General features: G+C 44.2%; 4 protein-coding genes and 2 pseudogenes across 7 annotated transcripts in view; 3 read left to right on the top strand and 3 right to left on the bottom strand.

Annotated features, from left to right (window-relative positions):
• Positions 1 to 58,683: 58,683 nt before the first annotated feature.
• Positions 58,684 to 60,831, top strand: LOC311133380 (leucine-rich repeat neuronal protein 1-like; the record flags this gene model as incomplete). The annotated part of the gene is made up of 1 exon (XM_084166882.1): positions 58,684 to 60,831. The coding sequence occupies one exon, from the start codon at positions 58,684 to 58,686 to the stop codon at positions 60,829 to 60,831; it is 2,148 nt and encodes a 715-aa protein (XP_084023008.1).
• Positions 60,832 to 64,018: 3,187 nt separating this feature from the next.
• LOC311133349 (uncharacterized protein) lies at positions 64,019 to 66,255 on the bottom strand. Of its 2 annotated transcripts, none has more exons than XR_014613582.1 (3): positions 66,146 to 66,255; positions 65,587 to 65,689; positions 64,019 to 65,449 (listed from the first exon to the last, which is right to left on the bottom strand). XR_014613582.1 is itself a non-coding variant. In XM_084166850.1 (3 exons), exon 3 carries the CDS (start codon positions 65,443 to 65,445, stop codon positions 64,456 to 64,458), a length of 990 nt encoding a protein of 329 aa, XP_084022976.1. In that variant the 5' UTR covers positions 65,446 to 65,449; positions 65,587 to 65,643; positions 66,146 to 66,213; the 3' UTR covers positions 64,025 to 64,455. The 2 variants fall into 2 exon arrangements, 1 of the variants encoding a protein (XP_084022976.1); XM_084166850.1 differs by having other exon boundaries at positions 64,025 to 65,449; positions 65,587 to 65,643; positions 66,146 to 66,213.
• A 12,818-nt stretch (positions 66,256 to 79,073) lies between these two features.
• On the bottom strand, positions 79,074 to 95,851 carry LOC311133903 (formylglycine-generating enzyme-like; annotated as a pseudogene). Its single transcript, XR_014615388.1, has 7 exons — positions 95,532 to 95,851; positions 94,380 to 94,470; positions 88,468 to 88,550; positions 84,422 to 84,540; positions 80,756 to 80,879; positions 79,340 to 79,453; positions 79,074 to 79,247 (listed from the first exon to the last, which is right to left on the bottom strand). The product of XR_014615388.1 is annotated as a formylglycine-generating enzyme-like (transcript).
• Positions 95,852 to 97,829: 1,978 nt separating this feature from the next.
• LOC311134346 (inositol 1,4,5-trisphosphate-gated calcium channel ITPR1-like) lies at positions 97,830 to 241,928 on the top strand. The gene is made up of 60 exons (XM_084167995.1): positions 97,830 to 98,032; positions 99,803 to 99,921; positions 104,674 to 104,744; positions 116,937 to 117,052; positions 117,902 to 117,988; positions 118,549 to 118,707; positions 122,903 to 123,001; positions 125,430 to 125,513; positions 125,752 to 125,898; positions 126,119 to 126,214; positions 126,392 to 126,436; positions 128,011 to 128,165; positions 129,552 to 129,651; positions 129,930 to 130,090; positions 130,292 to 130,433; positions 130,667 to 130,825; positions 138,104 to 138,276; positions 140,324 to 140,443; positions 143,569 to 143,763; positions 144,533 to 144,784; positions 145,107 to 145,248; positions 147,299 to 147,452; positions 147,704 to 147,894; positions 148,149 to 148,281; positions 148,370 to 148,424; positions 148,568 to 148,733; positions 150,957 to 151,127; positions 151,426 to 151,506; positions 153,263 to 153,400; positions 153,523 to 153,648; positions 153,783 to 153,983; positions 154,240 to 154,491; positions 154,921 to 155,046; positions 155,323 to 155,451; positions 163,796 to 163,916; positions 164,256 to 164,440; positions 164,541 to 164,689; positions 166,940 to 167,051; positions 170,588 to 170,623; positions 176,961 to 177,008; positions 178,463 to 178,598; positions 181,707 to 181,894; positions 198,598 to 198,781; positions 199,009 to 199,262; positions 202,039 to 202,239; positions 202,938 to 203,048; positions 203,522 to 203,617; positions 205,071 to 205,214; positions 205,381 to 205,488; positions 211,148 to 211,340; positions 212,628 to 212,750; positions 215,531 to 215,706; positions 216,606 to 216,770; positions 217,576 to 217,765; positions 219,743 to 219,838; positions 225,961 to 226,094; positions 229,520 to 229,685; positions 236,101 to 236,261; positions 237,237 to 237,398; positions 238,399 to 241,928. Exons 2-60 carry the CDS (start codon positions 99,830 to 99,832, stop codon positions 238,483 to 238,485), a joined length of 8,244 nt encoding a protein of 2,747 aa, XP_084024121.1. The 5' UTR covers positions 97,830 to 98,032; positions 99,803 to 99,829; the 3' UTR covers positions 238,486 to 241,928.
• An 18,839-nt stretch (positions 241,929 to 260,767) lies between these two features.
• Positions 260,768 to 264,646, top strand: LOC311134164 (class E basic helix-loop-helix protein 40-like). The gene is made up of 5 exons (XM_084167774.1): positions 260,768 to 261,205; positions 261,349 to 261,412; positions 261,713 to 261,820; positions 262,246 to 262,369; positions 262,752 to 264,646. Exons 1-5 carry the CDS (start codon positions 261,132 to 261,134, stop codon positions 263,645 to 263,647), a joined length of 1,266 nt encoding a protein of 421 aa, XP_084023900.1. The 5' UTR covers positions 260,768 to 261,131; the 3' UTR covers positions 263,648 to 264,646.
• Positions 264,647 to 286,430: 21,784 nt separating this feature from the next.
• LOC311134022 (tubulin monoglycylase TTLL3-like) overlaps positions 286,431 to 288,358 on the bottom strand; it is a 3,899-nt pseudogene continuing 1,971 nt past the window's right edge. The window contains exons 3-5 of the transcript in view: positions 288,161 to 288,358; positions 287,462 to 287,898; positions 286,431 to 286,865 (exon numbers count right to left, since the gene is read on the bottom strand). The exon at positions 288,161 to 288,358 is cut by the window's right edge and continues 44 nt beyond it. The product of the transcript in view is annotated as a tubulin monoglycylase TTLL3-like (transcript). The remainder of the gene's footprint in view (positions 286,866 to 287,461; positions 287,899 to 288,160) is intronic.

The raw sequence follows: 288,358 nt of genomic DNA, 5'->3' as shown, positions 1-288,358 counted from the left end.
TGAGTACACGTCCTGGTAATCCGTCTGGCCCCCCCCGGCCTTGTAAATGTTGACCTGTTTAAAGGTCTTGCTCACATCGGCTACGGAGAGTGTGATCACACATTCGTCCGAAACAGCTGGTGCTCTCATGCATGCTTCAGTGTTGCTTGCCTCGAAGCGAGCATAAAAGGTATTTAGCTCGTCTGGTAGGCTCGCGTCACTGGGCAGCTCGCGGCTTGGTTTCCCTTTGTAGTCTGTAATAGTTTGCAAGCCCTGCCACATCCGACGAGCGTCAGAGCTGGTGTAGTAGGATTCAATCTTAGTCCTGTATTGACGCTTTGCCTGTTTGATGGTTTGTCTGAGGGCATAGCGGGATTAGTGTCCCGCGCCTTGAAAGCGGAAGCTCTAGCCTTTAGCTCGGTGCGGATGTTGCCTGTAATCCATGGCTTCTGGTTGGGATATGTACGCACGCTCACTGTGGGGATGACTTCGTCAATGCACTTACTGATGAAGAGGATTTATGAAGTAAGATCTAATGTGTGATCTTACTAGACAGTCTGATGAGGTGCTTGTGGGAAAATGTCAGCATCAGACAGGTGATACAAAAAGCAATGAGAATGTAGAGCTATGATTGTACAGTACAAGGTGTGAGAGAAGCAATGTACCTGGCTGTCTGCAAGGTGACCTTGATAAGCATCTCTGGCTGTTTGCCGCATTGGGGGGGTGGGTATTTTATTTTTGTGTGTGTTGGCTTTTACCAGAGGCGAATCGTGGGTAAACCTCTGTGAAATCGTGCCCTCCATCTCTCCCTCCATCAGCAGAGCTCTCAGGGGAGCTAAATGAACACACTGCACCCCTCCCCTCCGAAAAGAAGAGAGAGAATCAAAGCAGCCACCTGAACCTCTCTAAAACAAAAGATCAGAGCGAGGTAGAGACAGAGAGAGCGCAATTTCACTTCATTGTCTGTATATCACTTTCAGAGTAGTGTGTAGGTGCCTGTGTGTGATCTTTTGGAACCTTTCTGTAGTGTTTGAATGCACAAAACAAAGGCCCTATTCTCCCCCATTGTTCATTAATGCAGGTGACTCTGAGAGTTCACTCACTGTAATCTACTGTGCTGGAGAGGTGGATGATTGCAAAGGGAGAGAGGAGGCTGTGTGCTGCACCAACTCTGGAGTTGACTCTTGTACCTGAGAGTGCTGTCTGAAAGCATGTGAGGTGAGCAGCACCAGTGACTGAACACAAGAGGCTGGCGTTAGAAATAGATACGTACAGGTATTATATGGTATTCAAGTAGCAACAGGAGAAGATGATCGTAGTGCGAGTGAACATATAAGATTGTCTGCAGGGGACAATGTAAATATTATATAGGTTAGTAAAGGGAGTGAATCAATATTCAAGGGTAGTAGTCTAGGTTGTATGTTCCCCTTGAGACACTGCGCTCCCTCTTTCATCCTTCTGCTTGTGAGTGGTTAGCCCTGGAAAGAGTTAAACCCAGGGGAACTGAGGAAATGGGAATAAAGATGGATGACTTGGCCTTGATGTATTGTTTCGACGTTCTGTCGTCCAGTTCTTGACTTCATCCGTCATTTATAGGGCCAGGAGTTGTTCCTCGTCACGTGACATGGTCAGGAAAAAGTCTGGGTCCTAGTTTATATAAACAGCAAATTGTCCAGTGTTAAACCAACACTGACAGTGTTAAATTTAACACTGGTCCAGTGTCTATACGAGTCCACACTTTTTAGAGTTGAACTAACACACTGCTTAGTGTAAAGCCTTATTTGCATACTTCCCAGAGTGCCTTGCCTTTCGAGTGGACTATAGAGTCACCCATGACTTTATTTGTTAGTGACAGAGACATGGTTGTTGCATTCATCCATTTTCAGTCCTGTGGCCTTCCCGAAGTGAGATCCTAAGCGAATATGTTATCATACATTTTCTATTATATAACACAATACAAAAAGTATTTAATAAGGCCCTATTTTGAGGGCCTAGTTTTACCCTAATGCAATGGCCTGAAACTCATGGTTTTCAGGCCTGCAAGTCACATTATGATGGCTTGCAAATTGATGTGTAATTCCTACTGGAATCCAGCCAGAGTGGGGATGTCCAACATTCTGCAATAAGAATGACTGCCAGGTTGGGAAGACTAAGATATGAAACTACCTAAACCAGGGGTGTCAAACGTACGGCCCGCGGGCCGGATCAGGCCCGCAAACGGGTTTAATCCGGCCCGCGAGATGATTTCGAAAAAAAAAAATTTTTTTTTTTTTTTTTGTAAAGTATAAAAATGCGCTGCAATTCTTCAAAAAACAAACTGCTGTTCCAATTGCGTCCACTGGATGGCGCAATAGCAATTGTGTTAAGCAAGCAAACTGTTTATACCGGGGCAGAGCAAGTAGGTCAAGCACGTGCAGCCAATGAGCTACTTTGTTTTGCCCGCAATATTTATTACGGCTTCTACTTTTAACATTATGTGCTTTGGCACCCTCATTGCCCCAATATGTCTCTGTCAAAAAAGAGAAAAGTGGACGCAGAGTGCAGAGTGTTCCAAGAAAAATGGTCATCCTATTTATTCACGGAATTGAATGGGAAAGCTTTATGTTTGGTGTGTTCAGAGCATGTTGCAGTGCTGAAAGAATATAACCTTCGTCGCCACTATGTGAGTCTTCATGCCGACAAATATGACAACTTTCAAGGACAGCGGAGATGAGAGAAGGTGAATGAACTGTTGGCGGGTCTGAAGAAACAGCAGTCTGTGTTTACTCACAGCCGAGATATCAGTGACGCTGCAGTGAAAGCTAGCTACCTCATTGCTAATGAAATCGCAGTGGCTTCAAAACCATTTAGTGAGGGTGAATTTGTAAAAACATGCATGATGAAGGCAGCGGAGATTGTGTGCCCTGAAAAGCGGCAGGCTTTTGCAAATATCAGCCTGACAAGAAACACAGTTGCAGACAGGATTTCCGATCTTTCAGTGGATTTGGACAGCCAGTTGAAGCAAAAAGTAAAGTCATTTATTGCGTTTTCGGTTGCAATTGATGAAAGCACGGACATTACAGATGTTGCACAACTGGCCATTTTCATCCGCGGAGTTGATGACACATTGACCGTCACCGAGGAGTTCGTGGAGTTGGTGCCGATGACAGATACAACGACAGCAGCTGATATTTTTACCGCACTCGTCGGCGCGCTGGACAGGGTCGGAGTGGACTGGTCCCGCGCTGTCAGCCTGGCTACAGATGGTGCGCCCTCAATGATCGGGAAAAAAGCAGGCGTTGTGACAAAGTTCAGAGAGAAAGTGCAATCTGCAAATGGAGGACGTGATTTTTTGACTTTTCACTGTATTTTGCACCAGGAGGCTTTGTGTTGCAGGTCATTAAAGATGGATAACGTCATGAAGGTGGTCATCCAAACTGTTAATTTCATCCGATCCAGAAGCCTGAATCACCGTCAGTTTGACAGCCTTCTCAGAGAGAAAGACCACATCTATGGCCTGCCATACCACACTGAGGTAAGATGGTTAAGCCGAGGTGCTGTGCTGAGGCGTTTCTTTGATTTACGAGAAGAAATTGAACAGTTCATGGAAGAAAAGGGCAAACCAGTGTTAGAATTTCATTCCGCAGAATGGATGCAGGACCTTGCATTTATGGTGGATGTTACAGAGCACCTGAATAACTTGAACAAACAGCTGCAAGGGCGCAACAAAGTTGTCACGCAGTATTATGACAGCATACGTTCTTTCAAGTTGAAGCTGTCATTGTGGGAGACTCAACTTGCCGGTGGTGATGCAGCTCACTTCCCCTGTCTGAAAAATGTGTGCGCGACCCAACATGTGGCAGACATGAAGCGGTTCAAAGATAAAATAACGGGACTGTTACGGGAGTTTGAGCAACGCTTTCAGATTTAAGTTTATGTTTTTATGTTGATGTGCTATTGTTTTTAATTGATTTTATTTGTATATTTAACCTATTCTTGACTCTGTGGTTCTTGCACTTGTTTGGGGAACAGGGTTTCATTATTTTTATCTACATTTCTGCCTGAGAAATGACACCCTGATATAGTTCTGTGATCTGTGATATACTTCTGTGAATCACTGAGGCATTGTGTGTTTGTGTGTTCTTTGTCCTCAGAACTTTCAAATAACTTGCGGTGTTTTATGATTAATAGTGATGTTGTGCTTTTGGACACTGTCCTCAGGCTCCAGCTTTATGTTTATATGTTTTTATGTTGATGTGCTATTGTTTTTAATTGATTTTATTTTATTTGTATATTTAACCTATTCTTGACTCTGTGGTTCTTGCACTTGTTTGGGGAACAGGATTTCATTATTTTTATCTACATTTCTGCCTGAGAAATGACACCCTGATATAGTTCTGTGATCTGTGAAACAGTTCTGTTAATCACTGAGGCATTGTGTGTTTGTGTGTTATTTTTCTTTAGAATTTTCAAATAAACTTGACGTGTTTTATGATTAATAGTGATGTTGTGCTTGTACTATTTTGGACACACTGTCCTCAGGCTCCAGCTTTATGTTGTATGTTGATCGTATTAAAACAAAGAAAACAATCTGAAGTTGTTGTTTTTAAGTTATATATACCATGATTTTTCCGGTCCGGCCCACTTGGGAAGAGATTTTCCTCCATGTGGCCCCTGAGCTAAAATGAGTTTGACACCCCTGACCTAAACCATCTAAACTGGAACAGCCATTTCAGTAATGGATGCAATAAGTCCAAGCAACACATTGGATTAGTTTAGAAAAATGTATGTTATTTATATTTCAGTAGCATAAGATTTATTAATCAATCAATGTACTCAAAAACATAGATATTGAAACAAACAATTCTAAAAATCAACCTGCAATAGAGCATACTGGGATAAATATGATAATGACGGGTGTAGTTTTTGTTTAACACTGGTTATTAACACCAACACTGGGGTTATTTTACACCAATGAGTGTTAATTTAACACTTACAGAGTTAATTTAACACCTGAATTAACACTAGAAATGTTAAACTGAAAAATCAACACTGGGTAACACTGGCCAATTTGCTGTGTAGCATATGCTCAACTCTAGGCTTTGTTTTCTCTACATCAGCTATATAAACGTCCTTCTTCTAATGTCTCAACTCGAAAGCTGATGTCTCCAGGGCTGCGGCTTGGCTAGACTCAAGACAGCTGGATTATTTTATCAAGCTGGTCTTTCAGTGGAAATAGATTGTCTGGAGCTTGTCTGATGGGCTACTTGTTTTGTGGCCCTCGTTGGGGGGGGGGGGGGGGGGGGGGGGTAAATGAATGGATTGGGACAGAAAAGCAAAAGAGTGAATGACAAAGAGAAAGAGTGAATGAGTGAGAAAGCGAGAGAGACAGAGAGAGAGAGAGAGAGAGAGAGAGAGAGAGAGGGAGCTGTAATGGCTCTAGCATGCAGTACAGATGAGCAGTAGGACTGTTGACAGAGTGCCACTCCACATTAGAGCTCAGTGGAGATCTGTTTATGGGGCACGATGCCTCCTTCCTCCCTCTCTTTGAGGAGACCGATATTTAGTGTACATTTTTACATTTTAGTCATTTAGCAGACGCTCTTATCCAGAGCGACTCACAGTTAGCGAGTGCATACATTATTATTATTTGTTTTTAATTTTTTATAAATATATTTGTTCTTTTTAAAAATATTTATTTTAATTATTATTCATACTGGCCCCCCGTGGGAATCGAACCCACAACCCTGGCGTTGCAAATGCCATGCTCTACCAACTGAGCTACATCCCTGCCGGCCATTCCCTCCCCTACCCTGAAAGATGCTGGGCCAATTGTGCGCCGCCCCATGGGTCTCCCGGTCGCGGCCGGCTACGACAGAGCCTGGTTTCGAACCAGGATCTCTAGTGGCACAGCTAGCACTGCATTTGCATTTGTGTGTGTGTTTGTGTGCTTATAGCATAATGTTCATGTGAATGCGCTTGTGTGTCTCGTTGACTGTGGGTGGGTGGGATGGGGGACTATAATACACTTTACAATTTATTTAAATGCACTTACGGTGTATGTACTTTTTAAAAATCTCTAACACTGTCCATGGTGCTGAATCACCTGGATGGTCCCATCTTGGCACAGCACTTAGAGTCATGTCTCACGTTGTATGATAGCGTGTGACTCAAATGACTATCCATATTGTGCTATACCCATAATGTGCACACTAAGGTAACATAAATCTTCAGATTCCCTTCAGTGGCTGTGGAGTTGGTATGATGGAGTGGGACAGTGAGAGAGTGAGGGAAGGGGGGAGGGTGGGAGAGTTTATGTTGTGAGGGGGAGGAGGACAGCAAAGCAGACAGCTGTCCTGCCAGTCAGCCAGGCTGAGTGGCACTAAATACCTAGACCATGAATAAATCACCACAGTTTGACCCATTTAAATACCAAATGGAACCACATCCCATCCACTGGGAATGAGACTCACGCTGCACAACGCACAAGTTCATTTCCAGGATATAAACGAGGAGCCAAGCGGGGAGGCTTTATAGTGCGACGCCAGGGTAGCTACGGTACCACCATGTAGTCAGGCAGACAGAAACACTCTGTGAGGAGGAAGAGTATAATGTGACAGTGTGTACAGAGCGCTGCCAGCTGCCAGGAGGGATCTGTAACTGCATTACCTTTGGCTCTGGATTAAATGAACTGAGACAAGTGTCTCCTTGGGCTGGGTACCTGTTATGTTATGAAGTCTTGTGTTGTGTGTACAAGGTTGAAGGTTGTTCCAACTGGTCTCTGGTGGCACTGGGAGGTATGGTCACCAAAACAACCATTTTGTGAACCCAAACATTTGGCTCTCATGTCTGTCTTTCTGTCTATCTGTTTGTCTCTCTCTCTCTCCTCTCTCTCGCTCTACTCTCACTCCTCTCACTCTCTCTTTGTCTCCCTCTGTGGTTTCATTTAGCTCTGCGGGTGCCCCTGCTCTTTGCTGTGTTCTGATCCTGTCAGCAGTAGCAGACCGAGGCCCACTGCTGATATCATGGACAGCTACATGCTGGCTCACTGGACCACACTCCTCTTGTCTCCTAGCTCCTCTCATCTCCACCTTCTCCTCTCCATTCTCGCCTCTCCTTTCTTTTCTCCTCTGCTCTCCTCTCCTTTCCTCCCCCCTCCTCTCCTCTCCTTTCCTCCCCCCTCCTCTCCCCTCATTTTTTCTCTCCTCCTCTCCTCAGAGGATAGTCATTGCTAGAAGGCTTGCTCAGCCACAGCTTTATCCATTGACACAACAGCGTTCACTGACTTTAAAAACCCCCTCGTGTTTAAAAAATCCATCCAAGCCTTCACTCCAACTGCCTTCAGGGTGTATGGGAGAATGAGATAGAAAGTAAAACAAAAGACTCAAGTGTGTCTCCCATGTGTGATGGAGGAGGAGAGAGGAGACGGTGCCTGGATCACTGGTCTAAGATCAGCTGCAGCTGCGCTGCTGTCCTGGAGTGTATGTTGTTTCCGGGCAGAAAAGATGGTTAATATTTCAACTTCATGTTCATGTTCCTCTGGATGTGCTGAGTGATGGAAACCACTGTAGTCTCAGTCGTGGGTGAAGGGAGGGGGAGGGAGGAAAAATGGGGAAGGGGGAGCACTCAGTGATTTTTGGGGGGAGGGGGGGTTGTGGGGGTGGTTGAATCTGTGTTCTTCAATACCCTCTCTGAGACAGCAGCGGGCAACTGCAAAGTAGGGCACTGTCGTCTTCCAAACCATCAAGAATAAACTGTAGTACATTGAAACAGTTGCCTCGTTCAGTCAATAGCACATACTGTACTGCATAGTACTATCAGTGCAGGGTTTTAGTTGTGTAATTTTAGCTATGGCTCTGTAGAGCACATCAATGCACATCAGTATTCAGCATGTGTGCCTTTGTGGTCGGAGTAGGCCCCATGTAACTAATATTCAATAATTATGCAAATGAGGCCCACCTCAGAGGAGTTCCGACACTGGCATCAGTGGAGAGTTTCTTGTTGAAGACCGGCCCTTATTGATTTACCCCAATAAACCTATTTGTTTATTTTTTTAAAACTAATGCATTCCAATCACGGCACTGTACTCTGGATCCACTATTGGGCCCAAGACTCAGGGACTGGCTGTGTCTTAAATGGCCCCGTATTCCCTATATAGTGCACTACTTTTGACCATGGACCATAGAGCTCTGGTCAAAGGTAGTGCATAAAACTCGAAACTGTTTGTGAATACCATCTGAAGGTTCACTGTAAGCTCTGTTCAGGCTAAAGAAGTATTATTCAGCAGTCTCATTGTTACGATCCCATAGGGAGAGCACATACAGTGCATTCGGAAAGGACCCCTTGACTTTTTACAAAACATTTTACGTTATAGCCTTATTCTAAAATGGATGAAACAACGTTTTTTTCCTCATCAATCTACACACAATACCCCATAATGACAAAGCCAAAACAGGTTTTTTGAAATGTTTGCAAAATTATTACAAATAAAAAACAGAAATACCTTATTTACATAAGTATTCAGACCCTTTGCTATGAGACTCGAAATTGAGCTCAGGTGCATCCTGCTTCCATTGATCATCCTTGAGATGTTTCTACAACTTGATTGGAGTCCACCTGTGGTGCATTCAATTGATTGGACATTATTTAGAAAGGCACACACGACACACCTGTCTATATAAGGTCCCACAATTGTCAGTGCATGATTGTGTCGAGGCACAGATCTGGGGAAGGGTACCAAAAAATGCCTGCAACATTGAAGGTCCCCAATAATACAGTGGCCTCCATCATTCTTAAATGGAAGAAGTTTGGAACCACCAAGACTCTTCCTACAGCTGGCTGCCTGGCCAAACTGAGCAATTGGGTGAGAAGGGCCTTGGTCAGGGAGGTGACCAAGAACCCGATGGTCACTCTGGCAGTGCTCCAGAGTTCCTTCGTGGAGATGGGAGAACCTTCCAGAAGGACAACCATCTCTGCAGCACTCCACCAATCAGGCCTTTATGGTAGAGTGGCCAGACGGAAGCCACTCCTCAGTAAAAGGCACATGACAGCCCACTTGGAGTTTGCCAAAAGGCACCTAAAGGACTCTCAGACCATGAGAAACAAGATTCTCTGGTCTGATGAAACCAAGATTGAACTCTTTGGCCTGAATGCCAAGCATCACGTCTGGAGGAAACCTGGCACCATCCCTACGGTGAAGCATGGTGGTGGCAGCATCATGCTGTGGGGATGTTTTCAGCGGCAGGGACTGGGAGACTAGTCAGGTTCGAGGGAAAGATGATCACAGCAAAGTACAGTGAGATCCTTGATGAAAACCTGCTCCAGAGTGCTCAGGACATCAGAATGGGGGGGAAGGTTCACCTTCCAACAGGACAACTACCCTAAGCACACAGCCAAGACAACGCAGGAGTGGCTTCAGGACAATTCTCTGAATGTCCTTGAGTGGCCCAGCCAGAGCCCGGACTTGAACCCGATCGAACATCTCTGGAGAGACCTGAAAATAGCTGTGCTGCGACGCTCACCATCCAACCTGACAGAGCTTGAGAGGAGCTGCAGAGAAGAATGTGACAAACTCCCCAAATACAGGTGTGCCATGCTTGTAGCGTCATACCCAAGACGACTCAAGGCTGTAATCACTGCCAAAGGTGCTTCAACAAAGTACTGAGTAAAGGGTCTGAATACTTTTGTCAATGTGATATTTCCGTTATATATATATATGTTTACAAACATTTCTAAAATCCTGATTTTGCTTTGTTATTATGGGGTATTGTGTGTAGATTGATGAGGGAAAAAACAATTGAATCCATTTTAGAATAAGGCTGAAACGTAACAAAATGTGGAAAAAGTCAAGGGGTCTGAATACTTTTCGAATGCACTGTAAGCCTCATAGTTATGGTGGAGAACAGACAAAGTTTGCTTCATTAGCAACAATAACTCACCCTGGCGTCAAGGCTATGACAGGGCTGCATATAGATTTGGTTAGATCTACCACCAGATCTACCAACCGGTATGATCTAATCAATTCTAACCTAATTCAGTCTTAGACTGGATGCCGCTCGTCTGTTTCTGCAGACAGCTTGGATGTTCTGCAGACAGCTTGGATGATGAGAGAGAGAGAGAGAGAGAGAGAGAGAGAGAGAGAGAGAGAGAGAGAGAGAGAGAGAGAGAGAGAGAGAGAGAGAGAGAGAGAGAGAGAGAGTGAGACGGTCATTTTGACAGATGGAGCTGTTTCAGATAAAGTTGGAGGAGAGTGACTCCTTCCTTCCCTTTCTGTCTCACTTGCTCTCTCTCTCTCTCCATCTCTTTCTCTCTCTCCCCCTCTCTCCATCTCGCTGGAATCAGTGTGATTTATAATGGCTAATTGCATCCACCACTCTTTACACTCTTTAACTCTCCATCACGCTCTATTGATATTAGCCAGCCAGGAAATGGAGCTAAATTATCTCATTCACCGGCTGACTTTAAAGACTCCATAAAATGTATCCTCTGAAGGAGACTGCTCCAAGGTCCACACACACACATACACACGGACGCACACACACACAGACATGCATACAAATGCTCATTATCAGATGTGATCATAACCAGACATGCATAATAGATTTTCTATTTTCTCCATTATATTGCCATGTTCCTTTTCATTGTTCAACATTAACAATATATCTGTTTTAGCTTAATAAAGAAAGATTGCCATACATTTTCCATGAGGTGAAGAAGAGAGAGAGATAAATGAGGAAGAAAGAAAGAAATATTATTTGCCAAAAGGCACCTAAAGGACTCTCAGACCGAGAGAAACAAGATTCTCTGGTCTGATGAAACCAAGATTGAACTCTTTGACCTGAATGCCAAGGGTCATGTCAGGAGGAAACCTGGAACCATCCCTACGGTGAAGCATGGTGGTGGCAGTATCATGCTGTGGAAATGTTTTTCAGCGGCAGGGACTGGGAGACTAGTCAGGTTCGAGGGAAAGATGAACGGAGCAAAGTACAGAGAGATCCTTGATGAAAACCTGCTCCAGAGTGCTCATGACCTCAGACTGGGGTGAAGGTTCACCTTCTAACAGGACAACGACCCTAAGCACACAGCCAAGACAACACAGGAGTGGCTTCAGGACAATTCTCTGAATGTCCTTGAGTGGCCCAGCCAGAGCTCGGACTTGAACCTGATTGAACATCTCTGGAGAGACCTGAAAATAGCTGTGCAGCGACGCTCCCCATCCAACCTGACAGAGCTTGAGAGGATGTGCAGAGAAGAATGGGAGAAACTCCCCAAATACAGGTGTGCCAAGCTTGTAGCGTCATACCCAAAAAGACTTGAGGCTGTAATCGCTGCCAAAGGTGCTTCAACAAAGTACTGAGTAAAGGGTCTGAATACTTATGTAAATTTTGCTTTGTCATTATGGGGTATTGTGTGTAGATTGATGAGGGGTAAAAAACAATTTAATCAATTTTAAAATAAGGTTGTAACGTAACATAATGTGGAAAAAGGGGTCTGAATACTTTCTGAATCACTGGTCACTTTAATAATGGAACACTGGTCACTTTAATAATGTTTACATACTGTTTTACTCATTTCACATGCATATACTATATTGTAGTCAATGCCATCTTATTCACTTACAGCCTTCGCTGTGTTTTTGCTGGTGACCAGTCTTCACTGGCTTGCAAAGTGATGTTTAATTCCTATTGGAATCCATCCAGAGTGGATTCCTACAATCTGCATTCAGAATCACTGCCAGGGTTAGAAAGAGTGTTAATCAAATGGTATGCTGCTGTGGCAATACTGTTGATATTTAAACTAGGTACAGCTGAAGTCGGAAGTTTACATACACTTAGGTTGGAGTCATTAAAACTTGTTTTTCAACCACTCCACAAATGTCTTGTTAACAAACTATAGTTTTGGCAAGTCGCTTAGGACATCTACATCTACTTTGTGCATGACACAAGTCATTTTTCCAACAATTGTTTACAAACAGATTATTTCACTTATAATTCACTGTATCACAATTCCAGTGGGTCAGAAGTTTACATACACTAAGTTGACTGTGCCTTTAAACAACTTGGAAAATTCCAGAAAATGATGTCATGGCTTTAGAAGCTTCTGATGGGCTAATTGACATCATTTGAGTCAATTGGAGGTGTACCTGTGGATGTATTTCAAGGCCTACCTTCAAACTCAGTGCCTCTTTGCTTGACATGGGAAAATCAAAAGAAATCAGCCAAGACCTCAGAAAAACATTTGTAGACCTCCTCAAGTCTGGTTCATCCTTGGGAGCAATTTCCAAACGCCTGAAGGTACCAGGGTTCATCTGTACAAACAATAGTACGCAAGTATAAACACCATGGGACCACGCAGCCGTCATACCGCTCAGGAAGGAGACGCGTTCTGTCTCCTAAAGATTAACGTACTTTGGTGCGAAAAGTGCAAATCAATCCCAGAACAACAGCAAAGGACCTTGTGAAGATGCTGGAGGAAACAGGTACAAAAGTATCTATATCCACAGTAAAACAAGTCCTATATCGACATAACCTGAAAGGCCGCTCAGCAAGGAAGAAGCCACTGCTCCAAAACCGCCATAAAAAAGCCAGACTACGGTTTGCAACTGCACATGGGGACAAAGATCGTACTTTTTGGAGAAATGTCCTCTGGTCTGATGAAACAAAAATAGAACTGTTTGGCCATAATGACCATTTGTTATGTTTGGAGGAAAAAGGGGGTTGCTTGCATGCCGAAGAATACCATCCCAACTGTGAAGCATGGGGGTGGCAGCATCATGCTGTGGGGGTGCTTTGCTGCAGGAGGTACTGGTGCACTTCACATAATAGATGGCATCATGAGGAAGGAAAATGATGTGGATATATTGAAGCAACATCTCAAGACATCAGTCAGGAAGTTAAAGCTTGGTCGCAAATGGGTCTTCCAAATGGACAATGACCCCAAGCATACTTCCAAAGTTTTGGCAAAATGGCTTAAGGACAACAAAGTCAAGGTATTGGAGTGGCCATCACAAAGCCCTGACCTCAATCCTATAGAAAATGTGTGGGCAGAACTGAAAAAGCATGTGCAAGCAAGGAGGCCTACAAACCTGACTCAGTTACACCAGCTCTGTCAGGAGGAATGGGCCAAAATTCACCCAACTTATTGTGGGAAGCTTGTGGAAGGCTACCCGAAACGTTTAACCCAAGTTAAACAATTTAAAGGGAATTGAGTGTACGTAAACTTCTGACCGACTGGGAATGTGATGAAATAAATAAAATCTGAAATAAATCATCCTCTCTACTATTATTCTGACATTTCACATTCTTAAAATAAAGTGGTGATCCTAACTGACCTAAGACAGGGAATTTTTACTAAGATTAAATGTCAGGAATTGTGAAAAACTGAGTTTAAATGTATTTGGCTAAGGTGTATGTAAACTTCAGACTTCAACTGTAGCTAGCTACACACACACACTCGAAGGTGACTGCATCTCTCAAGCCATGCATGTTTGGATACCTGGTACGCGCAATCTCCGTACAGGGCAGACTGGGCAAAAAAGCAACCTGGCGCGCACAAGCTTAGTGACAAAAAAAGTATTTTAAAAAAGCATTTTGGCGGAAATTATACCACCACCCAAAAGGGCACTTTGGAGACTGGAATGGCGAAGGGGCATGTGCTCTGCACAGGCAAAGAGCTGTGCACATGTCTGCTGCTATGGAATGAAAGTCCTGCTTCAGTTCTACTCCATATTGAACTACAGCCAAAGGATGGGTACATTACGATTACACTCGAAAACGAGGGGGCGGGCTAAAGGGGGTATAAGGATTGAGCCTAGAAGTATTTTAAGTTCAGCCCTAGAAGAGCATGATCTGTAGTTCTCAAGATCTCTCTTTGTCTGAGATTACAAACCAGTTAATATTTTCCGAAATGTGTTACAGGATGTAATTCTAGTGTTTCCCCTCCTTCGCAAATAGTCAGCGTTCTAGAAAGCTACTTTTCCCACTTGTCAATTAAATATTTATGCTCTGTTTATTGAGGATAAATTGAAAAAAACTTTTCCCTGTTTGTTTGAAAAAAGTTTCCCTGTTTGTCTGAAAGGCAGCCACTTAGCCTGGAAAAATATTGGAAACGGGGTTATTTGCAAATGGCTGCTATTAACCAGATTCCTTAACTCCCACTTTTAACGTTATTTAATACATTTATTTTGCATCAAGCAAACAGCCGCAGACAGCCAATTCGGCTTAATACACTTGTGCATGTGACTTTTAGAAACCAAAACAAATTAACCGAGGTGTGTGTTTGACAAACGCAAATGAATATCAAACCCCAAGAGTCCTTGGTAAATAGCTTTCCTCAGGAGCAATTATAAAGGGATCTGTTGATTTTCTTGTTAAGTGGCTTTGATTGGTTGGAGACGGGAAGAGTCTAATGTGAAGCCTAATGCATAGTGACTGGTGGAACGGCAGTGGAGCCCTCATCACCCAAACAGCCATTAACCAATACCACTGGGACAGCTCACATTGATGCTCAGTCTGAGACTGTGGCATACAACACAGGATCAACACACACACACACACACACACACACAGGCAGGCATACACACACACATCAATACCATTAAAAGATATCCTTATGACACAGTTCACACACAGTGATAATACACAGGGACAGCTTACAGTGACAACATTCAGACTGAGACTGGGCACTGTCACACTAAGACCTCAGCAGGAGGATGAGGAACTCCAATTGCCTGTTGTTGTTTATCCCTGGAACCCAGACAGAGAGAGACACTCATCTCCTCTCCTGGCTATAGGTGTCAGGTGAGATCTCTCCTCCCTGTGTCACAACATGCCCATCACCCAGAGACAGCACCTTGCCCAATCACGCCAGGGTCGTGTAGAACTAAGGCAAATCCCCAGCTCATCCTCAGACCTCGGAGACCTCTTTGTCTAGGTGATTGCTGATCGTCTAGCCGGGTCTGAGACAAAGCTAGGACAGGATATACTTGTACAGTACTTACAGTACCTTGTATGTTTCATTGCCACATTCAACAACAGGTAAAAATGACCTGTGAGCTGATCTCACTACATCTTACTATGATGACAGAGACAGACACAGACACGTCTCTCACAGTGTTTCGCCGAGTTGTGTGTGTGTGTGTGAGTGTGAGTTTGCAGTGACATCCGTCACCTGTGTTTCCTGGTGTCTGGACGCGGTGTGGGTGTGTGACAGTGTGGCGTGGGTGTGTGACAGTGTGGCGTGGGTGTGTGACAGTGTGGTGTGAGTGTGTGACAGTGTGGTGTGGGTGTGTGACAGTGTGGTGTGAGTGTGTGACAGTGTGTCACAACAAGGTGGCAATGTGCTAAACATATGGGTGGGAGGAGGCATCTGCAACAGTTGCCGCTGACGACACCACCAAGCTGTCTCACATTAGCAGCTAATTAGATCAGATAAGATAAGGAGCACAATCGAAAAACGTTTATATCCTTAATTTAAACACTTGAAATTGAAATAATTGAAACAATAACAAAGCGGGCACCCCACCTCTGTTTTGGTAAAAAGCTGAGGGATGGGCCTGGAGAAATGTAACCACTCTCAAATCTATAGACAGAGCTATGGATGCAAGGACTGACCAGCCATGATATCAAAATTGTAGTTGTAACCATGTTTTGAGGCTATACAGTGTTTGTTTACATTTAAATTGTTTACAAATATTGGAGTAAAACAAGCTTATATTTTGGGTTCTGATGGGGTACGACAGTTGAACTAAGCTCATGAGACATTTATAAGTTATATTCCTCAAGAATCAATAAGTATACACTACCGGTCAAATGTTTTAGAACACCTACTCATTCAGGGGTTTTTCTTAATTTTTACTATTTTCTACATTGTAGAATAATAGTGAAGACATCAAAACTATGAAATAATACATATGGAATCATGTAGTAACCAAAAAAGTGTTAAACAAATCAAAATATATTTTATATTTGAGATTCTTCAAATAGCCACCCTTTGCCTTGATGACAGCTTTGCACACTCTTGGCATTCTCTCAACCAGCTTCACCTGGAATGCTTTTACAACAGTCTTGAAGGAGTTCCCACATATGCTGAGCACTTGTTGGCTGCTTTTTCTTCACTCTGCAGTCCAACTCATCCCAAACCATTTCAATTTGGTTGAGGTCGGGGATTGTGGAGGCCAGGTCATCTGATGCAGCACTCCATCACTCTCCTTCTTGGTAAAATAGCCCTTACACAGCCTGGAGGTGTGTTGGGTCCTTGTCTTGTTGAAAAACAAATGATAGTCCCACTAAGCCCAAACCAGATGGGAAGGCGTATCGCTGCAGAATGCTGTGGTAGCCATGCTGGTTAAGTGTGCCTTGAATTCTAAATAAATCACAGACAGTGTCAACAGCAAAGCACCCCCACACCATAACACCTCCTCCTCCATGCTTTACGGTGGGAAATACACATGCGGAAATCATCCGTTCACCCACACCGCGTCTCACAAAGAAACGGCGGTTGGAAACAAAAATCTCCAATTTGGACTCCAGACGAAAGGACAAATTTCCACCTGTCTAATGTCAATTTCTCGTGTTTCTTGGCCCAAGCAAGTCTCTTCTTCTTATTGGAGTCCTTTAGTAGTGGTTTCTTTGCAGCAATTCGACCATGAAGGCCTGATTCACACGGTCTCCTTTGAACAGTTGATGTTGAGATGTGTCTGTTACTTGAACTCTGTGAAGCATTTATTTGGGATGCAATTTATGAGGCTGGTAACTCTAATGAACTTATCCTCTGCAGCAGAGGTAACTCTGGGTCTTCCATTCCTGTGGCGGTCCTCATGAGAGCCAGTTTCATCATAGCGCTTGATGGATTTTGCGACTGCACTTGAAGAAACGTTCAAAGTTCTTGACATTTTCCGGTTTGACTGACCTTCATGTCTTAAAGTAATGATGGACTGTCGTTTCTCTTTGCTTATTTGAGCTGTTCTTGCCATTTATATGGACTTGGTCTTTTACCAAATAGGGCTATCTTCTGTATACCCCCCTACCAACACAACTGATTGGCTCAAACGCATTAAGAAGGAAAGAAATTCCACAAATTAACTTTTAAGAAGGCACAATTGTTAATTGAAATGCATTCCAGGTGACTACCTCATGAAGCTGGTTGAGAGAATGCCAAGAGTGTGCAAAGCTGTCATCAAGGCAAAGGGTGGCTATTTGAAGAATCTCAAATATACAATATATTTTGATTTGTTTAACACTTTTTTGGTTACTACATCATTCCATATGTGTTATTTCATAGTTTTGATGTCTTCACCATTATTCTACAATGTAGAAAATAGTACAAATAAAGAAAAACCCTTGAATGAGTAGGTGTTCTAAAACTTTTGACCGATAGTGTATATCATTAAGCTATAAGTCCAAAAATAGATCTAGCAACTATAGATTCTAGCTTTAAAGCCAAAAATCACGCAGTGTGTGTATGCAGATTGTGACACTGATTTAGGTTTCTCAGAATCACATTTCCATGTTCAGATTCCTATCTCCATTAGAGGTGGAGTAATGCTGTTGCATTTTATGATGACCTTTGTGCAGAAAATTAAAAAAATATCAGATTTTACAATTCCAAATTATTGTACTTGAATATAAAACGAATGATAAACCTAACCACACTGAACTTTACAAGCAGACTGTGCTTGATTGGTTGGGCATACCCGAGTGTAGTTCTAACAAATGTATTTGTGTCTGTAGCACCTTAATTGGGGAGGACAGGCTTGTGGTAATGGCTGGAGCGGAATAAGTGGAATGGTATCAAATACATCAAACACATGGTTTCCATGTATTTGATGCCATTCCATTGGCTCCGTTCCATCCATTATTATGAGCCGTCCTCCCCTCAACAGCCTCCACTGGTCTGTAGCCTTGTATTTTGGGGGTCTGTTCCTTATCTGACTTGATGGCATGACCCAAAAAGACTGATTGAATGAATAATCTTATCCAGGGCCATCTAAGTACCCTCTGCCCACAGTGTCCCAATAACACCTGCTCCATACCAGCTGCGTACAGGTTCTTACTGAATCATCCACTTATAATATCCTTAATATCCTTAATATAATATAATATATGCCATTGAGCACACGCTTTTATCCAAAGCGACTTAAGGCGGCTACAAGCTCCACTCCGTCGATCGACGTGCGTGCATGTGCAAGGGCAAAGTATGTTTTATTTGTCCACATTGTTGTTGCGTTCCACACAGAGAGGAAGTCCGCCTTGTGTATTGTATACCCAATAGGGGGCTTGGGGAGCCAGAGTAGCTAACCAAGCAAGAGGGTCCAAGGGACTCTGACTGTAGCTAACGACAACATTTGAACTTCTGGATCCGGTGTTAAATGCCTTTTTGTTTACAAATACTAGCTAGCTACATGTCTGGCTAGTCTGGTGTTCTATGCTTTACGACGCTACTTTTTAGCCACAGAATCAGAAGCAAACATGTCTCTCTATGAATTGCAATTGCTAGAGCTTGAACAGAAAGAGTTTGAACTGATCTTACTACTCAGGAAAGGAACGGGGAAAAAAACTACTAAGAAAATGGCAAGTCCGTGCACTGAACACTACAAGAGGGGACGATGGAAAATACATGTCTCTTGTCCAACCTATGTGAAGCATTGACGAGGAAAGAAATGTTCAGTACTTTCGGATGTCGGTTGCAAGATTTGACGACTTGCTTCAGCGGCTTGCCCCTCACATCTCACACGAGAACTCACAGCTTGCCTGTATTGCTGCAGAAAGGCTGTCTGTGACCCTTCGGTTTTTGGCGAGTGGCAGCACACAGCAAACGATCACTGCGAGTTAAAAGCTAGGAATCTCGACAGTTTGTGCCATCATCACGGAAGTGTGCCAGGCTATCTGACATGTCCTGAAGGAGGATTTTGTTGCATCCCTCTGTGGCAAAATGGGCAGAAATCGCCAGAGAGTTTGGAGAACGTAGGAATTATCAGTTTCGACGGAAATGTAATCAAATCACATTTTATTGGTCACATACACATATTTAGCAGATGTTATTGCGGGTGTAGCGAAAGGCTTGTGTTCCTAGCTCCAACAGTGCAGTAGTATCTAACAATTCACAACAATACACACAAATCTCAAAGAAAAATAATGAAATTAAGAAATATATAAATATTAGGACGAGCAATGTCGGAGTGGCATTGACTAGAATACAGTAGAATACAGTATATACATATGAAATTAGTAAAAAAGTATGTATACATTATTAAAGTGACCAGTGTTCCATTATTTATGTGACCAGTGATTCCATGTCTATGCACATAGGGCAGCAGCCTCTAAGGTGCAGGGTTGAGTAACCGGGTGGTAGACGGCTAGTGACAGTAAGTTCAGGGCAGGGTACTGGGTGGAGGCCGGCTAGTGATGGCTATTTAACAGTGATGGTCTTGAGATAGAAGCTGTTTTTCAGTCTCTCGTCCCAGCTTTGATGCACCTGTACTGACCTCGCCTTCTGGATGATAGCGGGGTGAACAGGCCATGGCTCTGGTGGTTGATGTCCTTGATGATCTTTTTGGCCTTCCTGTGACATCGGGTGCTGTAGGTGTCCTGGAGTGCAGGCAGTGTGCCCACGGTGATGCGTTGGGCAGATCGCACCACCCTCTGGAGAGCCCTGCGGTTGCAGGCGGTGCAGTTGCCGTACCATGTGGTGATACAGCCCAACAGGATGCTCTCAATGGTGCACCTGTAAAAGTTTGTGAGGATCTTAGGGGCCAAGCCGAATTTCTTCAACCTCCTGAGGCATTTTTGCGCCTCCTTCACCACACTGTCTATGTGGATGGACCATTTCAGATTGTCAGTGACGTGTACGCAGAGGACCTTGAAGCTTTTCACCTTCTCCACTGCGGTCTCTTCGATGTAGATGGGGGCGTGCTGCCTCTGCTGTCTCCTAAAGTCCACAATCAGCTCCTTCGTTTTGTTGACATTGAGTGAGAGGTTATTTTCCTGGCACCACTCTGCCATGGCCCTCACCTCATCCCTGTAGGCTGTCTCGTCATTGTTGCTAATCAGGCCTACTACTGTTATCTCGTCTACAAACTTGATGATTGAGTTGGAGGCGTGCGTGGCCACGCAGTCATGGGTGAACAGGGAATACAGGAGGGGGCTGAGCATGCACTCTTGAGGGGCCCCTCTGTTGAGGATCAGCGTAGTGGAGGTGTTGTTTCCTACCTTCACCACCTGGGGTCTGCCCGTCAGGAAGTCCAGGACCCAGTTGCACAGGGTGGGGTTCAGACCCAGGACCACAAGCTGAATGATGAGCTTGGTGGGTACTATGGTGTTGAAGGATGAGCTGTAGTCAATGAACAGCATTCTTACATAGGTATTCCTTTTGTCCAGATGGAATAGGGAAGTGTGCAATGTGATGGTGATTGCATCATCTGTGGATCTATTGGGGCGTTATGCAAATTGAAGTGGGTCTAGGGTGTCAGGTAAGATGAAGGTGATATGATCCTTAACTAGTTTTGGCAAGTTGGTTAGGACATCTACTTTGTGCATGACACAAGTACTTTTTCCAACAATTATTTACAGACAGATTCTTTCACTTATAATTCACTGTATCACAATTCCAGTGGGTCAGAAGTTTGCATACACTAAGTTGACTGTGCCTTTAAACAGCTTGGAAAATTCCAGAAAATGATTTCATGGCTTTAGAAGCTTCTGATAGGCTAATTGACATCATTTGAGTCAATTGGAGGTGTACCTGTGGATGTATTTCAAGGCTTACCTTCAAACGCAGTGCCTCTTTGCTTGACATCATGGGAAAATCAAAAGAAATCAGCCAAGACCTCAGAAAAAAATTGTAGACCTCCACAAGTCTGGTTCATCCTTGGGAGCTATTTCCAAATGCCTGAAGGTACCACGTTCATCTGTACAAACAATAGTACGCAAGTATAAACACCATGGGACCACGCAGCTGTCATACCGCTCAGGAAGGAGACGCGTTCTGTCTCCTAGAGATGAACGTACTTTGGTGCGAAAAGTGTAAATCAATCCCAGAACAACGGCAAAGGACCTTGTCCTATATCGACATAACCTGAAAGGCCGCTCAGCAAGGAAGAAGCCACTGCTCCAAAACAGCCATAAAAAAGCCAGACTACGCTTTGCAACTGCACATGGGGGCGAATATCGTACTTTTTGGAGAAATGTCCTCTGGTCTGATTAAACAAAAATAGAACTGTTTGGCCATAATGACCATTTGTTATGTTTGGAGGAAAAAGGGGGTTGCTTACATGCCGAAGAATAGCATCCCAACTGTGAAGCATGGGGGTGGCAGCATCATGCTGTGGGGGTGCTTTGCTGCAGGAGGGACTGGTGCACTTCACATAATAGATGGCATCATGAGGAAGGAAAATTATGTGGATATATTGAAGCAACATCTCAAGACATCAGTCAGGAAGTTAAAGCTTGGTCGCAAATGGGTCTTCCAAATGGACAATGACCCCAAGCATACTTCCAAAGTTGTGGCAAAATGGCTTAAGGACAACAAAGTCAAGGAAATGTGTGGGCAGAACTGAAAAAGCGTGTGCGAGCAAGGAGGCCTACAAACCTGACTCAGTTACACCAGCTCTGTCAGGAGGAATGGGCCAAAATTCACCCAACTTATTGTGGGAAGCTTGTGGAAGGCTACCCCGAAACGTTTGACCCAAGTTAAACAATTTAAAGGCAATGCTACCAAATACTAATTGAGTGTATGTAAACTTCTGATCCACTGGGAATGTGATGAAAGAAATTAAAGCTGAAATAAACCATTCTCTCTACTATTATTCTGACATTTCACGTTTTTAAAATAAAGTGGTGAACCTAACTGACCTAAGACAGGGCATTTTATGTCAGGAATTGTGAAAAACTGAGTTTAAATGTATTTGGCTAAGGTGTATGTAAACTTCCGACTTCAAGATGACAGATGTGAGTGCTACGGGGCGATAGTCATTTTCTTGGGTACAGGAACAATGGTGGACATCTTGAAGCAAGTAGGGACAGCAGACTGGGATAGGGAGAGATTGTATATGTGCATAAACACTCCAGCCAGCTTGTCTGTGCAAGCTCTTAGAACGCAGCTAGGGATGCTGTCTGGGCCGGCAGCCTTGCAAGGGTTAACACGCTTAAATATGTCAAACATATTCGGATCTGAGCTCCGGCAAACTTGGGCAGCGAGTACTACAACTACAAGTGCTTTTTCTCAATGGTCCTGATGGCAGTCTGCAATGCAAAGTACAGTTTCAACATGATCGACGTGGGAGCATATGGTCGGGGGGGAGATGCAGCAATCTTCTCACAAAGCAAGTTCGGCTTCCAACTCTTTGTAGGCCAGATGTCGCTACCAAGGCCAGAGTGCTTGCTGGGGACCCAAACAGGAGCTCTTATGTCTTTGTGGGAGATGAAGCGTTCCCTGATGTGACCATATCCAGGTAAGACAACACTACATACATGTAACTATATATATGATGTGAAAATGATACCAATATAGACGTTGTAATTATATGCCTCACATAAAAGTGATCTGTCATCCCAGTAAGAGGATGGGGGCCTATGTCTACACAGTTGTTACAGTACACATTTGATAGCCTTCATGTTCCTGGGACTGTGAAGCAACACAAACACAGGCACAGACACATGCATACACACACACGATAACATACGCACTATACACACACATACACATGGATTTTGTGCTGTAGATACGTGGTAGTGGAGTACGGGCCTGAGGGCACACACTTGGTGTGTTGTGAAATATGTTGAGAATGTGTTGTAATGTTTTTAAAATTGTATAACTGCCTTAATTTTCTGGACCCCAGGAAGTGTAGCTGCTGCCTTGGCAGTAGCTAATGGGGATCCATAATAAATACAAATACTAATGGAAACACTTGTTTTATGCAAAGGTTCTTCTGGCCTTGATGACGCCAAGAAGATCTACAACTACCACCACTCAAGAACCAGAAGAATTTCAGAGAACTGCTTTGGGATCCTTGCTGCAAGATGGAGGATCCTGGGACGAGCCCTGGAGGTTGCCCCAGACAAAGCTGAGACCATTGTGAAGGCCTGCGTGGCCCTCCACAACTACCTTTGCACCACAGACACTTCAGACATTGACAACACAGCGCCATCAACACAGTACATCCACCCCACGTTTGTTGACCACTCCACACTCGCTGGGGACCTGCATCCAGGAGAGTGGAGACAGGTGGTACAAGGAGACAGCTTCCTGGACCCAAGAAACATGTTGGCAGACAGGGCAACCAGAGTTGCTATAGACGTGTGCAACAACTTCAAGTACAGTGAGGGGGAAAAGTATTTGATCCCCTGCTGATTTTGTACATTTGCCCACTGACAAAGAAATGATCAGTCTATAATTTTAATGGTAGGTTTATTTGAACAGTGAGAGACAGAAAAAAAAAGAAAAAAAATCCAGAAAAACGCATGTCAAAAATGTTATAAATTGATTTGCATTTTAATGAGGGAAATAAGTATTTGACCCCTCTCAATCAGAAAGATTTCTGGCTCCCAGGTGTCTTTTATACAAGTAACGAGCTGAGATTAGGAGCACACTCTTAAAGGGAGTGCTCCTAATCTCAGCTTGTTACCTGTATAAAATACAACTGTCCACAGAAGCAATCATTCAATCAGATTCCAAACTCTCCACCATGGCCAAGACCAAAGAGCTCTCCAAGGATGTCAGGGACAAGATTGTAGACCTACACAAGGCTGGAATGGGCTACAAGACCATCGCCAAGCAGCTTGGTGAGAAGGTGACAAAAGTTGGTGCGATTATTCGCAAATGGAAGAAGCACAAAATAGCTGTCAATCTCCCTCGGCCTGGGGCTCCATGCAAGATCTCACCTCGTGGAGTTGCAATGATCATGAGAACGGTGAGGAATCAGCCCAGAACTACACGGAAGGATCATGTCAATGATCTCAAGGCAGCTGGGACCATAGTCACCAAGAAAACAATTGGTAACACACTACGCCAGGAAGGACTGAAATCCTGCAGCGCCCGCAAGGTCCCCCTGCTCAAGAAAGGTTGTTGGCCAAGATCTCGCGATACATGGCCCCATCCATCCTCCCCTCAATACGGTGCAGTCGTCCTGTCCCCTTTGCAGAAAAGCATCCCCAAAGAATGATGTTCCCACCTCCATGCTTCACGGTTGGGATGGTGTTCTTGGGGTTGTACTTATCCTTCGTCTTCCTCCAAACACAGAGAGTGGAGTTTAGACCAAAAAGCTCTATTTTTGTCTCATCAGACCACATGACCTTCTCCCATTCCTCCTCTGGATCATCTAGATGGTCATTGGCAAACTTCAGACGGGCCTGGACATGCGCTGGCTTGAGCAGGGGGACCTTGCGTGCGCTGCAGGATTTTAATCCATGACGGCGTAGTGTGTTACTAATGGTTTTCTTTGAGACTGTGGTCCCAGCTCTCTTCAGGTCATTGACCAGGTCCTGCCGTGTAGTTCTGGGCTGATCCCTCACCTTCCTCATGATCATTGATGCCCCACGAGGTGAGATCTTGCATGGAGCCCCAGACCGAGGGTGATTGACCGTCATCTTGAACTTCTTCCATTTTCTAATAATTGCGCCAACAGTTGTTGCCTTCTCACCAAGCTGCTTGCCTATTGTCCTGTAGCCCATCCCAGCCTTGTGCAGGTCTATAATTTTATCCCTGATGTCCTTACACATCTCTCTGGTCTTGGCCATTGTGGAGAGGTTGGAGTCTGTTTGATTGAGTGTGTGGACAGGTGTCTTTTATACAGGTAACGAGCTCAAACAGGTGCAGTTAATACAGGTAATGAGTGGAGAACAGGAGGGCTTCTTAAAGAAAAACTAACAGGTCTGTGAGAGCCGGAATTCTTACTGGTTGGTAGGTGATCAAATACTTATGTCATGCAATAAAATGCAAATTAATTACTTAAAAATCATACAATGTGATTTTCTGGATTTGTTAGATTCCGTCTCTCACAGTTGAAGTGTACCTATGATAAAAATTACAGACCTCTACATGCTTTGTAAGTAGGAAAACCTGCAAAATCGGCAGGGTATCAAATACTTGTTCTCCCCACTGTACGTAGAGTCGTGGCACGGGTCCGGGAACATTCGACGATGCTAGCCAGCTTGGGAGAAGCGATGGATCGGGTTCTCCAGGTCGTCCAACGCCTGGAGAGGAGAGGACCCGATCTTTTGGGACCAGCTGGGTGACCGGATCCAGCCACCCACACCCCAGCACCCAGAGGGATCCATATATCCCGACCACGGGAGTTCGACGGGACAGCTGCTCTCTGCCAGGGATTCCTCCTGGAGCTATCAGCCCGGCCCCATCGGAGCGGGAGAAGGTGTCCGCCCTTGACTCCTGCCTCTCGGGGAAAGCCCTGGAGTGGGCCAATGCGGTCTGGAGTGAAGGATGAGCCGCGTTGGACAACTACGGGGAGTTCGCTCACCTCTTTCGGGCCGTCTTCGATCACCCGCCTGAAGGTAGAGAGGCAGGCGAGCAGCTGGTCCACCTGAGGCAGGGGATGAGGACTGCGCAGGACTTCGCCCTGGAGTTTTGGACTTCGCCCTGGAGTTTTGGACTCTAGTGGCTGGGTCCGGGTGGAACGAGCGGGCCCTCATCGACCACTTCCGGTGCCATCTACGAGAGGACGTCCGAAGGGAGCTAGCCTGCCGTGACACCATGTTGTCCTTCAATCAACTGGTAGACATGGCCATCCGGTTGGACAACCTGCTGGTTGCTAGAGGACGTCCTGGAAGGGGCCTGCCCATTCCACCCTCCCCTAACCTGGATCACAAGCTGATGGAGCTGGGTGGAGTAGCAATCCGGGAAAGCGGAGGACGACAGCGCCAGTGTCACTCTAGTGGAACAAGAGGACATTCTCCTGCACACTGTCGTTGGCGTTCTTTTGGGTCTGGAGGCGGCAGGCAGGGCACTCTCGCGTCACCCCAGGTATCGAACACCCACACTCGTTCAGAGCCCTCTTCTGCGCACTGTACCCTACCCATTCACTTTCCTGACTACACAGTAGTTCCCCAGTGTAAGGCGCAGGTCGATTCAGGCGCAGCTGGGAACTTTATGGACAGGTCATTTGCACATCGTCTAGGCATTACATTGGTTCCCCTATCCATTCCATTCTCATCAGAGCACTTCACAGTCGACCACTAGGGTCCGGGTTCGTTAGGGAAGCTAGAGCACCAGTCACTATGGTTACGCAAGAGACCCATAGCGAGCAAGTCACCTTTTTAATTATTGAGTCTCCTGATTTCCCTGTTGTGTTAGGTCTTCCCTGGTTAGCACTACACAACCCCACCTTTTTATTGCCGCAAAGGGTTGTCGCGAGAGTGTCAGGGTAGGTACTAGGTGTTTCAGTTGGTGCAACCACGATGGAAAGTCCAGACACTATCTCCACCATGTGCATTCCCCCCCGAATACCTTGATTTGGCGCACACGTTTTCCAAAATGCAGGTGACCAAATTACCACCTCATCGGGCGGGGGATTGCACGATAAACCTCCGGGTAAACGCGGTGAGTCCCAGTACTCATGTGTATCCCCTGTTGCAGGCTGAAACGGAGGCGATGGAGACATACGTCTCCGAGTCCCTGCGTCAGGGGTTCATACGTCCCTCCACTTCGCCCGCCTCCTCAAGTTTCTTTTTTGTGAAGAAGAAAGACGGAGGTCTGCGCCCTTGCATTGATTACCGAGCACTGAACAAGGGGACTATACGTTAATTAGATCTCCGGAGTGGGTGTAACATGGTGCGTGTCTGAGAGTGGGACGAGTGGAAGACAGCATTCAGCACAACTACGGGGCATTATGAATACCTGGTGATGCCGTACGGTTTGATGAATGCTCCATCAGTCTTCCAGTTCTATGTGAACGAGGTGTTTCGGGACATGCTTGGTCGCGGTCTAGTGGTCTACATTCATGACATTCTGGTGTATTCTGCTACGTTTTCCGAGAATGTGTCCCTGATTCGCAAAGTGCTGGCCCGACTGTTGGAACATGACCTTTATGCCAAGGCAGAAAAGTGTCTGTTTTTCCAACAGTCCGTCTCCTTCCTCAGATACTGTATTACCACCTCAGGTGTGGAGATGGAGGGAGATCGCATTTCAGCTGTGCATAATTGGCCAACTCCAACCACAGTTAAGGAGGTGCAGTACTTTATTGGCTTTGCCAACTACTATCGGAGGTTTATCCAGGGCTTTGGCAAAGTTGCAGCTCCCATCACATCTCTGTTGAAGGGTGGGAAGTCCCGGCTCCACTGGTCTGCTGAGGCTGACAGGGCCTTCAGTAACCTGAGGGTTCTGTTCACCTCAGCCCCGGTACGGGCCCACCCTGATCCATCACTACCGTTCGTAGTAGAGGTGGATGCGTCCGAGGTAGGGATAGGCACTGTCCTATCTCAATGCTCGGGCATCCACCCAAGCCCCGCCCCTGTGCCTACTTCTCCAAGAAGCTCAGCCCGATGGAGCAGAACTACGACGTTGGTGATTGGGAGCTGTTGGCTGTTTTCCGAGCCCTGACTGTGTGGAGGCACTGGCTCGAGGGGGCGAAACACCCTTTCCTCGTCTGGACGGACCACCGTAACCTGGAGTACATCCGGGCAGCGAGGAGGCTGAACCCTCGACAGGCAAGGTGGGCCCTATTCTTCACCCGGTTTGATTTTACTCTATCATACATTCCGGGTACGAAGAACGTGAAGGCAGACGCACTGTCATGGCTGTACGACACAGGGGAGAGGCCCATAGACAACACCCCCATACTCCCGGCCTCCTGCATTGTGGAGCTGGTAGTGTGGGCGATGGACGCGGACATAGAGCGGGCGTTACGCACAGAGCCATCTCCACCTCAGTGTCCAGCTGGGCTGCAGTACATGCCATCTCTTGTCCGTGACTGTCTGATCTATTGGGCACACATGTCCCCCTCCTCTGGTCCCCCAGGTATCGGTCGTACAGTGCGCTGCCTGACCGGAAAGTACTGGTGGCCTACCTTGGCTAAGGACGTGAGGGTGTATGTCTCCTCCTGCTCGGTGTGCGTCCAGAGTAAGGCACCTAGGCACTTCCCAGCGGGTAAGTTACAGCCCTTACCAGTTCCACAACGGCCATGGTCACACTTGTGTATTGACTTCCTTACTGATCTTCCCCTCTCTCAAGGTATCACCATCATCCTGGTCGTTGTGGACCGCTTTTCCAAAGCCTGCCGCCTCCTTCCTCTGCCCGGTCCCCTCCACAGCCCTGCAGACTGTGGAGGCCCTGTTTACACACGTCTTCCGGCACAACGGGGTGCCAGAGGACATAGTGTCTGACCGGGGTCCCCAGTTCACATCCAGGGTCTGGAAGGCATTCATGGAACGTCTGGTGATCTCGGTCAGCCTGACCTCTGGTTTTCACCCAGAGTCTAATGGGCAGGTGGAATGGGTGAATCAGGTTGTAGGTAGGTTCCTGCGGTCCTACTGCTAGGACCGGCCGGGGGAGTGGTCAGTGTTCTTGCCATGGGCCCAATATGCCCAGAACTCTCTCCGCCACTCCTCCACTAACCTAACGCCATTTCAATGTGCTTTAGGTTATCAGCCGGTTCTGGCACCGTGACATCAGAGCCAGACCAAGGATCCTGCAGTGGATGACTGGTTTCAGCACGCGGAGGAGACGTGGAACGATGTTCACGTCCACCTTCAACGCGCCGTGCGTTGCCAGAAGGCCAACGCTGACCGCCACCGCAGTGAGGCCCCGGTCTTTTACCAGGTGATCGGGTCTGGCTCTCGACCCGGAATCTGCCCCTCCACCTGCCCTGCTGGAAGCTGAGCCCGTGGTTTGTGGGGCCGTTCAAAGTCCTGAGGAGAATGAACAAGGTTACTTATACAGTGAGGAAAAAAAGTATTTGATCCCCTGCTGATTTTGTACGTTTTCCCACTGACAAAGACATGATCAGTCTATAATTTTAATGGTAGGTTCATTTGAACAGTGAGAGTGTCACAGATTCTGCCGAGACTGCCCTTCCTTCTGGCTCGGGCAGGCTTCGGCGTTCGTCGTCACCGGAGTACTAGCTGCTGCCGCTCTATGTTATATGTTTCTATGTTCATTTGATTGTTGTCTGTTGTTGCACACCTGTTCCCTATTATGTTAGTTTGTCTTCCTATTTAACCTGTTCACGTCCACTGTTTGGTGTGCGTGTTTATTTGATTGTACGAGTGTCATTTTGTGAGCGGGTTTTGCTCCTCCTTTGTTGTTTTGGAGGGTTTTGCTTGTATTTCTTTACTACTCAGTAAAGTGGTTCTTCATCTCATTCTGTGTCCTGCGCTTGACTCTGGCCTACCGCATTCCACCGACATTCGTGACAGAAACACGCACCACTATGGAGTCAGCAGGAGCAACCGGAGTAACCGAGACGATGGAGGAACGAGTCCAACGTCAGGAATTAATGATTCAGACTCTCGGGGTAACCATGGAACGAGTATTCCAGACAATGGAACGATGGGAGAGAGGTGGTATCCCTCTCTCCCATCGTTACAAACCCCGTGGCTTTAAACGTCTAGGGTGGATGGAGAAGAGACCCGTAACATAATTCATGCAAATTAGAATGATGACATGGAACAGTGAGAACAAAAACTACACGACAACCATAAACTACCGTCAAACATAAAAGGTTTATTTTTAAACACACGGTAAAGGTTTGGGAAAAAGGGCTGAGCAGGACCCAAGAAATGAAACAATAGTGTAAAACACCCCTAAACTGATCTTGCCTGCCTCAAGAACCGCTAAGCTACTGCTAATCATACAAAAGTACAGTGGGTGGTCCGCTCAGGTCTAACTAGTGTTTTTAGACAGTTTTCTTCCTACGGGTAATGTACGCCCAAGGGCAACTTGCTTAAATTCCCCTTTTCCCAGAAACACACAAAGTTACCAAACAGAGTAACCAGCAAATGAGTGAGTACACAAAAACACAGGACACCACAGTATCCATACTCACATACGGAAATAGTCTCTAACAAAGTTACCAAACAGAGTAACCAGCAACTTAGTGAGTAAACAAAACACAGGACACCACAGTATCCATACTCACATACGGAAATAGTCTCTCTAAGTTACCAAACAGAGTAACCAGCAACTTAGTGAGTACACAAAACACAGGACACCACAGTATCCATACTCACATACGGAAATAGTCTTCTCAAACAAACACAACTGACCGGCTTTTAAACAATGGGATGTGTGATTGAAAAACCAGCAACAGGTGGTGCAATGCAGTGTAGCTGGGTAACCAACAGTACATCCAGCACGCCCAAAAGATGTGCGTCACTGTTTCTATTGTCATAAGGTGGGACATTTGGTTAATGATTGCTTTCTGCTTAAACGCAAACAGGGGATGCCTCAGCACGCCAGGCCGCCAACGGGTGTTGGGCTGATTCGTACGGTTGTAAGGCCGGAATCAAGACGGAGGCCTCATAGTGAATGTGGTTTGAAAGTCCCTGTCCCAGATCACAGTTATGAACCGTTCATTTTTGAGGGGTTTGTTTCTATATCAGATGACGAAGCGTCTCAGCGTCCAGTTAGAATCGTCAGAGATACTGGTGCGGCGCAGTCGTTCATACTATCTGATGTGTTGCCCTTGTCCAATAATACATATTGTGGTTCCAGTGTGTTAGTACAAGGAATTGAAATGGGATTCGTCCCCGTGCCATTGCAATTTGTGAACGTACACTCTGAGTTAGTCAGTGGAGTGTTCAGAGTTGGCGTACGTCATATGTTGCCAGTAAAAGGTGTGACATTTATAATGGGCAACGATATTGCCGGAGGAAAGGTGATACCCGTATTGGAGGTATTGGATAAAAGTGACCAGTCTCTCTCCGAGGAGCTGGCACAGGGTTATCCAGATGTGTTCCCCGCTTGTGCTGTCACACACGCTCAAGCACGACAAGTGGGTGAAGTGATAGATTTGTCGAACACGATTCTATTCAGAGAGTGTGACCCAGAGGATAGTTCGGGTGCTACCTCTGGTAAGCTGGTGCAGTCTGACCAACAGTCCAGAGAAAGGAAGAAGGATGTGGAACTTGTTGCTGAGGCAATACAGTTACCAGTTACTCGTGAGCAGCTGATCGCTAACCAAAAGGTTGATATTAGCCTGGCTAAATGTTTTTCTAGTGTTGTCTCAGAGGAGGAGCTAAAGAAGAAAAACATGGCATACTTCATTGATGGTAATCTCCTCATGCGTAAATGGACATCCCATGTTGACGCTGGCGGAGATTGGAATGCTGTTTACCAAATAGTGATTCCTACAGCCTTTCGACAAAATGTTTTATCCCTCGCTCATGATCACCAGTGGTCCGGACATCTGGGAGTCACCAAGACTTACGTAACACCCACCTACAACACTGGTCACCGCTTCGCCATCTGGGTCCAGCGGGATTCGGCTCTCGCTCCCGAGGGCATATGACGGAACAACTGCCGGGTGCCAGGGATTTCTCCTCCAGGTCGAGCTTTACCTGGCCACTATTCACCCGGCGCCCTCGGGATACGAGAGCGTGTCCGCCCTCATCTCCTGTCTATCGGGGAAGGCGCTGGAATGGGCCAACGCCGAGTGGGGAGGAATAGACGCAAGTACTGTCCGCTACGAGGATTTCACCCGCCGCTTCCGGGCGGTATTCGATCATCCACCAGAGGGGAGAGCGGCAGGTGAACGTCTGTTCCACCTACGACAGGAGATGAGGAGCGCGCAGGAGTTTGCGCTGGAATTCAGAACTTTAGCAGCCGGCGCAGGATGGAATGAGAGGGCCCTGATCGACCATTATCGCTGCAGCTTAAGGGAGGACGTCCGGGAGCTGGCCTGCAGGGACACCGATCTCACCCTGGACCAACTGGTGGACATGTCCATCAGGTTGGATAACCTGTTGGCAGCCCACGGACGTTCTGATCGGGGGCCGTCCATTCCATCCCCCAGCACCTCCGAGTCTACCCCCATGGAGCTCGGAGGTGCTGCGGTTAGGGAGACGGGGAGAGGGACCGTCCCCTGCACCAACTGTGGCCGCAGAGGACACACTGCTGGGGAGGGTCCTCAGGAGGTTGAGGCAGCAGGCAGGGCACTGGTCGACCGTCTCAGGTGAGTAGGCACCCGACTCACCCAGAGCCTCCTGTTGCTAATTTGTGTATAGATATTGTTTTTCCAGAAGTTTCCCCCCATTCCCAGCATAAGGCGCTAGTAGATTCAGGCGCGGCTGGGAATTTTATTGATCACCAGTATGCTCGTAGTTTAGGGATTCCTACTGTGTCTGTTGATAAACCTTTCCCTGTGCACGCATTAGATAGTCGCCCGTTAGGGTCAGGCATAATCAGGGAGGTCACCACCCCACTTCTGATGAGGACGCAGGGGGGTCATGAGGAGAGGATTAGCCTCTATCTGATTGATTCTCCTACGTATCCTGTGGTGTTGGGACTTCCCTGGTTAACCATTCATGACCCCACAATTTCATTGCAACAGAGGGCTCTTAAGGGATGGTCCGGTCAGTGTTCAGGGAGGTGTGTAGGAGTTTCCTTGGGGGCAACTACGGTGGAAAGTCCAAACCAGGTTTCCACCATGCACATTCTTGCCTAGTATGCCGATTTGGCTATCGCCTTCAGTAAAAAGAGGGCGACTAAATTACCACCTCATCGTCCGGGGGATTGCGCGATAAATCTCCAGGTAGGAGCTGCACTTCCCCGGAGTCACGTGTATCCTTTGTCTCAGGAGGAGAGGGCGGCTATGGAGAAATATGTCACAGAGTCTCTGAGACAGGGATACATTCGGCCATCCACTTCACCTGTCTCCTCGAGTTTCTTTTTTGTGAAGAAGAAGGATGGTGGTTTACGCCCGTGCATTGATTACCGTGGCTTAAATCAGATTACCATCAAGTACAGCTATCCATTACCCCTGATAGCTAGTATGATGGAATCATTGCACGGGGCACACTTCTTCACAAAATTGGATCTCAGGAGCGCGTACAACCTAGTGCGTATCCGGGAGGGAGATGAGTGGAAGACGGCATTTAGTACCACCTCTGGACATTATGAGTATCTTGTCATGCCATACGGGTTAATGAATGCTCCATCAGTCTTCCAATCATTTGTGGATGAGATTTTCAGGGACCTGCACGGACAAGGGGTAGTGGTGTATATTGATGACATACATATACTCCACTACAAGGGCCGAGCATGTGTCTCTGGTGCGTAAAGTGCTTGGAAGACTGTTGGAGCATGACCTGTATGCTAAGGCAGAGAAATGCCTGTTCTTTCAGGAATCCATCTCCTTCCTAGGGTACCACATGTCCGCGTCTGGGGTGAGGATGGAGAGTGACCGCATTTCGGCCGTGCGTAATTGGGCGACTCCAACCACGGTGAAGGAGGGGCAGTGTTTCTTGGGGTTTTCCAACTACTACCGGAGGTTTATCCGGGCCTTTGGTCAGGTAGCGGCTCCCATTACCTCGTTGCTGAAGGGGGGACCGGTGCGTCTGCGGTGGTCAGCTGAGGCGGACAGGGCTTTTAGTCGCCTGAAGGACCTGTTTACCTCGGCTCCAGTGCTGGCTCATCCGGATCCCTCCTTGGCCTTCACGGTTGAGGTGGACGCATCCGAGGCTGGGATAGGCGCTGTACATTCTCAGCGCTCGGGCACGCCACCCAAGCTCCGCCCCTGTGCTTTCTTTTCGAAGAAGCTCAGCCCGGCGGAGCGCAACTATGATGTGGGGGACCGGGAGTTGTTGGCGGTGGTCAAAGCCCTGAAAGCGTGGAGACATTGGCTTGAGGGGGCTAAACACCCTTTTCTCATTTTGACTGACCACCGCAATCTGGAGTACATCCGAGCGGCGAAGAGGTTAAACCCTCGCCAGGCAAGGTGGTCCATGTTTCTAACCCGTTTTGTTTTCACCCTTTCTTACAGGCCGGGCTCCCAGAATGCTAAGGCAGATGCTCTGTCCCGACTGTATGACACTGAGGAGAGTTCCGTGGAGCCCACTCCCATACTTCCGGCGTCGTGTCTGGTGGCACCGGTGGTGTGGGAGGTTGACGCGGACATCGAGCGGGCGTTACGTAGTGAACCCTCTCCTCCCCAGTGTCCAGAGGGTCGTAAGTACGTACCGCTGGAGGTCCACAATCGTTTGATCTATTGGGCTCACACGTCACCCTCCTCTGGTCACCCTGGCATCGGTCGGACAGTGACCTGTCTTAGTGGGAAGTACTGGTGGCCCACCTTAGCCAAGGACGTGAGGGTTTATGTTTCCTCCTGCTCGGTGTGCGCCCAGTGTGAGGCTCCTAGACACCTGCCCAGAGGGAAATTACCATCCCTACCCGTTCCACAACGACCCTGGTCCCACCTATCGGTGGATTTTATGACTGATCTTCCTCCCTCAAGAGGGAACACAACCATCCTGGTCGTTGTGGATCGGTTTTCTAAGTCCTGTCGCCTCCTTCCTCTGCCCGAACTCCCTACGGCCCTACAAACTGCCGAGGCCCTTTTTACACACGTCTTCCGGCACTACGGGGTGCCTGAGGATATAGTGTCTGATCGGGGTTCCCAGTTCACCTCAAGGGTTTGGAGGGCGTTCATGGAACGGTTGGGGATCTCGGTTAGCCTTACCTCAGGTTTTCACCCCGAGAGTAACGGGCAGGTGGAGAGAATTAACCAGGAGGTGGGTAGGTTTCTGAGGTCGTATTGCCAGGACCGGTGAGGGAGTGGTCGGTTTTCCTACCCTGAGCAGAGATGGCTATAAACTCCAACCGCCACTCCTCAACTGACCTCACTCCTTTCCAGTGTTTGTTAGGTTATCAGCCGGCCCTGGCACCGTGGCATCAGAGCCAGATCGAGGTACCTGCGGTGGACGAGTGGGTTCGGCGCTCGCAGGAGACCTGGGACGCTACACATGAACGCTACCGCAGTGAAGCCCCCAGGGTATGCACTGGGGGACCGGGTCTGGCTCTCGACCCGAAACCTGCCCCGTCGCCTGCCATGCCGGAAGTTGGGTAGGCGGTTTGTGGGCCCATTTAAAGTCCTGAGGAGATTGAACGAGGTATGTTATAGGTTACAGCTTCCTATTAATTATCGTATTAACCCCTCGTTCCATGTGTCTCTCCTCAGGCCGGTGGTGGCTGGTCCGCTCCAGGAGTCTGAGGTGCGGGAGTTCCCTCCGCCCCCTCTGGACATCGAGGGGGCCCCGGCGTACTCCGTCCGTTCCATCCTGGATTCGAGGCGTCGGGTGGGGGGCCTTCAGTACCTCGTGGATTGGGAAGGGTACGGTCCGGAAGAGCGGTGCTGGGTCCCGGTGAGGGATATCCTCGATCCCTCCCTGTTGCGGGATTTCCACCGTCGCCATCCGACTCGCCCTGTTCTGTGTCCTCCTGGTCGTCCCTGAGGCCGGTGTCAGCGCGCTGCTGGAGCTGCGCGTCAAGGGGGTGTACTGTCACGACTTCCTCTCCTTGTTCGGGCAGGCTTCGGCGTTCGTCGTCACCGGCCTGCTAGCAACTGCCGCTCCTCATCTCATCATTCCATTTGTTTTGTCTTGTTTATTACACACACCTGGTTCATATCCCCTCATCAGTACCTGTATAAGTGTACCCTCTGCCCCCTTGTCTTTGTGTGTGATTGTTTATTGTGAGGAGAGTGAAGCTCGGTGGAGCTCCTTGTATTTTGTATTGCCGGGTTATTTTCCCCGTGTTGCCTTGTTGGTTCCAGTGCGCCTATTTTGCGCACTGGACTGTTTTTGACGCTTTTTACTGCATACTCTGTATCCCGGAATAAATCCTGTTATTCTGTGATTTACCCTCCTGCGCCTGACTCCTTCAAATCACCAATCACAGCTGGTCAAGTGTCTTTCCAGGATGCTGCTATCAAACGTGCCACCCTATCTATAGTAAATGTTAAAATGTTGGAGTGTGGTTTGGAAAACATGAGCTCACATGTTTTCTTCCTCTGGTTGATGACTGTCAATATGTCATATGTTACACACTTGTTTTTGCTGTTTGAATTTTGCTGTTTTTCTTATTCACACTTTACAAACCACAATAAAGACTAACATAATGACAGTCACTTAATCCTTGTGTTATTTTAGTCTGTCATATATTTCTTGGAGGCTAGACCCTCAAGATATTAACCTAACCTTGTGTTGTGTAGTGGCCTTTCAATGAATGGCTGTCCAGCTGTAGATAATAAGGCTAGACCCTCGAGACATTTACCTAATCAACATAACACAAGGTTGTACAGAGGCCTTTCAATGGAGACCTTCCTGCTATGGTACATGGGTGAGAATGGCTGTCCAGCTGTAGACAATAAGGACAGACCCCCCAAGACATTATCCTCATCTACATAGCTCATGTACAAAGCAGTACAAGTTTACTGAGTGACTGATTCAGAACAGTAATATTTTCTGCCACAAGTACAAATAACCAGACAAAGACATTTGCAGACCTGTTAGATATTTACGAGGAAAATTGTGCAATATAAAACACAGTGTAATACACAAGTGAAAAGTATGATGAAAGGGGAAATAAGAGAAAAAACACAAAATAAACACCAGTAAATTACCCACCACCTTAAAGGGATACTTCATGATTTTGGCAATGAGGACCTTTATCTGCTTCCCCAGAGTCAGATGAACTAGTCGTTACCTTTCTTAAACTCATCTACCCGCTGTATAATGTCAGTGTCCAAAGGATCTTCAGCCGTCTTCCTCTTCCGGCCACTGGAGCTGGGTCAGGGTGATTGGGCGGAGGTTGATGGATTGCAGGGCAGATAACAAGGGTGTGCCTGGACGGTGCGTTGGGTGTTGGTGAGAATGGCCTGGGCGTTGGAGAGAGGAGTTGGGGAGGTGATGAATCAGGCTGGGGAGATGATTAACCAAGGGGCGCTGAACCACCTGTAGATGGGCCCTCTGGGTTCAGCTCTGTCTCTTGGCTGTCCAAAACACCACCCACCTCCAACACCTACAAACAGATGGCAAAAACATTAGAATAAATTGCAAGCAAATCTTAAAACATCGCCATGGGCTCCTTTGAGTTAAAATGCTTACAGACAGACATTCCTCTTCTGTCGGCAGCACCCGCATAGGCAGCACCAGTCAGAGTCTGACCGTAACTCTCCATCGCTGCTTGCTGGTCTCGAAATTCTTGTTCTCGCTATCTCAATTCCTCTTCAGTGTATTACGGCTCAAATGAATAGGGCAGTATGTCCCTATGTTAGTATGTAAAAGAACATAAAAAACTGTTTCGTCGTCCAGCTCTTTTTGGAAAGAGGAATCATCAGAAGCAGCCATTGTAATTATTTAGCCATCTCAGATAGACAATGCACGGTAACATAGCTCCTGAGAACCTGTAGAAACTAGTACCGCCCCCATTTTGAAAAGCCTGCCTTCAAGCGTGGGAACACAGTTGGACAAGGAAGTAGAGCTCCCGTCATGCTGTAGTCTTTACAAAGCCAGGGAAAATGTTGTGGAAGATAGGAACATTGTTGAGACAAGTCCATTGGCTCTATTGAACAAGGACAACCATATCTACTCGCTGCTAGCGTGATCGTGCAATCGGCGAAACACAAAGGCCACAATAATTGCAACAAAACATGACTCCATAAATTGTTTTATCAGGCAGCAGGCTCAATCAACCAATGACGTCATTGGTTGAACACTCCTGGCTGTGAAAATACAAAAAATACCACTGTGGTGCATAATAATGTAAAACACTCTAAATAGTTTCCCTTTAAGACCTATTCAGCCATCCATCACAACACATACACAATAATGCAGGGCTGTATGGCCATACTATAACATATCTGCATAATAAGACCCTCATAAGAGACAGTCGGTCAGACGGTCGACTGCAAAACATACAGAATGCTGCAACACGGGTACTGACCAAGACCAGACGGAGAGCACACGTTACACCGGTTTTAAATCAATCTACGATTGTGCACCCCAATACATGTATTGTCTCCCGAGTGACGCAGTGGTCTAAGGCAGTGCTAGCTGTGCCACTAGAGATCCTGGTTTGAATCCAGGCTCTGTCGTAGCCGGGCGTGACCGGGAGACCCATGCGGCGGTGCACAATTGGCCCAGGATAGGGGAGGGAATGGCCGGCAGGAATGTAGCTCAGTTGGTTGAGCATGGCGTTTGCAACACCAGGGTTGTGGGTTTGATTCCCACGGGGTGCCAGTATGAAAAATTAATAATAATAATGTGTGCACTCACTAACGGTAAGTCGCTCTGGATAAGAGCGTCTGCTAAATGACGTAAATGTCAGACATGCTTTTCAGTTATGGTCCCTCTGGCACTGGTATTTTAACTATTCCAAAGCCTATGTCCAAGAGGCATGGAGAGGCAGCATTTAGTTATTATGCCCCCAGCTTCTGGAATAGCCTGCCAGAGAACCTGAGGGGGCTGAAACTGTGAACATATTTAAAAGAGATCTTAAAACACATATTTTTAGCTTTGCTTTTCCTTGAGGTGCTTTTTAGTTGTTCAGTTTGTGTCATTATTTTGTTTTATTTATCTTATGTTTGTTGTGTAGTAAATATTTCAGCTTTTCATTTTTTATTTATTTGTTTAGTTTTTTCCTGTAAAGTACATTGCGTTGCATTCCATGTCTGAAATGGGCTGTATAAATAAAGCTTGATTTGATTTGATTTGACAGTATCCTTCCTGGCTTCTTTCTGGACCCTCTTCATTCATTTAAACAGTCATCTAATTATCACTTTTTCATATTTTGTTCATCCTTCACTGAAAACAGGCACCACTGACTCTGCTAATTACATGCTGTCTCTTCCTTCAACAGAATGAATTGAGATGGAGCGAGGGAAGGAGGGATGGAGAGATGGTTAAAGAGGGAGAAGAGGAGAATGAGGGGCACATGTTTATCTGTACATGGTGTTCCCAGAGGGACATGTGGAGCCTGCAGCTCTGTGATCTGAGATCTAATAACCACAGGAAACGCCACAACGCTTTCCCTGGGAGAGCGCTGTTGCCTTGGCTACCATAACACACACACACACACAACGCAGGTTAATGGGTGGAGAGGTCAGCAATCACAGAATGACTGCTGAATCCACTCAGAACACTCTCAATGTTTACCAAACTAAGAGAAATAGATTTGATCTGCCAAAAGGAGAGACTGGGAGTGAATGGTATGTTTAGATTTCAGTCAATATGTCCTTCATCGGGCGTGCATTAGTCAACTAGGGCCAGCTCGATATGTGGTCAATTCTACTGACTCCATCATACCAACAACATTGCTATAATAAATGCAAGGAAATACATCAGAGTTATTTGAATTGGTTGGTAAAAAATTATTTAACACTTTGCATCTTAGAAATTGTACCCACAAAATGTATTGTAAATAATTTACACATTGGACTGCAGTGGGTATCAGGTGACAGCCTTAAATTGGGATGTGAAAACCATCGCTGTTGCTCTTCCTTTCTGAGGTTATCTCGTATGGATCCGTTTGTCACTCATAAATTCAAGGGCAAACGATAAAGGAAGCGAAATATTGATCCAAAGATGACGTTCAATGTAAATAAAAGATAGTAAAAGGGCTCAAGGAATTTGGATTCATGACAGGAAAAAGTGTGAAAATCACTGAAATGGTCCATTATAATTTATTTGAGCTCTCACACAGTACATGATGTCAGGAAGCCTTACAATTTTGGACAGGTAACTAGTAACTGTAACGGATTACATTTAGAAAGTAAAATGTCCAACCCTGACCCCCTCTACCCAGCACCTTAGAGACTGCTGCCCTATGTACATAGTCATTGAACACTGGTCACTTTAATAATGTTTACATACTGTTTTACCCACTTCATACAGTGGCTTAAGAAAGTATTCACCCCCCTGGCATTTTTCCTATTTTGTTGCCTTACAACCTGGAATGAAAATGGATTTTGGGGGGGTTTGTATCATTTGATTTACACAACATGCCTACCACTTTGAAAATGCTAAATATTTTTTATTGTGAAACAAACAAGAAATAATTTTAAAAAAAACAGAAAACTTGAGCGTGCATAACTATTCACTGGAAGACTGAAACAGGTTTCCCTCAAGAATTTCCCTGTATTTAGCGCCATCCATCATTACTTCAATTCTGACCAGTTTCCCAGTCCCTGCCGATGAAAAACATCCCCACAGCATGATGCTGCCACCACCATGCTTCACTGTGGGGATGGTGTTCTCGGGGTGATGAGAGGTGTTGGGTTTGCGCCAGACATAGCGTTTTCCTTGATGGCCAAAAAGCTCCATTTTAGTCTCATCTGACCAGAGTACCTTCTTCCATATGTTTGGGGAGTCCCCCACATGCCTTTTGGCGAACACCAAACGTGTTTGCTTATTTTTTCTTTAAGCAATGGCTTTTTTCTGGCCACTCTTCCTTAAAGCCCAGCTCTGTGGAGTGTATGGCTTAAAGTGCTCCTATGGACAGATACTCCAATCTCCGCTGTGGAGCTTTGCAGCTCCTTCAGGGTTATCCTTGGTCTCTTTGTTGCTTCTCTGATGAATGCCCTCCTTGCCTGGTCCATGTGTTTTGGTGGGCGGCCCCCTCTTGGCAGGTTTGTCGTGGTGCCATATTCTGTCCATTTTTGAATAATGGATTTAATGGTGCTCCGTGGGATGTTCAAAGTTTCTGATATTTTTTTATAACCCAACCCTGATCTGTACTTCTCCACAACTTTGTCCCTGACCTGTTTGGAGAGCTCCTTGGTCTTCATGGTGCCGCTTGCTTGGTGGTGCCCCTTGCTTAGTGGTGTTGCAGACTCTGGGGCCTTTCAGAACAGGTGTTTATATACTGTGATCATGTGACACTTAGATTGCACACAGGTGGACTTTACAGAAGATAGCCCTATTTGGTAAAAGACCAAGTCCTTATTATGGCAAGAACAGCTCAAATAAGCAAAGAGAAACGACAGTCCATCAATACTTTAAGACATGAATGTCAGTCAATATGGAACATTTCAAGAATTTTGAAAGTTTCTTCAAGTGCAGTCGCAAAAACCATCAAGCGCTATGATGAAACTGGCTCTCATGAGGACCGGCACAGGAATGGAAGACACAGATTTACCTCTGCTGCAGAGGATAAGTTCATTATAGTTACCAGCCTTAGAAATTGCAGCCCAAATAAATGCTTCACAGAGTTCAGGTAACAGACACATCTCAACATCAACTGTTTATGTGTATTTCCCACCGTAAAGGATGGAGGAGGAGGTGTTATGGTGTGGGGTGCTTTGCTGGTGACACTGTCTGTGATTTATTTAGAATTCAAGGCACACTTAACCAGCATGGCTACCACAGCATTCTGCAGCGATACACCATAATAATAATAATATGCCATTTAGCAGATGCTTTTATCCAAAGCGACTTACAGTCATGTGTGCATACATTTTTACGTATGGGTGGTCCCAGGGATCGAACCCACTACCCTGGCTTACAAGCGCCATGCTCTACCAATTGAGCTACAGAGGACCATCCCATCTGGTTTGGGCTTAGTGGGACTATGATTTGTTTTTCAACAGGACAATGACCCAACACACCTCCAGGCTGTGTAAGGGTTATTTTACCAAGAAGGAGAGTGATGGAGTGCTGCATCAGATGACCTGGCCTCCACAATCCCCCGACCTCAACCAAATTGAAATGGTTTGGGATGAGTTGGACGGCATAGTTAAGGAAAAGCAGCCAACAAGTGCTCAGCATACGTGGGAACTCCTTCAAGATTGTTGGAAAAGCATTCCAGGTGAAGCTGGTTGAGAGAATGCCAAGAGTGTGCAAAGCTGTCATCAAGGCAAAGGGTGGCTATTTGAAGGTATAAAATATATTTAGATTTGTTTAACACTTTTTTTGGTTAATACACGATTCCATGTGTTATTTCATAGTTTGATGTCTTCACTATTATTCTACAATGTAGAAAATAGTCAAAATAAAGAAAAACTCTTGAATGAGTAGATGTGTCCAAACTTTTGACTGGTACTATATATACTGTATCCTAGCCAAGGCTCATCCTATATAACTGTGGTTGTACACACATGTTTTAGTCATTTTAGCAGACGCTCTTATCCAGAGTGACTGCATACATTTTCATACTGGCCCCCCGTGGGAAACGAACCCACAACCCTGGCGTTGCAAGCGCCATGCTCTACCAACTGAGCTAAAGTGGACTACACATGTTCTATTAATGGAGCCTACTGTCCATACTGTCTAAACATACCATCATATACATATATATTTATATTCCGGACTCTGACATTGCTCGTTCGGATATTTCTTAATTTATATTTTGGGGATTTGTGTGTATTGTTTTGCATTGTTAGGTATTACTGCATTGTTGGAGTTAGAAACATAAGCATTTCACTGCACCTATGATAACATCTGCAAAATGTGTGTGAGGGGCCACTCAAATTTGATTCAATTTGATTTGTTATTTGACTGTGTGTGTGTGACATAAAAATACTGCTACATCCTAGACTTTCACCTCAACATGACTGTCAAATGCCACCAAACCTTTCACAAGGTCATTATGTAAATGCAGAGTGTGTAGGGTGTTTTTGGATTCCATTAGTTGACTTGAGAGGTCATGGACATGGACCCACATCACCTTACATTGGAAACTTTCAGACAAAGAAAACTCTGGAACGTCCAAACAATGACACGGGGAGGAGCTTCGAACATTACCATTGGACACTCAGGAAACCCTTTTATCCCTTGGCCTGCCAACCTCATCCACGCTTCGTTTTTCCCATGGCGAGCTTCTGTCCGACGCAGCTTTTGTTCCCCTCACAGCAGAACTCGAGCAGATGGTGAGGTGGCCTAGTTGGGCACCAGTGACAAGCACTGCCGCGCGACCAATCGCGCGTTTGAAATCAGTTGACTAGACTTGCTGCACTGGTCAGCGCCAGGTGCTCCCCGCATGTTGAGGTAGAGGAGGCAAGAGAATTGCGAGCTCAAGGCAGGCTCTTTGCGCGGGTTACCAGTGGCGAGGATAGAGCTCTTCAGTCAGCCGCGGCAGAAGCACAGAGGACAGAAAAAAACAGCTCCTGAAGAGAATAAAACTTGTCCTCTCTGAATAGAGACGTCGCTTTGTAAGTTAAATATTATATTATTTATTTTCCATAGATATAGTAAGCTTAATATTATCTTTCAAGACAGAGCGCTCAAATCGCCTGTTTTTCCTGGAGCACCGGAGTGTGTGTAGGGAGTCCACTGGATGCTAAAACGCTAAGGTGAGACCAATAACTCATTTTAATTTATAATATGCTACAATTTAAATATTCAGTATGGATAACCATTGTGAAATAAGTCAATGATTAAGAATTGCGTGCTTAGCTTTTGAATAAAAACAGATATGAACTTAATTGGCAGAGATAGCCAATTTGGTTTAGTAACGGAATAGGCTAGTTAGACATGGTCCGAATATTATTTTCGTTCCTCTCTGAAATGTTCTGCTCTTTGCCAAAGGATGCAAACCACAAACAACAATGCCTCCCTATATGCACTGCAATTTTCACGCATTGAAGTGAATGTGACTGTCATTGAGAAAGAGAAAATACAGTAGGTTGCATTTTTCTTTCTTAACGTGGTGGTGACAGCACAATTGGTATATATTTTAAATAAAATATTTAGTCTAAGCTGTTTGTTTATTTAACTCATTGGAACTGTGGCCGTACATATTTCTATTTTTGAAGCAGGCTGAATTTCATTTCGCTGCTCAAAGGGTAGGGTAGCTACAGCATCAGTGCAACCATTGGATTTGCAAGGGCACTGTGATCCGCATTCAGTAGCCCACATGTGGCCAATAATACGGAGGCTGTAGTCTGATATATGTGTGCATATAATTCATTTCTATCGATTGAGAATGCGAATTCATATGGATTTTTTTCTGAGAGGGATGACACACTGACAAACGTGCACCCACACAGTAAGCTACAATAACCCAATAAAACCGCTTTATAAACAACAGCCGAAAAACATGCATTCCTGTCATTCTAGAATTAGTGTGTTTTGTTTCTGAATGATTCAAAGTGAGCTGCACTGTCCTGAAACGATTTATCTCACCATTCTGAAGTTAAAGGACCACTGAATTCCATTGTGTATGCCAGACGTGTTACCCCCCCACACATTCTCTCATCCTGGTGCTTGAGGATGAGAGTCTACAATGTAACAATCCCAAACTGCAACATCACACATAAAAAAATAATATATAAACATCACACATGACATGTCCACAGGGAGAGCAGCTAAAACTGGCAGCTAAGGTCTCTAGTGCCCCGTCATACTAATTTTCCTAGGAAAGGGAAGGATGCTGGCAGATGTCTCGACTGCTCTGTGGAGGAATTCGACAAGAAGTGTTGGGAGGAAAATAAAAAGACAATGGGTTGTTCAAGATACGTTTGGGTGAGAGCTGGTAGGGGCGGTGACTCTACATTGTTTTGGGTCACCTTTGTAAAAGTTGGTTCCTCATCGGCTTTGTTGTTGCAGCTGTTGCGCGACAGTGGCACCTTTTACTACGCTTTCGGAAGCTGAAGCCACAGATCCAAGATGCTTTGAGTGTCTCATTCAATCAAACCTACACAAGTAAAGTCTTGGTAATGTGGAGGATTGGTTTGAAAACTGGATCATACTTGGTTTGAACTTGAGAGTCATAATGTTTGTGTAGTGTTCTCATGATGAATAGTCCTACAGAGGCAATCAACATAAAAGTTAAGCAGGGTTTTGTGTTTCAGTTGTTAAGGCTTTTGTTTTCAAGGAATTGCAGTTTCTGTAACTTGATTAAATTGAGCCTGATATGGAAATGTGCAAAGTTAATTGGCCGAGGCTCAGTTGATTTAAATAATCCTGTTATTCACTACTGTGCTCTTTGGGCTTGCCAACTAAACCAGGGCCTTGTCTTGGGAAAACTCTGCGAACACGGACATATATGGATGTACTCTAGCCAGAGTGGTGAGACAGAGGGGGGAAGAGGTTAGGTATAACCTGCTTTAGGAAGGCCTGGCACAGGCAGTGAGTCTGCACTGCACTGCCTTCCCACACCCCTACCCCCACACACAAAGCAGTGTCCTCCGCCAGCAGTTCAGGAGTCGTGAGAACCAGCCAACACAAAGACGTGTTTAACGCGGTGTGTGTGTGTGCACGCGCATGTGTGTGTGTGTATGTTCACAACACAAGTCGTCGAGACCCATTGAGAGAGCCTGGGACTGACTCTGCACTGTGTGCTCTAGTTTTGGAGGTCAGTGGGGTGTTTGAGGGGGGACGGCTGTGGGCGACATGGATGCTCCAGCTCAACCCTCTCCCATTGTGACTGCGAGCTAAGGGGTGAGGGAAACACATCACCCCATTGTGAGGTTTTTGTAAAGATGTTTCTGACTGAGGCAGCTGTTTGTCTAACTCTACCTATCTAATGTCTGGGTAGGGAATGAATGAATGGGCATTATTCTGAGATATTTTTTATGCTTTGTCCCACATGGGGCATCCCTTGAGTTATTGGACTTGAGTCTATATTGCTGCAGTGTTAAAGGACTTTGCCAAAGTGTGTGTGTGTGTGTGCATGTGTGTGTGAGAGAGAGAAGGAGAGCGAGATAAATAGTTCATGTCAGCACCTCTGTTCCGTAAGGAATTAGCTTCAGCTACTGAAACATACAAGATTGCATCACATTAGCCTACTCTAACAAAATAATTCAGAAAACCATGCCACATTAAATAATGTTAGCATATTATATGGTTTTTATATGTATCTTGTTTTAAGTGATATCATCTTTACATTGCTGTATGGAAGAGCAGAGCAGAAAATGATTCCTATTGGCTCAGAAGCCATTGTGCTCCTCAGTCCTCTCCCGCTTCTTCTTCTCTCTGGCTGAACAGAAACATTTCCTCCTCCTATGCTCAGCTCCACACCTCTGCTCTGCCACCAGCACCAAAGCCCTGTGTGATGTGGAGCGAGACACCTGCATACTAATGGAGCCCGAAAAGGGTGCCTCTCAAGCAGGCCAAAGCAGCCAAAACAGGGTGCATCTCAGGCAGGCCAAAGCAGCCAAAACAGAGTGCCTCTCAGGCAGACCAAAGCAGCCCAAACCGGGTGCCTCTCAGGCAGGCCAATGCAGCCAAACAGGGTGCCTCTCAGGCAGACCAATGCAGCAGGAACAGGGTGCATCTCAGGCAGGCCAAAGCAGCCAAAACAGAGTGCCTCTCAGGCAGACCAAAGCATCCCAAACCGGGTGCCTCTCAGGCAGGCCAATGCAGCCAAACAGGGTGCCTCTCAGGCAGACCAATGCAGCAGGAACAGGGTGCCTCTCAGGCAGACCAATGCAACAGGGACAGGGGGCCTCTCAAGCAGGCCAAAGCAGACAAAACAGGGTGCCTCTCAGGCAGGCCAATGCAGCCAAACAGGGCGCCTCTCAGGCAGACCAATGCAGCAGGAACAGGGTGCCTCTCAGGCAGACCAAAGGAGCCAAAACAGGGTGCCTCTCAGGCAGGCCAATGCAGCAAGGACATGGCGTGCCCATCAGGTACGCACAGGCCTGGCAGGCCGGCTGTCAGCAGCACATGGCGGGGCTGGGGGCTCCAGTATGGAGCTGTAATTTGGAAGCATTGTAATAGCGATGGAATGTTAGGTTTGGCTGGGGTTGCTGTATTGTGATATGCTGTGATGCAGCGGTAATAGTTGTTGTTTGGGAAGGATACATGCTGTTGTGCATTGGTAGATCTAGTCAGTAGATTCTACTAGGCAACAGCAGTCTCTTGTTGCTTGTTTTGGTAGCGGTCGACTGAACACAGCTGCGCTATAGTGGGAGCCATTGTCTGCTGGTATAGCAATTATCAGCCTTTTCTTTTGACGGTGTCGGTTGTTTAATCTGGTCATTGCATATGGATGTTTATGGTTGTGATCTCGTGCTAGCGGCAGTTCTTGTCGCTCTTCGCTCTATGGCCGCCTAATGGCACACACAGCTGTCTCCTCATTTGGGTATGAAACAGACATGCCGGTGGCATAGCCGGTCACCATGGTGACGGCAAGATTGTGAGGGAGCCTGTAGTGCGGCTGCTGTTTAAGAAACACTGCTCACATTTTACGCCCAATGAAAAAGGACAAATGAATGAGGAGAATCACATTATTCTTCCCTGTAAAAGGTGCTATCATGTTCTCATTAGACCCAGTTTCCTCTTTGCAGAAGCAGCCAGTGGCACTTGGTTAGAGCATCTGAAAAGTGAGGGTTAAGTCACTGAGCAAAATGGATACTGAAGACAGACTCTCATTCAGACTCCAATGGAAAAAAGCTATTTGGCAGTTTGTTTTTTATTCATATGGTTGCCTTTGTGTACTTTGGTGTCCCGATTTGAAGATTGAGAAGGTTTTAGCTATTGAAGTCTTTGTGGAACAGTGAGTGCTTATGCTGGCAGAGTGGACTCAGCCCAAGGAAACCTAATGCTGTTACGAAAAGCTCAGCAGGACAGGAAACAGAGCATTCATGAAGGGTCTAAGACTTCCAGACCTCCGTTCAGACCTCCAGACAGGGTGTCTCTCAGTCTCCTCTACAAAATCAGTGCGCTCTATGTGGCCACAGGCAGAGACCCCTACTGCCTAACCCTGGGTAAGGGACCAGGGCTTCCAAGATCTGTCTTGAAGTGTCTTCCCCTGGTTGTGTGCTGCTGCTGGGGCTGTGATGAGCTTCATTAGTCCCTGTGCTGTCTGGGAACATAGAGTAATACATGTATTTATGAGGCCATGGCATTAAACAGACAGGGCTGATGATATCTCTAAATGACATCTTGCTCTACTTACAGTTGAAGTTGGAAGTTTACATACACCTTAGCCAAATACATTTAAACTCCGTTTTTCACAATTCCTGACATTTAGTCCTAGTAAAAATTCCCTGTCTTAGGTCAGTTAGGATCACCACTTTATTTTAAGAATGTGAAATGTCAGAATAATAGTAGAGAGAATTATTTATTTCAGCTTTTATTTCTTTCATCACATTCCCAGTGGGTCAGAAGTTTACATACACTCAATTAGTATTTGGTAGCGTTGCCTTTAAATTGTTTAACTTGGGTCAAACGTTTAGTGTAGCCTTCCACAAGCTTCCCACAATAAGTTGGGTGAATTTTGGCCCATTCCTCCTGACAGAGCTGGTGTAACTGAGTCAGGTTTGTAGGCCTCCTTGCTTGCACACGCTTTTTCAGTTCTGCCCACAAATATTCTATAGGATTGAGGTCAGGGATTTGTGATGGCCACTCCAATACCTTGACTTTGTTGTCCTTAAGCCATTTTGCCACAACTTTGGAAGTATGCTTGGGGTTATTGTCCATTTGGAAGACCCATTTTCGACCAAGCTTTAAACTTCCTGACTGATGTCTTGAGATGTTGCTTCAATATATCCACAAAAGTTTCCTTCCTCATGATGCCATCTATTTTGTGAAGTGCACCAGTCCCTCCTGCAGCAAAGCACCCCCACAGCATGATGCTGCCACCCCCGTGCTTCACGGTTGGGATGGTGTTCTTCGGCTTGCAAGACTTCCCCTTTTTCCTCCAAACATAACGATGGTCATTATGGCCAAACAGTTCTATTTTTGTTTTATCAGACCAGAGGACATTTCTCCAAAAAGTACGATCTTTGTCCCCATGTGCAGTTGCAAACCGTAGTCTGGCTTTTTTATAGCGGTTTTGGAGCAGTGGCTTCTTCCTTGCTGAGCGGCCTTTCAGGTAATGTCGATATAGGACTCGTTTTACTGTGGATATAGATACTTTTGTACCTGTTTTCTCCAGCATCTTCACAAGGTCCTTTGCTGTTGTTTTGGGATTGATTTTCACTTTTCGCACCAAAGTACGTTCATCTCTAGGAGACAGAACGCGTCTCCTTCCTGAGCGGTATGACGGCTGCGTGGTCCCATGGTGTTTATACTTACGTACTATTGTTTGTACAGATGAACGTGGTACCTTCAGGCGTTTGGAAATTGCTCCCAAGGATGAACCAGACGTGTGCATGAGTGCATGTGTGTTTAAAGGAAACTCAAGCACATAAAGGATGTGACAGAATGAAGAGGCAGGTAGCCTAGCGGTTAAGAGTGTTGGGCCAGGAACAGAACGTTTGCTGGTTTGAATCCCTGAGCCGACTAGGTGAAGAAATCTGTTGATGTGCCCTTGAGCAAGGCACTTAACCCTAATTGCTCCTGTAAGTCGCTTTGGATAATGACAAAAATGTAAATCCCCTTTGTCAGGGAGGGAATTCAACTCATACTCAATTTCCCTGTGTCAGATCCCCCACAACCTCTCATGGTATCACACAAAGGGCCACGGCCCACCAAACACACTCACTATAGAACTAAGCTTAATGCAGGGCTTGGGTCTCCTTCTGTGACACAGGCATTAGTCTGTGTGGTGAGATATGAGAGGTGAGTGTAAAAGCAGACATATCTCTGCACTCTCTCCTTTAGCCCTCTTCTCTACCTGCTTTTCTCTTTTGTGTTGTTCTGGGTTAAGTGCAAACAATGTGTGAACACTGAATCTCTGTGTATCTGGGTTAAGCAGTTTGGCCTCTTCAGACAAGTGTTGCACCTGACTAGGGGTCACTGGCCAGGAAGCCCAAAACAATGCTTGTTATGTCTGCTCCTGAGGCATTGTTATGTACGTCCTGTAGATTATGAGTATTAACAGGATATACTGTATATAGTATAGGATGTTATTGTAGACTATAGCCTTAATCCCCCCATAACTGTTCTACTCTTTAAGCAGTTTCACAGGAACAGTTTCACTTTCACAGGAACAGTTCACTTTCACAGGAACAAGAACATCAGTCTATTGGTTACTTGAGTTTCGATCAAACCATGGGGAATTACACATTTTTATATTTTCCCATTCAATTTATAGTGGGTAAGGCTGCGACAGACAAGACTTTTGGAATGACTGAAGGATTGCCATCAGAATATGGATAGTTTGTAGGATTTGCGGCTATAATGTTTTTTCCATCCAGGATTAAACAGCTTTTAGCCACCGTATCTATCAGCAGCAGTGCTAAGAGGAAGGGGTCCTGTGTAAGTCAACAGTGCCTGGTGCTGCTGTGTCAGTGAGAGGATGAAATAACAACATCTGTTTCCCTTCATTCAGACCACTCTGTGGGCAGAGGGAAATGTCATTTTGCTTAGCGTGACAACTTTCATTACAGTCACAGAGTGTTCTGTTTTCAGGCCACGATGGACAGCCTGGTAGTCTCTCTGGGCTTTGATGATGAGGGAGGGCACCTCTGGCCTTGTTTGCTCACAGTTTCCATTGGAGGTGTCCCCTGTCATTATTGTTTTGCCCCCCATCACACACACACACACACTGAGGTAGCGGTCGGTCAGACCGGATACAACCCCCCACAGAGCCGTCAGCCCTCCAGGAGCCTGGTGCCAGGTGTCTGATTTTTATAGCCTCAGTGTGAAAACAGCGATTACCTCGCCTGTCTCCTCCGATTTAAGAGAAGAGAAGGAGAGCGGAAGAGAAAGAGTGATGCGGGAGAGAGAGAGATGTGGGGAGAGAGAGAGAGAAAAAGAGAGAGAGGAATAATAGATGGCCTGATAGATGGCTGGATATAACGATACAGTGTATAGCCAGACAGACCAACAGATTGATAGATAGACAGGTTGATGGACAGATGGATAGAGGGGGAGAGATGACAGTCAGATCTCTTATTGTCCATTCCCAGGCCCTGAGCCCCGAGAAGAGGAATATGAGGAAATATAAAGCCCTGATGGTACAGTTCAGTCACAGTGTACGAATCACTGAGATGGCTCTCTGATTGGCCGGGACATTGCAGAGAGGATGCCATTAGACTTGGATACTGATATATATCATCATGGCTATTAGAACAGTATCTTAGAGGTAGGGGATTTTCTTACAGTAACAGCCATACCAACCAGATACTCACCGGATACTCAAATGTACTTCACATTATATTGTATCCAGTATCCAGTACCTAGTTTCTCCCACACTGACTAAGTTAACTAATTGAGAAGTTGTATTGGCAGATAGGCTTTTGATCATGTCTAGGTTCATGATTAAAATATGCAGACATGAAACACAGGGACTGACATGTTGTTTATTTTCTGCATAAATAAGTATTTTTAGAGACACTATAAATACCACACCTGCAATATGTTGAATCAAAGTCAAGTTTGTGTCAAACACACATCCCTGTGCTCTGTGTTTCTGCCAGGTTTGCACTGAATTTTGATGAGAAATCACACATGAGAGAAATCAATCTAAACCTGTTCTATGTTAATATTGGCTCTAAAGTAGAAATTCAGAGACATGGTTGTCAGGTTTTGATGTGAAACCAAACACAGCCCACACACGCACACGTCTCTGTCTTCAGGTTGCACTGAGTGTGTTTATGGGGATAAATGTGGTATTTTATTAGTATCTGACTGGAGGCTGAGGAACAGTTTGAGAGCGGCAGGACCTGGCGTACACACCTCACCGGGAGAGTTATGGAAGGCTGATTCCATTCCTCCAGGTTGAAGAGATAAATTGCCGTCCTCAGCTGTAATATATATATACACACACACCCACTGGAATCCTGCCTGAACAGCTACAAAGGGTTTCACCTCGACTAAAATGCTGGGATTTAATCATTATTTTCCCTAGTATTGAAAACAAATTGGCCTGGATGGAGATTAAGTTGTTTTTCTTGTGAGAACATTTTTGATTTGCTGAAACGGGTTGGAGTCACTGGGGCCTGTGCTCATCACTGTCATATCTGTTTATGATAATGCAATGTTATTTTCCCCTGTCACTGATTTGAATATCCCCAGGAAGGGCAGGCATGAGAGAGGAGAGAAGTAGTCATAGATTATGTGCAGATCATACATGGTAGTTCATCACCATCATACATACATTAACCTGTCACCTGTTTAGAGAACACTACTCTCCCGGCACAAAGGATATCACTGCTACAGTGAAAATACCCGTATCACTGGCAGCACCAAACTGATATAGGAAAAACAAATTTCCCTGTGACAGGCCTTATAGAGCCAGTATTGGCTGTTTAATACGGAGAGGAAGAATAAACTGCGGTGTTGGATTTCCATAATTGGGCCTCATAAATGTGTTGGGGAAAGGGGAGGATGCGGCGGTGCCAGGGGCCCATCTGAAATCAATGTGAGGAGCTATCCCTGCGGCAGTGCAGGCTCCTGAATGCTACCTGTCCTCTGGAGCTAGACCCACTAGCTCAGCTCTGTCTTTCCATCCACCCCTCACCCTGGGCCCGGCCCTGCCCTGCCCATTCCACCACATCCACCCCTCACCCTGGGCCCGGCCCTGCCCATTCCACCACATCCACCCCTCACCCTGGGCCTGGCCCTGCCCATTCCACCACATCCACCCCTCACCCTGGGCCCGGCCCTGCCCATTCCACCACATCCACCCCTCACCCTGGGCCCGGCCCTGCCCATTCCACCACATCCACCCCTCACCCTGGGCCCGGCCCTGCCCATTCCACCACATCCACCCCTCACCCTGGGCCCGGCCCTGCCCTGCCCATTCCACCACATCCACCCCTCACCCTGGGCCCGGCCGGAGCTGACACTGTCACAGCCCAGAGGCTCCAGGCCTTTAATTTATTTATTCAGGCTCATTAAAAGGCAAATTTCTACCCTCATGTGTTGCCACTGCTTTCCAGAGACGTGTCTCATAATTGAGAGCTACCATTAACGATAATGCGCAGAGTCGAGCTGACCGCTTTTCTTTCTCTGCCCGCTCTGGTAGATTAGGTGTTTTGTGTAATGTTCTCACAGTCAGAGCAGCGAGCTCTGGCTGGCTGCTACCACACCAAAAGTATCTCTCTGTCACTGTGCCGGTAGCATATGCAGATAATCCCCTGGGGGAGAGAAACATGGGTAATCTCTGAAGAGATAGACACAGAATACATCAGAGTGGCCGAGTTCATATCCACAATACACTTCAGATAGGGACAAATATACATATCAAATATGCATCATACATTTACCCTACCAATCTCTACTAATATACATATACATTGTCATATATGGGCATTTCACGGTAACACAGTGACACTGAGACACAGATTTCTTAACAAACCATACAACTACAGTTGAAGTCGGAAGTTTACATACACCTTAGCCAAATACATTTAAACTCAGTTTTTCACAATTCCTGACATTTAATCCTGGTAAAAATGTTCTGTTTTAGGTCAGTTAGGATCACCACTTTATTATAATAATGTGAAATGTCAGAATAATAGTAGAGAGAATGATTTATTTCAGCTTTTATTTCTTTCATCACATTCCCAGTGGGTCAGAAGTTTACATACACTCAATTAGTATTTGGTAGCATTGCCTTTAAATTGTTTAACTTGGGTCAAACGTTTAGTGTAGCCTTCCACAAGCTTCCCACAATAAGTTGGGTGAATTTTGGCCCATTCCTCCTGACAGAGCTGGTGTAACTGAGTCAGGTTTGTAGGCCTCCTTGCTCGCACACGCTTTTTCAGTTCTGCCCACACATTTTCTATAGGATTGAGGTCAGGGCTTTGTGATGGCCACTCCAATACCTTGACTTTGTTGTCCTTAAGCCATTTTGCTACAACTTTGGAAGTATGCTTGGGGTCATTGTCCATTTGGAAGACCCATTTGTGACCAAGCTTGAACTTCCTGACTGATGTCTTGAGATGTTGCTTCAATACATCCACATCATTTTGTGGTCCTCTGTAGCTCAGCTGGTAGAGCACGGCGCTTGTAACGCCAAGGTAGTGGGTTCGATCCCCGGGACCACCCATACACAAAAAAATTAAATAATTTATGCATGCATGACTGTAAGTCGCTTTGGATAAAAGCGTCTGCTAAATGGCATATTATTATTTATCATTTTCCTCCCTCATGATGCCATCTATTTTGTGAAGTGCACCAGTCCCTCCTGCAGCAAAGCACCCCCACAGCATGATGCTACCACCCCCGTGCTTCACGGTTGGGATGGTGTTCTTCGCCTTGCAAGAAACCCTCTATTTCCTCCAAAAATAACAAAGGTCATTATGGCCAAACAGTTCTATTTTTGTTTCATCAGACCAGAGGACATTTCTCCAAAAAGTACGATCTTTGTCCCCATGTGCAGTTACAAACTGTAGTCTGGCTTTTTTTTGGCGGTTTTGGAGCAGTGGCTTCTTCCTTGCTGAGCAGCCTGTCAGGTTATGTCGATATAGGACTAATTTTACTGTGGATATACAGTCGTGGTCAAAAGTTTTGAGAATGACACAAGTATTGGTCTTCACAAAGTTCGCTGCTTCAGTGTTATGAGATATTTTTGTCAGATGTTACTATGGTATACTGAAGTATAATTACAAGCATTCCATAAGTGTCAAAGGCTTTTATTGACAATTACATTTAGTTTATGCAAAGAGTCAATATTTGCAGTGTTGACCCTTCTTTTTCAAGACCTCTGCAATCCGCCCTGGCATGCTGTCAATTAACTTCTGGGCCACATCCTGACTGATGGCAGCCCATTCTTGCATAATCAAAGCTTTGTCAGAATTGGTGGGTTTTTGTTTGTCCACCCACCTTTTGAGGATTGACCACAAGTTCTCAATGGGATTAAGGTCTGGGGAGTTTCCTGGCCATGGACCCAAAATTTCGATGTTTTGTTCCACGAGGCACTTAGTTATCACTTTTGCCTTATGGCAAGGTGCACCATCATGCTGGAAAAGGCATTGGTCGTCACCAAACTGTTCTTGGATGGTTGGGAGAAATTGCTCTCGGAGGATGTGTTGGTACCATTCTTTATTCATGGCTGTGTTCTTAGGCTAAATTGTGAGTGAGCCCACTCCCTTGGCTGAGAAGCAACCCCACACATGAATGGTCTCAGGATGCTTTACTGTTGGCATGACACAGGACTGATGGTAGCGTTCAACTTGTCTTCTCCGGACAAGGTGTTTTCCGGATGCCTCAAACAATCGGAAAGGGGATTCATCAGAGAAAATGGCTTTACCCCAGTCATCAGCAGTCCAATCCCTGTACCTTTTGCAGAATATCAGTCTGTCCCTGATGTTTTTCCTGGAGAGAAGTGGCTTCTTTGCTGCCCTTCTTGACACCAGGCCATTCTCCAAAAGTCTTCGCCTCACTGTGCCTCAGATGCACTCACACCTGCCTACTGCCATTCCTGAGCAAGCTCTGCACTGGTGGTGCCCCGATCCCGCAGCTGAATCAACTTTAGGAGACGGTCCTGGCACTTGCTGGACTTTCTTGGGCGCCCTGATGCCTTCTTCACAACAATTGAACCTCTCTCCTTGAAGTTCTTGATGATCCGATAAATGGTTGATTTAGGTGCAATCTTACTTGCAGCAATATCCTTGCCTGTGAAGCCCTTTTTGTGCAAAGCAATGATGACGGCACGTGTTTCCTTGCAGGTAACCATGGTTAACAGAGGAAGAACAATGGTTTCAAGGACCACCCTCCTTTTAAAGCTTCCAGTCTGTTATTCTAAGTCAATCAGCATGACAGAGTTATCTCCAGCCTCACCTGTGTTAACGAGAGAACCACTGACATGATGGCAGCTGGTCCTTTTGTGGCAGTGCTGAAATGCAGTGGAAATGTTTTTGGGGATTAAGTTAATTTTCGTGGCAAAGAGGGACTTTGCAATTAATTGCAATTAATCTGATCACTCTTCATGACATTCTGGAGTATATGCAAATTGCCATCATCAAAACTGAGGCAGCAGACTTTGTGAAAATTAGTATTTGTGTCATTCTCAAAACATTTGACCACGACTGTAGATACTTTTGTACCTGTTTCCTCCAGCATCTTCACAATATCCTTTGCTGTTGTTCTGGGATTGATTTGTACTTTTCGCACCAAAGTATGTTCATCTCTAGGAGACAGAACGCGTCTCCTTCCTGAGCGGTATGACGGCTACGTGGTCCCATGGTGTTTATACTTGTGTACTATTGTTTGTACAGATGAACGTGGTACCTTCAGGCGTTTGGAAATTGCTCCCAAGGATGAACCAGACTTGTGGAGGTCTACAATTTATTTTCTGAGGTCTTGGCTGATTTCTTTTGATTTTCCCATGATGTCAAGCAAAGAGGCACTTAGTTTGAAGGTAGGCCTTGAAATACATCCACAGGTACACCTCCAATTGACTCAAATGATATAAATTATCCTATCAGAAGCTTCTAAAGCCATGACATCTGTCACGATCGTCTAGAACAGGAGACCAAGGCGCAGCGTTGCGAGTGAACATATTATATTTATTAAATGCTCACAAGAACAAAAACAATAAACAACGAAAGCGTGACGTCCAGTGTACAACACGAACACACACGAACAAAATCCCACAACCCGAAAGAAAAACAGATAGATTAAATATGGCTCCCAATCAGAGACAAACAGCCGACAGCTGACACTCGTTTGCCTCTGATTGGGAGTCACACCGGCAAACATAGAAAATAAACCACCTAGAACACCCACCAGAGAAACAGAAAACATAGAATGAACACACCCTGGCTCAACATATTGAGTCCCCGAGCCAGGGTGTGACAACATCATTTTCTGGAATTTTCCAAGCTGTTTAAAGGCAGTCAACTTAGTGTATGTAAACTTCTGACCCACTGGAATTGTGAAACAGTGAATTATAAGTGAAATAATATGTCTGTAAACAATTGTTGGAAAAATTACTTGTGTCATGCACAAAGTAGATGTCCTAACCGACTTGCCAAAACTATAGTTAAACAAGAAATTAGTGGAGTGGTTGAAAAACAAGTTTTAATGACTCCAACCTAAAGTGTATGTAAACTTCCGACTTCAACTCTATATGCACAAGGACTACTTTTAACAATTTCTACTGAAACTTTTACAAAAACACATTTACTTGAAGAACAGTGCAGATGCAAAGTTTGGTAACAGAATGACGGTTTGTGCTGTTGGTGCCATCATTCTGTTACCAAACTTTGCAGATGTTTCACTTTAAAATGTATGTCAAACAAAAACCAATGATTGTAAAGTTAAACCATACAACTATATACACAAGGTCTACTTTTAACAATTTCCACTGAAAATGTACTTGAAGAACAGTGCAGATGCAAAGTTTGGTAACAGAATGACGGTTTGTGCTGTTGGTGCCATTATTCTTTTACACACATTTTAAAGTGAAAAATCTGATTCTCAGTGTCACTCTGTTACCATGGAATTGCCCATACCTTAAAATTCTGGACCATAATCTTATATATTTTCTGAACAACAGGACAGCCCTTCTGCATACACAAATATAGTGAGCCATATGCAAACAATGTGTACTCAGATGTTATAGGCTTGTTGTTGGATGCAATACATTGGGAGTATGTATACATTATGGTTTATAACCTACTCATGTGTTTACCCTTCACTCACCCAGCTGTTAGAACAGCAGGACTATCTGTCACAGTTAATGTATGTAAACATTTAGTATGATCCATATTTTATTTAAAAAGGAGGAGAATTAGGACACCGATATGATTAATTACTTTACTGAAACCTCTGACTCGCTTTCATTTTTTCTTGCTTTTGTTAATCAGAGGCAACCTGCTACTAAGAGGCCAGAGCAGTCAGACTGCTGGCATTGGGGTTGAGTGGTTTTGCCTGTACTACCAAGACATTCTGACTGATTCAATCTAATTTGAATGCTCAGCGTTTGCTTTTTTCACCTGTTTTTGAATAGTCTCTGGCTGAGTAACAGCTCATTAAAAGACAGAAATTAACCTCTGCACAATAGCACAGCAACAAAAGGAATTTCACAGATTTATTCTGCCCTGTTAGGCATGTCAAATTAGTCCCCAAGAAGTCTGCAGGCTGGTGCTGTGTAGGCTGGGTGCTGTCTCCACTCTGACCCTCTGCTGAGAAACTATAAAGGATGTCAGATCTCTCGGTCCAACCACAGAACCAGACCTGGGCTCAAATGCTATTTGAAAACTATTTTAGCCTGACTGGAGTGCCAGGGGGGCGGGGTATGAGCTTTTGGGACTTTTTTATTGGTTCCATTGTAACAGGCAAGGTCAGTCAAACAGCTAAAGTATTCTAAATGATTTCAAATAGTATTTGAAGCCAGGTCAGCAGCTAACTAAATGTATTACTCTCTGTTTCACACAAATGTTGCCTTGTCAGCATGTAGCAGATATGGACTTGTAATTCATGCCGATATTTAGGTTAAAAGTCTTGTCAACATCAGCTATGTTTAACGAAATGCAACTCCCTGTCTGACAGGTTTTATGGCTTTTATCTCTCACCGGGAACTCTCAATCCCTCCCTCCCTCCCTCCCTCCCTCCCTCCCTCCCTCCCTCCCTCCCTCCCTCCCTCCCTCCCTCTCTCTCTCACACCTCTTTCTCTCACCCCTTTCTCTCTCTCCCTCTCTCTCTGTATCTCTTTCCCACTCCCTCTCTATATCTCTTTCTTCTTTATCTAAATCACCATCTGTTTGTGGGATGATAATGGAACGATGTAATGCGGAGCTCTAATACCTGACCTGGTTTCTGTGTATTTCAGTGGAGGAAGAGGACAACCCTGACCATCCTCTGGCCCCCTTCTGAAACACACACACACACTCACACTAACCGTGGACCGCAGTTCTACCAGCCACTACCAGCCTGTACAGGGAGGACACTGATGCCCATGACCATTGGTTGTTGATGTCACACCCCACACCTACCCTCCAGGCCCTCCTCAAGAACCCTGCCTCTCCTCTAAGAGCAGTGTGACCAGACAGAGAGAGCGGACAGCATGGCTCTAAGCCCCCTCCCCTGGCCCCCGCTGGCATGGCTGTGTGTAGGGCTGCTGTTGCCCCTGCTGCCCCTGGTGCGGGGCGGGGAGTGCCCACGGCTGTGCGTGTGTGAGGTGCGACCCTGGTTCACCCCTCAGTCCACCTACAGGGAGGCAGCCACAGTGGACTGCAATGACCTGCGGCTGACACGCATCCCCTCCAACCTGTCCTTTGACACCCAGGTGTTGCTGCTCCAGAGCAACTCCATCGCCCACACCAGTGGGGAGCTAGAAGCCCTGTTCAACCTGACGGAGCTGGACCTGTCCCAGAACAACTTCAGCAGTGTGGAGGCCGTGGGCCTTGCCAACATTAACCTGCTCACCACCCTGCACCTGGAGGAGAACCTGATCAGCCAGCTGCCCGACCACTGCCTACAGGACCTCAGCAACCTGCAGGAGCTCTACATCAACCACAACCAGATCAGCTCCATCGCCCCAGGAGCCTTCTCTGGCCTGCGCAGCCTGCTGCGCCTCCACCTCAACTCCAACAGGCTCCGGGTCATCGACAGCCGCTGGTTCGAGGCCACGCCCAACCTGGAGATCCTGATGATCGGCGATAACCCTGTCATTGGTATCTTGGACATGAACTTCAAGCCCCTGGGGAGCCTGAGGAGCCTGGTTCTGGCTGGCATGGACCTCACCGACATTCCCGGGAATGCTCTGATGGGTCTGGATAATCTGGAGAGCCTGTCCTTCTACGACAACAAGCTGGTCCGAGTGCCCCAGCTGGCCCTGCAGAAAGTGGCCAACCTGAAGTTCCTGGACCTGAACAAGAACCCGGTGCACAAGATCCAGGAGGGGGACTTCAGGAACATGCTGCATCTGAAGGAGCTTGGCATCAACAACATGGCTGAGCTGGTGTCCATCGACCGCTACGCCCTGGACAACCTGCCTGAGCTGACCAAGCTGGAGGGCACCAACAACCCCAAGCTGTCCTATATCCACCGGACGGCCTTCAGGGACGTGTCCTCCTTGGAGAGCCTGATGCTCAACAACAATGCCCTCAACGCCATCTACCAGTGCACCGTGGAGGCGCTGCCCAACCTGCGCGAGATCAGCCTACACAGCAACCCGCTGCGCTGCGACTGCGTCATCCAGTGGATGAGCTCTAACAGGACCAGTGTGCGCTTCATGGAGCCCCTGGCCATGCTGTGTAGCTCACCACCCGAGCTCCGGGGCCAGCGGGTCAGAGAGGTGAGGCTGCTGGACTCACCAGAGCAGTGCCTGCCCCTCATCTCCCACAACACCTTCCCCAGCCACCTGAGCCTAGAGCTGGGCATGAGTGTCAGCCTGGACTGCCGGGCCATGGCTGAGCCCGAGCCAGAAATCTACTGGGTGTCTCCTATGGGGAGCAAGATCACAGCGGACACGGTGTCGGAGCTGTACCACCTGAGCAGTGAGGGCACCCTGCGGCTGTCCCATGTCCAGGTGGAGGACTCGGGCCGCTACACCTGCGTGGCCCAGAACACAGAGGGGGCTGACACACGCGTCACCACCATCCGCGTCAACGGCACCCTGCTGGACAGCGTCGAGGTGATGAAGATCTACGTCAAGCAGACCGAGTCCCACTCCATCCTGGTCTCCTGGAAGATCAACTCCAACGTCATGACCTCCAACCTTAAGTGGGCCTCGGCCACCATGAAGATCGACAATCCCCACATCACCTACACTGCACGCGTGCCTGTCGACGTACACGAATACAACCTGACCCACCTGCAGCCGGGCACTGAGTATGAGGTGTGCCTCACCGTCTCCAACATCCACCTACAGACCCACAAGTCGTGTGTTAACGTGACCACGCGCAGCATCACCTTCACCCTGGACGTGTCGGACCAGAGGCCCAGCGCCGCCCTGCTAGTCGTCATGGCCACCATGCTGGCCTTTCTCAGCCTGGCCACCATGGGGGTGTACGTGGCCCGCCGCTGGAAGAGGAAGAACTATCACCACTCCCTGAAGAAGTACATGCAGAAGACCTCATCCATCCCCCTCAATGAGCTCTACCCGCCCCTCATTAACCTGTGGGAGGCGGACAGTGAGAAGGACAAGGAGGGCGGGGCAGAGAGCAAGCCCTCCCCCGTGGACACCACACGCAGCTACTACATGTGGTGAGGGGGCCCGGCCCAGTCCGCCCCTCCCCCAGCACACACAGACACACTTTTGCAATTTTGGGGGAAAAAATCTGATAGTTGCAAATGTTTTTATTTTTAGCTTTGCTAATACGTAACAGAGTGATAAGGACAGGATTTGTATTAGTATAGCTTATCGCCTTTGTTTGACTATTTTTCTCTTTTATCGTTTGGACTATTCCAAGATGGCAGCTGTGTCTAGCTTCTAGGTTGTCTTAGTTGCTGTGCTTTATTACTGTGGTGCATTTTTAATAGCACAGCCTTTTGGCTTGTTGCCATGGACTCACTTTTTCAGGGTCGGTGATGCAGCAACAGGGACTACTAGTCTAGGTAAAGGTTACCCTGGCAGTGTTGGTAGAGATCACACTGTTTTTTCTCTCTATTGTAAAACAGTTAATCTGTTGTGCACTGAAATGTAAAGGAGTTTGTATGGACTTCAATTAAAAGCTGACTAAGGGGATTAGACTTGTTAAACTGTCTACTGAATAACGTTAGCGATTGTACGGTAATGTTGTATCAACTATCATTTGAAACTATTTTTCAATTTTAATTGGGGAAAAAAAAGGAATTAGTTTGCTTATAAACGTTCTGTAAAGCACTAGAAATGTGAATGTTTGATAACATACAGTTACTAGGTACAGTAGTAGCTTTTTTATTTCCTCTGAATTATTTCTTTCTTATCTGCTAGAATCTGTCGCTGACCACTTACTTTTGTTGTGATTTCAACACACAAAATGTTGTATATGAGGAAGAAGTTTAAATAAATACAATTTTGATCTTTTTATATAAATAATGTGTCTCAGTCAGTTGTTGTACATTTATTTCAGCAGTTTGATTAATTATAGTCCTTCAATCGCTATAAATCATAATGGGGCACCATGACCTTTGATCTCTGTTTGACCTCTGATCTCTTGGCTCTGGTTATTTTTCCATGTGGACGTGGTTCCACTTCACATCCAATGTGCTACAGCAGAACATAAGCAGTATCTCAACATGGAACTTCACGGCTCAGACTCACACTGTGCAGCAGAGCCCACTCCCCTGAGTCTAATCAGCCGTACAGAGAGCACAGATCCTGTCGGCTTAACCCCCCTCTCAGTCTGCTCTGTTCTACATGTGTCTCTGTGTTTGTGTGTGTGTGTGTGCGTGAGTGCATGTGTGCACGCTATATCAGAGTGGGAGAGAATAACTTTATTCCACCATATTACCACATTACCACATCATCAATCAGTGCTTCAGGAATCAGTGAAGGAACTGGGGTAATATCGTACAACATTCCACCTTCACGCCACATGACACAGGAAAATATGGTTAACATGAGACAACAGATGGTGTATATACTGTTCCCTCCTGATCCGACCAAATCATTCCTCTCACAAAGCTCACATTACAAACATGCTGAGAGAAACTGCTATGAATCTGCAAGGGGAGAGGGGTGCAGAGGAACAGGATCTCTCAAAGAGGATAGTAATATACCTGTGGAGAGGGCATGAGAGGAGGGGACTGGTCTGAAGATGGATATGACCAGATGGAGGGCAGTAGGAGGTTGTGGATGTTCTGGGTGGCTGATGTGTGCCTGCGTCTTATACATTAGCGGAGTGCCATCAATCCCCCTCTGTCTGTTTAGAATGGTGTCTTATTGCTCTGTGAGCTGCATACAGGCAGTTGATTAGGAGACCGTGTTAACCAAGGGGTTATGACTTGATTGTGTGAGAATAATAGTCAATACTATGCTGTAAAGGATCTAAATGAAAAAGACCAGTGCAGCTCATCTTGGTAATATTTTTAATCCATGTATCAAATGTATTTGTGAGTCTGTGCTGCCTTCTAGTGGGTGCTATAATAAAGCTCTTGTGACCACTAACATTTACCATGAGAAGTAATGTGCTGCTATTTATGAAAAATACTGTACCTAAATATATATTTTTTTTATGGAATGGAGATGTAAAGCCTCAGAAATGAATGTTCAGGGAAACAATGGATACTGATTGTACAAAACATTAAGAACACCTTCCTAATATTGAGTTGCGCCCCCTTTTGCCCTCAGAACAGCCTCAATTCGTCGGAGCATGGTTGTCATGTGAATTTCTATCTCTAATTCAACCTAAGCTTGAATCATTAGGTTGTAAGGCTCTGGTTTTAATCATCAATGATTCAAGGTCCATAACCACGAAGAAGGATTTTTTGTATGTTTATTCATGGAGAGCTCTGGCGCTAAAAACACATACATACTGTTTTTATACCTCTTGACAAACAAAGGCACTATGCTCCTCCCACCTTTAGGTGGCTTTCTTAAACAGTTTCCGCCTCCTCCTTTACCCTTGAATGTTTAGTACCGCCCCCTCTGTTAGTGGGTTGACACTACATGATAATTCTAACATTTATACTGTATTTGGGGTGAAATCCTTTAGTCATTATTCTTAAAATCCAAATTAATCTAACAATGGTCTCTAAAGTGTTCAACAGGGATGCTGGCCCATGTTAACTCTAATGCTTCCCACAGTTGTGTCAAGTTGGCTGGATGCCCTTTGTTTGGGTGGTGGACCATTCTTGATACACACGGGAAACTGTTGAGCGTGGAAAACATGGTTCCAAGGAGGAGGGAAGGAGTAGGAGTCTGTTGATGACTCTGTTCTGCTGTTACATTACGTTTTCAGCCATGTTCCGTCACATTGTCCATTAATATTTCAAGTTTATTTTTGTCACACACTGTGTTCACACACAAGAGGGCAGTGCACACTCTCTTGTTTACTATACTTTGTCCTAGGAGTCAGGGACACACCTAAATAACACATTTAAAAAATTACAGCTGTGAATGTTACAGTCATCTGTTTTTGTGGGTTCAAGGGATTGCTGTTTGTTTGAGGACTCCCATTCCTTAGTGTACTGTATATGATCAATTATAATATTCTGATCAGAGGTGAGCTCATACAATTTAGGGTAACATTTTCTGAAAGGAAAACTGAAATAAGCAACAACAAAAAAAACATATAGTATTGGTGGTTGTTCAAAAATAGTTGTCATATTAAACCACACTATCTTCAAATACTAAACACGTTAGGGAAATGTTTGCAGGCATTATCATGATCATTTGTTGGGAAGATGGAAATTGAAGCAGGCCGTTAAATGAAATCTCTTGTAGCATGTCACAATAAAACCAGGCAATGATTGTGTTGACATTCTTGGAATTTATTTCCAAAGCAGACCAACTTTATTTAAAAATATATATATATTCCCTTGAGATGCATCATCTCTTTATCCAGGGATAGGTTGGAAAGGAAATTACAACAACAATAAGAAAAAAAGATTAAACATTTTTGAAAAATAACACTAGAGCTAACATTAACATAATCACAGGAGACACTCGGGTGCTATGGAAAAAGGCTACAGAACTATGACACAACACCATTTCATGAGGATGCATAATTTGTTGAAACAGTTGTTTAACTACATTATTTGTATAAATCTTAAATGACAAAAGATGACTGAACAAAATGTGTGACAGCATCAAGTTTAAACACCACACATGTTGATTGGATTTATTTCCCTAATCATACTCAAGTTACTTTTTTGAATTAGCTACTGGGGGGAAAAGACAAAGGAAACTTCAACAGTTGGTTTTGTAATCACATCGTATGCCCTCAACTATTTCCTCAGCTGTGGCGAGGGGTACGAGACATTTTCCACATGGACATGTACGCACACACTCATGCCCTTTGTAGCGACATTTCACTCCAATAAACATTTCATCAGCATCACAAGTAGTGAGGTTTTCGATCACAATCTTCCTGTCAAATTGTAGGGTCTGACCTTGTGGCAGGTGGAACGCCAGGGTCACATGGTCCCACATGTACCATTCATCACAACCGCTATCTGTTCGTACTATTTGGTTAACTTCATCTATGGCTAACCCAACCGCATGGGTTTTAGACATGGCTTGTGCATGCCAGACAACATTGCCCTTCCTGTAACCACAGACAGCATCATCACTACCATCACCAAGAACTGGGTACTTCTCAAACTCATTATCATGTGGACAGTGAACAAGCACTATGTACATGATCTCTTGTTTGTAGACTACAGTCTCATACACTCTCAGGACAGGCTCTTCTCCACCACATATCTGCTGACTGTACATCTTTAGGAGATCAGACAGAATGAAAGTAAACCTGAAGTTCCCAAAGCGTGATGCCTTCCTGAAGGCAGGTGAGGTGGTGAACTTGCTGAGGAAGGGTTGCTGCATCTGTCTCTGCTCAGGTGTTCTGTCAGGGAAGATTTTCTCCAGGTAACGGTGTTCTGCTGCATTGATATCGTCATCATCCACAGGAAGATTGCACCACAGGAAACTCTTCTCACCGCCATTAAATCCACCTGATTCCAAGATTCCGTCAAGGCCTCTTTTTGTAGTGACATGGGCCACTTTGGACAGATGGTACTCTGGTGCTTCTGGGTATGGTGGAATGTCTTGTCTTGATAGGTATCTAGCTATTTCTGCCTTTCCTAAAAGGGTATTGTCTTGTTTAATTGTGGTGATATTCTTATGCTCTCCACTGGAAAATGTCTCCTTTACAAATCTGGCATTTTTACGGCACTTCATTTCCCTAAGATAAAAAAATAATAATTCAAATGTTTGTTGAACACAGACATTCAATTCTGCTCTCCGCACCTATTTAGTAGGCTAGAAATTATGTATATATTTTTACACACACATTTTAATTGTTACCGTGATACAATCTACCTTTTTGTTCCAAGTTTGGACACAGCTGCTTGATGGAAGTGATGGAAGATCTGCGGTCTGGTAGATGTATATACTTTTTGTCAATTCACAATGAGTGAATAACCTGTACAGTAGTTCAATCAATCATTCAAGAAAAGTATCTGAACAACAGTTTGTATCCAAACATCACTGTAAAAAAGTGGCTCTCCTAATTAACTGGAAGTTGGCAGGAAAGTTTTACTAACATCCATCTCTGAATTGGACAAAAGTCACAATTTCAAGTCCTCCTTACTTACAGATTGATTTCATCATCTGAACTACACTTTCTAGGTTGGATGAACTATAATACGAATATTGGTGCAACTATAAAGGTAATTTTGACTATTTCAATAATATGTTATTCTTGAACTTTCATGACATAGGCTAATTATAATTTACATATGTACAAATAGCCACCAAATATATGTGGTTACTTCATGAAATTATGTAAGTATGTGTATTTAAATCACATTTTTGTCTAATGAAATGTCGTTGTTTCTTTAACATAACCTACAATAACTTAATTTGTTTGGAGACTTGCCTGATTGTAAAGTTTCAGATTGGTGGCCTTCTGTTGATGTCTCCCCACTGTATGGCAGCTCCTAGATGAAATGTCCCAATTGTATGTGTGTATCTATACGTATTGAGTCTGATTCTCAAGGCTGTGTTTCTCAAGAAATGAAACTAGATTTCCTATGTGGGATGTGGCTAAACTCTTCGCTTACACAGACAGCCCAATTCTGATATTTTTTTCTCACTTATTGGTCTTTTGACCAATCAGATCAGCTCTGAAAAAGATCTGATGTGAAAAGATCTGACGTGATTGGTCAAAATACCAGCTAGTGGGAAAGATATCAGAAATGGGCTGTCTGTGTAAGCAAAGTGTTTAGCCACATCCTACTTAGGAAATCTAGTTTCATTTCTTGAAAAATTAATGACGATCAGGTTAATAAGTTGCCTGAACAGCCGCTAGTGTTCGCTGTTTACCTGTCTTTTGAAGGTCCTTGTTTATCATGGTGAGCTGTCTCTTTGTAGATAGCACTTTACAATATGTAATGATCAGGTTCTTGCTGAGACATTTCATAGTAAAATGGTAAATGGACCTTGTTTCCATTGGATCTATTGAAATAAGCAGCAGATGTTTACCAATTGTGATTCATTCTTTGAAGTAAGTACCAGAAAGTATCCACAGGTAACAACAGTGGAAACAGTACTGTAAGTTAAGGTGCTACCTTTATGTTTTTATTATGGTGGCAACATGCTCATGTGGACCTGCACAAGAGGTTCAGTGAAACCAGATAATGAGGATGTGTTAAGATGCTGCCTGGCGATGGATCAAAAACAGAGGGGCACTCTTTTAGCTGACTGAATGACTTTTTCAAACTTAGCCTGTCTTAGTAAAAGCAAGGATACAAAACACTGTATGTGTTAACCAATAAACATTTATGTGGGGTATAAATAATGAGAGTGGGGAAAAAGAGCTCCACCACATGAACAGGCAATGTTTACTTTGACATATAGGCATAAATATTTTAATTTAATTTAAAAATATAATATATTGATGGGTTATAACCTCATCATGTCTATACATAACTACATCAAATATGAAACAAGACAAAAGATCATTGAAAAACACAGTCTAGTGGTAATACATACCTAATAGCATCAATTATAAACACCTCACATGACAGGATTTAATCCTCATCAAATGATGATATTCTGAATGAGTTCATGAAATGAGAACGGAAACCTCACAAAAATGTCTTATAGTTTGTTTGGTTATTCTGGTTTCATAATTAAGTTACATATATGCATAAATATTCCTGTAGCTTTCAAAAGCCTATGAGGTACTGTTGTTGCTGTCCGATTGCTTGTCTCTTCTTTTCTGCTCCACGATGTATTCCGCTTCTGAGAGGTGCAGATGGCAACAATTACATGTACAGTTGTAGCTGTTGGAGACACACCTCACCCCAAGAAATGGATCAACAGCCTCACAAGCAGTGAGGTTTTCCATCAGTTTTTCTCTATCAACTCGTAGGGTCTGACCTTCTGGCAGGTGGAACGCCAGGGTCACATGGTCCCACACATACCACTTGTCATATTCATACAAACAATCAAAAGGCTCCACTTCGACCACCTGTGGCCTATGTATTACCGGCTGAAACGCATGGGTTTCAGACACTGCTTGTGCACGCCAGACCATTGTCCCCTCTTGGTATATAAAAACATCTCCACCATTATTAAGAACTGGGTACTTCTCCAATTCCCGTACACCTGGACTGTGAACAAGCACTGTGTACATGATCTCTTGTTTGTAGACAGTAGTTCCATACACTCTCAGGACAGGCTCTTCTCCACCACATATCTGCTGACTGTACATCTTAAGGAGATCAGACAGACTGAAAGTAAACCTGAAGTTCCCATAACGTGATGCCTTCCTGAAGGCAGGTGAGGTGCAGAACTTGCTTAGGAAAGGTTTCTGCATCTGTCTCTGTTCAGGTGTTCTGTCTGGGAAGATCTTCTCCAGGTAACGGTCTTCTGCAACTCTGATATCATCATGGTCGATGGCTAGACCCCACCACAGGAGGCTCTTCTCCCCACCCTTAAATCCACCTGAATCCAAGATTCCATCAAGACCAGACTTTGTGGTGACATGGGTCACACTGGATATGTGAAACTCAATATCAGTGGGCTGTGGGATGTCTTTCTGAACATTATTGTAACAAGGGAGGTCTTCCATGTCTCTCAGTGTGTCTAGAGTCTTTTGTGCTCCCCAAAAATAGGTCTCCTCTATCCCTCTGGCATTAATACGCTTCATTCTCCTACCCGGAGAGGATAAATTGTACTGAATATTAGGGGTAAATAGGCCTAATGAATATCATCAGGGGATGAAATTTGACTTCAATTAAAATATCTGTATGGTGTAATTAATCTCAAGATATGCTAAATGCACATAGTAGCCGTTTGTAAATAAGATATCTAAATTAATTGGGAAACACAAGCACGTTCTTGGTCGGTGTTGTTACCTAATAATGATCTTTCACAATTTGTTTCTATAGTCCACCATGTTGCAACAGGACACCCTACGCCTGCTTTAAGTTACCCAAAGTGACACGACTCTGCCATCACTCCAGTAATGTAGTTTACACAAACACATGTATTGATGATTCCGAGTAGACGTTCTGTTGATTACGCTGTTGTACTTGTAGCCTTCCACAGAATGAGAATACTCACTTTATATAGGCCTAACCTGAAGATGAAATGGGCGCACGGACACCCTTGGGATTGACAACGGCTCCTCTTATTTTAAGTCCGAGAAACTGGTACTGTATTAGCCAGTGTTATATGTCATTTGCGTTCCTCGAACCCGACGATGGGTTCACATTCGTCTCTCTAGATAGACGGGTTGCCAACCACAATGTTACCAATCTGGGATTTCCGACACTAGAGTTCACATAAGTGTAAAAAAAATAACAACAGTCCATCCACTATTTCCGTACCAGGCACTGACTGTCGTCATATGGGAGGGGAAATGAAAAGGCTAGATCATATTTGGTGAAACTCAACGTTAATGCTTATCTTCGTCAGTTCTGCACAGTTCTGCGTATTCACATCAAATGTGTACATGTAATTAAATATCAGTTATAACCCCATTTCATTGTGAAATAAAATTAAACAATTAAAGTGGGGGTTATTTTCCATTGATCAGGCAGCCGATAGTGGCCGCTAGATCTGCACTATCGTCTAGGATTGATGTGCATTCCCGGTAACACACTCGTGTCGCCCGTGGACCGGCTCATACATAAAGCATCCTCTATTCATGCTGCAAAGGCATCATTTTACTAGATTTGTAGAATAGATTTGTAGTTGTAAACACAATTTGCAAATGTGTAATTGTGAACATGAAAAAATATTCTGTAGTTGTAAATATTCTCAAACATGTAACTGATGAGTTGTGATCAGTTGTGAGCATGAAAAAACCAAACAGATTTGTAGTAGGAGCTTTGGTAGGTCTGACCTGTTTCTTCTAACCAATCAGATGAGGTTTTCAAAGACCAGCATACAGTTATTGGTTGGTTGGTGACAGCTCAGATGGTCCGTGTTGTCTGGCAGCAGCCACCTGCCAATCACAACGTTACCAGGTTACCACTGACTGATTGCGGCAATGTCCACCAAAGAAGCCCAGCCACAGACATAGGGGAAAATATATCTGGCCCAGCTAACAACTGGGATTTGGTGGACATTGTGCAATCAGTCTCAGTAGTAACCTGGTAACGCATGTCGTGATTGACAGGTGGTTGCGCCAGACAACACGGCCCGTGAGCTGTCACCAACCAACCAGTCTGTGTACAGATGCAATTATTGCTTGCAAATATTAAGTTACAAATTTGAGAACGTGTTTTTCTCATGTTCACAACAAAGTTATATGAGAAACGGTGACATACACTCTGAATGACCTAAAATTATAAATCCCATATTTGTCTAACAGTCAGGCCAACCCAAATTGTACTGTGCAAGTACACTGCTCAAAAAAATAAAGGGAACACTTAAACAACATATCCTAGATCTGAATGAATGAAATAATCTTATTAAATACTTTTTTCTTTACATTGTTGAATGTGCTGACAACAAAATCACACAAAAATTATCAATGGAAATCAAATTTATCAACCCATGGAGGTCTGGATTTGGAGTCACCCTCAAAATTAAAGTGGAAAACCACACTACAGGCTGATCCAACTTTGATGTAATGTCCTTAAAACAAGTCAAAATGAGAATCAGTAGTGTGTGTGGCCTCCACGTGCCTGTATGACCTCCCTACAACGCCTGGGCATGCTCCTGATGAGGTGGCGGATGGTCTCCTGAGGGATCTCCTCCCAGACCTGGACTAAAGCATCCGCCAACTCCTGGACAGTCTTTGGTGCAACGTGGCGTTGGTGGATGGAGCGAGACATGATGTCCCAGATGTGCTCAATTGGATTCAGGTCTGGGGAACGGGCGGGCCAGTCCATAGCATCAATACCTTCCTCTTGCAGGAACTGCTGACACACTCCAGCCACATGAGGTCTAGCATTGTCTTGCATTAGGAGGAACCCAGGGCAAACCGCACCAGCATATGGTCTCACAAGGGGTCTGAGGATCTCATCTCGGTACCTAATGGCAGTCAGGCTACCTCTGGCGAGCACATGGAGGGCTGTGCGGCCCCCCAAAGAAATGCCACCCCACACCATGACTGACCCACCGCCAAACCGGTCATGCTGGAGGATGTTGCAGGCAGCAGAACGTTCTCCACGGCGTCTCCAGACTCTGTCACGTCTGTCACATGTGCTCAGTGTGAACCTGCTTTCATCTGTGAAGAGCACAGGGCGCCAGTGGCGAATTTGCCAATCTTGGTGTTCTCTGGCAAATGCCAAATGTCCTGCACGGTGTTGGGCTGTAAGCACAACCCCCACCTGTGGACGTCGGGCCCTCATACCACCCTCATGGAGTCTGTTTCTGACCGTTTGAGCAGACACATGCACATTTGTGGCCTGCTGGAGGTCATTTTGCAGGGCTCTGGCAGTGCTCCTCCTTGCACAAAGGCGGAGGTAGCGGTCCTGCTGCTGGGTTGTTGCCCTCCTACGGCCTCCTCCACGTCTCCTGATGTACTGGCCTGTCTCCTGGTAGCGCCTCCATGCTCTGGACACTACGCTGACAGACACAGCAAACCTTCTTGCCACAGCTCGCATTGATGTGCCATCCTGGATGAGCTGCACTATCTGAGCCACATGTGTGGGTTGTAGACTCCGTCTCATGCTACCACTAGAGTGAAAGCACCGCCAGCATTCAAAAGTGACCAAAACATCAGCCAGGAAGCATAGGAACTGAGAAGTGGTCTGTGGTCACCACCTGCAGAACCACTTCTTTATTGGGGGTGTCTTGCTAATTGCCTATAATTTCCACCTGTTGTCTATTCCATTTGCACAACAGCATGTGAAATGTATTGTCAATCAGTGTTGCTACCTAAGTGGACAGTTTGATTTCACAGAAGTGTGATTGACTTGGAGTTACATTGTGTTGTTTAAGTGTTCCCTTTATTTTTTTGAGCAGTGTATGTTAATAGTAGGCCTAATATTGAAAAAAAACATCCTTCAGGTTTTCGCTCTCAAAGTCACACTTTTTAATAGAAAAACAACCAATTGCATGCTCTAAGTCCATAACAATGCTTAAACCACATCAGAAGACCACTTTTGAGGTCTGGAAAAAATCTAAGAAATTACATTTTTTAAATGTAGTTACCCTTTAATTCAAGTGTGCAGGCACCTAGCACTGTAGTTTGGTTAGTGGTGTTTCTGTAGCACATGAGGTGGAGTTTGCAAAACAAATGGACACTGGATTGATGCAAATAATCATTCTGCCTAGTAGGCATAGGCTACTTTGTAGCTAGTTTACATTTAATAGAGAAGGTTTTTGGGAAAGCCTTTCCATCTACCAGAAGATGGTTAGGCCTATCATTAGCATCACTATATTTTACCTGTTCCTTAATTGTTTGAAACCTGGAAATTTTACTTAATATTATGAGGCATGTCTTACCTAGCTTCAATGTAGCCTATAGCTAAAATGCCACCATAGTAACGTGTAGGTATTATATCTACTGTTCAATTGCTTTTCTTTCAACTTTGGTTAATTGTCTAGCAGCCAAAATATTATCCTAGTCATATTAGCAAGCCATTATAGTTGTTGCATCTTTAGATCTTTCCTCTTTCTACATTTCGAACAGATATCTCTGTCCATAAAACCGCTTGCATGTGCAGTGCGAATTTTAGAATGGTGTTTTCCCGCAAATTGCATTTTGGAACATTCGCACATAGGCAATAATAGTTTATCAACATTTTAAGCTAAACATTCTGATCTGTTCCATCAGCCTTATTAATTGACATGTCGTAAAAGGCTTAGGTTTTTCCATTTATGTTTTGAGGTTGGACTTTAGCACGTAAAGCTTGTTAGCACCTACTGTAGGGCACACCAATTTGTGTCACCTCATTAGTCAGTATGTGTTACACCTTTGCTGGTTGCTATCTCGTTAGTGGGAAGGTGTTTCACCTGTGCTGGTCCAGGTGCTATTTAAGAGTGGCTGGCCCAGTACTCCAGTTGTCTTGAGCGATGTGGAGGGTTAACACCTTTAGTTGACTCTCCCTATTTGATTTCTAGACAAACAATCCTTTATCTGATCTTCCCTGTTTTCGTTTTGCGCAACTTTTTGGTTTGCTTCCTGTCTTTAAGTTTGATGTGGGTTTTTATTTTGTTTGCCTCTTGGGCAAATTTAGTGGGTGGTCATGGTGGGTGTCTTTTGGGTTCCATTTGTTTTTGAAGTAGCCTATTGAAACCAAACCATATGATTTGAATGAAAAGTATTTTAATAAACAACATGAAAATGTGGCTACATTTCAAATAGGCTACATGTCGTATTAAACAGTATATAAACGCTAAATAGGTCAGGTAGCCTAATATTATTAGCCTATTTCAAGGCTAGCCTAAAAATAAATAAATTGTGAAGTGCGACAAACTAGGCTGGCAGGAACATTAAGCACTCAGCATTTAAACATTTTGATCTATTCAATTATTATAGTCTATAAATTGCGCATATAGGCTGTGACATAGAATTAAATTAAATGAAAAATGCCATATTAGGCTGTCTACAGTGCCTTTGAATTCACTTTTAGAAAAACGAGTTTGGCTAGAGTCTGTGGCTTCAGGCTCATGCAATGGTTCCTGGAGACCAGGCCAGCAGCGGAGAATACCCTCTCAGTGCTTGCAGAGAGCCACTTGGGATGCTAAGTACCCTTCGGGCCACTCTTGCTTGGCAGGGATGCAACGTTTTTTTAAAATATTTGTTTTATATAGGTAGGCCTAAAGGTTTTTAACCCTATCAAAACGGAAAGCTCCTTGAAAGAGGGAATGTGTCAGGCCTATTGGGCCAAAATCAATGATAGCCTATTGCATAGATAATAGAACGAAAATGAACTAAACTTAAGACATTGCTACAATGGCACACTTAGCTAGCTAACCACCTCATTCCTTTCTGTTAGCATGTGCATGTAGTACAGCATTATGACTTTGGGATATGTGTCTTTTCAGTTTCCACAATGATTCTTTAGTTGTGGACACTACATCACCCAACCTGGTCTCAGAGCATTTTGTATTATTCCGTATGTACAGTTGATAGAAGATTTAAATGTTGTGACTAAAGTATTCCACCCTGAAACGATATAACGGTGTGAAATGTATTAGAATAATAAGACTATAATCTAGTAATGTGTGTGCGTAGGACAAGTTAAGATTATGACATTGTGTTACTATTTAGCAATATAAGTAGGAGTTAGGTCAGACAACAAAGGAGAAGGAGAACTGTCGACAGACAACTTGTGACAACTGTGAAACCAATAATAGGAAATAGGCCTCCCAACTCAGGGAGGGGAGAAACCGTTAGGCTTGGAGAAGGTTATGAAACATGTTGCAGAATATGATAAAGACTGATATGTGTACAGTGGAAAAATACAGCCCGCCTAAAGCGGGTGGGATTTTCGTCTGACGTGTGTGTGTATAAAGGATGGGCTCTGAACTAGAGAGGCCAGAGCTCTCATGAATAAAATATTGATCTAATGCAGAAATGGGACTTTGTTTAATTCATTATTAACTAGAGACCTACAACCTCTGGGAATTATTCAAAGCTTGAGAAGTAGTTTACTTCAACCATTGAGATAACAAAATTCTCGTGACAACAGTCGTGGTCAAAAGTTTTGAGAATGACACAAGTATTGGTCTTCACAAAGTTCGCTGCTTCAGTATTATGAGATATTTTGTCAGATGTTACTATGGTATTCTGAAGTATAATTACAAGCATTCCATAAGTGTCAAAGGCTTTTATTGACAATTACATTACGTTTATGCAAAGAGTCAATATTTGCAGTGTTGACCCTTCTTTTTCAAGACCTCTGCAATCCGCCCTGGCATGCTGTCAATTAACTTCTGGGCCACATCCTGACTGATGGCAGCCTATTCTTGCATAATCAATGCTTGGAGTTTGTCAGAAATTGTTGGTTTTTGTTTGTCCATCCGCCTCTTGAGGATTAACCACAAGTTATCAATGGGATTAAGGTCTGGGGAGTTTCCTGGCCATGGACCCAAAATTTCGATGTTTTGTTCCCCGAGCCACTTAGTTATCACTTTTGCCATATGGCAAGGTGCTCCATCATGCTGGAAAAGGCATTGGTCGTCACCAAACTGTTCTTGGATGGTTGGGAGAAGTTGCTCTCGGAGGATGTGTTGGTACCATTCTTTATTCATAGCTGTGTTCTTAGGCAAAATTGTGAGTGAGCCCACGCCCTTGGCTGAGAAGCAACCCCACACATGAATGGTCTCAGGATGCTTTACTGTTGGCATGACACAGGACTGATGGTAGCGCTCACCTTGTCTTCTCCGGACAAGGTGTTTTCCGGATGCCCCAAACAATCGGAAAGGGAATTCATCAGAGAAAATGACTTTACCCCAGTCCTCAGCAGTCCAATCCCTTTTGCAGAATATCAGTCTGTCCCTGATGTTTTTCCTGGAGAGAAGTGGCTTATTTGCTGCCCTTCTTGACACCAGGCCTTCGCCTCACTGTGCGTGCAGATGCACTCACATCTGCCTGCTGCCATTCCTGAGCAAGCTCTGCACTGGTGGTGCCCCGATCACGCAGCTGAATCAACTTTAGGAGATGGTCCTGGCACTTGCTGGACTTTCTTGTGCGCCCTGACGCCTTCTTCACAACAATTGAACCTCTCTCCTTGAAGTTCATGATGATCCGATAAATGGTTGATTTAGGTGCGATCTTACTAGCAGCAATATCCTTGCCTGTGAAGCCCTTTTTTGTTGTTGTTTCGCAAAGCATTGATGACGGCACGCGTTTCCTTGCAGGTAACCATGGTTAACAGAGGAAGAACAATGATTTCAAGCACCACCCTCCTTTTAAAGCTTCCAGTCTGTTATTCTAACTCAATCAGCATGACAGAGTGATCTCCAGCCTTGTCCTCGTCAACACTCTCACCTGTGTTAACGAGAGAATCACCATGCTACACCAACGTAGAATCACCATGTTGTAGCACCAACGTACAATCATTGGAAAACAAAATGGACGACCTAAGATCAAGAATATCCCACCAACAACGGGACATTTAAAAACTGTAATATCTTATGTTTCACCGAGTCATGGCTGAACGATGACATTGATAACATAGAGCTGGCGGGATATACGCTAAATCGGCAGGATAGAACGGCTGACTCCGGTAAGACGAGGGGTGGCGGTCTGTGTATATTTGTAAACAACAGCTTGTGTACGAAATCTAATACTAAGGAAGTCTCAAAGTTTTGCTCACCTGAGGTAGAGTATCTCATGAGAAGCAGTAGACCACACTATTTACCAAGAGAGTTTTCTTCTATATTTTTCGTAGCTGTCTATTTACCACCACAAACCGATGCTGGCACTAAGATTGCACTCAATGAGCTGTATAAGGCCATAAGCAAACAGGAAAACGCTCATCCAGAGGCAGCGCTCCTAGTGGCCCGGGACTTTAAATCCGTTCTACGTAATTTCTACCAACATGTTAAATGTGCAACCAGAGGGAAAAAAACTCTAGACCACCTTTGCTCCACACACAGAGACTCGTACAAAGCTCTCCCTCGCCCTCCATTTGGCAAATCTGACCATAATTCTATCCTCCTGATTCCTGCTTATAAGCAAAAACTAAAGCAGGAAGCACCAGTGACTTGGTTAATAAAGTGGTCAGATGATGCAGATGCTAAGCTACAGGACTGTTTTACTAGCACAGACTGGAATATGTTCCGGGATTCTTCCGATAGCATTGAGGAGTACACCACATCAGTCACCGGCTTCATCAATAAGTGCATTGATGACATCATCCCCACAGTGACCGTACATACATACCCCAACCAGAACCCATGGATTACAGGCAACATCCGCACTGAGCTAAAGGGTACAGCTGACGCTTTCAATCCCGCTATGCCCTCAGACGAACCATCAAACAGGCAAAGAGTCAATACAGGACTAAGATTTAATCCTATTACACCGGCTCAGACGCTCGTCGGATGTGGCAGGGCTTGCAAACTATTACAGACTACAAAGGGAAGCACAGCCGCAAGCTGCCCAGTGACACGAGCATTCCAGACGAGATAAATCACTTCTATGCTCGCTTCGAGGAAAGCAACACTGAAGCATGCATGAGAGCATCAGCTGTTCCGGATGACTATGTGATCACGCTCTCCGTAGCCGATGTGAGTAAGACTTTTAAGCAGGTCAACATTCACAAGGCTGCAGGGCCAGACTGCGCTGACCAACTGGCATTTTCAACATGTCCCTGACTGAGTCTGTAATACCAACATGTTTCATGCAGACCACCATAGTCCCTGTGCCCAAGAACACTAAGATAACCTGCCTAAATGACTACCGACCCGTAGCACTCACGTCTGTAGCCATAAAGTGCTTTGAAGGGCTGGTCACGACACAACAGTGGTAGGCCTGATCACCGACAATGATGAGACAGTCTACAGGGAGGAGGTCAGAGACCTCGCTGTGTGGTGCCAGGATAACAACCTCTCCCTCAACGTGATCAAGACAAAGGAGATGATTGTGGACTACAGGAAAAAAAAGAGGACTGAGCACGCCCCCATTCTCATAGACGGGGCTGTAGTGGAACAGGTTGAGAGCTTCAAGTTCCTTGGTGTCCACATCACCAACAAACTATCATGGTCCAAACACACCAAGACAGTCGTGAAGAGAGCACGACAAAGATCCTTAAAAAGTTCTACAGCTGCACCATCAAGAGCATCCTGACTGGTTGCATCACCGCCTGGTATGGCAACTGCTTCGGCCTCTGCCCGCAAGGCACTACAGAGTGTAGTGCGTACGGCCCAGTACATCACTGGGGCGAAGCTTCCTGCCATCAGAGGAAGACCCTAAAAATTGTCAGACTCCAGCAACCATAGTCATAGACTGTTCTCTCTGCTACCACACGGCAAGCAGTACCGGAGCGCCAAGTCTAGGTCCAAAAGGCTTCTTAACAGCTTTTAACCCCAAGCCATAAGACTCATGAACAGCTAATCATGGCTACCCGGACTATTTGCATTGTCCCCCCCACCCCCTCTTTTACGCTGCTGCTACTCTGTTTATTATTTATGCATAGTCACTAACTCTACCCACATGTACATATTACCTCAATTACCTCGACTAACCGGTGACCCCGCACATCGACTCTGTACCGGTACCCCCTGTATATAGCCTCCCTACTGTTATTTTATTTTACTGCTGCTCTTTAATTATTTGTTCTTTTAATTTTTTACTTAACACTTTTTTTCTTAAAACTGCATTGTTGGTTAAGGGCTTGTAAGTAAGCATTTCACTGTAAGGTCTACCCTGGTTGAATTCGGCGCATGTGGCAAATAAAATGTGATTTGATTTTTTTGATAGACCAGATTTCCCTCATAACTACGACTGCAGCACAGCCGTGCCCAAAAAATCGTAAACCACGCACTCATTTATAATTGCTTTATTCCTCAAGTATAAGTATTAAAATGAAGTATTCAAACAGGGCCAACGTGTGTTTTAGATTCATAAAGCCTATTTGATAGTCCTTTCCTCCTTCACATGACTCCCTCAAATGAAACAATTCCAGCTCTGTGCTCAGGACTCGTTTTGCATTCTGTCCATCGCATCCCCAAGGCAACCAGGGCTGGTGGGCAGACTGGTTGCATCACCAGTTGCTTCTCCGAGGAGGCGAGGCTAACAGCTCAGTATACTGTGGAAGACAGCCTATTGGGCCTCCCAGAGGATCACCTAGCAACTTTTTAAACCTTTAACTAAGCAAGTCAATTAAGAACAAATTCTTATTTACAATGACGGCATAACAAGAGACAAAAGGCCTCCTGTGGGGACGGGGGCTGGGATAAAAAACAAAAAACATCACAACACTACATAAAGAGAGACCTAAGACAATACAGCATGGCAGCAACATGCAACATGACAACAAAACATGGTAACAACAACATGACAACACAAACACGGTAGCAACATGGCAGCAACACATTGTAGCAGCACAAACACAGTACAAACATTGTTAGGCACATACAACAGCATGAAGGGCAAAAAAGCAGCCACAAGTGTCAGTAAGAGTGTCCATGATTGAGTCTTTGAATGTATAGATGGAGATAACTGTCCAGTTTGAGTGTTTTTTGCAGCTCCCTTGCATTACCAATTACAACAAAACGTTGTGTTATTCAAGATGAAAGACTCTCCCTCTAGCTTTGGTAGCTGAGTCAGGCTAGTCTACATGGGCATAGAAGTCAAATACACACCAGAGCCTAGCCGGTCTCTGAACCACACACAGACAACAGGCCCCTCCATACAGAAAGGCCCAGTGTACTGGACTACACTGCAATAAGCTAAAGTACTGCCTTTCCTTAGTGTTCACTGCTATTCTGTCACTACACATCTGCATCAGTATTGGCCATGGTATAGTTATAACCCTTTAGTTAATGGTTGTCTTGGTGATCTTATGGCACATGTAGGAGCCTCCTTTCTTCACTCGGTCTCAGCCTGATGGTGGACCTGTCTGTAAAAGAGAGGAGAGAAAATTTCAGAACATGAAGAAGAGGAAATCCTCACAGAGATGAGAACCACATAAAATAAACGTGTGTGTACTACAGGGTTGCGTCGTTCATCCATGGTGTGGTGAACAGTCCACCAGTCAGATGTCCACTCCCATGCATTCCCCACCATGTTGTACAGGCCATAGCCATTAGTAGGAAATTACATCACCTGCAGGAGACAGAGAGATAAGCATATTAAATAGAGCTATAGCTAATTAAAACACTACATACAATGAGCGTACAAAATATTAGGAACACCTTCCTAATATTGAGTTGCACCCCCTTTTGCCCTCAGAACAGCTTAAATTCGTCGGGCATGGACTCTACAAGGTGTCGAAGGTGTTCCACAGGGATGCTGGCCCATGTTGACTCCAATGCTTCCCACAGTTGTGTCAAGTTGGCTGGATGTCCTTTGGGTGGTGAACCATTCTTGATACACACGGGAAACTGTTGAGCGTGAAAAACACAGCAGCGTTGCAGTTCTTGACAAACTCAAACCAGTGTGCCTGGCACCTACTACCATACCCCGTTCAAAGGCACGTAAATATTTTGTCTTGCCCATTTACCCTCTAAATGGCACACATACACAATCCATGTCTCAAGGCTTAAAAATCCTTCTTTAACCTGTCTCCTCCCCTTCATCTACGCTGATTGAAGTGGATTTAAAAGGTGACATCAATAACGGATCATATCTTTCACCTGGATTCACCTGGTCAGTCGGTGTCATGGAAAGAGCAGTTCTTCTTAATGTTTTGTACACTCAGTGTATATGAACATCTTAGAATGACAAACTTCTTCACCAGACACTGTCACAGTATGTTATTGTGCATGTATGGAAACATTACATATACTGAATATATACGTCATAGAAAGCGTGACACCAAAAGACCTGGAAAAGTTAGACACCATCAATCACAGCAGCTATTGAAGTAAGACAGTATAATTTCACTATTACTATTCAGTTCATTAATATTATCTAAATGTTATTCAGGGCGGCAGGTAGCCTAGCGGTTAAAAGCTTTGGGCCAGTAACCGAAAGGTCGCTGGATCGAATACCTAAGCTGACTAGGTGAAGAAATCTGTCGATGTGCCCTTGAGCAAGGCACTTAACCCTAATTGCTCTTTTAAAGTTGCTCTGGATAAGAGCATCTACTAAATGACAAATGTAAATGTATATCTATAGCAGCTGTGATCTGGTGGTGGTGTGACATTGTGAACTCTTGATATTGTGTCTAATCTCCAACGACATGCCAGTTCCTGTTGGTAAGCAGTGGCTGAATCAGAGATCAACTTCCTGTTTCAGCACAATGGACTGTGGGTAAGCGCCACCCTGCCTCCCTAACATGGGAGTGAACAGACTCCCATGAGCCCTTTGTTTAGAACAATTTTATATACTGCATTTCAGTCTCATTCTTTCACATTCTCTTTCTCTGTCCCTCGCTCTCCATCACTGTCTCTCCACCTCTCTTACTGGTGAAGTTTTGGTGTACCCGTCCTCTCCTGAGTTGTGTGGGTTGTGTGGGGGGAACTCTCCCTGCCAGAGGTTGGCGTAGTGCTGGCCTTTAGGGTTCAGTTTGTTCCCCCATGGGTATAGCCTGAAATACAGAAACATAGGATCAGGGCATTGGAGAAAGGATAGGCACTACTAGAACTATGCAAGGATTAAAAGGTGTCCAGAATGAGTAGTGGCATATGACATTCAGGTAACTGCCAAAATAAAGGAAACACCAACAAAGTTTCTTAATAGGGCGTTGGGCCACCACGAGCCAGAACAGCTTCAATGCACCTTGGCATAGATTCTACAAGTGTCTGGAACTCCACGAGAAATTACATAATTTGGTGTTGTGTTGATGGTGCTGTAAAAGTGTGCAAAGCTGTCATCAAGGCAAAGGGTGACTACTTTGAAGAATCTCAAATATAAAATATATTTTCATTTGTTTAACACTTTTTTGGTTACTACATGATTCCATATGTGTTATTTCATAGTTTTGATGTCTTCACTATTATTCTACAATGTAGAAAATAGTTAAAAATAAAGAAAAACCCTGGAATGAGTAGGTGTGTCCAAACGTTTGACTGGTACTGTGTGTGTGTGTGTGTGTGTGTGTGTGTGTGTGTGTGTGTGTGTGTGTGTGTGTGTGTGTGTGTGTGTGTGTGTGTGTGTGTGTGTGTGTGTATGTATGTACAGTTGAAGTCGGAAGTTTACATACACCTTAGCCAAATACATTTAAACTCAGTTTTTCACAATTCCTGACATTTAATCCTAGTAAAGATTCCCTGTCTTACGTCAGTTAGGATCACCACTTTACTTTAAGAATGTGAAATGTCAGAATAATAGTAGAGAGAATGATTTATTTCAGGTTTTATTTCTTTCATCACATTCCCAGTGGGTCAGAAGTTTACATACACTCAATTAGTATTTGGTAGCATTGCCTTTAAATTGTTTAACTTGGCTCAAACATTTCGGGTAGCCTTCCACAAGCTTCCGACAATAAGTTGGGTGAATTTTGGCCCATTCCTCCTGACAGAGCTGGTGTAACTGAGTCAGGTTTGTAGGCCTCCTTGCTCGCACACACTTTTTCAGTTCTGCGCACACATTTTCTATAGGATTGAGGTCAGGGCTTTGTGATGGCCACTCCAATACCTTGACTTTGTTGACCTTAATCCATTTTTCCACAACTTTGGAAGTATGCTTGGGGTCATTGTCCATTTGGAAGACCCATTTGCGACCAAGATTTAACTTCCTGACTGATGTCTTGAGATGTTGCTTAAATTTATCCACATAATTTTCCTTCCTCATGATGCCATCTATTTTGTGAAGTGCACTAGTCCCTCCTGCAGTAAAGCACCAAACAGTTTCGAGTTTTATGCACTACCTTTGACCAGAGCTCTATGGTCCATGGTCAAAAGTAGTGCACTATATAGGGAATACGGGGCCATTTAGGACACAGCCAGTCCCTGAGCCTTGGGCCCAATAGTGGATCCAGAGTACAGTGCCGTGATTGGAATGCATTAGTTTAAAAAAAATTAACAAATAGGTTTATTGGGGTAAATCAATAAGGGCCGGTCTTCAACAAGAAACTCTCCACTGATGCCAGTGTCAGAACTCCTCTGAGGTGGGCCTCATTTGTATAATTATTGAATATTAGTTACATGGGGCCTACTCCGACCACAAAGGTACACATGCTGAATACTGATGTGCATTGATGTGCTCTACAGAGCCATAGCTAAAATTACACAACTAAAACCCTGCACTGATAGTACTATGCAGTACAGTATGTGCTATTGACTGAACGAGGCAACTGTTTCAATGTACTACAGTTTATTCTTGATGGTTTGGAAGACGACAGTGCCCTACTTTGCAGTTGCCCGCTGCTGTCTCAGAGAGGGTATTGAAGAACACAGATTCAACCACCCCGACAACCCCCCCCCCCCCCCCAAAAAAAAAAAATCACTGAGTGCTCCCCCTTCCCCATTTTTCTTCCCTCCCCCTCCCTTCACCTTCGACTGAGACTACAGTGGTTTCCATCACTCAGCACATCCAGAGGAACATGAACATGAAGTTGAAATATTAACCATCTTTTCTGCCCGGAAACAACATACACTCCAGGACAGCAGCGCAGCTGCAGCTGATCTTAGACCAGTGATCCAGGCACCATCTCCTCTCTCCTCCTCCATCACACATGGGAGACACACTTGAGTCTTTTGTTTTACTTTCTATCTCATTCTCCCATACACCCTGAAGGCAGTTGGAGTGAAGGCTTGGATGGAATTTTTAAACACAAGGTTTTTTTTAAAGTCAGTGAACGCTGTTGTGTCAATGGATAAAGCTGTGGCTGAGCAAGCCTGCTAGCAATGACTATCCTCTGAGGAGAGGAGGAGAGAAAAAATGAGGGGAGAGGAGGGGGGAGGAAAGGAGAGGAGAGGAGGGGGGAGGAAAGGAGAGGAGAGGAGGGGGAGGAAAGGAGAGGAGAGGAAAGGATTTATTTAGATTTTCCTATAATGTCAAGCAAAGAGGCACTGAGTTTGAAGGTAGGCCTTGAAATACATCCACAGGTACACCTCCAATTGACTCAAATGATGTCAATTAGCCTTTCAGAAGATTCTCCTAAAGTTGATTTCCCGGGATCGGGAAACCACCAGTGCAGAGCTTGCTCAGGAATGGCAGCAGGCAGATGTGAGTGCATCTGCACGCACAATGAGGCGAAGACTTTTGGAGGATGGCCTGGTGTCAAGAAGGGCAGCAAAGAAGCCACTTCTCTCCAGGAAAAACATCAGGGACAGACTGATATTCTGCAAAAGGTACAGGGATTGGACTGCTGAGGACTGGGGTAAAGTCATTTTCTCTGATGAATCCCCTTTCCGATTGTTTGGGGCATCCGGAAAACACCTTGTCAGGAGAAGACAAGGTGAGCGCTACCATCAGTCCTGTGTCATGCCAACAGTAAAGCATCCTGAGACATTCATGTGTGGGGTTGCTTCTCAGCCAAGGGAGTGGGCTCACTCACATTTTGCCTAAGAACACAGCTATGAATAAAGAATGGTACCAATACATCCTCCGAGAGCAACTTCTCCCAACCATCCAAGTACAGTTTGGTGACGACCAATGCCTTTTCCAGCATGATGGAGCACCTTGCCATAAGGCAAAAGTGATAACTAAGTGGCTCGGGGAACAAAACATCAACATTTTGGGTCCATGGCCAGGAAACTCCCCAGACCTTAATCCCATTGATAACTTGTGGTAGATCCTCAAGAGGCGGGTGGACAAACAAAAACCCGCAAATTCTGACAAACTCCAAGCATTGATTATGCAAGAATGGGCTGCCGTCAGTCAGGATGTGGCCCAGAAGTTAATTGACAGCATGCCAGGGCGGATTGCAGAGGTCTTGAAAAAGAAGGGTCAACACTGCAAATATTGACTCTTTGCATAAACTTAATGTAATTGTCAATAAAAGCCTTTGACACTCATGGAATGCTTTGTAATTATACTTCAGTATACCATAGTAACATCTGACAAAAATATCTCATAATACTGAAGCAGCGAACTTTGTGAAGACCAATACATGTGTCACGACTGTATAAATGACACATTAATATGAGTGGTTCCCTTAAACATCGACACACACCACAACACTACCTGTGCTGTAGGCGACCTATGCAGGCGTACTCCCACTCAGCCTCTGTGGTTAGTCTCTTGTGGGCCCAGGAGCAGTAGGAGCATACCCCCATGACACATGCAGTACAGGGTGGTCCAGCCTGCACACACAACCAGGTTTATGGTTAATAATAATACACCCCTTGACTTTTTCCACATTTTGTTGTGTTACAGCCTAAATTTCAACATGAGGCCAATGGTGACTTTTAAACCGTTACAGAGTTTAATCGCTGTGATAGGAGAAAACGGAGGATGGATCAACAACATTGTAGTTACTCCACAATACCAACCTAAATGACAGTCAAAATAAGGAAGCCTGTACAGAATAAAAATATTCCAAAACATGCATCCTGTTTGCAATAATGCACTAAAGTAAAACTTCAAAAAATGTGGCAAAGAAATGCATTTTATGTCCTGAATACAAAGTGTTATGTTTGGGGCAAATCCAACCCAACACATCACTGAGTACCACTCTTCATATTTTCAAGCATGGTGGTGGCTGCATTATGTTATGGGTATGCTTGTCATCGGCAAAGACTAGGGAGTTTTTTAGGATAAAAATAAATGGAATAGAGCTAAGCACAGGCAAAATCCTAGAGGAAAGCCTGGTTCAGTCTGCTTTCCAACAGACACTGGGAGACAAATTCACCTTTCAGCAGGACAATAACCTAAAACACAAGGCCAAATATACACTGGAGTTGCTTACCAAGACGATATTGAAAATCTATTGCAAATCTTGAAAATGGATGTCTAGCAATGATCAACAACCAACTTGACAGAGCTTGACAATTTTTCTATAGAATAGTCAGCAAATATTGTGCAATCCAGGTGTGCAATCCAGGTGTGCAAATACGCTTGACCTCATCTTTACTAGATGCTGTTGTTCTACTAATCTCACTGCAACTCCCCTCCAAGTCTCCGACCACTACTTTGTATCCTTTTCTCTCTCTCCCTCTCCTCCAACACTACTCACTCTGCCCCTACACAGATGGTAATGCGCCGTCGCAACCTTCGCTCTCTCTCTCCCGCTACTCTCTCCTCTTCCATCCTATCATCTCTTCCCTCTGCTCAATCCTTCTCCCTCCAATCTCCTGATTCTGCCTCCTCAACCCTCCTCTCCTCCCTTTCTGCATCCTTTGACTCTCTATGTCCCCTATCCTCCCGGCCGGCTCGGTCCACCCCTCCAGCTCCGTGGCTTGATGACTCATTGCGAGCTCACAGAACAGAGCTCCGGGCAGCTGAGCGGAAATGGAAGAAAACTAGACTCCCTGCGGACCTGGCATCTTTTCACTCCCTCCTCTCTACATTTTCTTCATCTGTTTCTGCTGCTAAGGCCACTTTCTACCACTCTAAATTCCAAGCATCTGCCTCTAACCCTAGGAAGCTCTTTGCCACATTCTCCTCCCTGCTGGATTGCGTCCTACCTGACCGGTCGCTCCTACCAAGTGGCGTGGCGAGAAGCTGTCTCCGCACCACGTGCTCTCACCACTGGTGTCCCCCAGGGCTCAGTTCTAGGCCCTCTCCTATTCTCGCTATACACCAAGTCACTTGGCTCTGTCATATCCTCACATGGCCTCTCCTATCATTGCTACGCTGACGACACACAACTAATCTTCTCCTTTCCCCCTTCTGTTAACCAGGTGGCGAATCGCATCTCTGCATGTCTGGCAGACATATCAGTATGGATGACGGATCACCACCTCAAGCTGAACCTTGGCAAGACGGAACTGCTCTTCCTCCCGGGGAAGGACGGCCTTTTCCATGATCTCGCCATCACGGTTGACAACTCCGTTGTGTCCTCCTCCCAGAGTGCGAAGAGCCTTGGCGTGACCCTGGACAACACCCTGTCGTTCTCCGCTAACATCAAGGCGGTGACCCGATCCTGTAGGTTCATGCTCTACAACATTCGGAGAGTACGACCCTGCCATACACAGGAATCGGCACAGGTCCTAATCCAGGCACTTGTCATCTCCCGTTGGCTGGGCTCCCTGCCTGTGCCATTAAACCCCTACAACTCATTCAGAATGCCGCAGCCCGTCTGGTGTTCAACCTTCCCAAGTTCTCTCACGTCACCCCGCTCCTCCGCACACTCCACTGGCTTCCAGTTGAAGCTCGCATCTGCTACAAGACCATGGTGCTTGCCTACGGAGCTGTGAGGGGAACGGCACCTCCGTACCTTCAGGCTCTGATCAGTCCCTACACCCAAACGAGGGCATTGCGTTCATCCACCTCTGGCCTGCTGGCTCCCCTACCTCTGCGGAAGCATAGTTCCCGCTCAGCCCAGTCAAAACTGTTCGCTGCTCTGGCACCCCAATGGTGGAACAAGCTCCCTCACGACGCCAGGACAGCGGAATCACTCACCACCTTCCAGAGACATTTGAAACCCCACCTCTTTAAGGAATACCTGGGATAGGATAAAGTAATCCTTCTAACCCCCCCTTACCCCAACCCCCCCCCCCCCCCCCCCCACACACAAAAAAAAAGAAAAAAAAAAAGGTGAATGCACCTATTTGTAAGTCGCTCTGGATAAGAGCGTCTGCTAAATGACGTAAATGTAAATGTTAGAGGCTTACCCAGAAAGACTCACACCTGAAATCGCTGCCAAAGGTGATTCTAACATCTATTGACTCAGGGGTGTGAACACTTATGTAAATTAGACATTTCTGTATTAAATGTAATACATTTGCCCACATTTTTTTGAACATGTTTTCACTTTGTCATTAAAGGGTATTGTGTGCAGATGGGTGAGATAAAAAAAAGACAATCCATTTTTAATTCAGGCTGTAAGACAACAAAATGTGGAATAAGTCAAGGGGTATGAATACTTTCTGAAGGCTCAGTAGCAACATACACCTACTCATTCAAGGGTTTTTCTTTATTTTTACTATTGTCTACATTGTAGAATAATAGTGAAGACATCAAAACTATGAAATAACACATATGGAATCATGTAGTAACCAAATTGCTGCAAAGAAACCATTACTAAAGGACATCGATACAAAGAAGAGACTTGCTTGGGCCAAGAAACACGAGCAATGGACATTAGACCGGTGGAAATCTGTCCTTTGGTCTGATGAGTCCAAATTTGAGATTTTTGGTTCCAACCGCTGTGTCTTTGTGAGACGCAGAGTAGGTGAACGGATGGTCTCCGCATGTGTGGTTCCCACCGTGAAGCATGGAGGAGGAGGTGTGATGGTGTGGGGGTGCTTTGCTGGTGACACTATCTGTGATTTATTTAGAATTCAAGGCACACTCAACCAGCATGGCTAACATAGCATTCTGCAGCGATACGCTATCCCATCTGGTTTGGGCTTAGTGGGACTATCATTTGTTTTTCAACAGGACAATGACCCAACACACCTCCAGGCTGTGTAAGGGATCTTTGTCCAAGAAGGAGAGTGATGGAGTGCTGCATCAGATGACCTGGCCTCCACAATCCCCCGACCTCAACCCAATTGAGATGGTTTGGGATGAGTTGGACCGCTGAGTGAAGGAAAAACAGCCAACAAGTGCTCAGCATACGTGGGAACTCCTTCAAGACTGTTGGAAAAGCATTCCAGGTGAATCTGGTTGAGAGAATGCCAAAGGCAAAAGGTTTTATTTTGATTTGTTTAACACTTTTTTGGTTACTACATGATTCCATATGTGTTAATTCATAGTTTTGATGTCTTCACTATTATTCTACAATTTAGAAAATAGTAAAAATTAAGAAAAACCCTGGAATGAGTAGGTGTCTCCAAACGTTTGACTGGTACTGTATATTCAGTACATTTGTCCCAAGCAGGAATCAATACAACTCAAACCAACTGAGCCATAAGAATCATCAGTTTATCAGCAGACGTCTACCTGTCTGTGACATAGAGTAGTGACTGGGGGATACTGGATCTCATTAGGATAATCCAGTGTAGAGACGTAAGTCCTACCTGTGATGTAGAGACAGGACTTGACTTGATATTGGATTCTATTCTTTCTGATTAGGATGATCCTAGAGCTCCTAATTGTCTGTGATGTAGAGATGTAACTCCTACCTGTTAGTGATGCTGGAGTCGAGGCCCTCAGGGTGCCTGCAGTCTGCCCCTCTGACTGGCATCCACCAGGGGGCAGCAGCCACCTGACAACCAGGAGGTCACAACATCAGCTGCTTTGTGACACAGGTAGACAGAACGCAACTCGGCAGGAACGGTCTTGGTGGTCAGGCCGAGTGTGCACCACAACCACGTGCACACAAACTTGCATGCTTCTACACACAAACACACACACTACTTGAGTGCAAAAGGGGACAGTGTTACATTCCTAAGCTAGCAGTGTTTACGCTTAGTCTCCACCTCTGACTCACTCTCCTCTCCCAGGCCCCCACTTCAACTGAATATGCACCCCAAAATTGTCTATGGATCACCAACAGTCTACACAGGCCTTCCCTCGCTCTCCCTCTCTTGTTAAAGCGACTTACACATCATGTTCCTGCTGAACTAAACTCAGCAAAAAAAGAAACGTTCTCTCACTGTCAACTGCGTTTCTTTTCAGTAAACTTAACATGTGTAAATATTTGTATGAACATAACAGGATCCAACAACAGAGACAAACTGAACAGGTTCCACAGACATGTGACTAACATAAATTGAATAATGTGTCCCTGAACAAAAGTAAGTCAGTATCTGGTGTGGCCACCAGCTTCATTAAGTACTGCAGTGTATCTCCTCCTCATGGACTGCACCAGATTTGCCAGTTCTTGCTGTGAGATGTTACTCACGCACAGAACGAGCAGTATGGCTGGTGGCATTGTCATGCTGGGGGGGTCATGTCAGGATGAGCCTGCAGGAAGGGTACCACATGAGGGAGGAGGATGTCTTCCCTGTAACGCACAGCGTTGAGATTGCCTGCAATGACAACAAGCTCAGTCCGATGATGCTGTGACACACCGCCCCAGACCATAACGGACCCTCCACCTCCAAATCGATCCCGCTCCAGAGTACAGGCCTCGGTGTAACGCTCATTACTTCGACGATAAACGTGAATCCGACCATCATCCCCGGTGAGACAAAACCGCGACTCCTCAGCGAAGAGCAGTTTTTGCCAGTCCTGTCTGTTCCAGCGACGGTGGGTTTGTGCCCATAGGCGACGTTGTTGCCGGTGATGTCTGGTGAGGACCTGCCTTACAACAGGCCTACAAGCCCTCAGTCCAGCCTCTCTCAGCCTATTGCGGACAGTCTGAGCACTGATGGAGGGATAGTGCGTTCCTGGTGTACCTCGGGCAGTTGTTGTTGCCATCCTGTACCTGTCCCGCAGGTGTGATGTTCGGATGTACCGATCCTGTGCAGGTGTTGTTACACGTGGTCTGCCACTGCGAGGACGATCATCTGTCCGTCCTGTCTCCCTGTAGAGCTGTCTTAGGCGTCTCACAGTACGAACATTGCAATTTATTGCCCTAGCCACATCTGCAGTTCTCATGCCTCCTTGAAGCATGCCTAAGGCACGTTCACGCAGATGAGCAGGGACCCTGGTGACCCCTTTTGGTGTTTTTCAGAATCAGTAGAAAGGCCTCTTTAGTGTCCTAAGTTTTCATTACTGTGACCTTAATTGCCTACCGTCTGTAAGCTGTTAGTGTCTTAACGACCGTTCCACAGGTGCATGTTCATTAATTGTTTATGGTTCATTGAACAAGCATGGGAAACAGTGTTTAAACCCTTTACAATGAAGATCTGTGAAGTTATTTGGATTTTTACGAATTATCTTTGAAAGACAGGGTCCTGAAAAAGGGACGTTTCTTTTTTTGCTGAGTTTAGTTCATAGAGAAATAGAAAGAAGTGCTAAATGACTCAAATGTAAATTTGCCTCCAAGGCAAAACTGTTTTTCCACACAACTAAAAAGTCAATTGTGTAAGATGTGGGTGTCTTAACTTGAAAGAGTTCTCAACAGGCATCATGAACATCATGTGCCAATCTACACAACTCAGCTTTGGGACTACATTACAACAGGATAATGAAAAATCAAGTTCCAGAAAGAAAACAACGCGTGTGAACTTCTCCCCCTGGCCTGGCCCCTTGCTCTCTCAATCACCATGGTAACCCCCAGTGAGGACCTCCATCTGTGAGTGATTACTTGCTAATGTGTGTGTCGCAATATCCTCCATCCCCTGAGGATCACAACACAGTCTGACACAGATGTCCACTCTCAGTCCAGTACATGTAAGGCCATGGGCTCAATTCAATCTAACCCACTTTGCAGTAATTTACTTCCAGTTTTCAGAGTAAGACGTGTGCGCACAGGAAGTAGTGTGTAAAGAAAGATACTGTGTAAACATTTAATTCAAGGCTATGTTGAAATCATACTGTAATATAACTTGATGAACTTGAATTCCAGAAGACGTATATGTCAGTACTGTGTGTGTGAACCTTTAACAGTTACTGGAATCATATCATACTGATTCCCTCTCGTATACTCCATGTTGACTGTTCCACCATACAGCCTAAATGACCTGGACTACTGCAGGGAGAATGGCTTGGCTGTCTGCTGTGGAGCGGAGTGAATGCTGCTCAATGGTTTAACTCGGGGGCAGTCACCCCTCTGTACAGGCTTCAAAGCAGTATCAAAGGAGACTGATAAAATGGCAGTCTATGGGAATGCCATCAGATGATAGAATGAGAAACCACATCAACGCCTCAATGCGCCGTAGCCCAACTTTAGAAAGGTGCATATACAGTGCATTCGGAAAGTATTCAGACCACCTAACTTTTTCCACATTTTGTTACTTTACAGCCTTATTCTAAAATTTATTAAATAGTTTTTCCCCCCTCATCAATCTATGCACAATACCCCATAATGACAAAGTAAAAACAGGTTTTTAGAAATGTTTGATAATTTATACAAAATAAAAAACTGAAATATTACATTTACATAAGTATTCAGACCCTTTACTCAGTACTTTGTTGAAGCACCTTTGGCAGCGATTACAGCCTCAAGTCTTCTTGGGTATGACGCTACAAGCTTGGCACACCTGCAGATCCTCTCAAGCTCTGTCAGGTTGGATAGGGAGCGTCGCCACACAACTATTTTCAGGTCTCTCCAGAGATGTTCCATCGGGTTCAAGTCTGGGCTCTGGCTGGGCCACTCAAGGACTGGCCTGGCCACTCAAGGCTTGTCCCGAAGCCACTCCTGCTTTGTCTTGGCTGTGTGCTTAGGGTCGTTGTCCTGTTGGAAGGTGAACCTTCGCTCCAGTCTGAGGTCCTGAGTGCTCTGGAGCAGGTTTTCACCAAGGATCTCTCTGTACTTTGCTCCGTTCATCTTTCCCTCGATCCAGACTAGTCTCCCAGTCCCTGCCGCTGAAAAACATCCCCATAGCATGATGCTGCCACCACCATGCTTCACCGTAGGGATGGTGCCAGGTTTCCTCCAGACATGACACTTGACATTCAGTTGGTTTCATCAGACCAGAGAATCTTGTTTCTCATGGTCTGAGAGTCTTTAGGTGGCTTTTGGCAAACTCCAAGCGGGCTGTCATGTGCCTTTTACTGAGGAGTGGCTTCCGTCTAGCCACTCTACCATAAAGGCCTAATTGGTGGAGTGCTGCAGAGATGGTTGTCCTTCTGGAAGGTTCTCCCACCTCCACAGAGGAACTCTGGATATCTGTCAGAGTGACCATCGGGTTCTTGGTCATCTCCCTGACCAAGTCCCTTCTCTCCCGATTGCTCAGTTTGGCCTGGCAACCAGTTCTAGGAACAGTCTTGGTGGTTCCAAACTTCTTCCATTTAAGAATGATGGAGGCCACTTCTTGGAGACATTCAATGCTGCAGAAATGTTTTGGTACCCTTCCCCAGATCTGTGCCTCGACACAATCCTGTCTCGGAGCTCTATGGACAATTCCTTCCACCTCATGGCTTGGTTTTTGCTCTGATATGCACTGTCAACTGTTTTTTATTTTTTATACATTAAAAAAAATATATATACGTGTTTTCGCTTTGTCATTACGGGGTATTGTGTGTAGATTGATGAAGAAAATGTTTTATTTAATCCATTTTAGAATAAGGCTGTAATGTAACAAAATGTGGAAAAAGTCAAAGGGGGGGGGGGGGGGGGGGGGGGTAGATCAGCTTAATATTGCAGATAGATTGTAACTTCCATCAATGTAATTGTCTGCATCACTTCCAATCCCCCATGTTTTTTATATATATACCCCTTTATTACTTTTCAACCCCACCATCCTTTCCCTACTTGGGGTAAATTAGTGAACAACAATGCTTAGGACTCTACTTCCAGCTTATACTTACTATCTACATTTTATGGACACAGTCAATTTTACAATAATTCTATTTTATCTGTTTTTGCTCCTGAACTTCTTCTACTCTCAACCTCTCTGATCATTTTCATGATGTCCATCCGGTTTGCTTCTATATGCCATATCTTTCTAACTGTGCTCTTTCCCAAAAGCTCCCAACATACAACCTATATACTTATTATGGACACAGTATGCTTACATTATTAGTTATCTTGTTGTTATTTGTTATTAGTCCCATCCTTCAACTCCATTCAACACCTCCCATCTATCTCTTAACACCATCCATATAGGATTTCTATTTGCCATATATTTTGTTGTTGATGTTTTACAAAAGTTCTGAACCTTTCTATTCTCATTGCTTCTACAGATTGTGAATTAAAAATAAACATTTTTGGTAAAAGTATTATTATATTATTGATCGATTGACTATGACTTTTCAGATCACCCAGTAATGCTATCTGCAAGGTTAGCTCCAAGTAAATATTGCAATCCTTTAGCCATTCCTGGACCTGTGTCCAAAAACAAGCTACAAATGGACAGAACCAAAACAAATGATCTAATGATTCTGTCTCTTCAAAGCAAAATCTGCAGAGCTGGGAAGATTGTATCCCCCATATAAATAACATTCTATTGGTAGCAAGAATTCTATATAATAATTTAAATTGAAAGATTATAATTTTTGAATCCGGTGTCGTTTTGCATGTCAGTTCATAAACACTATGCCATGGGATCGGTACGTCAAAAATCTCTTCCCAACTATTTTGCAATCTATATGGGACGGCTGTCAATCCTTTGGTCCTTAAATGAAACTGATATACTTTATTTATCACAGTTTTCCTTAACCAATTATGTTTTTTAATGCAAGGCAGACAGACAAGTTCCTTACTTTCTCCCCCTTCCACTTTCCTCTTCCATTTTTGCGGTAAGGCTGCAATTATTTGGTTGTAATTTTGGGTAGAGCAGACATTTCCATATGTTTTTGTTAGCTGCATGTGCGACATAACTCCACCAGTCCTACCGATGATATCATTTACGAAGATTATACCTTTTTTAAACATTTTGTCAAAAAATAAAGGTTTTTTGTCAATTAGTATATTTGAATCCAACTACAATATTTGTTGCATTTGTTCTGTAGTTTCTGGAGGATTAAATTGAAATTGCAACCAACTTTCTATGGCTTGTTTTAGAAATAGTGATATTTGGGAGATGATTTCCTTTTTAAATAACTGAAAATGAGTGGTTGTAATCTGAATAAAGGGAAAAAGGCCATTCTTGAACATTGGGTGAGACAATCTTACTAATTTGCTTGAGAACCAGTTCGGATTTAAGTATAACTTTTGTATGACTGAAGCTTTTAGTGATAGGACTAATGCTTTAATATTTAATAATTTCTGTCCTCCGAATTCATATTCATTATATAAATAGGCCCTTTTAATTTTGTCTGGCTTGCCGTTCCAAATAAAATTGAATATTTTTTTCTCATATAATTTAAAAAACTGTTCGCTAGGCGTAGGCAAGACCATATGCAAATAGGTAAACTGGGATAATACCAAAGAGTTAATCAGGGTGATTTTTCCACAAATTGACAGGTATTTACCTTTCCATGGTAGCAAAATCTTATCTAAGACTAATCTTAATAAATAAGTCAGTTACATTTTAAAACCTACCTCAGTGACGTAGCCCGTGGCGTTGATGAAGCTCTGGAAGTGGCGGTTGCTGACCTCATGAGCGTCCATGTAGAAGGGGTCCAGGTGCACCCTAAAGCAACATTGTTGCACCATTCATTAAGCTCCACTTGTTTGTATAGACAACAGACAAACATCAGGACCATCTACAGCAGCCTGGTCTCATACACAAGACGTAACATAGTAAATGTAAATCCGGGACAACCAAATGAGTGTGATATGTTACGTTTGGTATGGTTACACAAGATATGGTTACTTGGTTGCGAGTTTGAATCTCATCACAGACAACTTTAGCATTTTAGTTAATAAGCAACTTTTAACTACGTACTACTTTTTAGCTACTTTGCAACTACATAACCCTTCCCTTAACCTTGAACCCATTGTACATTGAGATTTTTGTAACATATTGTATGTTTTGCAAATCTGTAACATATAAACAAAATGGGTGATGGACATTCACAAATTAATACATACCATACGAAACGTAACATATACTAAATAGAGTGTACAGAATAATATGAAATGCTCTGAGACCAGGTGGGCATATAATGTGAACATCTAGCAACCCAAAAGTTGCAAGTTCGAATCTCATCATGGACAACTTTAGCATTTTAGCTAATTAGCAACTTTTCAACTACTTACTTTAATCTAACTCCTAAATGTAAACTTAACCCTAACCTTAACCCTAACCCCTATCCTAGCTAACGTTAGCCACCTAGCTAGAATTCGTAACATATAGTACGTTTTGCAAATACGTAACATATTGTAAATTTTGCAAATTCCTAACATATATTACGAATTGTAATTCGTAACATACACGAAATGGGTGATGGACAAGTTAATACATACCACACAAAACATAACATATTAAACAGAGTGCCTCGGATTTACATACAGAATAATGCGAAATACTCTGACACCAGGTTGTCTACAGACAACAGAAATAGTTATAGAACCATATGAAAGACACAAGAACCCTCTACAGACAAACAAGTACTTAAAACCATGAACCAACAATAAGACACATTGGCCTATCAAAGAGTCTCGCGAGGCCATCCTTCCAAATCTCGTCTCGTCAGAACGTGAAAAGTTGGCTTGTGCGCAACAACAGTGCAGGTTGATAGAATCGCATACCTGACTGCGAGTATGTCTTTGTTCCCTATTCGTCTGAATGCTTCTCATGTGACAGCAAGGTTTCCCGTTATGGTGCTTTCCCTCTCGATATCCACAACTGCATCTCTCTTCAGGCTGTGACAGCCACAGCTCGAGCCCTCTGCCGCCAGTGGAACGAGCGTCTCAGATTCTGTGCCTACGGAGAGCTCTGGCTTGCTTTGAACACACAGCGCATAATTTTTGATACTAAGGGAAAATAAGAAAAACGCACAATAAAGCAACATTGTTGCACCATTCATTAAGCGCCACTTGTTCGTAGATGGAGCACTGCTTCCGCATTCTCAGTCACGTGATCAGTCAGCTGAGGCATGTACAGTGGTCTTCTTCTTCAATGAGGTTTAACGGCGGTTGGCATCCAATTTGTTGCATTACCGCCACCAACTCCCTTTTCTTTTCCTTGAAAAATAAAATAAAGCAAAGAAATACCCTACCATCTAACACAACACTCACAAATTCAAAACTATTACTAATAATTAACCCCACCCTTCTCCACTATTTAAATATACTCACTTCTACCTCATGCCTCAACCTGAAATGATGGGACATCACCACTTAACATTAACACTCCATTTTACATTTACATTTTAGTCATTTAGCAGACGCTCTTATCCAGAGCGACTTACAGGAGCAATTAGGGTTAAGTGCCTTGCTCAAGGGCACATTTACGTCATTTAGCAGACGCTCTTATCCAGAGCGACTACAAATTGGTGCATTCACCCTATAGCCAGTGGGATAACCACTTTACAATTATACTTATTTTTTTTTGTGTGGGGGGGGGGGGGGGGGGGTAGAAGGATTACTTTATCCTATCTCAGGTGTTCCTTAAAGAGGTGGGGTTTCAAATGTCTCCGGAAGGTGGTGAGTGACTCCGCTGTCCTGGCGTCGTGAGGGAGCTTGTTCCACCATTGGGGTGCCAGAGCAGCGAACAGCTTTGACTGGGCTGAGCGGGAACTATGCTTCCGCAGAGGAAGGGGAGCCAGCAGGCCAGAGGTGGATGAACGCAATGCCCTCGCCTGGGTGTAGGGACTGATCAGAGACTGAAGGTACGGAGGTGCCGTTCCCCTCACTGCTCCATAGGCAAGCACCATGGTCTTGTAACGGATGCGAGCTTCAACTGGAAGCCAGTGGAGTGTGCGGAGGAGGGGGGTGACGTGAGAGAACTTGGGAAGGTTGAACACCAGACGGGCTGCGGCATTCTGGATGAGTTGTAGGGGTTTAATGGCACAGGCAGGGAGCCCAGCCAACAGCGAGTTGCAGTAATCCAGACGGGAGATGACAAGTGCCTGGATTAGGACCTGTGCCGCTTCCTGTGTAAGGCAGGGTCGTACTCTCCGAATGTTGTAGAGCATGAACCTGCAGGATTGGGTCACCGCCTTGATGTTAGCGGAGAACGACAGGGTGTTGTCCAGGGTCACGCCAAGGCTCTTCGCACTCTGGGAGGAGGACACAACTCCCTGTAACTCTTCTGCTGTCAAGTCTCGCACACCCAATTATCTCTCTGCAGCTGCCACCACAACCTCAATTTTCTTCGATTTACGTTCCATCCCTGCAGTACAATTAATAACCATTGCTATAAACGCTAAAAATCCAATCTTACTGAAACATATATCACTTGCTTGCCTATCCCACTGTACTGGTACATATATCCTACTCTCACCACTCCTCCCCCTTGACCCCTCTTCCTCTACTTTCTTCACTGCCTCCGCATATGACAATTTCTTCTCTACTCTTACCCTGGAAACCTCAACCTGCTTCTCTCGCACTGGACATGTCTGATCCCCAGCCCCATGGCCACCCCTACAATTAGCACATACCACCACTTTCCCAACTGCTTCATGTATGGCGCTAACTGTACTGTCAAAATGTAACAAGGCAGCAGATACTCATAAGACATTTAGTTCATAGCTACTTGTAAAGTAGAAACTGATCTACCCCCTTTAAAAAAAAAACGTTTTAGAAACGCAATCATATTTTCACGTTGAGGCGAGCTCAGTATATGTATTATTGATATTAGTTGTGTTGCCATCAGTAAAGTTAAATCCTGATCAATGTGTGCCATAATAGCATGTGTGAGTGTATTTCTTGATCGAAAATTCAATGTCACTTCCTTCAGCAATTTGTCTAAAGCTTGGATGGAGAAGTTTCCGTGCAACGCTCCAACACACAGTGGGAGTTGTAGTCTTAAATGTGCTTTCGGTTTTGTTACTTATCTGAAATAACCATTCAAGAAACATCATTTCCCAGAGACCAGTGTTTTCTGAGAGGCTACAGAGTTTAGAGCGGGGAAGAGCGCTGATGTAGGCAACGAACGGATGGCAGGGTGATTAGCTGTAAAAAGAAATCGGACTCTACTCGCTGACGGCATCTCCGTGCTATAGATTACCTGAAAGCGGTATGTCGCTGTAATGCTGTCCCGTTGATCCAGCCGCGCGCGTCGTTCACAAATACTTACCACAGCGAAGGTAAAGTTTAGCACAACTCTGTACAGTTTGGGGTAGCATCCCCGCCTGTTAAATATGTATTACTTGTGGCGAGGGAAGAAGCGCAACAATATATGTCCTTATGAACGGGCAGTCATGATTTTTTGCACTGACGCTGGTGAAACCATTTTTTTCCCGAGCTGAGAGACAGACTTCCACATTTATTAGGCAACTCGTCTCAGGGATGTGTTGAAGTTCAGTAAAGTTGGAAGTGATTTTGTAGGCTAACGTTACCCTGTAAGGTAGCCTGAGATGGGCTGAACATGGTCATGGATTTGATGCTGACAATTTGCCCATTGACTTGGGCATCATGTTGATGAACATAAGTTACAGTAGCCTATGTCATGCGTTACTGTTGCCTACTAATTGTTTGTCTATGTTGTTTTGAGGTGGTATGATGGGGTGAATTGTTCTCCATGTTTTTTTTCTTTGAGTATGTTTATAAGATGACTGGTCTGAACATATGTTAAGATCAACCTCTGTGTACTCACTCATGGGTGATGTTGCAGTGTAGGCAAATAATACATATGTGTGTAGGTAGGCTACTAAACTTGCACAGTAGGAGCTCAGTCATTGAGTTCTGAAAGACTGAAATGTCACCAATGTGAGTCAGGACTCAAGAGGTACAATATGTTCCAGGAGTTTTTCTTTACCAGCCACATGAACAGGAAAAGCTCTAAGCCCCAATGACAGCCTACAGTTAGGGTCTGGAGTTTTTCCTGGACAGGTCAAGTGGTCTGTAGCCTCGGTTTTGGTCTGTAGCCTCGGTTTCCAGGAGTCCTCACTGTTCATGGTGAACGAGACATGGGGGGTATGGTAACACGAGACTAAGTGGTCAGGAAAACAACTGGACTCTAGGCTCTAAACAACACAACACAGGACACTGCTTTACTCACTAGGCACTGTGACACCTGTAGTACATTAACCATGCACTAGACCACGTGTCACCCCAATAGTCATGACCTTATTCATTGTATTCTAACCACTAATCAGGGTTGGGGTCACTCCTTTTACAATTCAGTCCTAGTCCAATACAAAGTAAGGGCCATTTTCACTTCATTCCCTGAATTGAAAGAATTGAAAGGGGATTGAATCCAACCCTGATTGTAACCCAGCCTGGATCAGTGTTACAATAAAACACAGTGAACTGACTGGTCTATCACTCTTTCCACCCTATAGCCCAGAGCAGGTCTACTACACACAGCTGCATGTCCTTCCTGTTTCTCTCTGCCTCTCCTAATCATTAACTGTTTACCCCTCACCCACCCACGCAGCTACACCAGGTTGGAGCATCAGATAGTGCCTGGCCCCATGCAAATCCTCCTGCTACCTTTCTCTCCAGGTTTCCTCTGTTCCGATGCACCTCACTGGAACTGGGAAACCAACGGTCTGCTCCATTAGAACAATGTCATGTAGGGAAATCCAAGGTGGATGCTGGAATCTGAAATCCACTGATGGCAAGGCCTTGTGTTTCCAAGATACACATTCATGTTACAATTTTACCCCCAGTTTGATTTGATTCCCTGTTCATTTGTAATGCAAATAAACTATGATTTATATATTATCATGCAGGACTGTAATGTCTTTACAGTTCACAGGGTTAGGAGGATGACCTGACAAAGTGAAGACGTACCAAATGTCACTCTTATGTTCCTGAGTTATTCCTGACCATGTGACCTGCCCAGGTCTTTAATGTGTGTGTTGTGATTCTATTTCTATGGTGGTAAAATTCCTGCCTCTCCTCTCCTCCAGGTGTGGCCCAGTGTGTGTGTGTGAGACATGTCAGATAAGATGTCCAGTTTTCTGCACATCGGGGACATCTGCTCCCTGTATGCAGAGGGCTCCACTAATGGTTTCATCAGCACTCTGGGGTGAGTTAAGTTCACCTATCCCTTCTCTCCTTTAGCAATTATCACTTACCATCTCAAATGAATGACAATGGTGGGCACATTGCTCTTCTAACACAGGGCTGTTCAATTCCGGTCCTGGATGGCCGAAACACTTCAGTTTTTTTGTTTCTACCTTAATTGCACTCACCTGGTGTCTCAGGCCTGAATCAGTCCCTGATTAGAAGGAAATGATGAAAACCAGAAGTGGTTTGGCCCTCCAGGACCGACATTGAACAGATCTGGTCTAATGTAATAATTTTAGATGGTGCCTATATCTTTCCCAATCATTTGGGATGGAGGAATAAAGCTGCATCTACTCAGCAGATGCCATGGGACATGAACTCACCTGCTTTTGAGGTCTGAACATGCCTGACAAACTTTAATTGTGGAGGGAGCTATCCCTTTAAGGGTAAATTCATAGCTTAATGTAAACTTGAGAAGGTCATTAAGGTCTGCAGTGCATATATAAAGGACCTTAGTCTGTAGTGGTGGTGTGTGAGTCCCAACAGTAAGATGAGTGTGTGTTTGAGAGAGGAATGCTGTGGAGATGAATCACAGGAGAGGTGTTGTGGCCTGTGAGTCTGAAAGTTGCAGGGAGGTACTGGCACACAGGGCTGTGTGTGTGCTGCTCAGGGGCCCCTCTGCCATCTGTGGGCCACTGATATAGAGTGGTTTGGAAGGGTAAATGACATTTCCACTTTCCCAAAGAACAGTGCTGGGCAAACTAAGCCCTTTGAAGTGGAAGTCTGGTCCTGGGTGGCTCCATGACCATGATAGTATGTAGGCTGGGAAGAATGGGAAATAGGGGGGAACTAATGAACACACTGATAAGGTGGGTGTGTGTGTGTGAGAGAGAGATGTGTCTGGGAGGGAGAAAGGATTTAACCCAGATGGAGAAAGGTAGGGAGGGTGCCTGTGTATAGTATGTGTAGACTGTTGGTGATCCATAGACAATATTGGACACACAATGATAAGATATGTTTGTGTGTGTATGAGCAAGAGAGAAAATAAATATAGGGCCATAATACCAGTGAGAACTTGTAAATGCACTCTACAGGAATTCTCCTAGAACAGGTTTCCCTAACTGCCCCCCCCCCCCCCCCCCCCTGTAAATAAATACTGTAAAAACACCAGCAAATCAGCAACAACTTATTTTAATTTTGAAAATCTGTTCCAAATATTCCCACGCATACTACAGAGATATGTGATCGTATGCAAATGTAAGTAAGGTTTCAAATGATTACGTTTTAGTCAAATGTTATATCTGTTTGGGCTTCTTGCGGTCAATTTGCACTGTGTGCATAGTGTGCACTGTAGTCTATACAGGAACTTATAAGACATGCCATAACATTATTAATGTGCTTCTGCCACACTTCTAGTCACTCACTCACTTACTTGCTGTGGCTATACATTGATGATATTTCATGCTCTCTGCTGCTCAGACAATGTATTTGAAGAGTATTTAATCCAGTTTGCTGACTGCTGGTTTGGTGCTGTTTACATGTGATTTACAAGGGGGTGGCTGTGACACAGCAGGTGGATGATTAGTAAAGCTAGTGCTTGCTAGAGGCTCAGGATCCCTGGACCCACCCCCCCCCCCCCCCCGCTGCTCATGAAAAATGGATCAGACTGAGTCACAGCAGAAAGAGACCTCACTGCCTCCACTGAGTGACACACACAGACAGACAGACAGACAGACAGACAGACAAAAACATATAATGAAACTTAAAAAGTCAAAGAATAGGAACTTCAGGCTTTTAACATGGCCTGCACATCTATAGAGCTGGGAACCTATACTATAGGCTATAGCTTATGGATAAATTCCTTTTCAAATTCACCATCAGTGTGCCCTTTAACCTCTTAACCCCAAACCTTCAGGGATAGGATTGTAGGGGAGAGAGTATTGTCATAGACAGGGCTGTTATGGTGGCTGTATTACCACCACACTGGCAGTCAGGAGTCATGAACGCAGTCAAATTCCATGTGACCATTGAGTCAAGGTAATTAGGCTTCTCCAAAACTGCGCTCTGATTCCTCTGATGGTCATTAGTAGCCGAAAAAACTTGCTAAAGGCCAGTCGATAATGGCCGGTACGCAGCGCTCTATGGCATTCAGAGTTTGAGCAGAATAGGGTCACCTGTTGCACAGCGAGAGCCAGCTCCTCAGCTGTTGCGCAACATTTCTGTAGGCAATGCAATTGCGTGAGAAAATAGTTTTCATGGCCTCTATTAAAAAGAGGAGGATCCCATCAGGTTTCTATAGGTTAGGCCTACTATATTTATTCCTCAACTTTCCTAATATTAAGCACATTGCTTCGCTTTACAACCGGAGTAGCCTACCTGGCTGGCATGAAAATAAAGCGCCGGAAAATAATCCTCCATTTGTTATTCAAGTGCATACGGATGACATCTTTTTTTAGCCTGCCTCTGTTCCGACAGGTGCATGATAATGGCCCATTCTAAATTAAAACTAATTGCATATATATTATTCTAAATTAAAACTAATTGCACACATATTATTTAGTATACAGTGCCTTGCAAAAGTATTCATCCCCCTTGGCATTTTTCCCATTTTGTTGCATTACAATCTGTAATTTAAATTTATTTTTATTTGGATTTTATGTAATGGACATGCACAAAATAGTCCACATTGGTGAAGTGAAATGAAAAAATAACTTGTTTCAAAAAATTCCTAAAAATAAATAACAGAAAAGTGGTGCGTGCATATGTATTCACCCCCTTTGCTATGAAGCACATAAATAAGATCTGGTGCAACCAATTACCTTCAGAAGTCACATAATTAGTTAAATAAAGTCCACCTGTGTGCAATCTAAGTGTCACATGAATAGTTAGCACGCTCAAGTTTTTTTGTCTTATTTCTTGTTTGTTTAAAAAAAATGGTAGGCATGTTGTGTAAATCAAATGATACAAAACCCCCCAAAATCCATTTTAATTCCAGGTTGTAAGGCAACAAAATAGAAAAAATGCCAAGGGGGGTGAATACTTTCGCAAGTCACTGTATGTAAAGACAAGATTAAATTGAGAATAGTCTGAATGGTGAAAATATTATCTCTTGTGAATGATGCACAGCGCATGCATTCTTTTGCGACTTTTTCAAATCATATAGTCACATGCATCATGACAAGTGCTTGTCAAATTGTGAATGAGAGACTGATGAAGTGTGGGCAGCCTGTGCAAGAAACAGAGCAGTGTTGCCTTTCATGCAATATTTTTCTAATCATAATTCATTGCATCATGCAGCCTTAGCCTATATGTTTTGAATTGTAATACATTTTAACCATTTGTATCACAACTAAAGTTGCATAAATAACTCTAAATTAAGCATATATGAGGACCTGTTTCTTTGTTAGCCGCTCAACACAGAAAAGCGCACTCCTTCAAATCTTTGGGGGAAAATATATGCTTTCTATTTTATTCAGCTATATTCAGTTGTATTGTTCTTACTATAAAATAATGCCACGTGAATATAAGCTAATATTGTCTGCTAAATGAACTAGTGTAGCCCACAGCCATATGGCATAGCCAGATCAGGGCCTAACATCAGGACGACTCAGAATATGCTATTCTGTTCTTCTGAAATAGACTACATTTTCATCATAATGTTTCTTTAGACCTGCCTAAAACAAATAATGGATTTATTGTGATGGTGTAGACTATATTAAATGGATTTATTAAACTTTTTAAAATGTGTATGTTCCAAAGGTCCGCATCAGTGACTTGTAGGGTATGTGTGGATGCCTGGAGATGTTACATTGGTTTATGTTAATTAACGGTCAATTACCGTAAGACCGGCAGTTATTTCAATGACAATCACCGGCTGACAAAATTGAATGACCGCCACAGCCCTAGTCATAGGTTCTCTTTTCTGACAACTTACTATAATACGAATCAGATGCTCAGTATAGCTATGCTGTATAATGCTCTGCAGAGGTAGACACTGTAGACCAGAGCCTCCGTGTGTTGTGTCATGTTCAGAGCGGTGTATCCCTGGTGCAGACAGACAGGTCCATGTGTAGTACGACTGTCTGTGTGTGTGTAAACTCCACGGGAACACGACTGTGATGGATGTGGGATCTGGCCGGGGTCCAGGCAGCCGTTATTATGAGCCAGTAAAAAGCTACATTTGTCACGGGCAGGAATGCTAGCCAGTTCGCCCACTGGCAGTGGCCAGCTAATCCTCACTCTCATTTCTATTTCATAATTGGGTGGACTGTAGAGGAGCCACGGCAATACAAGAAACCTCATGGTGTAATCACAAGTATGTGATTGGTCTAAATATAGTGACTGAGGGAGTCAAAATAAACAGAGCTCTGTAGTTAAGTGTTATGAAAACACAGTGTACTTTTTATGGGTGTACGTGGTGCTTTATTGCAAGATCTCAGGCTGACAATGGACTTGGATGTAATGGAGGGTTTTATTGTAAAACAATGAGTTGAAATAAAAGCCTTCGATGTGAAAATATGCTGGTTTCTTGCAGATATACCCTAACCCAGAATCAAAAACCCTTGTGGAAAGGGGTACACATTTGTTTGGAGCCAGGGGCTTATATATGAAAAATAAAGAGAGCTGTGTGCTTGCACATTTTTATATGTGGTGCACATTTATTATGTTGAAACTGTTCATGTTTATTTGCATGTGAAAGGTGTGTGGCCGACTCTCTGTGTGTTTCTGACTTGACATCCGTCATTGTCTCCTCTCTCCACTCTCTCCACAGGCTGGTAGATGACCGCTGTGTGGTACAGCCTGACACAGGGGACCTGAACAACCCCCCCAAAAAGTTCAGAGGTAAGAGAATGGTATCGTCCCCTCTCATCCTACTATAGCAGCTTGCGCAGCATCATGTCACCTCAGTAAATCCAGCCTGTTTACACAGTGTGTTCCACTGGAGATGTTTCCTATTGTATTACACTGCGTTTCTATGGTGATATCGCCAGTATCCCTCCCTGTCCACATGGACTTCAAAAAGCACTGCTCTCTTTGATGCTGTTGTGTGTGTGTATGTGTGTGTGTATGAATGCTTGTATCTGTGTGTGTTTGTATCAGCTTTTCTTATCAGTGTATGTGTGTATTGTTTGTGTATCATCTTGTCTATGCTTTGTGCTCAGATGTCATGCTGTGAACATATTGAGGCTCACGGAAGATGTTTTATCCGGGTGTTTGCAGTTGGGCTATATATAGCTCCATCACAGGAAGTACAACTGAACTTGCGACTAGGGCTATGGCGGTCATGAAATTTTGTCTGCCGGTTATTGTCATGCAAAATACTCACGTCTCAAGGTAATCGACCGTTAATTAACATACACGTTTAGCATCTCCAGGCCTCCACACATACAAGCCGCTGATGCGGGCCTTTGGAACATCTACATAAAAAAAAGTATAATAAATCAATTTAATATACACCATCACAATAAATCCATTATTTATTTTAGTCAGGTCTAAAGAACATTATGCTATGAAGAAAATGTATTTCAGAAGAACAGTGTAGGAGTTGGCCTACTGTAGGCCTATGTTATCTGTCTGTGCTCCATGCTATAGGCTGTAGGCTTGTTCATTTAGCTGACAACATATGCTTAATATCCCATGACATTATTTTATTTTATATGATTTTATAGTAAGAAGAATATAATTGAACAGCTGAATAAAATAGAAAGGATATTTTTCCCATTACGGAGCGAGTGCGCATATGAAGTGGCTATAATGGCCCATGTTTTCCAAAAAGTTATACTTTTGACTCATCTGTCCATAGAACATTCTTCCAAGAATCTTGATGATCATCCAGGTGCTTTTTGGCAAACTTGAGTCAACTTTTTGGATGACATGGGTCCCATTATGCCTGGCGGAAACCAAACACTGCATTCCACAGTAAGAACCTCATACCAACGGTCAAGCATGGTTGTGGTAGTGTGATGGTTTGGGGATGCTTTGCTGCCTCAGGACCTGGACGAATTCTGCAATGTATCAGAGAATTCTACAGGAGAATGTCAGGCTATCCATCTGTGAGCTGAAGCTGAAGCGCAGCTTCAATGATCCAAAATAAAATCATGTGTACATGAAAATGGTTACAAAGCGACACATTTGTAGTTTTGGAATGGCCTAGTCAAAGTCCTGACCTAATCCCAATTGAGATGTTGTGGAAGGACTTGAAACAAGCAGTTCATGCTTGAAAACCCACAAATGTTGCTGAGTTAAAGCAGTTCTGCATGCAAGAGTGGGTCAAAATTCATCCACAGCGATGTGAGAGACTGATCAACAACTACAGGAAGCATTTGGTTGCAGTCATTGCAGCTAAAGGGTGGTACAACCAGTTATTGAGTGTAAGGGGGCAATTACTTTTTCACACAGGGGAATTGGGTGTTGTATAACTTTGTTAATTAAATAAATAAAATAAGTAACAATTGCTTTTGTTATTTGTTAACTCAGGTTCCCTTTATCTAATATTAGGTTTTGGTTAAAGATCTGATAACATTTTTCAGTAGAGAAAAAATAGAGAGAATCAGAAAGGGGAAAATACTTTTTCACGGCACTGCTGTATGTTCATCATTTCAATATGCGTGGACGTTCCATGTTCCATTTATGTGAGGTTTTAGCAATTGGCTGTATTATTGTGTGTATATAGCTGAAGAGGTGAGAAAAGCATGGTGTTTTGTGATGGTGTACTCTGCAGTAATGAAAGTAGTGTAATTTGGATCCATGGTAGGTGTAAGTGTCACCCTGAGAGGAGCAAATTAGGATTTTTCAGCATGGCTGTAAGGAGTTGAGACTAACAAGCATTCCACATACTAGGAGTTATATTAGTTGCTACATTACACGATGTGGCTGAAGGCGAGTGGGGCTCTGTCTAGCATACATTGTGCCCATTAGCTGCAGTCTGATAGAGCGAAGCAGGGAGATTGTACTGTATTTATAACCCTTAAAGCTTTTTTTCCTTAGATAGAGCACACTGAATGACTGTTGATGTCCCATGGAAGTTCTGAGTTTGTCTCCTCCTTGGAGATTGTTACCAACGCAAACCCTAGGAGGCTACTCTGTCTCTGTCTCTCTGTCCGTCTGTCTTTCTGTGCAGTAAAGTTGCGTGTGTATATTCAGTAAAGTTATCTGTGTGTATGTTCAGTAAAGTTATCTGTGTGTTTATGTCTGTGTGTGCACTCCCAGTAAGTGGCCATGGCAACCCCCTCTGCATAGACCAATCTACTGGTGGCGATGACATGTGTTGGCGACACTTCTTATCACCAGGGACTCTGAGACGGGGAGAGAAAGAAGGAGGGAGAGTGGGTAGAGTAGCTAGGGAAGGAAGGAAGGAGAGGGAGACCGAGAGGTTCACAGGCAGTGAAAACTTCATTGGTGTTGTCATGCTCCTTCTGTGATTATGATGGCTGTAGCTGGCAGTGGCTCCCTCAAGGTTTGAATAGGATTGGTCTATAGACTGTAGCCCGATTCCATTAAACTCCCTTCAATGTGAAGTACACACTCGCTCACTGAACCTTACAGATTTGAAAGCATTGGATTACCATGTTTACGATTCAAAATTGAACCAATCCAATGCTTGCCAATCCTTGAGGGTGAGTAAAGGAGTATACTCATTTCAGGGCGAATTGGGTGTGTGTGTCCTGTAAGGCTTTAACCAGGGCTGTAACCTGAAGTAGCCTATATTCTAACAGTAAGAGCATTGTTGTTGGTAGAGTAAAAGATGCTAGTATAGGGTGAGATGTAGCCTGCTTGGCTAACACTACTGTGACCTCAACTGATCTAATTCATTCTTATACCAAAATGGGACTCTCATTTGGAATATCTTTGTACCTATTTATGGGATGTTCTTTCCAGACGTTAAACCAAACAAGAAACGGTCTCTTCCTATTGTTTTTAACATTAGCCAAGCACTAAAAACCACTGTGTATACTCAGTGGGAGTTACTGTACTTCCATTTCTATTTTCTCCCCAAACTTTAGGTTGGTAAGTGCTTTTTTGAGACTTCCTGGGGAGGTAGTGTGTGTCCGCTGGATGGCCTCCGGTGTAGGATGAGGTTACCCCTAGAGTGAAACACTGATCTTAGGTTAGTTTTACATTCCCTAATGGTTATGGTTATGATCTGGGGAGGGTAAGCTGATCCTAGATCAACTTCTGCATAGAGCACAGTCCCCCTGTGTTCCGTCCATTTTGGAGAGTTCCTCCTCGGAGAGATTAAATAGTGTGCTGGGAGGGATGCAGCATTTCTGTGTTGCTGCTGTGAAAGACGGTGGAGATAACCCTCCTTACTTTAGCCTGCTGCTGGCTGAGGGCCAGACTAACCCAGGCCACCAGGCCTCACTGCTGAGGTATGCATACCATTTCCTCCCAATGTAAGCAGACACACCCCACTTTACAGGCACGCACACACAATTTTGCAGGCATACAAACATTTAAGCTACCACACCCTTAATATATACAGCTCTGGAAAAAATTAAGAGACCACTGCAAAAATATACGTTTCTTTGGTTTGACTATTTATAGGTATGTGTTTGGGTGAAATTAAATTTTTTGTTTTATTCTACAAACTACTAACATTTCTTCCAAATAAAGATATTGTCATTTAGAGCATTTATTTGCAGAAAATGACAACTGGTCAAAATAACAAAAAAAGATGCAGTGTTGTCAGACCTCGAATAATGCAAAGAAAATAAGTTCATGTTCATTTTTAAACAACACAATACTAATGTTTTAACTTAGGAAGAGTTCAGAAATCAATATTTGGTGGAATAAACCTGATTTTCAATCACAGCTTTAATGCGTCTTGGCATGCTCACCACCAGTCTTTCACATTGATGTTGGGTGACTTTATGCCACTCCTGGCGCAAAAATTCAAGCAGCTCGGCTTTGTTTGATGGCTTGTGACCATCCATCTTCCTCTTGATCACATTCCAGAAGTTTTCAATGGGGTTCAGGTCTGGAGATTGGGCTGGCCATGACAGGGTCTTGATCTGGTGGTCCTCCATCCACACCTTGATTGACCTGGCTGTGTGGCATGGTACATTGTCCTGCTGGAAAAACCAATCCTCAGAGTTGGGGAACAATGTCAGAGCAAAAGGAAGCAAGTTTTCTTCCAGGACAACCTTGTATGTGGCTTGATTCATGCGTCCTTCACAAAGACAAATCTGCCCGATTCCAGCCTTGCTGAAGCACCCCCAGATCATCACCGATCCTCCACCAAATTTCACAGTGGGTGCGAGACACTGTGGCTTGTAGGCCTCTCAAGGTCTCCGTCTAAGCATTAGACGACCAGGTGTTGGGCAAAGCTGAAAATTGGACTCATCAGAGAAGATGACCTTACTCCAGTCCTCTACGGTCCAATCGTTATGGTCTTTTGCAAACCTCAGCCTGGCTTTTCTTTGCTTCTCATTGATGAAGGGCTTTTTTCTAGCTTTGCACGACTTCAGCCCTGCCCCTAGGAGCCTGTTTCAAACCGTCCTCGCCGTGCACTTCACCCCAGCTTCCGTTTGCCATTCTTTTTGTAGGTCACTTGATGTCATCCTACGGTTGTTGAGTGACATTCGAATGAGTTGGCGGTCATCCCGGTCAGTAGAGAGTCATTTTCGCCCTCTGCCGGTCTGTAGCTTTGTTGTCCCCAATGTCTGCTGCTTGACCTTGTTCTTATGAACCGCCGTCTTTGAAATTCTAAGGATGGAAGCAACCTGACGCTCACTGTATCCCTCTGCCAGTAAAGCCAGAATTGAACCCTTCTTTTCCTCACTCAAAACTTTCCTTTTCAACTCTTTTGGCATGGTCAATAGTTATTTTTTGATTAATATTACTTTTGAGGTACTATTAGCACTGTTTTTGCCATCCAGCTGGTCCTATTGCAAGATGATAGTGATGACCACAGCAGTGGTTTTTATACTTTCCCTTGTTAAATAAGATTTGATTCAGGTGATCACCTAATTCAGTAGAATGAGGTGTGCCTGTGTTGGAATTCAACAGACACTGGAATGGAATGGCTGTCATACATGTAGAGATGCTGATTAAAGAAACATTTGCAGTGGTCTCTTAATTTTTTCCAGAGCTGTATATATTTTTTCATAAGTGCAACGTGACTGCAAGAGACCGGTCGGAATGTCTGACTGAAATATGGGACAAATCAACTTTTCTTTTTTATTATTGGTGTTTGAATTTGTGAAATGCGGGACAAAGGGACAAAATGCAGGACTGTCCCACACAATCCAGGACATTTGGACATCCTAGTAGGGTTGAATAAAGAGAAAACATTACCTTCAAAAATTCTTAAATGTATCATTCTTGTGCAATTTATATCTATAGGCTAAATTGAGGTTTATCTTTCATTATTTTGGACCATCTGGCATTAGTTCGTAAGCCTATAAGCTTTAGAGCCTAATTGTACGTGCGCCAAATAGCTTACACACCAAGTGCTTTTGGGAACGGGCAGAAAAAGTGAGAAGGGTGCAACTGCGGCCTGCAATTCGGGGTGTTCCTGCATGTGGGCATTCCTGCATCTGCAGCAACCCCTCTTTATACTTATTGGTCCATTTTTAAGCTATAACTCCAGTACGTAGACAGGGGCGCTCCAGCGAGTTAGCACACAGTGTCGCTCCCGCCTGTTGTGTACGGAGTAGCTAGTGGAAGGCAGGGTGACACCGGTAGACAGAAGGGTTTCCGTTATGAAAAGCTGATAAAATAGTGGCTGGCCAAATTGTCCCAAAAAAAACGAACATCCATTGCAAAATAATGTTTTTATTAATTGATGGAAATACAAGTCGATGAGCTCCAACTTCAAAGGCAAATATACTTCATAGGCTAATAAATCCTCAAGCTGTTTGGAAATTAGTGTCGGGTGTGTTTCTATTTTTACTCACACAAAAGACACAAGGTCCTCATAAGGGCAACATTGGCGAAGATTATGTGATTATCCCCGTTTCCAGTGTGCCAGCCGAGAGGGGATTCTTTCTCCAAAACAGAGTAAAGATGGCCTCGAGAATAAAGTAACGAGGCTGATGCGCATAGCAAGCTGCTCCAAGGAGTTGGACAGTTTTGACTTCCCAACAGCACCGGCTCACTTTGAGCAGGCCAAGGTCCACCGCACATGCAAGTAAATTGGAGGCAAATGATTGTGTTTGTCAGGCCCACTCCTAGCAGTTCTGCTGCCGCCCTAGGCTAGATTCATTCTATGCCGCCCCTGTGTCATGTATAGTATAAAGATTTGGAATGGATTGATAGACTAGAGTAACGATGTGTGTCATTCGCAATGGATGCATTTCAGTTGCGCTTATTCAGTAGCACTTGGAAACGAGACATCATTGCCAACTATTCACATCGGAGAGTTACAATGTTGCAATCACTAGGCAGCCAACTGCCTATCACACAAGACACAAGTCACGACCCCACGATAGTTCAATTTACAATAAACATTACATTTATTAACATCATCCATTAGAACTGTAAAAAGAGTCTGATATAATTTGAGCTTTGGAAACAAGTGCTTTCATAAATGTATGGCGCGGGCCACATTTCACAGGAGCATTGTAAAATAAGCTTTCTCTCAATGAACCAGCCTTAACAAATGTTGTTTATTTACATATCGAATTTGATTGTCCAACATCAGTTTAATAATTTCTTCATTTTGTGGCCACCTAGAACAATAAGCCCGATATTTCACTGGATGTTTAAATGTGAAGCATCCTGGTTGGCGTTTCCACTCGCTATCAAATATGGTGATGAGAGGAAGCTGTTTAATCAGCTTCTTGATATGCCTCACATGTCAGGTGGATGGATTATCTTGGCAAAGGAGAAATGCTCACTAACAGGGATGTCAACAAATTTGTGCACAAAATTTGAGAGAAATAAGCTTTTTGTGCATATGGAACATTTCTGGGATCTTTTATTTTAGCTCATGAAACATGGGACCAACACTTTATATGTTTATATATTTTTTACAGTATATTTCCTTACAACCGGTCAAACTGATGTAATTTGGACATTTTGCACCGAAAATCATTCCCCTTTTTTTTATTTTCTTGTTATCGCATTTTCTCCCCGGTCCCTAAACGTCTTTGCTCTGCGATTTCCACATTTCGTTGTGTTACAGGCCAAATTTAAAATGGACCAGGAAGGTTTTCCAATACCTCGCAAAGAAGGACACCTATTGGTAGATGGGTAAAAATAAAAAAGCAGACATTGAATATCCCTTTTGAGCATGGGGAAGTTAGTAATTACACTTTGGATGCTGTATTAATACACCCAGACACTACAAAGATACAGGCGTCCTTCCTAACTCAGTTGATGGAGAAGAGTGAAACCACTCAGGGATTTCACCAGAGGCCAATGATAATTTTATAACCAGTTACGGAGTTAAATGGCTGTGATAGGAGAAAACTGAGGATGGATCAACAACATTATAGTTACTCCACAATACTAACCTAAATGACAGAGTGAAAACTTGCATCCTGTTTGCAATAAGGCACTAAAGTAATACTGCAAAAAATGTGGCAAATAAATTAACTTTTTGTCCCGAATACAAAGCGTTATGTTTGGGGCAAATCCAACCCAACACATCACGGAGTACCACTCTTCATATTTTCAAGCATGGTGCTGGCTGCATCATGTTATGGGTGTGCTTGTCATAAGCAAGGACTAAGTAGTTTTTTAGGATAAAAAGAAAAGGAATAGAGCTAAGCACAGGCAAGGTCCTAGAGGAAACCATGGTTCAGTCTGCTTTCCATCAGACACTGGGAGACACATCCACCTTTCTTCAGGACAAAAAACTAAAATGCAAGGTAACTGGAGGTACTTACCAAGAGTGGCCTAGTTACAGTTTTGACTTAAATCGTCTTAGAAGTCTATGGCAAGACATGAAAATGGCTGTCTAACAATGATCAACAACCAACTTGACAGAGCTTGAAGAATTTAAAAAAGAATAATGGCCAAATATTGTGCAATCCAGGTTTGCAAATCTCTGAAGAGACTTACCCAGAGAGACTCAGCTGTAATCGCTTCCAAAGGTGATTCTAACATGTAGTGACTCGGGTTTAAATACTTATCTAATCAAAATATATTAGCGTTTTATTTTTAATTAATCAAGTTTTTATTTTATTTTATTCCACTTTGACAATAAAGAGTATTTTGTGTAGATCGTTGACAAAAAATGACAAATCTATTTTAATTGCACTTTGTAACACAAGAAAATATAGAAAAGTCAAGGTGTGTGAAGGCATACTTTATGAAGGCACTGCACATCTGTCCATGTCGCTACATCTCAGCAAAGGCTGGGGTTCACATAAATAAAGGCTCATGTCAACATTCTCACCTCCATCATCCAACCATATACATTCTGGTGCTGAAATGGTTGGACAACTGCTGCTCAACGTGACCATATTAGAACTCATATTCCTTCAGTTCCATAACTGTGGAATCACCAGGCGTGATTGCAGGATTGTGTGTTTATGAACAAATATGGTGTGGAGTTGTTGTGTTGACAGACACATCTTTATTGTGTTTAAGTTGCAGACTAATCTACATTTCATCATGTGACAAACCTAGTGACCCATTGTTTTCATCATCTCACCTTGTTCAGTTTTCCCTTAAGCACATAGGACCTCTGCTCAGTGAATGGTCTGTGCTGTGTAGATCTTTCTGTAGCAGTTATGAATGTTCTGAAAAGTTGTAGTTGTTGCTTGAGATTTCTCATCCATTCCTCTCGTGAACACAGTTATAATGTCCACCTTTGTTGCATATATAAAGCTAGCTCCGTTCCACAATGATCTCTCTCAAAACCTTCTCATTACCGTCTCCTCAGGAGTAACCGTCCTCGAAGAAGTCAGGACAAACTCTGTTTCTAAGATAATTGACAGTGAACAAGATTGGAATGTTTTTGTTCCACCTGAGAAGGAACAGAACCTTCTCTTTGTGTGTTTTATAGAAGCTATTTTGTTGGTGAATAACAGAATGTGAGAGCATTCTGTTATGGTTTTGGACAGAGGCTGGTTTTGTCATCTGTTTGTTTTGCTCCTCCCTTTATCCTCCCTTCATCCTGCTTTCTTCGTGGTCACAGCTAAAGTTGCGTAGATGGATGTGTACTGGGTCATTAAACAGCTCTATACTTCACAGGCTCAAACCAGATGTTGAAAATACAAGGCCTAGCTACCAGGTGTGGTGTGGATATGTCTTCAGCATATTGATCTTACCTGTCAATGAGGTAAAGGAGAGGTTAGGCAAGGGAAGGAAGCTGTTGAAGAGCATCGAGACTCCGCCATTGTCTGGGACATGCAATAAAGCTGAGAGGTTGCTTCCTCTATAAACTGTGAAACAGGATAAGAACAGAGGATAGACCCAGACCTCTGAGGTTGTCTGGATTAGAGATGGTTCTGGCTATTGAGTCTCTCCACCAGGCCAGACAGGCCTCCCTATTCCTGGCGGCAGGCCTTTGATAGCTCTCGCTCTCTCTGTTGCTCTCTCTGTTGCTCTCTCTTTCGGTCGCTCTATCTTTCTGGGTCTCTGTCTCTCTGTGTTTGTGTAAGGCCATGTTCTGAGGACACAGTGTGTGTCGCTGTTGTTTCTGGGTCTCTGTCTCTCTGTGTTTGTGTAAGGCCATGTTCTGAGGACACAGTGTGTGTCGCTGTTTCTGGGTCTCTGTCTCTCTGTGTTTGTGTAAGGCCATGTTCTGAGGACACAGTGTGTGTCGCTGTTGTTTCTGGGTCTCTGTCTCTCTGTGTTTGTGTAAGGCCATGTTCTGAGGACACAGTGTGTGTCGCTGTTTTTCCTTTCAGCTTTCAAGACAGAGGCAGCACGTCTGAGCTCTGTTGTTTTGTGGCCTTTATTAGTTTAATTTGAATGTTTTGATGTTTGCCGCCCTGAATGTTGCTTCAGGGTCCTTTGTGCCTCGCCAAGGGGGGGAAATCTTGGGGAAATACTAAGCTACTTAGTGGGGGCGTCCAATCTCTGAATTATTCTGTACTCTCAAGGGCTGTGCTTGCTTGCCATATTGTCTTGTGGTTTAGCTAGCTCCACTTTGGTCTCCATTAGGAGTCCATGACTGTGAGCTCATGAGTTGACAATCAGTGGGTCATAGTCCTGTTCTGTGATGCGTAGACAGTATATTCTGCTAATACCAGCCAGCTAAAACCAGGAATGTCAACAACGTTTCGAATCATTAACTGCCGCAGTTTACCAGGTCGCCCTCAGAGCGATCTCCCCGCCCCTTTTCCCGGAGTCCGAATGGGAATTCTGAGAAGAAGCGTCCACAGAATTCCCTGATGTCTCCCACAGCTGGCTGACAGAGGAGGAGGAGGGAGGGAATTAGCTACTTGTTTTGTGGTAGTTGAGATGTATTTCTCAGTCGGTCCGACTGCCCTGTGGTATCCTGCATTCCTCTGCCATTTCACTCCATTTCGACCCCTAGTTTGATCTGATTCTGGTGGATGTGTTTTATCAGCCCCATCGATAGAGACGGAACATCTGTTTTGGACACACACCCATGTGCACGCGCACACACACAAGCTACACACACTTCAAAGGGCCGCTCTGTCCAGAGCATTGCGCTCTAAGGGAATAGATCAGAGCTCCTCCCTCCATCTTCACTTTCCTCTTTCTCGCTCTCTTTCTCTCCCGACACCACTTTCTCTTATTTGTTTGTCTGAACCTGTTTTGGACTGTATGGTGTAAACCATATCCTAGAGAAAAGGGGGCAGAAACAGCTGTTAGCTTGAGGAGAGCTTGGAGGGAGGGAGGGATGATTGAGAGGGGAGTTGATGGAGTCCACTCCTCTCTCTTTCTCTTCCCACTCCACTGCTCTGGCTAGCCTTATTTGGTCACTTTGCTGCTGCTACGACTGGAGAGAGGGAGAGGGAGAGAGAGAGATCTACTTTGCAACACTTATGTAGTCTCCATATGAACTATTCAGCTGCTAGATCAATTTAATGAACGTGTTTGGGGTTTTCATTCTATATACACATATGAAGTGTGATTTTGGCACTGACCATCTCCAGTATGCAAGGCATTTTAATGGGCTGGTTATAATATCCCTCTCTAGCCAAAATGATTGACATACTAAGTACTTGTGTGTGTTGGTCTCATCAGTGGAGCCTTTTGTCACTGCAACAGTACAGTATGTGTGAACAACTCGTATGTTAGATATGCCAGAAGTGAAACTCTGCTCGGTTGGGTTAACTGAGACACATGCAAATCTGAGGAGCTGTTTCTCAGTCTGCTTCCTATTGTGGCTATGAAAATGACTGGTAGAATCACAATACTATCAGGACTGGTCTGTTGTATGGCATTATGTACAGTGACTGTCATATATCTCAGCCTGTCATATCTCAACATACTGAAAAATATATATTTAAAAAAATAAGATGTTGATTCAATGTATAATTGTAAGGCAGCCAGCTGCAATAGGGTTGAGTTTGCTCAACATTTTAACACAAACTTGTTGTTTTGAGTTTGCTGAAGAAACTCACAATCGTATTAAGACTGGTTGCCTTACAATTGTACGTTGAATCAACATATACTTTTTAACAGTGCTACGGTACTGTACAGTACCCACTGTATACAATCATACCCCTGGCTTTTCTGTAGAAATTGTCTCACAGACAGACAGACACTTACACACACTGTTACATTCTGATTTCCCTATCCCCTTTCCCCCCTCACTAATGTTCCCCCAGTGGCCTGTCTCATGTCACGTCCTCCCCTCTTTCATCTGAGCTCATGAGACTTACTTATCTGGATATGAACCTGATGCAAACCATCTGTAAGTGTGTGCGTGCGTGTGCACACACGTGTGTTTTAGCATGTACCCCTGGGAGAAGGATGATGCAATTATGTGTGCTTCAATGAGCATGTCACTAAGCACTGTGAATTTATTTACACTGATCAATTGAAGGTTGTCCTAAGTTATTGTTTCAGCAACTTCAATATAGATGCATTGACAACACCTCAATCTTAACCATCCTTCACCTCTTTAACTGTTATTCATCGTCTTACTGTCTCTCTGTCCAGATTGTCTGTTCAGGTTGTGTCCTATGAACCGGTACTCTGCTCAGAAACAGTTCTGGAAGGCAGCCAAGCCCGGAGGAAACAGCACCACAGACACAGTCCTCCTCAACAAACTACACGTGAGTGACTCCCCCACCCTCACCCATCTCTACAACTGTCTTACCATGATATTACTGTATTAAATGATTTATTATATAAATTAATCAGTGGTATAATGATCCGAGGTACGAGCTCATCCACATCTGAAGAGATACAATAGATGAGCCCTCTTAGATAACTAAACTAGCACTACTTCTAAAATCCAATACAACTACATTAGTAAAGCACTTACACTCATGTTTTTTTCCTTGACTGTTGTAATCACTTGTTCAAGTGTGAAATACTACATCCTGCAGTTCCCTTTAACAACATGTATGGTTTGAGGAGCTCTCTTAAAGGGGTTAGGTTTTCTGTCCCCACACTAGTTTGAGGGTGTTCTTAGGGGGATTATATATTTGCTGAGGTAGAGGTAATGTTCAGGTCCTTTTATAGACATTTCTGAAGCATACTGTAGTTTCAGTGCTACCACCGTCCCACCTTTCTTCTTTCTCTCTCTCTCTCTCTCAGCTCTCTCCCTTATTCTTTCTCCCCTTCTCTCACTCCCGCCCTGTTCTGATACAATACCATTTAAAGCCTTCTGGTATCTGACTACAGAGTCATAAAATGATAGATTCAGATCTATCCTGTGTTACCATGGTGATGAGGCCAGTTTTAGGTTCTAGCCCTTCAGTTGAAGCTTGCAGGCGTGTTTGCTGTTAACTGCACTTGCCGTTGCTACATTCAGAGATTTCTGTCATAGAAAGTAGTCCCTCCTACTCAAGTCCATGTGGATAATTATTTGTGGATACATTTGTGCAAAAGCAGTAGCAATGTTGCTCGTAGCAATAGTAATGGTCTCTAACTCACTCCTCTTTCCCTCACTTGTGTAGCATGCAGCGGATTTGGAAAAGAAGCAAAACGATTCGGAAAATAAAAAGTTGCTCGGAACGGTGATTCAGTATGGGAACGTCATTCAGGTGTGTGGGTGTATACATATTCATTGTCTAGAAGAACAATGATTGGCTTGTATCCACAGCTAAAAGTTATTTCATCAATGAAGCCAATCTATGCCATAATGAGTCTCATACCCCACATATTTCTATTGGGTTTTAGCGTCACACAGTTTACGAGGCTTCCCATCCAATATATTTTGCTGGTTCCAAACTTGGAGAGATTGAGAGCCCTGGAGGCATCCATGCGGATTCTGTTTGTTTATAAATAGAACAGTGATGTGGGAGGATCTAGATAGTGTTTTTCTAGCTTCAGAATTGAGCTTATTCTTTTCTAAGTCATAACCTTTCAGTTAAAGTCTGCTCTGTTTATGTGGAGACTAAAACGTACTGCATACCCATAAGGGCAGAGAAATGCACAATAATAACACAATAATAAACCCTATGAAGAAGATGAAGTGCACAAGCAAAACTTTTCAGTATGTTTGTATCACACAAATGACAGACAGCTGAGTTATTGTATCGTATCTTATAAGATTGTATCGCATCATATTGTATCATCCCATATGTTTGCTGTATTCCCCCAGCTCCTCCATCTGAAGAGTAACAAGTACCTGACTGTGAACAAGCGTCTACCTGCGCTGCTGGAGAAGAATGCCATGAGAGTGATGCTGGACACGGCTGGGAACGAAGGATCCTGGTTCTACATTCAACCCTTCTACAAGTTGCGCTCCATAGGAGACAGTGTGAGTTCTATGTATATGGTTCTCCAAGCTGCGCTCCACAGGAGACTGTGTGAGTTATATCTATATGGTTCTCCAAGCTGCGCTCCACATGAGACTGTGAGTTATATCTATATGGTTCTCCAAGCTTCGCACCATAGGAGACTGTGAGTTATATCTATATGGTTCTCCAAGCTTCGCACCATAGGAGACCGTGTGAGTTATATCTACATGGTTCTCCAAGCTGCACTCCATAGGAGACTGTGAGTTATATCTATATGGTTCTCCAAGCTTCGCACCATAGATGCTGTAAAGAGGTCAATGGAACGCAGAAGTGGGGGATGGAAGGAGGACGCCGGATTGGGGCACATTCAACAAATCTGATCTAACAAAGAGGATATTTGTCAAATCAGTCATGATTTATGTATTGTAACAGGCCCACAAATGTAGATACTAAAGTCCAATTTTGATTTATTTGTCTGTTTTCGCTGCATAACATTTAGAAGTTTTCCCTTTTCAGGTTTAGAAGTGACTGCTAAATGCTAAGTCCCGTTCTTATAAACTGATTGAATAGCTAGCATAAATAATAATAATATGCCATTTAGCAGACGCTTTTATCTAAAGCGACTTACAGTCATGTGTGCATACATTTTTATAAAGAAATCGGTGGAGGTAGTCAGTCATTTTTAACTGTAATGCAGATGATTGGTGATGATGACATGAACATGTATTGGGGTTGACATCCATACAAGCCTTATACTCAGATTCTTCCTCAACATAGTGTGAAATACACAAATAAATAATAGCCTAAATGTAGGCCCATATTACTGGGGGGCAATGAGGAGACTCAGGATCTTTCCCCCACGTGTTTCCATGGCATTTCCATTGTTTTGGTTGAGTTCGATTTACTTCTTTACCGCATGTATACCTTCACAGGAGACTGTGTGAGTTACACCTATGGCAATGATCATGCATACTATATAGGATCGCTTGAATCACAGCTACTGGAAACATGAACAATCAGTCAGACTGAGTGATTGAAATGTGTAAGGCAATCTAATATGCTCACAGATATACCTTCCTACTTGCCAAAACCCCCGCAGCTTGCAAAACCCTATGGTAAAACGTTTGCGGAGTGGCGCAGCACATCTACACTATATATACAAAAGTATTTGGACACCCCTTCAAATTAGTAGATTCGGCTATTTCAGACACACCTGTTGCTGACAGGTGTATAACATCGAGCACACAGCCATGCAATCTCCATAGACAAACATTGGCAGTAGAATGGCCTTACTGAAGTGACTTTCAATGTGACAACGTCATAGGATGCCACCTTTCCAACAAGTCGGTTCGTCAAATTTCTGCCCTGCTAGAGCTGCCCAAGTTAACTGTAAGTGCTGTTATTGTGAAGTGGAAACGTCTAGGAGCAACAACGGCTTATCCGCGAAGTGGAAGGCCACAAAAGCTCACAGAACGGGACCGCCGAGTGCTGAAGCGTGTAGCGTGTAAAAATGTTCTGTCCTCGGTTGCAACACTCACTGCCGAGTTCCAAACTTCCTCTGGAAGCAACGTCAGCACAATAACTGTTCATCGGGAGCTTCATGAAATGGGTTTCCATGGCCGAGCAGCCGCGCACAAGCCTAAGATCACCATGCGCAATGTCAAGCGTCGGCTGGAGTGGTGTAAAGCTCGCTGCCGTTGGACTCTGGAGCAGTGGAAACACGTTCTCTGGAGTGATGAATCACACTTCACCGTCTGGCAGTCCGACGGACGAATCTGGGTTTGGCAGATGCCAGGAGAACGCTACCTGCCCAAACGCATAGTGCCAACTGTAAAGTTTGGTGGAGGAGGAATAATGGTCTGGGGCTGTTTTTCATGGTTCGGGCTAGGCCCCTTAGTTCCAGTGAAGGGAAATCTTAACGCTACAGCATACAATGACATTCTAGACGATTCTGTGCTTCCAAATTTGTGGCAACAGTTTGGGGAAGGCCCTTTCCTGTTTCAGCATGACAATGCCCCCATGCACAATGCGAGGTCCATACAGAAATGGTTTGTCGAGATCGGTGTGGAAGCACTTGCCAGTCCTGCACAGAACCCTCACCTCAACCCCATCGAACACCTTTGGGATGAATTGAAACGCCGACTGTGAGCCAGGCCTAAGCGTCCAACATCAGTGCCCGACCTCACTAATGTGCTTGTGGCTAAATGGAAGCAAGTCCCCGCAGCAATGTTCCAACATCTAGTGGAAAGCCTTCCCAGAAGAGTGGAGGCTGTTAAAGCAGCAACGGGGGGACCAACTCCATATTAAAGCCCATGATTTTGTAATGAGATGTTCGACAAGTGGTCATGAAGTGTATGTTAGTTTGGGGTCAGTCAACCGATCAAAACTGTGGAATCAAATAAAGGCAGGAGAAACAGGTTTTCTGACCAATATGACGGCTGTGTATGTGCCGGAAAACACCACACTTTTTACTTTGCTAGTAATTAAATAAATATACATGTTTTCTGAATGATACAAACAACTAACTAGATATTCATTTTGTAGCTTAAGTAGCTATATTTACAAATGTGTTTACCAGTTAGCTAGCTTGCCAGTTAGCTAGCTTGCCAGTTAGCTAGCTTGCCAGTTAGCTAGCTTGCAAGTTAGCTAGTGATTTAGGCTAGCTAAATTTAGCTAGCTAGCTATCGTTGCTAGCTAGGTAACTGGCTAACTGGCTAAAAGCACTAAATATTGCATCTAACTAGCTAGCTAGTACACTTGTTGCTGATATTAAATAATTGCTGGTGAGTGTTGGTTTTATCTTTGGGTATTTAAACTAAGCTTCGTGAGCTAGCTAGCTTCAGCCTATTTTCCACTCTGCTTTTCTGGTGAGTTCTCCCGCACTGCGTCTAGCATCTTTTTGGTGATAAGTAGAAGCTAGCTCGCACGTCAGTCGATCATGTGTGTTCCAGCAAGTTGTGCTATCGGTGTGTGCAGCATAGTAGTCTCTCTCAGTGGATTAAAGCAGCAGAGGCCAGGAGTCATTCTATAACCACAACAGCACAAATGGCTGTATCACCTCAGGCCAAGTCAGTGTTTAGGCTGTGACAGGACCAGGGGTCAGGCCCAGGTCAGGTGTTTTGGGGTCGGCTTTCCCCTCTAATCCTCTGTGATGAGGGCCAGAACAGATCTATCTCTGGACTGACTGGGCTTATAGTGGCACCATGCTGGAGCCTTGTGCTTTAAAGAGCAACTGAAGGCAATAAACAGCTTCTCTGGTAGAACACAGCATGTGGCATTGGTATTATTCAACAAAAACAGTGTAATCATCAATTCAGAGCGCAGCTTCACGCGACCCGATCCTGATGCCCACGGGACCATCAGTAAATTACACAATGTACATGGGACAATATTTTAAAATGTCAATAGCTCCAAATTTCAATGACTTAAAAACCTAAAAACAACTATAAATTATAGAGATTCATGTACAGATATTGAAAGCATTTAATGAGACAACTAAAACATGTGCAACATCTAAAAATTGTCCCATTTACATTCTGTAATTTATTGACGGTTCCTAACTAGCTCCACATATAGGCTATCCAAAGTCAAACCAACTTTGCCACGGTCGCACACCGGCCGGCTGAAGATAATTGGCTAAATAAGTTGGCTAGCTAGTTTAGGCAACTTCCAGACACAAGACCTGGTTAGACTGTTTCAAGTTATCTAGAAGGGTGAGTGACTGTAACTGTGTACTGTTTTGACAGATAAAGTACAAACGCTTCCCATGTTCGAACACACACACACACACACACACACACACACACACACAAGGGACACGCACATCAAAGCAAGCCTGTCACATTTCCTAATGAGGAGAATTGAAACCGAGGCTGAATCAGGAAGTTCAGCCCCACCTTTTAAGGACAGGTCTCTAGAGCTGTTCGCATGATCCTAAATCTCCTGGCTCTCCCTGCCAAGATCTTGAGGTAAGTAGGAGCCCCAGGACAGGGTGACCTAAGGTGGAGCCATGACTGTTGTTCTAGTACTACATCTAAGTAATAGCCCCTCTGGATGAGTGATTTAGTTTGAGATTCAGAGCTTCACATACTATCCTGTATTTGACTGTGGACAGACACATTAAAATGAGTTTTGTTCATGTTTCATTGCCCCTAGCAGCTGACGTGCACACGTGTAATGCATGCATACTAAATTGTAATGTGTGTTTCATTCCAGGTGGTGATAGGGGACAAGGTGGTCCTGAACCCAGTGAATGCTGGCCAGCCCCTTCATGCCAGCACCCATCAACTAGTGGACAACCCAGGATGTAATGAGGTTAGACCCTCACGCTGTCTGCAGCACCTCTCCTCTGTGTTTTATTTATTGCTGTGTGGAAGTGATATTGTATGTACAGTATTTATATGAGTGTGAACTGGTATTGGCCCCCTCCTACCATTTCAAACGTTACAGCATTGTGCCATGGTCCTCGACATTTGCATAAATTATGTATAGGATTTGCATTTAGCTCTAGCCTGCAGCTCATTCTGTGAGAATGGTGTGCTGCTTTATAGTTATAGAGTACCAGTGAGGGAGTTCTATTAACCTGAGCCGCGGTGCACCGGTCTATGGCCCATAATGTGAAGAGGGAGGAGTGCCCTTCTCAAATCAAACAGTAATCTGTGCCGCTCGGTCATGTTGTCAACAAAGCAGCATGGTGCATCGTCCAGAAACATACAACAACTCTTTTCCATAAAATATACAGTACCAGTGAAAAGTTTGGACACATCTACTCATTCAAGGGTTTTTCTTTATTTTTAAAATTTTTTACTTTGTGAAATAAAGTCAAAACTATGAAATAACACATATGGAATCATGTAGTAACCAAAAAATGTTATGTTATATTTTAGATTCTTCAAAGTAGCCACCCTTTGCCTTGATGACAGCTTTGCGCACTCTTTCCATTCTCTTAACCAGCTTCATGAGGAATGCTTTGCCAACACTCTTGAAGGAGTGCCCACATATGCTCCCGAGTGGCGCAGTGGTCTGTGCCACTAGAGATCCTGGTTTGAATCCAGGCTCTGTCGTAGCCGGCCGCGACCGGGAGACCCATGGGGCGGCGCACAATTGGCCCAGCGTCATCCAGGGTAGGGGAGTGAATGGCCGGCAGGGATGTAGCTCAGTTGGTAGAGCATGGCGTTTGCAACGCCAGGGTTGTGAGTTCGATTCCAGTATGAAAAAAATAAAACAATAATAATAATGTATGCACTCACTAACTGTAAATCGCTCTGGATAAGAGCGTCTGCTAAATGACTAAAATGTAAATATGCTGAGCACTTGTTGGCTGCTTTTCCTTCACTCTGCGGTCCAACTCATCCCAAACCATCTCAATTGGGTTGAGGTTGGGTGATAGTGGAGGCCAGATCATCTGATGCAGCACTCCATCCCTCTCCGTCTTGGTAAAATAGCCCTCACACAGCCTGGAGGTGTGTTTTAGGTCATTGTGCTGTTGAAAAACAAACGATGGTCCCACTAAGCCCAAACCAGATGGGATGGCGTATCGCTGCAGAATGCTGTGGTAGCCATGCTGGTTAACTGTGCCTTGAATTCTAAATAAATCACCGACAGTGTCACCAGCAAAGCACCCCCACACCATCACACCTCCTCCTCCATGCTTCATGGTGGGAACCACACATGCGGAGATCATCCGTTCACCTACTCTGCGTCTCACAAGGACACGGCGGTTGGAACCAAAAATCTCAAATTTGGACTCATCAGACCAAAGGACAGATTTCCACTGGTCTAATGTCCATTGCTAGTGTTTTTTGGCCCAAGCAAGTCTCTTCTTCTTATTGGTGTCCTTTAGTAGTGATTTCTTTGCAGCAATTCGACCATGAAGGCCTGATTCACGCAGTCTCCTCTGAACAGTTGATGTTGAGATATGTCTGTTACTTGAACTCTGAAGCATTTATTTGGGCTGCAATCTGAGGTGCAGTTAACTCTAATTAACTTATCTTCTGCAACAGAGGTAACTCTGGGGCTTCCTTTCCTGTGGCAGCCCTTGTGAGAGCCAGTTTCATCATAGCGCTTGATGGTTAACTTCTAACAAGGCACACCTGTTAATTGAAATGCATTCCAGGTGACTACCTCATGAAGCTGGTTGAAAGAATGCCAATAGTGTGCAAAGCTGTCATCAAGGCAAAGGGTGGCTACTTTGAAGAATCTCAAATATAAAATATATTTTGATTTGTTTAAGACTTGTTTTGTTACTTAATGATTCCATATGTGTTGTTTCATAGTTTTGATGTCTTCACTATTATTTTACAATGTAGAAAATAGTACAAATAAAGAAAAACCCTTGAATGAGTAGGTGTGTCCAAACTTTTGACTGGTAGTGTATGTTTGAATTTTCAAACTAGTTTTCATTGGGAAGCCAAAACAAAACATTTTTATAAAAAGGAATGACTTTTGCATGTGAAAACACAGAATTTTAATAATTACTCCACATGCTTAATCTAGCCTACGTCACTTTTGTTTTGAGCCGACTTCTCCGGCGGCTTTAAACTGGGCACCTGGCTCACGCCCGGGAGGCAGCCCGGTTCCAAAACTAATGCAATCACTTTTCACCGTGTGCAAACTCCTCCCACCGGGGTAACCGGGCCAGATAATCAAATTCCCTCAGTGATAATAGTTGCATGTGTTGCTGTTTATTAAGGGATTGAACTGGTAATCCTGTGGAACTCTTTTTGTCTGTTTGGTGTTTCAGGTGAACTCGGTCAACTGTAACACCAGCTGGAAGATCGTGCTGTTCATGAAATGGGGTGACAATCAGGAGATCATTCTAAAAGGGGTTGGTTTTATCAAAACTCTCAACCAATCAGGCCTGATTTTCACAGTTCACATTGCCTTGATTTGGACCAGCATCCAATCAATATGAATCAGATAATAATGGGTCAACGAACCCGGTATCCCAGTTGAAGACAAAACACTGTTAATTGTTATAGGTAGCCTATATAATCTATCCCAAGGCAGTAACACTTCCCAAAGCAGTCTCTATGGTAACAACCTTCCTGTCTGTTTGTTGCCAGGGCGACGTGGTGCGCCTGTTTCATGCAGAGCAGGAGAAGTTCCTCACCTGTGATGACCACCGGAAAAAACAATATGTCTTCCTGCGCACCACTGGACGCCAGTCTGCTACCTCAGCAACTAGCAGCAAAGCCTTATGGGAGGTGGAGGTGAGGAGGAAGTGCATAGAAATAAAATTCGTAGAAGGGGGAAAAGCCCCTCAGATCATGGCAATTTGACTTCTCCCTCACAACTGCCAATTTATGCAGACTAAAAGTTAAGTTTTAGTTTGAAATTTATATGGTCTGACAAGTTGTTAAAATGTGCATGTACACAACTCCAGTGTGTGATATGACATGTGAATGATACCTGTGTTTCTCTTCTTGCCAGGTGGTACAGCATGATCCTTGTCGAGGCGGAGCTGGCTACTGGAACAGTCTGTTCAGGTTCAAACACCTGGCCACTGGACACTACCTGGCTGCAGAGGTCAGTAACACTGCTTTTACCACACGCACACACAATATTATAAATGTTTTTACCAGGGAAGTCACATTGAGATAGACCTCTGTTTGTGAAGTGAGCCCTACTGTAGCTTGAGATAGACCTCTGTTTGTGAAGTGAGCCCTAGCTTGCTTATTGTATGTGTGTATGTGTGTTTTCCAGGTGAACCCTGACTATGAAGAAGAGTGCCTGGAGTTCCGCTCCTCAGTGAGTCACATTCTCCTGTTCTGGTAGCAATGGACTATGAAGGGTGTAGAGGGATGATGAATACTGTGGGTCATCTGAACCAGTCATTCCCAGATATTGTGCTGTGATCCAGAGTTTTCCTGTGACCCATTGAATGAACCAATCCAAAGTCTCCAGTCACAACCAAGTCTGTTGACACAATGTGAAATTAATCAGTCACATCCCACTGGTGTCTCCCAGGACACAGTGATTATTGTAACTCTTCTAACTTGTTTATCTTAGCTTGAACCCCATGTCACAGTAAAGAGCACTTCCCCGATGATACCATTAGATGGCGGTGTCTGCATAGAGAAGTCTGACGGTACTAATGTGAGCTGGTCAGCCTTTAGCCAGCTGGTTGCAGTCTACCACTAGGAATGGATCTCAGTCACACAATTCTCTTTACAAGACCCTGGACTCTATATCACTGACACACACTAGTCTCATTAGTCAACACATGGTTGAATAACTAACAGAGCAGGGCGCTGAGAATGGACATGTACCCTTTTCGCACTACTGAGCTAAGTCAAGCCAAGCCAAGTTGTAATGCACTGGCTGTTCTGGTTATGCATCCACCATATAGTTGCTGGAAAGGACATCTTAAAAATAAAAATAAAATATCCAAACCAGAACAGTACGGTTGGGGTCAGCACCGTAGAGTGAAAAGGGTGATACAGTTTTAGACAATCATTCACTATAGTGACCATGTGAACACAGCAGAAGACCCAAACTAAGATGACAGCTGCAGTTTAACCCCATACTTACTCTAACGAATTACCCTAAATACTGAAATATTAATATGTATACATATTTTATGATATTTATGTGTAATAACGCTGTTATTGAAACTTCACAATACACTGTGATAACAGAGGAAAAGTAGGCCATGATGTCTAGTGCAGTATTGAATTAAGCCTATATATTGGCATAAATTAGATTTGAAAAAATATGAAATTTGATCAAATGTATGCTCTCAAATTGTGGTGAAAGAAGAGATCCCTTTGAGTTGTGAGTCTATTATCTTCTTCAGTACGTTCCTGCCCAGGATATGCTCTTTGGGTCATTGTCTAGGAATTTGACAGGAAACTGATCAGTCTATCAATCATTTTCTTCTTTATAATCATTGATCCTGGTCTTCTGTGCCCCATGTCCATGTGGTTGTGCAATGATCTGATGAGACTGTTTTGTTGTCATGTTGTCTCTGTAGTGATCTGATGAGACTGTCATGTTGTCTCTGTAGTGATCTGATGAGACTGTTTTGTTGTCTCTGTAGTGATCTGATGAGACTGTTTTGTTGTCATGTTGTCTCTAGTGATCTGATGAGACTGTTTTGTTGTCATGTTGTCTCTAGTGATCTGATAAGACTGTTTTGTTGTCATGTTGTCTCTGTAGTGATCTGATGAGACTGTTTTGTTGTCATGTTGTCTTTGTAGTGATCTGATGAGACTGTTTTGTTGTCATGTTGTCTTTGTAGTGATCTGATGAGACTGTTTTGTTGTCATGTTGTCTTTGTAGTGATCTGATGAGACTGTTTTGTTGTCATGTTGTGTCTCCAGCTGGACTCTGAGCAGGTGGACCTCCGTGCCCGCCCCAGGAACCCCCAGGAGAAGGTCATGTACACCCTGGTGTCTGTCCCTGACGGCAACGACATCTCCTCCATTTTTGAGCTGGACCCTACCACTCTGAGAGGGGGGGACTCCCTGGTACCCAGGTAGGACTAGGGCCATTGTGCAAAAGGACTCCCTTACTCGTAATACTTCTATAGGAATTTGCACTTTTTCTAGAAAGTAACTTCTCTTTTAACTACGTCCATGAGAATGTATCGATTTAAAATGCATCTTTAGATGTCATCCTGTATTGTTGTGTGATGGAACTGGTCATGTGCAGGGAGAGGGGTGAGTGACCAGGCTGTATCTGTCAGTGTTGGGGTCAACTTGAATTAAAGTCAGTCAATTCAGGAAGTAAACTGAAATTCCAATTAAATAATTGAAAAAAAAGTGCTTTTATTTTCAGTGACTTCTCAATAAACTGAAAAGAAGAAACTATTCTTTCAAAAGTTGTTCTATTTTAAATTCAAATCACTTCCTGAATTGTCTGACTTAAATCGGAATTGACCCCACCCTGGTATAGGTGGTTGTCCATTGAGATAGTGCTAGATTAGCTATCAAGTCAGTTTACACTGATGACTGTATGTCTGGAAAGTCCCCCAAAAAACGTAGTGACTACAGTAGGTAGCCCACTGTTGACGCAGATCAGATTCTAATGAACATGTTGCAATATGAAAAGTAACCGGTCATGTTCCTCCCACTGGAAATGGAGAGAGAGACACACACACACACAAATAATCTTTAGATTACATATGTGTGGTGTTTGTTTGTTATCAGCCACATTTATTGAATTATTGTGGAATTCCCCCTATTAAGACACCTGTTCTCACTTTCAGTGGAAAGGGTGAGTGGGCAGGGTTATGGTCATGCTGTCTTCAGTATAAGTTGACATAGGACATGTGTGAGCCTGTGTTTTGGAGAGAGTAGGGAGAGTTTTCTCGATGGTAGAGTGAGTAGGTGAGGGAGTTTTTATGAGGTCATGAAGCAATAGTGTGTGAGTCGGTCTGTCTAGTTTTTGTCTTCCTAGCTGAATGTACAGTAGGGAAGCTTTGGCTTACAGGAACCAGTGTAACTGTGGCATGCTGGTTGTGAAGGTGGAAGGATATAACCTGTTGACTGTGATTGAGGACAAGATAAGGATAATTCACACTGACTAGACTGACTCTAGACTGACTCTAGACTGACTTACTGCAGGCCCTGGCCCTGTTTCTGTTTCTTACTTATTCAAGTGTGTGGTTGAGTTTTATACATGTGAGATACTGTAAGATGTTGTGTTTGGCTTACAGTAACCACTATTATTATGATGTCCCTTCCTCTACTGGAATGCATCAGATGAGATGTATTTCAGTATTTAATCAGAGGCACTCTTCCATTCCACTGTTTGGTATGGCAATGCTTAGTATGTGCTAGAGTGGGCCTTGCCCAATAAGGACTTTATTATTCATTCTGGATTCACAATACTCTGTGTGTGTGCTTGTGCGCGCGCCCAGGAACTCGTACGTGAGGCTCAGACACCTGTGCACCAACACATGGGTCCACAGCACCAACCACCCCATCGACAAGGAGGAGGAGAAACCTGTCATGCTACGTGTGAGTGACAGCTCGACTAGCCAGTTTGAGACCTTACCAATAGTCTGTCTAACCCAATCTTCAACTACTGTATATCATGTTTTGTGTGTCCCACATAATCAGTCCAACCCAAACCTTACTCAATAATATAATAATACCCTTACATTAGATTAGATAGACATTAGATCTGACGACCAGGTGCACTATTGAATACTATTCTATTTGTGAGTTTACTTATGAGAATTAACTTAATTTTACAATCCTAATTCACTCATCAGTTTCACTGTTGTTATTTTAAGATCGGCACGTCTGCACTGAAAGAAGACAAAGAAGCTTTTGCCATCGTACCCGTCTCGCCCGCCGAAGTCAGAGACCTGGACTTTGCCAACGATGCCAGTAAAGTGTTGGCCTCCATCGCAGGCAAACTGGAGAAGGGCACCATCACTCAGAACGAGAGGAGGTACATGGCAGTCATTTTGGTGCTCTATGTTTTCTTTACCTCTTCAATGTTGGCACCAAACCCTTACCAGAATGTAATGTCCTTGGAACTCTTGGTATCAACATTAAGGATTCTAAATCTCAAATAAAGTTTACCGAACTCTGGATATCTATGGTTGTGCCTCTTCCTGTGTGTGACTTCCTGTTCCTGTGTGTCGTCCAGGGCGGTGACCAAGCTTCTGGAGGACCTGGTGTTCTTCGTGGTGGACATCCCCAACAATGGCCAGGATGTTCTGGAGATCATGGTCAACAAGCCCAACAGAGAGAGACAGAAACTCATGAGGGAACAGAACATCCTCAAACAGGTAGAGGACCATGTCATTCATAAGGGACAACTAGAACTTCCACAGACTGAAGGGGTGAATAAAGGCTCAGGACAGTTACTTGATTTTCAATGTGGATACATTTTGGAGCAAGCTCCTTTGTCTACTATTAACCTATATAATGAACTTTGCCATACTTCGCCAAACATTTTTCCAACAAATTCATTTTCTTAACCTGATGTAACATCATCCAACTGATGTAATTTTGTGTCCAGATCTTCAAGCTGCTGCAGGCTCCATTCACAGACAGCGGGGACGGGCCCATGCTGCGATTGGAGGAGCTGGCTGATCAGCGCCACGCCCCCTTCAGACACATCTGTCGCCTGTGTTACCGCGTGTTACGCCACTCTCAACAGGACTACCGCAAGAACCAGGTACAGCAAAGTGGTAACGGTCAGGCCTACTGGTCTGATCCTTCTAAGGCCACACAAGGACACGTATGACAGGTCACACGGCTGGCCTGGTCCCAAAACAACCACTACCCCCAACCTTATCCCTTAACCTAACCCCAAACCTTTCAATGTTTGCTGATCTGTAGGTACTAGATGAGTGTAAGGAATATGATTGAAATTCCCCTTAGTCCATTGGAGGCCTAGGTGGAGTCATCATCACCATTTGGCTTCTATACACCTACAGTACCTGGTACCTTTAGACCTGCAGACCCTAACAGGCTCCAGTAAAGGAAGGGAATAGGGGTTGTTTTCACATGCTGTCCTGGACAGTGTTCCAGCAGACAGAGTCTTAACCTATAGCCTATAGATCAAGTCACAGCACTTATGCAATTAGCCTATATACTGTCTGATGGCACTTAAAGGGATACTTTGGGATTTTGGCAATGAAGCCATGTATCTACTTCCCCAGAGTAAGATAAACTCATGGATACCATTTTTATGTCTCTGCATCCAGTATGAAGGAAATTCGTGGTCATTTCATGAGCCAATGCTAACTAGCATTAGTGCATTGACTGGAAGTCTATGCTACAAATCAAATCACATTTTCTTTGTCACATACACGTGTTTAGCAGATGTTATAGCGGGTCTAGCAAAACGCTTGTGCTTCTAGCTCCGACAGTGCAGTAATATCTAACAATTTCACAACATATACCCAATACACACAAAACTAGTAAGGAATGGGATTAAAGAATATATACATATATGGACAAGCAATGACAGAGCGGCATGGACTAAGATACAGTAGAATATTATAGAATAGAATGCAGTATATACAGTTGAAGTCGGAAGTTCACATACACTTAGGTTGGAGTCATTAAAACTTGTTTTTCAACCACTCCACAAATTTCTTGTTAACAAACTATAGTTTTGGCAAGTCGGTTAGGACATCTACTTTGTGCATGACACAAGTAATTTTTCCAACAATTGTTTACAGACAGATTATTTCACTTATAATTCACTGTATCACAATTCCAGTGGGTCAGAAGTTTACATACACTAAGTTGACTGTGCCTTTAAACAGCTTGGAAAATTCCAGAAAATGGCTTTCTATTCATGGCTTTAGAAGCTTCTGATAGGCTAATTGACATAATTTGAGTCAATTGGAGGTGTACCTGTGGATGTATTTCAAGGCCTACCTTCAAACTCGGTGCCTCTTTGCTTGACTTCATGGGAAAATCAAAGTAAATCAGAAAAAACTATTATAGACCTCCACAAGTCTGGTTCATCCTTGGGAGCAATTTCCAAATGCCTGAAGGTACCACGTTCATCTGTACAAACAATAGTACACAAGTATAAACATGGGACCATGCAGCCGTCATACCGCTCAGGAAGGAGACGCGTTCTGTCTCCTAGAGATGAACGTACTTAGGTGCGAAAAGTGCAAATCAATCCCAGAACAACAGCAAAGGACCTTGTGAAGATGCTGGAGGAAACATGTACAAAATTATCTATATCCACAGTAAAACGAGTCCTATATCGACATAACCTGAAAGGCCGCTCAGCAAGGAAGAAGCCACTGCTACAAAACCGCCATAAAAAAGCCAGACTACGGTTTGCAACTGCACATGGGGACAAAGATCATACTTTTTGGAGAAATGTCCTCTGGTCTGATTAAACAAAAATAGAACTATTTGGCCATAATGACCATCGTTATGTTTGGAGGAAAAAGGGGAACGCTTGCAAGCCGAAGAACACCATCCCAACTGTGAAGCACGGGGGTGGCAGCATCATGCTGTGGGGGTGCTTTGCTGCAGGAGGGACTGGTGCACTTCACAAAATAGATGGCATCATGAGGAAGGAAAATTATGTGGATATATTGAAGCAACATCTCAAGACGTCAGTCAGGAAGTTAAAGCTTGGTCGCAAATGGGTCTTCCAAATGGACAATGACCCCAAGCATACTTCCAAAGTTGTGGCAAAATGGCTTAAGGACAACAAAGTCAAGGTATTGGAATGGCCATCACAAAGCCCTGACCTCAATCCTATAGAAATTTGTGGGCAGAACTGAAAAAGCGTGTGTGAGCAAGGAGGCCTACAAACCTGACTCAGTTACTCCAGCTCTGTCAGGAGGAATGGGCCAAAATTCACCCAACTTATTGTGGGAAGATTGTGGAAGGCTACCCAAAACGTTTGACCCAAGTTAAACAATTTAAAGACAATGCTACCAAATACTAATTGAGTGTATGTAAACTTCTGACCCACTGGGAAAGTGATGGAAGAAATAAAAGCTGAAATAAATAATTATCTCTACTATTATTCTGACATTTCACATTCTTAAAATAAAGTGGTGATCCTAACTGACCTAAGACAGGGAATTTTTACTAGGATTAAATGTCAGGAATTGTGAAAAACAGAGTTTAAATGTATTTGGCTAAGGTGTATGTAAACTTCTGACTTCAACTGTACATATGAGATGAGTAGTGCAAGATATGTAAACATTATTAAAGTGACTAGTGTTCCATTTCTTAAAGTGGCCAGTGATTTCAATAGGCAGCAGCAGCCTCTGTGCTAGTGATGGCTATTTAACAGTCTGTTGGCCTTGAGATAGAAGCTGTTTTTCATTCTCTCGGTCCCAGCTTTGATGCATCTGTACTGACCTCGCCTTCTGGATGATAGCGGGGTGAACAGGCAGTGGCTCGGGTGGTTGATGTCCTTGATGATCTTTTTGGCCTTCCTGTGACATTGGGTGTTGTATGTGTCTTGGAGGGCTGGTAGTTTGCCCCCGGTAATTCGTTCGGCAGACCGCACCACCCTCTGGAGAGCCCTGCGGTTGTGGGCGGTGCAGTTGCCGTACCAGCCGGTGATACAGCCCGACAGGATGCTCTCAATTGTGCATCTGTAAAAGTTTGTGAGGGTTTTAGGTGCTAAGCCGAATTTCTTCAGCCTCCTGAGGTTGAAGAGGCTCTGTTGCGCCTTCTTCAACACACTGTCTGCGTGGGTGGACCATTTCAGTTTGTCGGTGATGTGTACGCCATGGAACTTGAAGCTTTCCACCCTCTCCACTGCGGTCCCGTCGATGTGGATAGGGGGGTGCACCCTCTGCTGTTTCCTGAAGTCCACGATCATCTCCTTTGTTTTGTTGATGTTGAGTGAGAGGTTATTTTCCTGGCACCACACTCACAGAGCCCTCACCTCCTCCCTGTAGGCTGTCTCATCATTGTTGGTAATCAAGCCTACTACTGTTGTGTCATCTGCAAACTTGATGACTGAGTTGGAGGCGTGCTTGGTCACGCAGTCATGGGTGAACAGGGAGTACAGGAGGGGGCTGAGCACGCACCCTTGTGGGGCCCCAGTGTTGAGGATCAGCGAAGTGGAGATGTGGTTTCCTACCTTCACCACCTGGGGGCGGCCCGTCAGGAAGTCCAGGACCCAGTTGCACAGGGCGGGGTTCAGACCCAGGGCCTCGAGCTTAATGATGAGCTTGGAGGGTACTATGGTGTTGAATGCTGAGCTATAGTCAATGAAAAGCAGTCTGACATAGGTATTCCTCTTGTCCAGATGGGATAGGGCAGTGTGATGGCAATTGCATCGTCTGTGGATCTATTGGGGCGGTAAGCAAATTGAAGTGGGTCAAGGGTGACCAGTAAGGTAGAGGTGATATGATACTTGTCTCTCAAAGCACTTCATGATGACAGAAGTGAGTGCTACAGGGCGATAGTCATTTAGTTCAGTTACCTTTTGCTTTCTTGGGTACAGGAACAATGGTGGCCATCTTGAAGCATGTGGGAACAGCAGACTGGGAAAGGGAGAGATTGAATATGTCCATAAACACACCACCTGGTCTGCACATGCTCTGAGGACGCGGCTAGGGATGCCGTCTGGGCCAGCAGCCTTGCGGGGTTTAACATGCTTAAATGTCTTAATCACGTCAGCCATGGAGAAGGAGAGGCCACAGTCCTTGGTAGTGGGCCTCATCAGTGGCACTGTGTTATCCTCAAAGCGGGTGAAGTAGGTGTTTAGCTTGTCTGGAAGCGAGACATCGGTGTCGGCGACGTGGCTGTTTTTTTTTTGTAGTCCGTGATTGTCTGTAGACCCTGCCACATACGTCTCCTGTGTGAGCCGTTGAATTGCGACTCCACTTTGTCTCTATACTGATGTTTTGCCAGTTTAATTGCCTTGCGGGGTGAGTAGCTACACTGTTTGTATTCTGCCATATTCCCAGTCATCTTGCCATGGTTGAATGCGGTGGTTCGCGCTTTTAGATTTGCGCGAATGCTGCCGTCTATCCACGGTTTCTGGTTAGGGTAGGTTTTAATAGTCACAGTGGGCACATCACCACCTATACACTTCCTGATAAACTCAGTCACTGTTTCAGTGTATTCGTCTAAATTATTTTCAGAAGCTACATATCCCAGTCCGCGTGATCAAAACAATCTTGACCAAAAGTATGTGGACAACTGCTTGTCGAACATCTCATTCCAAAATCATCAAATCAAATGTTATTTGCCACATGCGCTGAATACAACAGGGGCCCCGTGTAGCTCAGTTGGTAGAGCATGGCGCTTGCAACGCCAGGGTTGTGGGTTCGATTCCCACGGGGGACCAGTATGAAAATGTATGCACTCACTAACTGTAAGTCGCTCTGGAAATGACTAAAATGTAAATGTAAAATGTGTAGACCTTACAGTGAAATGCTTACTTACAAGCCCTTAACCAACAATTCAGTTTAAGAAAAGAGAAAAAAAAGTGTTAAGTAAAAAATAGATAAGTAAAAAATAGCAAATAATTAAAGAGCAGCAGTAAAATAAAATAACAGTAGGGAGGCTATATAAAGGGGGTACCGGTACAGAGTCAATGTGCAGGGGCACCGGTTAGTCGAGGTAATTTAGGTAATATGTACATGTGGGTATTAATATGGAGTTGGTCCCCCCTTTGCTGCTATAACAGCCTCCACTCTTACTGGGAAGGCTTTCCACTAGATGTTGGAACATTGCTGCGGGGACTTGCTTCCATTCAGCCACGAGCATTAGTGAGGTCGGGCACTGATGTTGGGTGATTAGGCCTGGCTCACAGTCTGCATTCCAATTCATCCCAAAGGTGTTAGATGGAGTTGAGGTCAGGCTCTGTGCAGCAGGCCAGCCAAGTTCTTCCGCACCGATCTCGACAAACCATTTCTGTATGGACATTTGCTTTGTGCACGGGCGCATTGTCATGCTAAAACATGAAAGGGCCTTCCCCAAACTGTTGCCGCAAAGTTGGAAGCACAGAATCGTCTAGAATGTCTTTGTATGCTGTAGCATTTAAGTTTTCCCTTCACTGGAACTAAGGGGCCTAGCTTGAACCATGAAAAACAGCCCCAGACCATTATTCCTCCTCCACCAAACTTTACAGTTGGCACTATGCACTGGGGCAAGTAGCATTGTCCTGGCATCCGCCAAACCCAGATTCATCAGTCGGACTGCCAGATGGTGAAGTGTGAATCATCACTCCAGAGAACGCGTTTCCACTGCTCCAGAGTCCAATGGCGGCGAGCTTTACACCACTCCAGCTGACACTTGGCATTGCGCATGGTGAACTTAGGCTTGTGTGTGGCTGCTCGGCCATGGAAACCCATTTAATGAAGCTCCCAACGAGCGGTTCTTGTGCTGACGTTGCTTCGAGAGGCAGTTTGGAACTCTGTAGTGAGTGTTGCAACCGAGGAAAATCAGTGCTCCTGTTCTGTGAGCTTGTGTGGAGTACGACTTTGCGGCTGAGCCGTTGTTGTTCTAGACGTTTCCACTTCACAATAACAGCACTTACAGTTGACCGGGGCAGCTCTAGCAGTGCAGAAATTTGACGAACTGACTTGTTGGAAAGGGGGCATCCTATGACGGTGCCACGTTGAAAGTCACTGAGCTCTTCAGTAAGGCCATTCTACTGCCAATGTTTGTCTAAGGAGATTGCATGGCTATGTGCTCTATTTTATACACCTGTCAGCAACGGGTGTGGCTGAAATAGCCGAATCCACTAATTTGAAGTGGAGTCCACATACTTTTGTGTGTGTATATATAGTGTATCTGCTAGCATGCTAGCAGTTACCGTAGACTTCCAGTCATTGTGCTAACGCTAGTTAGCAACTTCCTTCAAACTGCACGCAGAGACTTAAAGACTGTGTCCACGAGTTAATCTGACTCTGGGCAAGTGGATAAACGGCTTCACTGCCAAAATCCTGAAGTATCCCTTTAATGTAAAGACCATGCCATGCATAGAGAGCTGTAATTTAATGTGGTTTTTAGTCAGTGTGTCAACTACACTCACATTATGCCTTCATCAAACTTTCAGCTGCCCCAGCCCTCCCTCTCAGGGAACAAGACACGCACCCCCGCTCTCAGACACATGCACACACACAGAATCACGCACACGATCGCACTCCTACAAAAACGTACATTATCCATATACACTCAGACAGACAGACACAGAAGGATGTCTCTCTGGTCCCACTTTCACATACTGTGTAATTGTTGGAATGGTGGCTGGATTCTGCTGAAGGAGGAAGCTGCCTGATGACTGTGGACAGGCTCTGTTCTCCCAGTCTCAGATGAATGCTGGAGGCCTTTGATCCAGCCGCACTAATTCTGTCTCCATTAGCAGGGACCGCCATTCTCTCTGTAGTCTAATGACGTTACACTGGTCAGTCCAGTTGAACAATTCCAGGAAAATTGGGAAGAATTTGGGGGGTAATTGGGGAATTACCCATGGGAATTGAAAGGTAGTCTGTGGAATTTATGTGGGGAATCTCAGATTTTATCTACCCATGAATCCTAAGAAATGAGTTTAGCCTGTACTACAGTAAATTCGTTGTTGTTGAAGTAATGAGTGGGTAATGTTAGGTCAGGAATACTGAGGCAACGATGCATAGTCTTAGTGAGCTAGTAGCAAGCTCGATTACACTATGAACACATTGTCATTGAAACTCTAAATCAGAAGTGGCTAACCATTCAACCATACATTATTTGATTGACCTCATTCACAATTATTTATTTAACCTCATTTGATAGCATGGCATCACAATGTAACATATGCTATTTAGTAGACACTTTTATCCATTGCGACTTACAGTAGTGAGTGCATAGATTTTTGTATGGTTGGCCCCAGTGGAAATCTGACCCACAACCCCTGGCGTTGCTAGCGCCATGCACTTACTAACTGAGCCACACAGGACCACAATCCCAATGTTGTGATAATGTTTGACTAAGACCAGGGCCTGTGTTTGTCCAATAGGAGTACATAGCCAAGCAGTTCCGCTTCATGCAGAAGCAGATAGGTTATGATGTTCTGGCTGAGGACACTATCACAGCCCTGCTCCACAACAACCGCAAGCTGCTGGAGAAACACATCACCGCTGCAGAGATAGACACCTTCGTCAGCCTCGTCAGGAAGAACCGGGAGCCCAGGTGTGTGTGTGTGTGTGTGTGTGTGTGTGTGTGTGTGTGTGTGTGTGTGTGTGTGTGTGTGTGTGTGTACAGTGGCAAGAAAAAGTATGTGAACCCTTTGGAATTACCTGGATTTCTGCATAAATTGGTCATAATTTTCTGATCTTCATCTAAGTCACAACAATAGACAAACACAGCCTGCTTAAACTAATAACACAAACAATTATACATTTACATGTCTTTATTGAACACACTGTGTAAACATTCACAGTGCAGGGTGGAAAAAGTATGTGAACCCTTGGATTTAATAACTGGTTGACCCTCCTTAGGTAGCAATAACCTCAACCAAACGTTTTCTGTAGTTGCGGATCAGACCTGCACAACGGTCAGGAGGAATTTTGGACCATTCCTCTTTACAAAACTGTTTCAGTTCAGCAATATTCTTGGGATGTCTGGTGTGAATTGCTCGAGGTCATGCCACAGCATCTCAATCGGGTTGAGGTCAGGCCTCTGACTGGGCCACTCCAGAAGGCGTATTTTCTTCTGTTGAAGCCATTCTGTTGTTGATTTACTTCAGTGTTTTGGGTCGTTGTCCTGTTGCATCACCCAACTTCTGTTGAGCTTCAATTTGGCGGACAGATAGCCTTACATTCTCCTGCAAAATGTCTTCATAAACTTGGGAATTCATTTTTCCGTCGATGATAGCAAGCTGTCCAGGCCCTGAGGCAGTAAAGCAGCCCCAAACCATGATGCTCCCTCCACCATACTTTACAGTTGGGATGAGGTTTTGATGTTGGTGTGCTGTGCCTTTTTTTCTCCACACATAGTGTTGTGTGTTCCTTCCAAACAACTCAAGCTTAGTTTCATCTGTTCACAGAATATTTTGCCAGTAGCGCTGTGGAACATCCAGGTGCTCTTTTGCGAACTTCAGACATGCAGCAATGTTGTTTTGGACAGCAGTGGCTTCTTCCGTGGTGTCCTCCCATGAACACCATTCTTGTTTAGTGTTTTACGTATCGTAGACTCGTCAACAGAGATGTTCGCATGTTCCAGAGATATCTGTAAGTCTTTAGCTGACACTCTAGGATTCTTCTTAACCTCATTGAGCATTCTGCGCTGTGCTCTTGCAGTCATCTTTGCAGGACGGCCACTCCTAGGGAGAATAGCAACAGTGCTGAACTTTCTCCATTTATAGACAATTGTTCTTACCATGGACTGATGAACATCAAGGCTTTTAGAGATACTTTTGTAACCCTTCCCAGCTTTATGCAAGTCAACAAATCTTAATCTTAGGTCTTCTGAGATCTCTTTTGTTCGAGGCATGGTTCACATCAGGCAATGCTTCTTGTGAATAGCAAACTCAAATTTTGTGAGTGATTTTTATAGGGCAGGGCAGCTCCAATCTCGTCTCATTGATTGGACTCCAGGTTAGCTGACTCCAATTAGCTTTTGGAGAAGTCATTAGCCTAGGAGTTCATATACTTTTTCCACCTACACTATGAATGTTTAAATGTATTCAATATAGTTTGTGTGTTATTAGTTTAAGCAGACTGTGTTTGTCTATTGTTGTGACTTAGATGAAGATCAGATCACATTTTATGACCAATTTATACAGAAATACAGGTATTTCCAAAGGGTTCACATACCTTTTCCTGCCACTGTATGTGCATGTGATCACTGTGCATGGACACATTTGTGTGTACAGTACAGGTTTTTGGTACAGGTTTTAGTGTGTTAATTTGCATGTCTTGGTATCTGTCTGTATGTTCCTTATAGCCAGATTATATATTGCTGTGTTCTATGTGATTGAAGACTGGTTGCTGCCTGAATGTGTTGGCCGTTTGCAACATCAAGGGAGTAAAAACACTGTAGAGTGTGTTGTAAGCTGCTCAAGGGAAGATGGTATGTTTTCCTGTGTCATTTAATCGTGGCACTTAATTGAAGTCTGGTGGTCAAGTGAAGCTTTTGGGGAATTTTTTATTGGAGGCTGATCATAGGTCTATAGAAACGTGTTTTTGTCTACATGTGAACGTCTTTGTCCGTTGAATGATCTGTGTGTGTCTTCCAGGTTCCTGGACTACCTGTCTGACTTGTGTGTGTCTATGAACAAGTCTATCCCTGTAACCCAGGAGCTCATCTGTAACGCAGTCCTGGACCCCACCAACGGAGACATCCTCATAGAGACTAAGTATGCCTCCTCTCCTCGCCTCTCCATTCCTCTCCTCTCTTCTCCTTTGAAGAATCAATCAATACCTTATAGAAACCCATTTTCTCCAAACATTTAACAATATCCAATGGTTGTCTGTCTATAGTCTATCACAGGTTGTTCTAGTATGGCAGATAAAGAGCGATATCTTCAGTGCAGTACTACTCTCTGTAAGGAAGTGTATTCAGTAGGATCTATTTCAGTCATACAGACAAGCTGCTCAAGGTGACAATATGATGGAGTGTTTACTCCTGGTGTACCCTGAGCTCTACAGAACACATTAATGAGTCCTCATGGTTGTCCTAATGGACATGCCTAACTACAGTGCCTTCAGAAAGTATTCACACCCCTTGACTTTTTCCAGATTTCCCATGACGCTTGCAGCACAGGGTGGTCCGTCCTGCACACACATCCAGGTTTATGGTTAATAATATATGGTCATCTAGCAATATACAGTGCCTTCAGACTTTTTCCACATTTTGATGTGTTACAGCCTGAATTTAAAATGGATTAAATTGAGATTTTTTTGTCACTGGCCTAAAAACATGTTTTCACTGTGTCATTATGGGGTACTGTGTGTAGATGGGTGAGAAAGCAAAATCTATTTAATCCATTTAGAATTCAGGCTGTAACACAACAAGATGTGGAATAAGTCAAGGGGTATGAATACTTTCTGAAGGCACTGTAGTAGAGAACAATATCATACCATTCAGTAAACATCTGTTCTTTCAGAAAATGCTTGATAATTGCAAAGCACTTAATATCTCCATGTTTGCCATGGGTCGAAAGTGAAAGGCTTGCATTCATATGTACCTATGTGTTCTGTTCTCAGTGCTACACAAACACACAAATGAAGAGGCAGTTTTACTCCTTGTCCTCTCAGGACTCCATGTGATGCTTTTTAGTTCAACCAAACTGTATTCCCTAGCTATATGACGCAGATTACGTCGATTTAAGGCAGCCCCCCGCACCTTTCTGATTCAGAGGGGTTGAGTTAAATGTGGAAGACACATTTCAGTTGAATGCATTCAGTTGTGCAACTGACTAGGTATCCCCCTTTCCCCTAGATGTGTTAGTGATGTGTATCCTCATGCCAACATGTTTGTATGTACCTCAGGGAGGGTCAACCGGCTATGTGTGCAGGCTTTTGTTCTAGCCCAGCTCCAACACACCTGATTCGGCTAATTCGCTTTTGGTCTTCAATTTAGACCACATTTACAGTGGGGGAAAAAAATTATTTAGTCAGCCACCAATTGTGCAAGTTCTCCCACTTAAAAAGATGAGAGAGGCCTGTAATTTTCATCATTGGTACACGTCAATTATGACTGACAAATTGAGGAAAAAAAATCCAGAAAATCACATTGTAGGATTTTTAATGAATTTATTTGCAAATTATGGTGGAAAATAAGTATTTGGTCACCTACAAACAAGCAAGATTTCTGGCTTTCACAGACCTGTAACTTCTTCTTTAAGAGGCTCCTCTGTCCTCCACTCGTTACCTGTATCAATGGCACCTGTTTGAACTTGTTATCAGTATAAAAGACACCTGTCCACAACCTCAAACAGTCACACTCCAAACTCCACTATGGCCAAGACCAAAGAGCTGTCAAAGGACACCAGAAACAAAATTGTAGACCTGCACCAGGCTGGGAAGACTGAATCTGCAATAGGTAAGCAGCTTGGTTTGAAGAAATCAACTGTGGGAGCAATTATTAGGAAATGGAAGACATACAAGACCACTGATAATCTCCCTCGATCTGGGGCTCCACGCAAGATCTCACCCCGTGGGGTCAAAATGATCACAAGAACGGTGAGCAAAAATCCCAGAACCACACGGGGGGACCTAGTGAATGACCTGCAGAGAGCTGGGACCAAAGTAACAAAGCCTACCATCAGTAACACACTACGCCGCCAAGGACTCAAATCCTGCAGTGCAAGACGTGTCCTCCTGCTTAAGCCAGTACATGTCCAGGCCCGTCTGAAGTTTGCTAGAGTGCATTTGGATGATCCAGAAGAGGATTGGGAGAATGTCATATGGTCAGATGAAACCAAAATATAATTTTTTGGTAAAAACTCAACTCTTCGTGTTTGGAGGACAAAGAATGCTGAGTTGCATCCAAAGAACACCATACCTACTGTGAAGCATGGGGGTGGAAACATCATGCTTTGGGGCTGTTTTTCAGCAAAGGGACCAGGACGACTGATCCGTGTAAAGGAAAGAATGAATGGGGCTATGTATCGTGAGATTTTGAGTGAAAACCTCCTTCCATCAGCAAGGGCATTGAAGATGAAACGTGGCTGGGTCTTTCAGCATGACAATGATCCCAAACACACCGCCCGGGCAATGAAGGAGTGGCTTCGTAAGAAGCATTTCAAGGTCCTGGAGTGGCCTAGCTAGTCTCCAGATCTCAACCCCATAGAAAGTCTTTGGAGGGAGTTGAAAGTCCGTGATGCCCAGCGACAGCCCCAAAACATTACTGCTCTAGAGCAGATCTGCATGGAGGAATGGGCCAAAATACCAGCAACAGTGTGTGAAAACCTTGTGAAGACTTACAGAAAACGTTTGACCTGTGTCATTGCCAACAAAGGGTATATAACAAAGTATTGAGAAACTTTTGTTATTGACCAAATACTTATTTTCCACCATAATTTGCAAATTAATTAATTAAAAATCCTACAATGTGTTTTTCTGGATTTTTTTTTCTCATTTTGTCTGTCATAGTTGACGTGTACCTATGATGAAAATTACAGGCCTCTCTCATCTTTTTAAGTGGGAGAACTTGCACAATTGGTGGCTGACTAAATACTTTTTTCCCCCACTGTACTTGAATACAGTGTTTTCGAGCAGGGCTGGTACGAGACTGGTGCTGTCCAGGTTTGAGATCTAATACTGTTTCCACAACCTGAATAGTCATGGTTATGATTGGTGATTTGGTAATCTGATCCTAGATCTGTCGTTAGAGGGGTTATAACAATTCCTCTCCTCCCGAGACTGGTGCTGTCCAGGTTTGAGATCAGATGTTGATTCCCCCTTGATAATTATTGCTGATAGGGCAATCTGATCCTAGATCTGTTGTTATAGGGGAAACTTATTCTCCCCTCCCCAGATTGGTGCTGTCAAGGTTTGAGATCGAAGGAGCATCCATCGGAGAGAACTCAGTGGAGTCTGAGGAGGACGAGGAGGAGGTGTGGCTGTTCTGGAAGGACAGCAGTAAGGAGATCAGGAGTAAGAGCATCAGAGAACTGGCCCAGGATGCCAAGGAAGGCGCCAAGGAGGACCAAGAGGTGGTCAGCTACTACAGGTCAGAAACAACACCAGGATTTTTCTCTTCTTTACTGTCTGTGACTGTAAAAGGTGAATAACGTCTGTGTCGGTCTAAATACTAGTGTGTGTGTGTATATGTGGGTTTCATCCTTGATTTTTTCATCCTTCATCCTAGTTTCCTGAGTGGCGCAGTGGTCTAAGGCACTGCATCGCAGTGCTAACTGTGCCACTAGAGATCCTGGTTCGAATCCAGGCTCTGTCGCAGCCGGCCGCGACCGGGAGACTCATGGGCGGCGCACAATTGGCCCAGCGTCGTCCAGGGTAGGGGAGGGAATGGCCGGCAGGGATGTAGCTCAGTTGATAGAGCATGGCGTTTGCAACGCCAGGGTTGTGGGTTCGATTCCCACGGGGGGCCAGTATAAAAAAAAAATATGTATTCACTAACTGTAAGTCGCTCTGGATAAGAGCGTCTGCTAAATGACTAAAAATGTAAATGTAAAAATTTTTGGAAATGGGGTCCTACACATTGGGAGTGGATGAGGTAAGTACTACCCACCCCCTCTCCCCTTACAAGTTCATATGAGTACTTGGAAAAGGTCCAATATAAATGAAATAATTTATAGTCCACTTTGTTCTGAAACTAATGATATTAATTGATTAATAAAGTACCAGGAAGTAGAGAACCAGCATGCACCATTAACCTTGAAACTTGGACTTTCTGTTTGTTCATTGTCTCCTTTATTGCCTCTGTGTCTCTAAATGTCTAAGCAGTGATGCCCCTGTCCCTACCTCTCTCTATCTCCCAGGTACCAGCTGAACCTGTTTGCACGGATGTGTCTGGACCGTCAGTACCTGGCCATCAATAAGATCTCTGGCCAGCTGGACGTGGACTTGATCCTGCGCTGCATGTCTGATGAGGACCTGCCTTACGACCTGCGCGCTTCCTTCTGCCGCATGATGCTGCACATGCACGTGGACCGCGACCCCCAGGAACAGGTCACGCCTGTAAAGTATGCCCGCCTCTGGTCTGAGATCCCCTCCGAGATCGCCATTGATGAGTGAGTGGCAGGGCCGACGGCCTATCAGGGTTGGGGAAAGGATTTAGTAGCAGGGACAATGGCCAATCAGGGTTGAGGAAAGGAATGACTTGTATGTCCAATGGCCATCAGGAATGGAGTAAGTGGAGTGTACACAGTTTGGAGTGAAGGAGGGAATACAATGTGTCATAGCCTTGATAAGCCTGATAAGTCTTGTGTGGACATTATTTGAGCTTAGGTAGAAAATCACATCAGTCTTAATGGAGTGTTGAGAGTAGCATTAACATGGTAAGAGTTAGTCGTAAGTTCTCAACTGTCCCCTACCTGTATCCCTTGGTCCCAGCTATGACAACGACGGCACGTCCAAGGATGAGATCAAGGAACGTTTTGCCCTGACCATGGAGTTTGTCGAGAACTACCTGAGAGACGTGGTGTGTCAGAGCTTCCCATTCGCCGACAAGGAGAAGAACAAACTCACCTTCGAGGTAATTGGTCAGTCCATCTCAAATCAAATCAAATCAAATTTTATTGGTCACATGCGCCGAATACAACAGGTGCAGACATTACAGTGAAATGCTTACTTACAGCCCTTAACCAACAGTGCATTTATTTTTAACAAAAAAAGTAAAAATAAAACAACAACAAAAAAAGTGTTGAGAAAAAAAGAGCAGAAATAAAATAACAGTAGGGAGGCTATATATACAGGGGGGTACCGGTGCAGAGTCAATGTGCGGGGGCACCGGCTAGTTGAGATAGTTGAAGTAATATGTACATGTGGGTAGAGTTAAAGTGACTATGCATAAATAATTAACAGAGTAGCAGCAGCGTAAAAAGGATGGGGTGGGGGGGCAGTGCAAATAGTCCGGGTAGCCATGATTAGCTGTTCAGGAGTCTTATGGCTTGGGGGTAGAAGCTGTTGAGAAGTCTTTTGGACCTAGACTTGGCACTCCGGTACCGCTTGCCGTGCGGTAGCAGGGAGAACAGTCTATGACTAGGGTGGCTGGAGTCTTTGACAATTTTGAGGGCCTTCCTCTGACACCGCCTGGTATAGAGGTCCTGGATGGCAGGAAGCTTGGCCCCAGTGATGTACTGGGCCGTACGCACTACCCTCTGTAGTGCCTTGCGGTCGGAGGCCAAGCAGTTGCCATACCAGGCGGTGATGCAACCAGTCAGGATGCTCTCGATGGTGCAGCTGTAGAATTTTTTGAGGATCTGAGGACCCATGCCAAATCTTTTCAGTCTCCTGAGGGGGAATAGGCTTTGTCGTGCCCTCTTCACGACTGTCTTGGTGTGTTTGGACCATGATAGTTCGTTGGTGATGTGGACACCAAGGAACTTGAAGCTCTCAACCTGTTCCACTACAGCCCCGTCGATGAGAATGGGGGCGTGCTCAGTCCTCTTTTTTTTCCTGTAGTCCACAATCATCTCCTTTGTTTTGGTCACGTTGAGGGAGAGGTTGTTGTCCTGGCACCACACAGCCAGGTCTCTGACCTCCTCCCTATAGGCTGTCTCATCGTTGTCGGTGATCAGGCCTACCACTGTTGTGTCGTCGGCAAACTTAATGATGGTGTTGGAGTCGTGCCTGGCCATGCAGTCATGGGTGAACAGAGAGTACAGGAGGGGACTGAGCACGCACCCCTGAGGGGCCCCCGTGTTGACGATCAGTGTGGCAAATGTGTTGTTACCTACCCTTACCACCTGGGGGCGGCCCGTCAGGAAGTCCAGGATCCAGTTGCAGAGGGAGGTGTTTAGTCCCAGGATCCTTAGCTTAGTGATGAGCTTAGAGGGCACTATGGTGTTGAATGCTGAGCTGTAGTCAATGAATAGCATTCTCACGTAGGTGTTCCTCTTGTCCAGGTGGGAAAGGGCAGTGTGGAGTGCAATAGAGATTGCATCATCTGTGGATCTGTTGGGGCAGTATGCAAATTGGAGTGGGTCTAGGGTTTCTGGGATAATGCTGTTGATGTGAGCCATGACCAGCCTTTCAAAGCACTTCATGGCTACAGACGTCAGTGCTACGGGTCGGTAGTCATTTAGGCAGGTTATCTTAGAGTCCTTGGGCACGGGGACTATGGTGGTCTGCTTGAAACATGTTGGTATTACAGACTCAGTCAGGGACATGTTGAAAATGTCAGTGAAGACACTTGCCAGTTTGTCAGCACATGCTCGGAGTACACGTCCTGGTAATCCGTCTGGCCCTGCGGCCTTGTGAATGTTGACCTGCTTAAAAGTCTTACTTACATCAGCTACGGAGAGCGTGATCACATAGTCATCCGGAACAGCTGGTGCTCTCATGCATGCTTCAGTGTTGCTTGCCTCGAAGCGAGCATAGAAGTTGTTTAGCTCGTCTGGTAGGCTTGTGTCACTGGGCAGCTCGCGGCTGTGCTTCCCTTTGTAGTCTATAGACTGAGACCCAGTCTATATTAGTCAAAGCAGTATGAGACCCAGTCCCTATTGGTCATAGCAGAATGAGTCTCAGTAGGACATGGATTTACACTAGCTTTGTTCTCTTTCCCCATCTCTTTCTGTTCCCAGGTAGTGAATCTATCCAGGAACCTCATCTACTTTGGCTTCTACAACTTCAGTGACCTGCTGAGGCTGACCAAGATCCTACTGGCCATCCTGGACTGTGTCCACGTCAGCACCATCTTCCCCATCAACAAGCTGGAGAAGGGAGATGAGACTAAAGGTAGGACACAGTAACATACTGCCCCCTAGAGGGGTGAAAGGTCAAACATCAGTGGGGCTTGAATAGGGTTGCAAATTTCCAGAAACATTCCTAAAGTTCCCAGGTTTTTCTCAGAAATACTGGTTGGATTCTGGGATTTTGCAACCCTAAGCTTGAGCATTATTCACCCCATGGCCAACAAAGTACTGAACAATTGTGCTCGCACATACATGATGGTTGGGCCAATCATGTGTGCCTGCATGCCTTTCCAGGCAGTAATGTAATGCGCTCCATCCACGGGGTGGGGGAGCTGATGACCCAGGTTGTCCTGAGAGGAGGGGGGTTCCTGCCCACCACCCCCATCAACCCCTCCAACGGGGACCAGGTCAAGGCCCAAACAGAACCGGAGAAACAGGACATCCTGGTCATGGACACCAAGCTCAAGATCATAGAGATACTACAGGTAGTAAGGCCCACGCACATGCACACACACACACACACACACACACATCACAATCGATGCATACATGCAATGGATGTGGACATACAGTATACTGTATACACCCCTTTGCAAACGTCCTTCCCGTCAAACTTGGCTACCCTCCTTAACCCCAACCACTCACCCATAACCCCCATTGCTTATCCTAATATAATCCCCCTACAATACACTAGTCTTACTCATTTAGTATGTGTCATGTTCCTCTCGTCTCTCTGCAGTTCATTCTGAATGTGCGTCTGGACTACCGGATCTCCTGTCTGCTGTGTATCTTTAAGAGGGAGTTTGATGAGAGCAACTCCCAGTCTGATCTGTCTATAGCAGGAACCCATGAGGGACCAAACAACATGCCAGGTGAGAGGAGAATTCAGCTTATGGCACCCATCACTTGGCGTGACACCTCTCTGTGTGTTACTAAGGTCACTCTGAATTGATTTCTCAGGAGCTCTGGACTTTGAGAACATAGAGGAGCAGGCAGAGGGGATATTTGGTGGAAGGTAATTGTTGTGATACACTAAACCTGCAACAATTAGTCTGGCTCATTTCAGTTATTTTTTCATACTTGGCATGGCTAATTCACAGTTTGTTGTGTGTGTTTGTGAATGTGTTAAAAAATGTGTGCTTGTGTGCCCACACCCAGTGAGGAGAACACCCCGTTGGACCTAGATGACCATGGTGGTAGGACCTTCCTGAGGGTCCTGCTCCACCTCACCATGCATGACTACCCTCCCCTGGTGTCCCGAGCCCTCCACCTGCTCTTCAGACACTTCAGCCAGAGACAGGAGGTTCTACAGGCATTCAAACAGGTACACTACTACTACCCACCCACCATACAACTAGTATACTGTCAAATCAAATCAAATCAAATTTTATTGGTCACATGCGCCGAATACAACAGGTGCAGACATTACAGTGAAATGCTTACTTACAGCCCTTAACCAACAGTGCATTTATTTTTAACAAAAAAAGTAAAAAATAAAACAACAACAAAAAACATTATGTACAAAATAAATTACAAATAACGCGGAAAAACACACATAATAGTACAATTGGTTAGAGGGCTGTAAAACGGCAGCCATCTTCTCCGGCGCTACAGTGGGGGAAAAAAGTATTTAGTCAGCCACCAATTGTGCAAGTTCTCCCACTTAAAAAGATGAGAGAGGCCTGTAATTTTCATCATAGGTACACGTCAACTATGACAGACAAATTGAGGAAAAAAATCCAGAAAATCACATTGTAGGATTTTTAATGAATTTATTTGCAAATTATGGTGGAAAATAAGTATTTGGTCACCTACAAACAAGCAAGATTTCTGGCTTTCACAGACCTGTAACTTCTTCTTTAAGAGGCTCCTCTGTCCTGAATGACCTGCAGAGAGCTGGGACCAAAGTAACAAAGCCTACCATCAGTAACACACTACGCCGCCAGGGACTCAAATCCTGCAGTGCAAGACGTGTCCTCCTGCTTAAGCCAGTACATGTCCAGGCCCGTCTGAAGTTTGCTAGAGTGCATTTGGATGATCCAGAAGAGGATTGGGAGAATGTCATATGGTCAGATGAAACCAAAATATAATTTTTTGGTAAAAACTCAACTCGTCGTGTTTGGAGGACAAAGAATGCTGAGTTGCATCCAAAGAACACCATACCTACAGTGAAGCATGGGGGTGGAAACATCATGCTTTGGGGCTGTTTTTCTGCAAAGGGACCAGGACGACTGATCCGTGTAAAGGAAAGAATGAATGGGGCCATGTATCGTGAGATTTTGAGTGAAAACCTCCTTCCATCAGCAAGGGCATTGAAGATGAAACGTGGCTGGGTCTTTCAGCATGACAATGATCCCAAACACACCGCCCGGGCAACGAAGGAGTGGCTTCGTAAGAAGCATTTCAAGGTCCTGGAGTGGCCTAGCCAGTCTCCAGATCTCAACCCCATAAATCTTTGGAGGGAGTTGAAAGTCCGTGTTGCCCAGCGACAGCCCCAAAACATCACTGCTCTAGAGGAGATCTGCATGGAGGAATGGGCCAAAATACCAGCAACAGTGTGTGAAAACCTTGTGAAGACTTACAGAAAACGTTTGACCTGTGTCATTGCCAACAAAGGGTATATAACAAAATATTGAGAAACTTTTGTTATTGACCAAATACTTACTTTCCACCATAATTTGCAAATAAATTCATTAAAAATCCTACAATGTGATTTTCTGGATTAGTTTTTCTCATTTTGTCTGTCATAGTTGACGTGTACCTATGATGAAAATTACAGGCCTCATCTTTTTAAGTGGGAGAACTTGCACAATTGGTGGCTGACTAAATACTTTTTTCCCTCACTGTACTAATGATGCACGGGTCAGATATCTTTTGACCCGCATCTGACCTGCAGTAAAAATAAAAATAAACTGCCCTTCACCCGCCTAATGTAATATAATAGAAACAATGACACACATCTCATTTAAAGTAGCCAATTCTAAATGCATGAGTAGATTGTATAAACATTTCTCAGAAAGACTAGGGTTTTGAGCTGATTCGCGCATCACAAAAGCATACCCATTAGCTATACTTATTTGGACATATTATTATTATGCACTTATTGTATGTCTGAATACAAATGTTTGCTAAATAACTAAAATGTCAAATGTAGTCCTATTAGTCATACATACAGAATAGTCATACATAGTGTATTCACTATCCTAGAAGTTACTTAACTCATAGTCCGTATTTGCCATTACACTGTGTAGCCTACCAATGACCCCATTACTCACACTTACCTAATATCCTTCGAGTAATTCCAATTATCCTAACAGTCTATAAGTACCCGGTAGGGCTTTAGTCATGCTTGACCAGGAAATGACTGCATGACCTGACCAGGAAAACCTATAAGTATACACTCCAACTAGGGCCCAGAGTGTATCCTAGTCCAGTCACATGATCAGGTAAAACTCTTATTTGTCTCTAATCATAAACACCATGCAGCCATCCCACATCTGGTATCCTCCATACTGGTGTCCTACTGGTTTGTTGTCCATGCCTCCAGGTCCAGTTGCTGGTGACTAGTCAGGATGTGGAGAACTACAAGCAGATCAAGTCAGACCTGGACCAGCTACGCTCCATTGTGGAGAAGTCTGAGCTGTGGGTCTACAAGAGACTGGGGCCAGACGAGGGCATGGACACTGGGGAACACTCTGCCAAGTCTCAACACATGAAGGTACAGTAGTAGTCCGAGAAGGTACAGTAGTAGTCCGAGAAGGTACAGTAGTAGTCCGAGATGGTACAGTAGTAGTCCGAGATGGTACAGTAGTAGTCCGAGATGGTACAGTAGTAGTCCGAGAAGGTACAGTAGTAGTCCAAGAAGATACAGTTGTAGGCATCCACAGACCAGGAGTTAGCCACCTAGTGCTTAGCTCTGTGTGTTAAACTATGGCAATAGAGCGTTGGTGTTAGCCTGCTCGCTATCCTTTGGGAGAGATGCATTGGCTAAGGGTCTTGTTCTGCTTGTTCTTTAGGGTGACTCCAACTCAGGTGGCTCAGATAAACCAAAGAAACCAGAGAGCACCAGCAGCTACAACTACAGAGTGGTGAAGGAGGTGACGTCTAAACAGTCTTTTTAAACTTTTCAATATACTGTATTATCACATACAGTGGGGAGAACAAGTATTTGATACACTGCTGATTTTGCAGGTTTTCCTACTTACAAAGCATGTAGAGGTCTGTAATTTTTATCATAGGTACACTTCAACTGTGAGAGACGGAATCTAAAACAAAAATCCAGAAAATCACATTGTATGACTTTTAAGTAATTCATTTGCATTTTATTGCATGACATAAGTATTTGATACATCAGAAAAGCAGAACTTAATATTTGGTACAGAAACCTTTGTTTGCAATTACAGAGATCATACGTTTCCTGTAGGTCTTGACCAGGTTTGCACACACTGCAGCAGGGATTTTGGCCCACTCCTCCATACAGACCTTCTCCAGATCCTTCAGGTTTCGGGGCTGTCGCTGGGCAATACGGACTTTCAGCTCCCTCCAAATATTTTCTATTGGGTTCAGGTCTGGAGACTGGCTAGGCCACTCCAGGACCTTGAGATGCTTCTTACGGAGCCACTCCTTAGTTGCCCTGGCTGTGTGTTTCGGGTCGTTGTTATGCTGGAAGACCCAGCCACGACCCATCTTCAATGCTCTTACTGAGGGAAGGAGGTTGTTGGCCAAGATCTCACGATACATGGCCCCATCCATCCTCCCCTCAATACGGTGCAGTCGTCCTGTCCCCTTTGCAGAAAAGCATCCCCAAAGAATGATGTTTCCACCTCCATCGGTTGGGATGGTGTTCTTGGGGTTGTACTCATCCTTCTTCTTCCTCCAAACACGGCGAGTGGAGTTTAGACCAAAAAGCTCTATTTTTGTCTCATCAGACCACATGACCGTCTCCCATTCCTCCTCTGGATCATCCAGATGGTCATTGGCAAACTTCAGACAGGCCTGGACATGCACTGGCTTGAGCAGGGGGACCTTGCGTGCGTTACAGGATTTTAATCCATGACGGCGTAGTGTGTTACTAATGGTTTTCTTTGAGACTGTGGTCCCAGCTCTCTTCAGGTCATTGACCAGGTCCTGCCGTGTAGTTCTGGGCTGATCCCTCACCTTCCTCATGATCATTGATGCCCCAAGAGGTGAGATCTTGCATGGAGCCCCAGACCGAGGGTGATTGACCGTCATCATGAACTTCTTCCATTTTCTAATAATTGCGCCAACAGTTGTTGCCTTCTCACCAAGCTGCTTGCCTATTGTCCTGTAGCCCATCCCAGCCTTGTGCAGGTCTACAATTTTATCCCTGATGTCCTTACACAGCTCTCTGGTCTTGGCCAATGTGGAGAGGTTGGAGTCTGTTTGATTGAGTGTGTGGACAGCTGTCTTTTATACAGGTAACAAGTTCAAACAGGTGCCATTAATACAGGTAATGAGTGGAGAACAGGAGGGCTTCTTAAAGAAAAACTAACAGGTCTGTGAGAGCCGGAATTCTTACTAGTTGGTAGGTGATCAAATACTTATGTCATGCAATAAAACGCAAATTAATTACTTAAAAATCATACAATGTGATTTTCTGGATTTTTGTTATAGATTCCGTCTCTCACAGTTGAAGTGTACCTATGATAACAATTACAGACCTCTACATGCTTTGTAAGTAGGAAAACCTGCAAAATCAGCAGTGTATCAAATACTTGTTCTCCCCACTGTAAGTATCTGGGACGGATAGAGCTATGGTTAACGTAGTTAAGCTAGACCCTATGTTTACACACGTTGGCTGACTGTGTCTATCCCATGTATGTGTGTGGGTAGATTCTGCTGCGTCTCAGCAGGCTGTGTGTTCAGGAGGGTCTGTTCGGCAGGAAGAGTAAGAAGCAGCAGCAGAGACTGCTCAGGAACATGGGGGCTCACACCGTGGTGCTGGAGTTACTGCAGATCCCCTATGAGAAGGTACTGGTGCGTGTGTGTGCGCATGTGGTATGTGTGTGTTTGTAGATTTGTGTTTGTGTGGGCATGTTTGTAGATTTGTGTTTGCGTGCTCTCCATCCTTTCATCCTCTGTGTTATCTTCAGGGGGAGGACGTGCGTATGCAGGAGATCATGAAGCTGGCCCACCAGTTCCTGCAGAACTTCTGTGCAGGGAACCAGCAGAACCAGGCCCTGCTCCACAAACACATCAACCTGTTCCTCAACCCTGGGGTGAGACAGACTACACTGACCCACCATGACCTCACCACTGTTCTTACTATGACATTAACACTGTCTTACTTTAACCACCTCTTCTACTCTTTCTCTCTCTTTTTCTCTTTCTCTTCTCCCCCCCCCCCCTTCAGATCCTCGAAGCAGTCACCATGCAGCATATCTTCATGAATAACTTCCAGCTGTGCAGTGAGATCAACGAGCGCGTGGTGCAGCACTTTGTCCACTGCATCGAGACGCATGGCCGCAACGTCCAGTACCTCAAGTTCCTGCAGACCATCGTCAAGGCCGAGAGCAAGTTCATTAAGAAGTGTCAGGACATCGTCATGGCTGAGGTCTTTTCTCAATGCTAACCTCAGCATGTGTATTTGTCAACGTTTCAGTCTAGTTGACTCTTTTCAAGACAGTTAATTTGTTATTCTCAAAGAGTTTTCTATTACTACAACTTAATACCTTAGCCCATCAAATCATATGCAACTCAAGTCCATCACCAACAAATCATATTTTGACATATTTTACCATCCCTTTCCAACCTACCTACCCATTGACTCTCTATATTTTTCTCTCTTCTCTGTCCCTCTCTCCCCATAGCTGGTGAATGCTGGCGAGGATGTGCTAGTGTTCTACAATGACCGTGCGTCCTTCCAGACCCTGGTGACGATGATGCGGTCGGAGCGGGACCGTATGGATGAGAACAGTCCTCTGATGTACCACATCCACCTGGTAGAGCTGCTGGCTGTCTGCACTGAAGGCAAGAACGTCTACACTGAGATCAAATGTAACTCTCTGCTGCCTCTGGACGACATAGTGAGGGTGGTCACCCACGAGGACTGCATCCCTGAGGTGAGCTGAAGAGATGAAGGATTGGAGATACAGAGGTTAGGGAGAAGGGTGGGACTTAGGTTTAGGGAGTTATGGTTAGACTTGAAGGTCTAGAGCAAGGGCCTGTGGGTCCCCAAGACTTCACAAGCGAACAGTACCAATTATCAACTAACCGTCCCCACAAAGGCCTGAATGCCCTCGTCCCCCTGTTCCACTCTTGTGGACAACTAATTGTCCACTAGCTGTTATCTTCTCTGTGTTAGACAGTAGTGAGCCTCACTCTATGGGGACAAACCCAGTACAACCATGTCCCCTAGATCAACTAACATCATGCCACTGTACTCCAGCTCAGGCCAAAGCTACTATCACGATGCATTCATCATCATTGTATAACAACTCCTAGGGGCATAGACAGGGTGTAATGATTGTGTTTAATCCTGTCCTTTCCAGGTGAAGATAGCCTACATCAACTTCCTGAACCACTGCTATGTGGACACAGAGGTGGAGATGAAGGAGATCTACACTAGCAACCACATGTGGAAGCTCTTTGAGAACTTCCTGGTGGACATCTGCAGGGTGATGGACAACACTTACACAATAGTTATGTCTGAATGACTGATGAGTATGGGTCAGGGTTTCAATGAAACTAATTTAGAAGGCATCATTGGAGCACAATAGTATAATTATTAGCATAATACAGTTTATCCTCCCTATACCGTACTATACTGTACATAGGCCTGCATTCATTCAGTATTCTGACATTCAGACTGTATAGATGTTATAAGTGCAGTACAACTGCAGGTGTAACAGGAATGAGTTGTGGTCACCTTCTTGACCTTGTGACCTCTGCAGGTGTGCAACAACACGAGTGACCGCAAACACGCCGACACGGTCCTGGAGAGCTACGTGACCGAGACAGTCATGGGCATCGTGACCACCTTCTTCAGCTCGCCCTTCTCCGACCAGTCCACCAGCCTGCAGGTAACCACCGCAACCAACAACTAACCACTATGTTGTCCATTTTACATGATCGTGTCAACCCAAACTAAACTGTTGGATCAGATATTTTATTTTCACATAATTGAAACCGTGCTGAAAAGGACAATGGTGAATGTGTAACCAGGCCGGCTCAGTAAAGCTTGGTTTGGCTCGGCTCGGAGTAAGACAGTGTTTATGTCATGGTTAAAGGTTAAAAATTACCAAATGTATCTCTGTAATTACAGTGTAGCTCCCAGCTCACAAGAGGCACCAGTCTCTCTCCTAACATGGCCCCTCCCACACCTAGCTTATGTTACCTCTAACCCCCAGCCCCCTCTCTCTCTTTCATCACTTCATTGTATAGGTGGCCAGGACCATGTTTGTAAGTATGGATAGATATACTAATAGACACCAAATCTACATTTAACCACATATGCATACATTATGTCCCCTCCCTCAATTGACATAACATATTGGTTTCACCCCCCTACCCTCCCCACCTACCTACCTATATGGTGAATCCATTTGAATTCAATCACTTTTTGACAACACCCTGTTTGATTTGAACAAAACCCTCCATACATATTTGACCATTGAAGAAGTGTTCAGAAAGTGCATTTTTTTTACCTTAATGCCAAAACATTCAAGAGATAAAGGTGCTCAAAGTTGACCCATTTTGCATACCCCACCATACCATGAGACATCCATGTCTTCATTACTGGAAAAGATAAACAGTTGAGTTTATCATTTAAAAGCTTACAGGGTTGTCAAACTATTTTATAATTTCTTGAAAAACATTTTTTAACCTTTAACATCAATTATCTTAATGCGTAAACTCAGATTTTTTTGCATATTCACATATGTTGTTAAGACATGCTCTTGAATACAGGGTGGGTTTAATATTTTGGCTGATAAATGTACTAAAATGGGAATTATATTTTAAATGTCAACTTTCAAATGGGACCACAAAGATGGTTGGCGGTCCACACACCAGAGAATGTTGACTTGAATGGGAATATCTGTTGTTTTAAATTATACTGTTAATCCTCCATAGGAAACCTATTGAAATATAGATCATAGAATAGACATGACCATTTAAGTTGACATTCGACGGTGGGTGGACCGGTGGTCATCTTTGTGGAAGTAAACACTTCAATTCAATTTACAGAATGTTTGGAAAGTATTCAGACCCCTTGACTTTTTACACATTTTGTTACGTTACAGCCTTATTCTAAAATGGATTAAATTGTTTTCCCCCCTCATCAATCTACACACAATACCCTATAATGAGAAAGCAAAAATGACAGGTTTTTCGAAATTTTAGCTAAATAAAATAAATATCACATTTACGTACAGTGAGGGGAAAAAAGTATTTGATCCCCTGCTGATTTTATGTTTTCCCACTGACAAAGACATGATCAGTCTATAATTTTAATGGTAGGTTTATTTGAACAGTGAGAGACAGAATAACAACAAAAAAATCCAGAAAAATGCTTGTGAAATATGTTATAAATTGATTTGCATTTTAATGAGGGAAATAAGTATTTGACCCTGCTGCAAAACATGACTTAGTACTTGGTGGTAAAACCCTTGTTGGCAATCACAGAGGTCAGACGTTTCTTGTAGTTGGCCACCAGGTTTGCACACATCTCAGGAGGGATTTTGTCCCACTCCTCTTTGCAGATCTTCTCCAAGTCATTAAGGTTTCGAGGCTGACGTTTGGCAACTCGAACCTTCAGCTCCCTCCACAGATTTTCTATGGGATTAAGGTCTGGAGACTGGCTAGGCCACTCCAGGACCTTAATGTGCTTCTTCTTGAGCCACTCCTTTGTTGCCTTGGCTGTGTGTTTTGGGTCATTGTCATGCTGGTATACCCATCCATGACCCATTTTCAATGCCCTGGCTGAGGGAAGGAGGTTCTCACCCAAGATTTGATAGTACATGGCCCGTCCATCGTCCCTTTGATGCGGTGAAGTTGTCCTGTCCCCTTAGCAGAAAAACACCCCAAAGCATAATGTTTCCACCTCCATGTTGGACGGTGGGGATGGTGTTCTTGGGGTCATAGGCAGCATTCCTCCTCCTCCAAACACGGCGAGTTGAGTTGATGGCAAAGAGCTCGATTTTGGTCTCATCTGACCACAACACTTTCACCCAGTTCTCCTCTGAATCATTCAGATGTTCATTGGCAAACTTCAGATGGGCCTGTATATGTGCTTTCTTGAGCAGGGGGACCTTGCGGGCGCTGCAGGGTTTCAGTCCTTCACGGCGTAGTGTGTTACCAATTGTTTTCTTGGTGACTATGGTCCCAGCTGCCTTGAGATCATTGACAAGATCCTCACGTGTAGTCTGGGCTGATTCCTCACCGTTCTCATGATCATTGCAACTCCACGAGGTGAGATCTTGCATGGAGCCCCAGGCCGAGGGAGATTGACAGTTATTTTGTGTTTCTTCCATTTGCGAATAATCGCACCAACTGTTGTCACCTTCTCACCAAGCTGCTTGGCGATGGTCTTGTAGCCCATTCCAGCCTTGTGTAGGTCTACAATCTTGTCCCTGACATCCTTGGAGAGCTCTTTGGTCTTGGCCATGGTGGAGAGTTTGGAATTTGATTGATTGCTTCTGTGGACAGGTGTCTTTTATACAGGTAACAAGCTGAGATTAGGAGCACTCCCTTTAAGAGTGTGCTCCTAATCTCAGCTCGTTATCTGTATAAAAGACACCTGGGAGCCAGAAATCTTTCTGATTGAGAGGGGGTTAAATACTTATTTCCCTCATTAAAATGCAAATCAATTTATAACATTTTTGACATGTGTTTTTCTGGATTTTTTTGTTGTTATTCTGTCTCTCACTGTTCAAATAAACCTACCATTAAAATTATAGACTGATCATGTCTTTGTCAGTGGGCAAACGTACAAAATCAGCAGGGGATCAAATACTTTTTTCCCTCACTGTAAGTATTCAGACCCTTTACTCAGTACTTTGTTGAAGCACCTTTGGCAGCGATTACAGCCTCGAGTCTTCTTGGGTATGAAGCTACAAGCTTGGCACACCTGTATTTGTGGAGTTTCTTCCATCCTTCTCTGCAGATCAATGGGGAGCATCGCTGCACAGCTATTTTCAGGTCTCTCCAGAGATGTTAGATCGGGTTCAAGTCCGGGCTCTGGCTGGGCCACTCAAGGACATTCAGAGACTTGTCCCGAAGCCACTCCTGCGTTGTCTTCGCTGTGTACTTAGGGTCGCTGTCCTGTTGGAATGTGAACCTTCGCCCCAGTCTGAGGTCCTGAGTGCTCTAGAGCAGGTTTTCATCATGGATCTCACTTTACTTTGCTCCGTTCATCTTTCCCTCGATCCAGACTAGTCTCCCAGTCCCTGCCGCTGAAAAACATCCCTACAGCATGATGCTGCCACCACCATGCTTCACGATAGGGATGGTGCCAGGTTTCCTCCAGACATGACTCTTGGCATTCAGGCCAAAGAGTTCAATCTTGGTTTCATCAGACCAGAGAATCTTGTTTGTCATGGTCTGAGAGTCCTTTAGGTGCCTTTTGGCAAACCCCATGCCGGATGTCATGTGCCTTTTACTGAGGAGTGGCTTCCGTCTGGCCATAAAGGCCTGATTGGTGGAGTGCTACAGATATGGTTGTCCTTCTGGAAGGTTCTCCCATCTCCACAGAGGAACTCTGGAGCTCTGTCAGAGTGACCATCGGGTTCTTGGTCACCTCCCTGACAAAGGCCCTTCTTCCCCGATTGCTCAGTTTGGCCGGGCGGCCAGCTCTAGGAAGAGTCTTGGTGGTTCCAAACTTCTTCCATTTAAGAATGATGGAGGCCACTGTGTTCTCGGGGACCTTCAATGCTGCAAAACTGTTTTGGTACCCTTCCCCAGATCTGTGCCTCGACACAATCCTGTCTCGGAGCTCTACGGACAATTCCTTCGACCTCATGGCTTGGTTTTTGCTCTGACATGCACTGTCAACTGTGGGACCTTATATAGACAGGTGTGTGCCTTTCCAAATCATGTCCAATCAATTGAATTTACCACAGGTGGACTCAAATCAATTTGTAGAAACATCTCAAGGATGATCAATGGAAACGGGATGCACCTGAGCTCAATTTCGAGTCTCATATCAAGGGGTCTGAATACTTATGTAAATAAGGTGTTTCTGTTTTTTATTTTGAATAAATTAGCAAAAATGCCAAACCTGTTTTCGCTTTGTCATTATGGGTTATTGTGTGTAGATTGATAAGGACAAAGTCAAGGGGTCTGAATACTTTCCGAATGCACTGTACATATCAATGGTGTACCAGCTAAACTACTGTGGTCTGAAGGGATAGGTCCATTCTATTAACCCTGTATTCAAGAGCATGTTGTATCTCAAGCGTTGGCGGGCAGAACACAAAAACCTCACATGATGTGAAATAGGGTCTAAGCTACAACGTATGTAAATAATTTTTAAAAATCTGAGTTTACGCTTTTTTAGATAATTGATATATCATTTTTTATTAAAAAACTTTTTTTTCAAGATTTTTTTTAGTTTTAAACACTGTTTGTAAGCTTTTAAATTATATCAAACTAAACCGTTGATCCTTTCCGGTGATGAAGACATGAATGTCTCATGGTATGCAAAATGGGTCAACTTTCATCACCTTTATCTCCTGAATTTTCTTGGCATTCAGGTCCAAAAAGTCACATTCTGACCACTTTTTCTGTGGGCAAACATGTATGGAAAGTTTCATTTAAATCAAAAAAGAGATGCTGTCAAAAAGTGATTGAATTAAAATGGATTTACCATATTTAGAAGAATTTTGATGTTGATTCACAGAACTCTAGACCATATCCCCTAGACTAGATGTGTGTTTGGTGCGTGCGAGCGAAACGGTTTTAAAATGCATCCCTTCCCTGAACAGAGAGTGACGTTCTGTCAGGGGAACCAGGCTCTTTCAGAGAAAGCCAGTACACCCCTCCTTCCCTCAGTTCCTTCAGTTCCTTCAACCTCATTTGTTAATCAGTTAATCAGTATGAAAATGTATGCACTCACTAACTGTAAGTCGCTCTGGATAAGAGCGTCTGCTAAATGACTAAAATGTAAATGTAATCATCATCCTAGCCATAGAGGGCTGTAGCCTCTTCCTGTGACGGTCTGTAATGATTATCATGGCATTTTCCTGTTGTAAACGGGAATCATATCCTTGGTAGAGAACTTACAATAATTGTTTATAATTGTGTTCAATGTCCATTCATGTAGTTCTTGGTAAACGGCTTGCTCTTCAATTCCTAGAATAGAAGGAATTAGACCTTCTAGACCCCTCAAACTCAACTCTGGACCTCGAAGCCAGTTCCATTGCATTTTTTTCATTGTTCCCCTCTAATCATGCACTGATTTAGACCTGGGACACCAGGTGGGTGCAATTTATTATCAGGTAGAACAGAAAACCAGCAGGCTCCGGACCTCTTAGTGTAAAAGTTGAATAACCCTGTTCTAGACCATTATTATGGACATCTGCACCAGTGTGTAGAGCAGGGTTCCCCATATGGTTGCCTCTGGGCCAAATGTGGCCCACTGGTGATTTTATTTGGCCCCCAAAGTTTTCTAAGCAAAACATTTATTTTTTATTGTTGGACATAAGACTGTAAAAACACCAGCAAATCAGCTGCAAGTGATTTTGATTTTGGAAATCTATTCCAAAGTATTCCCACGCACAATAGAGAGATGTGATCGTATACAAATGTAATGTGATTATGTTTTAGTCATATATTATATCTGTTTTGGCTTTTTGCGGTCTACAAATTATTTGTAATTATGTTCCGGCCCCCTGACTATCCGCTCAAGAAAAAATCAGCCCGCGTCTCAATCTACTTGATAATCCCTGGTGTAGAGACTGTGTAAGGGAGGCGAGATACATTTTACATTTTAGTCATTTAGCAGACGCTCTTATCCAGAGCGACTTACAGGAGCAATTAGGGTTAAGTGCCTTGCTCAAGGGCACATCGACAGATTTTTCACCTAGTCGGCCCCCAAGGTTATCAAGTGTCTTTTCCTGAATATTATCACTGACAATTGTTTTTTTCTCTGACTGCTTTATCCTCTGCTGCAGGCCTCACTTTTGGGGAAAATTACAGAGGTATTTTATTTACGTTTATTGGAATGGGGACCACACATGTCTGAGTGCTAATGTTTCGTGTGTGTGAGTAAGCGAGAACGTGAGGATGCAGGTGCACGTGTGTGTCCATCCCATTACCTTAGCTAGTGCTGGTAGGACAACCCTTGCACAAATACAATGTTTCCTCTCCATTTTGTCTGAATACAAGCTATTCATGTTTAGTCATGTTCAATGTGAGTTGTTCTGACACAGGGTGTTGTCACACAGGGGTTTGGGTTGGCTGGGGCAATATGACGGTGTGATGTTGGTGTTTCACATGGGAAAGCTAACTGCAGCTAAACCCAGCAGTTAGAGCAGAGCAGCGGTGTAGCGTAGCTATTTGACCCCCCTTCACCCCCACCCTGCTGGCCTGGTTCCAGGTGTTATCACCCCTCCTCCTTCTACCCTACCACAGTCAGAAGTGGCAAGGGTTTGAGGAGGTGTGAGGTAACAGGTTGTGAGGCTGCAGCAGAATCTGAGGCAGATTTCCCATGTGGGCCATAATGTTGTTTCACAGGGTTAGGTGTAAGTTTTATTTGTAATGGTGGAGACTTCATATTAAGTGTGAGTTGGAAGCATTCCTGTCATGGTATACAATAGCATGGTTCTATAGACCTTATAGTATTATCTACACTGAACAAAAATGTAAACTCAACATGCAACAATTTCAAAGATTTTACTGAGTTACAGTTGATATAAGGAAATCAGTCAATTGAAATAATTTCATTAGGCCCTAATCTATGGATTTTACATGACTGGGAATACAGATATGCATCTGTTGGATCAGAAAACCAGTTAGTATCTGGTGTGACCACCATTTGCCTCATGCAGCGCAATACATCTCCTTTCACAAAGTTGATCAGGCTGTTGATTGTGGCCTGTGGAATGTTGTCCCACTCCTCTTCAATGGCTTTGCGAAGTTGCTGGATATTGGCCAGAATTGGAACACCCTGTCGTACACGTCGGTCCAGAGCATCCCGAACATGCTCAATGGGTGACATGTCTGGTGAGTATGCAGGCCATGGAAGAACTGGGACATTTTCAGCTTCCAGGAATTGTGTACAGATCCTTGCGATATGGGGCCGTGCATTATCATGCTGAAACATGAGGTGATGGCGGCGAAAGAATGGCACGACAATGTGCCTCAGGATCTTGTCACGGTATCTCTGTGCATTCAAATTGCCATCGATAAAATGCAATTGTGTTCGTTGTCCGTAGCTTATGCCTGCCCATACCATAACCCTACCGCCACGATGTGGCACAAATTATTTGTAATTATGTTCCGGCCCCCTGACTATCCGCTCAAGAAAAAATCAGCCCGCGTCTCAATCTACTTGATAATCCCTGGTGTAGAGACTGTGTAAGGGAGGCGAGATACATTTTACATTTGAGTCATTTAGCAGACGCTCTTATCCAAAGCGACTTACAGGAGCAATTAGGGTTAAGTGCCTTGCTCAAGGGCACATCGGCAGATGTTTCACCTAGTAGGCTTGGGGATTAGAACCAGCGCCCTTTCGGTTACTGGCACAACGCTCTTAACCACTAAGCTACCTGCCGCCCTGGTGAAGATGACGTGTACGCAGATGAGCTTCCCTGAGACTGTTTCTGACAGTTTGTGCAGATATTCTTTGGTTTTGCAAACCCACTGGTTCATCAGCTGTCCGGGTGGCTGGTCTCAGACGATCCTGCAGGTGAAGAAGCCGGATGTGGAGGTCCTGGGCGTGGTTACACATGGTCTGCGTTTGTGAGACCGGTTGGACGTACTGCCAAATTCTCTAAAACGACGTTGGAGGCGGCTTATGGTAGAAAAATGTACATTCAGTTCTCTGGAAACAGCTTTGATGGACATTCCTGCAGTCAGCATGCCAGTTGCACGCTCCCTCAACTTGACATCTGTGGCATTGCTTTGTGTGACAAAACTGCACATTTTAGAGTGGCCTTTTATTGTCCCCAGCACAAGGTGCACATGTGCACACCTGTCAGGTGGATGGATTATCTTGGCAAAGGAGAAATGCTCACTAATAGGGATGTAAACACATTTGTGCAAAGAAATTGAAAGTAAGCTTTTTGTGCTTCTCGAAAATGTCTGTGATGTTTTATTTCAGCTCCTGAAACATGGGACCAACATTTTACACGTTGCATTTATATTTTTGTTCAGTATAGTTGATCTGTGTTATAACTCAATTATTCTCCCTCTCCCCGTCCCCAGACCAGGCAGCCAGTGTTTGTTCAGCAGTTACAGGCAGTGTTCAGAGTGTACCACTGTAACTGGCTGGTCCCAGTTCAGAAGGGCTCAGTGGAGAGCTGTATCAAGGTGCTGTCTGACGTGGGTAAGGAGGACAACACATTCCTAACACTAACCCCAACACTACTGTAGCTCTGATTACATCATCAACTAACTAATCAAACAAAGACAACTCAAAATAATAAGTAGTTCTATGAACTACCCTGCTGTGTGTATCGATTTGACGTACTATATAACACTTTATTTATGCAGGTTGTCAAAGAAATCCAACTTGATGTTAGTAATTTGTTGGCCTTTTGTTAGTCAAATCCCCTGATGAGGCAGTGGTATTATGATTGGGATGTACTCTAAAGATGAGTGTTGTATCATACTGTAATTAAGACAGTCCTCTACTCATGTGTTATTGGGCTTTCTTGTGTGACAGCTAAAGGGCGAGCCATCGCCATCCCAGTGGATCTGGACAGCCAGGTGAACAACCTGTTTGTGAAGTCCAACAACATCGTCCAGAAGACAGCCATGTCCTGGAGAATGTCTGCCCGCAACGCTGCCCGCAGAGACTCAGTACTGACCGCCTCGCGAGACTACAGGAACATCATTGAGAGACTGCAGGTGGGTACACTATGTGTTTGTGAGTCCGTCCGTCCTTTTAAACACACCCAACTGTATGGTTTACGTGTCTCTCTCTCTCTCTTGCCCCCCCCGTCTGTAGGACATAGTGTCGGCTCTAGAGGACCGTCTGCGTCCATTGGTCCAGGCTGAGCTGTCTGTCCTAGTGGATGTGCTGCATCGGCCAGAGCTGCTCTTTCCTGAGAACACCGACTCCCGCAGGAAGTGTGAGAGTGGCGGATTCATCTGCAAGTACGTGTGTTTAAACTTAACAATCCCACCCCCACCCTAAACAAAGTATACAGTGCCTGGGATATATGGACATATGGTTTTATTTATTTCAATAATTTTGAAAACCACTTTGAAAACCAAATTAAAGACTGGCACATTGCCAATTCTTTATGAATGTATTTATTGGTGGGAGGAAAACATCCAACCACTTCCTTCAGCTCTGTTCAACATGATAATATAACTTACACGGTGAAGAGCAGGAAGCCACTGAAGGTGTTACAACCATTTGAATCATCATAGATCTGGTAGATTGATGGAAGCTGTATGTAGACCACATCTCCCAACTCTAACTCCAGGAGGACTGCTGCATTAGATTCTCTCCATCAGTATAACATTCAGCAGTGTTTACAGCTCTGCCCATTCTTAAACAAGCCTACACCTAAACCTTTTGAATTCATTTGACCACAGACGTGTATCTGAAGTAGTAGACTCATCTCACTAGTGCTGTAAAGAGACCTGTATCAGGACAAAACATGCAGTATGTTACGTGTACATTGTTTCATTTTGTATTTGTCATCCAATGGTTGAAATACATGCATAGTACTTTGTACCTGTAACTTGGTTGTAAGCCTTACCGACATTTGTGATGACTTTGGGGTAGATCAATGTAGTGTCACGCCACCTTTGGTCTGTCTGTGAATACAGCATCGAAGAAGAGAGCGTGCGTTGATTCCAGTTGGTCATTATTGATTAATCACTATCATTTCTACTTTCTTACCGACTTCTCTACTGACACTCACTAGTTCCCAGTCTGGCCTCCATGGTAATTGAAGTAACAAGGTTTTACATGGCTGTCACACATTACCTGCATTCCCCGTCTTCATCTCCTCCAGCTGGTACTTGATGAACTGTAGTTGAGTCTTGGTGACGCTTTGCCCCACATTCAGATCAACCACCTGGCTCTCACTGGTTTTCAGTCTGGCTTCCAAGGCCAGAACAACATTCAATTGGTAGGCCTATCTATTCACAGCTGTATTAGTTTAATAATAATATCACATAGAGTATTACTATCATATCATCATGTTACCTGTATTCCATGTCTCCAGCTCGTCCACCTGGCTCTTATAGAAGGATAGTTCAGTCTTTGTGACACTCAGCTCCTCTCTTTGCTCGACCAAAATGGCTCCCATGTTGTGCACCATGTCTCTAAGGTGTTTCAGCTCAGTCCAGAAATCAGATGTGGTGGTCGTCTGTGTCGGTCTCTCCCTCAGCCCAGGCCCCAGACACACACAGCAGCAACACCAGTGGAACTACAGAAGCCCTCATTCTGACAACACTGTCTGGGGTTCATTTTTATACAGTACCTCAGTCATTGCGTACGATCAGTCAATACCTATATTTGGTGACACAGTTGTGTGAGGCCAAGGCCTTCAAAAAGAGAACATTTGTGGATAAGATTATTGGTCGTGGGAAGAGTGAACCTGTTATTTATCATGTGTCTGCATGAATTAATATTTTCTCCTGACGGACTTAGAAAAATTAGACACTAGACAGAGCAGGTAAAGAAGTCGGATGTGGAGGTCCTGGCCTGGTGTGGTTACACATGGTCTGCAGTTAGTGAGGCCAGTTGGATTACTGCCAAATTCTCTAAAACAACATTGGAGGCGGCTTATGGTAGAGAAATTAACATTACATTCTCTGGCAACAGCTCTGGTGAACATTCCTGCAGTCAGCATGCCAATTGCACGCTCCCGCAAAACTTGAGACATTTTTGAGAAGTAAGCTTTTTGTGCGTATGAAACTTTTCTGGGATGTTTTATTTCAGCTCATGAAACATGGGACCAACACTTTACATGTTGCGTTTATATTTTTGTTCAGTATACATAACATTCTGTTGGTAGCAAGAATTTTGTATAATAATTTTAATTAAAAAACTAAGTTATGAATCAAGCGTTGTTTTGTGGTTCAGTTCATAAACCATGTGCCATGGAATCAGCACAAGGAAAATCTCTTCCCAACTATTTTGCAACCTGTATGGCACAGCTGTCAACATTTTCCCTACTAAACTTATTTGAATGCACTGACTGTTAAGTTGCTCTGGTTAGGAGCGTCTGCTAAATGACATATGAATGTGAATGTGTGCACAATACCGCCACTCCAACATAGTGTCCCCCAAACCCACCCATCCAGTCAATCCTCTTGTGACCTCAACCCCATGATGCCCCCATGGTTAGTGACCCCACGGTGACCCTTGACCCTGTCTCTCCCCAGGCTGATCAAACACACCAAGCAGCTGCTGGAGGAGAATGAGGAGAGGCTGTGTATCAAAGTCCTGCAGACCCTCCGAGAGATGATGACCAAAGACCGAGGATACGGAGAGAAGGTAGGACACAAGTCACAACACGTCACAATTCACTTTACATCCAACTGCAGCCCCGGACATCTAAGAACATCTCTTTCTCTCCATCACAGTGGGATCGATGACCAGTTCTGTCTAGTGTCTAACCTTCTCTTTTTAGGATTGCTCACCTTGTAAGACTCATCAACCAGTGTCTGGGTGTATTATTTTTATTCTGATGTGATACGGAATGATATGGATCTATATAATGAATATACACACACAGTGAGCTGGGCCAAGCTAATCTAGACTGACCTCATGAATACTTGGCTGGCCAATAACTAACCTGCATGGCCCAATGAAAGCATCCATATGTGAGGACAAGCATGAAGATATACTGTAGCTCCCGATGGTCCATCTTCCTATTGGCTCAGAATGGATGGAATTCCCTCTTCTATTATACCAACACTTTTCAATCTGTCGAACACCCTTTACTATGGAACGGCATTTGGGTCTTTGCGTGTCCAAAAATATACACGTCAAATAACACTATTTGACGCGTCAAATAAGCTTTTAATTTGACACGTCAAATAACACAATTCTGTAGACCCTTTTCTGTAGACCCTTTTCCAGTATACAACACACTGACGTCACGCATAGATGAGCGCGTTTTAGTCATTTAGCAGACGCTCTTATCCAGTGCGACTTAGTTAGTGAGTGCATACATTTTTCATACTGGCCCCCTCTTGGCGGCAGTAAGAAAGCCATCACTATCTGCGGCCATTCAACATAGCCTAGATTTACGTTTTTATTACTTCTAAACAAAATAACTTTTTGGGTTTCTCATACGCTTAACATTATGTTTTGATTCTTGCTTAAACAGTCGCTAAGATTATATTTGGTTGTGATCTTTGCAAAATAACTATTTTGGATGCAGCAGTTGTTAGCCAGAATGCTAACACTAATTGATGTAGGCTGTAGCAAAAGTTAGCCAAAGAGACATTTTACTGGTTGAAGTTAGTGTTTTTTAAGTATAATGCAGTTGATTTGCGATGATGACACAAACATTATATTAAGCAGAACATTCATAAAAGCCTTAAAATCCAATTATGATCCAAAAGTAGTGTGAAATGCACTCAAAAGCAAAATGTAAATAGAGGCTTTTTTTGCTGCCGTTCTATAAGAACTCCTACTTGTTCTGCCACCAACTTGTGCGCATCGCCCTCGTGCGGCAATGTTTGTAAACACAGAAAGGTCTATTATAGAATGTTGTTAGTGCTACATTTGCAAGTGCAAGCCAAGTGCCACCACTACGATCAGTAGCACTGTCAAAGATGCTGTAAAAAATGTGTTTACAATACCGCGTTGGTAATAAGGCATTATTAGTTCGACTGATTGGGAAAACGTCTGTGTGAGCATTTGAAAAAAGATCAGGATCAAACGAGCGGGATCAAAAATGTTAGATACAGATTTTATTAGCAACTTCTGGGATAGCTAGCTAGCTTTAGTTTGATACCTAGCTAGCACCAATGCAACCAGCCTGAAAACAATGACCAGCAGAAACTGCAGTTATTTTCAATAATACTTAGCAATGATTTAGGAATCCATGTGACTAAATATTAGCTAGGCAGCCACTTGTGTTCCTATTGAAATCAAACTTCAGTTCATGAAAATAACTAGCTAGCTAGATAGTGAACTAAATCAGCTAGCCAGCTACTTAACCCTGTTCCCCCAAACTTTATAAGCATCTGGCTAATGTGGCTTGACCAGACCGGGTTATACATTGTGAAGCTAGCCACGATAAGGATTAGCCACAATAGTGGAATTTGCGGTTCGCCTACAAAATAAAAGTCCCTCTTTGAAAGGGATGCAAATGGATACAAATAGTGGAATCATGCCATATTTAGACTAGGTAATGCTAAACAAGGTTGGAGTGTTGGAATGTGGAGCAATGAAATGGGGTAACCGTCTACTCAGTGACACCCATATAACGCAACTATGAAGAGTTTACAGAAATATTTGCATTGTAGCTCTAATTGCGTGACCTACTGTGGGAAATCACCTCCCCAGTCAGCATATTGTGTGTATTGACATTCATGTTGCACTGTACAGCCTTACCTAAGGATTGTGGATCAATGAAATTTGGTATCAGTCTACTCAGTACCCAAGTGCTATTTTTTCAAATGTCCTCAGAGTTATCAGACTCCAAAACATCCACGTTGTATTGTTTTTCCTCTGGAATAGTGTTCAATACACATAGTAGATTGACTGGGACAATAAATGTGGCTCATTTCACAGTGGTTTCAGAGTCCCGAAATAAAAGCCACGACTCTAATATTTGTGTAAACTTTTCACAGTTGTGTTCTGTGGGTGTCACTTAGTAGACTGATACCCCATGTAATTGATCCACAATCCATAGGTAAGGTTGTGGCGTGAAATAAGTATGCCCCCAATGCAATTCTAAAGTCTAATATATCCACAGTGTGATTTCAACAGATATTTGTCAGTTTAAAAAATTGTATTTTGTTGAATTGATATAACATTCCAAACTTGTTTAGCATGATCTATTCCAAATATGGCATGATTTGTATATCCCTTTCAATCCCCCTAGAGTCGATTGACGCACCGATGAATCAATATACAGCAGTTTGCCCACTGACAAAGAAATTATCAGTCTATACTTTTAATGGTAGGTTTATTTGAACAGTGAAAGACAGAATAACAACAAAAAAATCCAGAAAAACGCATGTCAAAAATGTTATAAATTGATTTGCATTTTAATGAAAATCAATATTTTATCAAATCATTTCTTTATATATATATTTGTATATACATAAAGGGGTCCTAAAAATCAAATAGCTAAATGATCCATAGTATGACCATCTTAAAACAATTCCATATGTCAGGTTAGCACCCCCCAACGTCTTAGACTTTAAGGAATTAATCAAATACGAACAGTCTTATAAATTAGGGTTATTTTAGATGACACCTAACTAGATAGTTAGCTAGCCAACTATAGCTACTGAAACTGATTGTTGTTTTGCTATGTTTTTGGGGAAGAACATTGTTTGCATCCATCAGCTGTTAGCTAGCTGTTTTTCTGACCAGCACTGTCCCAGAGCAGGGGAACTGTGTCTGCACTCGTGCAGCAGCGGCAGGTGCGCGAGACAAAACTTTACCAGCATCATAGTATACATATTGGTGAAATGCTGTGACATATGAAATAGGAGTGATTAGTGTAATCAATTAGTAATAACTACGTAAAAAAGTACTGAAAGTTAAATTATGATGTGAATTGCAGTCCTATCCAGGTCCTGATTGGTTCACAAGCTTATTTGACATGTCAAATAGTGTTATTTGATATATATTTTTTGATACGCAAAAACCCAAACGACGTTCCATATTTTACTAATGAAGATATTTTGCTAAGATACACACGACATGAGTGCTTTGAATACAGTCTTTATCTACCGTCTGAATAAACTTGGTATATGTTCCCTTATGTTGTGGTGTTCCCAGCAGCAGCCTGTATCCTCCCTATGCTAACCCATCTAACCCTCCTCTCCTCTCTTCTCTTTCAGCTCAGATCCTTTAATGATGAGATGGATATGCCGGAGGTTGTCCCTCTTTTTCTTCTACTTCTCTCTCCCTCTTTCACTTGTTCTGTCAATGTGCCTTTTCCTCTTAAATGTAGGTCTGTGATTATATTTGTGGCTGTATGTGGTGGTGATTATATGTATCTGTAGGTAGTACGCCTGGGCTTGTAGTGGTAGTTCTGGGTTGCTTTCTCTGTCACCCTTTCTTTCTCACCCACTCACTCTCCTCACCCTCCCAATCAGGAAGTGAAGCTAAGTGTGTGTGTGCATTACCCAATAGTGTTGTGCTGTTCCAGAGTCCCATGCTGGAATGGCAGGCGGCCAGTGTGTGTGGCCATACCCAGTCAGTCTCTCGAAGGAAACTTTGATGGCGGTGGGGGCTACAGAAAATCTGAACTCATCGTGAGGGGCCTCAGTTGCTCACGAGTCTGCGTACCCACATGCAATTCGTGCAATTCTACACATTTTGCCATGGGGCAATTATAACACATTTCCTGCAATTCTACAAAGTCAGGAAAAACTGTGCAGTGAAATGTGTTATTTTACAGGATCCGCCATAGTAGTACAGCACCCCTGGAGCAAATTAGTGTTAAGTGCCTTGATCAAAGACAGAAATCAAAAGATTTCTCATCTTGACAGCTCGAGTATTCGAACCAGTAACCTTTCGGTTACTGGCCCAACACTCTAACCGCTAGGCTACCTGCCGCCATAAGAGGAGAGTGAGAGTTTGATAGAACTTCTGAAACTTTCTGTTTGACCTATAACATGCATTTTGGACCAGTAATGTTGGCTTCTCATGTGTGCCATTTATTTATCTTCTCTTCTTTTCTCAAATTCCCTATTAAGTTTTCCTTTCTCTCCATTCGCTACCTTTTCAGTGTCTTCCTCATTCTATGTGCAGGCTGGGCTTTCACCAGGGTGTCAGTAGGGGGCACTGTGATGGTGTATCTAGGACTAGGAAGGTGCGTGTGTGTGTGTGTGCGTGTGCGGCTGTGTCCTAGTTTTCCCTGCCTGCAAGTTGCACGATTCCTGGGCTGCTGCCAGCTCTGGGGCGATGGTTACATAAGGACCGGGACAGCTTTTTTTCTTTTTCCTGGAAACCAGCCTGCCTCTCTCTCTCTCCCTGGAACCCAGCCTGCATCTCACCCTGGAACCCAGCCTGCTTCTCTCTCTCTCTACCTCTCTCCCTCTCCCCTCCCTTCACTGATCTGTGACCTTCAGAGGTAATAACCAATAAAAGTGCAGAGGAGCTGTTTGCCTAGAGACACTGGCTTTGCCTTCGCAGGAGGGGGGTATAAGGGGGTACAGGGCCGGGGGCTATAGGGAGTACAGGGTCGGGGTGTACAGAGTCTGGGTGTATAGGGTCGGGGGCTATAGGGAGTACAGGGTCGGGGTGTACAGAGTCTGGGTGTATAGGGTCGGGGGCTATAGGGAGTACAGGGTCGGGGTGTACAGAGTCTGGGTGTATAGGGTCGGGGGCTATAGGGAGTACAGGGTCGGGGTGTGGAGGGTCGGGGGATTTAGGGAGTACATGGTAAGGGTGTACAGGGTCGGGGTGTATAGGAGGTACAGGGTCGGGGTGTACAGAGTCGGGGTGTACAGGGTCGGGGGCTATAGGAGGTACAGGGTCGGGGTGTACAGAGTCGGGGGGTACAGGTTCGGGGGCTATAGGGGGTACGGGTTCGGGGGGTGTAGGGGGTACAGGGTCGGGGTGTACAGGGTCGGGGGGTACAGGGTCGGGGGCTATAGGATGTACAGGGTCAGGGGGTACAAGGTCGGGGGGGTATAAGAGGTACAGGGTCTGGGTGTACAGGGTCGGGGGTATGGGGGTACTGGGTCAGGGGCTATAGGGGGTACAGGGTCGGGGACTATAGGGGGTACAGGGTCGGGGACTATAGGGGGTACAGGGTCGGGGACTATAGGGGGTACAGGGTCAGGGGCTATAGGGGGTACAGGGTCAGGGGCTATAGGGGGTTCAGGGGCTATAGGGGGTACAGGGTCAGGGGCTATAGGGGGTACAGGGTCGGGGACTATAGGGGGTACAGGGTCAGGGGCTATAGGGGGTACAGGGGCTATAGGGGGTACAGGGTCGAGGGGAACAGGGTCAGGGTGGGGTTGTATACAGTATATCTATCTACAGCCTTCCCTATCCACACCTGTTAAGTGTCCCTCCCTCCCTCCCTCCCTCCCTCCCTCCCTCCCTGCTGCCAGCTCTGATAACACAGCATTATGGAGGAAAGCAAGCCAGCCAACCTCGCCCACTCTACATTCTCTAGCCAACATCTTTCTCACTGATTCCTTCTCTCTCTCCTTCCTTTTTCCCTCTATCTCTTAGCTTCTTCAAAACATCCCACCTTTTCTCCTTTTCTCGCTCCCTCCTGCTTTCTCTCTCTCTCACATACAGTCCTGCAGACACTCCCACTGTGTGTGTAGTCTAAGTTAGAGGTTGTTTCCGTGGCGTGTTAGTGTTGTAGTGTGTTGGAAGGGACTGCTCACACAGGGCTGGCGCCACTCCTTTCTCACTCTACTCCAGTGAAAGTGGATCTCCTCAGCTCCACTGAGACGGAGCAGGAGAATGTGTGTGGGTTGAAATGTAGGTCACACTTAATGCACATGAACATGTACTGTTTGTTACTGTATGCACTGCTCTCAAATATGTTTGTAGGATTCTTCAATTCTGTTCCAACTAACAGGGGTGATCAGTTTGGTTCCAGCCCAGCACTAACTGCAGGTAACTGACAAAATAAAGGAAACACTTGAGTAAATGAGGGATACAAAGTATATTGAAAGCAGGTGCTTCCACACAGGTGTGGTTCCTGAGTTCCTGAGTTCCTGAGCAATTACCATCCTATCATGCTTAGGGTCATGTATAAAGATTCCCAGTTGCCCATTATTTAGGCTACCATGGCTAGAGGAAGAGATCTCAGTGACTTTGAAAGAGGGTTAAAAGGGTGTCTTTGTGTATGTCTGTTACCAGATCAAATCTAATTTTATTTGTCACATACACGTGTTTAGCAGATGTTATTGTGGGTGTAGCGAAATGCTTGTGTTTCTAGCTCCGACAGTGCAGTAATATCTAACAAGTAATATCTAACAATTTCACAACATATACCCAATACACACAAATCTAAGTAAGGAATGGAATTTAAGAATATATACATATTTGGACAAGCAATGACAGAGCGGCATGAACTAAGATACAGTAGAATATTATAGAATACTGTATATACATATGAGATGAGTAATGCAAAATATGTAAACATTATTAAAGTGACTAGTGTTCTATTTCTTAAAGTGGCCAGTGATTTCAATAGGCAGGAGCAGCCTCTAATGTGCTAGTGATGGCTATTTAACAGTCTGATGGCCTTGGGATAGAAGCTGTTTTTCAGTCTCTCGGTCCCAGCTTTGATGCACCTGTACTGACCTCGCCTTCTGGATGATAGCGGGGTGAACAGGCAGTGGCTTGCGTGGTTGATGATCTTTTTGGCCTTCCTGTCTTGGAGGGTGGGTAGTTTGCCCCCGGTAATGCGTTCGGCAGACCGCACCACCCTCTGGAGAGCCCTGCGGTTGCGGGCGGTGCAGTTGCCATACCAGGCGGTGATACAGCCCGACAGGATGCTCTCAATTGTGCATCTGTAAAAGTTTGTGAGGGTTTTAGGTGCCAAGCCACATTTCTTCAGCCTCCTGAGGTTGAAGAGGCTCTGTTGCGCCTTCTTCACCACACTGAACACTTATGGGAGATTCTGGAGCAGCGCCTGAGACAGCGTTTTCCACCACCATCAACAAAACACTAAATTATGGAATTTATTGTGGAAGAATGGTGTTGCATCCCTCCAATAGAGTTCCAGACACTTGTAGAATATATGCCAAGGCGCATTGAAGCTGTTCTGGTGTCTCGTGGTGGCCCAACGCCCTATTAAGACACTTTATGTTGGTGTTTCCTTTATTTGGGCAGTTACCTGTATCTCGATTCAACATATCGAGGGCTTGATGATTGATTGATGTTGGTTAAGTGAAGGCGAATCATGTGTGTTAGTGTTAGGCTTGAACCCTGTGGGTTGACTGGGTTCCACAGGACCAGGATAGGAAAGCACAGGTGTACACTACAGTGATTGACGGTTGAGTGAGGTATTTTATAATGTATAGTATGGACCAACCTTAGCTTGGCTACTGATAAGTGAGGCCGTGGCTGCAGAGTACACACACATTCAGATTCGTCCTCCAGCTGAGCTGGGGCCTGTGTTGCTTCTCAGTCAGTTTGTTATGTAAGGTAGTAGAGTTGGCTCCACCGCAGATTGCCAGGTTTTAAAGTCTTCCCTTAACACCTGGGCCCAGGATTTAAAGAGGAAGGCAAATCAGTGAGACGGACCTGGGCTCTGTTCAGAAGGGTGTAGCATCACAGAACAGTCAGAAACAAATGGTGTAGAGCAGATCTGATACTCATGTAGAATAGGGAATTGTATCAGCTCTATATATTACATATCCATCTGCAACATTCTGAACTATTATTTCACCTTACTAAATAGATCCCCATGGTTAACCAAGTACGAAAGTAGTTCCGGACCAGTCAATTTTTACCAAAAGAGAGTTGACACTCACCAGGAACTGGGCTGGAACTCACCTTGGCTCCAGATCTTGTGTGGTACAGGTTTGAGAAAAGCAGATCAGTTGCAGTGAAAATGACAGAGCGCAGCAGACTATTTTAATTAGGTTTCTTTGATGTCTTTATGGTGTTTGGACACAGTAGGCAGCCAAGCGGTAAACCCCAGGATCCATTTCAGTCACCAACGAATTTTAACATGACTCAGTCTCCCTCCGCCTGCTAAAACACAAACACATGGACGTGCACAGACACACACACCTAAAAAAAAGGGGAATGTTTTTGCATTCGATGTGTGTACATGTCCGTGTGTGTGTGTGTGTGTGTGTATAAGCTTGCGTGTGTGTTTCCTCTAATGTGGAAGCTGGAGATGTGAGAGACTGACAGCAGGGGCTTGCCGCGGGGAGATTCCAACTCGGTGGAACGGTTGTTGGGGAGGATGTGGTGAGCATGAGGGGTTGCTGTGCGGTCACTGTGGTCGGCCTGTGGGCGGTGTGGAGAGGGAGCATATCTGCTCTGATCAGCAGGCTGTGTAACGGTGGCTGTCTGACTTTGATGTGGTCACGGTGGGGGGAGGATGGTGTAGCCACTTCTGACTGTGACTGAGCTGCAGTAGGACAACCTCTACCCTGCCTCTGTTTCTCTACTGGGACACACTAACAGAAACCCTAACCCTAAATCTAACCCCTAAGCTTAAAATAGCCTTTGTCCTCATGGGGATGTGGGAAATGTCCCCACGAGGGCGAATTTTCCTTGTTTTACTATCCTTGTGGAGACTTCAGGGGATTTTCATTACCCACAAAGATAGAAGAGCAACCCCCCCCCCCCCCCCAACACACACACACACACACCTACAGCCTTCTGGTTCTGGTAGAGCCCCTGTGTTGTCCTGTCTGACCTGGTTTCAGGGGGACCCATGGTTGTGCTTTGTTGTGTTATTCTCTCTCTGTGTTGTTTTGGTGACAGATGGGCTCTCTAAGCTCCTGTGTGTCACTAGTTCAGTGTCCTGGTTCCCTCCTGAGCAATATTATGTAACCCCCTCTCATCCCTCCCCCTCACCCCTCCCTCCCCCATCCACACCTCTGTCCACTCCCCTTCTAGTGTTTCTGCTTCTTACGTAATTAACATGATTTCATGGGAGCCTGGTGCTACTCCAAGCAGTTGTAGCTAGCTAACAGGTATTACGAATGTAGATACTGGATTTGGATGATTCATGTGTAGCACATAGCAGAAGTGACCTGGGATCCTATACAAAATAAAAGCTCAAGTGTACCCCAATGTTTGTTTGCTCACCTCTCCAAAAGGGCAAGGGTCCATTTAAGACAGAAGACCATATATCACTTTTATTTGTGCATATCTTTATTGGACAGTAGTATTGTGGCCTACTTTGCAGAGTGACATTGGATAAGACGTTAAAGGCAGTGATTCCAGACAGTGAACTGTTGATTTTCTCCCTCACCTTTCACTTCCTGATTAATATTAATCATCACCGCTGCTGACCCCTCCCTTTGCTTTAACCCCTCCCCTCCCCTCCCTAACCTTCACACCTCCCCACTCTAACCCACAGTTAATGGCATGGCACAACCCTATGGCAGCCTCTTGCATGTTACCTTAAAGTCCATAATGAATGAAATGATTCATAATACGTTATTAACTCTGTGTCTCTGTATGTTGGCCGTACCAATGCTGTATCAGGCCTAACCCTGCGTTTGTTTCTGTTGGCCCGCTGTGCTGTACTAACCCACCTCACTGCATCAGCAGCTGGATCTCAACCAGCCACAGAAAATACTGGACGGCCAGAGGAGGGTAGGTACTAACCCTGACCGTAACATGAACACAACCATAAACCCTGAACCCCAACTAAACCTAAACAGCTGGAGGACCCTAACATGAACATGACCATGACCCTAAACTATAGTATCAGAGGAGGATAGGTAATTCTGAACCTAACCCTAACAGAAACCCCAACACTCATTCTACGATCAAGACTGACCACTGAGATTGTTAGGCTTTCACCCTAGCCTGAACCCTTAACCCATCACTGAACTCTACAGATTGTTATTACTAACCCCATTGTAGCCCTTTCCCTACAGTTGTGGTTAGCTGACTTGGTGCCCATCATATAATCATGGTTAGCTTAGTGTGTCTCTGTGTGTGGAATGGATAAGCTTGTATTTCAGTGGCTTTCTCTTAGCAGTTAGTTTGTCTCCAACACTGACTGGGTAATGCTACCTAGCACAGCTGAACCAACCTAAACAACATGTGCTACCTTCCCACCTCCACACACTTGTTGTCTCCAAGGAAACTAGGAGTGGAGGACAAGGATGTGAGTGTGTGGAGCGTGATTGGATGATTGGATGATTGGCTCTCAATGTGTGATTGTGTAGCTCGTTTCACACAATGCCCATTCGTCTACCAGTGACAGATAAGGCTCTTTTCTCTGTGGTTTAGCTAGTCTCTGCTAGCTGAAGCATTACAATGGTAGCAGGACTTATCTAATGATGCTCTCATTCTCAAATGCACACCAACGGCTGACTTTAACACACACACACACACACTCCTCCACCTCACTCCTTTCCCTCAGTTTCCCTCATGGGAGGTCTGTCAGGTAGCAGTGTATGCTGTGGTTGCCGTGGCCTGGCGTAGTCGTGCTGACTCCGGTAGGTTTCTGGATGAGTCATGGCGACGGCGTGGGAGGGCTGGCCACCCTGTTGGCCTGTCTGAAAACAGCTAGGACCCAAACTCCCGTAGCAGGACGCAGGCTCACTTCTACCAGGGATAGAGATATAACAAGCTTGATGACTGATCTTTACATGTGTTATTGGCTGTTTATTCAATACGTGAATGAGAATGTCGGGAGAGTAATAACAATATGGACATTTAACAGATGCTTTATCCACAGCAACATAGGTGGCCCATGCAGGTATCAAACCCATAACCCTGGTGTTTTCAGAACGCTACTCCAACCAAACCAAACTAGGCATCTGAACTCAACTCTAGTCTTCATCTTTGCGAGACTATACTACTTAAGAGCAGTGCAGTTCATGCACACAATGTTTATTTGGATTGGCTTGGCCTGGCCCTGACAGTTTACCTCGCGTCCCTTCTCTCTTCAAACCACTTTAATAATTTCAAGTGGGCCTCATTGACATGATGATGGATATATGGTGCACATAATGTACACTGTATAATAGACTCCCTCTCAAGTCTCCTCTCTTAAATCATCACACTAATACACCGCCATTTTCCGCTCTCTGAAGGGTGAGGCGCTGAGGCAGATTCTGGTGAACCGTTACTATGGTAATTTCCATAGTAGGAGTGGTGGGCGGAGGGACAGCCTGACGGCCTTCAGCAACGCAACCCTGGTTCCAGTAGGGCCCGGCAAGAGCCAATCAGGTGAGAGCAACTCTCTGTCGCTTGGTATGATATCTATATATGGTATTTATTGATCTGTCATCTCCTTTGTTTGTCTGCTCTATTTGTATCTGTCATCTACTCTGTGTCTGTCTGTCCTCTTCTCTCTGTCCTCTTCTCTCTCTGTGTCTGTCTGTCCTCTTCTCTATCTCTCGGTCTGTCTGTCCATGGTTTTGGACGAAAAAGTTAACTCTGGTAATTCTGATCCCATGTCGCAAAAATCGCATACAATCGAATTTGTTTGTTTTATACCTTTTATGCAAGTTGTCACAAACTGTTGTAGAAGTAATTTGCCAGATACAGATGAACAAAAGGAGTGAAACTAAACTGTCAAAAAAGCATGAGTTTCTTTCTAGTGCACACAAGAACCAAACATGACAACGTTGCATATTCTTCTGACCTCGTTCTGAACTCTGGACCTCTGCCACCTGCCAAAGAAAAGACTCCTTTGTATTGACACGCACACACATAAACACACCCACACACATAAACACACACCCACACACTATCATGCGGATAATGCAACTTTGAGAGGTGAAAGTCTGTGTGATGGATGGTGGTTGATAGGGATATTGATATTGTTCCCCTAAAGTAGCGTTTGTATGTCAAGGTTTTCCAAACAGGCCTTCTCATTATCTCTCTGTTATATAACCAACAGGCCTATCTACATACACACATACATACACAGAGGTCTAGGTCTTGTCTGGCCCTGTGACTGTGAACACTCTAATTTCCTCATAATAAGCACTGTGTGACTGATCTGACCACACTATTTCAAGTCAAAATATTGAGTGTTTTCTATGTAGTGTCGTCAGCATATAGGCCTATGAGCTAGTCACCAGGATGGAGGTGAAGTGTTATGTATTTCTATATAGCAGTATATTTAGATGTAGTGTTATCACACTTAACATGGTGGCAGCTGTACATTCATATAGAGTGACATTATAATATCCAGTTATAGCATATCTAATTGCCCAGCCATGTTCATGTCAAACAATGTACTAGTACTGTTAGACCCCTGTGCCTCTTATGGGAATGAGTAGAGAAAAAAAGCCTAGTTCCTGGTTCACCATGTCTCCCATGTGAACCAAGACACAGCCTGGCAACCCTCCAGACCATAGCAGTCAACCCACCCCTCACTTGTTTGACCCAGTTCTGGCTGTTGGTAGGCGACGTACTGCTACTTCCTATGAAAACGGCCTCCTGGTTGCACCTGTTGCAGAAACGAGAGCCCGGCCTTATTAGGTGTACAGTCGTAGTCAAAAGTTTTGAGAATGACACAAGTATTGGTTTTCACAAAGTTTGCTGCTTCAGTGTTTTTAGATATTTTTGTCAGATGTTACTATGGTATACTGAAGTATAATTACAAGCAATTCCATAAGTGTCAATGGCTTTTATTGACAATTACATTAAGTTTATGCAAAGAGTCAATATTTGCAGTGTTGACCCTTCATTTTCAAGACCTCTGCAATTCACCCTGGCATGCTGTCAATTAACATCCTGACTGATGGCAGCCCATTCTTGCATAATCAATGCTTGGTGTTTGTCAGAATTTGTGGGTTTTTGTTTGTCCACCCACCTCTTGAGGATTGACCACAAGTTCTCAATGGGATTAAGGTCTGGGGAGTTTCCTGGCCATGGACCCAAAATTTCGGTGTTTTGTTCCCCGAGCCACTTAGTTATCACTTTTGCCTTATGGCAAGGTGCTCCATCATGCTGGAAAAGGCATTGTTCGTCACCAAACTGTTCTTGGATGGTTGGGAGAAGTTGCTCTCGGAGGATGTGTTGGTACCATTCTTTATTCATGGCTGTGTTCTTAGGCAAAATTGTGAGTGAGCCCACTCCCTTGACTGAGAAGCAACCCCACACATGAATGGTCTCAGGATGCTTTACTGTTGGCATGACACAGGACTGATGGTAGCGCTCACCTTGTCTTCTCCGGACAAGCTTTTTTCCGGATGCCCCAAACAATCGGAAAGGGGATTCATCAGAGAAAATTACTTTACCCCAATCCTCAGCAGTCCAATCCCTGTACCTTATGCAGAATATCAGTCTGTCCCTGATGTTTTTCCTGGAGAGAAGTGGCTTCCTCGCTGCCCTTCTTGACACCAGGCCATCCTCCAAAAGTCTTCGCCTCACTGTGCGTGCAGATGCACTCACACCTGCCTGCTGCCATTCCTGAACAAGCTCTGCACTGGTGGTGCCCCGATCCTGCAGCTGAATCAACTTTAGGAGACGGTCCTGGCGCTTGCTGGACTTTCTTGGGCGCCCTGAATCCTTCTTCACAACAATTGAACCTCTCTCCTTGAAGTTCTTGATGATCCGATAAATGGTTGATTTAGGTGCAATCTTACTAGCAGCAATATCCTTGCATGTGAAGCCCTTTTTGTGCAAAGCAATGATGACGGCACGTGTTTCCTTGCAGGTAACCATAGTTAACAGAGGAAAAACAATGATTTCAAGCACCACCCAGTCTGTTATTCTAACTCAATCAGCATGACAGAGTGATCTCCAGCCTTGTCCTCGTCAACACTCTCACCTGTGTTAACGAGAGAATCACTGACATGATGTCAGCTGGTCCTTTTGTGGCAGGGCTGAAATGCAGTGGAAATGTTTTTTTGGGATTAAGTTCATTTTCACGGCAAAGAGGGACTTCATCTGATCACTCTTCATGACATTCTGGAGTATATGCAAATTGCCATCATAAAAACTGAGGTAGCAGACTTTGTGAAAATTAATATTTGTGTCATTCTCAAAACTTTTGACCACGACTGTAGGCGTGTGTGTGTTTATTTGAAATGTGGCTAAAACGTGCATTTACTTTGTAATTATATATGTAAGTACATTGTACATTTATATGTAAAGGTTTCACAATTAAATACACATGTAGGCGACTGCCTGGAGGATGGCACTTTCTTATTTCGCCAGAGGTTCCATTGTGATTGAGTAGTTTGGAGGTGTCCATAGATGACTGTGGTAGTAAGATGTTAGATATAAAGATTTGAAACCTCTCCTTATCCCTCTGAGTCAGGAGAATAGGGAGAACCACACTCCTGAACCTTCACCTCTGACCCCTGTCTCTCCCTCCAGGTCTCGGTGGTCCAGGGGCCCTGAGTCGAGGGGAGATGAGCCTGGCAGAGGTGCAGTGTCACCTGGACAAGGAGGGAGCCTCCGACCTCGTCATAGACCTCATCATGAACACCACCAGTGACCGCGTCTTCCAGGAGAGCATCCTATTGGCCATCGCCCTGCTGGAGGGCGGGAACACCACCATCCAAGTAAGTCTCAGAGCCACCTGTCAATCATAAGGATGTGGGTGTGTCAGGAATGACTGAAGCCCAATAAATACCTGAATGATAAATCAAACCAAACATTATTTAAAGTGCATTTCACTACCATAAACAACATGCATCATTGGTCCCAACACACTTCACAGATGAGAAAAAAAGGGGAAAATATAGTGCCTTCAGAAAGTATTCACACCCCTTGACTTGGCAAGACCTGCAAATGGTTGTCTAGCAATGATCAACAACCAATTTGACATGTGTGGAAAGCTCTTAGACTTATCCATAAAGACTCACAGCTGTAATTGCTGCCAAATGTGATTCTAACATGTATTGACTCAAGGGGTTGAATACTTGTTTTATTTTTCATACATTTTTTACACATTTTCAAATTTTTCATATTGTGTAGATTGTTGACCAAAAAATGACAAATCCATTTTAATCCCACTTTGTAACACAAGAAACTGTCAATGGGTGTGAATACTTTCTGAAGGTACTGTAAATCCTTGGATAGAAACAGTACCGGGGTTATAGTAGACTAGACCTTCCACTGCATTGGTCTATCAAGTACTGGCCTGCATTGATCCTGTACAAGGCAGCCATTTTACGTTAGTCCACACCCCTCCCTCCCTGTTACCTTAGAGGATGGCTCACCATGCCCCACAACACTGCTCTACTTCTCCTGACAGAGCTGAGCCACTGTAGACATAGTTTACTTTCAACATCAAACAATCCCATGAGGCCATGGGGAATTATTGAACTGAAACTGTGAGGCACATGACTGCTGCTCTATCTGGATTGTTTACAAGGGAGACATTTGAGTGACGCATATGTTTGTACTGTACTGTATATGTAACTGTGTTTGGATGTACTGTAATTTCCCCCTGATATTGAACACACTGTGAAGGTATACAGTGACTTCTGAAAGTATTCAGACCCCTTGACTTTTTCCACATTTTGTTAGGTTACAGCCTTATTCTAAAATTGATTAAATTGTAATTTTTCCTCATCAATCTACACACAATACCCCATAATGACAGTGCAAAAACAGGTTTTTAGACATTTTTGCTAATTTATTAAATATAAAGAACTGAAATATCACTTTTACATAAGTATTCAGACCCTTTACTCAGTACTCCTGAGCGCTCTGGAGCAGGTTTTCATCAAGGATCTCTCTGTACTTTGCTCCGTTCATCTTTGCCTCGATCCTGACTAGGCTCTCAGTCCCTGCCGCTGAAAAACATCCCCACAGCATGATGCTGCCACCACCATGCTTCACCGTAGGGATGGTGCCAGGTTTCCTCCAGACGTGACGCTTGGCATTCAGGCCAAAGAGTTCAATCTTGGTTTCATCAGACCAGAAAATCTTGTTTCTCATGGTCTGAGAGTCTTTAGGTGCCTTTTGGCAAACTCCAAGCGGGCTGTCATGTGCCTTTTACTTGCCACTCTACCATGAAGGCCTGATTTGATGGAGTGCTGCAGAGATGGTTGTCCTTCTGGAAGGTTCTCCTATCTACACAGAGGAACTCTAGAGCTCTGTCAGAGTGACCATCGGGTTCTTGGTCACCTACCTGACCAAGGCCCTTCTCCCCCGATTGCTCAGTTTGGCCGGGTGGCCAGCTCTAGGAAGAGTCTTGGTGGTTCAAACTTCTTCCATTTAAGAATGATGGAGGCCACTGTGTTCTCGGGGACATTCAATGCTGCAGAAATGTTTTTCTACCCTTCCCCAGATCTGTGCCTCGACACAATCCTGTCTCAGAGTTCTACGGACAATTCCTTCGACATCATGGCTTGGTTTTGCTCTGACATGCACTGTCAACTGTGGGACAGGTGTATGCCTTTCCAAATCATGTCCAATCAATTGATTTTCCACAGGTGGACTCCAATCAAGATGTAGAAACATCTCAAGGATGATCAATGTAAACAGGATGCACCTGAGCTCAATTTCGAGTCTCATAGCAAAAGGTCTGAATACTTATGTAAATAAGGTATTTCTGTTTTTTATTTTTATAAATGTGCAAACATTTCTAAAAACCGGTTTTTGCTTTGTCATTATGGGGTATTGTGTGTAGATTGCTGACATTTTATTTTTTTGAATCCATTTTAGAATAAGTCTGTAACGTAACAAAATGTGGAAAAAAGTCAATGGTCTGAATACTTTCTGAACGCACTGTATTGTGGACTGTCAAGGTATATTTGTTAGTATACTGTAGATCAGCCCCTGTACCACTGAGCCCCTTGTGGAATAATTATCACAGACCTCTCCCTTAGCCTTCATCATGGGCTCATAGAGAGGAAGGCACATCTTGTTGTGGGTGGAATCATAATTTCATAGAGGGCTTGTGTAGATCAACCACTACCACCCTTCACCCCGCCACGCTTTTCTGCATTCATCGATTTACGCAGCCAACGTCACTAATGGTTGTTTTGGAAATGCATTGCCTATCCACCTTTCTGCAAACAGAAGATAAATCATGAAGAGCAGATTCAAGTGTGTGTGGCGTGCGCGCGTATGCATGTGTGCACAAGTCCACTGCAATTACACTACCGTTCAAAAGCTTGGGGTCACTTAGAAATGTCCATGTTTTCGAAAGAAAAGCAATTGAAGATCTAATACAACGCTGTGTACTACTCCCTTCACAGAACAGCGCAAACTGGCTCTAACCAGAATAGAAAGAGGAGTGGGAGGCCCCGGTGCACAACTGAGCAAGAGGACAAATACATTAGTGTCTAGTTTGAGAAACAGGCGCCTCACAGGTCCTCAACTGGCAGCTTCATTAAATAGTACCTGCAAAACACTTGTCTCAACGTCAACAATGAAGAGGCGACTCCGGGATGCTGACCTTCTAGGCAGAGTTGCAAAGAAAAAGCCACATCTCAGACTGCCCATCTTAATCTTTTATTTTTATTGGTTAGTCAGAGATATGGCTTTTTCTTTGCAACTCTGCCGAGAAGGTCAGCATCCCGGAGTCGCCTCTTCATTGTTGACGTTGAGACAAGTGTTTTGCAGGTACTATTTAATGAAGCTGCCAGTTGAGGACCTGTGAGGTGCCTGTTTCTCAAACTAGACACTGTAATGTATTTGTCCTCTTTCTCAGTTGTGCACCGGGGCCTCCAACTCCTCTTTCTATTCTGGTTAGAGCCAGTTTGCGCTGTTCTGTGAAGGGAGTAGTACACAGCGTTGTATGAGATCTTCAGTTTCTTGGCAATTTCTCGCATGGAATAGCCTTCATTTCTCAGAAAAATTATAGACTGACGAGTTTCAGAAGAAAGTTCTTTGTTTCTGGCCATTTTGAGCCTGTAATCGAACCCACAATTGCTGATGCTCCAGATACTCAACTAGTCTCAAGAAGGCCAGTTGTATTGCTTCTTTAATCAGCACAACAGTTTTCATCTGTGCTAACATAATTGCAAAAGGGTTTTCTAATGATCAATTAGCCTTTTAAAATAATAAACTTAAATTGGCAAACACAACATGCCATTGGAACACATGACTGATGGTTGCTGATAATGGGCCTCTGTACGCTTATGTAGATATTCTATAAAGAATCTGCAGTTTCCAGCTACAATATCCATTTACAACATGAACAATGTCTACACTGTATTTCTGATCAATTTGATGTTATTTTAATGGACCAAAAAATGGCTTTTCTTACGAAAACAAGGACATTTCTAAGTGACCCCAAACTTTTGAACGGTAGTGTACGTCTGCTATCAATCTGTCTGTTTATCTTGTCTGACTATCTGTCTGCTCCTCTGACTGTCTGCCTACCTGCTCGTCTGCCTACCTGCTCCTCTGACTGTCTGCCTACCTGCTCCTCTGACTGTCTGCCTACCTGCTCCTCTGACTGTCTGCCTACCTGCTCGTCTGCCTACCTGCTCCTCTGACTGTCTGCCTACCTGCTCCTCTGACTGTCTGCCTACCTGCTCGTCTGCCTACCTGCTCCTCTGACTGTCTGCCTACCTGCTCCTCTGACTGTCTGCCTACCTGCTCCTCTGACTGTCTGCCTACCTGCTCGTCTGCCTACCTGCTCCTCTGACTGTCTGCCTACCTGCTCCTCTGACTGTCTGCCTACCTGCTCATCTGACTGTCTGCCTACCTGCTCCTCTGACTGTCTGCCTACCTGCTCCTCTGACTGTCTGCCTACCTGCTCCTCTGACTGTCTGCCTGCTCCTTTGTCTTTCTGTCTGCTCCTCTGTCTGTCTGTCTGTCTGTCTGTCTGCCTGCCTGCTCCTCTGTCTGTCTGCTCCTTTGACAGTCTGATTGCCTGTGCTTGCGTAATCAGATTAGGGGTGAGGGAGCCACTAGCAGAGATAATGTCCTGGCTTCCCACAGTTGCAGCCTGTCTACCTGTCTCCCTCTCTGTCTGCTCCCTGCCTGTTAACCTGGCTGTTGCAGAGAGTATCAGGTGACCAGTGTTACATAAGGCCTGTGTGAATGAACAATGAAGAATGTCTCAGGCTTCAAAACATTCCAGCCCTCCTCCTCTCTCGCTCTCTCGGCCCAAACTGGGTCATGCTGGGCCTCTGGAAGTGGGGCAGTAGGGAGAAAGGGAGGGGGGATGAGGGAGGGGGGGGGGGGGGGACTGGAAAGGAACTGGAGCTCCTCTTCTAACGTAGTTGTTTTGTTCTGAAACACTGAGTGGAAATTTAGAGGGGTAAATGCTGAAGTATTAATGCTAATGAGGGTATACATTTTCTCTAAAGTACTTTATGACATAACATACTGTAGCAGTTCATGAATGCAAACCAGTTTGGTAGGCTAGATATTTGCTTTCTGACTCGGATACTTCTGCATATGCTCACTCGCTGTTACCGCCACAAATAACCATTTGATGTCTCTATGCAGTTGTCATCTGTGGTGTTTGGACTGTCCTGTCTCCCTGTAGAGTGAGAAACCTGAGGTCACACTAGATCACGTCTTTCTTAGAAACCCCCAGGTTTACCTTTTTAGACTGATGAGCTGAACAACAGTTTCAACTCTGCCTTTTGAAGATATAGGGTTAGCATTATTAAAGATTTCAGCGTCATCCTATTTATTTTCAGTACGATGAAACATTGATTTCTCAGACATATTTCGACTCAAGAACCTTTTTGACTCTTAAGATTTATTTGCTGGAGTGTTGACATTTTGTTATTTGTCTAAATGACACACACACTAGCATAATGTTTGTTTGTGTACTATTCGCTCAGATTCAGACCACTTTTCTAGCCTCTGCCTCTTTCACAGATGAGAAACAGAGGACGGATAGATAGTTCACTTTATTCTGTCCCGTTTGAAGAATGGATCTACTCAGGTCTTTTATCTGTGTTGATGTCTCTAGCCCAGATACCTGTTCAGGGTAGAAGCCTGGGGTAGTGTACACTCACTCACATAACACTGTTAACCATTACCTCCTAACCTACATATCACACAGAAATAAACCTGACCATGTACTCACTCACCCGCTCCATCAATCACTCACTTACACCTTACTCACTCGTCACTCCATCAGCCACTGGGCAGGCCATTAATGACTGAGCAATGGACTTTGTTCCCGGCTGTGAGGTTGACCATGCGGTAGGATTTTAACAGTGAAGAGGCATACAAGGAAGATGTGCTTTTTCTTGCCAATGTGAGGTTTTTTATTTGCAAAGTGAGGATAAAGTGCCGGCGAACTGTACAATTATTTACAAAATCAAATAAACAGGACAATGAACAAAAAGGTAAACTGACCTGAATAACAGAGCTCTAACAAAAGGCTTCAATCATGCCTGTAAACCCGGCAGCATGCCGACATGTTACCTGTCTGTCTTGTCGATCAAACAAAGCAATGACATGCTTCTTGTAGCAACACCCATTATCCAGAATGCATCACAAACCCTACCAATTACCTAATTGACAATCAACTTCAATAAAGGTATGAAAATGGTATAGAAACACGTTCAGGTAATATATTCACATGATAATTATCATCATTATCAATCACAGTCAATAAATGTGCTTCTCATAATAAACGGGTGTTAATCAATATCTGGACATACATAATCAGGCAAGACTTTAGATCATGTGACGTATGAGATTATGACAATCTTCACACCAGCGAACTTAATTTATTTTCTTTTAACAATCAACGCCAGTCACTTTGTTGCAGGAAACGTTAGATTGTTCCTGCATGCCACACTCCTCCTTCCTTTGACAGCTACTGCTGGGAGAGAGGGAGATAATGGTTGTGTGAGTGGTAATTGGGTTGTGACACACACACAAGCGGTGACTCGTGACATTTCAGCAGTGGTCGGGCACCTGGCGTAAAACCACAAGTCATGCTGCTCGGTTGCCTTCCAGGAAGCAGCCTTGGACTGGCTACACACTGGGTGAACCAACATCACACCAATAAAGGCTTGTTTGTGTTAATAAGTAAGTAAGGAAGCAAGTACGGTAATTTTCGGACTATAAGCCGCGCTTTTTTTCAAATTTTTCGACCCTGCGGCTCATATAACGGTGCGGCTAATCTATGGATTTTTACAGCTAACGGCCACTAGAAGACCTCCTAAATCTATGGATTTTACAGGTTACAGTCCACCAACTTTAACTCTATGGGCTCTATGACCGGTCCGCGCCCCCCACCTTTAAGCTGGAGGCCGGAAAAGAGTGAGACAGGTAGCGCGCAAAATAAAAGTGGAACCGAGAGTGGTACGAGAGACAGAACGAGAGCGAGACAGACAGACATTACGAGAGCGAGACAGTTTCTCTTTCCTGACAATCCCCTCTGTGCACGAACCCTTACATATGGTAATTAAACATTAAAACACCTGCGGCTTATAGTCCAGTGCGGCTTATATATGTACACATCATTCAATATCATTCAATTTAGCTGCTGCGGCTTATACTCCGGTGCGCCTTATAGTGCGGAAAATACGGTAAGTTAGGGATAGTGAGATTCCTCTCTGGATGTTAGTCCTGAGTTACTTCTGTGTGAAGTTAGACTGTGTTTGAGGAAAATAGACACGACACAAGGTTATCAGTTCTCTTCTATTATGTCTGGTCTGTGATTTTATTAAAGCGGTATTAAAGGTTCCCGTGTCAGGCCAGATAGGATAGGAAGAAGAGGAGGAGATGAAGGAAGAGGGGAGAGGATAGGACAGAAGGGCAGGAGATGAAGGAACATGGGAGAGGATAGGACAGAAGAGGAGGATAGGAGGAAGATGGAAACGAGAGGCTAGTTCAGGGTAGGAGAGGACAAAGGGCTGTAAGTGGAAAAAAGAGAATTCAGTGGAATGAGGAGAGTAGGAGAGCTGCAATTCCAGTTAGTCTGTGTGTGGCGCTGCCTGACATGAGTGAGGGAGAAGGGAGAGGAAGAGAGGGAGTGCGGATATAAATAGCTGTTATATAACATCCCTTTGTTGATGCCAAGTGGCGGAACGGAAGGAGTGAAGAGAAAGCGCTGTGACCTTGTTTTTCAGAGCCACCCGCCCCCGCCTCACCTCGCCCTGCCTCGCCTCGCTCCCAACTTTCATTCTGCTCAGGGTTCATCTCCATGGTTACAGACAGCCTCTCTGTTTACCCAACACTCCAGGGGACTCCTGAAACTCCCCATCCCTTGCTTCTCTCCATTCTCTACTCCTCTACCACCATGTCTTACTTAATATACTCATCATCAATCTGTCGAGTGTTGTCTCTGTTCCAGCACTCGCTTTCTAAGTCCTGTCTAAACACACATGGCTTTTTTAACCCCTTACACTCGTGGAAATTGGCCTATATGGATAGGGCCCATTGAAATGTTTCTAACAGAAGAAATTGAAAGAGAACACTTTGCAGATTATGGGGAAATTATCAGACCAAAGGTGAGGATACAACGGTTCACCAGACACAAGACTAAATCCAAACATTACACTGTTGATTTTATTTGCATTTTATATTTACTGTACTTTTCACAGCATTTATCTATAACAAAATCTGAAAATCAGGGGTTGGAACCTAAATTATTTTCTAATTGTTTAGTTCTGAGCAGAGCCATTCTTTTTTTGTTCTGTTCCACCTGCAAAATAAAGTTCTGAACAAGTTCGCAAAAAATTTAAAGTAACGGCATATATAATTCCTTTCTGTTCCTTTTTAAACTTCTGAAATCTTTTTTATTTTATTTTTTACATTAGCTCGACATTTAATGACTTCACCAATCTGTGTGGATAGAACAGCTTGCTATGGAGCGGGCAAGCTATAGTTGTTTTAGCCTAGGCAGCCGATAGTGCATGGTCGCTATCGGCTGCCTAGGCTATAGTTGTTCACATGTGCGATGGACAGAAGTGTATGGCGCGAGAGGCTACTGAAAGTTTGCGGGTGGGGAGAAAGTGAGAGAGGGTGGAGGAATGCTGGGCATCTTGTTATGACATGCGCTATCTTAATTAGGCCCACAAAATTATACCTACGGAGGAGCGGCTTCTATGGAGGAACTTTGAACTTCCGAGAGATGGACCAGAGCTAGCTAGCTAGCTAACAAGCTTGTGTGTGCAGAGTGGCACCAGAATTAAAAACACGTCTTACCTTTTTGTAGTTAATTAATCCAATGTGTAACTAGCATTGAAGAACACTGGAATACGTTTAACAGAGTGAGGGCTTTGGCATTTTTTGTTGTTAAATTTTTTGTGGGACTGAAAAAAATTGCCAGAACATAAAATAACATTATTAACCGGTTCCCATGCTTTAAAAAATAAAATCACTTTCGTTCCCTTTTCTGATTCTGTTCCTCAACAAATGTTGTTATTTTCCGGTTTTATGCTCCCTGAACCGGTTCCAACCCCTGCTGAAAATACTCTAGATACATTCAGTAAAATAATAAGAATATTCATTGAAATGTTGGAGTAGGTGCAAACTAAGGAAAAAACGATTACAAGGGTTTGAGTGAGAGGTCTAACTGGTTTCTCCACCTCTCCAAACTGTGCACAGTTCCTAAGTAATTTCAATGCACTTTTATGACTCAAGGAAAGATCCTTCAACTATAAGGTGCTTTTTCTTTTAGCTCTCCTAGCTTTGCCAATGAGGAACTGAAGCAAGCACATGTTTTTTTGTTTAGAACACAGCCCTGCGTCCCCACCATCACACAATTACTGTTGTTTATGCAATCCCAAAAAAATGCATTATAAATTGCAATCTGGGTCAGGTGGGTATCATTTGAAAGCTTATTCTATTGCCAACATGGCTAGCTAAGTTATACAATATGTTCTTAGTGTTAGGCTTTCAAAAGCCACTTCAGACAAATATTGTAATTTTTGATGCGCATAGAATGGAGTCATGAGTGCTTTCAAATACGTGTTCCACTGCTAATTTTCTTCACAATACGATGAACATAGGCTCATTCTATTCAGGACAACCCAGGGTATAACGCATGTCATCCTTATAACTGGATCAAACATAGAGATCATAAACGTTGATACTGTAAATTACATGAGTTTTCAAATATGGAAATGTGAAGTACACATTTGGACTCATGGGTGTCTGGTTTGCGTGTATGTCATCAGTGGTATTTATTATCATCCTTAACGTCTAATCTTTCCAAACACATCGACTCCTCTCGATTTACAGTTTTCCCTCACTCCGACAACAACAAATGTGAAAAGTAGCCCAATTAGCGGGAGGGATGGGGGCATCTTCTTGTCATGAGCGGTGCTCAAGTCAAAACCCATACAGTGCTGTGAAGCAGAGAACCTGTATACGGGATGACGGGGTGTGTGAGTGGAAAGGGTTAAAACCTCTGCCAACACCATGTACTTGGAGGGGTTTTTGACACATTTCTGAGGCTAATAAAGTGACTATATCTCTATATTATTCTACTGAAGTATTTTTATAATAGGGGGATGTTTTGATCATGCTGTAATGCAGAAGAAATAACATATTACTTGTACCAGCGTGTTGTTGCAACGTCAATGACGTGGTGTGATGCATGCCATGCATCCTCCTGTTTGTGAGGAAGACCCCTGTCCTCTAGGATTTAGAGGAGATCAGTTCAGCACAGTTCTTAGAAAGGGTCTAGGCCTCTTTCAGACAGACAGAGAGGGTGAAAGAGACGGATGGAGAGAGATGGCAAGAGAGACCGAGCGAGACAGGGAGAGAGAGAGGGACAGATAGAGGGTGAGTATGAATAACAGAGATGCTGTTGGCCGTAGACTGTGCCAGGTGTCTGATGCCATAACCTAACGCTCATTCAATTACAGTAGACATGATACTTCTCATCCTCACCAGTGTCATAAATCCATCACAACCAAACTGAAGCCTCAACATTACAACATCACAAAACTCCACCAAACCCAACATATACCCCCAACATGGTAACCCTGACCCAACCCAGATCCCCAAACTCCACCAACCCTGTCATATCTGGCAACACTGCCAACTGAGTCCCATTTGCACATAGATATTCAAACACAGCCACCAGCTCAGAGAGAGGAGAGTTATGTGGCTTTAGTTATACAGATGCCCTAGTAGAGAGAGGAAGCATGTTAACACAAAGGTGGGGAGGGAGTAGAGAATGAATGTGGTTATTACATAAGAGCAATGTAGTTTGAGAGAGTTTGTGAGAGAAGTGTGTGTGTGTGTGTGTGTGTGTGTGTGTGTGTGTGTGTATCTGTGCGCGTGACACGGAAAATGTCACACTGTCCTCCAAAGCTGCTCTGTTTTGATGTAGCAATGTAAAGTGTGTCTGTGTGTGTGGCTGTCTGTTCCCTGTCTGTTTGTGTGTTATGTAAGTGATTCAGCGCTCCAGGGGTAGAGGGAGGAGGGGGAGGAGAAGGAGGGGGGCTGTGAAGAGCTCTTGTCTCCGGTCAGAGCCCCGCGGTATAGCCTCTCCTGCCCCCCTCCTCCCTCACCCAGGCCCCAAGGTCCCACCCACGCCAGTGCTGTCTAACAGAGGACCAGAGTTATGTGAGCAGAGAGGGAGATGGAGGGAGAGAGTGGGAGAAAGAGAGATGGGAAGGAGATACTTTTTTCCTGAGGGAGATATGGAGGGAGGGAGAGAGAGACTGGCATGAACACTTCAGCCCCCCCACCTCTACCATCCATCCATCCATCCCTCCCACCCTCCCTGTGGTGTGTGGGTTGCCAGATTGTGAGGTTCAGTTCATCTCTGCCTCTCTGCACTATCCACTCTGTCATCAAGTTATCTATTGCACTGGGTTTTGCTGGATAGCATGAACACTAACCCATACCACCACCACCCGTGCGAGTGGTGTAGTGCACAGTGGTGGGGGTTGGGGTGGGGTGAGGCTGAGGGCTTTGGAGTCTGTTGCCCATGGGCATAAATTCACAACAATGTCATTGTTGATTTGGAATAGAGGGTGGTAGAAGGAGAAGTCACTCATCACAAGATGGCCAGGTCTCTAATCATGACACAACATAATATTGTTTTGTTCAAACTGCGTAATATTTTGATAGTGAGGAGAGATGATGGTGAGAATCTAGTGAGTTATCACTTTCACAATAAGTGAAACTATACAGTGCCTTCAGAAAATATTCACACCCCTTGACTTTTTCCACATTTTGTTACAAATTAGGATTAAAATGGGGAGGGGGGGTCTACACAACATGCTCTAATGTCAAAGTGGAAGACAAATTCTAACAGCTTTCCAAGATGAATGAAAAATAAAACACATATCTAGATTAGATAAGTATTCAACCCCCTGAGTCAATACATGTTAGAATCACCTTTGGCAGCTAATACAGCTGAGTCTTTCTGGGTAAGATCTTTGCATACCTAGATTGCACAATATTTGCCCATTATTCTTTTTTAAACTATTAAAGCTCTGTCAAGTTGGTTGTTGATCATTGCTAGACAGCCATTTTCATGTCTTGACATAGATTTTCAAGCCAATTAAGTCAAAACTGTATCTAGGCCACTCCGGGACATTCAATGTCGTCTTGGTAAGCAACTCCAGTGTATATTTGGCCTTGAGTTTTAGGTTATTGTCCTGCTGAAAGGGGAATTAGTCTGCCAGTGTCTGGTGGAAAGCAAACTGAACCAGGCTTTCCTCTAGGATTTTGCCTGTTCTTAGCTCTATTCAATTAATTTTTATCAACAAAAAAAACTCCCTAGTCCTTGCCGATGACGAGCATATCCAAAACATGATGCAGCCACCACCTTGCTTGAAAATATGAAGAGTGGTACTCAGTGATGGATTTGCCCCAAACACAACACTTCATATTAAGGACAACAAGTTAATTTCTTTGCCACATTTTTTGCAGTATTACTTTAGTGCCTTATTGCAAACAGGATACATGTTTTGGAATATTTATATTCTATACAGACTTCCTTCTTTTCATTGTCATTTAGGTTAGTATTGTGGAGTAACTACAATGTTGTTGATCCATCCTCAGTTTTCTCCTATCACAACCATTAAACTCTGTAACTCTTTTAAAGTCACCATTGGCCTCATGGTGAAATCCCAGAGCAGTTTCCTTCCACTCCGGCAACTGAGTTAGGAAGGACGCCTGTATCTTTGTATTGTCTGGGTGTATTGATACACCATCCAAAGCATAATTAATAACTTCACCATGCTCAAAGGGATATTCAGTGTCAGTTTTTTTGTTTGTTTTTTACTTTGTGCTTGAATCTGTGCTTGAAATTCACTACTCATCTGAGGGACCTTACAGATTTGTATACAGTGGGGAGAACAAGTATTTGATACACTGCCGATTTTGCAGGTTTTCCTACTTACAAAGCATGTAGAGGTCTGCAATTTTTATCATAGGTACACTTCAACTGTGAGAGACGGAATCTAAAACAAAAATCAAGAAAATCACATTGTATGATTTTTAAGTAATTAATTTGCATTTTATTGCATGACATAAGTATTTGATACATCAGAAAAGCAGAACTTAATATTTGGTACAGAAACCTTTGTTTGCAATTACAGAGATCATACGTTTCCTGTAGATCTTGACCAGGTTTGCACACACTGCAGCAGGGATTTTGGCCCGCTCCTCCATACAGGCCTTCTTCTTTTCGGGGCTGGGCAATACGGACTTTCAGCTCCCTCCAAAGATTTTCTATTGGGTTCAGGTCTGGAGACTGGCTAGGCCACTCCAGGACCTTGAGATGCTTCTTACGGAGCCACTCCTTAGTTGCCCTGGCTGTGTGTTTCGGGTCGTTGTCATGCTGGAAGACCCAGCCACGACCCATCTTCAATGCTCTTACTGAGGGAAGGAGGTTGTTGGCCAAGATCTCGCAATACATGGCCCCATCCATCCTCCCCTCAAAACGGTGCAGTCGTCCTGTCCCCTTTGCAGAAAAGCATCCCCAAAGAACATTTCCACCTCCATGCTTCACGGTTGGGATGGTGTTCTTTGGGTTGTACTCATCCTTCTTCTTCCTCCAAACATGGCGAGTGGAGTTTAGACCAAAAAGCTATATTTTTGTCTCATCAGACCACATGACCTTCTCCCATTCCTCCTCTGGATCATCCAGATGGTCATTGGCAAACTTCAGACGGGCCTGGACATGCGCTGGCTTGAGCAGGGGGACCTTGCGTGCGCTGCAGGATTTTAATCCATGACGGCGTAGTGTGTTACTAATGGTTTTCTTTGAGACTGTGGTCCCAGCTCTCTTTAGGTCATTTACCAGGTCCTGCCGTGTAGTTCTGGGCTGATCCCTCACCTTCCTCAGGATCATTGATGCCCCACGAGGTGAGATCTTGCATGGAGCCCCAGACCGAGGGTGATTGACCGTCATCTTGAACTTCCATTTTCTAATAATTGCGCCAACAGTTGTTGCCTTCTCACCAAGCTGCTTGCCTATTGTCCTGTAGCCCATCCCAGCCTTGTGCAGGTCTACAATTTTATCCCTGATGTCCTTACACAGCTCTCTGGTCTTGGCCATTGTGGAGAAGTTGGAGTCTGTTTGAGTGTGTGGACAGGTGTCTTTTATACAGGTAACAAGTTCAAACAGGTGCAGTTAATACAGGTAATGAGTGGAGAACAGGAGGGCTTCAAGAAAAACTAACAGGTCTGTGAGAGCCTTAATTCTTACTGGTTGGTAGGTGATCAAATACTTATGTCATGCAATAAAATGCAAATTAATTACTTAAAAATCATACAATGTGATTTTCTGGATTTTTGTTTTAGAATCCGTCTCTCACAGTTGAAGTGTACCTATGATAAAAATTACAGACCTCTACATGCTTTGTAAGTAGGACAACCTGCAAAATCGGCAGTGTATCAAATACTTGTTCTCCCCACTGTATGTGGGGTACAGAGTCAAAAAATCATGTTAACCACTATTATTGCACACAGAGTGAGTCCATGAAACTTATTATGTGACTTGTTAAGCATATTTTTACACCTGAACGTATTTAGGCTTGCCCCAACAAAGGTGTTGAACACTTATTGACTCAAGACATTTCAGCCTTAAATGTTTTATTAATTTGTAAACATTTAAAAAAACGAAATTCCATTTTGACATTGTGGGATATTGTGTATAGATCAGTGGTACAACATTTCAATTTAGTACATTTTAAGTTCAGCCTGCAGCACAACAAAATGTGGAAAAAGTCAAAGGGTGTGAATACTTTTCTGAAAGTGCTATAGATATACCATGTTTTGCTAGCAAGTCAGCAATGTACTATTAAATGTTGGCTTGGAAACTCTGAAAATGCTATCTCTACAACCACATTGATTCATTGTGCGCTACAAATAATATGTGAAAACACTGCCATAGTGATATTCCTATTGCATATATATTTGAGTAACAGATTTTGGTACAGATTTTAAGATAATTACTGCAGACTGCAGATGACTTCACAACTGTGAGTGTGTTAGCAGATCCAGGGCTGTTTACCAAGGAGGATTGGCATGTTTCATCCATTTTAATTTTAATATTTCTAACATTGTACTGGTGAAGTAGTAAACGTCTTCCTGCCAACAAGCCTTCCATACCACATTTCTCTTTTCAAATAACATCGTAACATGGAGTTTGTCCATTTTGTTGACACTTTATTCAAACTGATTAAAACGATTTTGTTTTTCAATCCCGCCTCTCCCACACACACACACACACACACTGTTAAACTAGCCCTTAAGCGCACACACACACTACCCCAGTTTAACAGAGTTTACGCCTAACCTGGAAATAAGTCTAGTTATGCAACAAGCTTTCAGAACTGGCCTAGATACCAGCTGATAACATTTTATCCCGCTCACTCCCTCCCTCCCCATCTCTCCCTACCTCTTTTACTCCTTTTTCCATTTCTCATTAAAAAAATTCTGGTAACACTTTACTTTTGATCATTATGACCATCCTGTGTCACTTTACTTGGACCAAGAAAATACACTTTATGACACTGTCAAGAAGCATTATGACCATCATAATCATATAAGCCAGATAGGCCTAGACGTACATGCCTTTATATCAGTCATCAGTCAAAAAGAGGGTGTCTTGTCCTGCTCCTGAAATCTGCTCCTGCATTCATCCCAGTCATCAGCAACAGAGCATTGGGGTAGGTGCATGTCTAACATCAATATGTGCGCAATTACAATGATAATAGAAATGTATTTATTTTTTATATAACATAAACACACTGTTGACACGTAGGCTATGGTGTAATGGAATGTTTTGCCTTGTGTGGTAGGTTTTGTGGGTTTTGACACTTATATAGGTGTCATAACCAGCAATAAAGTAATGCAATTTTTGTCACAACAGGTCTAAATATGTGTCATGACCGTGTTAGGACCATATTATAACAGGTTATGGCAAGTTATGTCAGCTGTTATGACATTTATGACTGTCGTAACATGTTATGACGCTGGGTGTCATGTAAAGTGTCACCTTTTTTCTTATTTTCTTCCTCGCACCCTTTTTCCTCTCCGTCTTTCTCTCTCTCTCCCTCCCTCCCTTCTGCTCTCCCTCCACCCTCTCCCCCCCTCTGTCTATCTGTGTAAGTAGGGCAGGCTTCACCCTCTCGTGTCGTTTTTCACCCTAAGCAGTGTGACGGGGCCTGTTCTGCCATTGGTTTGGAGTCTCTCCTCTCCCTCCCAGTAGACTGTGACCAGATAACAGGCTGAGGCTGACTATGGTCATGGTCTAATTGTTTTCTGCATGCATGGGGCACACAGCGATTAAGAGAGAGAGAAATTGAGAATTCCGGTCTTGAATCCCTTGTGTTGTCATAGGCTGTTTGCATAGTAGAATGGTGTAAACAACAATGCGTTTTCGACCACAGTTTTCCCATGACTTAAATGGCGTGTGGAGAAACAAACCAGGTGACTACGTAGGTGACTTTAGGTCATCTCCATTGTAATATTCAGTGTTAAAGTGGCTATTACATTACCTGAACTGCCCTTGTCTGAAGTAGGCGCTGCAGAGAGTGTATACGTTAATGATATGTACTTAGTGGTACTATAAACACAGCAGAGCAGACCTGTCTTATTTTGATCAAATAGATCAATTACCTGAACCTCTGTGTTTAGCCCAATGGTCATTTAGCAGATGCTTTTATCCAAAGCTGTCTTACATTTATCACATGTATTTCTACCATGCGGGAATCAAACCCACAACTGTGGTGTTGTGAACACTTAGCCATCAACAATAATGTCTATTGTAATCAATTTGGTAAAGTATGCTACACACAATAATACACAATCATTCATGTGGCATAAAATAACGTTCCCTCCTTGTAATCTTTAGTTGTAAATAACATTACTTCCCTGTACCTTTTTTGTTTTCCTTTTGTGCTAGCGTTCCTTCATCTGCCGTCTGACGGAGGACAAGAAGTCAGAGAAGTTTTTCCGGGTGTTCTATGACCGGATGAAGCTTGCCCAGCTGGAGATCAAAGCCACGGTGACAGTCAACACCAGCGACCTCGGCAACAGGAAAAGAGACGACGACACCCCCGACAAGGACGTGCCCGTCCGCAAGAAAGGTCAGAGGTCAACCAAAATCCAAATGTCCACCTCATATCAGCCGTTATTGGGTTTTGAGGGAGTAGGATGAAGTTACCCCATGACACTTATCTAAGGTCAATTTCTCTCTGAACACATTAGCAATAAATAATAACTGCCACAAAGAAGTCTTTCTTTTTATCCCAGTACCTAGATTTGTGATGATTTATAGACTTTGTGGACTGGTTCCCTCCCTGTGTCTCTGCAGCTAAAGACTCAGTGGTAGTGGTGACAGATGAGGCGAGAGAGCAGCTGCTGGAGGCCTCGTCGGCCACTAAGAAAGCCTTCAACTCGTACCGCCGTGAGGCCGACCCCGATGACCACTTCTCTACGGCTGATGGCACACCCAGCACCGGGGACAAGGGCCAGGACGATGGAGAGATGAGCTTTATCATCGTCATCATGCAGCCCATCCTGCGCTTCCTCCAGCTGCTCTGTGAGAACCACAACCGAGACCTGCAGGTCAGTCAGCCAGCCCAACACCAGGGGAAGCTAGCCCTCACAGACACTGCCTCTTTAGTCTAATTTATACCTTCCGTGAGGTAAGATGGAGGCGCTGAGGAGGGTATGCATCTTGCCGGTTCCTGCTCGACTTTGCTTTTTATGGCTATTCTTCCATTAATCATTACTTTGTTTGCTCAGAATTTCCTACGACTGACAAACACTTCTAGATCACTTCTCTCTCATCCTCCCAGATCTGGGATACTACATTCGCTCCTTTGTTCCCCGCACAGCGGACTTACCCTTTTCTGCTGTCCAAGATGACCGAAGGCAACGCCGGCGATGACGGAAAGGGGGACTCCAAGCTAGGCTAAAAGACGGGCTAAGCAGCCTCCTCTTCGTAGTATCCTGATAGCTAATGTCCAATCGCTGGAAAATAACCTTTGTGAACTCAGAGCAAGGCTTCAATCGCAGAGTTACATCAGGGAATGCTGTGTCTGTTTTTACAGAGACATCAAATCAAATTTTATTTGCCACATGCGCCGAATACAACAGTGAAATGCTTACAAGTCCTTAACCAACAATGCATTTTTAAGAAAAATAAGTGTTAAGTAAAAAATAATAACATACAGCCACATGCAAACACCAAGGCGGCACTCAGCGAACTGTACAAGATCATTAGCCAGCAAGAATCTGCTCACCCGGAAGCAGTCTTTATTGATGCAGGTGATTTTAACCAAGTCCCCACCTGCTTCAAGGAGACCACCATCATCCCAATGCCCAAGAAAACAAGGTGACATGCCCAAATGACTATCGCCCCGTCACACTCACCGCAGTCATCATGAAGTGCTTCTAGAAGCTGGTCATGGCCCACATCAAGGCCAGCATGTCAGGCACACTGGACCCACTCCAATTTACCTACCACTCCAACAGATCCACGGAAGATGCCATTTCCATAGCTATTCACACTGCCGTAACACATCTGGACAAGAGGAAAACTTACTGTATGTGAGAATGCTGTTCATTGACTACAATTTAGCATACAACACTATTGTTCCCTCCAAGCTCAGAGCCCTGGGTCTGGACACCACCCTCTGCAACTGGATGCTGGACTTCCTGACGGGCAGACCACAGGTTGTGAGGATTGGCAACAACACCTCATTCACACCGACTCTTAACACATGGGCCACCCAGGGGTGTTTCCTCAGCCCTCAGCTGTACTCCCTGTTCACCCACGACTGCGTGGCTTTGCACGGCACCAACTTTATCATCAAGTTTACTGACAACACTACGGTTGTAGGTCTGATAACCAACAACGATGTGTCAGCCTATAGGGAGGAGGTAAGTGAACTGGCATTGTGGTGCCAGGACAAAAACCTCTCCCTCAACATCAGCAAAACAAAGGAATTGATTGATGACTTCAGGAAGCAGAGGAGGGAACATGCCACGATCCACATCAACGAGACTACAGTAGAGAGAGTATGCAGTTTTAAGTTCCTCGGTGTCCACATCACCAAAGACCTGACATGGACCAACAACACCACTACTCTTGTTAAGAGGGCACAACAGCGTCTCTATTTCCTAAGGTGGCTGAAGAAATACTACCGTTGCACCATCGAGCAGTTGTACCGGTTGTATCACGGCCTGGTAAGGGAATTGCTCCGTCCACGACTGCCAGGCCCTCCAGCGTGTGGTGAAGACGGCCCAGTACGTCACTGGGACCGTGCTCCCACCCATCCATCCATCCATCCATTCTCCACACCTTAGTACACATGCACTCACTCACGCACGAACACACAAACACACCCACACAGACATTCATGCTACACACACATCACAACTGCTCCTACCAGACTCTTATTATGATTGCTAAATACTGCACAATTTAAACACTTGCCCCCCCAATCCCCCCTTCCCCAAAACACGTGTAAATATTGGACTATAAATTGTGCCTCCCTGTATTATAGATATGCTAACATGTTTATTCTGTTCTACTGAGCCGTTTACTTTATGTTCATATTCTTATCTTTTCTTATTTCTTATTGTTGTTGCAATGCCGAGGAGGAACCTGCAATTAAGCATTTCGTTGGATGGTGTATACCATGTGTGTCCCGTACATACGACGAATATAACGTGAAACTTACGTACGTGCGCAATGGATGGCGTTGTGGTCTACGAGCCATTTAACATTGCTGCTAGTGCTCATGAAGATTAGTGGGATGACCATGAGGTGTAGTACGTAGGCTAGTTAGTCAATAGCTGGATGTATCCACCATTGAGCAGGTAATTGGCCCTGTAGAAAATCCCTCCAGCTCAGTCTTCAGGTTATCTGCTGGTCTCCTGCTCCGGCCAGTCTCTTGCGTGTGGTCTGTGTGGGCTGCTGCTGTGTATTCACCGTCTGAACTGAGCTGAGTCATCTCCCCTGGGCCAGAGGTGGTGGGAGGATCAGGAGTAATACGATAGATGGTTATATTCAGTAATGGAGGCCTGGCCGTCACGTCTCTAATCTAACAGTTAGCTCAATACAATGGTCCTGATTACCCAGTGACGCATGCATGGATGTTCTCTGTGTACTCTAAGGAGTCAGGGTCACCCTGTCCTCATTTTGATGTTACCTGAAAGTCTCTTCAGTTCAGAGTCAGACACACTTTCAATGCACATTTCCCTTTCAATACACAATGTAAAGTGGGATTGTTTTCCTGTAAAGTAAAAAATGGTGTGTATAAAATGTGTTGACTTTGCGTTCTGATGTTTCCTGCCCTTTCCCTTCCCTCACACTTGCCGCTTTCCACTCCAGAACTTCCTTCGGTGTCAGAACAACAAGAACAACTATAACCTGGTGTGTGAGACACTGCAGTTCCTGGACTGTATCTGTGGCAGCACAACGGGAGGCCTGGGTCTACTGGGACTCTACATCAATGAGAAGAACGTGGCTCTCATCAACCAGACAGTAGAGAGCCTGACGGAGTACTGCCAGGGACCCTGCCATGAGAATCAGGTACTGGGATGGGTCTTGGCCTTTAGAACTACAACTAGCTAACTACCCTTGTCATTAGAACTAATTAGCTATGGGCCTTTGTCATTTTCTCATTAGAACTACAAGCAGATACAGTGTGGGCCCATCCCATAAGACAGGGATCATCAACTAGATTCAGCCGCGGGACGATTTGTTTCTTGAGCGGTTGGTCCGGTAGCCGGAACATAATTACAAATAATTTGTAGACTACAAATTGGCCGCAAGAAGGCCAAACAGATATAATATTTGACAAAAACATAATAACGTCAAACCTTGCTTACATTTGTATAAGATCACGTGTCTATTATGTTTGGAAATACTTGGGAACAGATTTATCACTTGGAGCTGATTTCCTGGTGTTTTTACAGTTTTTTATGTCCAACAATAAAAAAACATGTTTTATTCTCAGATAACTTGGGGGGGCCAAATAGATCCACCTGTGGGCCAAATTCGTCCCGCAGGCCGCCAGTTGGAGAACCCTGCCATAAGAACTAGCTACAAGCACATATGCATACCATAGGAACCAGTTATGGACTCCTGTCCTGGGTCCGCTTCCATTTCCATCCATACTACTGCTACTGTCATTGGGTGGATTGACAGGGTCCAGACATGCATAGTTCTTGATCTAGTGTTCTCCTCCGTGCTTTATAAAATTGACCCAAGTTCTTGTTTCCTTGCAGAACTGCATAGCCACCCATGAGTCCAACGGCATTGACATCATCATCGCCCTGATCTTGAATGACATCAACCCACTGGGGAAGAAGAGGATGGACCTGGTGCTGGAACTCAAGGTAGCCCTCCTTCACATTTGGTCTGCGTCTAAAATGGCATCTTAATCTTAGTCTCTATGTAGTGCTGTACTTCTGACCAGATTAGTGTAATATATAGGGAATTGGGTGCCATTTTGGAAGCCGCCTGGGTCTCCACACTAAGCCTACCAGTAGTAAAGCTACTTTACCTGGACAACTCATTCATCTCTCCTAAGCTAGCACCTTTGGTGCCAAAACAAATATCTGCAGAGTGCATTTTCACTCTAAGCCCTGTGGATTCTGTCTGTTTTATTTGGAAGGAGGAACAGAAACAGCTCAGAAAGGATTTGATCTTTAACTTTAGACGTATCTCATTACAAGAGCATAATGGTTTAATATCATGGAAACGTATTTCTCTCTCTCTCTCTCTCTCTCTCTCTCTCTCTCTCTCTCTCTCTCTCTCTCTCTCTCTCTCTCTCTCTCTCTCTCTCTCTCTCTCTCTCTCTCTCTCTCAGAACAATGCCTCCAAGCTGTTGCTGGCTATCATGGAGAGTCGCCATGACAGTGAGAACGCTGAGAGAATCCTGTACAACATGAGGCCGAAGGAGCTGGTGAGCCTCGTGTCCCCACAAAACTCTACGTGACCATATAAGTCCCCATTCAGCCCCACAAATCCCCTTTCATCCCCAGACGTCCCCATTCATCTGAAAAAGTCCCCATTCATCATCCCCACCAGTTCCCAGAAGTCCCCAATTGCCCGACAATTAAAGGCCACTTTAAAATGTGCAGTTTTGGCACACAACACAATGCCACAGATATCTCAAGTTTTGAGGGAGCATGCAATTGGAATGCTGACTGCAGGAATGTCCACCAGAGCTGTTGCCAGGGAATTGAATGTTACCATAAGCCACCTCCGTCGTTTTAGAGAATTTGATGGTACGTCCAATCGGCCTCACAACTGCAGACCACATGTAACCACGCCAACCAGGACTTCCACATCCAGCTTCTTCACTTCTGGGATGGGACCAGCCACCCGGACAGCTGATGAAACTGTGGGTTTACACAACCAAAGAAGTTCTGCACAAACTGTCAGAAACCATCTCAAGGAAGCTCATCTGTGTGCTCGTCATCCTCACCAGGGTCTTGACCTGACTGCAGTTCGGCGTCGTAACCCACTTCAGTGGGCAAATGCTAACCTTCGATGGCCACTGGCACGCTGGGGAAGTGTGCTCTTCACGATTGAATCCCGGTTTCAACTGTACCGGCAGATGGCAGACAGCGTGTATGGCGTCATGTGGGCAAGCGGTTTGCTGATGTCAACGTTGTGAACAGAGTGCCCCATGATGGCGGTGGGGTTATGGTATTGGCAGGCATAAGCTACGGACAACAAACACAATTGCATTTTATCGATTACAATTTGAATGCACAGAGATACCGTGACGGGATCCCAAGGCCCATTGTCGTGCCATTCATCCGCCGCCATCTCCTCATGTTTCAGCATGATAACGCACGACCCCATGTTGCAAGGATCTGTACACAATTCCTGGAAGCTGAAAATGTCCCAGTTCTTCCATGGCCTGCATACTCACCACACGTCACCCATTTAGCATGTTTGGGATGCTCTGGATCGACGTGTACGACATTGTGTTCCTGTTCCCGCTAATATCCAGCAACTTCGCACAGCCATTGAAGAGGAGTGGAACAACATTCCACAGGCCACAATCAACAGCCTGATCAACTCTATGCGAAGGAGATGTCAAGCTACATGAGGCAAATGGTGGTCACACCAGATACTGACTGGTTTTCTGATCCACACACTTTTTTGTAAGGTATCTTTGACCAACAGATGCATATCTGTATTCCCATGTGAAATTCATGGATTAGGGCCTAATTTATTTATTTAAATTCCCCCTGATTTCCTTATATGAACTGTAATTCAGTAAAGTCTTGCATGTTGCATTTATATTTTTGTTCAGTGTAGTTCTATCCTCCTGAGACAGTCAGTGTTTCTGGTCAGGTATAAAGCGTTGAAGGTAATGGTTCTGTGGGTGGTGTGGTCCTCAGGTGGAGGTGATCAAGAAGGCCTACCTGCAGGGAGAGGTGGAGTTTGAGGATCCCGAAGAGGACGACGATAGTGGGGAGGAGGAGGAGCACGATGCTGCCTCCCCCAGGAACGTGGGCCACAACATCTACATCCTGGCCCACCAGGTAGAGGACAGGGCCTAGTTTACCCCAATGATACACATGGTTTTATGGATAACCAACCATTTGAGGTATATAAGTTCTCTCAGCAGAGTCAGATGCAGTCTCCTGTCTTGCCTGCCATACTCCTTACGAGTGATTTCACCCCTTATTTGACCTTTGAACCCTGTAGTTAGCGCGCCACAACAAGGAGCTGCAGGTGATGCTGAAGCCAGGCGGGACCAACGGAGAGGGAGACGAGGCTCTGGAGTTCTACGCCAAACACACTGCTCAGATAGAGGTCAGTGACATCAAACACATACACTCACACAGTTTACTAACTAGATATCCTTAACTGTCATTGACACAAATGTGTCCTTTTGCCATAGAGCAGTGTTTCCCAATCCTGGTCCTGGGGCCCAAAGGGGTGCACATTATGCCTGGGCGATATACCGTATACCTGGGTATTTCAAAATACCGACGGTATTATTTTCATTACCGTTTATGATTTTCAATACCAGCCTCACGGGGGTGCGTGGAACACCGCTGCTTATAACTATAAATTAAGTACTACTATAAGAAATCTAAGATGTGTCATATAAACTGTATCGTGCTCAGGGCTCAAGCTAAGCATTTGGTTTGCTAACTTGCTAGCTAAGTGGCTAGATATCAAGATCAAGCTTCTTGGTTACAGTAGAGACATTCAATACGCTCCTGGATCAAGATCCCTGTTGCCTAAATAGTTTTGTGCGTCAAAAATGTGTATATATATATATATATGTACAGTGGCTTGCGAAAGTATTCACCCCCCTTGGCATTTTTCCTATTTTGTTGCCTTACAACCTGGAATTAAAATGGATTTTGGGGGGGGGTTGTATCATTTCATTTACACAACATGCCTACCACTTTGAAGATGCAAAATATTTTTTACTTTGAAACAAACAAGAAATAAGACAAAAAAATGAAAACTTGAGCAAACTCACTCCCCCAAGTCAATACTTTGTAGAGCCACCTTTTGCAGCAATTACAGCTATACGTCTCTTGGGGTATGTCTCTATAAGCTTGGCACATCTAGCCACTAGGATTTTTTCCCATTCTTCAAGGCAGAACTGCTCCAGCTCCTTCAAGTTGGATGGGTTCCGCTGGTGTACAGCAATCTTTAAGTCATACCACAGATTCTCAATTGGATTGAGGTCTGGTCTTTGACTAGGCCATTCCAAGACATTTAAATGTTTCCCCTTAAACCACACAAGTGTAGCAGTATGCTTAGGGTCATTGTCCTGCTGGAAGGTCTCAAATCTCTGGAAGACTGAAACAGGTTTCCCTCAAGAATTTCCCTGTATTTAGCGGCATCCATCATTCCTTCAATTCTGACCACTTTTCCAGTCCCTGCCGATGGGAAAAACATCCCCACACCATGCTTCACTGTGGGGATGGTGTTCTCGGGTGATGAGAGGTGTTGGGTTTGCGCCAGACATAGCGTTTTTCTTGATGGCCAAAAAGCTCAATTTTAGTCTCACCTGACCAGAGTACCTTCTTCCATATGTTTGGGGAGTCTCCCACATGGCTTTTGGCGAACACCAAACGTGTTTGCTTATTTTTTTCTTTAAGCAATGGCTTTTTTCTGGCCACTCTTCCGTAAAGTCCAGCTCTGTGGAGTGTACGGCTTAAAGTGGTCCTATGGACAGATACTCCAATCTCCACTGTGGAGCTTTGCAGCTCCTTCAGGGTTATAATAATAATATGCCATTTAGCAGACGCTTTTATCTAAAGTGACTTAGTCATGTGTGCACACATATTTACGTATTATCTTTGGTCTCTTTGTTGCCTCTCTGATTAATGCCCTCCTTGCCTGGTCTGTGAGTTTTGGTGGGCGGCCCTCTCTTGGCAGGTTTGTTGTGGTGTCATATTCTTTCCATTTTTTAATAATGGATTTAATGGTGTTCCGTGGGATGTTCAAAGTTTCGTATATTTTTTTGTAACCCTATAATCTGTACTCCACAACTTTGTCCCTGACCTGTTCGGAGAGCTCCTTGGTCTTCATGGTGCCGCTTGCTTGGTGGTGCCCCTTGCTTAGTGGTGTTGCAGACTCTGGGGCCTTTCAGAACAGGTGTATATATACTGAGATCATGTGACAGATCATATGACACTTAGATTGCGCACAGGTGGACTTTATTTAACTAATTATGTGACTTCTGAAGGTAATTGGTTGCACCATATCTTATTTAGGGGCTTCATAGCAAAGGGGGTGAATACATATGCACGCACCACTTTTCCGTTATCAATTTCTTATTATTTTTTTAAACAAGTTATGTTTTTCATTTCACTTCACCAATTTGGACTATTTTGTGTATTTCCATTACATGAAATCCAAATAAAATCAATTTAATTTACAGGTTGTAATGCAACAAAATAGGAAAAATGCCAAGGGGGATGAATACTTTTGCAATGCACTGTATGTATGTATGTATGTATGTATGTATGTATGTACGCTACCAGTCAAAGGTTTGGACACACCTACTCATTCAAGGGTTTTTCTTTATTTTTACTATTTTTTACATTGCAGAATAATAGTGAAGACATCAAAACTATGAAATAACACATATGGACTCATGTAGTAAACAAATGTAAGTATATATTTTATATTTGAGAATCTTCAAATAGCCACCCTTTGCCTTGATGACAGCTTTGCACACTCTTGGCATTCTCTAAACCAGCTTCACCTGGAATGCTTTTCCAACAGTCTTGAGGGAGTTCCCACATGGTAGTCATGCTGGTTAAGTGTGCCTTGAATTCTAAATAAATCACAGACAGTGTCACCAGCAAAGCACCCCCACACCATAACACCTCCACCTCCATGCTCCTCCAACACCTCCTCCTCTCTTCTCCAGACCATCTCCAGTGACCTTCTCCCTTACCTCACCTCGCTCATCAACTCATCCTTGACCGCTGGCTATGTCCCTTCCGTCTTCAAGAGAGCGAGAGTTGCACCCCTTCTCAAAAAACCAACACTCGATCCCTCTGATGTCAACAACTACAGACCAGTATCCCTTCTTTCTTTTCTCTCCAAAACTCTTGAGCGTGCCGTCTTTAGCCAACTCTCTTGCTATCTCTCTCAGAATGACCTTCTTGATCCAAACCAGTCAGGTTTCAAGACTGGTCATTCAACTGAGACTGCTCTTCTCTGTGTCACGGAGGCTCTCCGCATTGCTAAAGCTAACTCTCTCTCCTCTGCTCTTGTCCTTCTAGACCTGTCTGCTGCCTTTGATACTGTGAACCATCAGATCCTCCTCTCCACCCTCTCCGAGCTGGGCATCTCCGGCGCGGCTCACTCTTGGATTGTGTCCTACCTGACCGGTCGCTCCTACCAAGTGGCGTGGCGAGAATCTGTCTCCACACCACGTGCTCTCATCACTGGTGTCCCCCAGGGCTCAGTTCTAGGCCCTCTCCTATTCTCGCTATACACCAAGTCACTTGGCTCTGTCATATCCTCACATTGCCTCTCCTATCATTGCTACGCAGACGACACACAACTAATCTTCTCCTTTCCCCCTTCTGATAACCAGGTGGCGAATCGCATCTCTGCATGTCTGGCAGACATATCAGTGTGGATGACGGATCACCACCTCAAGCTGAACCTCGGCAAGACGGAGCTGCTCTTCCTCCCGGGGAAGGACTGCCCGTTCCATGATCTCGCCATCACGGTTGACAACTCCGTTGTGTCCTCCTCCCAGAGTGCGAAGAGCCTTGGCGTGACCCTGGACAACACCCTGTCGTTCTCCGCTAACATCAAGGCGGTGACCCGATCCTATAGGTTCACGCTCTACAACATTCGGAGAGTACGACCCTGCCTTACACAGGAAGCGGCACAGGTCCTAATCCAGGCACTTGTCATCTCCCGTCTGGATTACTGCAACTCGCTGTTGGCTGGGCTCCCTGCCTGTGCCATTAAACCCCTACAACTCATCCAGAATGCCGCAGCCCGTCTGGTGTTCAACCTTCCCAAGTTCTCTCACATCACCCCGCTCCTCCACACACTCCACTGGCTTCCAGTTGAAGCTCGCATCTGCTACAAGACCATGGTGCTTGCCTACGGAGCTGTGAGGAGAACGGCACCTCCGTACCTTCAGGCTCTGATCAGTCCCTACACCCAAACGAGAGCATTGCGTTCATCCACCTCTGGCCTGCTGGCCCCCTTACCTCTGCGGAAGCACAGTTCCCACTCAGCCCAGTCAAAACTGTTCGCTGCTCTGGCACCCCAATGGTGGAACAAGCTCCCTCACAACGCCAGGACAGCGGAGTCACTCACCACCTTCCAACGACACTTGAAACCCCACCTCTTTAAGGAATATCTGGGATAGGATAAAGTCATCATTCTACCCCCCCTTACCCCACCAGCTAAAAAAATAACATATTGTAAAGTGGTTATCCCACTGGCTATAAGGTGAATGCACCAATTTGTAAGTCGCTCTGGATAAGAGCGTCTGCTAAATGACGTAAATGTAAATGTTATGGTGGGAAATACGCATGCGGAGATCATCCGTTCACCCACGCCGTGTCTTACCCACACCGCGTCTCAGAAAGACACGGCTGTTGGAACCAAAAATCTCACATTTGGACTCCAGTCCAAAGGACAAATTTCCACCGGTCTAATGTCCATTGCTCGTGTTTCTTGGCCAAAGCAGGTCTCTTCTTCTTATTGGTGTCCTTTAGTAGTGGTTTCTTTGCGGCAAATCGACCATGAAGGCCTGATTCACACAGTCCCCTCTGAACAGTTGATGTTGAGATGTGTCTGTTACGTGAACTCTGTGAAGCATTTATTTGGGCTGCAATTTCTGAGGCTGGTAACTCTAATGAACTTGTCTTCTGCAGCAGATGTTTCTTGGGTCTTCCATTCCTGTCGCGGTCCTCATGAGAGCCAGTTTTATCATAGCGCTTGATGGTTTTTGCGACTGCATTTGAAGAAACGTTCAAAGTTCGCGTATTGACTGACCTTTGTCTTAAAGTAATGATGGACTGTCATTTCTCTTTGCTTATTTGAGCTGTTCTTGCCATAATATGGACTTGGTATTTTTCCAAATAGGGCTATCTTCTGTATACCCCCCCCCCTACCTTGTCACAACACAACTGATTGGCTCAAACGCATTAAGAAGGAAAGAAATTCCACAACTTAACTTTTAAGAAGGCACACCTGTTAATTGAAATGGATTCCAGGTGACTACCTCATGAAGCTGGTTGAGAGAATGCCAAGAGTGTGCAAAGCTGTCATCAAGGCAAAGGGTGGCTATTTGAAGAATCTCAAATATAAAATATATTTGGATTTGTTTAACACTTTTTTGCTTACTACATGATTCCATATGTGTTATTTCATAGTTTTGATGTCTTCACTATTATTCTACAATGTAGAAAATAGTAAAAAGAAAGAAAAACCCTGGAATGAGTAGGTGTGTCCAAACTTTTGACTGGTTCTGTATGTAGATAGATAGATATATGTGTGTGTGTGTGTGTTATTATAATTTATTTGTGAAATAGCGCCCCTTGTGTGCACTTCCGGTAATACCGCATACCCCAGTATTGTACAGAAACGGAATGACGGTATGAAAATCTGGATACCGCCCAACCCTAGTGCACATTTTTGTTTTTGTCCTAGTACCGACACACTTGATCCAACTAATTAACTCATCAAGCCTTTGATTAGTGGAATCAGGTGTATTAGTGCTAGGGCAAAAAACTAAATGTGCACTACTTTGGGTCCCCAGGACCAGGATTGGGAAACACTGCCGTAGAGAGATTTCAGTTCTTCTAAATCTGAGGCCTAATGGAATACTCCAAGCCTGGAGCTAAATTACACTGTCCAGGCCCACTCGTGCTCCCCAAACTGGGGCCTAAGTCGCTGGTCCACTCTATACTTATGGAGCTGACAGTGACGGCGTGTGTTCCTGTGTGTGTCCTCCTCTCAGATCGTGCGTCATGACCGCACCATGGAGGAGATCGTGTTCCCTGTGCCCAACATCTGTGAGTTCCTGACCTGTGAGTCCAAATTGAGGGTGTATTACACCACAGAAAGGGACGAGCAGGGTAGCAAGATCAACGACTTCTTCCTCAGCGCTGAGAACCTCTTCAATGAGATGAACTGGCAGAAGAAACTACGAGGTAGCTAGCTCTTCAAAATGGCCTCTCAGGAGGGTTTTACTCATTGATATTCATCTACTTCCTCTCAAAGTTGACTGCATTAACTTGATGCAGTCTAAATAAAATAAAAAATATATATAAAAGTGGTATGTTATGTCAAAACTTCCTAGTGATCTAATGACGTGACCCAGAGAAGCTGTGAAAGGGTTAATGTTGCTGTTGCAGGGCTAGTATTAATAGAGCCAGTGTCATCCTCTCTCTGTGTGTTTTGGCAGAGGCTAGTGTTTCACTATTACACCTCCTCTTTCCATTGTCTGTCTGTTAGTCTTGTCAGTCTGTCAGTGGGCTGTAGGGGCATTCCGCTACATCTGGGCCGTGAAACAGTATGAATCACAACTGAGAGCACAGCACACACACGCACACATTTACAGTAATACACACTCTCACATACACACTACACACACACACAATTACACATTGTGCATACACAGACACATGCCCACACACTTTCTCTCACTGTCAGACAGACAGAAAGAGAAAAGTCCCTCGTCTATTTTCTATTTTCCAATAAAACCAATCTGAAAAACGACACAGAATAGCGTCTATAAACAGTGCCAGCAGGCCAGATTGGCTGTCATCTGTGGGGAGGGGAGGTGACAGCCAGCTTCAGTAGAGGAAAGGTTACAGTGAGATGTCTAATGGTCATGTTCCCCATGGGTGTCTAGTCCTAAACCAACATGAACAGCAGAGACATTCAACTCCCCTCTGCCTTTGTGGTTCTTTCCTCCCCACTTAAACTTCTAATAAAAATATTGAAATACTTATAATGATGTACATTTTCTTCACTCAATTCTAGAAATGGCACCTGTTAAGTGTAATATTTGACCATTGAACACTTTATTCTATAATAAAAATGTATGTGCTTTAATACTGAGCCTTTCTGTTATTGCACACTTACAGTACGAGGCACTGATACACTGTATCACACAGCTTTCACACACCACTGCCCTCCAGCTATGAGTACTACAGGATATACAGAGCCTGCTGTAAAGTATCATACCAAATAAGGAAATGTCCAATAGATATGCTGTTATTGGTAAAATGTGTAATGTCAAGTTTGTTATTTCTCTTTTTTCTTTTTTGTTCTCTTTCTCTCTCTCTCTCTCCTCTTTCTCCCCCCTACCGCTCTCCCTCTCTCTCCCCCTACCTCTTTCCCCCCTTCCCTCACTCTCTCCTCTTTCTCCCCCCTACCGCTCTCCCTCTCTCTCCCCCTACCTCTTTCCCCCCTTCCCTCACTCTCTCCTCTAGCCCAGCCTGTACTGTACTGGTGTTCCAGGAACATGTCATTCTGGAGTAACATCTCCTTCAACCTGGCCGTCCTCATGAACCTGCTGGTGGCTTTCTTCTACCCCCTGGAGGGGTTGCGTGAAGGTCAGTCATGTGCCAGCGATTTTCTAGCTTTAACCTTTAACCCCTGTCTCTGGTCCAAAGCATTGACCACTCCCACCCCAGCCTTGATTGTCAAGCCACATTCAATACTAACCCTGGACATCAGGGTATTTCATTGATTTTCAAAATATTGAACATGGGTTCAAGATTTACATGCTGTAGCTATGTCCTTTTGAATCATCTGATTGTGGTATTCATTCATTCTGTCTATGCATGTAGTGTCAGTTTAAGAAAACACTTTCACAAATGAACCATTGTCTACATGTACCTGGTCACTAGGGACATCTTATGTACCTTCAATCAATGCTCAGACTCTTCCCTGTATATGAAGGAGTTTTAGGAGATTTCAGGTTTTTGCTGTTTCCATTGTGGATTCTTTCATGTGTGTTGATGGCATGGTCTGTTTATGTGGGCGCTTCGGCCCCGGCTCTGTTCCCCTCAGAGCGATCAAGCATATTTGTATGTCCCTTTGAAGTGCTGGTGTAGAGCATTGGATCAGAGGAAGGTTGCGTGAGTCGCACACACAACACTGAGGGCTGAAAACAGGAATAACAGAGGACGGCTTAGGTCTCTGTGATATGATCCGGCCCAGTTGCACTGTATCACATGGACTTCTACATGTATTTCAGTGCAACTGGATGGCTATAATATTTTTCTCCATTTTGTGCCTTTTTATAGGTGTTCCTCTACTTGTGCATTATGGAACATTGAGTGCACAATAACTGTGGAACATTTTGTTAAGTCATTGTAGACAATGGACTGATGTGTTTATATTACACTGTGTGCTTGTAGTTTTGTAGTTTTATAGAGGCTTATTTAGATAACACATTATTTCCTTAATTATGCAACAGAAATGGTACTCACACTCAAGTTAAATGTATTGTACAATTTTGTATGGAGGGAAATTGTATCTGTGTAAACACATGGCAATAATATTATTAGCTATGAGTATTTCAATGTGAGGGATTGACGCTATACTTATACAATATTGCCATATGCTAACTTTATTACCTCTTCACAAGCGTAAATATTTCCAAACAGTACACCAGTAAGTCTAGGTACCGGGCATTCTGATCTCTGGGGTTTAGAATGTAAAATATTCCCGTTGAGACATTTTGGGCTCTGGGAAGTGACCCAAAATCCTTTGCCTTCCCTTCCCAAACTCCCCCTGACCCAGTGATCTCCGTCCTTCGTCTCATCCTCTGACCTATTGACCTCTGACCTCAGGCCACCTGACTGGGATCAGGATCACAGGCTAAAAATCTCTCCTCTGTCTTCTTTCTCTGTCTCTCTCTCTCTCTCTCAAAAACTACAGAGATGTTATCATGTGGAAAAGTAACCCTCATCAACCCCATTTCAATGTACTTGAATGCTATTATACGCAGTCACACTAACTACTGTAACTGAGTGGAGTAGCATGGCTGTGGATGAGGCCTCTCTTGTAGACTACAGCAGTATTACAGCACTGTACAGTTCAGCCCAGTGTGCGTGTGTTTCCCGCCCTACAGTACAGTAGAGCTGTGTGAAGGGGGGTTAGGGGATCACGTGAGGCCCCACATACCTTTGGCCTGGTTCAGCAACTCTGTTTATGGCTCAGGGCCTCAATCGCTCGCTCGCTCGCTTTCTCTCTCTCTCTCTCCCCCCCGCTCTGGAATGAGGGATGGAAATTAGATAAGAATGCTCAAACTAGATCAGTGTGTGCCACTGTCTGCCTGTTGACGAGTAGGGGCTTATGTCACTCAGGACCCCACACGCCTAGCCTAGCCTGACACAACACATACAGTACAGTCGCCCGCAGACACTATACATGGAGCTCTTATCACACACACCCAAGCAGAGCATGCAGACCCCAGACAGTCAGTCCATTCCTCATGACTCTTTCAGCTGAGTATTTTTTTTCTTCTTTATTTTCTATTACTTTTATTTTTATTTTTTATTATTATCATTTTTTACTCCCCAATTTTGTGATATCCAATTGGTACTTAGTCTTGTCCCATCGCTGCAACTCCCGTACGGATTCGGGAGAGGCGAAGGTCGAGAGCCATGCGTCCCCTGAAACACAACCCCGCCAAGCCGCACTGCTTCTTGACACAATGCACGCTTAACCCGGAACCCAGCCGCACCAATCACTGTACACCTGGCGACCGTGTCAGCGTGCATGCACCCGGTCCGCCACAGGAGTCACTACAGGGCGATGGGATAAGGACATCCCGGCCGGCCAAACCCTCCCCTAACCTGGACGACGCTGGGCCAATTGTGCGTCGCCTCATTGGTCTCCCGGTCGCGGCCGGCTGCTACACAAACCGGTATCGAACCAGGATCTGTAGTAACGCAGCTTGCACTGCGATGCAGTGCCTTAGACCGCTGCGCCACTCGGGAGGCCTCAGCCGAGTGTCACCTGTCATATGACCTCTACAGGAACCAGAAATGAATGGGGATTACTGTCCTCTTGCTCTCTTTCTATTACTAGCTCCCTCTTTCCTCTTGCTCCCTTTTCTCTCCTCTTCTCCCCCCCTTTCTCCCCAATATGTTTTTTCCCAAATTCTACCCCCCGCCTCCCATTCCTTCCTGGCCCCCCCTAACACACACATGCACGAACGCAAACACACACGAACGCAAACACACACAAGCCTGCCTGCAGTAAGACCCTGGTTTAGTGCCTGGGGCTGGTTACAGAAGCAAGTTGCATAATTTATTGCATTATTCTTATGTGGAAGTGGGGTGTGTAGGCTGACAAGGTGTGGTGTGTGTGTCCTCCCTAGGTACCCTGGAGCCCCACCTGTCTGCCCTGCTCTGGTTGGGCATGTTTGCATCGTTGGCTATCGTGGTGGCCATGCCCCAGCCCCTCGGGGTACGCACCCTCATCATTGCGACCATCCTCCGCCTCATCTTCTCTGTGGGCCTGGAGCCCACCCTCTTCTTGCTTGGAGCCTTCAATGTACGTCTGCTTCGGGAAACGTGTGTGTGTTTGACTATATTGTAGTCCGACGCTAAATCTTAATTTCCGTGTTCTCCGATGTCAATCCAGATGACCTTGCTAGCCCTCAGTAGCCCCCCCTCTCTCCTCATGCCCCCTTCACACCACATTCATCCGCCCATGCCCTCCCCTGTACGTACCCACTACCCACACACCCTGTCCCCATGTAGACCTCCCTCACGCCCCAGCCCATACCCATTCCAGTGCCCATTCTGACTGTGGCGTAACCCCCTGGCGTGACTCCCTGGCTGGCCTGACTCCCTGGCTGGCCTGGCACAGCCTGAGTGTGTAGGCGGTTGGCTGTGAAATGCGTCACTAGACCCTGGAGGCTGACACCACCCCTGCAGCTGCCCAAAATTCCCTGGAACTGCCCCTTATACACGGACCGCTGCCCATTCCCCCTGTGTCCTCAACTGGCCCCTTCTGCATTTCTCTCCTCCCTCTGTCTCCCCTCCCTCCCTGTGGCTGGGGGATAGATAGTGATCCCACACCCATCTTCTCAACGCCAGAACTACTACAACTCCTACTATACTACTAAGAACAATCCAATGCTAATCCATTAAATGCCTGTCCTGTAGGATCACATTTGTGTCTTATGGTCATCATGGAATGTCATGTAGTGCATGTCCTATGAAAATATTCACATTTTATGCATAGAAAGAAATAACATATTATAAGCCTTGTTATAAGTTATAAAGCATTATGGCTGGATATTTTAAGTTAAATGTTACGTCACATTCCATTAATGGTCAGGTCTCCCTCGTGAAAGAGGTAATCTGACCTCAATGGAACTTCCTGGTTAAATAAAGGTTAGATAAAATAATAATGATAATAAATATGAATCTCTCCTGTCCCTGCAGGTGTGTAATAAGATCATCTTCTTGATGAGTTTTGTGGGGAACAGAGGGACGTTCACGCGGGGCTACAAGGCCATGATCCTGGACGTTGAGTTCCTTTACCATCTTATGTACCTCATCATCTGTAGCCTGGGGGTCTTTGTCCATGTCTTCTTCTACAGCCTACTGGTATATTTACATATATATTCTGTATTTTAATATATATGGCTGCTGGTGAGCACACAGTCACACTTAATAGGAAGCTGTCTAGAAGCATTAGCTAATGTTGGTAGAAACCTCAATGGCCAAACTCTCTGGTTCAAAAGCCTTTGGTTCTGGCTCCGAGCACAGTCTCAGGACACATTTAAGGCACACAGACACACACACAGACACACACAAAGACAGACACACACACAGAGTATTTAAGGACAGGGGCTTTTAACAAACAGGAACTGGCTCAGGTTGTGTTATGTTATTGTTGTTGGTTAGTTCAGGTGTGGATTGATGCTGGATTGATGCTTGCTGGTGAATTATGATGTGTCAGGTGTACTGCATGTGGCTGAGTCTGTGGATGTAACTAATTAGGTAACTAATTACAACGCCCAGGGGCTGCCAATGCAAATGCAGAGCAGCAGAAGATTTCCATGTGAATGACAGGATACTGCTGTTATGTCAAATCTTAGGTGTCATAGAGAAAAGGACTGGGAATCTGTTTAGGAAAATAGAACAGCTATGAAAGGAGACACATAAAAAGAGGACATTAATTATCCAAATGATTCTATTTTTGTACAAATGTATCAAACCCCCCCCCCCCCCCCCCCCCCCCCACACACACACACACACCTATTTCCAAACTAGACACAAAATACCTTTATAATGGTCAGAAAAAAGTCTTAACAGATTTATTTATTTTTTACTATAATTTATATATTTTTTCCATTCTATTTCTACATTAGGTCTAGCTATAACTCCGTGTTGTGTCTCCTTCGTGCAGCTCTTTGACCTGGTGTACAGGGAGGAGACACTACTGAACGTCATAAAGAGTGTGACCCGTAACGGTCGCTCCATCGTACTGACAGCAGTGCTGGCTCTCATCCTGGTCTACCTGTTCTCCATCGTGGGGTACATCTTCTTCAAGGATGACTTCATCCTGGAGGTGGACCGCATTCCCAACACCACTCTGGGTGAGGAGGAGACCATAGAAATAGTTACTTTCTGCTTTACTGCTATGGGGCCACTCAATATGGCATAATTGATCAGAATGGGGGGCGCCCGTTCTATTTCTTTTAAATCTATGGAGACCAGGGATGTTTATTAGGCTGGTCCCAGATCTGTTTTTGCCGTCTTGCCAACTCCTCAACTCCAACGGAGTTGGTAAAACAGCACTGGGACCAGGCTAGATGTTAATGATCTGTCGAGAGGAAATTCTTTCCACGGCTTACTGAGTTACACAGTCACACAATAACCAACGTCCCTCACATCCCGGAAATCCATAACATATACAGTGAGGGAAAAAAGTATTTGATCCCCTGCTGATTTTATAAGTTTGCCCACTGACAAAGAAATGATCAGTCTATAATTTTAATGGTAGGTTTATTTGAACAGTGAGAGACAGAATAACAAAAACAAAATCCAGAAAAACGCATGTCAAAAGTTTTATAAATTGATTTGCATTTTAATGAGGGAAATAAGTATTTGACCCCCTCTCAATCAGAAAGATTTCTGGTTCCCAGGTGTCTTTTATACAGGTAACGAGCTGAGATTAGTAGCACACTCTTAAAGGGAGTGCTCCTAATCTCAGTTTGTTACCTGTATAAAAGACACCTGTCCACAGAAGCAATCAATCAATCAGATTCCAAACTCCCCACCATGGCCAAGACCAAAGAGCTCTCCAAGGATGTCAGGGACAAGATTGTAGACCTACACAAGGCTGGAATGGGCTACAAGACCATCGCCAAGCAGCTTGGTGAGAAGGTGACAACAGTTGGTGCGATTATTCGCAAATGGAAGAAACACAAAATAACTGTCAATCTCCCTTGGCCTGGGGCTCCATGCAAGATCTCACCTCTTGGAGTTGCAATGATCATGAGAACGTTGAGGAATCAGCCCAGAACTACACGGGAGGATCTTGTCAATGATCGTGAAGGACTGAAATCCTGCAGCGCCCGCAAGGTCCCCCTGCTCAAGAAAGCACATATACAGGGCCGTCTGAAGTTTGCCAATGAACATCTGAATGATTCAGAGGAGAACTGGGTGAAGTGTTGTGGTCGAGCTCTTTGGCATCAACTCAACTCGCCGTGTTTGGAGGAGGAGGAATGCTGCCTATGACCCCAAGAACACCATCCCCACCGTCCAACATGGAGGTGGAAACATTATGCTTTGGTGGTGTTTTTCTGCTAAGGGGACCGGACAACTTCACCGCATCAAAGGGACGATGGACCGGGCCATGTACCGTCAAATCTTGGGTGAGAACCTCCTTCCCTCAGCCAGGGCATTGAAAATGGGTCGTGGATGGGTATTCCAGCATGACAATGACCCAAAACACACGGCCAAGGCAACAAAGGAGTGGCTCAAGAAGAAGCACATTAAGGTCCTGGAGTGGCCTAGCCAGTCTCCAGACCTTAATCCCATAGAAAATCTGTGGAGGGAGCTGAAGGTTTGAGTTGCCAAACGTCAGCCTCGAAACCTTAATGACTTGGAGAAGATCTGCAAAGAGGAGTGGGACAAAATCCCTCCTGAGATGTGTGCAAACATGGTGGCCAACTACAAGAAACGTCTGACCTCTGTGATTGCCAACAAGGGTTTTGCCACCAAGTACCAAAAAAAATAAAAATAAAATAATACTAAGTCATGTTTTGCAGAGGGGTCAAATACTTATTTCCCTAATTAAAATGCAAATCAATTTATAACATTTTTGACGTGTTTTTCTGGATTATTTTGTTGTTATTCTGTCTCTCACTGTTCAAATAAACCTACCATTAGAATTATAGACTGATCATGTCTTTGTCAGTGGGCAAACGTACAAAATCAGCAGGGGATCAAATACTTTTTTCCCTCACTGTAGTACAGGGACAGGGAACACTATAGAATAGTGTTATGTGGAGGTGTTGTTCTTCCAGTTGTCATTAGCACGTTGCTAACTAATCTGATGTCCCTTGTAGAGAATGGGGCCAGTATGCCCAATAAGCTGGTGTCTGATGGGATGTGTCGGTCTGAGAGTGGAGAGAACAACTGCACCACAGAGCTTCAAGTGGATGGTACAGTACAATACAATACAATACTCCAGCAAACTATACAATAATAATAGCCTATGGCCTACTGCAAAGGTTTCTGTCAACCAAAATCATTTCTCAAAGGCCTTTATCAGATTATTGGCATTTGATCATCGTCAAGGCGCTTTGTGTGTGTGTGACAAACTAAACCAATGACTGGCTCTGATGCAGTTGTGGCAGACTCCTGTGTTGTCGTGGAGGCTTCTGTCACCCATGATAAAACATAATATCCTGCATCGAGGACAACTCTCCTCGGTATCAGGCTAAGGCAGCTACAGCTTGCCTGATGCTCACCTTGAATTGAAATCCGCTGTTCTATCGATCGCTACATACATTCAGTCTGAAACTATCATCCTAGAAGTCGTTTGTGTGACTTCAAAATGAAAGGCGTTGTACAAAACAAATTAATTAGCGATTGGATCGTCTCTAACAAATTGAACCTGTCAGAGTATGAAAATTGATAGCGTCATCATGTAGGCCGAATCTGGCCCTACCCATCGATTTCTGGGACCAATCAGAACGGTCAGAATGTGTTCGCATTCTAGAAATCATCGGGGAGGGGTGCAAATCCAGACTCATCGTGGAGAAGAAACGTCAGTTGGCCGGAGCGAAGTGGATGGGTAACCAGGCAAAGCTACGGCAGCACTGGACTGGCCTGAAGGCTGCAGGGGAAACGTGCTGCTCTGGACTGTGCTGATCATTCTGTCTCCCATTCCATGTGTCAGAATGCTTCCATTGGCGAGGACATTCTCACCTTTATTGTTAAGGTGAGGCTGCAGGTTCTACCAACAAAATATAATCTAGCACTCTGGTACCTGCCCGGCAAACCATGACCTGTTTTGAATGTTACACACTGAGTCAAATGTAATGGAGACTGTTGCACATGTACATACAGCCTCGTTGACCTGAGCCAGTGAGGTGGGACAGCACGCATCCTTGAACATTCTTGTGTAAAATGAAGTTAGTTTGATGTTGTGTTTTTCTGTGTACCAAATACTCCAAATATTGTCGTTATGGGGGGAGGCCAGAGGAAGGTGCTCATTTTGGAAGTGGGTTTCTCTTGGTTGTTAGATGAAGCAGGCTTTGCTGACAAGTTTCTTAAATACCAGCCCCTCCTATCACATTTTGGATAGCCTTGGATATATGTGCTAGGTGGTGGCACTGATATTTGGCAGTCTTGTCCACGTACATAGGCTTAGGGTACGTGGCCTTCAGATTGGAAGATGGCGCCGGAGGGGATGGCTGCCGTTTTATGGACTCTTAACCAACCGTGCTATTTTATGTGTTTTTTTGCATTGTTTGTAACTTATTTTGTACATAATGTTGCTGCTACCGTCTCTTATGACCGAAAAGAGCTTATGGACATCAGAACAGCGATTACTCACCTTGAACTGGATGAATAATTTTTATTTAATGAATCGGACGAGAGGGATTTGATTCAGACACCCGACAGGGCCCTCATCCCCGTCATTCGCAGTAGAAAGAAAAGGAGATATCGCGGAAGGAGATCGGGGTGCTTGGTAAGGAGCCAGCGACGAGTGGCTAATCTACCTTTGCCATCGATACTATTGGCCAACTTACAATCGCTTGATAATAAAGTGGACGAACTACAGGCACAAATATCCTACCAACGGGACATTAAAAACTGTAATATCTTATGTTTCACAGCGTCGTGGCTGAACGAAGACATGAATAACATACAGCTGGCGGGTTATACACTGTATCGGCAGGATAGAACAGCAGCCTCTGGTAAGACAAGGGGTGGCGGTCTATGTATATTTGTAAACAACAGCTGGTGCACGATATCTAAGGAAGTCTCAAGGTTTTGCTCGCCTGAGGTAGAGTATCTCATGATAAGCTGTAGACCACACTATCTACCAAGAGAGTTTTCATCTATATTCTTCGTAGCTGTCTATTTACCACCACAAACTGATGCTGGCACTAAGACCGCACTCAATGAACTGTATACGGCCATAAACAAACAGGAAAACGCTCATCAAGAGACGGCGCTCCTAGTGGCCGGGGACTTTAATGCAGGGAAACTTAAATCTGTTTTACCTCATTTCTACCAGCATGTTAAATGTGCAACCAGAGGGAAAACAACTATAGACCACCTTTACTCCACAGCAGAGACGCGTACAAAGCTCTCCCTCGCCCTCCATTTGGCAAATCTGACCAGAATTCTATCCACTGATTCCTGCTTACAAGCAAAAACTAAAGCAGGAAGCACCAGTGACTCGGTCAATAAAAAAGTGGTCAGATGAAGCAGATGCTAAGCTACAGGACTCTTTTGCTAGCACAGACTGGAATATGTTCCGAGATTCTGCCGATGGCATTAAGGAGTACACCACATCAGTCACTGGCTTCATCAATAAGTGCATCTATGATGTCGTCCCCACAGTGACTGTACGTAGATACCCCAACCAGAAGCCATGGATTACAGGCAACATCCGCACTGAGCTAAAGGGTAGAGCTGCCGCTTTCAAGGAGCGGGACTCTAACCCGGAAGCTTATAAGAAATCCTGCTATGCCCGCCGACGAACCATCAAACAGGCAAAGCGTCAATACAGGACTAAGATCGAATCGTACTACACCGGCTCCGACGCTCGTCGGATTTGGCAGGGCTTGCAAACTATTACAGACTACAAAGGGAAGCACAGCTGCGAGCTGCCCAGTGACACGAGCCTACCAGACAAGCTAAATTACTTCTATGCTCGCTTCGAGGCAAGTAACACTGAAACATGCATGAGAGCATCAGCTGTTCCGGATGACTATGTGATCACGCTCTCTGTAGTCGATGTGAGTAAGACCTTTAAAAGGGTCAACATTCACAAGACCGGATTACCAGGACGTGTACTCCGAGCATGCGCTGACCAACTGGCAAGTGTCTTCACTGACATTTTCAACATGAGTCTGTAATACCAACATGTTTCAAGCAGACCCCATAGTCCCTGTGCCCAAGAACACTAAGGTAACCTGCCTAAATGACTACCGACCCGTAGCACTCACATCTGTAGCCATGAAGTGCTTTGAAAGGCTGGTCATGGCTCACATCAACAGCATTATCCCAGAAACCCTAGACCCACTCCAATTTGCATACCGCCCCAACAGATCCACAGATGATGCAATCTCTATTGCGCTCCACACTGCCCTTTCACACCTGGACAAAAGGAACACCTATGTGAGAATGCTATTCATTGACTACAGCTCAGCGTTCAACACCATAGTGCCCTCAGAGCTCATCACTGAGCTAAGGACCCTGTGACTAAACACCTCCATCTGCAACTGGATCCTGTACTTCCTGACGGGCAGCCCCCAGGTGGTAAGGGTAGGTAACAACACATCCGCCACTCTGATCCTCAACACGGGGGCCCCTCAGGGGTATATGCTCAGTCCCCTCCTGTACTCCCTGATCACTCATGACTGCAATGGCCAGGCACGACTCCAACACCATCGTTAAGTTTGCCAATGACACAACAGTGGTAGGCCTGATCACGGACAACGATGAGACAGCCTATAGAGAGGAGGTCAGAGATCTGGCCATGTGGTGCCAGGACAACAACCTCTCCCTCAACGTGATCAAAACAAAGGAGATGATTGTGGACTACAGGAAAAAGAAGAGGACAGAGCACGCCCCCATTCTTATTGACGGGGCTGCAGTGGAGCAGGTTGAGAGCTTCAAGTTCCTTGGTGTCCACATCACCAACAAACTAACATGGTCCAAGGACACCAAGACAGCCGTGAAGAGGTCACGACAAAGCCTATTCCCCCTCAGGAGACTGAAAAGATCTGGCATGGGTCCTCATATCCTCAAAGTTCTACAGCTGCACCATCGAGAGCATCCTGACTGGTTGCATCACTGCCTGGTATGGCAACTGCTCGGCCTCCGACCGCAAGGCACTACAGAGGGTAGTGTGTATGGCCCAGTACATCACTGGGGCCAAGCTTCCTGCCATCCAGGACCTCTATACCAGTCGGTGTCAGAGGAAGGCCCTAAAAATTTTGAAAGACTCCAGCCACCCTAGTCACAGACTGTTCTCTCTGGTACCGCGGTACCGGAGCGCCAAGTCTAGGTCCAAGAGGCTTCTAAACAGCTTCTACCCCAAGCCATAAGACTCCTGAACATCTAATCAAATGGCTACCCAGACTATTTGCCTCCCCCCCCCCCCCCCCCCTCTTTTACGCTGCTGTTACTCTCTGTTTATTATCTATGCATAGTCACTTTAATAACTCTAACTACATGTGCATATTACCTAAATTACCTCGACTAACCGGTGCCCATTCACATTGACTCTGTAATGGTACCCCCTGTACAGTGAGGGAAAAAAGTATTTGATCCCCTGCTGATTTTGTACGTTTGCCCACTGACAAAGACATGATCAGTCTATAATTTTAATGGTAGGTTTATTTGAACAGTGAGAGACAGAATAACAACAAAAAAATCCTGAAAAAAGCATGTCAAAAATGTTATAAATTGATTTGCATTTTAATGAGGGAAATAAGTATTTGACCCCTCTGCAAAACATGACTTAGTACTTGGTGGCAAAACCCTTGTTGGCAATCACAGAGGTCAGACGTTTCTTGTAGTTGGCCACCAGGTTTGCACACATCTCAGGAGGGATTTTGTTCCACTCCTCTTTGCAGATCTTCTCCAAGTCATTAAGGTTTCGAGGCTGACGTTTGGCAACTCGAACCTTCAGCTCCCTCCACAGATTTTCTATGGGATTAAGGTCTGGAGACTGGCTAGGCCACTCCAGGACCTTAATGTGCTTCTTCTTGAGCCACTCCTTTGTTGCCTTGGCCGTGTGTTTTGGGTCATTGTCATGCTGGAATACCCATCCACGACCCATTTTCAATGCCCTGGCTGAGGGAAGGAGGTTCTCACCCAAGATTTGACGGTACATGGCCCCGTCCATCGTCCCTTTGATGCGGTGAAGTTGTCCGGTCCCCTTAGCAGGATTTCAGTCCTTCACGGCGTAGTGTGTTACCAATTGTTTTCTTGGTGACTATGGTCCCAGCTGCCTTGAGATCATTGACAAGATCCTCCCGTGTAGTTCTGGACTGATTCCTCACTGTTCTCATGATCATTGCAACTCCAAGAGGTGAGATCTTGCATGGAGCCCCAGGCCGAGGGAGATTGACAGTTATTTTGTGTTTCTTCCATTTGCGAATAATCGCACCAACTGTTGTCACCTTCTCACCAAGCTGCTTGGCGATGGTCTTGTAGCCCATTCCAGCCTTGTGTAGGTCTACAATCTTGTCCCTGACATCCTTGGAGAGCTCTTTGGTCTTGGCCATGGTGGAGAGTTTGGAATCTTATTGATTGATTGCTTCTGTGGACAGGTGTCTTTTATACAGGTAACAAACTGAGATTAGGAGCACTCCCTTTAAGAGTGTGCTACTAATCTCAGCTCGTTACCTGTATAAAAGACACCTGGGAGCCAGAAATCTTTCTGATTGAGAGGGGGTCAAATACTTATTTCCCTCATTAAAATGCAAATCAATTTCTAACATTTTTGACATGCGTTTTTCTGGATTTTGTTGTTGTTATGCTGTCTCTCACTGTTCAAATAAACCTACCATTAAAATTATAGACTGATCATTTCTTTGTCAGTGGGCAAACGTACAAAATCAGTAGGGGATCAAATACTTTTTTCCCTCACTGTATATAGCCTCGCTGTTGTTATTTTTACTGCTGCTCTTTAATTATTTGTTACTTTTATTTAGTATTATTTTATATTGTATTTTTTGGTGATTATTTTTTTGGTGTTCTTTCTTAAAACTGCATTGTTGGTTAAGGGCTTGTAAGTAAGCGTTTCATTGTAAGGTCTACACTTGTTGTATTCGGCGCATGTGACAAATACAATTTGATTTGAGATTGCAGGCCTGTCTAAGACTAAAGCAAAGCAACTGGTGAGTTACTGCTCTGTTTCAGCCTTTATGGGCAGCCTAGCTGTGTGGAGAAGGTGCTTTTTGTATCCTTAAGTGTCCTTGTATCCAATACCTTTGAAATGTTTGAATCCTTTATGTAATGTGATTTGTGGATTCAAATAAAGTATTTAAATGTTTGGGTGTGCTTAACCCTCCTACCTGTCCCTCTCCCTCAGACTTGTTAGAAGACATGGAGGATGGCAAGGAGCGTACATGTGACTCTCTGCTCATGTGTATCGTCACTGTGCTAAGCCACGGCCTGAGGAGTGGAGGGGGGGTTGGAGACGTCCTGAGAAAGCCCTCCAAAGAGGTAAACACACAGACCAGATCCCCACCCAGCCACACTGGAGAGAACAGAGCCCCTATTCATAAAGTGTCTCAGAGAAAGAGTGCTGATCTAGCAACAGTTTTGCCTTTTAAATCATTATGAATAAGAGGGAGGACCTGATCCTAGACCAACACTCCTACTTTGAGATGTTTTCTGAATACAGACCCAGTCAGGCCCAGTTAAACTATAGAGTTCAGTATCATCTGTAGGGTTGAGCTGATGTTTATAGCAATAAAAAATTTCCTCAGAACCCCTTCCAGCTGTTTGGCCTCCTCCCTGTGTGGGAATTGATAAGGTCTGGAAATACGCTATATATATACAAAATAATGTGGACACTCCTTCCAATTAGTGGATTCGTCTATTTCAGCCACACCCGTTGCTGACAGGTGGATAAAATCGAGCACACAGCCATGCAATCTCCATAGAGAAACATTGGCAATAGAATGGCCTTACTGAAGAGCTCAGTGACTTTCAACGTGGAACCGTCATAGGATGCCACCTTTCCAACAAGTCAGTAACATTTCTGCCCTGATAGAGCTGCCCCGTTCAACTGTAAGTGCTGTTATTGTGAAGTGGAAACGTATAGGAGCAACAACTGCTCAGCCGCTAAGTGGTAGACCACACAAGCTCACAGAACGGGACCGCTGAGTGCTGATGCGCGTAAAAATCGTCTGTCCTCTGTTGCAACACTCACTACCGAGTTCCAAACTGCCTCTGGAAACAACGTCAGCACAATATCTGTTCATCGGGAGCTTCATGGAATGGGTTTCTATGGCCGAGCAGCCGCACACAAGACTAAGATCACCATGCGCAATACCAAGCGTTGGCTGGAGTGGCATAAAGCTCGCCGCCATTGGACTCTGGAGCAGTGGAAATGTGCTCTCTGGAGTGATGAATCACGCTTCACCATCTGGCAGTCCGACGGACAAATCTGGGTTTAGCGGATGCCAGGAGAACGCTACCTGCCCGAATGCAAAGTGCCAACTAAAGTTTGGTGGAGGAGGAATAACGGTCTGGGGCTGTTTTTCATGGTTCGGGCTAGGCCCCTTAGTTCCGGTGAAGGGAAATCTTAACGCTACAGCATACAATGACATTCTAGACGATTCTGTGCTTCCAACTATGGGGCAACAGTTTGGGGAAGGCCCTTTCTTGTTTCAGCATGACAATGCCCCCGTGCACAAAGTGAGGTCCATACAGAAATGGTTTGTCGAGATCGGTGTGGAAGAACTTGACTGGCCTCAACCCAATCGAACACCTTTGAGATTAATTGGAACGCCGACTGCGAACCAGGTCTAATCGCCCAACATCAGTGCCCGACCTTACTAATGCGCTTGTGGCTGAATGGAAGCAAGTCCCCGCAGCAATGTTCCAACATCTAGTGGAAAGCCTTCCCAGAAGAGTGGAGGCTGTTATGGCAGCAAAAGGGTGACCAACTCCATATTAATGCCCATGATTTTGAAATTAGATGTTCGACGAGCAGGTGTCCACATACTTTTGGTCATGTAGTGTAGGTTTTCACTAAACTACCAGTCAGACCACAGATGATGACATAGAGCATCATGGAGAAATGTCTACTCCTGTCATAAACCGGTACACTCATTGGGCGCCTCCCTAGAAGGTAATTTGACCTGTAGCCTACATTTGATATGAATTACAGTTTTGTTTTTACTTTAAAAAATAAAATAAAACTTTAACCAGAGACTGTAAAACCAGTGTAATGTGTGCTCTCCGTCTGGTCTTGGTCAGTACCCGTGCTGCAGCATTCTGTATGTTTTGCAGTTGACCAATGGCTTTCTTGGGTAGACCAGACAGGAGAGCATTACAGTAGTCAAGCCTGCTTGTAATATAAGCATGGATGAGTCTCTCTGTATCAGCCTGAGAGCGAAACGGCTGCACCTTGGCAATGTTCCTAAGGTGGTAAAAGCTATTTTGGTCACATTCCTAATATGTGATTCAAAATTTAGTTCAGAATCTAAAACAACACCTAGGTTTTTTTACCTGGTGTTTTATATTTATTGCCCGTGAAATAAAATGTGCAGCTTGATTCTCTCTCTGCTTTGGCTCCAACAATAAGTACCTCGGTCTTGTCTTGATTTAGCTGGAGGAAGTTGTGAGCCATCCAAGTATTTAAATCACTAATACATTCTAATAATTTATCCGTGGAGCTAAAATCCTCTGGTGAAATGCTGCGTAGCAGTGAAAATCAATGCTGTACATTCTGATAACGCTTTCAAGGGGTAACATACTTTATATAAACTGAACAGTACCGGACCCAAAATCGAACGTTTGTGGAATGCCACATGTGATATGTATTTTCTCTGAGTTATATTCACCAAGGGTGACCGGTTAAATAGGTCCTAAACTAATTTAGAACTGGACCGGAGAGGCCTTCTCCAGTCTGTCCAGAAGGACATCATGGCCAACAGTGTCGAATGCAGCACTTAAATCTAAGAGTACAAGGACAGAGAGCAAAATGTTTATGGTGTAAAATGCTTGTTACAGTTAAAAAGAGGTGCTGGATGAGAGAAGAGCCTGTATACGGTGCCCAACATTTCAGCCTGTTTGCGTAACTGTTTCTTGAGGTCGTAACTGTGTGGCATCTGGCCTCTTGCACCAGTGTTCTTATGTTTCACATCAACACACGATTCATGGCCGGTCAGGCTAAGCCCCTGCTCATAACCAATGGCCCCCATTCTGCCTTTATGTAAAAACCAGGGCAGTGTTCAATATGGTCACCAAATGGAAGAAACAGACTGAAACAGGGAGGGACTACCTGGACCTGCCCAATAAGAGATGGTCATTTCCACCTTTCATTGCAGAATGTTTAAAAACATTTCAGTTGTGTACCCAAATAAACACAACCCACACTTATCTCTCTGACCCAGGTCACTTCATCATATGTCAGCCCAATATGATACAGGGCCGGGCCCCACCTTCACTGTCTAACATTTGGCTTTACTCTGACCTTATTGTCATTGTGTTATATGTTCTGCGTGTTATTTCTTTGTTTTACATATGTTGTATGTTATTGTTTTAAATGTTATATGTGTTTAATCCACAGGTGGGAAACTCCATCCTGAAGGGTCACAGTGTGTCCAGTCCAGTACTTACACACCTAAATCAACTAATACTGCTTTACATTGATTTAAATGGACCTTGATTATTTTATTGGTTAAATAAGTTTATAGGTTGAGCTGTTAGTGGTGGGCTGGACCAAAAACCTGTTGCTCATCCCTGGTTTAGTCTGTAGACCGCACTGTGTCACTTTCTACTCAAAGTACCAACAATAATGGCTATAGTGTGATACAGTACTGTATATGTTGTGATCTGGAGTTTATAATGCTATATAATGTGTTGTAAATTATAACCACTCCTCTCCCTCCAATCCCCCCTTTCTCTCTTTGTAGGAGCCTCTGTTTGCGGCCAGGGTGATCTACGACCTGCTCTTCTTCTTCATGGTCATCATCATTGTCCTCAACCTTATCTTCGGAGTCATCATCGACACCTTTGCTGACCTGAGGAGTGAGAAACAGAAGAAGGAAGAGGTCCTGAAGACCACCTGCTTCATATGCGGTGAGAAGACATAGCTGCCCTGTCTCTAGCCTGAAAATAACATAACTACTAGTCACTTTAATGGGGTAGCCATGTAGTCTGAATAGTTTCAGTTTTCAGTTGCTTAGTAGAACACTGGCATATCAATGTAGGTTTGTTCTATTTTACAAGATAATCTCATGGTTTAGTCTGGATGGGGGTCACCTCATGAGTAAGTCCTGAGTATGACAGGAGTATGTAGGTAGTGCACACATGAGTAAGCACTAGTCCTTAGCTTGACCTTCCTCTATGAATGTTAGTTTACTGCCGTCCTTCCCTCTTTCTTCCCTATACAGTATCTCTCTTTCCTCCCTTTTTCTCTAGAACAGAGTCATGGAGGCTTCCTGCCTGCCCAGCACTCCTTTCTTCTCTCTCAGCCAGTCAGGTAGTGGGGCACAGTGTGCAGCAGATGGAATTAGTCCAGGGCCTGTACTCACATAGTAGGATCTAGGATCAGTTTTCCCTTTTAAATCATATTGAATAGGAGGTGGGGTGGGGGGGGGGTCCTAGATTAGCACTCCAACCATTAGACTTTTTGTGAACATGGGCCCTGGTCTGTTGCCGGGCTGAGCTGTATGTGTGTGGAGGTGGTCTATGACTCACACACATTAGATAAGGCCTGATTCGGGGGGGGGGGGGGGTGGCGGTGGCACGGCATGGCACCATCGTCATGGTTTCCGGGGGGAACTGAGGCAGAGGAGATGGGAGCGAGATTAGAGGGATTGTCTCCCATCACAGAGAGAGAGATGGTTCCTAAAGCCATTGACTCGGTCCTCCTCTAAGCCCCTCCTCAGTAAAAGTATTGCCTTTTGTGCCTCTTCCAGTGCCTTCGGAAAGTATTCAGACCCCTTGACTTTTTCCACATTTTGTTACGTTACAGCCTTATTCTAAAATGGATTAAATTGTTGTTTTTCCTCATCAATCTACACACAATACCCCATAATGACAAAGCAAAAACAGGTTTTTAGAATATCACATTTACATAAGTATTCAGACCCTTTACTCATTACTTTGTTGAAGCACCTTTAGCAGCGAATACAGCCTTGAGTCTTCTTGGGTTTGACGCCACAAGCTTGGCACACCTGTATTTGGGGAGTTTCTCCCATTCTTCTATGCAGATCATCTCATGCTCTGTCAGGTTGGATGGGGAGCATTGCTGCACAGCTATTTTCAGGTCTCTCCAGAGATGTTCAATCGGGTTCAAATTCGGGCTCTGGCTGGGCCACTCAAGGACATTGAGACTTGTCCCGAAGCCTCTCCTGCGTTGTCTTGGCTGTGTGCTTAGGGTCTTTGTCCTGTTGGAAGGTGAACCTTCTTCCCAGTCTGAGGTCCTGAGCACTCTGGAGCAGGTTTTCATCAAGGATCTCTCTGTATCTGCTCCGTTCATCTTTCCCTTGACCCTGACTAGTCTCCCAGTCCCTGCTGCTGGAAAACATCCCCACAGCATGATGCTGCCACCTCCATGCTTCACCGTAGGGATAGTATTGGACAGGTGATGAGCGGTGCCTGGTTTCCTCCAGACGTGGCACTTGTCATTCAGGCCAAAGAGTGCACTCTTGGTTTCATCAGACCTGATAATCTTGTTTCTCATGGTCTGAGTCCTTTAGGTGCCTTTTGGCAAACTCCAACGGGCTGTCGTGCCTTTTACTGAGGAGTGGCTTCCGTCTGGCCAATCTACCATAAAGGCCTGATTGGTGGAGTGCTGCAGAGAACCTTCTGGAAGGTTCAGCCAGCTCTAGGAAGAGTCTTGGTGGTTCCAAACGTCTTCCATTTAAGATTGATGGAGGCCAGTGTGTTCTTGGGGACCTTCAATGCTGCAGAAATGTTTTGGTACCCTTCCCCAGATCTGTGCTTCGACACAATCCTGTCTCGTAGCTCTACGGACAATTCCTTCGACCTCATGGCTTGGTTTTTGCTCTGACATGCACTGTCAACTGTGGGACCTTATATAGACAGGTGTGTGCCTTTCCAAATCATGTCCAATCAATTGAATTTACCACAGGTGTACTCCAATCCAGTTGTAAAAACATCTCAAGGATGATAAATGGAAACAGGATGCACATGAGCTCAATATTAAGTCTCATAGCAAAGGGTCTGAATACTTATGTAAATAAGGTATTTCTGTTTTTTATCTGTAATACATTTGCAACAATTTCTAAAAATTGTCATTATGGAGTATTGTGTGTAGATTGATGAGGGAAACATTTAATTTAATCAATTTTAGAATAAGGCTGTAACGTAACAAAATGTGGGAAAAATTAAGGCATCTGAATATTTTCCGAATGCACAGTATTCGGAAAATATATAATAGCATTCCCATTCATTACTTTAATGACAATACAGGTACCATAGTAGCTCCTCCGTCTGAGGATTTTGGCCTAGATCAGGGGTGTCGGTTTATCCCCCCCCCAAAAAAAGAAAAATCTAATCAAATTGTATATGTCACATGCGCCGAATAGGTGTAGACTTTACCGTAAAATGCTTACTTACGAACCCTTTCCCATCAATTCAGAGTTGAAAGGTAAGAAAAGAAAGAAAGAAAGGAAATAGTAATACAATAAAATAACAATAACAAGTCTATTTACAGTACTGTACAAGGAGTACCGGTACCGAGTCAATGTGCAGGGATACGAGGTAATTGAAGTAATTATGTACATGTAGGTAGGGGTAAAAGTGACTAGGCAATCAGGATATATAATAAACAGAGTAGTAGCAGCATATGTGAAGTGTGAAAGTGTGTCTATGAATGTGGCGTCTGTGTGTGTGTTGGAGTGTTAGTATGTGTGAGTGTGTGGGTAGAGTTCAGTGAGTGTGCATAGAACCAGTGCAAGAATGTCAGTCAAAAAAAGGGGGTCAATGCAAATAGTCCAGGTAGCCATTTGATTAACTCTTAAGCAGTCTTATGCCTTGAGGGTAAAAGCTGTTCAGGAGCCTTTTGTCCCAGACTTGGCGCTTCGGTACCACTTGCCGTGTGGCGGCAGAGAGAATACAGTATGTAAAGACAAGATTAACTCAAGAATTTGTAAGTCGCTCTGGATAAGAGTGTCTGCTAAATGATGTAAATGTAATAGTCTGATGGTTGACAATATTAGCCTATCACTTATAAATGATATACAGTGGGGGAAAAAAGTATTTAGTCGCCACCAATTGTGCAAGTTCTCCCACTTAAAAAGATGAGAGAGGCCTGTAATTTTCATCATAGGTACACGTCAACTATGACAGACAAATTGAGATTTTTTTTCTCCAGAAAATGACATTGTAGGATTTTTAATGAATTTATTTGCAAATTATGGTGGAAAATAAGTATTTGGTCACCTACAAACAAGCAAGATTTCTGGCTCTCACAGACCTGTAACTTCTTCTTTAAGAGGCTCCTCTGTCCTCCAGTCGTTACCTGTATTAATGGCACCTGTTTGAACTTGTTATCAGTATAAAAGACACCTGTCCACAACCTCAAACAGTCACACTCCAAACTCCACTATGGCCAAGATCAAAGAGCTGTCAAAGGACACCAGAAACAAAATTGTAGACCTGCACCAGGCTGGGAAGACTGAATCTGCAATAGGTAAGCAGCTTGGTTTGAAGAAATCAACTGTGGGAGCAATTATTAGGAAATGGAAGACATACAAGACCACTGATAATCTCCCTCGATCTGGGGCTCCACGCAAGATCTCACCCCGTGGGGTCAAAATGATCACAAGAACGGTGAGCAAAAATCCCAGAACCACACGGGGGGACCTAGTGAATGACCTGCAGAGAGCTGGGACCAAAGTAACAAAGCCTACCATCAGTAACACACTACGCCGCCAGGGACTCAAATCCTGCAGTGCCAGACGTGTCCCCCTGCTTAAGCCAGTACATGTCCAGGCCCGTCTGAAGTTTGCTAGAGTGCATTTGGATGATCCAGAAGAGGATTGGGAGAATGTCATATGGTCCGATGAAACCAAAATATAACTTTTTGGTAAAAACTCAACTCGTCGTGTTTGGAGGACAAAGAATGCTGAGTTGCATCCAAAGAACACCATACCTACTGTGAAGCATGGGGGTGGAAACATCATGCTTTGGGGCTGTTTTTCTGCAAAGGGACCAGGACGACTGATCTGTGTAAAGGAAAGAATGAATGGGGCCATGTATCGTGAGATTTTGAGTGAAAACCTCCTTCCATCAGCAAGGGCATTGAAGATGAAACGTGGCTGGGTCTTTCAGCATGACAATGATCCCAAACACACCGCCCGGGCAACGAAGGAGTGGCTTCGTAAGAAGCATTTCAAGGTCCTGGAGTGGCCTAGCCAGTCTCCAGACCTGAACCCAATAGAAAATCTTTGGAGGGAGCTGAAAGTCCGTATTGCCCAGCGACAGCCCCGAAACCTGAAGGATCTGGAGAAGGTCTGTATGGAGGAGTGGGACAAAATCCCTGCTGCAGTGTGTGCAAACCTGGTCAAGACCTACAGGAAACGTATGATCTCTGTAATTGCAAAATAAGGTTTCTGTACCAAATATTAAGTTCTGATGTATCAAATACTTATGTAATGCAATAAAATGCAAATGAATTACTTAAAAATCATACAATGTGATTTTCTGGATTTTTGTTTTAGATTCCGTCTCTCACAGTTGAAGTGTACCTATGATAAAAATTACAGACCTCTACATGCTTTGTAAGTAGGAAAACCTGCAAAATCGGCAGTGTATCAAATACTTGTTCTCCCCACTGTAGGTGTGTCTTGACCAGTAGCTGTGCGTTGACTCACCCTACTTGTAGAGAAACGCCAATGCCATCCTCCTCTCTTTCATGTCAAGTACACGCTTTTATTTTTTGTTGTCCTAGGCTACCTGGCTAAAATGTTTGCTCGCTAACCTAACTTCCTTTCATGGGCAACGTTAGCTAGTTAACATTAGCCTTCTACATGTTGAACTTCCATCCTCTCAGACCAGGGGCACAATGTATGAATTTATGGTTGGATCAGAATCGCCATTATAATCATTGCACAGTACGGAGAATTAAGTAAAACCACAAGTCCAAATCCCTATCTCCATCCATGGCTAGTTTTGGAAAGGACCAATTTTAGCTAGCTAGCCACCGGAGGACAACAACACAACGAGATGCACAACGAGTTTCTGTCAATGACATATGCTCTCGATGCGATGTGATCGGAGTGGAGCAGAATCCAAACTGGCTTCCCTTGACATTTTTTTTTTATGTGCCAGGACCATTCACAGTTGAGCTCACTCTGTTTAGCTCAACGCTGATTGGCTATTATTTTATATAGTTTTTATCAAGGGAAGCTAGATGCTCGCTGGCTTCCCTTGCATTCAATGCTAGGGGCGGCAACAATGTCATACTCTTTTGGACCATACAGCATCAGATAGATGGCCTACACAAACAGAGACAGAGGGGCGCTGTTTCGCTCGGATGCATTCTCTGGTGAGATACATTCAGCCTCCTGCAAATTGAAGGAAAATTATGAAACACAGAGAGACAAAAGATAAATTATTGAATGTTTTTTTTTTTCTTGGTAAAGTTTTTGGGGATGCCTGGCTTCCCTTGGCATCAATGAATACACGCCACTGGTCTTGACTGTGATAAGGGCTTGGGAAATAATAGCATCTTGTCTGTTAAATTAACAAAGGGCTATGCCACTGCACAGACATAGGCTTCTACAAGCAAGCGCCACTGCTGAGGTTACTGCCTTTTTGAAGATTGTGTTCCACGATATAATATAACCAGTTGACATTACGGTTTCAATAAATTAGTCTTAAATGGAACTTGTTTTTTTATTGACTGAATATATATATATATGGGCCGATTCGTTATCTGTAATGGTTATGATAAATTAGGACTTGTTGCGCACTGTTGGCATATAGAAACATGCACTTTATCTTTGTGTTCAATTTTTTTTTTTTTTTTTTTTATCCGAGTACTTGGGAAAAAATCATGCGAGGACTAGAACAGTAAAAAAAAATCTAAAATGTCCATTCCTACAGGGAAATATACAAAACATTTGACACCCCTTGCCTAGATAGATCAAATCCAAAATGACCACACTTTCTGCACATTCCCCAAATTCACATGGCAATTTTCATATTTTGGAGATTACGGAAATTTGGCCAGTCTATCCAGGAAGACTAATGTTGTTTAGTCATTAGATTGAAAGATGGACTTTGTTCACAGGAATTGTCAAATGCTTCTGCCAGATGCTCATTAAACACCACGCCATATCACAGGGTCAGAAGTGGCTTACCCTCCGTGAATTGATTTACGCTCTCTATTGTAACCCCGAACTCCTAGTTGAACCTAGATCCCTTAACAATACCCCTAGTATTCACTATGACCCCTGTCCTAATTACCAGCAATCCTAACCGTGTGTGTGTGTGTGCGCGCGTTTTGATTTCCTCACAGGTCTGGAGAGAGACAAGTTTGACAACAAGACGGTGACGTTTGAGGAGCACATCAAGGAGGAGCACAACATGTGGCACTACCTGTTCTTCATAGTGCTGGTCAAGGTGAAGGACTCCACAGAGTACACCGGCCCTGAGAGCTACGTCGCTGAGATGATCAAGGTGACGCACACACACCAAGCCTGAGCTGGCTCTGGCCTTGTGTTACAGTTAAATGGGTAACATTTCCCCATGTCAGACCACAATGTCTAATAGGTAATGTGATACAGCAAATGCCCAGGCCGTCCCCAGTACCCACTGAAATGAGTGCATAGGGTACACTACATGATTGCATAGGGTACACTACATCCTGTCCTGGGGGTAGACTGAGGTTTGTAGGGTGCATATAGGGCCATAGAGTTGCTGTTTGTTTGTTATGGTAAATCCCTTAACTAGCTGCTGACCTTTGCTGCCTGTATGTACGTTGTGTGTAGTGAGTCAGAGGGGAGAATGTGACACGCACACACACACACCTCAACATAGCTATTTGCCCTTCCGCCCTCAACTGACAGAGATAGCACGTACACACTGAATGTCACTGACCAACTGAATGACAAACGAACTGGATGAGACATACACCCTGTGATCTCACTGGATGAGACACACAGAAAGGCAGAGGGACAAGACAGAACATGAACTGTTGTCAAACCTTAAACCAGATTAAGCTGTGATACGAGGCACAATGATAGCACTTGAAAAGGGAATAGGTTTCATTTTTGTATTCCACTATGATAGACCTGAGATGCCAGTAGAGGCATCTCTTAAAGAGTCTTAGTTTTTGCTGTTCGGCCTTGTTATTTTGGTAGCAATCATGTCATCATACTGGTCTGTGCAGTTTGGTGTCCTAGTAACACAAATACAAGGGAGGACGCTAACAACCCCCAGCCTTATTCTTATGTTTCAATGCCTTTTTCTTATGTTCCATGCAAATAAACAGACTTTGGAGCATAAATCACTCGCAGTGTTCAGAGTTTCTTTGCTGATTATGTTTTTCTTTGATATCCTCAAAGCCATTGGATGTCTGTATGTTTCTGTCTGATCTTCCTTTATTTACCCAGGCAAGTCAATTAAGATACATTTATTTTATCTTATTTACAGGAGCACAATCTGGACTGGTTCCCGCGGATGCGTGCGATGTCGCTGGTGAGCAGTGACGCGGAAGGCGAGCAGAACGAGATCAGAAACCTGCAGGAGAAGCTGGAGTCGGCCATGAGGCTGGTGTGCAATCTGTCTGGACAGCTCATGGAGCTCAAGGAGCAGGTGAGTCTCATCTGCACAGACATATACAGACAGATGTCTGTCAAATCACACCTTGGCTCCCAACAGCTAATTGGCAAGGCACTCATGTAGTTCTGAGATGATTGGATTGGTGAAAAGCAATACGGGATAAATTCCACCTAGCCTATTAGAAGGCAAGATGGAGCGATTTACTCTTGCTTACTGAGCTCGAGGCAAGAAGGCACCAAGAGCCTGCCGGTGCTGAAACTGAAGTGATTGATGGATTGTAGTTCATCACCGCCAACACTCGGTCTGGAATGTAATTACATGCTAGCATGGCTAGTGGCTAATGTTAGCCAGCTCGAGTTAGCATACGAACTCGGTAAGTTCTCCATACAACATTGACAATAGTGCATTGCGGGTAGTCCCAAAGATATATATTTTCTAAACTAAATGTAAAAAAAAAAAAGAAACACTAATAAACATATTTTGTTGGAGGTATAGGTAACCAGACTGTGACTAAAACTAAGTTACTAAGACTTTGACCACACTGTGTTGTTACTTAGGAGAGTAAAAACTCCTATTTCCTACACTTTAAACTGATCCAATCCTTTTTTATTATTAAGTGCCTATGAGTAGGAGCTAGGGGCCATTTTGAATTGAGCAGAAGGTATGTGAGATTCTCTCACTGCTCTGGGCTGTTGAGTGGTTGTGGAGAAAGGTTTGTGGGGTTGGGGTTGGCTGTGATGGGTGGGGTGGGGTGGGCCCAGGGTGGGTTCACAGAGTTGTTGAGAAATATACGGAAGCTGGATTGTGTGTGGAGGAAGGGGCTGGCAGTTCATGCGTTCACAGGGTTAACAATAGTCTATGTCAAAGCTCGCCACAGGAAACTTGGGTCTCAGTGTTTTTATCAGTAGGTGTGCACTGTGTAGTCTGCATGTTTGTGCGCTTCTCCATGTGTTTGTTATTGGGTGTGTACTACGTGTTTATTTGAGGTTGAGATCAACACTACCCCCCCCCCCCCCCCCCCCCCCCTCGGCAGATGACAGAGCAGAGGAAACAAAAGCAGAGGATTGGACTCCTGGGCCACCCCCCTCACATGAACGTCAATCCCCAGCAGCCAGCCTGAGGGGGACCGTGGGGTGGGTACCTCTTCCTCCTCCTCCCAGGACCCTAACCCAGGACCACTCACATGGAGAGGCTGACCTTACAGTGCGTTCTTCAGACAGTCAATGTAGTGTACAGGAGTATGCCAAAGTGTGTATGTTCAGTAGTAGTGTGCCTAACTCATGGCCTTTAGAGAGTGAGTATGTCCAGTATGAAGGGATTTATGTGTGAATGTGTGTAGAATGCCTTAATGAACACTTAGTGTTTATGAAACTAGGGGCTTATGCATGTAGTGTACATGAGTGTGTCTGACTATTTACTGTGCACATGAGTTTGAGTGGGTGGATGGGGAATGTATGGTGTGCACAAAGTGCCCCTGGACTTGAGAAGAAGGAACCAGTCATGTAAGTTTAGGTTGTAAAAAGTACTGAAGTGAAAATGCCTTAGGTTGTCTTACTACCTTTAATGCCTTGTCCATCTTCCTTACCACTTTGAATGGGTGACAAAGGTTCTACTCCCCCATTGGTCTCGATGTATTTGGCGAACTTGAAGTCTCAGCCAATTGCAACACAGGACTCTTGAGAGACATGGGACACTCGTGTTGGACGCTTTCCTCTTGTTTTGTATTTGTAACCTGGCAAACAGTATTTCATATCTTATTTTTGTACGAGGTGCAATATGAATACTTTACGAAATGCAACCACAAAGATGTTTAATCTGTACATAATGTCTGAGGGAGATGGTATGAGTTTTTTTAGATGGGTTTGTTATTTTATTTTATTTATATACAGTGCCTTCAGAAAGTATTCATACCCCTTGACTTATTCCACATTTTGTTGTGTTACAGCCTGAATTCTAAATGGATTGTTTTTCTTACCCATCTACACACAATATCCCATTATGACAAAGTGAAAACATGATTTTAGACATTTTAGCAAATGTATTGAAAATGAAATACAGAAATATGTCATTTACATAAGTATTCACAGCCCTGAGTCAATACTTTGTTGAAGCACCTTTGGCAGCAATTACAGCTATAAGTATTTCTGGGTAAGTCTCTTAAGAGCTATCCACACCCGGATTGTGCAACGTTTGCCAGTTATTCTTCTAAAAAAAATTCAAGATCTATCAAATTGGTTGTTGATAATTGCAAGACAACCATTTTCAGGTCTTGCCATAGATTTTTAAGTACATTTAAGTCAAAACAGTAACTCGGCCAATCAGGGACATTCACTGTCTTCTTAGTAAGCAACTCCAGTGTAGATTTGTCTGGTGGAAAGCAGACTGAACCAGGTTTTCCTTTAGGATTTTACCTGTGCTTAGCTCCATTCCATTTATTTTTTATCCTGAAAAACTCCACAATCATTAACGATTACAAGCATACCCATAACATCATGCAGCCACCACTATGCTTGAAAATATGGAGAGTGGTACTCAGTAATGTGTTGTATTGGATTTGCACCCAACATAACTTTGTATTCAGGACAAAAAGTGAATTGCTTTGCCAATTTTTTTGCAGTATTACTTTAGTGCCTTGTTGCAAACAGGATGCATGTTTTTGAATATTTGTATTCTGTACAGGCTTCCTTTTCACTGTGTCAATTGGGTTATTATTGCGGAGTAACTACAATTTGTTGATCCGTCCTCAGTTTTCTCCTATCACAGCCATTAAACTCTTTAACTGTTTTAAAGTCACCATTGGCCTCATGGTGAAATCCCTGAGTGGTTTCCTTCCTCTCTGGCAACTGAGTTAGGAAGGATGTCTGTATATTTGTAGTGACTGGCTGTATTGATAGACCATCCAAAGTGTAATTAATAACTTCACCATGCTTAAATGGATATTCAATGTCTACTTTTTATTTGTACCCATCTACCAGTAGGTGCCCTTCTTTGCGAGGCATTGGAAAAACTCCCTGCTTTGTGGTTGAATCTGTGTTTGAAATTCACAGCTCGACTGAGGGACCTTACAGATAATTATATGTGTGGGGTACAGAGATGAGGAAGTCATTCAAAAATCATGTTAAACACTATTATTGCACACAGTGAGTCCATGCAACTTATTATGTGACTTGTTAAGCACATTTTTACTCCTGAAGTTATTTAGGCTTGCCATAACAAAGGGGTTGGTAACTTATTGACTCAAGACATTTCAGCTTTTCATTTTTTATAAATTTGCAAAACTTTCGAAAAACATAATTCTACTTTAACATTATGGGGTATTGTGTGTAGGCCAGTGACCAAAAATCTAAATGTAATCCATTTTCAATTCCAGCTGTAACACCACAAAATGGGGGAAAAGTTGAGGTGTCTGAACACTTTCTGAAGGCGCTGTATTTCAATGGCGGAATAGAATTGTGACCACCTTTAAGACTTCTTTCAAGATTTTTAGACCAATGATGTCCCACAAATGAGACAATATATACAGTATTTTTGTCAAAAGAAAACTCAACCCAAAAGTCCATATGCACAGCATGGGTATCATGCTAAAGCCAGCAGTGTTGGGTTTCAAACACATATGGGTTTGTGTGCATATAAACCATACTATATATGGCCGCGACCGGGAGACTCATGGGCGGCGCACAATTGGCCCAGCGTCGTCCAGGGTAGGGGAGGGAATGGCCGGCAGGGATGTAGCTCAGTTGATAGAGCATGGCGTTTGCAATGCCAGGGTTGTGGGTTCGATTCCCACGGGGGGCCGGTATTAAAAAAATATGTATTCACTAACTGTAAGTCGCTCTGGATAAGAGCGTCTGCTAAATGACTAAAATGTAAATGTAAAATGTTATTTTCTTATATTCAGATTTGAAGGTATCTGATCATTACAGGAAGCTTTTAGGATGAGGACCTGAGGTTATCTGTTTGAGGTCGTATATTTGTGATGTCATATCCTCTGGTTCCTGTAGCATATTTGCCTGTTTGGACTGCGTATGTCCCCTGTAGATGGTTCTTGTGAGCACTGATATGTATGTGAGCACTATGAGGGAGGGTGTAGAAGGAGAAAAGCCAACAAGGAGTCACACTGAAGAAGTCACCACATTGGTATTGCTTTGGTATTGCTTATGTCATACATTGGGAACACACTAAACACCTAAGTGAAATAAAATAAATCCTTGTTTTGATATGTTGGCACTGAATTACATTCTGACAATCTTATATTTTCATCAATTTCTGGTATCTAATCTCTCAGCACTGATTATTATGTTATTATTGCTTGTAGCACATGAATGAATGTTTCTTAAGTTTACTTGTCACTTTGTTTTGTGAAGGGCCTTCCGTGAAGAGAGGTGTCCTGGTTTGATTGCAGTGTTTATGTAAAGAAATCCACAGAGTACTAATATAAAAGATTTGGAGTGCTGTTTGACCAAAGTCTCATTTAAACCTTTGATACTACTATATAAAACATGCTGTCTGAAATGTACATTCCATTCTTCAAGTCTATTTAATAAAGATATGTGGGAAAAATCACCCTCTGACTGTATGGGATGTAACATCACAGAGAGAATAATTGTGATGTGTTATACACAGAATCAGTATATCAGAATCAAATGATTGGTGTCCCCCAAGGATCAATATGGTCCATTAGTCTTTTTACTTTATAAGTCAGGAGTTTTTCCTGAACACTTGATCTGACAAGGGAAAACTCTGGGCCTATAACTAGGTCCCAGAGTTTGCCTTGGTCAGATGACATGGATGGAAAAACCCCTCTAACATAAGCATTTTAGATTACATACTATAGCACATACATCAGCTTTTAATAGATGAAGATGCATTGGGATGAAGCTTGTATAGGAGGTGATTCCTCCCCACTAATTAGAAGTGAATGAGGCGTCACCAATGGCCACGGGCCAGAATGATGTGTGCTGTTAAATGTGTATCATGTGATGCACTTGACTGGTTTTCCACTTATGACTAGAGTAGAGCCATTCATGCAGGGTGCTGCCCACTGCAGCTGGAGCTGAATGAATCGTCTGACACACAGGAAGCAGGGGAATGCCACCAGACAGTGTGAAATCTCCTCTCGAGGCTCTCCAACAGTCCCACTCTAACACAAATAAAAAAGCTATATAAAAAAAGCTATAAATGAATACAGATGAGGGAAGAAAGGTTTGAAACATGAGAATCTCCTTTTTCTCACTGGAACATTTTTACATTTACATCATTTAGCAGACACTCTTATCCAGAGCGGCTTACAAATTGGTGCATTCAACTTATGATAGCCAGTGAGACAACCACTTTTTTTTTTTTTTGTGGGGGAGGGGGGGGGGTAGAAGGATAACTTTATACTATTCCAGGTATTCCTTAAAGAGGTAGGGTTTCAAGTGTCTCCGGAAGGTGCCAGAGCAGCAAATAGCTTTGACTGGGCTGAGCGGGAACTGTGCATAACCTGGAGAGTTTGAAGGGGTATTAATGGGTGTCCCCATTATAAAGTAACATAGTTCTTGTGGTCAGTCAGGTACGTGCCATGGCACCTGGACCAGTAATTAGGTAAGTGTTCTGTTACCACAGCACCTGTTGTCAGGTGAGTGTCCTCTTACCCCATTCAGACTGACATCCCCAAAGCATTACCAGTTGCTGTTCTCTAAGGCCCTGATTCCGACCCAAGTTAAGCGTGCATAAATGGAACATAATTCCCTTTTTATGCACGTCTCTCTATGCGTATTCTGACCTTGAACTTAAGCATGAGAACAGCATGCTATTCACCTGCTATTTGTTCTGGGTGGAGATTGAATAAATGAAGGTGGGGCGGAGGTGTGTCTACAGATACTCCATATTCTGACCTTGTCTTAATTCCATAATAATGCCATCTTTACACGCGAAGAAACCATGAATAAGCGGTTCCAAGTCGAAAAAGCATCTACTGAATGTTTTTCAGATAGAAATAACACCGTTCTCCATGCACTGTAATTTACAACTTGAGAATAACTTGATAACAGCTAGGCAAATGAGTAATCCGTTTGGATAAGGGAATTGTAAATATAAATGACACTTGTTTTAGATATATTTTACCTTATAATCACTGGAGACAAATGTGAAAGCAGTCACATGGCAGCAAACTGACGCATACTGACATAGAAAACGTTCCCACAGTAAAGTTTATGAAATGCTGTGCCATTATGCAGAATTGAAATTGGACAGCCTTTTAACTTGCAGGGATGGGCACTCTCGAATTTGTTAATTATAGGCTACCCCAACTATCTCTGTTTCCTATTTCTATCATGTTAAATATTAGCCATTATCAGTATATTTTACTGTTCCCTTCAGTTTGTATAGCCTAAAATATCATTCCATTTAATTACATTGTTTTGTTTATCTTCATTTCCTTCCACTGTAATCGCCGTCACGGCCATGTGGTTGTTGCTGAGGATCGTTAGTAACAGTTTATAATATACTAAACAGAAATATGAACGCAACATGTAAAATGTTGGTCCCATGTTTCATGAGCTGAAGTAAAATATCCCAAAATTTTTCCATACGCACAAAAAGCTTATTTCTCTAATATTTTGTGCACAAATGTATTTACATCCCTGTTAGTGAACATTTCTCCTTTGCCAAGATAATCCATCCACCTGACAATTGTGGCATATCAAGAAGTTGATTAAACAGCATGATCATTACACAGGTGCACCTTGTGTTGGGGACAATAAAAGGCCACTCTAAAATGTGCAGTTTTGTCACACAACACAATGCCACAGATGTCTCAGGTTTTGAGGGAGTGTGCAATTGGCATGCTGACTGCAGGAATGTCCAACAAAGCTGTTGCCAGAGAATTTAATGTACATTTCTCTACCATAAGCCGCCTCCAACATTGTTGTAGAGAATTTGGCAGTACGTCCAACCGGCCTCACAACCGCAGACCACGTGTAACCACGCCAGCCCAGGTCCTCCACATCCGGCTTCTTTACCTGCGGGATCGCCTGAGACCAGCCAGACGGACAGCTGATGAAATTGAGGAGTATTTCTGTCTGTAATAAAGCCCTTTTGTGATGAAAAACTCATTCTGATTGGCTGACCCTGGCTCCCAAGTGGTTGGGCCTATGCCCACCCATGGCTGTGCCCATGCCCAGTCATGTGAAATCCATAGATTAGGGCCTAATAAATGTATTACAATTGACAGATTTCCTTATATGAACAGTAACTCAGTAACCATTTTGAAATTGTTGCCTTTTGTATTTTTGTTCAGTATATATATACAGTGGGGAAAAAAAGTATTTAGTCAGCCACCAATTGTGCAAGTTCTCCCACTTAAAAAGATGAGAGAGGCCTGTAATTTTCATCATAGGTACACGTCAACTATGACAGACAAAATGAATAAAAAAAATCCAGAAAATCACATTGTAGGATTTTTTATGAATTTATTAGCAAATTATGGTGGAAAATAAGTGTTTGGTCAATAACAAAAGTTTTTCAATACTTTGTTATATACCCTTTGTTGGCAATGACACAGGTCAAACGTTTTCTGTAAGTCTTCACAAGGTTTTCACACACTGTTGCTGGTATTTTGGCCCATTCCTCCATGCAGATCTCCTCTAGAGCAGTGATGTTTTGGGGCTGTCGCTGGGTATACGGACTTTCAACTCCCTCCAAAGATTTTCTATGGGGTTGAGATCTGGAGACTGGCTAGGCCACTCCAGGACCTTGAAATGCTTCTTACGAAGCCACTCCTTCGTTGCCCGGGCGGTGTGTTTGGGATCATTGTCATGCTGAAAGACCCAGCCACGTTTCATGTTCAATGCCCTTGCTGATGGAAGGAGGTTTTCACTCAAAATCTCACGATACATGGCCCCATTCATTCTTTCCTTTACACGGATCAGTCGTCCTGGTCCCTTTGCAGAAAAACAGCCCCAAAGCATGATGTTTCCACCCCCATGCTTCACAGTAGGTATGGTGTTCTTTGAATGCAACTCAGCATTCTTTGTCCTCCAAACACGACGAGTTGAGTTTTTACCAAAAAGTTATATTTTGGTTTCATCTGACCATATGACATTCTCCCAATCCTCTCCTGGATCATCCAAATGCACTCTAGCAAACTTCAGACAGGCCTGGACATGTACTGGCTTAAGCAGGGGGACACGTCTGGCACTGCGTAGTGCGTTACTGATGGTAGGCTTTGTTACTTTGGTCCCAGCTCTCTGCAGGTCATTCATTAGGTCCCCCCGTGTGGTTCTGGGATTTTTGCTCACCGTTCTTGTGATCATTTTGACCCCACGGGGTGAGATCTTGCGTGGAGCCCCAGATCGAGGGAGATTATCAGTGGTCTTGTATGTCTTCCATTTCCTAATAATTGCTCCCACAGTTGATTTCTTCAAACCAAGCGGCTTACCTATTGCAGATTCAATCTTCCCAGCCTGGTGCAGGTCTACAATTTTGTTTCTGGTGTCCTTTGACAGCTCTTTGGTCTTGGCCATAGTGGAGTTTGGAGTGTGACTGTTTGAGGTTGTGGACAGGTGTCTTTTATACTGATAACAAGTTCAAACAGGTGCCATTAATACAGGTAACGAGTGGAGGACAGAGGAGCCTCTTTTAGAAGAAGTTACAAGTCTGTGAGAGCCAGGAATCTTGCTTGTTTGTAGGTGACCAAATACTTATTTTCCACCATAATTTGCAAATAAATTCATTAAAAATCCTACAATGTAGTTTTCCAGAATTTTCTTTCTCAATTTGTCTGTCATAGTTGACGTGTACCTATGATGAAAATGACAGGCCTCTCTCATCTTTTTAAGTGGGAGAACTTGCACAATTGGTGGCTGACTAAATACTTTTTTGCCCCACTGTATATATATTTAAAAAAAAGATATTTAAGCTAATGAAATCGTTATGGAGCAGAGCACTATTCTCCCTATTATAATTCTATGTACACTAATCTTCCAACATTACCATGGGTTAAAGAACTGAATGTGGCAATTTTCTGTTACGTACCTTCATAAGGTAAATCTGAATACCAACTACTGAGAAGTGTGTAAGAAAACTGACTTAATTCCACCACCTTTACCCACGAGGAAATTCTGAATAAGGTCGAGCGAACCTGCTGGTTCCAAGTGGAAAGAGCATCTACTTTTTTTCTGATAGACATAACAGCATTTTCCATGCACTGTAATTTATAAATTGAGAAGAGCTAGGTAAATGAATAATCCGTTTGGAGAATGGTATTGTAAATACACATAGCAATTGTTTTAGATGATTTTTATTAATGATCCCTGGAGACAAATGAATGTGAAACCAGTCATGGAAGCAAACTGAAAATCATATCAACATGACATGTATTGCCGCCCCTTTTCCACAGTGAAGTAGGCTATAAATATAGTCTGATGGCTTGTAGATAGAAACTGTCTCTGAGCCTGTTGGTATTAGACCTCTGCCCGACGGTAAGGGATGAACCGCTCGTGGCTGGGTGCCTTCCTCAGGCACCGTTCAGAGTAGACTTACCCTAAGGCAAACATTTTGACTATATTAGCCCACACAGCTAAACTTCCATGCTAGGTTTATGACCTCATATTGAAACGGATAAAATCAAACGTTATTTGTCACATGCTTCGTAAACAACCGGTGTAGACTAACAGTGAAATGCTTACTTACGGGTCCTTTTCCAACAGTGCAGAGTTAAGGATAAAGATCAAAAAGTGACTAGGCAACAGATAGATAATAGACCGTAGCAGCAGCGTGTGTGAAAGTGTGTGTGTGTGTGGCATCAGTATGCATTTGTGCACATGTTATGTGTGTGGGGGCGTATGTAGTGAGTGTGTGTTGGAGTGTCAGTGTGGGTAGAGTCCAGTGTGTGTGCATAATCGGTGCAAGAGAGTTAGTCCAAAAAAAGGTCAATGCAGGTGTTCCGGGTAGCCATTTCATTAGGTATTTATCAGTCTTATGGCTTGGGGGTAGAAGCTGTTCAGGGTCCTGTTGGTTCCAGACTTGGTGCATTGGTACCGCTTGCCGTGCAGTATCAGAGAGAACAGTCTAGACTCTTATTAAATTGTCTTTGACCATTTTTTGGCCATCCTCTGACACCGCCTGGTATAGAGGTTCTGGGTCGGCCCCACGATCAGCTCCTTTGTCTTGCTGACATTGATGGAGAGGTTGTTGTCCTGGCACCACTCTGCCAGGTCTCTGACCTCCTCCATATAGGCTGCTTCATCGTCGTTGGTGATTAGTCCTACCACCATTGTGTCTTCAGCAAACTTTATAATGGTGTTTGAGTTGTGCGCGGCGCTGCAGTTGTGGGTGAACTAGGAGTACAGGAGGGGACTAAGCACACACCCCTGAGGGGCCCCCGTGTTGATGGTCAGTGTGGCGGATGTGTTGTTGCCTACACTCACCGCCTGGGCGTGGCCCTTCAAGAAGTCCAGGATCCAGTTGCTGAGGGAGGTATTCAGTCCCAGAGTCCTCAGTTTGGAGGGGAATATGGTGTTGTATGCTGAGCTGTAGTCAATGAACAGCATTCTTACATAGGTATTCCTTTTGTCCAGGAGGGCAGTGTGGAGTGCAATAGAGATTGCGTCATCTGTGGATCTGTTGAGGCGGTATGCGAATTGGAGTGGGTCCATGATGTCTGGGATGATGGTGATGATGTGTACCATGACCAGCCTTTCAAAGCATTTCATGGCTATAGATGTGAGTGCTATGGGGCGACAGCCATTCAGGCAGGTTACCTTGGCGTTCTTGGGCACAGGGACTATGGTGGTCTACTTGAAAATGTCAGTGAAGACACTTGCCAGCTGGTCAGCGCATGCTCTGAGTACGCATCCTGGTATTCCGTCTGGCCCTGCGGCCTTGTGAATGTTAACCTGTTTAAAGTTCTTACTCACATCAGCTACGGAGAGCGAGATCGCACAGTCGTCCGGAACAGCTGGTGCTCTCATGCATTGTTCAGTGTTGCTTGTCTCGCAGCGAGCATAGAAGGAATTTAGCTTGTCTGGTAGGCTTGCGTCGCTGGGCAGCTCGCGGTTGGGTTTCCCTTTGTAATCCATGATACTCGTCGGAGGTCGTAGTGGGATTTCTTATAAGCGTCTGGATTAGTGTCCTGCTTCTTGAAAGTGGCAGCTCTAACCTGTAGCTCAGTGTGGATGTTGCCTGTAATCCATGGCTTCTGGTTGGGTACTGTATATACGGTCACTATGGGGACGATGACGTCGATGCACTCATTAATGAAGCAGGTGACTGATGTGGTAAACTCCTCAATGTTATCGGATGAATATACTCTAGTCTGTGCTAGCGAAACAGTCATGTAGGTTAGCATACGCTTCATTGGACCACTTCCGTATTGAGCACATCACTGGGACTTCCTTTTTTGAGTTTTTGCTTGTAAGGAGGATAGAGTTATGGTCTGATTTGCCAAAGGGAGGGCGAGGGAGGGCCTTGTATGTGTTTCTGTGTGTGGAGTAAAAGTGATCTAGAGTTTTGTCGCCTCTCGATGCACAGGTGATATGCTGGTAAAAATGAGGTCAATCGGATTTCAGCTTCCCTGCATTAAAATCACTGGCCACAAGAAACGCCGCCTCTGGATGTGCTTTTTACTTTGCTTATGGCCATACACAGCTTGTTGAGTACGGTCTCAGTGCCAGCATTGGTTTGTGGTGGTAAATAGACAGGTACAATAAATATAGATGAAAACTCTCTTGGTAAATAGTATGGGCTGCAGCTTATCATGAACTTACCTTACTTAACCCTTACTTACCCCTTTCGCTCAACTTACCCCACTCTCCCCGCGTTCAATAGGGGGGAACCAGAACGGACAAACGGACATAAAATTAAGAAAATACAATTACAAATGATAAAAGACAAAACAAAACAACTTTTAAAAAACAACCAAAGTTGTTGCCAAAAATATTACAGTATTTCCAATTCCACAGCATTTTTTATTAATAAATACATCAAGGCCTGGAGACAATTAAAGGTTATATTCCAATCTCAAAGGCTACCAATTCATATTCATCTAATTACAATAATAACAATTTGCCTCTCTTGGTAGGCTAACGAAATGATAGGGCTAAAACCCAATAGGAGGAGGGATGGGCAAACAGGTAGGCTTTTACCAACAACGACATTTAAAATATTAACAATATGAACCTAAAGAGATTTCACTGATACACAGCTCCAAAACATGTGCATATAATTGCCCACCTCAGATTGGGTAAAAATATTGCATTTAAAGTGTGGACTTATTTCTACCAGACCACTTCCGTTTTGAAAGCATCACTGGTACTTCCTGTTTTGAGTTTTTGCTTGTAAGCAGGAATCAGCAGGATAGAGTCATGGTCAGATATGCCAAATGGATGCAGAGGGAGAGCTTTGTATGCGTTTCTGTGTGTGGAATAAAGGGGAACTTTAGTTTTTTCCCCTCTAGTTGTGCAGGTGACATGCTGGTAAAGATCACTGGCCAGCGAGCTGCATTACAGTCACTGGCCACTAGGAGTGCCACCTGGATGTGCATTTTCTTGTTTGCTTATGGCCCTATACAACTCGCTGAGTGCACTTAATGCCAGCATCGGTTTGTGGTGGTAAAAAGACAGCTACGAAAAATATAGATAAACTCTCTTGGTAAATAGTATGGTCTGCAGCTTATCATTAAGTATTCTAACTCAGGCGAGCAAAACCTTGAGACTTCCTTAACATTAGAGATTGCGCACCAGCTGTTGTTAACAAAGAGACACACCTTCCCTTAACCTTACTAGAAGTTGCCATTAGGTCTTGACCTACTATTAAATTGCACCCTCTTTTGCCCTCAAAATGGCCTCAATGCGTCAGGGCATGGACTCTAGAAGGTGTCGAAAGCGTTCCACAGGGATGCTGGCCCATGTTGACTCCAATGCTTCCACAGTTGTTTCAAGTTGGCTGGATTTCCTTTGGGTGGTGGACCATTCGTGATACACACGGGAAACTGTTGAGCATGAAAAACGCAGAAGCGTTGCAGTTCTTGACACACTCAAACCGGTATACCTGGCACGTACTACCATACCCTGTTCATAGGCACTTACAGTGCACTGATACACAGCTCCAAAATATGTGCATATAATTGCCCACCTCAGATTGGGTAAAAATATTGCATTTAAAGTGTGGACTTATTTCTAGTCATTCATTTTATGCAGAGATCCATGCCCCTAATGTTGAGGATAGCCAAATGTAGTTTCTTTGAAATTATTGTGAAAAGAAACTTCTAAAACATTGAACAAATTGATGGGCATGACACATCAATTTTTACCCCTATACCCCCCAGAACACACACACACACACACTCTGTCAACCCACTCTGGTTTAATGAGCCTAAACCTTTGTGTCCCTAAAGGTAATCTCTTTGGTAACAAATAGGATTGTGAGTTGATAAGGGGTGTACTCTCGCTTTGTCTATTGGGTTACTGCTGATTTGGTTGACCGGCATGTACTAGCCTGTTGTCCTTCTGACCTGTTGCAATATTTCTCTATGAAGGTCACAATATGTTGTTTTTTTCCTATCAAATCCCGATAGAGGGGAAATATAATTAAATTAGCTTTATTTGGTTATCTGTGTATAATTGGTCCATTCAGTCTAAATTATTCAGATCCATGGGGGCTTTCCATATTAACTGTCCACATTCCAAATGGTTAAATATTTTGTCACGGTCTCTGTGTGGTGTGGTGTGGTGTGACGTGCATTTTATTGGTAATATTGAATTATTTAAACCCTTAGATGTCCATGAAGGATACAAAGTAGTAGTATGTCGCATGGCATTTTCTTCAAGATCTTTCAGGTAAATCAATTTGTTTGGTGAGCAATTTAGGCCTCTTCAAGCCAAAGCAGTATAGGCTACTATGAAAGAAGCCTATTTAATAGACAGCTGTCAGAATAATTGACAGCAGTCATAGGAGTGTGGAGCAGGTGGGTGCACATTAGGTGTAAACAGTAGCCATGTGGTGGATGTGCCCTCAGCGCACAGCGGGTTCTGAGAGGCCATCAGCAGATCAGCGTGATAACCAGTGTGGCGCGCGACTACAATGCTGCCTGCCTTCAGACACATTTCCAGGCACATTGCCACACATTGCTAGTCCGCCGTGCACGTGGAATAGCAGATTGTTCTGATGGCGCGAAATAACATTGCCTGGCCCTTCACACTTGTTGAAGAGAAAGCAATTAGTCTGGTTGTCTCTATAAGCAATAAGATCTCTTAGAAAAAGAAATACCTCATGCAGGTGCACTTTATTCAACAGGGTCCTAAAAAGTGCTCAAACAAAAAATATCAGAAGAACCATTATTGCACACTTGAAGAAATATTTATAATTTCCCAAATTCTATAACATAGAATTATAATGTGAATTGTAGGCTTATGAATATGGATTCATTCCAAGTTAACCATTAAGGGCTTGTATACATTTCCACCATTTTACATTGTGGCATTAGGCTATGTGCGTTTTTACACACAGTTTTTACGCACATCCTCTTTTTTTTGTTGTAGGGCCTATCTTGCATCTTCAATTTATTTTCTTGGACATGTAATGCAATGCGTTTATATTCTGCAATAACAAATCAAATGTTATTTGTCACATACTTTGTACTCACATTGGCTACGGAGAGCTGGTGCTCTCATGCATGGTTCTGTGTTGCTTGCCTCGAAGCAAGCATAGAAGGAATTTATCTCATCTAGTAGGCTCGCCTCACTGGGAAGCTCGCGGCTGGGTTTCCCTTTGTAATCCGTGATAGTTTGCCAGCACTGCTACATCCGACAAGCATCAGAGCCGGCATATTAGGATTCAACCTTAGTCCTGTATTGTCATTTTGACTGTTTGATGGCTTGTCGGAGGTTGTAGCGGGATTTCTTATAAGCATCCACTCCTTGAAAGCGGCAGCTCTAGCCTTTAGCTCATTTCGGATGTTGCCTGTAATCCATGGCTTCTGGTTGAGATATGTACGTATGGTCACTGTGGGGAAGATGTCGTCGATGCACTTGTTAATGAAGCCGGTAATTGATGTGGTAAACTCCTCAATGTTATCGGATGAATCCCTGAACATACAGTATTCCAGTCAGTGCTAGCGAAACAGTCCTGTAGCTTAGCATCCGCTTCATCAGACCACTTCCGTTTTGAAAGCGTCACTGGTACTTCTTGTTTGAGTTTTTGCTTGTAAGCAGGAATCAGCAGATAGAGTCATGGTCAGATATGCCAAATGGACGCAGAGGGAGAGCTTTGTATGCGTTTCTGTGTGTGGAATAAAGGGGAACTTTAGTTTTTTCCCCTCTAGTTGCGCAGGTGACATGCTGGTAAAGATCACTGGCCAGCGAGCTGCATTAAAATCACTGGCCACTAGGAGTGCCACCTCTGGATGTGCATTTTCTTGTTTGCTTATGGCCCTATACAGCTCACTGAGTGCACTTAGTGCCAGCATCGGTTTGTGGTGGTAAAAAGACAGCTACGAAAAATATAGATAAACTCTCTTGGTAAATAGTATGGTCTGCAGCTTATCATTAAGTATTCTAACTCAGGCGAGCAAAACCTTGAGACTTCCTTAACATTAGAGATTGCGCACCAGCTGTTGTTAACAAAGAGACACACCTTCCCTTTAACCTTACTAGAAGTTGCCATTAGGTCTTGACCTACTATTAAATTGCACCCTCTTTTGCCCTCAAAACAGCCTCAATGCGTCAGGGCATGGACTCTAGAAGGTGTCGAAAGCGTTCCACAGGGATGCTGGCCCATGTTAACTCCAATGCTTCCACAGTTGTTTCAAGTTGGCTGGATTTCTTTTGGGTGGTGGACCATTCGTGATACACACGGGAAACTGTTGACCATGAAAAACGCAGAAGCGTTGCAGTTCTTGACACACTCAAACCGGTGTACCTGGCACCTACTACCATACCCTGTTCATAGGCACAATACAATTGATTGGACATGATTTGGAAAGGCACACAACTGTCTACATAAGGTCTCACAGTTGTCAGTGCATGTCAGAGCAAAAACCAAGCCATGAGGTCAAAGGAATTGTCCGTAGAGCTCCGAGACAGGATTGTGTTGAGGCACAGATCTGGGGAAGGGTTCCAAAAAATGTCTGCAGCATTGAAGGTCCCCAAGAACACAGTGGCCTCCATCATTCTTAAATGGAAGAAGATTGGAACCACCAATAATCTTCCTAGAGCTGGCCACCCGGCCAAACTGAGCAATCGGGGAAGAAGGGCCTTGTTCAGGGAGGTGACCAAGAACCCGATGGTCACTCTGACAGAGCATCAGAGTTCCTCTGTGGAGATGGGAGAACCTTCCAGAAGGACAACCATCTCTGCAGCACTCCATCAATCAGGCATTTATGGTAGAGTGGCTAGACAGAAGCCACTCCTCAGTAAAAGGCACATTACAGCCCGCTTGGAGTTTGCCAAAAGGCACCTAAAGGACTCTCAGACCATGAGAAACAAGATTATCTGGTCTGATGAAAGCAAGATTGATCTCTTTGGCCTGAATGCCAAGCGTCACGTCTGGAGGAAACCAGGCACCACTCATCACCTGTCCAATACCATCCCTACGGTGAAGCATGGTGGTGGCAGCATCATACTGTGGGATGTTTTTCAGCGGCAGGGACTAGGAGACTAGTCAGGGTCAAGGGAAAGATGAACGGAGCAGATACAGAGAGATCCTTGATGAAAACCTGCTCCAGAGCGCTCAGGACCTCTGACTGGGGCGAAGGCTCACCTTCCAACAGGATAAAGGCCCTAAGCACACAGCCAAGACAACACAGGAGTGGCTTTGGGACAAGTCTCTGAATGTCCTTGAGTGGCCCAGCCAAAGCCCGGACTTGAACCCGATCGAACATCTTTGGAGAGACCTGAAAATAGCTGTGCAGCGATGCTCCTCATCCAACCTGACAGAGCTTGAGAGGACCTGCAGAGAAGAATGGGAGAAACTCCCCAAATACAGGTGTGCCAAGCTTGTAGCGTCATACCTAAGAAGACTCGAGGCTGTAATCGCTGCCAAAGGTGCTTCAACAAAGTACTGAGTAAAGGGTCTGAATACTTATGTAAATGTGATATTCCAGTTTGTTATTTTATTTTCGCAAAACATTTCTAAAAACCTTTTTTTGCTTTGTCATTTTGGGGTATTGTGTGTAGATTGATGGGGGGAAAAAACAATTTCATCAATATTAGAATAACGCTGTCACGAAACAAAATGTGGAAAAAGTGAAGGGGTCTGGTACTATCCGAATGCACTGTAAATATTTTGTCTTGCCAATTCACCCTCTTTATGGCACACATACACAATGCATGTCTCAATTGTCTCAAGGCTTTAAAATCCTTTTTTAACCTGTCTCCTCCCTTTCATCTACACTAATAGGGGCTCATAAAAATAGACATCAATATGGGATCATAGCTTTCACCTGGATTCACCTGGTCAGTCTATGTCATGGAAAGAGCCACGACTCTGAGAAACATAGGAAATTACAGTTCTTCAGGTCCTGTTGATAGTATAGATCTTATTGCTTATAGAGACAACCAGACTAATTGCTTTCTCTTCAACAAGTGTGAAGGGCCAGGCAATGTTATTTCGCGCCATCAGAACAATCTGCTATTCCACGTGCAAGGCGGACTAGCAATGTGTTCCATTCATTAAAATAACAATTTATCCAACACCGATCTCTTTTTGATTTGAAAGATAAGTATTTTAATAAACATGAAAAGGTGAATGATAATTGGTATTTATTAGGATCCTCATTAGCCGCTGCAAAAGCATCAGCTACTCTTCCTGGGGTCCACATGAAACATGACATAATACAGTGGCTTGCGAAAGTATTCACCCCCCTTGGCATTTTTCCTATTTTGTGGCCTTACAACCTGGAATTAAAATTGATTTTGGGGGGGGTTGTATCATTTAATTTACACAACATTCCTACCACTTTGTGAAACAAACAAGAAATAAGACAAAAAAAGAGAACTTGAGCATGCATAACTATTCACCCCCCCAAAGTCAATACTTTGTAGAGCCACCTTTTGCAGCAATTACAGCTGCAAGTCTCTTGGGGTATGTCTCTTTAAGCTTGGCACATCTAGCCACTGGGATTTTTGCCCATTCTTCAAGGCAAAACTGCTCCAGCTCCTTCAAGTTGGATGGGTTCCGCTGGTGTACAGCAATCTTTAAGTCATACCACAGATTCTCAATTGGATAGAGGTCTGGGCTTTGACTAGGCCATTCCAAGACATTTAAATGTTTCCCCTTAAACCGCTCGAGTGTTGCTTTAGCAGTATGCTTAGGGTCATTGTCATGCTGGAAGGTGAACCTCCGTCCCAGTCTCAAATCTCTGGAAGACTGAAACAGGTTTCCCTCAAGAATCTCCCTGTTTTTAGCGCCATCCATCATTCCTTCAATTCTGACCAGCTTCCCAGTCCCTGCCGATGAAAAACATCCCCACAGCATGATGCTGCCACCACCATGCTTCACTGTGGGGATGGTGTTCTCGGGGTGATGAGAGGTGTTGGGTTTGCACCAGACATAGCTTTTTCCTTGATGGCCAAAAAGCACAATTTTAGTCTCATCTGACCAGAGCACCTTCTTCCATATGTTTGGGGAGTCTCCCACGTGCCTTTTGGCGAACACCAAACATGTTTTCTTTTTTTTTTTCTTTAAGCAATGTCTTTTTTCTGGCCACTCTTCCGTAAAGCCCAGCTCTGTGGCGTGTACGGCTTAAAGTGGTCCTATGGACAGATACTCCAATCTCCACTGTGGAGCTTTGCAGCTCCTTCAGGGTTATCTTTGGTCTCTTTGTTGCCTCTGATTAATGCCCTCCTTGCCTAGTCCGTGGGTTTTGGTGGGCGGCCCTCTCTTGGCAGGTTTGTTGTGGTGCCATATTCTTTCAATTTTTTAATAATGGATTTAATGGTGCTCCGTGGGATGTTCAAAGTGTCGGATATTTTTTTATAACCCAACCCTGATCTGTACTACTTTGTCCCTGACCTGTTTGGAGAGCTCCTTGGTCTTCATGGTGCCACTTGCTTGGTGGTGCCCCTTGCTTAGTGGTGTTGCAGACTCTGGGGCCTTTCAGAACAGGTGTGTATATACTGAGATCATGTGGCACTTAGATGCACACAGGTGGACTTTATTTAACGAATTATGTGACTTCTGAAGGTATTTGGTTGCACCAGATCTTATTTAGGGAATTCATAGCAAAGGGGGTGAATACAAATGCACGCACCACTTTTCTGTTATTTATTCTTTTGAATTTTCTGAAACAAGTACTTTTTTTCATTTCACTTCACCAATTTGGACTATTTTGTGTATGTCCATTACATGAAACCCAAATAAAAATCCATTTCAATTACAGGTTGTAATGCAACAAAATAGGAAAAACGCCAAGGGGGCTGAATACTTTTGCAAGGCACTGTACATAGTACAGAACATTATTAGTCAAGGACTGTAATATATTAATTTAAAACGTCACACATAGCCTACATATCAGTACATACACACAATATCTAGGTCTAAAACATAGTACAGTGCAAATTACAATACAAGGTGGTAAGGGTAGGCAACAACACATCTGCCACGCTGATCCTCAACACCGGGGCCCCTCAGGGTTGCGTGCTTAGTCCCATTGTGTACTCCCTGTTTACCCACGACTGCGTGGCCAAGCACGACTCCAACACCATCATTAAGTTTGCTGACGACACAACAGTGGTAGGCCTAATCACCGACAACAATGAGACAGCCTATAGGGAGGAGGTCAGAGACCTGGCAGGGTGGTGCCAGGACAACAACCTCTCCCTCAATGTGAGCAAGACAAAGGAGATGATTGTGGACTACAGGAAAAGGAGGGCCGAACAGGCCCCCATTAACATCGACGGGGCTGTAGCGTGTCGAGAGTTACAAGTTCCTTGGCGTCCACATCACCAACAAACTATCATGGTCCAAACAAACCAAGACAGTCGTGAAGAGGGCACAACGCCTTTTCCCCCTCTGGAGACTGAAAGGATTTGGCATGGGTCCCCAGATCCTCAAAAAGTTATACAGCTGCAACATTGAGAGCACCCTTACCGGTTGCATCACCGCCTGGTATGGCAACTGCTCGGCATCCGACCGTAAGGCGCTACAGAGGGCAGTGCATAGGGCCCAGTACATCACTGGGGCCAAGCTTCCTGCCATCCAGGACCTATATACTAGGCGGTGTCAAAGGAAGGCACAAGAAATGGTCAAAGACTCCAGTCACCCAAGTCATAGACCGTTCTCTCTGCTACCGCACGGCAAGCGGTACCGGAGCGCCAAGTCTAGGTCCAAAAGGCTCCTTAACAGCTTTTACCCCCAAGCTATAATGGCCACCCAGACTATTTACATTGACCCCTTCCTCTTAGTTTTTACAATACTGCTACTCGCTGTTTATTACCGGTACCCCCTGTATATAGCCTCGTTATTGTTATGTCATTTTATTGTGTTACTTTTTATTTTTTACTTTAGTCTATTTAGTAAATATTTTCTTAACTTTATTTCTTGAACTGCATTGTTGGTTAACGGCTTGTAAGTAAGCATTTCACGGTAAGGTCTACACCTGTTGTATTCGGCGCATGTGACAAATAAAATTTGATTTGATTTGAAGATACATCAAATGGCTGTGTCTCTTCAGAGTCCCCTTTGTGCAGTAAGGTGTTCTTTAATCTGTTTTTTTAACTGGTTTTATTGGAAGCTTGAGTTACCTGGGGTGGCAGAGAGTTCCATGTAGTCATGCCTCTATTTAATACTGTGTGTTTCCCAGCCTCTGTTCTGGAACTGGGGACTGTGAAGAGACCTCTGGTTGCATGTCTTGTGTTGTAAGAAGTGCTCATTATTTCAAATAGGCTACATGTGATATTAAACAGCATATAAACACTCTAAATAGGTCAGGAGCCAGACAGGAAGCTTAAGAAGGAACAAAAATTAATTATTTAGGGTATATTATTTCAATTATTTTAAGGCTATAGCCTACAAAGAAATACACTGTGAAGCATTTGAGAGTGTGACACACTAGGCTGGTAGGGACATTAAGCGCTCAGCATTTAAACAACATTTTGTTGTATTAAATCATTATAGTCTATAATTTGCTTATATAGGCTGTGACTTACTTAGAATTAAATACAAATTAAACGAAAAAAGACTTAATATGCTCAGTCTACACAGACCCGTCGCCAGACCTCAGTCTTAAGGTAGTGAGTTCGATCCCCGGGACCACCCATACGTAAAAATGTATGCACGCATGACTGTAAGTCGCTTTGGATAAAAGCGTCTGCTAAATGGCATATTATATATATTATTATATTATTAAGGGGGGCATATGAAATGCATGGGAGGGCAGGGCACAATTGTTATTAGCCTACAGTACATATATTTAATAATAAATTCCCTCAAGTGGGGGGGGCACAAGCATTTTTGGGGGCGGGCCCCCTATGGCCCGCCCATAGCGACGGGTGTGAGTCTACAGTGCCATGCTCAGTCTACAGTGCCTTTGAATTCATTTTTAGAAACACCAGTTTGGCCAAAGTCTGTGGCTTCAGACTTATGTGATGGTGCCTGGAGAGCAGACCAGCAGCGGAGAATATCCTCTCCGTGCTTGCAGATCCACTGGGGATGCTAAACACCCTTTTGGCCACTCTTGGGCAGGGAGGCAGTTTTTTTTTCTATAGGTAGGCCTAAAGGTTTTTAGGCAAAATAACCCAATCAAAATGGAAAGCTCCTTGAAAGTTGGAATATGCCAAAATCAATTATGGCCTATTGTATAGATAATAGAACACAAATTAAGGACACTTTTAAGAAATCTGTTTTTTAGTTTATAAATACTTTGCTACAATGACACACTTATTTAGCTACCCACCTCATTCCATTCTTTTAGCATGTGCACATAGTAAGTAAGCCATCATGCTTTTGGGATGTGTCTTTTTAGATTCCACAATGATTATTTAGTTGTTAACATCACATCACCGCACTCCCTCTCTTGCTCTTGGTCCTCATCTTTGTAAATCACCTTGATTTTGCACCTGTGTGTTTTATCATTTTCTTTATGAAAATATTTAGCGAACTCCATGACAGTAGCTAAAGCAAGGGGCTATAGCAGAACACAAGTAGACTACAAATGCATGCTGGGCCCGGTATGCCCTGAGCTCTTGAAGTGAGTGCTACTTGGAGCGGGCGAGAAGGCCGAGAAGCCAGCCTTTGGGAATCTCGCTCCAGTCAAATTGGCCACGCTCTGCTCTAGCTCCGCTCCGCTCACATACTCTGGTAGAGATGGTTCATTTACTGGCAGTGATAGACTCGTCAGGGAGCCCGCTCGTTTGCCTCTCTTGCGCAGTCTCTTCCTCTGTCGAGTCCTGGGGATTTGGGCCTGGTCCGGAATGAGCAGTACATCCACAGCTGCCAATTTGTTGAAGTAGAAATCTTCATCCAAATCGAGATTAGTGATCGCCGTTCTGATGTCCAGAAGCTGGAAATGACGGCGGAAATATTATATACATAAAAGTTAAGATCTGCGTAAAAACCCCACACAAAATAGCAAAATTAGTCAGGAGGCCGTAAAATGGAAGCTATCCACTGCAGCGCCATCTTCATATCGACAATGAATATAGTCTATTTGTCAAGGATAGCACAAGGTTAAGACATCCACCAGGTTAGCCGACTAAACTCAATTCCAGTTTTTGATAAAAACTTCATTTTATGTGAAGTTGGAGTTCCAGTCCGCCCACACTAGTCGCTGCTCAACTCCATCTTAAATCGTGTTGAGTTTAGTTGAGTTAGCATCCGCCAGGAAGGCACCCATGTCAAGACCCTTATTATTAAACCCTACAACATAGGGCTATTAACTTATCACAGTTGTTAAAGTTAGATAACGATAATATAATAATGTATTGTATTTATAAATGACAAGATTATGCTTATTGGCATAGGTCTACACTTATGGTTAAATTATGTTGTGTATGACGCAAAAGGTGAATGAGTCACATGAACAATATATACACGGATTGGGATAAAATAATATCACATTTAACTCCCAATTCTATTAATTCATAAATATTATAGAAGTTGTCCAATATTGGCAAAATCATCCCCATATCAATATAATTGATGTCTTGTTGTCGGTAGTGGAGCCTGCTGAGCAGTTTTGGAGAGAAGCGTATCTCTGTGTTGTGTACTGTAGCCTGTATATATGCTCCTTAGCCGTGGCGCAGATAGTGGTTACCAAACAATACAGTTGAGCATGGTGGTACACGAGACCCGGGACTCAGTCCTCCGGTGTGACGTGACACCGACGTCCGCCCCCCAGATCCTCCTTATCCGTAGAAAATGGGCAGTCCCTCCACCGAGGAGACAGCGGCGTCCAAAACGTGAGACTCATGTGACAGAGGTAGGTCACTCTGTGAACGAGAGTCAGTGTGGTTTATTTAACACGTAGCTCTAGTGTCCTGCCCCACTTTCCCAACGCGCAACCAAGATTAGTGCATCTTCGGGGCTACCTCTTGACTGACTTCGTGGAGATCTCCGGGCCAATTTACTCCCATTCCGCGACAAATTATAATTATAACAACAATGCAAATATAAAGGAAAAACATTTTATCTACATATTGTTAATCTCGAGTTGGTAGGAATACTGAACGATTTTTGTGAAAGAATTTAAGGACGATTTACTTTTATTCAATTTCATATGCATTCTTGAGTGAATACATTGGGAAAACAAGCTTGCCCTTTCGTGATTAATTTGGAGTAGGCCTAAAGAGAATGGAAATGGAAAGGATTCCAAGTGCGCAACCCCCTCCCAAGTACCAGCAGGCTGAGCTGTCCGACATGCAAGGGTAAGTTGCTGAGAAATCTCCTTGTGCCATATGCCATGCTTGTCCTGTGCCTCTTCATAGTGGCATACATTTGTGTCTCTTGACATTGAGTGCGCGACTTCACCAAACCCACATCTCATTGACTGTCTTCTGCCTTTCTTTAGGATGGATTTCCCTATATATGTATACAAATCCCGTCGGGGAATGAAACGGGCAGAGGAGTGCAAGGTTGGTTGATATATTGTTTTTATAGAAATACTTGTCTTAATTCACTTAATTCACTGTATTTTCATGCGAAATAATACTTTTGAATTTAACATTATTACAATAAGAATATAATGATTATACAATATTATTTAAACTAAACATTGTTTTAGATCATTCAGATCATGCGGTGACCCGTTTTCTCATATGATGTAATGCTTGAAGTCCATGTTAGTGTTGACAGTGCCGCTTGTCAAGTTGCTGTAGGTTTTCAGTAACCACAATATGACTCCACCTAACCTACGTTCTGACTCCTGCCTTTAGGAAACCTACAAACTACCTCATCGACTTATTGAGAAGAAAAGGCGAGACAGGATAAACGAGTGCATCGCACAGTTGAAAGATTTATTGCCTGAGCACCTGAAACTTACAGTAAGTTCCTATTTATCTGGAAGTAGCACAGTAGTAACTAGTTCACTGCTTGTAGATGTTAGCTAAGGCGCCGTTAAGTGGTTGCTTTGTGGTACTTCAGGTTTTGGTATCGGCGTGCCTAACAGGTGAATTTTGAAAAATAATTTTAAGTCAATGAAAGTAAATACTTAAACAAATTTCATTTTTGATGTGTTAACTAAAATGTTGGAAATTTCCTTAGATCAGTATTTTTATGATTCAGGATGTGATATTCCACAAAAGTTATAGATATGTTGTCTGATATATTATCAAATGTTGAAGATTGACTTTTAATTTGAGTATATCTAGTCATTGTTTGTTGTTTGTTGTTGTTTTGTCTCCAAGTTTGTGTGTGTGTTACATAAGAGGTGAGCCCGTGCTGACAGTAGTGTGTGTTATTCCCGTAGACTCTTGGCCATCTGGAGAAGGCTGTGGTTTTGGAGCTCACGCTCAAGCATGTGAAAGCCCTCACCACCCTACTGGAAAACCAGCAGCAGAAAATCCTCACTCTGCAGAATGGCATGCAAATCGGTGAGCAGAAACACACATACACACCCACAATAAGATGATTCTGCAGAAGGGCATGCAAATCAGTGAATTTAAATATAGCTCGTCGTCTCTTGCCTTGACTAGTTTCCATTTGGATGCAGACCACATGCTCACTAATTCTCAAATGCAGCACAGTACATTTCTCATGTACTGCATTATAATAACATGTTAACAGAATAAGGAACTGAGACAGAAGAACTCCTAAGTTTAGAATGGATGTGGTTGAATATAAGGGGAAATTATACCCATAATAACATTGATTAGTTATGAGAATTTCCCCAAATGTGATGAGAGTAGTTTGGTAGTTTCCATAATAATGCATTATGGTAGTTCTGTATTTGACGTTGTTGTTCCATGTATACAGAGCAATCCTCTCCCAGCCAGGAGAACAGTGAGGAGACGTTCCGCTCAGGCTTCCACGTTTGTGCCCAGGAGGTTTTGCAGTACCTAGCCAACCAGGAGGGTGACGGAGACCTCACACCCTCCCACATGATCAACCACCTGCAGAAGGTGGCCACTGAGGTCCTCCAGGGCCCTTCCTACAGCCCCCGGCCCGAAGAGACCCCCAGCCACCACCACCACCAGGCCCAGAAGGAGAAGCCTGTAGGCCAGCCCCCCAAGCCCAGTGAGGGCCACGGGAAGAACTGCGTGCCCGTCATCCAGCGAGTGTATGCCCAGGCGGGAAGCGAGCAGAGCGGCAGTGATACAGACACAGACAGCGGCTACGGTGGCGAGCAGGGTGAGCATCTGGCGTCGCGTGCGGGGTACTACGGCCAGGATAGCCAGCTGAAGAGAGCGCTGGGCGAAAAGAGGGCGTCATTGGGCGTCAAGCAGGAAGATGAGCCTCGCCACAAACATGCCCGAGTGGAGTCGTCCGAGGACGAGTCTCTCTCAGGTGGAGAGTCATCCTCATCCTCTTCATCCTCCTCCAGCGGTCACGGCAGCTACATGAGCGCCTACTCCCCCCACCAGGCCCAACCTCATCCTCTCTGCATGCCCTTCTACCTCATCCCCCCTTCTGCCGCCACTTATCTGCCCATGCTGGAGAAGTGCTGGTACTCTGGGGCCATGCCCATGATCTACCCTGGCCTGGGGGGCTCCGCACAGGGCATGCCTAGCAACACGCCTGCCCAACCTTCCCTGATCATGATGTCCCCAAGGGGGCGCTCTCCCTCTCCCCCCAGCATGGCCCAAAGCCCCATGGACTCCCCAGCCCTCCTCCAAGCGTTAAAGCCCATGAACCTGGAAACCAAAGACTGAGAGTCCACTGAACACTTACACTGAACAGTGTTATTGAACATAGAGACTGCTCTGCCGAGAGGGAACATGGGGGAGAACATGACTGACAGTCAGATCACCCACTATCACCCCTCTCCCCTGGTCCCTCACCCCAGAGGGAGACAGACAGAGAGCATGCAGCTGATCTGGTCCCGGACCGGTGATGCATCATCCACAGCCACACTGCTGCGAAGAGAAGAGAAGAAAGAGGGAAGGTGTAGAATGAAGACAGCTCAACCTGTTACCTGACCCTCAACCCTGACCCTCATACCCCCACCAGAGCGCTGAGTGCACCATTGACCCCACTGATCTGGACCTGCCCTTAACACACACACACACACACACACACACACACACACCCTTGGTTGAATGTAAAAGAGAGGCAATCCTATAGATGCTGCTGTTTGAGGTTTCTACATGCTGTGGAAACTGACACATACCGTCCTTCTAAACCATGTTACACCAAATGTCAACAGTCACCTTTCACCCAAAGGTCGCTGTCTATCTACCTTAGGTAACCATTGCCATCACTGACAATGCCCTTTGCCTCATTCCCTATGACAACAACAAGCACTCTGACTGAAATAATTTCCCACACAACTGTACAGCCAGGAGCAAAGGGTATGCCAATTCACACTATGGAGTTAGTGATGTCATCACGTGACCATGTCGAGTTGGCAATTCACTGACTGTTGAGATGGATTATCTGTCATTATTGTGTATACTTCTTGTACATCTCTATTTTTGATATGTGTCCTAATTTTGGACTAGAGAGAGGGGTAGTAGAGTGTGGACAGTCACTTTAGTGTAAAATAACTATGTACATACTGTAGCCCTGTGCTGGCCCTGGTCTGCGTTTTTCAGCAATCTGCTTCTCCTCAAGTCAAACCTGGTGTTTGTTCATGCTGTTGCCTTTTACTTGTGAAAAGTTGATAAAAACATTATCAGATGTTTATTAAATGTATTTGTATGAATACTGCAGTCTAAGGAGTTGGCGAGAAGTGAATGTATATGTTTTAACAGAATATTAGTTTTCTATAGAAAGAGGTACTTGGGACCTACCAGAAAGTTGTTGATGTACATATTTTGTCTATAAATGTTGATATACATTATATAAGCGTATTAATAAAGTATTTTTTCCTGTGGAAAGCCTGTCTGCTTTGTTCCTCATGAGTGAGTAGAGTGCATGTTGAGGTGGAATGTAATCTCCTGGGATACATTTCTGCCACAACCACAACTCTGTAGGAGGGACATCTAATAGAATGGGGAGAGCTGCTGCAGCCTGCATGCTGGATGGGCACTGCTGGTCACAAGGAGAGGAACACTGCTATGGATGTTCTCTCTGCTTCTCACACACACAGACACACAGATACTGTGGTGGTCCCTCAACAATCAGTGCGCTCTAAAGGCCATGTTGTTTTATCTTTCTTATATTTATATTCAGGAGGTTGTTTAAAGTAGAGGTCTTCACAGTTCCAAAAAGTTGGACCCAGACACTAACGGACCCGAGAACAATCAGACCCGAACCCGAATGGACCCGACAACAACCAGACCTAGACCCGACCCATACCCCAACGGTTCCGGGTCTAAACCAGACCCGATTGGACCCGAGTGACAAAAAACAATGTTTATCAGCCAAGTTGCTCTTCTGGTTAACAAATAGATCTTTATATGTTGGTTAGGTCTTCTATAAGTCAATAAATGCACCTTATTAGCGTAAAATAAATATGCTATAGGCTATGCAGAGCCCTGGTTGGTTTGTGTCCAGTCGGGTCTATCAGCTGTGGTTACGTAGAACCGAGACACCGATGACAATCAAACAAGACCCGACCCGGACCCGATGGAAAAGTTAGAATTTTGGTCGGGTCTTTGGTATTTTGGGTTCAGTCGGACCTGTGAAGACCTCTAGTTTAAAGTGGACGCACAAGTAGAAGCACAAGAAAGAGACCTCATAATTCATCATACATTTTTTGTCACCGGGCGGCAGGTAGCTTAGTGGTTAAGAGCGTAGTGCCAGTAACCGAAAGGTCGCTGGTTCTAATCCCCGCGCCGACTAGGTGAAAAATCTGTCGATGTGTCCTTGAGCAAGGCACTTAACCCACCACATCTTTTTACGCTGCTGCTACTCTGTTAATTATTTATGCATAGTCACTTTAACTCTACCCACATGTACATATTACTTCAACAACCTCAACTAGCCGGTGCCCCCGCACATTGACTCTGCACCGGTACCCCCCTGTATATATAGCCTCCCTACTGTTATTTTATTTTACTTCTGCTCTTTTTTTCTCAACACTTTGTTGTTTTATTTTACTTTTTGCAATGATAATTCATAAACTGGGATCAAGGTTTAAAGACAGGTGTAAGTTTAAGTCATAAATGTTGAGTTTAACAAACCTCAGGCTGATCAAAAGAGACCAAATGGAGAAGAGGTCAAGACTGCGAGAAGATAAAAGGGAAAGAACATTAATAGACCGACACAAATGAAAAGCCAGCAGGCATGTCTTATTCACAGCTTACGATTACCTTGCTCACACACACACACACACAACACATATACACACACACACACAGAATGCTGTCACATGAACGGCCACATTGCTATTCCTGGGTAGCGATGAGCTGTGATTGGTGAGTTAATGGGAAAGGGAAGGGAGGGCTACTCGGCAGCCAGGTGTACATGAGCATGGACACACCAACCTGCTCTTCCATTTCCCTCACCATCTCTTTCCTCATCCTGCTCTAGTATGCTGACAAAGTCCTATGTTCACAAATACAGCTCATTTAAATGACAAAAAAAGCCTCTGACACACTATTAAATGGCACATATCCTACTCTTCTTTGGTGTCTTCTCCCCCTAGTGTGTAGATATGATAATATATATGTCATTTATCATCCCGTTTTACTGTGCCGTTATCCAGAAGAGATTGTCAGCCATGTGGGGCCCCCTGCTGGGAGAATAGAGAACCCGCACCTCACTGATATGATAGAATGACTTCAGCAAAACATTTAAATGGTTGAGGCAATAGTTAAGGCTAATATTTATTTCAACAAAGCAATCATTTCATACTTCCTTTAAAGTTTTTGGCTTATGAGTCAATACACATACTTAGATCTGCCCTCACTGTCCTGCTAGTGGGGGTTTGGTGGAAGGTTCTGGGCCTTATCTTTGACTCCAACCCCTGGTCGATGTTCCCGCATGGGGTTGAGCTCCGGGACCGTCATCACCGTGACTCTGCCGTTGGCCACGTTCTGCCCCACGTAGCCCAGAGAAAATTATTTATTTTATCTTTCGTTATGGTGTAGGAAACAGACAGCCGTCCAAAGTATGTTTGAATATTTTCCCTGTTATTTTACAAATGTTCCATCCCAAGAATATATCACTTTTCTACGGGGTAGCCCGGTATTTCCCGCCAAAACAGGAAGTGTCATTCAAAAGCATTACAAAGCATATAAATAGGCCTGTCTGGATTTGATTAGAGCTTTGATCGAAAATTGAAACCTGATGCTACCTGAGCCTGATGAGACATAAATTCAATACATTTTATGAGCCCTAAATTAAAGACATTTAATGAGCCCAAGCCCAAAAAAGCACAAATGATTGTGCTGTTATCCAATTCATAGCCTATATCATGGATCATCAACTAGATTCAGCCGCGGGCCGATTTTTTCCTTGAGCGGATGGTCGGGGGCCAGAAAGATTTTAGAGCACTCTCTTCTGAGTGTGCCAGAGTGCAGAATAACTGATGCATTTATGAATGTGCAACACGGGTTGAATATGACCGGTGTCAGTAAACGTCACCAGGCAAGTGGTGTGCGTCGCCAGTCTGGTACGGCCTGTTCCTGCCCCTCGCACCAAGCCAGTGGTGCGCGTCGCCAGCCCGGCCCGGCCCGGCCTGTTCCTGCCCCTCGCACCAAGCCAGTGGTGCGCGTCGCCAGCCCGGCCCGGCCTGTTCCTGCCCCTCGCACCAAGGCAGTGGTGCGCGTCGCCAGCCCGGCCTGTTCCTGCCCCTCGCACCAAGCCAGTGGTGCGTGTCGCCAGCCCGGTCCGGCCTGTTCCTGTCCCTCGCACCAAGCCAGTGGTGCGCGTCGCCAGCCCGGCCCGGCCTGTTCCTGCTCCTCGCACCAAGGTAGTGGTGCGCGTCGCCAGCCGGTCCGGCCAGTTCCTGTCCCTCGCACCAAGCCAGTGGTGCGTGTGTCCAGTCCGGCACGGCCTGTGCCTGTTCCACCGGTGCCTGGTCCTGGTCAGCGGCTCCACTCCGTAGCCAGAGCAATCCGCTCCACCGGGGTCCAGTCCAGCTCCGGTCAGCGGCTCCACTCCGGAGCCAGAGCAGTCCGCTCCACCGGTGCCTGATCCAGCTCCGGTCAGCGGCTCCACTCCGGAGCCAGAGCAATCCGCTCCACCGGGGTCCAGTCCAGCTCCAGTCAGCGGTTCCAGTCCAGACTCAGACGTCAGCCCCTCTCCAGGTTCGGGGTCTCCCACACCAGGGTCCAGACAGGGCTTGGTACTTTGTGGGAGGAAGGAGAGGGGAAGCAACGTGCAGAGGTCCAGACCAGCCCAGTGGCGCAACAGGGAGGCGGAGAGTAAGAGGTCGTCACGCCTGGAGCCGGATCCGCCTCCGAGGCGGAATGCCCACCCGGCCCCTACCCTGTTATGTTTATGTTGCGCGGTCGGAGTCCGCACCTTTGGGGGGGGGGGGGGGGGGGGGTACTGTCACGCCCTGACTCAGGGGACTCGTATATGTTGAGTCAGGGTGTGTATGTTCTATGTTGTGTATTTCTATGTTGGTTTTCTAGTATGTCTAGATCTATGTTGGCCGGTGTGGTTCCCAATCAGAGGCAGCTGTGGCTCGTTGTCTCTGATTGGGGACCATACTTAGGCAGCCTATTGGCACTAGTGGGTTGTGGGATCTTGTTCCGTGTTAAGGTATGTTGTGTTGTGCTGCCTTGGACTTCACGTTTTCGTTTCATTTGTTGTTTTGTCGCTTGTTTATTCAGTATAAATAAACATGTACGCATATCACGCTGCACCTTGGTCCGTCCCGTTCATGAAAAAACGTGACAGCGGAGCACAGGTGCGTGCATATTGCGCAAGAGACAGAGGCTATACATTAGTAGCGTATTATGCATAACCCATCATTAATTTGCTAAATATAAGGCTAATACTGCATTGAATGTATTACCTGAAAAAGGTAGGCTAGGACATCTATATATCAATCTAGAACAGGATGATCTATTTTGGATGCAATTTGAATGGAGTTGATGGAGAGAGTGAGACTGCGAGAGAGCTAGTACGTGCACTGATTTAAATCAATGATATTCGAGTGATAAGCTGTTTTAAAACTCTGCAGCTGCACTATTTACTTATTTATTTACAATTAAAACTAAGGTGACCCCAGAAAGACAGATGGAGATGGGTAAATTAGACACCCATTCGGTCTTTACTGTATTACTGTAGCATAGATTATGCTGCAGCAAATGTAGGCCTACCTGTCACAAGAAAAAAAGTTACCATGATGAGATGATAGGTCTATATGCATTGTGAACTGTGCTCAATACTGAGATGGGATGTCTGTCCCCACCCTGAGAAGCCAGCTTTAGACATCGCATATCATTTATCAGTTCCATTTCACGCCATGCTGTTCGTATAAATTATTTATTATAATTTACCAGTTTCTTGCAGTTATTTATCCTGGGAAAGGGAGTGGTTTTGGGCGGTAAATCATATATGCAAGAATTGAATGTGAGATTGTGTTGAGAGATGAGAGGGGACAGAGACTCCTCTCCTAGCTGTAATCACATAGCCTGGATGATCCTCACGTTGTCTGGAACTTGGTCCCTCTCCTCCGCCATGTCGCCTGACTGATCAATGAGCTAAGACATAGTGAGGTCAGTAAATTTAAACAGCATTTTGTTAGTCAACCAGTAAAGCCAAGAGGTCTCATTTATTTCCTGTGGCTCGATAAACCAGGTCTGTTTTACCCCAGTGTTCATGCTTGCAGTCAGGGTCATAGGCAGTGTTGTAGTACTCGAGACCGGTCTTGAGTCCGGTCTCGAGTTCACATATTGAGTATCTCGGTCTTGTCTCGGTGTTGCATACATTTTTTACTCGGTCTAGGACAGTGAGGACTAGTAATTTCTTTCCGAGACCAGCCAGTGAGGACTCGTAATTTCCTTCCGAGACCAGCCGAGACCTGCAGAGTAAAAAACTAATAATAATCAGCTTCCATTCAGTCAGTGCATAAAAGCGCTTTTCCAGGCCAAATATATTCACTTCTTTCTTGAAACATTAATATCTTATCGCCTATTGAAACCCGGGATTCTACTTGACTCGTAAAATTACTGTCCTTTACTTTCATCGAAAAATATCCTCAAACTTTGTCCGAATTTCCTTGACTTGCTGCTAGGGAAGAGTGGGGGAAATTGTTTGAAAGTTGCAGTGCGTGGTAGCGTTGTAGCTGTGCATGGGTAAAATCACCGAGGAAGCCAGAAAAAAAAGCCATATTACAACCTATGTGTTGTGATAATTGCGTTGTTTGCTTTATAACCTGTTAGTTCATGTACCTTGCGACAGTGATATATATAACCTGTTAGTTCATGTACCTTGCGACAGTGATATATAGACCTAAAGCCCGAGACAAGAAGACACAGTGGCAGAATGAAATTCACTACGCCGTTGTTTCATCACAACCTGAGAGCAACCTCTATCTGGTGAAGTCCACAAATCATATTGCATGTAACAAACAGTTACATGACCTACAGCATGGTCAAGTAAGTTAATGTTGCTGACATTTTCGGACCACTAAACAACTATTGATTTACAACCACAGCGAGTTACCGCGAGTCGCAAAGAAAACAGGAGATGCCTCCACTATTAAAGCACCATTTCAACTTCAACATTTCAACATCATCAACTCACCTATGCATAGTCTAATACAGTGACAACTAAAAGATACCAAAAACAATTTAGTCCAATCAATCAATGTAAGCTAAATATTATGTGGTTGTCCATGGTTCTGATTTCTGTGTGCGCACGTGTTTGTGCAAGTAGAAAAAACATGTTGACTCACCCTACTTGTAGAGAAACATCAAAGCAATCCTCCTCTCTTTCATGATGACTAAACGGTCTATCACTCTGTCATACAATACATACTTTTATTTTCTGTTGTCCTAGGCAATGTTCCCTCTCATTTATTTGAGCAAATTTCAGGTCTGCTGAGCGCTAACTTGAACCTTGTGAAATTCTGTGCAACTTCCAGCGCGGGTTTACTGTAAACACTGAGGCTGTACCCATTTTAAGTTACAGTTTTAACAGTGGCCAAGTAGGCTACGGTGGCATTTGATCATAATGTAGGATTACCAGAGTGGCCTACCATCAACACAGGAGAAAATGCATCCCATAAACATTTAAACATGTGAATAGCTGTTCTATCATTCAGCCTACAGTAGCAGCCAATGTGTGGTGTTCAATGTAGGCCTACATTCCATGAGACTTTTGAGAAGAAAAAAAACATGCAGGGCTTGACATTAACCTGTTTATCCACCTGTCCTTCAGACAAGGAGGCAACTGAAAATGTTGTTGTTTGATGCAAGAAACCACTTTACAAAATAAAATGCATTATTATTCCCATACCATTATTACAATCAGACCAATAATGCTACCCTCTGCCTATTGGCTACTTAGCTTATTTTATCCTGTCTCAAAATACAACACTGCCCCTTTAAGTCAAAAAAAAAGCTCTTTACCTTACTTGCTTTTCAAAGATGTCTAGAAATTTACACGTTTTGTGCTCTTGTAGAAAGCAATCACTCACCCATTTCTGACTACAAATTATCTATAACTGGGTTAATAACTCACTAATTAGCAAATGATATGAATAAAATGTGCACACGTGGCTACATTCAGCTCTAGCTTTGATCTCAAAACAAGCACATCTACTCACAACCGCTCATGCTGTAAACACAGTCTAATTCAAAGTAAATGGCACAGATCCATACGGCAATGGTCTATTTGCATATAGGGCTACAGCAGCTCTGATTGTTTATGCCGCGCCGTTCTGTGTAGAGTATGGGCTGAGTCCTGCGTGTCAATGCAACAGAATCCTACTCTGATGCGTTCTGCCTACAACAACATCTCTTGCATAGTTCGTTTTGTTTCGGTATGTTGCATTGAAAGTTTCTAATATTGTGTTGAATAGATCACAATTGCCACAGTAAAGGGAAATGTTGATAGTGTTAACAGGGAACACTAGAACAGTGGTCACCAACCTTTTCTGAGTCAAGATCACTTTCTGAGTCAAAATGCAACCGAGATCTACCGCTCATGACTTAAAACTCGTAAGCCTATGCAACATTAACCAATTAAAAACAGTACTGTAGCAATGAGGTTTGTGCAGTGAGCTATAGGACCAATACATTATCACCGCATATTGGCTTTGCTTGAATTGCCCTGCCAATGCATTGTTGTTCGGGCCATTTTTGAAAATTCTATTTCAAAATTTGAGGTAGGCTATATGATCACACGGGTAATAGATCCGTTGTTGTATTACTTGTGAGGCACAGCTGAGTGAGCATACATTTAAATAATTGTATTTTTCTTTGACTGGGCTGATGGTACCTGCATCTGGTCAGTCTCAGCAGAGGGAGAGAGCAGCAGACTGATGGTTCGCCTCTCAACATCCCTCTGCTCTCCCTTTCCTCCACTGACACTGACCAAAAACGGACACCATCTTCCAGCTGATGGTGAAACTCGAGTCGCACCGCATTATTTTTTGCCTCATGGACAAATTCAGGTTGTTACTCCTATGAACAGAGAAAGTGAAATATTCCTCAATATTAAAAAAGACCCAAGCTGCTAATAATAACAACAGCTCTTTGCTGTATTCGTTGACAGTCTCTTTCTAGTCATGGTTTTAAACTTTTTGAAATCTCCCAGTATCAACTTTGCTGTAGCTTTTTTTATGCCTGCTACATTACTGCAGACACGGTAATCTGAGCCATCCGATTGGCCAGCAGTAGGCTTATAGTGCACTTGATTTGCTCTCCGGGTCTGCTGGGAAGGCAGAGTCTGTACAGTGCCTTGCAAAAGTATTCATCCCCCTTGGCGTTTTTCCTATTTTGTTGCATTACAACCTGTCATTTAAATTGATTTTTATTTGGATTTCATGTAATGGAAATACACAAAATAGTCCAAATTGGTGAAGTGAAATGAAACAAATTAATTTTTTCAGAAAATTCTAAAAAATAAATGACAGAAAAGTGGTGTGTGCATATGTATTCACCCCCTTTGCTATGAAGCCCCTAAATATGATCTGGTGCAACCAATTACCTTCAGAAGTCACATAATTAGTTAAATAAAGTCCACCTGTGTGCAATCTAAGTGTCACATGATCTCAGTATATATACACCTGTTCTGAAAGGCCCCAGAGTCTGCAACACCACTAAGCAAGGGGCACCACCAAGCAAGCGGCACCATGACGACCAAGGGGCTCTCCAAACAGGTCAGGGACAAAGTTGTGGAGAAGTACAGATCAGGGTTGGGTTATGAAAAAATATCAGAAACTTTGAACATCCCAATGAGCACCATTAAATCCATTATTCAAAAATGGAAAGAATATGGCACCACAACAAACCTGCCAAGAGAGGGCCGCCCACCAAAACTCACGGACCAGGCAAGGAGGGCATTAATCAGAGAGGCAACAAAGAGACCAAAGATAACCCTGAAGGAGCTGCAAAGCTCCACAGCAGAGATTGGAGTATCTGTCCATAGGACCACTTTAAGCCGTACACTCCACAGAGCTGGGCTTTACAGAAGAGTGGCCAGAAAAAAATGCCATTGCTTAAAGAAAAAAATAAGCAAACACGTTTGGTGTTCGCCAAAAGCCATGTGGGAGACTACCCAAACATATGGAAGAAGGTACTCTGGTCAGATGAGACTAAAATTGAGCTTTTTGGCCATCAAGGAAAACGCTATGTCTGGCGCAAACCCAACACCTCTCATCACCCTGAGAACACCATCCCCACAGTGAAGCATGGTGGTGGCAGCATCATGCTGTGGGGATGTTTTTCATCGGCAGGGACTGGGAAACTGGTCAGAATTGAAGGAATGATGGATGGCGCTAAATACAGGGAAATTCTTGAGGGAAACCTGTTTCAGTCTTCTAGAGATTTGAGACTGGGACAGAAGTTCACCTTCCAGCAGGACAATGACCCTAAGCATACTGCTAAAGCAACACTCGAGTGGTTTAAGGGGAAACATTTAAATGTCTTGGAATGGCCTAGTCAAAGCCCAGACCTCAATCCAATTGAGAATCTGTGGTATGACTTAAAGATCGCTGTACACCAGCAGAACCCATCCAACTTGAAGGAGCTTGAGCAGTTTTGCCTTGAAGAATGGGTAGTAGTGATTTTGAGAGTGAACATTTGAAAAATCTGTAGGAAAACATAGGACTTTTCACACAAGGCGCCTTTCCTTCACACAGGATCCACTTCTCCAGGTACCTCTACACCACTGCATAGGGCCGATGGAAAGAAAGCAGTCCATTCACTCTGACATAATAAGCCAGTAGGTCCCAATCATAAGAATACAAAAACACAACCATTAGGCTAAGCATTTCCCAATCGAAATTTACAACTATTACTTCCCATTGTGTCCCGAGTGGCGCAGTGGTCTAAGGCACTGCATTGCAGTCCTAGCTGTGCCACTAGAGATCCTGATTCAAATCCAGGCTCTGTCGTAGCCGGCCGCGACCGGGAGACCCATGGGGCGGCGCACAATTGGCCCAGCGTTGTCCAGGGTAGGGGAGGGAATGGCCGGCAGGGATGTAGCTCAGTTGGTAGAGCATGGAGTTTGCAACGCCAGGGTTGTGGGTTCGATTCCCACAGGGGGCCAGTATGAAAAAAAATAAAATAATGTATGCACTCACTAACTGTAAGTCGCTCTGGATAAGAGTGTCTGCTAAATGACTAAAATGTAAATTGCAAAAAACATTTCACATTTAGCACACAAAGTAATGGGTTATCTAAAGTTTGAATGCAACAATGTTTCACACACATAATTTATTTTGAAAGAGATGGCTAACAACAGCATGCGAGCTGCAATAAAAAACACAGTTCCACTCACAAGATGATGATCATTTGAAACATAGCTTCTTGTTGAAAGTTACTCTTGAAAAGGGAGAAGCAAACAAATTAGCAACAACATCCTTTTCGATAACACCTGCTGCAGCCGCTGTAAACTAGCCTACAACAAAAGCTAGCTAGTCGTGGGAAAACTACTGCTCACTATTGCACAGTGACCTGTTGGCCATTACAAGTCAATGTGATTGGTTGATTCCACTGTCACTCCAACATTTTGCCCTAATACAGTTGAATGGCAGATGCCTTCAATCAAGCTTCTGATGGCCTAGCCAATGGCTGACTTAGCTAGTTAGATTTATGCCCCCAGAGACCAGCAAATAAAAATCCTGATTGGATCTTTGTTTCTCTTCAGTGTTAACCTTTTACTTTCTAAAAAAAAAGCTGAAGAGATTAAATAAGAACATAATTGAAAAAATATATATAATAATAATAATGTATATTATTTTATAAATCCTTAGCCTTTCTCTGAAAGTGTAGAAGCACCTCATTGTTCCACACTGTGTTTAGGTTTGTAAACATTTGTAGAGTGGCTCTATTTAACCTCGGCATGCATTTCTTCACCATTCTGATTGTCTAAAGAATCCAAATGTTCTTCTGAAATATGAACACAGAAATACTGGACATTTTGAACTCTTATTATGGTGACGATTTGACAAAATTACAGTCATGGTCTTGAATTGGACTCACATTTTTCTGGTCTCGGTCTTGACTCGGTGTCGGACCTCTTGTCCCCCTCCGGTCTTTTTATTTTTTATTTTTTAGGGGGTAGATCAGCTTTAATATTGCAGATAGATTGTAACTTCCATCAATGTAATTGTCTTTCTCTCTCGCATATATATATATATATACACAGTGGGGAGAACAAGTATTTGATACACTGCCGATTTTGCAGGTTTTCCTACTTACAAAGCATGTAGAGGTCTGTCATTTTTATCATAGGTACACTTCAACTGTGAGAGACGCAATCTAAAACAAAAATCCTGAAAATCACATTGTATGATTTTTAAGTAATTAATTTGCATTTTATTGCATGACATAAGTATTTGATCACCTACCAACCAGTACGATTTCCGGCTCTCACAGACCTGTTAGTTTTTCTTTAAGAAGCCCTCCTGTTCTCCACTCATTACCTGTATTAACTGCACCTGTTTGAACTCGTTACCTGTATAAAAGACACCTGTCTACACACTCAATCAAACAGACTCCAACCTCTCCACAATGGCCAAGACCAGAGAGCTGTGTAAGGACATCAGGGATAAAATTGTAGACCTGCACAAGGCTGGGATGGGCTACAGGACAATAGGCAAGCAGCTTGGTGAGAAGGCAACAACTGTTGGCACAATTATTAGAAAATGGAAGACGTTCAAGATGACGGTCAATCACCCTCGGTCTGGGGCTCCATGCAAGATCTCACCTCGTGGGGCATCAATGATCATGAGGAAGGTGAGGGATCAGCCCAGAACTACACGGCAGGTCCTGGTCAATGACCTGAAGAGAGCTGGGACCACAGTCTCAAAGAAAACCATTAGTAACACACTACGCCGTCATGGATTAAAATCCTGCAGTGCACGCAAGGTCCCCCTGCTCAAGCCAGCGCATGTCCAGGCCCGTCTGAAGTTTGCCAATGACCATCTGGATGATCCAGAGGAGGAATGGGAGAAGGTCATGTGGTCTGATGAGACAAAAATAGAGCTTTTTGGTCTAAACTCCACTCGCCGTGTTTGGAGGAAGAAGAAGGATGAGTACAACCCCAAGAACACCATCCCAACCATGAAGCATGTAGGTGGAAACATCATTCTTTGGGGATGCTTTTCTGCAAAAGGGACAGGACGACTGCACCGTATTGAGGGGAGGATGGATGGGGCCATGTATCGCGAGATCTTGGCCAACAACCTCCTTCCCTCAGTAAGAGCATTGAAGATGGGTCGTGGCTGGGTCTTCCAGCATGACAACGACCCAAAACACACAGCCAGGGCAACTATGGAGTGGCTCCGTAAGAAGCATCTCAAGGTCCTGGAGTGGCCTAGCCAGTCTCCAGATCTGAACCCAATAGAACATCTTTGGAGAGTGCTGAAAGTCCCTATTGCCCAGCGACAGCCCCGAAACCTGAAGGATCTGGAGAAGGTCTGTATGGAGGAGTGGTCCAAAATCCCTGCTGTAGTGTGTGCAAACCTGGTCAAGACCTACAGGAAACGTATGATCTCTGTAATTGCAAACAAAGGTTTCTGTACTTTTTTGCTTTTCTGATGTATCAAATACTTATGTCATGCAATAAAATGCAAATTAATTACTTAAAAATCATACAATGTGATTTTCTGGATTTTTGAAGTGTACCTATAATTCACAGTTGAAGTGTACCTATAATAAAAATTACAGACCTCTACATGCTTTGTAAGTAGGAAAACCTGCAAAATCGGCAGTGTATCAAATACTTGTTCTCCCGACTGTATATATATACAGTGAGGGAAAAAAGTATTTGATCCCCTGCTTATTTTGTACGTTTGCCCACTGACAAAGACATGATAAGTCTATAATTTTAATGGTAGGTTTATTTGAACAGTGAGAGACAGAATAACAACAAAAAAATCCAGAAAAACGCATGTCAAAAATGTTATAAATTGATTTGCATTTTAATGAGGGAAATAAGTATTTGACCCCTCTGCAAAACATGATTTAGTACTTGATGGCAAAACCCTTGTTGGCAATCACAGAGGTCAGACGTTTCTTGTAGTTGGCCACCAGGTTTGCACACATCTCAGGAGGGATTTTGTTCCACTCCTCTTTGCAGATCTTCTCCAAGTCATTAAGGTTTCGAGGCTGACGTTTGGCAACTCAAACCTTCGGCTCCCTCCACAGATTTTCTATGGGATTAAGGTCTGGAGACTGGCTAGGCCACTCCAGGACCTTAATGTGCTTCTTCTTGAGCCACTCCTTTGTTGCCATGGCCGTGTGTTTTGGGTCATTGTCATGCTGGAATTACTTCCACGACCCATTTTCAATGCCCTGGCTGAGGGAAGGAGGTTCTCACCCAAGATTTGACGGTACATGGCCCCGTCCATCGTCCGTTTGATGCGGTGAAGTTGTCTTGCCCCCTTAGCAGAAAAACACCCCCAAAGCATAATGTTTCCACCTCCATGTTTGACAGTGGGGATGGTGTTCTTGGGGTCATAGGCAGCATTCCTCCTCCTCCAAACACGGCGAGTTGAGTTGATGCCAAAGAGCTCGATTTTGGTCTCATCTGACCACAACACTTTCACCCAGTTCTCCTCTGAATCATTCAGATGTTCATTGGCAAACTTCAGACGGCCCTGTATATGTGCTTTCTTGAGCAGGGGGACCTTGCGGGCGCTGCAGGATTTCAGTCCTTCACGGCGTAGTGTGTTACCAATTGTTTTCTTGGTGACTATGGTCCCAGCTGCCTTGAGATCATTGACAAGATCCTCCTGTGTAGTTCTGGGCTGATTCCTCACCGTTCTCATGATCATTGCAACTCCACGAGGTGAGATCTTGCATGGAGCCCCAGGCCGAGGGAGATTGACAGTTCTTTTGGGTTTCTTCCATTTGCGAATAATCGCATCAACTGTTGTCACCTTCTCACCAAGCTGCTTGGCGATGGTCTTGTAGCCCATTCCAGCCTTGTGTAGGTCTACAATCTTGTCCCTGACATCCTTGGAGAGCTCTTTGGTCTTGGCCATGGTGGAGAGTTTGGAATCTGATTGATTGCTTCTGTGGACAGGTGTCTTTTATACAGGTAACAAACTGAGATTAGGAGCACTCCCTTTAAGAGTGTGCTCTTAATCTCAGCTCGTTGCCTGTATAAAAGACACCTGGGAGCCAGAAATCTTTCTGATTGAGAGGGGGTCAAATACTTATTTCCCTCATTAAAATGCAAATCAATTTATAACATTTTTGACATGCGTTTTTCTGGATTTTTTTGTTGTTATTCTGTCTCTCACTGTTCAAATAAACCTACCATTAAAATTATAGACTGATCATTTCTTTGTCAGTGGGCAAACGTACAAAATCAGCAGGGGATCAAATACTTTTTTCCCTCACTGTACATACATATACGCATATACATACATATCCTTTACAAATATATATATTTCCCTTTATTACATTCCAACCCCACCATCCCTTCCCTAATTGGAGTAAACTAGTGAACAACAATGCTTAGGCCTCTACTTCATGCTTATACATTTTATGGACACAGTTAATAATTATATTTTGTTTGTTTTTACTCCTGAACTTCCTCCAATCATTTTCATGATGTCCATCTGGTGTGCTTCTATATGCCATATCTTTCTAACTGTGCTCTTTCACAAAAGCTCACAATATATAACCTATATACTTATTATGGACACAGCATGTCTTACACTAGTTATCTTGTTGTTATTAGTTGTTGTTATTAGTCCCATCCTTCAGCTCCATTCAACACCTCCGATCTATCTCTTAACACCATCCATATTGGATTTCTATTTGCCATATATTTTTCAACTGTACTGTGATGTTTTACAAAAGTTCTGAACCTTTCTATTCTCATTGTTTCTACAGTTTGTGAATTGAAAATATTTTTTTTTGCTAAAAGTATTATTATATTATTGATCGATTGACTATGACTTTTCAGATCACCCAGTAGTGCTATCTGCAGGGTCAGTTCCATGCAAATATTGCAATCCTTCAGCCATTCCTGGACCTGTGTCCAGAAACAAGCTACAAATGGACAGTACCAAAACAAATGATCTAATGATTCTGTCTCTTCACAGCCAAATCTGCAGAGCTGGGAAGATTGTATCCCCCATACAAAGAACATTCTATTGGTAGCAAGAATTTTATATAATAATTTAAATTGAAAAATTCTAAGTTTTGAATCCGGTGTCGTTTTGCGTATCAGTTCATAAACACTATGCCATGGAATCGGTACGTCAAAAATCTCTTCCCAACTATTTTGCAATCTATATGGGACGGCTGTCAATCTTTTGGTCCTTAAATGAAACTGGTAAACTTTTTTATTTATCACAATTTTCTTTAACCAATTATGTTCTTTAATGCAAGGCCAACAGACAACTTCCTTACTTTATCCTCCTTCCACTTTCCTCTTCCATTTTTTGCGGTAATGCTGCAATTATTTGGTTGTAATTTTGGGTAGAGCAGACATTTCCATATGTTTTTGTTAGCTGCATGTGCGACATAACTCCACCATTCCTGCCGATAATATAATTTATGAAGATTATACCTTTTTATTTATTTTTTCTCAAAAAATAACGGTTTTTTATCAATTAGTATATTTGAGTTTAACCACAATATTTGTTGCAATATTTGTTCTGTCATTTCTGGAGGATTACATTGAAATTGCAACCAACTTTCTATGGCTTGTTTTAGAAATAGTGATATTTGGGAGATGATTTCCTTTTCAAATATCTGAAAGTGAGGGGTTGTAATCTGAATAAAGGGAAAAAGTCCCTTCTTGAACATTGGGTGAGACAATCTTACTAGTTTGCTAGAGAACCAGTTCGGATTTAAGTATAATCTTTGTATGACTGAAGCTTTTAGTGATAGGTCTAATGCTTTAATATTTAATCATTTCTGTCCTCCGAATTCATATTCATTATATAAATAGGCCCGTTTAATTTTGTCTGGCTTGCCGTTCCAAATAAAATTGAATATTTTTTTCTCATATAATTTAAAAAACTGTTCGCTAGGCGTAGGCAAGACCATAAGCAAATAGGTAAACTGGGATAATACTAAAGAGTTAATCAGGGTGATTTTTCCACAAATTGACAGGTATTTACCTTTCCATGGTAGCAAGATCTTATCTATTTTTGCTAACTTTCTATTAAAATTTATTGGAGTGAGATCATTTATTTCATATGGGATATTTATTCCGAGTATATCCACATCACCATCAGACCATTTTATTGGTAAACTACAAGGTAATGTAAAAATTGTATTTTTTAGTGATCCAATACGTAATATAGTACATTTATCATAATTTGGTTGTAATCCAGAGAGGTTCGAAAATGTATCTAGATCCTCTATGAGGCTGTGGAGGGATTTAAGTTGTGGATTTAAAAGAAAACATGAATCATCAGCGTACAATGACACCTTTGTTTTTAAGCCCTGTATTTCTAATCCCTTGATATTATTGTTGGATCTGATTTTAATAGCCAATATCTCGATCACAATAATATAAATAGACATGCCGATAGTGGACAACCTTTGTCCCCCTCCGGTCTTGGTCTTACCTCGATTTGCTCCGGTCTTGGCCTTGAATCGGTCTCGCTTTAGGTGGTCTCGAATACAACACTGGTCATAGGTGTACCCGCTGTAGATAGTTACCATGTGCTTGAAGGAGTACAGGGTAGCGTAGAGGTATCTATTGTCTAACTTCTGGCAGATCTTTACAGAATTCTCGTCCATCCCTTGTGGTTCGATGTTTTTTTTTAAGCCTGTTGCATCCAAAGAATCTTCTTTGGACCACCTCCGCTTGGGAGAGGAGGGGGCCCCGTCCGACAGTCACACACAGCCATAGAGACACAGGATGCATGGTGACTACTGGGAGAAGATTGAGACAGAGGCTCTTATAGTGGGGTAGCTACGATGTTTGCTTTAGAAAACATTTGCTTTGTATTCTCAACCTCAGTGAAATGTCACAGGTTGATGAATACGTGTGTGTGTGTGGTGGGGGAGTTGTTTGTATGTTTGCGTGGGTGAGTGGAACTCCCGACACATAGTGACTTGTTCTCCCGACTGTATATATATACAGTGAGGGAAAAAAGTATTTGATCCCCTGCTTATTTTGTACGTTTGCCCACTGACAAAGACATGATAAGTCTATAATTTTAATGGTAGGTTTATTTGAACAGTGAGAGACAGAATAACAACAAAAAAATCCAGAAAAACGCATGTCAAAAATGTTATAAATTGATTTGCATTTTAATGAGGGAAATAAGTATTTGACCCCTCTGCAAAACATGATTTAGTACTTGATGGCAAAACCCTTGTTGGCAATCACAGAGGTCAGACGTTTCTTGTAGTTGGCCACCAGGTTTGCACACATCTCAGGAGGGATTTTGTTCCACTCCTCTTTGCAGATCTTCTCCAAGTCATTAAGGTTTCGAGGCTGACGTTTGGCAACTCAAACCTTCGGCTCCCTCCACAGATTTTCTATGGGATTAAGGTCTGGAGACTGGCTAGGCCACTCCAGGACCTTAATGTGCTTCTTCTTGAGCCACTCCTTTGTTGCCATGGCCGTGTGTTTTGGGTCATTGTCATGCTGGAATTACTTCCACGACCCATTTTCAATGCCCTGGCTGAGGGAAGGAGGTTCTCACCCAAGATTTGACGGTACATGGCCCCGTCCATCGTCCGTTTGATGCGGTGAAGTTGTCTTGCCCCCTTAGCAGAAAAACACCCCCAAAGCATAATGTTTCCACCTCCATGTTTGACAGTGGGGATGGTGTTCTTGGGGTCATAGGCAGCATTCCTCCTCCTCCAAACACGGCGAGTTGAGTTGATGCCAAAGAGCTCGATTTTGGTCTCATCTGACCACAACACTTTCACCCAGTTCTCCTCTGAATCATTCAGATGTTCATTGGCAAACTTCAGACGGCCCTGTATATGTGCTTTCTTGAGCAGGGGGACCTTGCGGGCGCTGCAGGATTTCAGTCCTTCACGGCGTAGTGTGTTACCAATTGTTTTCTTGGTGACTATGGTCCCAGCTGCCTTGAGATCATTGACAAGATCCTCCTGTGTAGTTCTGGGCTGATTCCTCACCGTTCTCATGATCATTGCAACTCCACGAGGTGAGATCTTGCATGGAGCCCCAGGCCGAGGGAGATTGACAGTTCTTTTGGGTTTCTTCCATTTGCGAATAATCGCATCAACTGTTGTCACCTTCTCACCAAGCTGCTTGGCGATGGTCTTGTAGCCCATTCCAGCCTTGTGTAGGTCTACAATCTTGTCCCTGACATCCTTGGAGAGCTCTTTGGTCTTGGCCATGGTGGAGAGTTTGGAATCTGATTGATTGCTTCTGTGGACAGGTGTCTTTTATACAGGTAACAAACTGAGATTAGGAGCACTCCCTTTAAGAGTGTGCTCTTAATCTCAGCTCGTTGCCTGTATAAAAGACACCTGGGAGCCAGAAATCTTTCTGATTGAGAGGGGGTCAAATACTTATTTCCCTCATTAAAATGCAAATCAATTTATAACATTTTTGACATGCGTTTTTCTGGATTTTTTTGTTGTTATTCTGTCTCTCACTGTTCAAATAAACCTACCATTAAAATTATAGACTGATCATTTCTTTGTCAGTGGGCAAACGTACAAAATCAGCAGGGGATCAAATACTTTTTTCCCTCACTGTACATACATATACGCATATACATACATATCCTTTACAAATATATATATTTCCCTTTATTACATTCCAACCCCACCATCCCTTCCCTAATTGGAGTAAACTAGTGAACAACAATGCTTAGGCCTCTACTTCATGCTTATACATTTTATGGACACAGTTAATAATTATATTTTGTTTGTTTTTACTCCTGAACTTCCTCCAATCATTTTCATGATGTCCATCTGGTGTGCTTCTATATGCCATATCTTTCTAACTGTGCTCTTTCACAAAAGCTCACAATATATAACCTATATACTTATTATGGACACAGCATGTCTTACACTAGTTATCTTGTTGTTATTAGTTGTTGTTATTAGTCCCATCCTTCAGCTCCATTCAACACCTCCGATCTATCTCTTAACACCATCCATATTGGATTTCTATTTGCCATATATTTTTCAACTGTACTGTGATGTTTTACAAAAGTTCTGAACCTTTCTATTCTCATTGTTTCTACAGTTTGTGAATTGAAAATATTTTTTTTTGCTAAAAGTATTATTATATTATTGATCGATTGACTATGACTTTTCAGATCACCCAGTAGTGCTATCTGCAGGGTCAGTTCCATGCAAATATTGCAATCCTTCAGCCATTCCTGGACCTGTGTCCAGAAACAAGCTACAAATGGACAGTACCAAAACAAATGATCTAATGATTCTGTCTCTTCACAGCCAAATCTGCAGAGCTGGGAAGATTGTATCCCCCATACAAAGAACATTCTATTGGTAGCAAGAATTTTATATAATAATTTAAATTGAAAAATTCTAAGTTTTGAATCCGGTGTCGTTTTGCGTATCAGTTCATAAACACTATGCCATGGAATCGGTACGTCAAAAATCTCTTCCCAACTATTTTGCAATCTATATGGGACGGCTGTCAATCTTTTGGTCCTTAAATGAAACTGGTAAACTTTTTTATTTATCACAATTTTCTTTAACCAATTATGTTCTTTAATGCAAGGCCAACAGACAACTTCCTTACTTTATCCTCCTTCCACTTTCCTCTTCCATTTTTTGCGGTAATGCTGCAATTATTTGGTTGTAATTTTGGGTAGAGCAGACATTTCCATATGTTTTTGTTAGCTGCATGTGCGACATAACTCCACCATTCCTGCCGATAATATAATTTATGAAGATTATACCTTTTTATTTATTTTTTCTCAAAAAATAACGGTTTTTTATCAATTAGTATATTTGAGTTTAACCACAATATTTGTTGCAATATTTGTTCTGTCATTTCTGGAGGATTACATTGAAATTGCAACCAACTTTCTATGGCTTGTTTTAGAAATAGTGATATTTGGGAGATGATTTCCTTTTCAAATATCTGAAAGTGAGGGGTTGTAATCTGAATAAAGGGAAAAAGTCCCTTCTTGAACATTGGGTGAGACAATCTTACTAGTTTGCTAGAGAACCAGTTCGGATTTAAGTATAATCTTTGTATGACTGAAGCTTTTAGTGATAGGTCTAATGCTTTAATATTTAATCATTTCTGTCCTCCGAATTCATATTCATTATATAAATAGGCCCGTTTAATTTTGTCTGGCTTGCCGTTCCAAATAAAATTGAATATTTTTTTCTCATATAATTTAAAAAACTGTTCGCTAGGCGTAGGCAAGACCATAAGCAAATAGGTAAACTGGGATAATACTAAAGAGTTAATCAGGGTGATTTTTCCACAAATTGACAGGTATTTACCTTTCCATGGTAGCAAGATCTTATCTATTTTTGCTAACTTTCTATTAAAATTTATTGGAGTGAGATCATTTATTTCATATGGGATATTTATTCCGAGTATATCCACATCACCATCAGACCATTTTATTGGTAAACTACAAGGTAATGTAAAAATTGTATTTTTTAGTGATCCAATACGTAATATAGTACATTTATCATAATTTGGTTGTAATCCAGAGAGGTTCGAAAATGTATCTAGATCCTCTATGAGGCTGTGGAGGGATTTAAGTTGTGGATTTAAAAGAAAACATGAATCATCAGCGTACAATGACACCTTTGTTTTTAAGCCCTGTATTTCTAATCCCTTGATATTATTGTTGGATCTGATTTTAATAGCCAATATCTCGATCACAATAATATAAATAGACATGCCGATAGTGGACAACCTTTGTCCCCCTCCGGTCTTGGTCTTACCTCGATTTGCTCCGGTCTTGGCCTTGAATCGGTCTCGCTTTAGGTGGTCTCGAATACAACACTGGTCATAGGTGTACCCGCTGTAGATAGTTACCATGTGCTTGAAGGAGTACAGGGTAGCGTAGAGGTATCTATTGTCTAACTTCTGGCAGATCTTTACAGAATTCTCGTCCATCCCTTGTGGTTCGATGTTTTTTTTTAAGCCTGTTGCATCCAAAGAATCTTCTTTGGACCACCTCCGCTTGGGAGAGGAGGGGGCCCCGTCCGACAGTCACACACAGCCATAGAGACACAGGATGCATGGTGACTACTGGGAGAAGATTGAGACAGAGGCTCTTATAGTGGGGTAGCTACGATGTTTGCTTTAGAAAACATTTGCTTTGTATTCTCAACCTCAGTGAAATGTCACAGGTTGATGAATACGTGTGTGTGTGTGGTGGGGGAGTTGTTTGTATGTTTGCGTGGGTGAGTGGAACTCCCGACACATAGTGACCATACCAGTGAGACGTTGCCAATGAGGTGAGATCCTGGCATGTTGTGTGCAAGTGTAAAGCCCATTATACCAATACAGGAAAAACCTAGTTAACAAAAACACATCCTTAGAATGTCCCCTGAACCATCACTGATAGTGATATCTGCAAGCGGTCCTGTATGTGAAGTAAAGTATGTAAGTTAAATCTAACACTAAATAAAATACATTAACCTCACAGATGGAAAGTCTTTACTTTATGTTCTATTTCATTCTACTTTCAAGACTTCCATCAGAGAAAAATATAAAAAGTTGACGTTGCCCATATATGCTAATCCAGAGTCAGTTTTGTGTTTTCCCCTCTTATGTTTCAGATCAGGATTTACGTCAAGAGGATTTGGGTCCTCCGCCAGTGCAGCCCCCTTTCTAGGTGGCCATGGCCTGCCTGTGGAAGTGGGGGAGGAGCTGGTGTATGTGGAGGCCAGGGTGGGAGTCCAGCATTGGGCATGGCCCAGAGAGGGGTCCTCAGTGGGGTGGGGCGCAGGTCAAGGACCTCCAGGGCTGGGAGGGTGGGCAAGCCCCGGTGTGGAGCCCTGCGTGGGGGTCCTAGCGAAGACTGGGGAGGAAGGGCCGGGCGATGCGGGGTCCTGGGATGGGATGGGGTTTCGGGTGAGAGGGGTGGAAGTCCCCCCTAATGTGCCACAGGAGGTGCCGAGACGATCTCATAGCAGAGGAGGTGTGCTGGCACCCCAGAGCTCTACCCTCATCTCTTTTGGGGGACCCTGTGGGCGACTGCCTATTTTCGTACCCCCTTGATTGGTTCTCTTTGCCCGAGGGGCGGCGGCATGGGGATGGTCTATGAATGGAGGGTTTGGAGGGTTTGTCCTCTGCCTCTGAGGGCGAATGGTTGGTGTGAGTGTGTGTGGTGAGAGGGGGTTCTGGGATGACAGGGATTCTGTGAAGGGGCGGTCGAGTTTGTCTTATGGGGGCTCCCCCCACCAGCAGATTTACCCCCATGTACTGAGGGACTTCAACTGCAGCCTGGGAGAAGAAGGAAGAGAGATACATTCACACACTCCTGACTGGGCATTATTCGTGCTGTATAATACCTGGTAATGCTTTGCATAAACTCATAATATATGATCATCAATTCATTAATTGTGTGTCTGCATGAGTGCAAAATGCACAAGGATCTGCATGTATGTCTGTCTATGCATACGTCCACTGAGTGTACAAAACATTAAGAACACCTTCCTAATATTGAGTTGCGCACCCTCCCCCAATACACATGGGAAACTGTTGAGAGTGAAAAATCCAGCAGCGTTGCAGTTCTTGACACAAACCGGTGCGCCTGACACCTACTACCATACCCCGTTCAAAGGTACTTAAATACTTTGTCTTGCCCATTCACCCTCTGAATGGCACAGACACACAATCCATGTCTCATTTGTCTCAAGGCTTAAAAATCCTTATTTAATCTTTCTCCTCCCCTTCATCTACACTGATTGAAGTGGATTTAACAAGTGACATCAATAGGGGATCATATTTTTCACCTGGAATCACCTGGTTAGTCTATGTCATGGAAAGAGCAGGTGTCCTTAATGTTTTGTATACTCAGTGTATATCCCTGTACTTACCTGCTTGTAGATGAGCTGAAAGCCCCCTGTATAGGCACCAGGGTCCACCCGTCGGTCCAGCACCACCCTGAGGGTATCCAGCTGCACAGCAGGGCAGAGGCGGGCGGTGACGGCCGTGGAGGGAGCCATGGTGGGGCTGGCATTGATCTCCAGTAGCCAGGGCCTTAGGTCCCAAACCAGCATGAAGTCTACCCCGTAGAGCTCAAAGCTGCCAATGCGCCCCTCCACCAGGTCCTGGGCTATCTGGAGGGCGTGGACCACCGCCCGCTGCATCCCGGGCACCACCAGCGCCCCCCCATGCCGCCCCCCGGCCCTGGGTACGCAGGAAGGCCTGGAACTGGGAGCATGACCACATGTTGTCCTCGGGCACCTCCGGGTGGCGCCATTGAGACGGCTGGATGTGCTTCTGGATGGAGTTGTTGCACAGGTGGACTGAGCTGACAGAGGGAGGGAGGAAGGCAGAGCGAGAAAGAGAGAGAAGGACAGAATTAACTATTACTATTTTTGCTCAGTTCTTCTCCAAACTGCCTGTAGATTTCCTAAGGAAGACTGATGTGGAACAAGTGAATAAGCAAGTTCTCTCTCTTTATCATGCCTTCCACTCCACTCCCTCCTTTATTCTCTCTCCACTCCACCTCGCACACTCCTCCCCCTCCCCCTCCCCCTCCCCTCCCATCCCCCTCCCCTGTTCTCTCCTACCTGTCCAGGGTCAGTGTGGAGTAGGGTTGGGTGGAGAAACGCATGTAGCACTCGTGGTAGAACTACACGGTCAGGGGGTTCCAGTCTGTGACCAGGAACCACTGGCGCAGGTCAAACCCTGTGGACCAACAGGGGGCGCTCCAGGTACTTCTGCACCACCCACTTACTGTCCTTGATCAGGGACGAGTCACTGTCCAC

Source organism: Coregonus lavaretus (genome assembly GCF_964263955.1).
Source record: "Coregonus lavaretus genome assembly, chromosome: 8".
Classification (NCBI taxonomy): domain Eukaryota; kingdom Metazoa; phylum Chordata; class Actinopteri; order Salmoniformes; family Salmonidae; genus Coregonus; species Coregonus lavaretus.
Note: the sequence above shows the minus strand (reverse complement) of the source record. Positions and strands in the feature narration are given on the sequence as shown.

Bases quoted from the DNA above. Each gene is read 5' to 3' on its own strand.
- LOC311133349 (XM_084166850.1), bottom strand. From the start codon at position 65,445: ATGAAGTGCCGTAAAAATGCCAGATTTGTAAAGGAGACATTTTCCAGT.
- LOC311134346 (XM_084167995.1), top strand. From the start codon at position 99,830: ATGTCAGATAAGATGTCCAGTTTTCTGCACATCGGGGACATCTGCTCC. The intron at 130,826-138,103 runs GTACAGCAAAGT...TTTGTCCAATAG, and splicing joins AGGACTACCGCAAGAACCAG to GAGTACATAGCCAAGCAGTT. The intron at 153,649-153,782 runs GTGAGACAGACT...CCCCCCCTTCAG, and splicing joins ACCTGTTCCTCAACCCTGGG to ATCCTCGAAGCAGTCACCAT.
- LOC311134164 (XM_084167774.1), top strand. From the start codon at position 261,132: ATGGAAATGGAAAGGATTCCAAGTGCGCAACCCCCTCCCAAGTACCAG. The intron at 261,206-261,348 runs GTAAGTTGCTGA...GCCTTTCTTTAG, and splicing joins GAGCTGTCCGACATGCAAGG to GATGGATTTCCCTATATATG. The intron at 262,370-262,751 runs GTGAGCAGAAAC...CCATGTATACAG, and splicing joins GCAGAATGGCATGCAAATCG to AGCAATCCTCTCCCAGCCAG.